This window comes from Oncorhynchus nerka, linkage group LG15, assembly GCF_034236695.1.
Source record: "Oncorhynchus nerka isolate Pitt River linkage group LG15, Oner_Uvic_2.0, whole genome shotgun sequence".
In the NCBI taxonomy this organism is placed as follows: domain Eukaryota; kingdom Metazoa; phylum Chordata; class Actinopteri; order Salmoniformes; family Salmonidae; genus Oncorhynchus; species Oncorhynchus nerka.
Genome location: NC_088410.1, coordinates 105,483,459 through 105,771,816, shown reverse-complemented (window position 1 = coordinate 105,771,816; position 288,358 = coordinate 105,483,459). Strand labels below are relative to the sequence as shown.

The window sequence follows — 288,358 nt, the reverse complement described above, 5'->3', positions numbered from 1 at the left end:
GGAACTCCACGTGGGTCGTGCGCGCTGGGACCACCAGATTAGGTGGCCGCGCCACGCGGTGTGGAGCGTTTGTATGGTCTGTGCAGAGAGGAGAGAACAGGGATAGACAGACACATAGTTGACAGGCTACACAAGAGGCTACGCTAATGCAAAGGAGATTGGAATGACAAGTGGACTACACGTCACGAGTGTTCAGAAAGTTAAGCTTACGTAGCAAGAATCTTATTGACTAAAATGATTAAAATGATACAGTACTGCTGAAGTAGGCTAGCTGGCAGAGGCTGCGTTGTTGACTATGTAGGCTAGCTGGCATTGGCTGCGTTGTTGACACTACACTAATCAAGTCGTTCCGTTGAGTGTAATAGTTTCTACTGTGCTGCTATTAGGGGCTAGCTGGCTAGCTAGCAGTGTTGATTACGTTACGTTGCGTTAAAAGAACGACAATAGCTGGCTAGCTAACCTAGGAAATCGCTCTAGACTACACAATTATCTTTGATACAAAGACGGCTATGTAGCTAGCTATGTAGCTAGCTACGATCAAACAAATCAAGCCGTTGTACTGTAATGAAATGAAAAATGTGATACTACCTGTGGAGCGAAGCGAAATGCGACCGGAATGTTGAGTGCAGAAGTTCTGTTCGGTAGACGTTGGCTAGCTGTTGGCTAGCTAGCAGAGTCTCCTATGTTAAGGACGACATAAAACTACACACTCTAAACTACACAATTATCTTGGGTACGAAGACAGCAAAGACAACTATGTAGCTAGCTAACACTACACTAATCAAGTCGTTCAGTTGAGTGTAATAGTTGTGCTGCTAATCGGTAGACGGTGGACTAGCTAACGGTGGACGTTAGCTAGCTGGCTAGCTGCAGGGCAGTGTAGACTGCGTTAGGACGACGAAATACGATAATTACGCAATTATCTATGATACAAAGACGGCTATGTAGCTAGCTAAGAAGAAATTGCTAAGATTAGACAAATCAAACCGTTGTACTATAATGAAATGTAATGAAATGTAATACTACCTGCGGACCGAGTGCAGATGCGACCGCTCGCTCCAACCCGGAAGTACTTGGGAAGGTTGAACACCAGACGGGCTGCGGCGTTCTGGATGAGTTGTAGGGGTTTAATGGCACAGGCAGGGAGCCCAGCCAACAGCGAGTTGCAGTAATCCAGACGGGAGATGACAAGTGCCTGGATTAGGACCTGCGCCGCTTCCTGTGTGAGGCAGGGTCGTACTCTGCGGATGTTGTAGAGCATGAACCTACAGGAACGGGCCACCGCCTTGATGTTAGTTGAGAACGACAGGGTGTTGTCCAGGATCACGCCAAGGTTCTTAGCGCTCTGGGAGGAGGACACAATGGAGTTGTCAACCGTGATGGCGAGATCATGGAACGGGCAGTCCTTCCCGGGAGGAAGAGCAGCTCCGTCTTGCCGAGGTTCAGCTTGAGGTGGTGATCCGTCATCCACACTGATATGTCTGCCAGACATGCAGAGATGCGATTCGCCACCTGGTCATCAGAAGGGGGAAAGGAGAAGATTAATTGTGTGTCGTCTGCATAGCAATGATAGGAGAGACCATGTGAGGTTATGACAGAGCCAAGTGACTTGGTGTATAGCGAGAATAGGAGAGGGCCTAGAACAGAGCCCTGGGGGACGCCAGTGGTGAGAGCGCGTGGTGAGGAGACAGATTCTCGCCACGCCACCTGGTAGGAGCGACCTGTCAGGTAGGACGCAACCAAGCGTGGGCCGCGCCGGGAGATGCCCAACTCGGAGAGGGTGGAGAGGAGGATCTGATGGTTCACAGTATCAAAGGCAGCCGATAGGTCTAGAAGGATGAGAGCAGAGGAGAGAGAGTTAGCTTTAGCAGTGCGGAGCGCCTCCGTGATACAGAGAAGAGCAGTCTCAGTTGAATGACTAGTCTTGAAATCTGACTGATTTGGATCAAGAAGGTCATTCTGAGAGAGATAGCGGGAGAGCTGGCCAAGGACGGCACGTTCAAGAGTTTTGGAGAGAAAAGAAAGAAGGGATACTGGTCTGTAGTTGTTGACATCGGAGGGATCGAGTGTAGGTTTTTTCAGAAGGGGTGCAACTCTCGCTCTCTTGAAGACGGAAGGGACGTAGCCAGCGGTCAGGGATGAGTTGATGAGCGAGGTGAGGTGAGGGAGAAGGTCTCCGGAAATGGTCTGGAGAAGAGAGGAGGGGATAGGGTCAAGCGGGCAGGTTGTTGGGCGGCCGGCCGTCACAAGACGCGAGATTTCATCTGGAGAGAGAGGGGAGAAAGAGGTCAGAGCACAGGGTAGGGCAGTGTGAGCAGAACCAGCGGTGTCGTTTGACTTAGCAAACGAGGATCGGATGTCGTCGACCTTCTTTTCAAAATGGTTGACGAAGTCATCTGCAGAGAGGGAGGAGGGGGGGGGAGGGGGAGGAGGATTCAGGAGGGAGGAGAAGGTGGCAAAGAGCTTCCTATGGTTAGAGGCAGATGCTTGGAATTTAGAGTGGTAGAAAGTGGCTTTAGCAGCAGAGACAGAAGAGGAAAATGTAGAGAGGAGGGAGTGAAAGGATGCCAGGTCCGCAGGGAGGCGAGTTTTCCTCCATAACTCTGGTCCATAACTCTGGTTCATAGGCACATGATAACTGCATACAACAGCTGTAGGCTCAACAGAGGTTTTCAAGGCAGTTAAAGGGACATACATTAAGTTACTTACAATGTGTGAGCCAATGCCCCAGGGATAATGTACATTTGATGCAGCATTATGACAACTCAGCAACACAATGGTAGGGATTAACTGAGTTGGTTTTGGGTCATTGGTAAGTAATTGTCTCAACGCAGCCTTGAAATGCGTGGACAGAGTCCAGGAGCCAAGATGATTTGGATTGACTCCGTCATTCCTGTAGAGTATCTTCTGTTTCCAGAAGGTGTCAAAGTTATCGTTCACACCCGCAGCCCAACGATGGTACTGGACCTGAAATTATTGGCTGCTTTTTGGAATCTTTCAGCGCAAGAATCAGTTCTTTAAAATCAATTTTCAGAAGTTCCGAGCTAGCCCTCCTGATGCTGTTTGACCCCACATGACCCCACATGGACTGGTATCGAGGTCCTGAATAGGTGTAGGTAGGTGTGTGTGTGTGTTCACCATGTCTGTTAATTTTTCTCCCCCAGGCGGACATCCATCTCTGGGAACTGGAAGAGCAACACAGGATCAGCCATGCTGGAACAGGTGGCCATGACAGACAAGTGAGTCGCATCGGTCTGATTAATATTACAAGCAAGGTAGGGGTTAGGGTTATAGGTAGGGGTTAGGTTTAACAACTACTCATTCACCTTCTCATTATTTGTACTATTTTCTACATTGTAGAGGGTTAATGGTAGTGGTTAGGGTTAGGGTTATAGGTAAGGGTTAGGTTTAGGTTTAGGTTTATATTCATGAGTTAGGGTTATAGAGAGGAGTTAGTATTATATGCAGGGGTTAGGCTTAATGGTAGGGGTTAGGGTTATAGGTAAGGGTTAGGTTTAGGTTTATAGGTATGTTTTAGGGTTATAGGGAGAGGTTAGGGTAATAGGTTAGGGTTATATGTAGGGGTTATAGGTAGCGGTTTGGTTTATATGTATGTAGGGTTAAGGGTTATAGGTAGGGGTTAGGGTTAGGGTTATAGGTAAGGGGTAGGGTTATATGTAGGGGTTATAGGTAGTGGTTAGGTTAATGATAGGGGTTAGGGTTATAGGTAAGGGTTAGGTTTAGGTTTAGGTTTATATTGATGAGTTAGGGTTATAGGGAGGGGTTAGGGTTATATGTAGGGGTTAGGGATATAGGTATGTAGGGTTAAGGGTTATAGGTAGGGGTTAGGGTTACAGCATGGGGTTAGAGTTATAGGTAGGGATAGAGTTACAGGTAGGGGTTAGGGTTATTGGTCTGGGTTACAGTTGGTTATAGGAAGGGGCTAGAGTTATAGGGAGGGTTAGGGTTATAGGAAGGGGTTGGGGTTAGGGTTATAGGTAGGGGTTAGGGTTATAGGGAGGGGTTAGAGTTATAGGTAGGGGTTAGGGTTATAGGGAGGGTTATGGTTATAGGGAGGGGTTATGGTTATAGGTAGGGGTTAGGGTTATAAGTAGGTGTTATGGTTTTGGTAGGGTTAGGGTTACAGGTATGGGTTAGGGTTGTAGGTAGGGGTTAGGGTTATAGGTAGTGTTAGGCTTAATGGTAGGGGTTAGGGTTATAGGTAAGGGTTAGGTGTAGGTTTATAGGTATGTTTTAGAGTTATAGGGAGGGGTTAGGGTTATAGGAAGGGGTTGGGGTTAGGGTTATAGGTAGGGGTTAGGGTTATAGGGAGGGGTTATGGTTATGGGGAGGGGTTAGGGTTATAGGGAGCTGTTAGGGTTATAGGGAGGGGTTAGGGTAATAGGTAGGGGTTAGGGTTATAGGGAGGGGTTATGGTTATAGGGAGGGGTTATGGTTATAGGTAGGGGTTAGGGTTAGGGTTATATGTAGGTGTTATGGTTTTGGTAGGGTTAGGGTTACAGGTAGGGGTTAGGGTTAGGGTTGTAGGTAGGGGTTAGGGTTATAGGTAGTGTTAGGGTTATGGTTATAGGTAGGGTTTATGGTTATGGTTATAGGTAGGGTTTATGGTTATAGGTAGGGGTTAGGGTTATAGGTAGGGGTTATGGTTTTGGTAGGGGTTAGGGTTAGGGTTCATGGTAGGGTTAGGTTTAGGGTTGTAGGTAGGGGTTATGGTTATAGGTAGGGGTTATGGTTAAAGGTAGGGGTTAGGGTTATAGGTAGTGTTAGGGTTATAGGGAGGGTTATGGTTCATGGTAGGGGTTAGCTTTAGGGTTGTAGGTAGGGATAGGGGTTATAGGTAGGGGTTAGGGTTAGGGTTAGGGTTATAGGTAGTGTTAGGGTTATAGGTAGTGTTAGGGTTGTAGGTAGGGGTTATGGTTAAATGTAGGGGTTATGGTTAAAGGTAGGGGTTAGTGTTATAGCTAGTGTTAGGGTTATAGGGAGGGGTTTGGGTTCATGGTAGGGGTTAGGTTTAGGGTTGTAGGTAGGGATAAGGGTTATAGGTAGGGGTTAGGGTTAGGGTTGTAGGTAGGGGTTAGGGTTAGAGGTAGGGGTTATAATTATAGGTAGGGGTTAGGGTTATAGGTAGGGGTTAGGGTTAGGGTTATAGGTAGTGTTAGGGTTATAGGGAGGGGTTAGGGTAATAGGTAGGGGTTAGGGTTATAGGGAGGGGTTATGGTTATAGGGAGGGTTATGGTTATAGGTAGGGGTTAGGGTTAGGGTTATATGTAGGTGTTATGGTTTTGGTAGGGTTAGGGTTACAGGTAGGGGTTAGGGTTAGGGTTGTAGGTAGGGGTTAGGGTTATAGGTAGTGTTAGGGTTATGGTTATAGGTAGGGTTTATGGTTATGGTTATAGGTAGGGTTTATGGTTATAGGTAGGGGTTAGGGTTATAGGTAGGGGTTATGGTTTTGGTAGGGGTTAGGGTTAGGGTTCATGGTAGGGGTTAGGTTTAGGGTTGTAGGTAGGGGTTATGGTTATAGGTAGGGGTTATGGTTAAAGGTAGGGGTTAGGGTTATAGGTAGTGTTAGGGTTATAGGGAGGGGTTATGGTTCATGGTAGGGGTTAGCTTTAGGGTTGTAGGTAGGGATAGGGGTTATAGGTAGGGGTTAGGGTTAGGGTTAGGGTTATAGGTAGTGTTAGGGTTATAGGTAGTGTTAGGGTTGTAGGTAGGGGTTATGGTTAAAGGTAGGGGTTATGGTTAAAGGTAGGGGTTAGTGTTATAGCTAGTGTTAGGGTTATAGGGAGGGTTTGGGTTCATGGTAGGGGTTAGGTTTAGGGTTGTAGGTAGGGATAAGGGTTATAGGTAGGGGTTAGGGTTAGGGTTGTAGGTAGGGGTTAGGGTTAGAGGTAGGGGTTATAATTATAGGTAGGGGTTAGGGTTATAGGTAGGGGTTAGGGTTATAGGTAGTGTTAGGGTTATAGGGGGTTATGGTTATAGGTAGGGGTTAGGGTTATAGGTAGGGGTTATGGTTATAGGTAGGGGTTAGGGTTATAGGTAGTGTTATGGTTATAGGGAGGGGTTAGGTTTAATGGTAGGGATTAGGGTTATAGATAGGGGTTATGGTTATATGGAGGGATTAGGTTACAGGGAGGGGTTCGGGTTATAGGGAGGGGTTAGGGTTATAGGGGGTTAGGGTTAGGGTTATAGGTAGGTGTTAGGGTTATAGGTAGTGTTAGGGTTATAGGTAGGGGTTATGGTTATGGTTATAGGTAGGGGTTAGGGTTATAGGGAGGGGTTAGGGTTATAGGGGGTTAGGGTTATAGGGAGGGTTATGGTTATAGGTAGGGGTTAGGGTTATAGGTAGGGGTTAGGGTTATAGGTAGTGTTAGGGTTATAGTGAGGGGTTATGGTTATGGTTATAGGTAGGGGTTAGGGTTATAGGGAGGCGTTAGGGTTATAGGTATTGTTAGGGTTATAGGTAGGGGTTAGGGTTATAGGGGGGTTAGGGTTATAGGGGGTTAGGGTTATAGGGAGAGGTTAGGGTTATAGGGAGGGTTATGGTTATAGGTAGGGGTTAGGGTTATAGGTAGGGGTTAGGGTTATAGGTAGGGGTTAGGGTTATAGGTAGTGTTAGGGTTATAGGTAGGGGTTATGGTTATGGTTATAGGTAGGGGTTAGGGTTATAGGTAGGGGTTAGGGTTATAGGTAGGGGTTAGGGTTATAGGTAGTGTTAGGGTTATAGGGAGGGTTAGGGTCATAGAGAGGGGTTAGGGTTCATGGTAGGGGTCAGGGTCAGGGTCAGGATTATGGGGAGGGGTTACGGTTATAGGGAGGGGTTAGGGTTAATGGTAGGGATTAGGGTTATAGATAGGGGTTATGGTTATATGTAGGGGTCAGGGTTATAGTGAGGGGTTATGGTTATAGGGGGATTAGGGTTACAGGGAGGGGTTCGGGTTATATGTAGGGGTTAGGGTTATATGTAGGGGTCAGGGTTATAGTGAGGGGTTATGGTTATTGGGAGGGATTAGGGTTATATGTAGGGGTTAGGGTTATATGTAGGGGTCAGGGTTATAGTGAGGGGTTATGGTTATTGGGAGGGATTAGGGTTATATGTAGGGGTTAGGGTTATATGTAGGGGTCAGGGTTATAGTGAGGGGTTATGGTTATTGGGAGGGATTAGGGTTATATGTAGGGGTTAGGGTTATATGTAGGGGTCAGGGTTATAGTGAGGGGTTATGGTTATGGTTATAGGTAGGGGTTAGGGTTATAGGGAGGCGTTAGGGTTATAGGTATTGTTAGGGTTATAGGTAGGGGTTATGGTTATAGGGGGGTTAGGGTTATAGGGGGTTAGGGTTATAGGGGGTTAGGGTTATAGGGAGGGGTTAGGGTTATAGGGAGGGTTATGGTTATAGGTAGGGGTTAGGGTTATAGGTAGGGGTTAGGGTTATAGGTAGTGTTAGGGTTATAGGTAGGGGTTAGGGTTATAGGTAGTGTTAGGGTTATAGGTAGGGGTTATGGTTATGGTTATAGGTAGGGGTTAGGGTTATAGGTAGGGGTTAGGGTTATAGGTAGGGTTTATGGTTATAGGTAGTGTTAGGGTTATAGGGAGGGTTAGGGTCATAGAGAGGGGTTAGGGTTCATGGTAGGGGTCAGGGTCAGGGTTATGGGTAGGGGTTACGGTTATAGGGAGGGGTTAGGGTTAATGGTAGGGATTAGGATTATAGTGACGGGTTATGGTTATAGGGAGGGATTAGGTTTACAGGGAGGGGTTCGGGTTATATGTAGGGGTTAGGGTTATAGGTATATGTAGGGGTTACGGTTTTATCAACTCTACTCTTCACTGAACAAGTCAATTATAGACAATGCTAGCAACACCACTCTACTCCTTTTAAAGATTCCCAATACAGAGAGATTTGCATTTCCCTCAAATCCTGGATGTTGTGGAGCGTGTTCTGTCCAGAGTGGTTCTGAGTAGATCACGCAAGCAGACGTTGGCCAAGCTGCTCTACTCTGCCTGCCTCCTCCCCAAGAAGCCAACCTCCTCTTTGTCTGAAGCCAGCAGACTTGAATAATGATATGGCTTCTTGTTATTCGAGGAAATACTTTGTGAGACTATGTAGCCTGCAGATACAGTACAGTCGGTGTGGAGTCGCCTCAGTGTGGTTGAGTCTAATGGGTCTCATCAGTCACTGTAGCTCATCTTAGAGTTGTAGGCTCACTGGAGGGCCTGTAGTCCACATGCTGTAATTGAGGTGGTTCAGTGAACTATGTGCTTGTGATATGTAACCTTGCCTGAGACCTGAAGACTCGTGTTAGCTCCCCATGATAATGGCCAGGATTTAGCATAATGGATTTACACCATCTTGATTAATGTGAACGACCCAGATTTTGATACCTGGTTGGTTACACTGACATTGTGATGTCTCTCTTCTGTCAGTAACAAGCTGTGGTTGTCTTTGAATCAGTGGGCTAACCCTGTCTCTCTCCTGCCAGGAACAAGCTGTGGTTGTCTTTGAATCAGTGGGCTAACCCTGTCTCTCTCCTGCCAGGAACAAGCTGTGGTTGTCTTTAGCTCTGTGGGCTAACCCTGTCTCTCTCAAGAACAATCTGTGGTTGTATTTAACTCTGTGGGCTAACTATGTCTCTCTCAGGAACAAGCTGTGGTTGTATTTAACTCTGTGGGCTAACCCTGTCTCTCTCAGGAACAATCTGTGGTTGTATTTAACTCTGTGGGCTAACCCTGTCTCTCTCCTGCCAGGAACAAGCTGTGGTTGTCTTTGAATCAGTGGGCTAACCCTGTCTCTCTCAGGAACAATCTGTGGTTGTATTTAACTCTGTGGGCTAACCCTGTCTCTCTCCTGCCAGGAACAAGCTGTGGTTGTCTTTAGCTCTGTGGGCTAACCCTGTCTCTCTCAGGAACAATCTGTGGTTGTATTTAACTCTGTGGGCTAACTATGTCTCTCTCAGGAACAAGCTGTGGTTGTATTTAACTCTGTGGGCTAACCCTGTCTCTCTCAGGAACAATCTGTGGTTGTATTTAACTCTGTGGGCTAACTATGTCTCTCTCGGGAACAAGCTGTGGTTGACTTTAGCTCTGTGGGCTAACCCTGTCTCTCTCAGGAACAAGCTGTGGTTGTCTTTAGCTCTGTGGGCTAACCCTGTCTCTCTCAGGAATAAGCTGTGGTTGACTTTAGCTCTGTGGGCTAACCCTGTCTCTCTCAGGAACAAGCTGTGGTTGTCTTTAGCTCTGTAGGCTAACCCTGTCTCTCTCAGAAATAAGCTGTGGTTGGCTTTAGCTCTGTGGGCTAACCCTGTCTCTCTCAGGAATAAGCTGTGGTTGTCTTTAGCTCTGTGGGCTAACCCTGTCTCTCTCAGGAACAAGCTGTGGTTGACATTAGCTCTGTGGGCTAACCCTGTCTCTCTCGGGAACAAGCTGTGGTTGTCTTTAACTCTGTGGGCTAACCCTGTGTCTCTCGGGAACAAGCTGTGGTTGTCTTTAACTCTGTGGGCTAACCCTGTCTCTCTCAGGAACAAGCTGTGGTTGTCTTTAGCTCTGTGGGCTAACCCTATCTCTCTCAGGAACAATCTGTGGTTGTATTTAACTCTGTGGGCTAACTATGTCTCTCGGGAACAAGCTGTGGTTGTCTTTAGCTCTGTGGGCTAACCCTGTCTCTCTCAGGAACAATCTGTGGTTGTATTTACCTCTGTGGGCTAACTATGTCTCTCTCGGGAACAAGCTGTGGTTGACTTTAGCTCTGTGGGATAACCCTGTCTCTCTCAGGAACAAGCTGTGGTTGTCTTTAGCTCTGTGGGCTAACCCTGTCTCTCTCAGGAACAAGCTGTGGTTGTATTTAGCTCTGTGGGCTAACCCTGTCTCTCTCAGGAACAATGTGTGGTTGTATTTAACTCTGTGGGCTAACTATGTCTCTCTCGGGAACAAGCTGTGGTTGTCTTTAGCTCTGTGGGCTAACCCTGTCTCTCTCAGGAACAATCTGTTGTTGTATTTAACTCTGTGGGCTAACTATGTCTCTCTCGGGAACAAGCTGTGGTTGTCTTTAGCTCTGTGGGCTAACCCTGTCTCTCTCAGGAACAATCTGTGGTTGTATTTAACTCTGTGGGCTAACTATGTCTCTCTCAGGAACAAGCTGTGGTTGTATTTAACTCTGTGGGCTAGCCCTGTCTCTCTCAGGAACAATCTGTGGTTGTATTTAACTCTGTGGGCTAACCCTGTCTCTCTCCTGCCAGGAACAAGCTGTGGTTGTCTTTGAATCAGTGGGCTAACCCTGTCTCTCTCAGGAACAATCTGTGGTTGTATTTAACTCTGTGGGCTAACCCTGTCTCTCTCCTGCCAGGAACAAGCTGTGGTTGTCTTTAGCTCTGTGGGCTAACCCTGTCTCTCTCAGGAATAAGCTGTGGTTGACTTTAGCTCTGTGGGCTAACCCTGTCTCTCTCAGGAACAAGCTGTGGTTGTCTTTAGCTCTGTAGGCTAACCCTGTCTCTCTCAGAAATAAGCTGTGGTTGGCTTTAGCTCTGTGGGCTAACCCTGTCTCTCTCAGGAATAAGCTGTGGTTGTCTTTAGCTCTGTGGGCTAACCCTGTCTCTCTCAGGAACAAGCTGTGGTTGACATTAGCTCTGTGGGCTAACCCTGTCTCTCTCGGGAACAAGCTGTGGTTGTCTTTAACTCTGTGGGCTAACCCTGTCTCTCTCAGGAACAAGCTGTGGTTGTTTTTAGCTCTGTGGGCTAACCCTATCTCTCTCAGGAACAATCTGTGGTTGTATTTAACTCTGTGGGCTAACTATGTCTCTCTCGGGAACAAGCTGTGGTTGTCTTTAGCTCTGTGGGCTAACCCTGTCTCTCTCAGGAACAATCTGTGGTTGTATTTAACTCTGTGGGCTAACTATGTCTCTCTCGGGAACAAGGTCTCTCTCGGGAACAAGCTGTGGTTGTCTTTAGCTCTGTGAGCTAACCCTGTCTCTCTCAGGAAGAAGCTGTGGTTGTCTTTAACTCTGTGGGCTAACCCTGTCTCTCTCAGGAACAAGCTGTGGTTGACTTTAACTCTGTGGGCTAACCCTGTCTCTCTCAGGAACAAGCTGTGGTTGTCTTTAGCTCTGTGGGCTAACCCTGTCTCTCTCGGGAACAAGCTGTGGTTGACTTTAGCTCTGTGGGCTAACCCTGTCTCTCTCAGGAACAAGCTGTGGTTGACTTTAGTTCTGTGGGCTAACCCTGTCTCTCTCGGGAACAAGCTGTGGTTGACTTTAGCTCTGTGGGCTAACCCTGTCTCTCTCAGGAACAAGCTGTGGTTGACTTTAGCTCTGTGGGCTAACCCTGTCTCTCTCAGGAACAAGCTGTGGTTGACTTTAGTTCTGTGGGCTAACCCTGTCTCTCTCGGGAACAAGCTGTGGTTGACTTTAGCTCTGTGGGCTAACCCTGTCTCTCTCAGGAACAAGCTGTGGTTGTCTTTAGCTCTGTGGGCTAACCCTTTCTCTCTCGGGAACAAGCTGTGGTTGACTTTAGCTCTGTGGGCTAACCCCGTCTCTCCTGACAGGTACAAGCAGTGGGTGGACATTTGTTCAGAGATCTTTGGAGGTCTTGAGATCTGTGCAGTCAAAGCCATCTGTGGAAAGGATGGGAAGGACTACATTACTGAGGTATGCTCTGATCTCTATAATATTGTCATTAAGATCCCATCAATTACCTGATATGTTACACATTCTATTTGTCTGTGGTGGTGTTCAGTAGAGCAATGAAGAGTTATGTAGTTCATTTTAGCTTGTATGTAATTGTTTAAAGTGTTTTTCCGTCTAAGTAGGTTTGGTATCAGGCTGACAGTAGGGCTGACAGTTGGTCTGGTAGTAGGGCTGATAGTTGGACTAGTAGAGGTCGTTGGGCTGATAGTAGGTCCAGTAGTAGGGATGTTAGGGTTGATAGTGGGGCTACTAGATGTAGTAGGGCTGAGAGTTGTAGTCGGGCTGACAGTAGGGCCGACAGTTGGGCTGACGGTGGGTCTGGTAGTAGAGCTGATAGTGGGGCTAGTAGAGGTAGTAGGTCTCATAGTGGGGCTAGTAGAGGTAGTAGGGCTGATAGTGGGACTAGTAGAGGTAGTAGAGATGATAGTGGGGCTAGTGGAGGTAGTAGGGCTGATAGTGGGACTAGTAGAGGTAGTAGAGATGATAGTGGGGCTAGTGGAGGTAGTAGGGCTGATAGTAGGGTTAGTAGAGGTAGTAGAGATGATAGTGGGGTTAGTAGAGGTAGTAGGGCTGATAGTGGGGCTAGTAGATGTAGTAGAGATGATAGTGGGGCTAGTAGAGGTAGTAGGGCTGATAGTAGGGTTAGTAGAGGTAGTAGAGATGATAGTGGGGCTAGTAGAGGTAGTAGGGCTGATAGTAGGGTTAGTAGATGTAGTAGAGATGATAGTGGGGCTAGTAGAGGTAGTAGGGCTGATAGTAGGGTTAGTAGAGGTAGTAGAGATGATAGTGGGGCTAGTAGAGGTAGTAGGGCTGATAGTGGGACTAGTAGAGGTAGTAGGGCTGATAGTGGGGCTAGTAGAGGTAGTAGGGCTGATAGTGGGGTTAGAGAGATTGGAGTCTTGTCATTGTCATCTCTTTACAGCAATAGCCTTTTGCTTTCAAAACTTTTTTCTGCGATTGTATTTTTAAATATTGTGATATCCCTGGCTTGGGTCTCTCTTCTTTTCACTGACAGTCGTAACTCAAAAATCATCTATTTGGTATTTGCTGCACATGCTGCCCAAACTGCGGGCCCTTCCGACTGTATGCTATACAATTTAAACAATCCACAACAAATAAATAAATAAATAAAAGAAGCTAATGATCCTCTGTGGCCAAATCATGCTTTCTTTCTGGTGTAGTAGCTTATTTTGAATAATTGTATTTATTTCGGTATAGACTGGAGTAAGCTAATTAGGCTATATCATTTTGGCAATTTAGTTCAATTTACTTTAGGGAAAGCTTAGCTTCCCTGGCCTTATGGACTATACCTTTTAATGTAGCAAAAACACAACCTGTCATGATGTTTACATCTAATTGTCAAACAATCACTAAAAAAAGGACATCCTGTAGACCTACCCGTTCTCTCACAAAATAATTCCATCATCCAAACCCCAACAGTGCACTGTGTACCTGCAATTTGATGAATGGAAAGAGACATCTGTTATGAAACACCTAGTGTATTGTAATGACATTCTGCGATTGTCATTAGGCTTAAGCCTGTAGAATTAATTGATGCTTCCACTATTGTCTGCTTGCTCCTCTGTCTCGTAATTGTGATAGGCTCATATTTTACGAGTACAGCATACCCCCGCTATTAATTTCTCTGGACTCCATAGTACCCCCACTATTAATTTTGCTGGACTCCATAGCACCCCCACTAGTTATTTTGCTGGACTCCATAGTACCCCCACTAGTCATTTTGCCGTACTCCATAGTACCCCCACTATTTATTCTGCCGGACTCCATAGTACCCCACTATTTATTCTGCCGGACTCCATAGTACCCCCACTAGTTATTTTGCTGGACTCCATAGTACCCCCACTAGTTATTTTGCTGGACTCCATACTACCCCAACTATTAATTTCGCTGGACTCCATACTACCCCCGCTATTAATTTCGCTGGACTCCCTAGTACCCCCACTATTAATTTTGCTGGACTCCATAGCACCCCCACTAGTTATTTTGCTGGACTCCATATTACCCCCACTATTTATTCTGCCGGACTCCATAGTACCCCCACTAGTTATTTTGCTGGACTCCATAGTACCCCCACTAGTTATTTTGCTGGACTCCATAGTACCCCCACTAGTTATTTTGCTGGATTCCATAGTACCCCCACTAGTTATTTTGCTGGACTCCATAGTACCCCCACTAGATATTTTGCTGGACTCCATAGTACCCCTACTAGTTATTTTGCTGGAATCCATAGTACCCCCACTAGTCATTTTGCCGTACTCCATAGTACCCCCACTATTTATTCTGCCGGACTCCATAGTACCCCACTATTTATTCTGCCGGACTCCATAGTACCCGCAATAGTTATTTTGCTGGACTCCATAGTACCCCCACTAGTTATTTTGCTGGACTCCATAGTACCCCCACTAGTTATTTTGCTGGACTCCATAGTACCCCCACTAGTTATTTTGCTGGACTCCATAGTACCCCCACTAGTTATTTTGCTGGACTCCATAGTACCCCTGCTATTAATTTCGTTGGACTCCATAGTACCCCCACTAGTTATTTTGCTGGACTCCATAGTACCCCCACTATTTATTCTGCCGGACTCCATAGTACCCCACTATTTATTCTGCCGGATTCCATAGTACCCCCACTAGTTTTTTTGCTGGACTCCATAGTACCCCTGCTATTAATTTCATTGGACTCCATAGCACCCCCACTAGTTATTTTGCTGGACTCCATACTACCCCAACTATTAATTTCGCTGGACTCCATACTACCCCCGCTATTAATTTCGCTGGACTCCCTAGTACCCCCACTATTTATTCTGCCGGACTCCATAGTACCCCCACTAGTTATTTTGCTGGATTCCATAGTACCCCCACTAGTTATTTTGCTGGACTCCATAGTACCCCCACTAGTTATTTTGCTGGACTCCATAGTACCCCTACTAGTTATTTTGCTGGAATCCATAGTACCCCCGCTATTCATTTTGCTGGACTCCATAGTACCCCCACTATTTATTCTGCCGGACTCCATAGTACCCCACTATTTATTCTGCCGGACTCCATAGTACCCCCACTAGTTATTTTCCTGGACTCGATTCTACCCCCACTAGTTATTTTGCTGGACTCCATAGCATCCACACTAGTTATTTTGCTGGACTCCATAGCACCCCACTAGTTATTCTGCCGGACTCCATAGTACCCCCACTATTAATTTAGCTGGACTCCATAGTACCCCCGCTATTAATTTAGCCGGACTCCATAGTACCCCCACTATTAATTTTGCTGGACTCCCTAGTACCCCCACTATTAATTTTGCTGGACTACATAGCACCCCCTAGTTATTTTGCTGGACCCCGTAGTACCCCACTATTTATTCTGCCGGACTCCATAGTACCCCACTATTTATTCTGCCGGACTCCATAGTACCCCCACTAGTTATTCTGCCGGACTCCATAGTACCTCCACTAGTTATTTTGCTGGACTCCATAGTACCCCCACTATTAATTTAGCTGGACTCCATAGTACCCCCGCTATTAATTTTGCTGGACTCCCTAGTACCCCCACTATTAATTTTGCTGGACTACATAGCACCCCCCTAGTTATTTTGCTGGACCCCGTAGTACCCCTACTATTTATTCTGCCGGACTCCATAGTACCCCCACTAGTTATTCTGCCGGACTCCATAGTACCTCCACTAGTTATTTTGCTGGACTCCATAGTACCCCCACTAGTTATTTTTGCTGGACTCCATAGTACCCCTGCTATTAATTTTGTTGGACTCCATAGTACCCCCACTAGTTATTTTGCTGGACTCCATAGTACCCCCGCTATTTATTCTGCCGGACTCCATAGTACCCCACTATTTATTCTGCCGGACTCCATAGTACCCCCACTAGTTTTTTTGCTGGACTCCATAGTACCCCTGCTATTAATTTCGTTGGACTCCATAGTACCCCCACTAGTTATTTTGCTGGACTCCATAGTACCCCCACTAGTTATTTTGCTGGACTCCATAGTACCCCTACTAGTTATTTTGCTGGAATCCATAGTACCCCCACTAGTCATTTTGCCGTACTCCATAGTACCCCCACTATTTATTCTGCCGGACTCCATAGTACCCCCACTAGTTATTTTGCTGGACTCCATAGCATCCACACTAGTTATTTTGCTGGACTCCATAGTACCCCACTAGTTATTCTGCCGGACTCCATAGTACCCCCACTATTAATTTAGCTGGACTCCATAGTACCCCCGCTATTAATTTAGCCGGACTCCATAGTACACCCACTATTAATTTTGCTGGACTCCCTAGTACCCCCACTATTAATTTTGCTGGACTACATAGCACCCCCCCTAGTTATTTTGCTGGACCCCGTAGTACCCCCACTATTTATTCTGCCGGACTCCATAGTACCCCACTATTTATTCTGCCGGACTCCATAGTACCCCCACTAGTTATTCTGCCGGACTCCATAGTACCTCCACTAGTTATTTTGCTGGACTCCATAGTACCCCCACTATTAATTTAGCTGGACTCCATAGTACCCCCGCTATTAATTTTGCTGGACTACATAGCACCCCCCTAGTTATTTTGCTGGACCCCGTAGTACCCCTACTATTTATTCTGCCGGACTCCATAGTACCCCCACTAGTTATTCTGCCGGACTCCATAGTACCTCCACTAGTTATTTTGCTGGACTCCATAGTACCCCCACTAGTTATTTTTGCTGGACTCCATAGTACCCCTGCTATTAATTTTGTTGGACTCCATAATACCCCCACTAGTTATTTTGCTGGACTCCATAGTACCCCCGCTATTTATTCTGCCGGACTCCATAGTACCCCACTATTTATTCTGCCGGACTCCATAGTACCCCCACTAGTTTTTTTGCTGGACTCCATAGTACCCCTGCTATTAATTTCGTTGGACTCCATAGTACCCCCACTAGTTATTTTGCTGGACTCCATAGTACCCCCACTAGTTTTTTTGCTGGACTCCATAGTACCCCTGCTATTAATTTCGTTGGACTCCATAGTACCCCCACTAGTTATTTTGCTGGACTCCATAGTAACCCCGCTATTCATTTTGCTGGACTCCATAGTACCCCCACTATTTATTCTGCCGGACTCCATAGTACCCCACTATTTATTCTGCCGGACTCCATAGTACCCCCACTAGTTATTTTCCCTGACTCGATTCTACCCCCACTAGTTATTTTGTTGGACTCCATAGCATCCCCACTAGTTATTCTGCCGGACTCCATAGTACCCCCACTAGTTATTTTGCTGGACTCCATAGTACCCCCACTAGTTATTTTGCTGGACTCCATAGTACCCCCACTAGTTATTTTGCTGGATTCCATAGTACCCCCACTAGTTATTTTGCTGGACTCCATAGTACCCCCACTAGTTATTCTGCCGGACTCCATAGTACCCCCGCTATTAATTTTGTTGGACTCCATAGTACCCCCACTAGTTATTTTGCTGGACTCCATAGTACCCCCGCTATTTATTCTACCGGAGTCCATAGTACCCCACTATTTATTCTGCCGGACTCCATAGTACCCCCACTAGTTTTTTTGCTGGACTCCATAGTACCCCTGCTATTAATTTTGCTGGACTCCATAGTACCCCTGCTATTAATTTCGTTGGACTCCATAGTACCCCCACTAGTTATTTTGCTGGACTCCATAGTACCCCACTATTTATTCTGCCGGACTCCATAGTACCCCACTATTTATTCTGCCGGACTCCATAGTACCCCACTAGTTTTTTTGCTGGACTCCATAGTACCCCTGCTATTAACTTCATTGGACTCCATAGCACCCCCACTAGTTATTTTGCTGGACTCCATATTACCCCCACTATTTATTCTGCCGGACTCCATAGTACCCCCACTAGTTATTTTGCTGGATTCCATAGTACCCCCACTAGTTATTTTGCTGGACTCCATATTACCCCCACTATTTATTCTGCCGGACTCCATAGTACCCCCACTAGTTATTTTGCTGGATTCCATAGTACCCCCAATTGTTATTTTGCTGGACTCCATAGTACCCCCACTAGTTATTTTGCTGGACTCCATAGTACCCCTACTAGTTATTTTGCTGGAATCCATAGTACCCCCACTAGTCATTTTGCCGTACTCCATAGTACCCCCACTATTTATTCTGCCGGACTCCATAGTACCCCCACTATTTATTCTGCTGGACTCCATAGTACCCCCACTAGTTATTTTGCTGGACTCCATAGTACCCCCACTAGTTTTTTTGCTGGACTCCATAGTACCCCTGCTATTAATTTCGTTGGACTCCATAGTACCCCCACTAGTTATTTTGCTGGACTCCATAGTACCCCCGCTATTCATTTTGCTGGACTCCATAGTACCCCCACTATTTATTCTGCCGGACTCCATAGTACCCCACTATTTATTCTGCCGGACTCCATAGTACCCCCACTAGTTATTTTCCTGGACTCGATTCTACCCCCACTAGTTATTTTGCTGGACTCCATAGCATCCACACTAGTTATTTTGCTGGACTCCATAGTACCCCCACTAGTTATTCTGCCGGACTCCATAGTACCCCCGCTATTAATTTTGTTGGACTCCATAGTACCCCCACTAGTTATTTTGCTGGACTCCATAGTACCCCCACTATTTATTCTGCCGGACTCCATAGTACCCCCACTAGTTATTTTGCTGGACTCCATAGTACCCCCACTATTAATTTAGCTGGACTCCATAGTACCCCCGCTATTAATTTTGCTGGACTCCCTAGTACCCCCACTATTAATTTTGCTGGACTACATAGCACCCCCTAGTTATTTTGCTGGACTCCGTAGTACCCCCACTATTTATTCTGCCGGACTCCATAGTACCCCCACTAGTTATTCTGCCGGACTCCATAGTACCCCCGCTATTAATTTTGTTGGACTCCATAGTACCCCCACTAGTTATTTTGCTGGACTCCATAGTACCCCCACAAGGTATTTTGCTGGACTCCATAGTACCCCCACTAGTCATTTTGCCGTACTCCATAGTACCCCCACTAGTTATTTTCCTGGACTCGATTGTACCCCAACTAGTTATTTTGCTGGAATCCATAGTACCCCCACTAGTTATTTTGCTGGACTCCATAGTACCCCCACTAGTTTTTTTGCTGGACTCCATAGTACCCCTGCTATTAATTTTGCTGGACTCCATAGTACCCCTGCTATTAATTTCGTTGGACTCCATAGTACCCCCACTAGTTATTTTGCTGGACTCCATAGTACCCCCACTATTTATTCTGCCGGACTCCATAGTACCCCACTATTTATTCTGCCGGACTCCATAGTACCCCCACTAGTTTTTTTGCTGGACTCCATAGTACCCCTGCTATTAACTTCATTGGACTCCATAGCACCCCCACTAGTTATTTTGCTGGACTCCATATTACCCCCACTATTTATTCTGCCGGACTCCATAGTACCCCACTAGTTATTTTGCTGGATTCCATAGTACCCCACTAGTTATTTTGCTGGACTCCATATTACCCCCACTATTTATTCTGCCGGACTCCATAGTACCCCCACTAGTTATTTTGCTGGATTCCATAGTACCCCCAATTGTTATTTTGCTGGACTCCATAGTACCCCCACTAGTTATTTTGCTGGACTCCATAGTACCCCTACTAGTTATTTTGCTGGAATCCATAGTACCCCCACTAGTCATTTTGCCGTACTCCATAGTACCCCCACTATTTATTCTGCCGGACTCCATAGTACCCCCACTATTTATTCTGCTGGACTCCATAGTACCCCCACTAGTTATTTTGCTGGACTCCATAGTACCCCCACTAGTTTTTTTGCTGGACTCCATAGTACCCCTGCTATTAATTTCGTTGGACTCCATAGTACCCCCACTAGTTATTTTGCTGGACTCCATAGTACCCCCGCTATTCATTTTGCTGGACTCCATAGTACCCCCACTATTTATTCTGCCGGACTCCATAGTACCCCACTATTTATTCTGCCGGACTCCATAGTACCCCCACTAGTTATTTTCCTGGACTCGATTCTACCCCCACTAGTTATTTTGCTGGACTCCATAGCATCCACACTAGTTATTTTGCTGGACTCCATAGTACCCCCACTAGTTATTCTGCCGGACTCCATAGTACCCCGCTATTAATTTTGTTGGACTCCATAGTACCCCCACTAGTTATTTTGCTGGACTCCATAGTACCCCCACTATTTATTCTGCCGTACTCCATAGTACCCCACTAGTTATTTTGCTGGACTCCATAGTACCCCCACTATTAATTTAGCTGGACTCCATAGTACCCCGCTATTAATTTTGCTGGACTCCCTAGTACCCCCACTATTAATTTTGCTGGACTACATAGCACCCCCTAGTTATTTTGCTGGACTCCGTAGTACCCCCACTATTTATTCTGCCGGACTCCATAGTACCCCCACTAGTTATTCTGCCGGACTCCATAGTACCCCGCTATTAATTTTGTTGGACTCCATAGTACCCCACTAGTTATTTTGCTGGACTCCATAGTACCCCACAAGGTATTTTGCTGGACTCCATAGTACCCCCACTAGTCATTTTGCCGTACTCCATAGTACCCCCACTAGTTATTTTCCTGGACTCGATTGTACCCCAACTAGTTATTTTGCTGGAATCCATAGTAGCCCCACTAGTTATTTTGCTGGACTCCACAGTACCCCCACTATTAATTTTGCTGGACTCCATAGCACCCCCACTAGTTATTTTGCTGGACTCCGTAGTACCTCCACTAGTTATTTTGCTGGACTCCATAGTACCCCCACTAGTTATTTTGCTCGACTCCATAGTACCCCCACTAGTTATTTTGCAGACTCCATAGTACCCCCCACTATTAATTTCGCTGGACTCCATAGTACCCCTACTATTAATTTTGCAGGACTCCATAGCACCCCCACTAGTTATTTTGCTGGACTCCGTAGTACCCCCACTAGTTATTTTGCCGGACTCCGTAGTACCCCCACTAGTTATTCTGCCAGACTCCATAGTACCCCCACTAGTTATTCTGCCGGATTCCATAGTACCCCCACTAGTTATTTTCCCGGACTCAATAGTACCCCCACTAGTTATTCTGCCGGACTCCATAGTACCCCCACTAGTTATTTTGCTGGACTCCATAGTACCCCCACTAGTTATTTTGGTGGACTCCATTAGTACCCCCACTAGTTATTTTGCCGGACTCCATAGTACCCCCACGAGGTATTTTGCTGGACTCCATAGTACCCCCACTAGTCATTTTGCCGTACTCCATAGTACCCCCACTATTTATTCTACCGGACTCCATAGTACCCCACTATTTATTCTGCCGGACTCCATAGTACCCCCACTAGTCATTTTGCCGTACTCCATAGTACCCCCACTATTTATTCTACCGGACTCCATAGTACCCCACTATTTATTCTGCCGGACTCCATAGTACCCCCACTAGTTATTTTCCTGGACTCGATTGTACCCCAACTAGTTATTTTGCTGGACTCCACAGTCGTGGCCAAAAGTTTTGATAATGACACAAATATTCATTTTCACTAAGTCTGCTGCCTCAGTTTGTATTACATTTACATTTACATTTAAGTCATTTAGCAGACGCTCTTATCCAGAGCGACTTACAAATTGGTGCATTCACCTTATGACATCCAGTGGAACAGTAGTGCATCTAAATCTTTTAAGGGGGGGTGAGAGGGATTACTTTATCCTATCCTAGGTATTCCTTAAAGAGGTGGGGTTTCAGGTGTCTCCGGAAGGTGGTGATTGACTCCGCTGTCCTGGCGTCGTGAGGGAGTTTTTTCCACCATTGGGGGCCAGAGCAGCGAACAGTTTTGACTGGGCTGAGCGGGAACTGTACTTCCTCAGTGGTAGGGAGGCGAGCAGGCCAGAGGTGGATGAACGCAGTGCCCTTGTTTGGGTGTAGGGCCTGATCAGAGCCTGGAGGTACTGAGGTGCCGTTCCCCTCGCAGCTCCGTAGGCAAGCACCATGGTCTTGTAGCGGATGCGAGCTTCAACTGGAAGCCAGTGGAGAGAGCGGAGGAGCGGGGTGACGTGAGAGAACTTGGGAAGGTTGAACACCAGACGGGCTGCGGCGTTCTGGATGAGCTGTAGGGGTTTAATGGCACAGGCAGGGAGCCCAGCCAACAGCGAGTTGCAGTAATCCAGACGGGAGATGACAAGTGCCTGGATTAGGACCTGCGCCGCTTCCTGTGTGAGGCAGGGTCGTACTCTGCGGATGTTGTAGAGCATGAACCTACAGGAACGGGCCACCGCCTTGATGTTAGTTGAGAACGACAGGGTGTTGTCCAGGATCACGCCAAGGTTCTTAGCGCTCTGGGAGGAGGACACAATGGAGTTGTCAACCGTGATGGCGAGATCATGGAACGGGCAGTCCTTCCCCGGGAGGAAGAGCAGCTACGTCTTGCCGAGGTTCAGCTTGAGGTGGTGATCCGTCATCCACACTGATATGTCTGCCAGACATGCAGAGATGCGATTCGCCACCTGGTCATCAGAAGGGGGAAAGGAGAAGATTAATTGTGTGTCGTCTGCATAGCAATGATAGGAGAGACCATGTGAGGTTATGACAGAGCCAAGTGACTTGGTGTATAGCGAGAATAGGAGAGGGCCTAGAACAGAGCCCTGGGGGACACCAGTGGTGAGAGCACGTGGTGTGGAGACGGATTCTCGCCACGCCACCTGGTAGGAGCGACCTGTCAGGTAGGACGCAATCCAAGCGTGGGCCGCGCCGGAGATGCCCAACTCGGAGAGGGTGGAGAGGAGGATCTGATGGTTCATAGTATCGAAGGCAGCCGATAGGTCTAGAAGGATGAGAGCAGAGGAGAGAGAGTTAGCTTTAGCATATCCTGTCTAAGGATACACGTTTAGCTAGCGGAACCGCCCCCACAACATTCCGCTGAAAAGGCAGCACGGGAAATTCAAAAATATTTTTTAGAAATATGTAGCTTTCACATATTAGCAAGTCCAATACAGCAAATTAAAGATAAACATCTGGTTAATCTACCCATCGTGTCCGATTTAAAAAATGCTTTACAGCGGAAACACAACATATGATTATGTTAGATCACCACCAAATCCAAAAAACACAGCCATTTTTCCCAGCCAAAGATAGTCACAAAAGCAGAAATAGAGATAAAATGAATCACTAACCTTTGATAATCTTCATCAGATGACACTCATAAGACATCATGTTACACGATATATTTATGTTTTGTTCAATAATGTGCATATTTATATCCACAAATCTCGGTTTACATTGGTGCCATGTTCAGAAATGCCTCCAAAATATCCGGAGTAATTACAGAGAGCCACGTCATATAACAGAAATACTCATCATAAACTTTGATGAAAGATACATGTTTTACATATAATTAAAGATACACTTGTTCTTAATGCAACCGCTGTGTCAGATTTTTTTTTTTACTTTAGGAAAAAGCATACCATGCAATAGTCTGTGACGGCGCTCAAAAGTACACAACACTTCTCCGCCACGTTGGAGTCAACAGAAATACGAAATTACATCATAAATATTCCCTTATCTTTGATGATCTTTCATCAGAATGCAGTGCCAGGAATCCTAGTTCCGTAATAAATCGTTGTTTTGTTCGATAATGTCCATTACTAGTGTCCAATTAGCTACTTTTGCTAGCACGTTTAGTTCACATGTCCAAACGCTGGCGCCTGTCCAGGCGAACTCGGACGAAAACTTCAAAAAGTTATATTCCAGGTCGAATAAACTGGTCATATTAAGTAGAGAATCAATCTTCAGGATGTTGTTATCGTATACAGCGGGGCAAAAAAGTATTTAGTCAGCCACCAATTGTGCAAGTTCTCCCACTTAAAAAGGAGAGAGGTCCTCTTCGTTTTTGCCTACAGAGTAATGGAACGCATGGCGATATCATGAGTAATGCGCCTGACCAGGAACTGGCATTCTGCCAGACCACTGACTCAAATAGCTGCCATCCGGCCCCACATCACACTAGAGGCTTCATTCCACATTCTACTGACTGTTGACATCTAGTGGAAGGCGTACAAAGTAAGAAAATATCCATATCTTACTGGGATGTGAATAGACGATGAGTTTAACATCAACCAGCCCCAGAATTTCCACTTCCTATTTGGAAGTTTGCCTGCCATATGAGTTCTGTTATACTCACAGACATAATTCAAACAGTTTTAGAAACGTCAGAGTATTTTCTATCCAATAGTAATAATAATATGCATATATTAGCAATCTAGGACAGAATATCAGTCTGTCCCTGATGTTTTTCCTGGAGAGAAGGGGCTTCTTTGCTGCCCTTCTTGACACCAGGCCATCCTCCAAAGTCTTTGCCTCACTGTGCGTGCAGATGCACTCACACCTGCCTGCTGCCATTCCTGAGCAAATTCTGTACTGGTGGTGCCCCGATCCCGCAGCTGAATCAACTTTAGGAGACAGTCCTGGCGCTTGCTGGACTTTCTTGGGCGCCCTGAAGCCTTCTTCACAACAATTGAACCGCTCTCCTTGAAGTTCTTGATGATCCGATAAATGGTTGATTTAGGTGCAATCTTACTGGCAGCAATATCCTTGCCTGTGAAGCCCTTTTTGTGCAAAGCAATGATGACGGCACGTGTTTCCTTGCAGGTAGCCATGATTGACAGAGGAAAAACAATGATTACAAGCACCACCCTCCTTTTGAAGCTTCCAATCTGTTATTCGAACTCAATCAGCATGACAGAGTGATCTCCAGCCTTGTCCTCGTAAAACACGAGAGAATCACTGACATGATGTCAGCTGGTCCTTTTGTGGCAGGGCTAAAATGCAGTGAAAATGGGATTCAGTTCATTTGAATGGCAAAGAGGGACTTTGCAATTAATTGCAATTCATCTGATCACTCTACATACCATTCTGGAGTATATCTTTTTGGGATAGGTGGCAGCATTTTCACTTTGGATGAATTCCATGCCCATAGTGAACTGCATCCTACTCTGCAAAAGGTCATTTTCTCTGATGAATCCCCTTTTCGATTGTTAGGGGTATCTGGAAAAAAAGCTTGTCCGGAGGAGACAAGGTGAGCGCTACAGTAAAGCATCCTGAGACCATTCATGTGTGGGGTTGCTTCTCAGCCAAGGGAGTGGGCTCACTCACAATTTTGCCTAAGAACACAGCCAAAGAATGGTACCAACACATCCTCCGAGAGCAACTTCTCCCAACCGTCCAGGAACAGTTTGGTGACAAACAATGCCTTTTCCAGCATGATGGAGCACCTTGCCATAAGGCAAAAGTGATAACTAAGTGGCTCAGGAAACAAAACATTTAGATTTTGGGTCCATGGCCAGGAAACTCCCCAGACCTTAAACCCATTGAGAACTTGTGGTCAACCCCAAAGAGGCGGCTGGACAAACAAAATCAAATCAAAGTTTATTTGTCACGTGCACCGAATACAACAGGTGTAGACCTTACAGTGAAACGCTTACTTACAGGCTCTAACCAATAGTGCAAAAAAGGTGTTAGGTGAACAATAGGTAGGTAAAGAAATAAAATAACAGTAAAAAGACAGGCTGTATACAGTAGCGAGGCTATAAAAGTAGCGAGGCTACATACAGACACTGGTTAGTCAGGCTGATTTTTTTATTTATTTATTTCACCTTTATTTAACCAGGTAAGCAAGTTGAGAACAAGTTCTCATTTACAATTGCGACCTGGCCAAGATAAAGCAAAGCAGTTCGACACATACAACGACACAGAGTTACACATGGAGTAAAACAAACATACAGTCAATAATACAGTAAAAAAAAACAAGTCTATATACAATGTGAGCAAATTAGGTGAGAAGGGAGGTAAAGGCAAAAAAGGCCATGGTGGCAAAGTAAATACAATATAGCAAGTAAAACACTGGAATGGTAGTATTGCAATGGAAGAATGTGCAAAGTAGAAATAAAAATAATGGGGTGCAAAGGAGCAAAATAAATAAATAAATTAAATACAGTTAGGAAAGAGGTAGTTGTTTGGGCTAAATTATAGGTGGGCTATGTACAGGTGCAGTAATCTGTAAGATGCTCTGACAGTTGGTGTTTAAAGCTAGTGAGGGAGATAAGTGTTTCCAATTTAAGAGATTTTTGTAGTTCGTTCCAGTCATTGGCAGCAGAGAACTGGAAGGAGAGGCGGCCAAAGAAAGAATTGGTTTTGGGGGTGACTAGAGAGATATACCTGCTGGAGCGTGTGCTACAGGTGGGAGATGCTATGGTGACCAGCGAGCTGAGATAAGGGGGGACTTTACCTAGCAGGGTCTTGTAGATGACATGGAGCCAGTGGGTTTGGCGACGAGTATGAAGCGAGGGCCAGCCAACGAGAGCGTACAGGTCGCAATGGTGGGTAGTATATGGGGCTTTGGTGACAAAACGGATAGCACTGTGATAGACTGCATCCAATTTGTTGAGTAGGGTATTGGAGGCTATTTTGTAAATGACATCGCCAAAGTCGAGGATTGGTAGGATGGTCAATTGAGGTAGTATGTCCATGTAGATATGGTTAAAGTGACTATGCATATATGATTAACAGAGAGTAGCGCAAAAGAGGGGTTGGCGGGTGGTGGGTGGCGTAACACAATGCAGATTTGCACGGTTAGCCAATGTGCGGGAACACTGGTTGGTCAGCCCAAAACCCACAAATTCTGACAAACTCCAAGCATTGATTAGGCAAGAATGGGCTGCCATCAGTCAGGATGTGGCCCAGAAGTTAATTGACAGCATGCCAGGGTGGATTGCAGAGGTCTTGAAAAAGAAGGGTCAACACTGAAAATATTGACTCTTTGCATCAACTTCATGTAATTGTCAATAAAATGCTTTTAACTATACTTCAGTATTCCATAGTAACATCTGACAAAAATATCTAAAGACACTGAAGCAGCAAACTTTGTGGAAATTAATATTTGTGTCATTTTTAACTTTTGGCCACGACTGTATACTGTGTCTTTGGGGAGCCAGGTTGGTTGTAGTTATAACTGCTGTATACTGTGCCTTTGGGTTTCCAGGTTGTGGGTTCCTCCATGCAGCTGATCGGAGAGCACCAGGCAGAGGACAGGCAGCTCATCTCTGATCTGGTGCTGACTAAGATGAACCAGGCTCAGCCAAGGACAGCCACTCGCTCTCCTGTCCAGGGACCGGTAAGGAAGCTAGCACTGTCCTGTCCAGAGACCGGTAAGGAAGCTATCACTGTCCTGTCCAGAGACCGGTAAGGAAGCTAGCACTGTCCTGTCCAGGGACCGGTAAGGAAGCTATCACTGTCCTGTCCAGAGACCGGTAAGGAAGCTAGCACTGTCCTGTCCAGAGACCGATAAGGAAGCAATCACTACTGTGTATCTGCATCCCTCAGTAGACACTATATCTGAGTTGCAGGTTAAAGATGTGAGGAGTGAAATGGAGATGAAGTTTGATCTTTGCTGTCATGTTGTTTTCAGAACAGTTTGTCTTCGCTCATGGCGCCCCCTGGTGGGTGTAATATTTGTGTTGTGGAGAAATGACCAGGCAGGAGACGGGAGTACAGTTAGTTGTCGTTTAGTCAAAAACCCCTCGTGCTCTACAGTTCCCCGGCATTCCTGTGCGCATGTGCATTTCCTATTAGGTGTAGTAACGTAACACTGCCGTAATGCATTACTGCTTAGTAACAGCACAGTAACTAATATAAACAGATGTAGATCCCAGATACTACACTCCTCCCCCATAGTGTTTAACTCCCAGAGAACAAGGTAAATATGTTAGGTAACTACTAATGCAATATCTGAACAATGCATTCTTAAACATTTTTCAACTACTGGGTTGAAGCAGACTTTTCAGAGCCCAGCACAAATCCAGGGGATTATTCTGCCCCGAAGATGGAGTTTGTGTCCTAATAACTAACCCAGGGAATGTCCTTTTTCTTTCCTTTTATCTAGGACATATTAAAGTGTTTGTTTTACTGTCCGTTACCTCCTTAACCAGCTCAACTCACCGGTCAAGCTTTTGAGGTGCCCTTCGCTGTCGAATAGGATATCTCCGCTCCTCCTGGGCTTCCTGTGGTGGGCCAGGTTCGGGTGGAAGGTCAGGCTCTGTCTCTTCCGTACGTGCACAGTCAGGAGAATAGTCCTGGGGGTCGTTATTGTTCTTGTTCTCTCGGCATGTCTCTGCTGGGGCGTTGGACCGTAGCAGATGATCCACATGAACGTTGACCTGGCGATGACCAATTTGGACTTGGTAAGTCAAAGGTCCTCTGCGTTGCAAGACAACACCTGAGTTCCACAGGCGCTTGGGGTGTCTGAAATCACGTACCATCACCCTCTCTTCCTCTTTGAATTCTCTGACAGTCTTTGAGTGTCTGTCATGAGCTTCCTTCTCAATTTGAGCATAATTTTTCTCACTTGGTGACAGAGTCCGTGATGCAAATGCAATAGGGTGTTCTTCACCTGACGGTAGAACATGTGAGATGACGGCTCCTACTCCGTATGGAGATGCATCACACGCGAGTCTCAGCTTCATCTCTGTGTTATAGTGGGCAAGCCACTTGCTCTTTAGCAGACGCTGTTTGCAAGTCTTGAATGCTTCTTCGCATTGTGGGGACCAATTCCACTTTGTATCGGCCTGCAGCAGTTGGTGAAGCGGATGCAACAATGTGGACAAGTTTGCCACAAACTTTCCGTAATAGTTCAGGAGCCCCAAAAATGACCTCAGCTCTGAGATATTTGTGGGTGCTGGAGCGTTTACGATTGCTTCCACTTTGCTGTTGGTTGGGTGCAGGCCTTGTGCATCAATCTTGTATCCGAGATACTCCACTGAGTCCTGGAGGAACTCACACTTGCTGCGTTTCATTCTCACTCCGTATTTCTCCAGTCTTGACATCACTTTGTCCAGCACTACAAGGTGCTCTCCAATGGTTGGTGCTGACACGAGGATGTCGTCCATGAAGCACACAACATGGTCTATACCGTCCAAGATCTGATCCATTGTTTGTTGGAATATCGCTGGAGCTGTCGAGATTCCATAGGCCAAGCGATTGAATCTGAATAGCCCCTTGTGTGTATTGATGGTCAGATACTGTTCTGACTCCTGATCCAGCTTCAGTTGCTGATAAGCGAATGCCAGGTCCAGCTTACTGAAAACCTTCCCACCAGCTAGAGTGGCAAACAGATCTTCAGCGTTTGGTAGTGGATATTCCTCTGGTAGTATGCAGCGATTTACTGTGACCTTGTAGTCACCGCACATTCTGACGGTCTTGTCTTTCTTTGGGACTACAACAATCGGAGCGGCCCAGTCGCTCCTCGCTACTTTCGTTATTATGTTATTCTTCTGTAGGCGGTTCAGTTCCTTCTCTACTGCTTCCTTAAGAGCATAGGGAACTGGACGTGGTTTGTGAAAGATAGGCTTGGTTCCTTCTTGCACTCTGACTTTTGCTGTGAAGTCTTGTAATTTCACCGTAGCCATCTTTAAAAAGTTCTTTGTGCTTCTCCAGCATGTTAGTGAGTGTAGCCTGACTCACTGGTTTATCATTTCTCAGACTGAAGATTTCTCCCCAGTTCAACTTGATCTTTTGTAGCCAGTTTCTGCCTAGCGAGGCTGATTTTTCTCCTTTAACAATGACAAGCGGTAGCGTCCACTCCTTCCCCTCATACCGGACTGGTACCTGGATCTGCCCTAACACAGGAATAGTGTCACCAGTGTATGAAGAAAGGCGGATGGACGCGGGCTGAAGAGGCTGGCTCTTTCAGTTTTTCTTTGTAGAGTCTCTCTGGAACCATTGCAACTCCCCTCCAAGTCTCCGACCACTACCTTGTATCTTTTTCCCTCTCGCTCTCATCCAACACTTCCCACACTGCCCCTACTCGGATGGTATCGCGCCGTCCCAACCTTCGCTCTCTCTCCCCCGCTACTCTCTCCTCTTCCATCCTATCATCTCTTCCCTCTGCTCAAACCTTCTCCAACCTATCTCCTGATTCTGCCTCCTCAACCCTCCTCTCCTCCCTTTCTGCATCCTTTGACTCTCTATGTCCCCTATCCTCCAGGCCGGCTCGGTCCTCCCCTCCCGCTCCGTGGCTCGACGACTCATTGCGAGCTCACAGAACAGGGCTCCGGGCAGCCGAGCGGAAATGGAGGAAAACTCGCCTCCCTGCGGACCTGGCATCCTTTCACTCCCTCCTCTCTACATTTTCCTCCTCTGTCTCTGCTGCTAAAGCCACTTTCTACCACTCTAAATTCCAAGCATCTGCCTCTAACCCTAGGAAGCTCTTTGCCACCTTCTCCCCCTCTTGAATCCTCCTCCCCCTCCCCCCCTCCCTCTCTGCAGATGACTTCGTCAACCATTTTGAAAAGAAGGTCGACGACATCCGATCCTCGTTTGCTAAGTCAAACGACACCGCTGGTTCTGCTCACACTGCCCTACCCTGTGCTCTGACCTCTTTCTCCCTCTCTCTCCAGATGACATCTCGCGTCTTGTGACGGCCGGCCGCCCAACAACCTGCCCGCTTGACCCTATCCCCTCCTCTCTTCTCCAGACCATCTCCGGTGACCTTCTCCCTTACCTCACCTCGCTCATCAACTCATCCCTGACCGCTGGCTACGTCCCTCCCGTCTTCAAGAGAGCGAGAGTTGCACCCCTTCTGAAAAAACCTACACTCGATCCCTCCGATGTCAACAACAATACAGACCAGTATCCCTTCTTTCTTTTCTCTCCAAAACTCTTGAACGTGCCGTCCTTGGCCAGCTCTCCCGCTATCTCTCTCAGAATGACCTTCTTGATCCAAATCAGTCAGGTTTCAAGACTAGTCATTCAACTGAGACTGCTCTTCTCTGTATCACGGAGGCGCTCCGCACTGCTAAAGCTAACTCTCTCTCCTCTGCTCTCATCCTTCTAGACCTATCGGATGCCTTCGATACTGTGAACCATCAGATCCTCCTCTCCACCCTCTCCGAGTTGGGCATCTCCGGCGCGGCCCACGCTTGGATTGCGTCCTACCTGACAGGTCGCTCCTACCAGGTGGCGTGGCGAGAATCCGTCTCCTCACCACGTGCTCTCACCACTGGTGTCCCCAGGGCTCTGTTCTAGGCCCTCTCCTATTCTCGCTATACACCAAGTCACTTGGCTCTGTCATAACCTCACATGGTCTCTCCTATCATTGCTATGCAGACGACACACAATTAATCTTCTCCTTTCCCCCTTCTGACGACCAGGTGGCGAATCGCATCTCTGCATGTCTGGCAGACATATCAGTGTGGATGACGGATCATCACCTCAAGCTGAACCTCGGCAAGACGGAGCTGCTCTTCCTCCCGGGAAGGACTGCCCGTTCCATGATCTCGCCATCACGGTTGACAACTCCATTGTGTCCTCCTCCCAGAGCGCTAAGAACCTTGGCGTGATCCTGGACAACACCCTGTCGTTCTCAAATAACATCAAGGCGGTGGCCCGTTCCTGTAGGTTCATGCTCTACAACATCCGCAGAGTACGACCCTGCCTCACACAGGAAGCGGCGCAGGTCCTAATCCAGGCACTTGTCATCTCCCGTCTGGATTACTGCAACTCGCTGTTGGCTGGGCTCCCTGCCTGTGCCATTAAACCCCTACAACTCATCCAGAACGCCGCAGCCCGTCTGGTGTTCAACCTTCCCAAGTTCTCTCACGTCACCCCGCTCCTCCTCTCTCTCCACTGGCTTCCAGTTGAAGCTCGCATCCGCTACAAGACCATGGTGCTTGCCTACGGAGCTGTGAGGGGAACGGCACCTCAGTACCTCCAGGCTCTGATCAGGCCCTACACCCAAACAAGGGCACTGCGTTCATCCACCTCTGGCCTGCTCGCCTCCCTACCACTGAGGAAGTACAGTTCCCGCTCAGCCCAGTCAAAACTGTTCGCTGCTCTGGCCCCCAATGGTGGAACAAACTCCCTCACGACGCCAGGACAGCGGAGTCAATCACCACCTTCCGGAGACACCTGAAACCCCACCTCTTTAAGGAATACCTAGGATAGGATAAAGTAATCCTTCCCACCCCCCTTAAAAGATTTAGATGCACTATTGTAAAGTGGCAGTTCCACTGGATGTCATAAGGTGAACGCACCAATTTGTAAGTCGCTCTGGATAAGAGCGTCTGCTAAATGACTTAAATGTAAATGTAAATGTTCCAAAATTCTTCCATTTAAGATTGATGGAGAACACTGTGTTCTTGGGGACCTTCAATGCTACAGATATTTAGTACCCTTCACCAGATCTGTGCCTCGACAAAATCCTGTCTCGGAGCTCTACAGACAATTCCTTCTACCTCATGGCTTGGTTTTTGCTCTGACATGCACTGTCAACTGTGGGACCTTATATAGACCGATGTGTGCCTTTCAAAATCATGTCCAATCAATTAAATGTATGACAGGTGGACTCCAATCAAGTTGAAGTTGATACTCAATCTGAATACTTATGTAAATAAGGTATTTTTGTTTTTTAAATGAATCCATTTGCCAAAATTTCTAAAAACCTCTTTCCCTTTTGTCATTATGGGGTATTGTGTGTAGATTGATGAGGATTTTTTTTAATTTAATCCATTTTAGAATAAAACTGTAACACAACAAAATGTTGAAAATAATCAAGGGGTCTGAATACTGAATACTCTTGGTCTTTCTTATATCTCTCAGATATAGGAAAGACACTTCAGAACAAACTTCCTTTAGATTTTTTGGGGGGGCTAGCTGTTCCATGTAGCGAATATAAGCTATTCACTGTGTTTGTATGGGCTAATAGCAGTAAGGCCCCAAAAATGTTTTCATCAAATATATACAGTACCGGTCAAAAGTTTGGACACACCTACTAATTCAAGGGTTTTTCTTTATTTGTACTATGTTCTACATTGTAGAATAATTATGAAGACATCAAAACTATGAAATAACATATATACAATCATGTAGTAACCAAAATAGTGGTAAACCCTTTGCCTTGATGACAGCTTTGCACACTCGTGGCATTCTCTCAACCAGCTTCACATGGAATGCTTTTACAACAGTATTGAAGGAGTTCACACATATGCTAAACACTTGTTGGCTGCTTTTCCTTCACTCTGCGGTCCAACTGATCCCAAACCATCTCAATTGGGTTGATGTTGGGTGATTGTGGAGGTCAGGTCAACTGAGGCAAAACTCCATTACTCTCTTTCTTGGTCAAATAGCCCTTACACAGCCTGAAGGTGTGTTGTGTCATTGTCTTCTTGAAAAACAAATGTCAAAAATGTCAAAAACAAATAGTCACACTAAGAATAAACCAGATGGGATGGCGTATCGCTGCAGAATGCTGTGGTAGCCATGCTGGTTAAGTGTGCCTTACATTCTAAATAAATCACAGACAGTGTCACCAGCAAAGCATCCACACACAATCACACCTTCTCCTCCATGCTTCACGGTGGGAACCACACATGCAGAGATCATCCGTTCACCTACTCTACATCTCACAAAGACATGGTGGTTGGAACCAAAAATCTCAAATTTGGACTCATCAGACCAAAGGACCGATTTCCACCGGTCTAATGTCCATTGCTCATGTTTCTTGAGAGTTTGAGATGTGTCTGTCACTAGAACTCTGTAAAGCATTTATTTGGGCTGCAATTTCTCAGGCTGGTAACTCTAATGAACTTGTCCTCTTCAGCAGAGGTAACTCTGGGTCTTCCTTTATTGTGGCGGTCCTCATGAGAGACAGTTTCATCATAGCGCTTGATCGTTTTTGCGACTGCACCTGAAGAAACTTTAAAAGTTTTTGACATTTTCCAGATTGACTGACCTTCATGTCTTAAAGTGATGATGGACTGACCTTCATGTCTTAAAGTAATGATGGTTTCTCTTTGGTTATTTGAGCTGTTCTTGACCTAATATGGACTTGGTATTTTACCAAATAGGGCTATATTATGTATACCACCCCTACCTTGGTACAACCAACTGATTGACTCAAACAAATTTAAGAAGGATAGAAATTCCAGAAATTAACTTCTAACAAGGCACATCTGTTAATTGAAATGCTTCTCATGAAACTGGCTGACAAAATGCCAAGAATGTGCAAAGCTGTCATCAAGGCAAAGGTTGGCTACTTTGAAGTATCTCAAATATAAATTATTTTTTGATTTGTTAAACACTCTTTTGGTAACCTACATGTGTTTTTTCATAGTTTTGATGTCTTCACTATTATTCTACAATGTAGAAAGTTATGAAAAAAATAAGAAAACCCCTTGAATGAGTAGGTGTGTCCAAACTTTTGACTGGTACTGTATGTATATATATATTTATAGTTCACAGGATTTAAAAAATCAAACAGCTAAATTATCCTTGGTATGACCTTATTAAAACAATTCCATATAGCTTAGTATATAATTATAGTATGCACCATAATAGGTCAAAATATTATCACAGCATGGGCTGTATTATTTTTTCCTAAAATGATTTGACCAAAGATGACCAATGCAGAAAGAATGTCACTAAAGAGCATGAATATCCAGAAACAAAAGGCTTTTCTTGAACTTTTTCCATTTGAACTTAGAGCTGAACTTTCTTCCTCTATGGGCCCCTCTATCTCTCCTTTGTCCTTGCCCTTGGCATCTTACTTGGTCCATTCTTGCTAAAAGAAATTCAGAGGCTCTTTTATGCATGAATAAGGTCTAATCGAACAATAAGTTTTGCACATGAAGAGAAGAAGAGCTTCACATTCATGGGAGTAATTTGTATCAGCTTTAGCGTTTGCATTGTGTGTGAAAGCAATGAGAAATTGCTTACACTTTAGCTAAAAATAATACTGTTGTGCTCATTAGGTTCTGATGTGGATCAAGTGGACCCCAGTTCATTAAAAGTGTCTTAGCAATCCAGAAAAACTTAAATATGTGTTACAGCTGTCACAGACCTGTATTGTACTGCTGATTATGTTGCTGATACCTGAGCTATTCCACCATGTAACTATACCCGTGCTACCTGATACCTGAGCTATTGCACCATGTAACTATACCCGTGCTATCTGATACCTGAGCTATTCCACCATGTAACTATACCCGTGCTACCTGATACCTGAGCTATTCCACCATGTAACTATACCCGTGCTACCTGATACCTGAGCTATTCCACCATGTTACTATACCCGTGCTACCTGATACCTGAGCTATTCCACCATGTAACTATACCCGTGCTACCTGATACCTGAGCTATTCCACCATGTTACTATACCCGTGCTACCTGATACCTGAGCTATTCCACCATGTAACTATACCCGTGCTACCTGTCATGATGTATGTCTATGTCTCTGTCTGTTTCAGAGGGAAGTGACAGAGCCAACCAAGAACCCCGGACAGTGGCGCCAATCTCAAGGTTGTTTACATTACATCCTAGACCGTAATGGTGTTACTGTAGAAACCAGTCAAGTTCAGGTCAAGTGATTGGCCAGTTAGAAATCTCAGGCTGGCCTCCTGAGTGGCACAGTGGTCAAATGAACTGCATCGCAGTGCTTGAGGCATCACTACAGACCCGGGATTGATCCCAGGCTGGCCATGACCGGGAGACCCATGAGGCGGCGCACAATTGGCCCAGCGTCGCCCTGGTTAGGCGATGGTTTGGCCGGCTGGGATGTCCTTGTCCCGTCGGGCTCTAGCGACTCCTTGCGGCGGGCCAGACGCATGCAAGCTGACATCGGTCACCAGGTGTACGTGTTTCCTGCGACACATTGGTAAGCTGGCTTGCAGTTTAAGCGAGGAGTGTGTAAAGAAGTAGTGCGGCTTGGCAGGGTCGTGTTTCGGAGGACGCACGCAAAAGTGCACTGTATACTGTATGTAACTGTTGTGAATTTTGTATTGTCAATTTGTTGTCTACTGTATTAAAACGCCACTTTAAACATGTACATGTTACTGCAACAAAATGTCCCCATGGGGATTATAAGCAAAGTAAAGAAAGCCATAAATGTTTAAGCCATCTGAAATATTTCTATGAGAATTAGAAAACAACGTACATTTAGTTTTTCCTGCATTAAGTACCAATTTTAAATCAACCAGGATTTTCTGCAAGGCAACCAAATCCGATTTCAGCCCCAACGTAGCCTGGTCAGCGATGAGGGCAATAGCGTACATAGCAGTGTAATCTGCATACAGATGAATGTTACAGGTTTTTGCAGATAGACTGACATTATTTTTCTAATTAGTAAAGAGGACAGGTCCCAAAATCGATCCCTGCAAATCAAATCCAATTTTATTTGTCACATACACATGGTTAGCAGATGTTAATGCGAGTGCAGCGAAATGCTTGTGCTTCTAGTTCCGACAATGCAGTAATAACCAACGAGTAATCTAGCTAACAATTCCAAAACTACTACCTTATACACACAAGTGTAAAGGGATAAAGAATATGTACATAAAGATATATGAATGAGTGATGGTACTGAGCGGCATAGGCAAGATGCAGTAGATGGTATCGAGTACAGTATATACATATGAGATGAGTATGTAAACAAAGTGGCATAGTTTAAAGTGGCTAGTGATACATGTATTACATAAAGATGTAGTAGATGATATAGAGTACAGTATATACGTATACATATGAGATAAATAATGTAAGGTATGTAAACATTATATTAAGTAGCATTGTTTAAAGTGGCTAGTGATATATTTTACATCAATTCCCATCAATTCCTATTATTAAAGTGGCTGGAGTTGAGTCAGTGTGTTGGCAGCAGCCACTCAATGTTAGTGGTGGCTGTTTAACAGTCTGATGGCCTTGAGATAGAAGCTGTTTTTCAGTCTCTCGGTCCCAGCTTTGATGCACCTGTACTGACCTCGCCTTCTGGATGATAGCGGGGTGAACAGGCAGTGGCTCGGGTGGTTGTTGTCCTTGATGATCTTTATGGCCTTCCTGTGACATCGGGTGGTGTAGGTGTCCTGGAGGGCAGGTAGTTTGCCCCCGGTGATGCGTTGTGCAGACCTCACTACCCTCTGGAGAGCCTTACGGTTGCGGGCGGAGCAGTTGCCGTACCAGGCGGTGATACAGCCCGACAGGATGCTCTCGATTGTGCATCTGTAGAAGTTTGTGAGTGCTTTTGGTGACGAGCCAAATTTCTGAGGTTGAAGAGGCACTGTTGTGCCTTCTCCACGATGCTGTCTGTGTGGGTGGACCAATTCAGTCTGTCTGTGATGTGTACGCCGAGGAACTTAAAACTTACTTCCTCTCTACTACTGTTCCATCGATGTGGATAGGGGGTGTTCCCTCTGCTGTTTCCTGAAGTCCACAATCATCTCCTTAGTTTTGTTGACGTTGAGTGTGAGGTTATTTTCCTGACACCACACTCCGAGGGCCCTCACCTCCTCCCTGTAAGCCGTCTCGTCGTTGTTGGCAATCAAGCCTACCACTGTTGTGTCGTCCGCAAACTTGATGATTGAGTTGGAGGCGTGCGTGGCAACGCAGTCGTGGGTGAACAGGGAGTACAGGAGAGGGCTCAGAACGCACCCTTGTGGGGCCCCAGTGTTGAGGATCAGCGGGGTAGAGATGTTGTTACCTACCGTCACCACCTGGGGGCGGCCCCTCAGGAAGTCCAGTACCCAGTTGCACAGGGCGGGGTCGAGACCCAGGGTCTCGAGCTTGATGACGAGTTTGGAGGGTACTATGGTGTTAAATGCTGACCTGTAGTCGATGAACAGCATTCTCACATAGGTATTCCTCTTGTCCAGATGGGTTAGGGCAGTGTGCAGTGTGGTTGAGAGTGCATCGTCTGTGGACCTATTTGGGCGGTAAGCAAATTGGAGTTTTTTTATTTTTTTATTTTGATTTCACCTTTATTTAACCAGGTAGGCTAGTTGAGAACAGGTTCTCATTTGCAACTGCGACCTGGCCAAGATAAAGCATAGCAGAGTGAACAGACAACACAGAGTTACACATGGAGTAAACAATTAACAAGTCAATAACACAGTAGAGAAAAAAAAGGGGAGTCTATATACAATGTGTGCAAAAGGCATGAGGAGGTAGGCGAATAATTACAATATTGCAGATTAACACTGGAGTGATAAATGATCAGATGATCATGTACAGGTAGAGATATTTGTGTGCAAAAGAGCAGAAAAGTAAATAAATAAAAACTGTGGGGATGAGGTAGGTGAAAATGGGTGGGCTATTTACCAATAGATTATGTACAGCTGCAGCGATCGGTTAGCTGCTCAGATAGCTGATGTTTGAAGTTGGTGAGGGAGATAAAAGTCTCCAACTTCAGCGATTTTTGCAATTCGTTCCAGTCACAGGCAGCAGAGTACTGGAACGAAAGGCGGCCGAATGAGGTGTTGGCTTTGGGGATGCTCAATGAGATACACCTGCTGGAGCGCGTGCTACGGATGGGTGTTGCCATCGTGACCAGTGAGCTGAGATAAGGCGGAGCTTTGCCTAGCATGGCCTTGTAGATGACCTGGAGCCAGTGGGTCTGGCGACGAATATGTAGCGAGGGCCAGCCGACTAGAGCATACAAGTCGCAGTGGTGGGTAGTATAAGGTGCTTTAGTGACAAAACGGATGGCACTGTGATAAACTGCATCCAGTTTGCTGAGAAGAGTGTTGGAAGCCATTTTGTAGATGACATCGCCGAAGTCGAGGATCGGTAGGATAGTCAGTTTTACTAGGGAGGCTTGGCAGCGTGAGTGAAGGAGGCTTTGTTGCGGAATAGAAAGCCGACTCTTGATTTGATTTTCGATTGGAGATGTTTGATATGGGTCTGGAAGGAGAGTTTGCAGTCTAGCCAGACACCTAGGTACTTATAGGTGTCCACATATTCAAGGTCGGAACCATCCAGTGTGGTGATGCTAGTCGGGCAAGCGGGTGCAGGCAGCGATCGGTTGAAAAGCATGCATTTGGTTTTACTAGCGTTTAAGAGCAGTTGGAGGCCACGGAAGGAGTGTTGTATGGCATTGAAGCTCGATTGGAGGTTAGATAGCACAGTGTCCAATGACGGGCCGAAAGTGTATAGAATGGTGTCGTCTGCGTAGAGGTGGATCAGGAAATCGCCCGCAGCAAGAGCAACATCATTGATATACACAGAGAAAAGAGTCGGCCCGAGAATTGAACCCTGTGGCACCCCCATAGAGACTGCCAGAGGACCGGACAACATGCCCTCCGATTTGACACACTGAACTCTGTCTGCAAAGTAATTGGTGAACCAGGCAAGGCAGTCATCCGAAAAGCCGAGGTTACTGAGTCTGCCGATAAGAATATGGTGATTGACAGAGTCGAAAGCCTTGGCAAGGTCGATGAAGACGGCTGCACAGTACTGTCTTTTATCGATGGCAGTTATGATGTCGTTTAGTACCTTGAGTGTGGCTGAGGTGCACCCGTGACCGGCTCGGAAACCAGATTGCATAGCGGAGAAGGTACGGTGGGATTCGAGATGGTCAGTGACCTGTTTGTTGACTTGGCTTTCGAAGACCTTAGATAGGCAGGGCAGAATGGATATAGGTCTGTAACAGTTTGGGTCCAGGGTGTCTCCCCCTTTGAAGAGGGGGATGACTGCGGCAGCTTTCAATCCTTGGGGATCTCAGACGATATGAAAGAGAGGTTGAACAGACTGGTAATAGGGGTTGCGACAATGGCGGCGGATAGTTTCAGAAATAGAGGGTCCAGATTGTCAAGCCCAGCTGATTTATACGGGTCCAGGTTTTGCAGCTCTTTCAGAACATCTGCTATCTGGATTTGGGTAAAGGAGAACCTTGAGAGGCTTGGGCGAGGAGCTGCGGGGGGGCCGGAGCTGTTGGCCGAGGTAGGAGTAGCCAGGCGGAAGGCATGGCCAGCCGTTGAGAAATGCTTGTTGAAGTTTTCGATAATCATGGATTTGTCGGTGGTGACCGTGTTCCCTAGCCATCTGTGCAGTGGGCAGCTGGGAGGAGGTGCTCTTGTTCTCCATGGACTTCAGTGTCCCAGAACTTTTTGGAGTTGGAGCTACAGGATGCAAACTTCTGCCTGAAGAAGCTGGCCTTAGCTTTCCTGACTGACTGCGTGTATTGGTTCCTGACTTCCCTGAACAGTTGCATATCGCGGGGACTGTTCGATGCTATTGCAGTCCGCCACAGGATGTTTTTGTGCTGGTCGAGGCCAGTCAGGTCTGGAGTGAACCAAGGACTGCATCTGTTCTTAGTTCTGCATTTTTTGAACGGAGCATGCTTATCTAATATGGTGAGGAAGTTACTCTTAAAGAATGACCAGGCATCCTCAACTGACGGGATGAGGTCAATGTCCTTCCAGGATACCCGGGCCAGGTCGATTAGAAAGGCCTGCTCACAGAAGTGTTTTAGGGAGCGCTTGACAGTGATGAGTGGTGGTCGTTTGACTGCGGCACCGTAGCGGATACAGGCAATGAGGCAGTGGTCGCTGAGATCCTGGTTGAAGACAGCGGAGGTGTATTTGGAGGGCCAGTTGGTCAAGATGACGTCTATGAGGGTGCCCTTGCTTACAGAGTTAGGGTTGTACCTGGTGGGTTCCTTGATGATTTGTGTGAGATTGAGGGCATCTAGCTTAGATTGTAGGACTGCCGGGGTGTTAAGCATATCCCAGTTTAGGTCACCTAACAGAACAAACTCAGAAGCTAGATGGGGGGCAATCAATTCACAAATGGTGTCCAGGGCACAGCTGGGAGCTGAGGGGGGTCGGTAGCAGGCGGCAACAGTGAGAGACTTATTTCTGGAGTGAGTAATTTTCAGAATTAGTAGCTCGAACTGTTTGGGTATGGACCTGGAAAGTATGACATTACTTTGCAGGCTATCTCTGCAGTAGACTGCGACTCCTCCCCCTTTGGCAGTTCTATCTTGACGGAAGATGTTATAGTTGGGTATGGAAATCTCAGAATTTTTGGTGGCCTTCCTGAGCCAGGATTCAGACACGGCAAGGACATCAGGGTTAGCAGAGTGTGCTAAAGCAGTGAGTAAAACAAACTTAGGGAGGAGGCTTCTAATGTTGACATGCATGAAACCAAGGCTTTTTCGATCACAGAAGTCAACAAATGAGGGTGCCAGGGGACATGCAGGGCCCGGGTTTACCTCCACATCACCCGCGGAACAGAGAAGGAGTAGTATGAGGGTGCGGCTAAGGGCTATCAAAACTGGTCGCCTAGAGCGTTGGGGACAGAGAATAAGAGGAGCAGGTTTCTGGGCATGGTAGAATATATTCAGGGCATAATGCACAGACAGGGGTATGGTGGGGTGCGGGTACGGCGGAGGTAAGCCCAGGCACTGGGTGATGATGAGAGAGGTTTTATCTCTGGACATGCTGGTTGTAATGGGTGAGGTCACCGCATATGTGGGAGGTGGGACAAAGGAGGTATCAGGGGTGTGAGGAATAGGACTAGGGGCTCCATTGTGAACTAAAACAATGATAACTAACCTGAGCAATAGTATACAAGGCATATTGACATTTGAGAGAGACATACAGCGATGCATACAGTGAACACAGGTGTTGAATTGGGAAAGCTAGCTAAAACAGTGGGTGAGACAACAGCTAATCAGCTAGCATAACAACAGCAGGTGAGATGGCATTGACTAGGCAACTCGGCCGACAGATAAAACAAACAAGCAGAAAGGAGTACCGTGATTAATGGACAGTCCAGCGTGCATCAGCTATGTAGCCAAGTGGGTCTAGGGTGTCAGGTAGGGTGGAGGTGATATGGTCCTTGACTAGTCTCTCAAAGCACTTCATGATGACGGAAGTGAGTGCTACGGGGCGGTAGTCGTTTAGCTCAGTTACCTTAGCTTTCTTGGGAACAGGAACAATGGTTGCCCTCTTGAAGCATGTGGGAACAGCAGACTGGGATAGGAATTGATTGAATATGTCCGTAAACACACCCGCCAGCTGGTCTGCGCATGCCCTGAGGGCGCGGCTGGGGATGCCGTCTGGGCCTGCAGCCTTGCGAGGGTTAACACGTTTAAATGTTTTACTCACCTCGGCTGCAGTGAAGGAGAGTCCGCATGTTTTGGTTGCGGGCCGTGTCAGTGGCACTGTATTGTCCTCAAAGCTGGCAAAAAAGTTATTTAGTCTGCCTGGGAGCAAGGCATCCTGGTCCGTGACTGGGCTGGTTTTCTTTTTGTAATCCATGATTGACTGTAGACCCTGCCACATACCTCTTGTGTCTGAGCCGTTGAATTGCGATTCTACTTTGTCTCTATACTGACGCTTAGCTTGTTTGATTGCCTTGCGGAGGGAATAGCTACACTGTTTGTATTCGGTCATGTTTCCGGTCACCTTGCCCTGATTAAAAGCAGTGGTTCGCGCTTTCAGTTTCACGCGACTGCTGCCATCAATCCACGGTTTCTGGTTTGGGAATGTTTTAATCGTTGCTATGGGAACGAATCTTCAACGCATGTTCTAATGAACTCACTCACCGAATCAGTGTATTCGTCAATATTGTTGTTTGACGCAATACGAAATATATCCCAGTCCACGTGATGGAAGCTGTCTTGAAGCGTAGAATCAGATTGGTCGGACCAGCGTTGAACAGACCTCAGCGTGGGAGCTTCTTGTTTTAGCTTCTGTCTGTAGGCAGGGATCAACAAAATGGAGTCGTGGTCAGCTTTTCCGAATGGAGGGCGGGGGAGGGCCTTATATGCATCGCGGAAGTTAGAATAGCAATGATCCAAGGTTTTACCGGCCCTGGTTGCGCAATCGATATGCTGATACAATTTAGGGAGTCTTGTTTTCAGATTAGCCTTGTTAAAATCCCCAGCTACAATGAATGCAGCCTCAGGATGTGTGGATTCCAGTTTGCAAAGAGTCAAATAAAGTTCGTTCAGAGCCATCGATGTGTCTGCTTGGGGGGAATATATACGGCTGTGATTATAATCGAAGAGAATTCCCTTGGTAGATAATGCGGTCGACATTTGATTGTGAGGAATTCTAAATCAGGTGAACAGAAGGACTTGAGTTCCTGTATGTTGTTGTGACCACACCACGTCTCGTTAACCATAAAGCATACGCCCCCGCCCCTCTTCTTACCAGAAAGATGTTTGTTTCTGTCGGCGCGATGCGTGGAGAAACCAGCTGGCTGCACCGACTCCGATAGCGTCTCTCCAGTGAGCCATGTTTCCGTGAAGCAAAGAATGTTACAGTCCCTGATGTCCCTCTGGAATGCTACCCTTGCTCAGATTCCATCAACCTTGTTGTCAAGAGACTGGACATTGGCGAGTAGTATGCTAGGGAGTGGCGCGCGATGTGCCCGTCTCCGGAGCCTGACCAGAAGACCGCTTCGTTTGCCTCTTTTACAACGTCGTTGTTTTGGGTCGCAGGCTGGGATCCATTCCGTTGTCCTGGGTGAAAGGCAGAACACAGGACCCGCCCCGGGAAAGTCATATTCTTGGTCGTGCTGATGGTGAGTTGACGCCGCTCTTATATTCAGTAGTTCTTCTCGACTGTATGTAATGAAACCTAAGATGACCTGGGGTACCAATGTAAGAAGTAACACGTAAAAAAACAAAAAACTGCATAGTTTCCTAGGAACGCGAAGCGAGGCGGCCATCTCTGTCGGCGCCAGAAGTGTTGTCCCAAGACACCTTGGGGTAACATTGAGGTAACTTCATTTGACACCATCAGAATGCACACATTGTGCCTTATCTGACAGACAGTTCCCAAACCACTTGCAAGAAACCTGTTCGAGACCCATTTCAGACAACCTTTGAATGAGTAGGGGTCGACAGGATAGGTTTATAAATATGTCAGCACAGTGATTCCTATGATCTAAGCAATTTAATACAACATTTAAGACAAGCATAGCAGCTGAAACAGTGCTATGTCCAGGTCTAAAACCAGACTGGTGCACATTAACAATATCATCTGAAGTTTAAAAGGTTCCTAGCTGAGAGTTTGCCAGTGTTTCTAATATTTTTGCAATGCATGATAGTTTAGAAATCGGATGGTTGTTATCTCGGTCAGATGTACATAGCCCACCTATAATTTAGCCCAAACAACTACCTCTTTCCCAACTGTATTTAATTAATTTATTTATTTTGCTCCTTTGCACCCCATTATTTTTATTTCTACTTTGCACATTCTTCCATTGCAATACTACCATTCCAGTGTTTTACTTGCTATATTGTATTTACTTTGCCACCATGGCCTTTTTTGCCTTTACCTCCCTTCTCACCTCATTTGCTCACATTGTATATAGACTTGTTTATACTGTATTATTGACTGTATGTTTGTTTTACTCCATGTGTAACTCTGTGTCGTTGTATCTGTCGAACTGCTTTGCTTTATCTTGGCCAGGTCGCAATTGTAAATGAGAACTTGTTCTCAACTAGCCTACCTGGTTAAATAAAGGTGAAATAAAAAAATTAAGTTAAACACAAAATAATACATAGTACAGTAATACATAGTACAGTAGTACATACAACAATACATTGTACTGTAACACATAGTACAGTAGTACATACAGTAATACATAGTACAGTAGTACATACAGTAATACATAGTACAGTAGTACATACAGTAATACATAGTACAGTAGTACATACAGTAATACATAGTACAGTAGTATATACAGTAATACATAGTACATTTATATATAAAATAATACATAGTAGAGTAATACATATAATAATACATAGTACCGTAATATGTAGTAAAGTAAGACATAAAGTAATAGATACTACAGTAATACATACAGTAATATATAGTACAGTAAAAAATAGTATGATAATAAATACAGTAATACATGAATTAACATTTCATACAGAAATGAATAGTAGAGAAATACATACAATAATACGTAGTACAATAATTCTTACAGTAATACATAATACAGTAAAACAAACAGTAATACATACAGTAATTCATACTGTAGTAATACATAGTAGAGTAATACACACTATAGTAATACATACAGTAATACACAGTAGAGAAATATATACAGTAATACATAGTAAAGTAAAACATACAGTAATACACAGTAGAGTAATACATACATAGTACTACATACAGTAATACAAAGTACAGTAATAAAGAGTACAGTAATACAAAAATGAATACATACTACTAGTAATACATAGTACAATAATAAATACAGTTTAATATAGTATGGTGATACATAGTACCTTAGTACATACGTTAATTCATAGTACAGTAATAAATACAGTTTAATATAGTATGGTGATACATAGTACCTTAGTACATACGTTAATTCATAGTACAGTAATATATACAGTTTAATATAGTATGGTGATACATAGTACCTTAGTACATACGTTAATTCATAGTACAGTAATATATACAGTTTAATATAGTATGGTGATACATAGTACCTTAGTACATACGTTAATTCATAGTACAGTAATATATACAGTTTAATATAGTATGGTGATACATAGTACCTTAGTACATACGTTAATTCATAGTACAGTAATATATACAGTTTAATATAGTATGGTGATACATAGTACCTTAGTACATACGTTAATTCATAGTACAGTAATATATACAATAATACATATTATTGTAATACGTACAGTCATGCGTAATACAACAATACATAGTACATTACTACATACAGCAATACATAGTACAGTAAAACATACAGTCGTGGCCAAAAGTTTTGAGAATGACACAAATATTAATTTCCACAAAGTTTGCTGCTTCAGTGTCTAGATATTTTTGTCAGATGTTACTATGGAATACTGAAGTATAATCACAAGCATTTCATAAGTGTCAAAGGCTTTTATTGACAATTACATGAAGTTGATGCAATATTTGTAGTGTTGACCCTTCTTTTTCAAGACCACTGCAATCCGCCCTGGCATGCTGTCAATTAACTTCTGGGCCACATCCTGACTGATGGCAGCCCAGTCTTGCATAATCAATGCTTGGACTTTGTCAGAATTTGTGGGGTTTTGTTTGTCCACCCGCCTCTTGAGGATTGACCACAAATTCTCAATGGGATTAAGGTTTAAGGTTAAGGTTTAGGTTTAGGTTAAGGTATAGTTTCCTGGCCATATTCATGGCTGTGTTCTTAGGCAAAACTGTGAGTGAGCCCACTCCCTTGGCTGAGAAGCAACCCCACACATGGTCTCAGGATGCTTTACTGTTGGCATGACAAAGGACTGATGGTAGCGCTCATCTTGTCTTCTCCGGACAAGCTTTTTTACGGATGCCCCTAACAATCGAAAAGGGGATTCATCAGAGAAAATGACTTTACCCCAGTCCTCAGCAGTCCAATCCCAGTACCTTTTGCAGAATATCAGTCTGTCCCTGATGTTTTTCCTGGAGAGAAGTGGCTTCTTTGCTGCCCTTCTTGACACCAGGCCATCCTCCAAACGTCTAATTCATAGTACAGTAATACATATTGTAATACATAGTAGAGTTACACATACAGTAATACATTGTACAGTAATACATAGTAGAGCAAAACAAATAGTAATACATAGTAGAGTTACACATACAGTAATACATTGTACAGTAATTCATAGTACAGTAATACATACAGTAGTACATAGTAAAGTTACACATACAGTAATACATAGTAGAGCAAAACAAATAGTAATACATAGTAAAGTTACACATACAGTAATACATTGTACAGTAATTCTTAGTGCAGTAATACATACAGAAGTACATGTTAGGGTAATACATAGTACTGTAATTCATAGTACTGTAATACATTTTACAGTAATACATTGTACAGTAATACATAGTAGAGTAATACATACTTTAATATATAGTGCAGTAATACAAAGTACAGTAATACATAGTACAGTAACACAGTGCAGTAATACATAGTGCAGTAATTCATAGTATTTATAGTACATAAATGCATAGTACAGTAATACATATAATAACATATAGTGCAGTAATACAAATTATAGTAAAACAAATAGTAATACATAGTAAAGTTACACACACATACAATGTACAGTAATGCTTAGTAATACATACAGAAATACATGTTAGGGTAATACATAGTACTGTAATTCATAGTACAGTAATACAATTTACAGTAATACATTGTACAGTAATACATAGTAGAGTAATACATACTTTAATATATAGCACAGTAATACAAAGTACAGTAATACATAGTACAGCAATACATACAGTAATACATAGTACAGTAATACATAGTATAGTAATACATAGTATAGTAATACATAGTATAGTAATACATAGTATAGTGATACATACAGTAATAAATAGTATAGTAATACATAGTATAGTAATACATAGTATAGTAATACATAGTATAGTGATACATACAGTAATACATACAGTAATACATAGTATAGTAATACATAGTATAGTAATACATACAGTAATACATAGTATAGTAATACATAGTATAGTAATACATCAGTAATACATAGTATTGTAATACATACAGTAATACATAGTATAGTAATACATAGTATAGTGATACATACAGTAATACATAGTATAGTAATACATAGTATAGTGATACATACAGTAATACATAGTATAGTAATACATACAGTAATACATAGTATAGTAATACATAGTATAGTAATACATCAGTAATACATAGTATTGTAATACATACAGTAATACATAGTAGAGTATTACATACAGTAATACATAGTGCTGTAATACATACAGTAAAATATAGTACAGTAATACATACAGTAATACATAGTATAGTAATACATCAGTAATACATAGTATAGTGATACATACAGTAATACATAGTGCAGTAATACATACAGTAATACATAGTAGAGTATTACATACAGGAATACATAGTGCTGTAATACATATAGTAAAATATAGTACAGTAATACATACAGTAATACATAGTGCAGTAATACATAGTATAGTAATACATACAGTAATACATAGTATAGTAATACATACAGTAATACATAGTATAGTAATACATAGTATAGTAATACATACAGTAATACATAGTATAGTAATACATAGTATAGTAATACATACAGTAATACATAGTATAGTAATACATACAGTAATACATAGTATAGTAATACATAGTATAGTAATACATACAGTAATACATAGTAGAGTAATACATACAGTAATACATAGTATAGTAATACATAGTATAGTAATACATACAGTAATACATAGTATAGTAATACATAGTATAGTAATACATACAGTAATACATAGTATAGTGATACATACAGTAATACATAGTATAGTGATACATACAGTAATACTTAGTGCAGTAATACATAGTCTAGTAATACATAGTATAGTAATACATAGTATAGTAATACATACAGTAATACATAGTATAGTAATACATACAGTAATACATAGTATAGTGATACATACAGTAATACTTAGTGCAGTAATACATAGTCTAGTAATACATAGTATAGTAATACATAGTATAGTAATACATAGTATAGTAATACATACAGTAATACATAGTATAGTGATACATACAGTAATACTTAGTGCAGTAATACATAGTCTAGTAATACATACAGTAATACATAGTATAGTAATACATACAGTAATACATAGTATAGTAATACATACAGTAATACATAGTATAGTAATACATACAGTAATACATAGTATAGTGATACATACAGTAATACTTAGTGCAGTAATACATAGTCTAGTAATACATAGTATAGTAATACATAGTATAGTAATACATAGTATAGTAATACATACAGTAATACATAGTATAGTGATACATACAGTAATACTTAGTGCAGTAATACATAGTCTAGTAATACATACAGTAATACATAGTATAGTAATACATACAGTAATACATAGTATAGTAATACATAGTATAGTAATACATACAGTAATACATAGTATAGTAATACATAGTATAGTAATACATACAGTAATACATAGTATAGTAATACATAGTATAGTAATACATACAGTAATACATAGTATAGTAATACATAGTATAGTGATACATACAGTAATACATAGTATAGTAATACATACAGTAATACATAGTGCAGTAATACATAGTCTAGTAATACATAGTATAGTAATACATACAGTAATACATAGTATAGTAATACATACAGTAATACATAGTATAGTAATACATACAGTAATACATAGTAGAGTATTACATACAGTAATACATAGTGCTGTAATACATATAGTAAAATATAGTACAGTAATACATACAGTAATACATAGTATAGTGATACATACAGTAATACGCAGTACATAGTAGAGTAATACATACTTTAAAATATAGCACAGTAATACAAAGTACAGTAATACATAGTACAGCAATACATACAGTAATACATAGTACAGTAATACATAGTACAGTAATTCATAGTACTGTAATACATAGTACATAAATACATGGTACAGTACTACATATAATAACACTTAGTGCAGTAATACATAGTATAGTAATACATACAGTAATACATAGTATAGTAATACATCAGTAATACATAGTATTGTAATACATACAGTAATACATAGTAGAGTATTACATACAGTAATACATAGTGCTGTAATACATACAGTAAAATATAGTACGGTAATACATAGTATAGTAATACATCAGTAATACATAGTATTGTAATACATACAGTAATACATAGTAGAGTATTACATACAGTAATACATAGTGCTGTAATACATACAGTAAAATATAGTACAGTAATACATAGTATAGTAATACATAGTATAGTAATACATACAGTAGTACATAGTATAGTAATACATAGTATAGTAATACATACAGTAATACATAGTATAGTAATACATACAGTAATACATAGTATAGTGATACATACAGTAATACATAGTAGAGTATTACATACAGTAATACATAGTATAGTAATACATAGTATAGTAATACATACAGTAATACATAGTATAGTAATACATACAGTAATACATAGTAGAGTATTACATACAGTAATACATAGTGCTGTAATACATATAGTAAAATATAGTACAGTAATACATACAGTAATACATAGTATAGTAATACATACAGTAATACATAGTAGAGTATTACATACAGTAATACATAGTCTAGTAATACATACAGTAATACATAGTATAGTAATACATACAGTAATACATAGTATAGTAATACATACAGTAATACATAGTATAGTAATACATACAGTAATACATAGTAGAGTAATACATACAGTAATACATAGAGTAATACATAATACTGTAATACATAGTGCAGTAATACATAGTATAGTAATACATACAGTAATACATAGTATAGTAATACATAGTATAGTAATACATACAGTAATACATAATACAGTAATACATAGTAGAGTAATACATACAGTAATACATAGTAGAGTAATACATACAGTAATACATAGAGTAATACATAATACTGTAATACATAGTGCAGTAATACATAGTACAGCAATACATTATACAGTAATACATACAGTAATACATGGTATAGTAAGTAATACATTGTACAGTAATACATAGTACAGTAATACATTGTACAGTAATACATACAGTAATACATAGAGTAATACATAATACTGTAATACATAGTGCAGTAATACATAGTGCAGTAATACATTGTACAGTAATACATACAGTAATACATAGAGTAATACATAATACTGTAATACATAGTGCAGTAATACATTGTACAGTAATGCATACAGTAATACATGGTATAGTAAGCAATACATTATACAGTAATACATACAGTAATACATAGTACAGTAATACATTGTACAGTAATACATAGTACAGTAATACATTGTACAGTAATACATAGTACAGTAATGTAGACCATATATTATGCTCTGCTCCGTCATCTCAGTGGATGAGACATATTTTCAGATGAATTATAGTTTGATTCTCTGCTTGTGTTTATACATTGCAGACATACATTTGAATATTACGGTATGTCTGTTCAACCTCCCCAAGTTCTCCCATGTCACCCCGCTCCTCGTACACTCTACTGGCTTCCAGTTGATGCTCTCATTCACTTTAGAACCTGTAGCTGCAATACTTTTTATATGAGTATACTACATATGGAATGTATAAAGATATAATCAATCTACTACATATAGAACTACATAGAATACAACATATAGAAGAGGTTACATATACGATATTCAACACACTATCCCACATCTCCCTGCATAAAACCACATTATCAAACAAGCTAAGCGTCAGTATAGAGACCAAGTAGAATCTCAATTCAACGGCTCAGACACAAGAGGTATGTGGCAGGGTCTACAGTCAATCACGGATTACAAAAAGAGAACCAGCACCGTCACGGACCAGGATGTCTTGCTCCCAGGCAGACTAAATAACTTTTTTGCCCGCTTTGAGGACAATACAGTGCCACTGACACTGCCCGCAACTAAAACATGCGGACTCTCCTTCACTGCAGCCGACGTGAGGAAAACATTTAAACGTGTCAACCCTCGCAAGGCTGCAGGCCCAGACGGCATCCCGAGCCGCGCCCTCAGAGCATGCGCAGACCAGCTGGCTGGTGTGTTTACGGACACATTCAATCAATCCCTATCCCAGTCTGTTGTTCCCACATGCTTCAAGAGGGCAACCATTGTTCCTGTTCCCAAGAAAACTAAGGTAACTGAGCTAAACGACTACCGCCCCGTAGCACTCACTTCCGTCATCATGAAGTGCTTTGAGAGACTAGTCAAGGACCATATCACCTCCACCCTACCTGATAGCCTAGACCCACTCCAATTTGCTTACCGCCCAAATAGGTCCACAGACGATGCAATCTCAACCACACTGCCCTAACCCATCTGGACAAGAGGAATACCTATGTGAGAATGCTGTTCATCGACTACAGCTCGGCATTTAACACCATAGTGCCCTCCAAGCTCGTCATCAAGCTCGAGACCCTGGGTCTCGACCCCGCCCTGTGCAACTGGGTACTGGACTTCCTGACGGGCCGCCCCCAGGTGGTGAGGGTAGGCAACAACATCTCCACCCCGCTGATCCTCAACACGGGGGCCCCACAAGGGTGCGTTCTGAGCCCTCTCCTGTACTCCCTGTTCACGCACGACTGCGTGGCCACGCACGCCTCCAACTCAATCATCAAGTTTGCGGACGACACAACAGTGGTAGGCTTGATTACCAACAACGACGAGACGGCCTATAGGGAGGAGGTGAGGGCCCTCGGAGTGTGGTGTCAGGAAAATAACCTCACACTCAATGTCAACAAAACTAAGGAGATGATTGTGGACTTCAGGAAACAGCAGAGGGAACACCCCCTATCCACATCGATGGAACAGTAGTGGAGAGGGTAGTAAGTTTTAAGTTCCTCGGCATACACATCACAGACAAACTGAATTGGTCCACCCACACAGACAGCATCGTGAAGAAGGCGCAGCAGCGCCTCTTCAACCTCAGGAGGCTGAAGAAATTCGGCTTATCACCAAAAGCACTCACAAACTTGGTACGGCAACTGCTCCGCCCACAACCGTAAGCCTCTCCAGAGGGTAGTGAGGTCTGCACAACGCATCACCGGGGGCAAACTACCTGCCCTCCAGGACACCTACACCACCAAATGTCACAGGAAGGCCATAAAGATCATCAAGGACAGCAACCACCCGAGCCACTGCCTGTTCACCCCGCTATCATCCAGAAGGCGAGGTCAGTACAGGTGCATCAAAGCTGAGACCGAGATACTGAAAAACAGCTTCTATCTCAAGGCCATCAGACTGTTAAACAGCCACCACTAACATTGAGTGGCTGCTGCCAATACACTGACTCAACTCCAGCCACTTTAATAATGGGAATTGATGGGAAATTATGTAAAATATATCACTAGCCACTTTAAACAATGCTACCTAATATAATGTTCCTACATTATTCATCTCATATGTATACGTATATACTGTACTCTATATCATCTACTGCATCCTTATGTAATACATGTATCACTAGCCACTTTACCTATGCCACTTTGTTTACATACTCATCTCATATGTATATACTGCACTCAATACCATCTACTGTATGTTGCCTATGCCGCTCTGTACCATCACTCATTCATATATCTTTATGTACATATTCTTTATCCCCTTACACTTGTGTCTATAAGGTAGTAGTTTTGGAATTGTTAGCTAGATTACTTGTTGGTTATTACTGCATTGTCGGAACTAGAAGCACAAGCATTTCGCTACTCTCGCACTAACATCCTTATCATTTATCGCCCTCCAGGTTCCCTCGGAGAGTTCATCAATGAGCTTGATGCCTTGATAAGCTCCTTTCCTGAGGACGGCTCACCTCTCACAGTTCTGGGCGACTTTAACCTCCCCACGTCTACCTTTGACTCATTCCTCTCTGCCTCCTTCTTTCCACTCCTCTCCTCTTTTGACCTCACCCTCTCACCTTCCCCCCCTACTCACAAGGCAGGCAATACGCTCGACCTCATCTTTACTAGATGCTGTTCCTCCACTAACCTCATTGCAACTCCCCTCCAAGTCTCCGACCACTACCTTGTATCCTTTTCCCTCTCGCTCTCATCCAACACTTCCCACACTGCCCCTACTCGGATGGTATCGCGCCGTCCCAACCTTCGCTCTCTCTCCCCCGCTACTCTCTCCTCTTCCATCCTATCATCTCTTCCCTCTGCTCAAACCTTCTCCAACCTATCTCCTGATTCTGCCTCCTCAACCCTCCTCTCCTCCCTTTCTGCATCCTTTGACTCTCTATGTCCCCTATCCTCCAGGCCGGCTCGGTCCTCCCCTCCCGCTCCGTGGCTCGATGACTCATTGCGAGCTCACAGAACAGGGCTCCGGGCAGCCGAGCGGAAATGGAGGAAAACTCGCCTCCCTGCGGACCTGGCATCCTTTCACTCCCTCCTCTCTACATTTTCCTCCTCTGTCTCTGCTGCTAAAGCCACTTTCTACCACTCTAAATTCCAAGCATCTGCCTCTAACCCTAGGAAGCTCTTTGCCACCTTCTCCTCCCTCTTGAATCCTCCTCCCCCTCCCCCCTCCCTCTCTGCAGATGACTTCGTCAACCATTTTGAAAAGAAGGTCGACGACATCCGATCCTCGTTTGCTAAGTCAAACGACACCGCTGGTTCTGCTCACACTGCCCTACCCTGTGCTCTGACCTCTTTCTCCCTCTCTCTCCAGATGACATCTCGCGTCTTGTGACGGCCGGCCGCCCAACAACCTGCCCGCTTGACCCTATCCCCTCCTCTCTTCTCCAGACCATCTCATTTACATTTAAGTCATTTAGCAGACGCTCTTATCCAGAGCGACTTACAAATTGGTGCTTTCACCTTATGACATCCAGTGGAACAGCCACTTTACAATAGTGCATCTAGGTCTTTTAAGGGGGGGAGGGAGGGGGAGAAGGATTACTTTATCCTATCCTAGGTATTCCTTAAAGAGGTGGGGTTTCAGATGTCTCCGGAAGGTGGTGATTGACTCCGCTGTCCTGGCGTCGTGAGGGAGTTTGTTCCACCATTGGGGGCCAGAGCAGCGAACAGTTTTGACTGGGCTGAGCGGGAACTGTACTTCCTCAGTGGTAGGGAGGCGAGCAGGCCAGAGGTGGATGAACGCAGTGCCCTTGTTTGGGTGTAGGGCCTGATCAGAGCCTGGAGGTACTGAGGTGCCGTTCCCCTCACAGCTCCGTAGGCAAGCACCATGGTCTTGTAGCGGATGCGAGCTTCAACTGGAAGCCAGTGGAGAGAGCGGAGGAGCGGGGTGACGTGAGAGAACTTGGGAAGGTTGAACACCAGACGGGCTGCGGCGTTCTGGATGAGCTGTAGGGGTTTAATGGCACAGGCAGGGAGCCCAGCCAACAGCGAGTTGCAGTAATCCAGACGGGAGATGACAAGTGCCTGGATTAGGACCTGCGCCGCTTCCTGTGTGAGGCAGGGTCGTACTCTGCGGATGTTGTAGAGCATGAACCTACAGGAACGGGCCACCGCCTTGATGTTATTTGAGAACGACAGGGTGTTGTCCAGGATCACGCCAAGGTTCTTAGCGCTCTGGGACGAGGACACAATGGAGTTGTCAACCGTGATGGCGAGATCATGGAACGGGCAGTCCTTCCCCGGGAGGAAGAGCAGCTCCGTCTTGCCGAGGTTCAGCTTGAGGTGATGATCCGTCATCCACACTGATATGTCTGCCAGACATGCAGAGATGCGATTCGCCACCTGGTCGTCAGAAGGGGAAAGGAGAAGATTAATTGTGTGTCGTCTGCATAGCAATGATAGGAGAGACCATGTGAGGTTATGACAGAGCCAAGTGACTTGGTGTATAGCGAGAATAGGAGAGGGCCTAGAACAGAGCCCTGGGGGACACCAGTGGTGAGAGCACGTGGTGAGGAGACGGATTCTCGCCACGCCACCTGGTAGGTGCGACCTGTCAGGTAGGACGCAATCCAAGCGTGGGCCGCGCCGGAGATGCCCAACTCGGAGAGGGTGGAGAGGAGGATCTGATGGTTCACAGTATCGAAGGCAGCCGATAGGTCTAGAAGGATGAGAGCAGAGGAGAGAGAGTTAGCTTTAGCAGTGCGGAGCGCCTCCGTGATACAGAGAAGAGCAGTCTCAGTTGAATGACTAGTCTTGAAACCTGACTGATTTGGATCAAGAAGGTCATTCTGAGAGAGATAGCGGGAGAGCTGGCCAAGGACGGCACGTTCAAGAGTTTTGGAGAGAAAAGAAAGAAGGGATACTGGTCTGTAGTTGTTGACATCGGAGGGATCGAGTGTAGGTTTTTTCAGAAGGGGTGCAACTCTCGCTCTCTTGAAGACAGGAGGGACGTAGCCAGCGGTCAGGGATGAGTTGATGAGCGAGGTGAGGTAAGGGAGAAGGTCCTGTAGGTTCATGCTCTACAACATCCGCAGAGTACGACCCTGCCTCACACAGGAAGCGGCGCAGGTCCTAATCCAGGCACTTGTCATCTCCCGTCTGGATTACTGCAACTCGCTGTTGGCTGGGCTCCCTGCCTGTGCCATTAAACCCCTACAACTCATCCAGAACGCCGCAGCCCGTCTGGTGTTCAACCTTCCCAAGTTCTCTCACGTCACCCCGCTCCTCCGCTCTCTCCACTGGCTTCCAGTTGAAGCTCGCATCCGCTACAAGACCATGGTGCTTGCCTACGGAGCTGTGAGGGGAACGGCACCTCAGTACCTCCAGGCTCTGATCAGGCCCTACACCCAAACAAGGGCACTGCGTTCATCCACCTCTGGCCTGCTCGCCTCCCTACCACTGAGGAAGTACAGTTCCCGCTCAGCCCAGTCAAAACTGTTCGCTGCTCTGGCCCCCAATGGTGGAACAAACTCCCTCACGACGCCAGGACAGCGGAGTCAATCACCACCTTCCGGAGACACCTGAAACCCCACCTCTTTAAGGAATACCTAGGATAGGATAAAGTAATCCTTCTCACCCCCCTCCCCCTTAAAAGACCTAGATGCACTATTGTAAAGTGGCTGTTCCACTGGATGTCATAAGGTGAAAGCACCAATTTGTAAGTCGCTCTGGATAAGAGTGTCTGCTAAATGACTTAAATGTAATGTAAATGTAAACATCTGCTAACCATGTGTATGTGACAAATAAAATTTGATTTGATTTATGTTTTTTCATGCATATGTTGGTGTAAATGACGTTTTAATGATGTCTTTAAGTCTTATTTGAGTCACAAGCAACCAGACCACAACCTTCAGCCTCTAACCCTCTTAACCCTCCAACACATTGACTCTATTCCCTTGCTGAGACCAGTGATGTCTGCCTGTCTGTCTGCCTGTCTGTCTCCATACACTTGATTTAGAAAGATTTTAAACAAAAGCTTTTTGGTTTTTGTTAGGGTTTTTCTTTATTTTGTGTTTTGTATTGTATTTTCCACTATGTATTATAACATGATACTGTTCTGTGCCCTACATTTAGGGGGTGCCGTGCAGGCCCAGCCCACTCAGCCACAGAGTGTGGAGCCTCCAGCAGAGTTGGCCCCCAAGGTGTCCCCTCCGCCAAAGCCAGCCCCCCCTCTAGTTTTAAGAGAGGCCACCATCCCCATTCAAAAGCAAGCCTCCACTCCAGTGGCAAAACCATACTCTGCTTCAGTCTCTAGGCCAGCCCCTGCCCCAGTGCAAAAGCAATCCTCTTCCCCTCCACCAAAGCCACCCCCTCCTGCGGTGGTAAAGACGACCTCTGCTCAAGTACCAAAGCCTATCCCTTCCCCTCCACCAAAGCCACCCCCTCCTGCGGTGGTAAAGACGACCTCTGCTCAAGTACCAAAGCCTATCCCTTCCCCGGTGAAAAAGCCTGCTCCAGCTCCAGCTCCAGCCCTTGCCCCAGCCCATGTCTCAGCCCCAGTCCTATCCCCAAACCTGGCCACTGTCTCAGTCCCTGCACCTGTCTCATCCCCAGCCCCATCTGCTGCCCCTGTCTCAGCTCCAACCTCCAGCCTAGCACCCGCCTTACTCCCAGTCCTATCCCCGACCCCTTCTCCTGTCTCACCCCCAGTTCCACCCCCTGCCTCACACCCAACCCCTGCCCCCACTACACAGCAGCCCAAGCCCCAGCCTCAGGTGTCTCCATCAGCAGCCCCTCCCCCAGGAAAGCCAGCAGAGCTGCCCCCTCTGCCTCCCAAGCCCCAGCCTCAGGTGTCTCCATCAGCAGCCCCTCCCCCAGGAAAGCCAGCAGAGCTGCCCCCTCTGCCTCCCAAGCCTATACCTCCTGTACGCCGCAACTCCAAGCCCCTGATCCAGCCCAAACCCCAGACCCCCTTCCACCCCTTGGCCTGAAGCCCAGTCCTGATGCTGTGTTTTCATCCAGAGTGCCAGGCCAGTCCCTGTCCCCAAAGAGGTCCCCTGGGAGGGTGCAGTCCCCTTTCTTGCCCCAGTCTCCAGCTAAAGCTCAGCCACCAACGGTCCTTTCCCCAGACTTTCACCCAGACCCTACCCCTATTATGATGCCCATGTCCTCCACTGGCACTGCCATGGCCCCTGAGCCTGCTCCAGAGCCTACTCCAGTCTCAGTTTCAGTCTCATTCCCATCCCCATTCTCATCCCCAGTCTCAGCCTCATCCCCAGCTCCAGTCTCAGCCTCATCCCCAGCTCCAGTCTCAGCCTCATCCCCAGCTCCAGTCTCAGCCTCATTCCCAGCCCCAGTCTCAGCCCCAGTCTCAGCCTCATCCCCACTACCAGTCTCAGCCCCAGCCCCAGCCCCAGAATCAGCTAAAGCTGAACCTCTGGTTGAAGAACCGCCAGCACCCAAGGGCCATCCACTGCTGAAGTAAGAGCTTTAGCTACATTAAACAAAAATGGTGACATGGTGATAATGTTGTCAGAGCCATTACCCTGATGTACTGTGTGTTTGTTCTAGTAAGCTTTAGGGTTAGATTTAAGGTCAGGTTTAATGTGATGTCTCTGCAGTAAGTCCCTGACCAGGTTAGCTTTAGGGTTAGGGTTCAAGGTCAGGTATAACGTGATGTCTCTGTCTCAGCAGTAAATGCCTGACCAGGTTAGCTTCAGGGTTTAAGGTCAGGTTTAACGTGATGTCTCTGTCTCAGCAGTAAATGCCTGACCAGGTTAGCTTCAGGGTTTAAGGTCAGGTTTAACGTGATGTCTCTGTCTCAGCAGTAAATCCCTGACCAGGTTAGCTTCAGGGTTTAAGGTCAGGTTTAACGTGATGTCTCTGTCTCAGCAGTAAATCCCTGACCAGGTTAGCTTCAGGGTTTAAGGTCAGGTTTAACGTGATGTCTCTGTCTCAGCAGTAAATCCCTGAACAGGTTAGCCTCAGGGTTTAAGGTCAGGTTTAACGTGATGTCTCTGTCTCAGCAGTAAATCCCTGACCAGGTTAGCTTCAGGGTGTACGGTCAGGATTCATGTGATGTCTCTGTCTCTGCAGTAAGCCCCTGACCAGGTTAGCTTTAGGGTTAGGGTTCAAGGTCAGGTATAATGTGATGTCTCTGTCTCTGCAGTAAATCCCAGTCCCTAACCAGGTTAACTTTAGGGTTAGGGTTTAAGGTCAGGTTTAACGTGATGTCTCTGTCTCAGCAGTAAATCCCTGACCAGGTTAGCTTCAGGGTTTAAGGTCAGGTTTAATGTGATTTCTCTGTCTCAGCAGTAAATCTCAGTCCCTGACCAGGTTAGCTTTAGGGTCCTCCATGGGATCGATGTCCCTATACTGGGACGGTTGTTGCTAACGTGCGCTAATGTGACTAGAATGACGTTGTAACAACAAACTTTCCAGGACATAGGCGTATCTTATATTGGCAGAAAGATTTAATTCTTGTTAATCTAACTTCGGTGTCCAATTTACAGTAGCTATTACAGTGAAAACAACACTTTAATCACGGCAACTGGTTTGATACATTCACTCACGTCTGAAGGTAAACAATGTACTTACATTCAGTAATCTTGCTCTGATTTGTCATCTTGAGGGTCCCAGAAATAAAATGTAGCATAGTTTTGTTGATAAAATCTATTTTTATTTTCAAATGTAGGAACTGGGTTCTACAGTTTGAACCCCTGCTGTCTCTGGCTCCACAACCACCCTGCCCGGCCATCTATAGTTGAAGTCGGAAGTTTACATACACTTAAGTTGGAGTCATTAAAACTCGTTTTTCAACCACTCCACAAATTTCTTGATAATAACTATAGTTTTGGCAAGTCGGTTAGGACATCTACTTTGTGCATGGCACAAGTAATTTTTCCAACAATTGTTTACAGAAAGATTATTTAACTTATAATTCACTGTATCACAATTCCAGTGGGTCAGAAGTTTACATACACTAAGTTGACTGTGCCTTTAAACTGCTTAGAAAATTCCAGAAAATGATGTCATGGCTTTAGAAGCTTCTGATTTACATAATTTGAGTCAATTGGAGGTGTACCTGTGGATGTATTTAAAGGCCTACCTTCAAACTCAGTGCCTCTTTGCTTGACATCATGTGAAAATCAAAAGAAATCAGCCAAGACCTCAGAAAATGTAGACCTACACAAGTCTGGTTCATCCTTGGGAGCAATTTTAAAACGCCTGAAGGCACCACGCTCATCAAATCAATTCAAATCAAATGTATTTATATAGCCCTTCGTACATTAGCTGATATCTCAAAGTGCTGTACAGAAACCCAGCCTAAAACCCCAAACAGCAAGCAATGCAGGTGTAGAAAACAATAGTACGCAAGTATAAACACCATGGGACCACGCAGCCGTCCTATATCGACATAACCTGAAAGGCCGCTCAGGAAGGAAGAAGCCACGGCTCCAAAACCGCCATAAAAAGTCAGACTACAGTTTGCAACTGCACATGGGGACAAAGGAGAAATGTCCTCTGGTTTGATGAAACAAAAATAAAACTGTTTGGCCATAATGACCACTGTTATGTTAGAATGAAAAAGAGGGAGGCTTGCAAGCCGAAGGACACCATCCCAACTCTGAAGCACGGGTGTGGCAGCATCATGTTGTGGGGGTGCTTTGCTGCAGGAGGGACTGGTGCACTTCACAAAATAGATGGCATCATGAGGACGGAAAATTATGTGGATATATTGAAGCAACATCTCAAGACATCAGTCAGGAAGTTAAAACTTGGTCGCAAATGGGTCTTCCAAATGGACAATGACCCCAAGCATGCTTCCAAAGTTGTGCAAAATGGCTTAAGGACAACAAAGTCAAGGTATTGGAGTGGCCATCACAAATCCCTGACCTCAATCCTATAGAACATTTGTGGGCAGAACTGAAAACGCGAATGAGAGCAAGGAGGCCTACAAACCTGACTAAGTTACACCAGCTCTGTCAGGAGGAATGGGCCAAAATTCACCCAACTTATTGTGGGAAGCTTGTTGAGGGCTACCTGAAACGTTTGACCCAAGTTAAACAATTTAAAGGCAATGCACCAAATACAAATTGAGTGTATGTAAACTTCTGACCCACTGGAAATGTGATGAAATAAGTAAAAGCTTAAATATATCATTCTCTCTACTATTATTCTGATATTTCACATTCTTAAAATAAAGTGGTGATCTAAACTAACTAAAACAGGGAATTTTTACTCTGATTAAATGTCAGGAATTGTGAAAAACTGAGTTTAAATGTGTTTGACTAAGGTGTATGTAAACCTCCGACTTCAACTGTAGATGTGGGAACGTTAGTGTATAAGCTAATGATCCATCATGTATGACATTCCTGGGAGTGTGTAAACTTAAATGTTGTATTACCATAGGATTATTGTATGCTCTCTGTAGTTATGTAGTTGAAAATGTATCAATTGACAAATGTGGCACATTTGGGCAGACTTGATGCAAAATACTGTGAAACTATGCACACACCCCGCTAAATTGCGCAAAACTGCAGTATTATATTATGGCCTTTCTCTTGCATTTCAAAGATGATGAAAATAATTATAATAGAAAACGCATGTTTTTTTGTTTTCATTATCTTTTACCAGATCTAATGTGTTATATTCTCCTACATTCATTTCATATTTCCACAAACTTCAAAGTGTTTCCATTCAAAGGTTTAATGTGATGTCTCTGCGGTAAGTCCCAGTCTCTGACCAGGTTAGCTTTTGTGTAAGGGTTTAAAGTCAGGTTTAATGTGATGTCTCTGTCTCTGCAGTAAATACCAGTCCCTGGCCAGATTAGGATTTAAGGTTAGGAGTTATTGTTAGGGTTAACGGTATGTCTCTGTCTGTTTCAGTAAGTCCCAGTCCCTGACCAATGCCTTCAGCGCTTTGGGAGATGCGTCGTTCTTCCGCTCCAGCTCGACCAGCTCCTCGGCGGGTGGAGAGGACGAAGCCAAGGCCGAGACCATCCGGAACATCCGCAAGTCCTTCGCCAGCCTATTCTCCGATTAGTCCTCTCCCACATGCTCTAGGATTGGCAGATGACTTCATTGACATAAACGTGACCCAGTCTGAGATTAACTGTGTGTAACTGTATAACTCCCAAGTCCCGCCTCCATCCCCTGCCTCTCTGTGTCTCTGAGGACTCAATTGGCAAGTTGAGTGTGATGATGTCAAAGTGCCAGCTACCTGTAACTACCTGTAGCTAGCTACCTGCGTGAAGCTTGGCCCTCGGTCAGTGTGTGAGGAGGAGGAGATATATATGACGGTCTAATGCATGAAGATGACGGCTACATCAGTAGGTGTTGTGGAGCAGAATGGATGTTTGTGTTCAGTTGATGTTACCCATTGCCTCTAGATGTTGTAGCCTTAATGTGATGATGTGTTTTATTACAGATTGGTGACTGTGAGTGGTGACCCCTGACTCCTGTATCACCATATGTACTTCCTGTGTAGTACAGATATCTGCAGTACGTTCTTCATCATTAACAGTTGTTCAATAACAATACCTCTGTTGTGGCTGTTGACCACAGTCACTCATACATACAAGTATACCTCTCCTTTAATCAGTCAGACCTCTCCTTTAATCAGTCAGACCTCTCCTTTAATCAGTCAGACCTCTCCTTTAAGGTGTCAGACCCCTCCTTTAATCAGTCAGACCCCTCCTTTAATCAGTCAAACCTCTCCTTTAATCAGTCAGACCTCTCCTTTAAGGTGTCAGACCCCTCCTTTAAGGTGTCAGACCTCTCCTTTAATCAGTCAGACCTCTCCTTTAAGGTGTCAGACCTCTCCTTTAATCAGTCAAACCTCTCCTTTAAGGTGTCAGACCTCTCCTTTAATCAGTCATACCTCTCCTTTAAGGTGTCAGACCTCTCCTTTAATCAGTCATACCTCTCCTTTAATCAGTCAAACCTCTCCTTTAAGGTGTCAGACCCCTCCTTTAAGGTGTCAGACCCCTCCTTTAATCAGTCGGACCCCTCCTTTAATCAGTCAGACCTCTCCTTTAATCAATCAGACCTCTCCTTTAATCAGTCAGACCCCTCCTTTAAGGTGTCAGACCTCTCCTTTAATCAGTCAGACCTCTCCTTTAAGGTGTCAGACCTCTCCTTTAATCAGTCATACCTCTCCTTTAATCAGTCAAACCTCTCCTTTAAGGTGTCAGACCCCTCCTTTAAGGTGTCAGACCCCTCCTTTAATCAGTCGGACCCCTCCTTTAATCAGTCAGACCTCTCCTTTAATCAATCAGACCTCTCCTTTAATCAGTCAGACCCCTCCTTTAAGGTGTCAGACCCCTCCTTTAGTCAGTCAGACCCCTCCTTTAATCAGTCAAACCTCTCCTTTAAGGTGTCAGACCCCTCCTTTAGTCAGTCAGACCCCTCCTTTAAGGTGTCAGACCCCTCCTTTAAGGTGTCAGACCTCTCCTTTAAGGTGTCAGACCCCTCCTTTAATCAGTCAGACCCCTCCTTTAATCAGTCAAACCTCTCCTTTAAGGTGTCAGACCCCTCCTTTAGTCAGTCAGACCCCTCCTTTAAGGTGTCAGACCCCTCCTTTAAGGTGTCAGACCTCTCCTTTAAGGTGTCAGACCCCTCCTTTAATCTGTCAAACCTCTCCTTTAATCTGTCAAACCGCTCCTTTAACTTAGTTAGACCTCTCCTTTAATCAGTCAGACCGCTCCTTTAAGGTGTCAGACCTCTCCTTTAGTCAGTCAGACCGCTCCTTTAAGGTGTCAGACCTCTCCTTTAATCAGTCAGACCGCTCCTTTAAGGTGTCAGACCCCTCCTTTAAGGTGTCAGACCTCTCCTTTAATCTGTCAAACCTCTCCTTTAATCTGTCAAACCGCTCCTTTAACTTAGTTAGACCTCTCCTTTAATCAGTCAGACCCCTCCTTTAAGGTGTCAGACCTCTCCTTTAATCTGTCAGACCCCTCCTTTAATCAGTCAGACCGCTCCTTTAACTTAGTTAGACCCCTCCTTTAATCAGTCAGACCGCTCCTTTAACTTAGTTAGACCTCTCCTTTAATCAGTCAAACCTCTCCTTTAAGGTGTCAGACCTCTCCTTTAATCAGTCAGACCTCTCCTTTAATCAGTCAGACCTCTCCTTTAATCAGTCAGACCTCTCCTTTAAGGTGTCAGACCTCTCCTTTAAGGTGTCAGACCTCTCCTTTAATCAGTCAGAACGCTCCTTTAATCTGTCAGACCCCTCCTTTAATCAGTCAGACCGCTCCTTTAATCAGTCAAACCTCTCCTTTAAGGTGTCAGACCTCTCCTTTAATCAGTCAGACCGCTCCTTTAATCTGTCAGACCCCTCCTTTAATCAGTCAGACCGCTCCTTTAACTTAGTTAGACCCCTCCTTTAATCAGTCAAACCTCTCCTTTAAGGTGTCAGACCCCTCCTTTAAGGTGTCAGACCCCTCCTTTAATCAGTCAGACCCCTCCTTTAATCAGTCAGACCCCTCCTTTAATCAGTCAGACCTCTCCTTTAATCAATCAGACTTCTCCTTTAATCAGTCAAACCTCTCCTTTAAGGTGTCAGACCCCTCCTTTAATCAGTCAGACCTCTCCTTTAATCAGTCAGACCCCTCCTTTAGTCAGTCAGACCTCTCCTTTAATCAGTCAGACCCCTCCTTTAGTCAGTCAGACCTCTCCTTTAGTCAGTCAGACCTCTCCTTTAATCAGTCAGACCCCTCCTTTAGTCAGTCAGACCTCTCCTTTAATCAGTCAGACCTCTCCTTTAATCAGTCAGACCTCTCCTTTAATCAGTCAGACCTCTCCTTTAATCAGTCAGACCCCTCCTTTAGTCAGTCAGACCTCTCCTTTAATCTGTCAGACCTCTCCTTTAATCTGTCAGACCTCTCCTTTAATCAGTCAGACCTCTCCTTTAGTCAGTCAGACCTCTCCTTTAATCAGTCAGACCTCTCCTTTAATCTGTCAAACCTCTATTTAATCAGTCAGACCTATCCTTTAACTCAGTCAAACCTCTATTTAATCAGTCAGACCTCTCCTTTAATCAGTCTGTCCTCTCCTTTAAGGTGTCAGTCATCTCCTTTAAGGTGTCAGACCTTCATTTAAGGTATCCGACCACTCTTTAAGTTGTCAAGCCAACACCAGAACCGGTCAGTTTCAATAACGTTTCAGATCATCTGTCCTGTAAACACCTTGGTGTTCAGCAGTTCTACCAACCTGTCAGCTTATATCAACTATATCAACAGCCATCTAACATGTTATATTGTTTAATTAATGCTTTGTAAATGTTGTATTGGACCGTTACTGTATGTGAGTCATCCAGGAGTTTATTTTGTAATAATGAATCATTGATAATGTATTGTAGGTTCCTATACTGTTTTATTTGTCCGTATGCAGTACTGCCTTGCATGACCAATATGACCCAGTGACCCTTGGTACCATAGTAATGTTACCTGTACATAAATGTCAATAAATTAAGATGTGGTAAATCATTCCACTAATCCATCTGTATTACTGACTCCTCCATTTACAATGACTAACTTGTTCTGTTATAAATGGATAAATGCAGCTGTTCTTTTTGTCCAGAAGGTGGTGGAAGGGACCATTAATGTGATATATTGTGGTAGATATCTCTATGACTGATATATTGTGGTAGATATCTCTATGACTGATATATTGTGGTAGATATCTCTATGACTGATATATTGTGGTAGATATCTCTATGACTGATATATTGTGGTAGATATCTCTATGACTGATATATTGTGGTAGATATCTCTGTGACTGATATATTGTGGTAGATATCTCTATGACTGATATATTGTGGTAGATATCTCTTTCGGATGGGACGTTAAACAGGTGTCCTGACTCTGTGGTCACCAAAGATCCCATGGCACTTATCGTAAGAGTAGGGTTGTTAACTCTGGTGTCCTGGCTAAATTCCCAAACTGGACTTGATACCATCCTGGCCACCTAATCATCCCCAGCTTACAATTGGCTCATTCATCCCCCCTATTCTCTCCTGAGGCTGAAGAAATTTGGCTTGTCACCCAAAACCCTGGCAAACTTTTACAGATGCACAATCGAGAGCATCCTGTCGGTCTGTATCGCAGCCTGGTAAGGCTCTCCAGAGGGTGGTGCGGTCTGCACAACGCATCACCGGGGGCAAACTACCTTCCCTCCATGACACCTACAGCACCCCATGTCACAGGAAGGCCAAAAAGATTATCAAGGACAACAACCACCACTGGGACCGAGAGACTGAAAAACAGCTTCTATCTCAAGGCCATTAGACTGCTAAACAGCAATCACTAACTCAGAGAGGCTGCTACCTACATTGAGACCCAATCACTGGCCACTTTAATAACTGGATCACCTGTCACTTTAAACAATGCCACTTTAAATAATGCCACTTGAATAATGTTTACATGTTTTACATTACTCATGTCATATGTATATACTGTATTTTATACCATCTATTGCACCTTGCCTATGCTGCTCGGCCATCGCTCATCCATATATTTATATATACATATTCTCATTCACCCCTTTAGATGTGTGTGTATAAGGTAGTTGTTGGGGAATTGTTAGATTACTTGTTAGCTATCACTGCATTGTCGGAACTAGAAGCACAAGAGTATCGCTACACTCACATTAACATCTGCTAACCATGTGTATGTGACCATTAATATCTGCTAACCATGTGTATGTGACCAATAACGTCTGCTAACCATGTGTATGTGACCAATAACATCTGCTAACCATGTGTATGTGACCAATAACATCTGCTAACCATGTTTATGTGACCATTAATATCTGCTAACCATGTGTATGTGACCATTAATATCTGCTAACCATGTGACCAATAACATCTGCTAACCATGTGTATGTGACCAATAACATCTGCTAACCATGTGTATGTGACCAATAACATCTGCTAACCATGTGTATGTGACCAATAACATCTGCTAACCATGTCTATGTGACCAATAACATCTGCTAACCATGTGTATGTGACCAATAACATCTGCTAACCATGTGTATGTGACCAATAACATCTGGTAACCATGTGTATATGACCAATAACATCTGCTAACCATGTGTATGTGACCAATAACATCTGCTAACCATGTGTATGTGACCATTAACATCTACTAACCATGTGTATGTGACCAATAACATCTGCTAACCATGTGTATGTGACCAATAACATCTGCTAACCATGTGTATGTGACCATTAATATCTGCTAACCATGTGTATGTGACCAATAACATCTGGTAACCATGTGTATATGACCAATAACATCTGCTAACCATGTGTATGTTACCATTAACATCTGCTAACCATGTGTATGTGACCAATAACATCTGCTAACCATGTGTATGTGACCATTAATATCTGCTAACCATGTGTATGTGACCAATACAATTTGATTTGAAGAGCCCTCACTGCTGCTCGATCAACCTATTTTTCCAACTTAATTGAGGAGAATAAGAAAAATCCAAAATGTATTTTTGATACTGTTGCAAAGCTAACTAAAAAGCAACATTCCCCAAGAGAGGATGGCTTTCCCTTCAGCAGGGATGAATTCATGAACTTCTTTGACGAAAAGATCATGATCATCAGAAAACAAATAATGGACTCCTCTTTAAATCTGTCTGCCCTAACCCCCCTAACCCATAACCCCCAACCCCCACCCCTAACCCTAACACTAAACCTAACCCAAATGACGGACTCCTCTTTGAATCTGTCTTTCTCCTGTCTATAACCCCTAACCATAACCCCCAACCCCACCCCCAACCCTAACACTAAACCTAACCCAAATAATGGACTCCTCTTTGAATCTGTCTTTCTCCTGTCTATAACCCCTAACCATAACCCCCACCCCCCAACCCTAACACTAAACCTAACCCAAATAATGGACTCCTCTTTGAATCTGTCTTTCTCCTGTCTATAACCCCTAACCATAACCCCCACCCCCCCAACCCTAACACTAAACCTAACCCAAATAATGGACTCCTCTTTGAATCTGTCTTTCTCCTGTCTATAACCCCTAACCCCTAACCCCCCAACCCTAACACTAAACCTAACCCAAATGACGGACTCCTCTTTGAATCTGTCTTTCTCCTGTCTATAACCCCTAACCCCTAACCCCTTAACCCTAACACTAAACCTAACCCAAATAATGGACTCCTCTTTGAATCTGTCTGCCCTAACCCCCTAACCCCCAACCCCACCCCCAACCCTAACACTAAACCTAACCCAAATAATGGACTCCTCTTTGAATCTGTCTTTCTCCTGTCTATAACCCCTAACCATAACCCCCAACCCCCACCCCCTAACCCTAACACTAAACCTAACCCAAATGACGGACTCCTCTTTGAATCTGTCTTTCTCCTGTCTATAACCCTAACCATAACCCCCAACCCCACCCCTAACCCTAACCCCTAAACCTAACCCAAATGACGGACTCCTCTTTGAATCTGTCTTTCTCCTGTCTATAACCCCTAACCATAACCCCCAACCCCCACCCCCTAACCCTAACACTAAACCTAACCCAAATGACGGACTCCTCTTTGAATCTGTCTTTCTCCTGTCTATAACCCCTAACCATAACCCCCAACTCCCACCCCCTAACCCTAACACTAAACCTAACCCAAATGACGGACTCCTCTTTGAATCTGTCTTTCTCCTGTCTATAACCCCTAACCATAACCCCCAACCCCCACCCCTAACCCTAACCCCCTAAACCTAACCCAAATGACGGACTCCTCTTTGAATCTGTCTTTCTCCTGTCTATAACCCCTAACCATAACCCCCAACCCCCACCCCTAACCCTAACACTAAACCTAACCCAAATAATGGACTCCTCTTTGAATCTGTCTTTCTCCTGTCTATAACCCCTAACCATAACCCCCAACCCCCACCCCCTAACCCTAACACTAAACCTAACCCAAATGACGGACTCCTCTTTGAATCTGTCTGCCCTAACCCCCCTAACCTAACCTAACCCCTAACCCCTTAACCCTAACCCCCCTAACCCTAAACCCAAATGACGGACTCCACTTTGAATCTGTCTATTTCTCCAAAGTTCCATTGTCCTGAGTCTGCACAAATCAAATCATATTGTATTGGTCACATACACATAGTTAGCAGATGTTGATGTGAGTGTAGCGAAATGCTTGTGCTTGTAGTTCTGACCATGCAGTAATATCTAACAAGTAAGCTAACAATTTCACAACAACTACCTTATACACACAAGTGTAAGGAATGAATAAGAATATGTCCATATAAATATATGGATGAGCGATGGCCGAACGGCATAGACAAGATGCAGTAGATGGTATAGAGTACAGTATATACATATGAGATGAGTAATGTAGAGTATTTAAACATTATATAAAGTGGCATTGTTCCGTTGTCCTGAGTCTGCACAACACAGCCAGGACCTAGAATCAATGGACTCACTAAAGTTTTTTAATCCTATGTCTCTTGACACATTCATAAAAATAGTCATGGCCTCTAAACCTTCAAGCTGGACCCTTTTCCAATTAAACTACTGAAAGAGCTGTTTCCTGTGCTTGGCCCCCCTATGTTGAACATAATAAATGGCTCCCTATCCACCTGATGTGTACCAAACTCACTAAAAGTGGCAGTAATAAAGCCTCTCTTGAAAAAGCCAAACCTTGACCCGGAAAATGTAATAAACTAACGGCCTATATCGAATCTCCCATTCCTCTCAAAGATTTTAGAAAAAGCTGCCTTCCTGAAGACACACATTGTATACGAAACCGTTCAGTCTGGTTTAGACCCCATCATAGCACTGAGACGGCACTCGTGAAGTTGGTAAATTACCTTTTAATGGTGTCAGACCAAGGCTCTGCATCTGTCCTCGTGCGCCTAGACCTTAGTGCTGCATTTGACACCATCGAGCACCACATTCTTTTGGAGAGATTGCAAACCCTAATTTGTCTATACGGACATGTTCTGGCGTGGTTTAGATCTTATCTGTCGGAAAGATATCAGTTTGTCTCTGTGGACAGTTTGTCCTCTGACAAATCAATTGTAAGTGTCGGTGTTCCTCAAGGTTCCGTTTTAGGACCACTATTGTTTTCACTATATATTTTACCTCTTGGTGATGTCATTCAGAAACATAATGTTAACTTTTGCGGACGATCCACATCTGTAGAGAGACGCAGACTTGGTCTCAGCCTTTACATTTACATTTACATTTAAGTCATTTAGCAGACGCTCTTATCCAGAGCGACTTACAAATTGGTGCTTTCACCTTATGACATCCAGTGGAACAGCCACTTTACAATAGTGCATCTAGGTCTTTTAAGGGGGGGGGGGGGGGGGGGTGAGAAGGATTACTTTATCCTATCCTAGGTATTCCTTAAAGAGGTGGGGTTTCAGGTGTCTCCGGAAGGTGGTGATTGACTCCGCTGTCCTGGCGTCGTGAGGGAGTTTGTTCCACCATTGGGGGGCCAGAGCAGCGAACAGTTTTGACTGGGCTGAGCGGGAACTGTACTTCCTCAGTGGTAGGGAGGCGAGCAGGCCTTTACTGAAGACTCATCTCTTCAGTAGGTCCTATGATTGAGTGTAGTCTGGCCCAGGGGTGCGAAGGTGAAAAGAAAGGCTCTGGAGCAACGAACCGCCCTTGCTGTTTCTGCCTGGCAGGTTCCCTTCTATCCACTGGGTTTATCTGCCTCTGACCCTATTATGGGGGCTGAGTCACTGGCTAACTGGTGCTCTTCCATGCTGCCCGTAGGAGGGGTGCCGGGTTGGCGTACAGGAAGATCGTGCCATGGGGGAGAGCTTCCTGGGTTATACTAAGCCTTGTCTCAGGGTAATACGTTGGTGGTTTGCGGATATACCTCTAGTGTTGTGGGGTCTGTGCTTTTACCTGAGCCCTGGGACCATGCCTCAGGACTACCTGGCCTGATGACTCCTTGCTGTCCCCAGTCCACCTGTCCGTGCTGCTGCTCCAGTTTCAACTGCTTTTCCTGCGGCTATGGAACTCTGACCTGTTCACTGGACGTGATACCGTTTCCCGGACCTGCTGTTTCCGACTCTCTCTCTCTACCTTACCTGCTGTCTCGAACTCTGAATGCTCGGCTATGAAAAGCCAACTGACATTTACTCTTGAGGTACTGACCTGTTGCACCCTCGACAATCTTTGTAATTATTATTATTTGACCTTGCTGGTCATCTATGAATTTTTGAACATCTTGGCCATGTACTGTTATATTCTCAACCCAGCACAGCCAGAAGAGGACTGGCCACCCCTCAGAGCCCTTTTCCTCTCTATGTTTTTTCTAGGGAGTTTTTCCAAGCCACCGTGCTTCGACATCTGCATTGCCTGCTTTTTGCCGTTTTAGGATGGGTTTCTGTATGGCACTTTGTGACATCGACTGATGTGAAAAGGGCTTTATAAATACATTTGATTGATTGGACACATGATGCACCTGAGTTCAATTGCAAGCCTCATAGCAAAGGGTCTGAATACTTATGTAAATAAATAAATACACATTTCTAAAAACCTATTTTCACTTTGTCATTATGGGGTATTGTGTGTAGATTAAATTAATTGTTTTCCTCATTAATCCATTTTGAATAAGGCTGTAACCTAACAAAATGTAGAAAAGGTCAAGGGGTCTGAATACTTTCAGAATGCACTGTAAATGTATGTTGGTATTACTGACGGTGGCTCGCAATAATGTCTAATATTTAACATGGCACAAATTGTAAAATAAAACTGAGAAAGGTATATAATTAAAACATTCTGAAGTGTATACATCAACTTGGCATGTTCGGCCCTATAGAAACCTATAGCTTGGGTTCAGCCCTACAGAATCAAATCAAATCCAATTTTATTTGTCACATACACATGGTTAGCAGATGTTAATGCGAGTGTAGCGAAATGCTTGTGCTTCTAGTTCCGACAATGCAGTAATAACCAACAAGTAATCTAACTAACAATTCCAAAACTACTGTCTTATACACAGTGTAAGGGGATAAAGAATATGTATATAAGGATATATGAATGAGTGATGGTACAGGGCAGCATACAGTAGATGGTATCGAGTACAGTATACACATATGAGATGAGTATGTAAACAAAGTAAACAAAGTGGCATAGTTAAAGTGGCTAGTGATACATGTATTACATAAGGATGCAGTCGATGATATAGAGTACAGTATATACGTATGCATATGAGATGAATAATGTAGGGTAAGTAACATTATATAAGGTAGCATTGTTTAAAGTGGCTAGTGATATATTTACATCATTTCCCATCAACTCCCATTATTAAAGTGGCTGGAGTTGAGTTAGTGTCAATGTCAGTGTGTTGGCAGCAGCCACTCAATGTTAGTGGTGGCTGTTTAACAGTCTGATGGCCTTGAGATAGAAGCTGTTTTTCAGTCTCTCGGTCCCAGCTTTGATGCACCTGTACTGACCTCGCCTTCTGGATGATAGCGGGGTGAACAGGCAGTGGCTCGGGTGGTTGATGTCCTTGATGATCTTTATGGCCTTCCTGTGACATCGGGTGGTGTAGGTGTCCTGGAGGGCAGGCAGTTTGCCCCCGGTGATGCGTTGTGCAGACCTCACTACCCTCTGGAGAGCCTTACGGTTGAGGGCGGAGCAGTTGCCGTACCAGGCGGTGATATAGCCCGCCAGGATGCTCTCGATTGTGCATCTGTAGAAGTTTGTGAGTGCTTTTGGTGACAAGCCGAATTTCTTCAGCCTCCTGAGGTTGAAGAGGCGCTGCTGCGCCTTCTTCACGATGCTGTCTGTGTGAGTGGACCAATTCAGTTTGTCTGTGATGTGTATGCCGAGGAACTTAAAACTTGCTACCCTCTCCACTACTGTTCCATCGATGTGGATAGGGGGTGTTCCCTCTGCTGTTTCCTGAAGTCCACAATCATCTCCTTAGTTTTGTTGACGTTGAGTGTGAGGTTATTTTCCTGACACCACACTCCGAGGGCCCTCACCTCCTCCCTGTAGGCCGTCTCGTCGTTGTTGGTAATCAAGCCTACCACTGTTGTGTCGTCCGCAAACTTGATGATTGAGTTGGAGGCGTGCGTGGCCACGCAGTCGTGGGTGAACAGGGAGTACAGGAGAGGGCTCAGAACGCACCCTTGTGGGGCCCCAGTGTTGAGGATCAGCGGGGTGGAGATGTTGTTGCCTACCCTCACCACCTGGGGGCGGCCCGTCAGGAAGTCCAGTACCCAGTTGCACAGGCGGGGTCGAGACCCAGGGTCTCGAGCTTGATGACGAGCTTGGAGGGCACTATGGTGTTAAATGCCGAGCTGTAGTCGATGAACAGCATTCTCACATAGGTATTCCTCTTGTCCAGATGGGTTAGGGCAGTGTGCAGTGTGGTTGAGATTGCATCGTCTGTGGACCTATTTGGGCGGTAAGCAAATTGGAGTGGGTCTAGGGTGTCAGGTAGGGTGGAGGTGATATGGTCCTTGACTAGTCTCTCAAAGCACTTCATGATGACGGAAGTGAGTGCTACGGGGCGGTAGTCGTTTAGCTCAGTTACCTTAGCTTTCTTGGGAACAGGAACAATGGTGGCCCTCTTGAAGCATGTGGGAACAGCAGACTGGTATAGGGATTGATTGAATATGTCCGTAAACACACCGGCCAGCTGGTCTGCGCATGCTCTGAGGGCGCGTCTGGGGATGCCGTCTGGGCCTGCAGCCTTGCGAGGGTTAACACGTTTAAATGTCTTACTCACCTCGGCTGCAGTGAAGGAGAGACCGCATGTTTTCGTTGCAGGCCGTGTCAGTGGCACTGTATTGTCCTCAAAGCGGGCAAAAAAGTTATTTAGTCTGCCTGGGAGCAAGACATCCTGGTCCGTGACTGGGCTGGGTTTCTTCTTGTAGTCCGTGATTGACTGTAGACCCTGCCACTTGCCTCTTGTGTCTGAGCCATTGAATTGAGATTCTACTTTGTCTCTGTACTGACGCTTAGCTTGTTTGATAGCCTTGCGGAGGGAATAGCTGCACTGTTTGTATTCGGTCATGTTACCAGAAGACTATAGCTTGAGTTCAGCCCCCCAGAAGACAAGAGCTAGAGTTCAGCCCTACAGAAGACTATAGCTAGGTTTCAGCCCACAGCAGACTATACCTTGGGTTCAGCCCTATAGAAGCCAATAGCTTGGGTTTGGCCCACAGCAGACTATAGCTTGGGTTCAGCCCTATAGAAGCCTATAGCTTGGGTTCGGCCCAACAGAAGCCTATAGCTTGGGTTCAGCCCAACAGAAACCTATAGCTTGGGTCTCCAAAATTCAACCAAGCAAATTGAGGGCACACAATTCAAATTGTGTACTTCCGGGTTGGAGCGAGCGGTCGCATCCGCACTTCGGTCCGCAGGTAGTATAACTTTTCATTACATTTCATTACATTTCATTATAGTACAACGGTTTGATTTGTCTAATCTTAGCAATTTCTTCTTTGCTAGCCACATAGCCGTCTTTGTATCAAAGATAATTGCGTAATTATCGTATTTCGTCGTCCTAACGTAGTCTACACTGCTATCTGCCCAGCAGCTAGCCAGCTAGCAAACGTCCACCGTCTACCGAATAGCAGCACTGTAGAAACTATTACACTCAACTGAACGACTTGATTAGTGTAGTGTTAGCTAGCTACATAGTTGTCTTTGCTGTCTTCGTATCCAAGATAATTGTGTAGTTTAGAGTGTGTAGTCTTAGAGTGATTATCTTAATTTACCGAGGTTAGCTAGCCAGCTATTTGTCGTCCTTAACGTAGGAGACACTGCTAGCTAGCCAACAGCTAGCCAACGTCTACCGAATAGAACTTCCGCACTCAACAACCCGGTCGCATTCCGCTTCGCTCCACAGGTAGTATCACATTTTCATTTAATTTCATTACAGTACAACGGTTTGATTTGTTTGATCGTAGCTAGCTACATAGCTAGCTACATAGCCGTCTTTGTATCAAAGATAATTGTGTAGTCTAGAGCGATTTTCTAGGTTAGCTAGCCAGCTATTGTCGTTCTTTTAACGCAACGTAACGTAATCAACACTGCTAGCTAGCCAGCTAGCCCCGAATAGCAGCACTGTAGAAACTATTACACTCAACGGAACGACTTGATTAGTGTAGTGTCAACAACGCAGCCACTGCCAGCTAGCCTACAAAGTCAACAACGCAGCCACTGCCAGCTAGCCTACTTCAGCAGTACTGTATCATTTTAATCATTTTAGTCAATAAGATTCTTGCTACGTAAGCTTAACTTTCTGAACATTCGAGACGTGTAGTCCACTTGTCATTCCAATCTCCTTTGCATTAGCGTAGCCTCTTCTGTAGCCTGTCAACTATGTGTCTGTCTATCCCTGTTCTCTCCTCTCTGCACAGACCATACAAACGCTCCACACCGCGTGGCCGCGGCCACCCTAATCTGGTGGTCCCAGCGCGCACGACCCACGTGGAGTTCCAGGTCTCCGGTAGCCTCTGGAACTGCCGATCTGCGGCCAACAAGGCAGAGTTCATCTCAGCCTATGCCTCCCTCCAGTCCCTCGACTTCTTGGCACTGACGGAAACATGGATCACCACAGATAAAACTGCTACTCCTACTGCTCTCTCTTCGTCCGCCCACGTGTTCTCGCACACCCCGAGAGCTTCTGGTCAGCGGGGTGGTGGCACCGGGATCCTCATCTCTCCCAAGTGGTCATTCTCTCTTTCTCCCCTTACCCATCTGTCTATCGCCTCCTTTGAATTCCATGCTGTCACAGTTACCAGCCCTTTCAAGCTTAACATCCTTATCATTTATCGCCCTCCAGGTTCCCTCGGAGAGTTCATCAATGAGCTTGATGCCTTGATAAGCTCCTTTCCTGAGGACGGCTCACCTCTCACAGTTCTGGGCGACTTTAACCTCCCCACGTCTACCTTTGACTCATTCCTCTCTGCCTCCTTCTTTCCACTCCTCTCCTCTTTTGACCTCACCCTCTCACCTTCCCCCTACTCACAAGGCAGGCAATACGCTCGACCTCATCTTTACTAGATGCTGTTCTTCCACTAACCTCATTGCAACTCCCCTCCAAGTCTCCGACCACTACCTTGTATCCTTTTCCCTCTCGCTCTCATCCAACACTTCCCACACTGCCCCTACTCGGATGGTATCGCGCCGTCCCAACCTTCGCTCTCTCTCCCCCGCTACTCTCTCCTCTTCCATCCTATCATCTCTTCCCTCTGCTCAAACCTTCTCCAACCTATCTCCTGATTCTGCCTCCTCAACCCTCCTCTCCTCCCTTTCTGCATCCTTTGACTCTCTATGTCCCCTATCCTCCAGGCCGGCTCGGTCCTCCCCTCCCGCTCCGTGGCTCGACGACTCATTGCGAGCTCACAGAACAGGGCTCCGGGCAGCCGAGCGGAAATGGAGGAAAACTCGCCTCCCTGCGGACCTGGCATCCTTTCACTCCCTCCTCTCTACATTTTCCTCTTCTGTCTCTGCTGCTAAAGCCACTTTCTACCACTCTAAATTCCAAGCATCTGCCTCTAACCCTAGGAAGCTCTTTGCCACCTTCTCCTCCCTCCTGAATCCTCCTCCCCCTCCCCCCTCCTCCCTCTCTGCAGATGACTTCGTCAACCATTTTGAAAAGAAGGTCGACGACATCCGATCCTCATTTGCTAAGTCAAATGACACCGCTGGTTCTGCTCACACTGCCCTACCCTGTGCTCTGACCTCTTTCTCCCCTCTCTCTCCAGATGAAATCTCGCGTCTTGTGACGGCCGGCCGCCCAACAACCTGCCCGCTTGACCCTATCCCCTCCTCTCTTCTCCAGACCATTTCCGGAGACCTTCTCCCTTACCTCACCTCGCTCATCAACTCATCCCTGACCGCTGGCTACGTCCCTTCCGTCTTCAAGAGAGCGAGAGTTGCACCCCTTCTGAAAAAACCTACACTCGATCCCTCCGATGTCAACAACTACAGACCAGTATCCCTTCTTTCTTTTCTCTCCAAAACTCTTGAACGTGCCGTCCTTGGCCAGCTCTCCCGCTATCTCTCTCAGAATGACCTTCTTGATCCAAATCAGTCAGGTTTCAAGACTAGTTATTCAACTGACACTGCTCTTCTCTGTATCACGGAGGCGCTCCGCACTGCTAAAGCTAACTCTCTCTCCTCTGCTCTCATCCTTCTAGACCTATCTGTCTCCTCACCACGTGCTCTCACCACTGGTGTCCCCCAGGGCTCTGTTCTAGGCCCTCTCCTATTCTCGCTATACACCAAGTCACTTGGCTCTGTCATAACCTCACATGGTCTCTCCTATCATTGCTATGCAGACGACACACAATTAATCTTCTCCTTTCCCCCTTCTGATGACCAGGTGGCGAATCGCATCTCTGCATGTCTGGCAGACATATCAGTGTGGATGACGGATCACCACCTCAAGCTGAACCTCGGCAAGACGGAGCTGCTCTTCCTCCCGGGGAAGGACTGCCCGTTCCATGATCTCGCCATCACGGTTGACAACTCCATTGTGTCCTCCTCCCAGAGCGCTAAGAACCTTGGCGTGATCCTGGACAACACCCTGTCGTTCTCAACTAAGATCAAGGCAGTGGCCCGTTCCTGTAGGTTCATGCTCTACAACATCCGCAGAGTACGACCCTGCCTCACACAGGAAGCGGCGCAGGTCCTAATCCAGGCACTTGTCATCTCCCGTCTGGATTACTGCAACTCGCTGTTGGCTGGGCTCCCTGCCTGTGCCATTAAACCCCTACAACTCATCCAGAACGCCGCAGCCCGTCTGGTGTTCAACCTTCCCAAGTTCTCTCACGTCACCCCGCTCCTCCGCTCTCTCCACTGGCTTCCAGTTGAAGCTCGCATCCGCTACAAGACCATGGTGCTTGCCTACGGAGCTGTGAGGGGAACGGCACCTCAGTACCTCCAGGCTCTGATCAGGCCCTACACCCAAACAAGGGCACTGCGTTCATCCACCTCTGGCCTGCTCGCCTCCCTACCACTGAGGAAGTACAGTTCCCGCTCAGCCCAGTCAAAACTGTTCGCTGCTCTGGCCCCCCAATGGTGGAACAAACTCCCTCACGACGCCAGGACAGAGAGTCAATCACCACCTTCCGGAGACACCTGAAACCCCACCTCTTTAAGGAATACCTAGGATAGGATAAAGTAATCCCTCTCACCCCCCTTAAAAGATTTAGATGCACTATTGTAAAGTGGCTGTTCCACTGGATGTCATAAGGTGAATGCACCAATTTGTAAGTCGCTCTGGATAAGAGCGTCTGCTAAATGACTTAAATGTAAATGTAAATGTGAATAACGACACAGCTATGTATAGCCTATTTCACTATGGAAAAGGAGTCACAATTCATGTCATGTTGATAGGACTTTCAGTTTGCTTCCATATAACTGGTTTCACATTCATCTCTAGGGATCATAAGGAAAACTCATGTAAAACAATGAATGTGTATTTACAATCCCCTTCTCCAAAGAGATGACTCATTTACCTAGCTCTTATCAATAGATCTCATCAATTTATAAATTACAGTGCATGGAGAATGCTATTTCTATCAGGAAAAAGGAGATGCTTTTTCCACTTGGAAACGGAAGGTTCGCTCCACCGTATTCATGGTTTCCTCGCGCGTAGGGGGAATTAAGTCAAGGTCAGAATATAGCATTACTATAGCAACACCTTCATTTCTTAGATCTCCACCCAGAACAATTAGCAGGTGAATAGTATGCTATCGTCAAAAACTACGACACACCCACCCACACCATTCCAGCCGTACAACCAGGGTTCTGAACCGCAGGATATAAAGCAGTACTATATTGTCTGGCCTCAATCTATACATTAACCCCTATGTTAAAGGGAGGTGAAATAACACTCATATTACTCTGCTGTCAAACATTTTCTTTATTGAATGAATGGACTGCTGCTATTGAATTTCTTTTTGGAAATAATCATTCAAACTGAAAAGAAATTGGATAAATAAAAGCCAACATAGTGATTCTGATTTCCCATAGAATATACATTAAACACGGTAGTATAATATTATCTAAACACTATAGTTTAATACATTAGATAACTGGTAGGAGCTCATTCCTCTGCACCTCTACAGGCTGACTGATAGATCACCCAGGCTCTGCTTTATTCTCTTACTATAGATGAATGATGTAGGATAATAAGGTCAACATCATTTTATACCATTAAAAGGATAAAGTCACTAAACCTCATAATGTGAGCATCCATCAACACTAAATAGTTCCTATAGAACTAGTTGCAACGTAAATGTAAAAGCCTCTAAATGAACACACCATACCTTCATGGACAACGAGTATGTAACAGACTTGGGGCTCTATTCAATCCGTATTGTGGAAGTTCAGCGTTACAGCAGGATTGAAATTTAAAGCCAACGTTACTGCGTCAGCAGAGACCGCATTCACAGTGAACACTGAATATGTCGGCTCAATCGAAAATGAAAGTAATTCCTATCACTTCAGCAATCCAGCTTGAATAGAGCCCCTGGGTGCATTGATTTGAATTCCACGTTTTGTTTCTTTTAAAAATGTCTATATGTGACCTAACTGTAACACATGTTGTGGCCTGGCTGAGAGGCTGTCTGATCTATCTACACAACCTCAAACTGATTCTATAGATCCAATGAAAAGAAAGTAAAGGCATTTCACTGTACTTGAAAACTATGACATTATGGTTCATTCTATAGATGTCTACCCCATTCATATAAAAAGCCTTCCAGAGATAAATTATCTAAAACATATCCGGAAAATATAGCAGCTTCTCTAACAGAACCATTACAGCTCTATGTACAGATTTACTATGTTATTTTCCACACAAATGTACCATGAGTAAAAATATCATTTAAAAAAAGCCTGAAACCATCAACATGAAAGGCTTACTAGTGAGTACATTTTATTGTCCAGTGTCGTATGTATGTTTGCATTTTGATATGAGCCGTTGGTCAGAGTGCTGGGGCCTGGATAACGGGTAGTTAGGGCCCCAGGTTGAGGGCTCAGGGCTGGGCAGACACTGCACTGCTCTCCTCCCCTCCTGGACCAGACATCTGCATGAAGAGTTCTCTCAGTTCGCTGACCTCATCTTCCTGCGGCTGGGCAACACTGCGCTGCTCGCGCTCCTCGATGAAGTCCCACAGACGGACAGAGTTCAGGAACTACAAGACAACACAGGAGAAATCACACCAACTACTTTAATTTTTGTACCAGTTTAGTATTAGCATCATGTTAGTGTTGTATAGAGGTTCAGTATTAGCAGTGGGCCCCCGAGTAGCGCAGCGGTCCAAGGCAATGTATATCAGTGCTAGAGGCACCACTAAAGACCCTGGTTCGATTTCAGGGTGTATCACAACCGGCCGTGATTGAGGGTCCCATAGGAGGATGCAAAGTTGGCCCAGCGTCGTCCAGGTTAGGGTTTGGCCGGTGTAGGCAGTCATTGTTCTTGACTGACTTGCCTAGTTATATAAAGTTTAAATAAATAAAAATAAAATCATGGTAGTGGCTCAGTATTAGCATCATGGTAGTGTTGTATCAAGGCTCAGTATTAGCATCATGGTAGTGTTGTATCAAGGTTCAGTATTAGCATCATGGTAGTGTTGTATGGAGGTTCAGTATTAGCATCATGGTAGTGTTGTATAGAGGTTCAGTATTAGCATCATGGTAGTGTTGTATAGGGGTTCAGTATTAGCATCATGGTAGTGTTGTATAGAGGCTCAGTATTAGCATCATGGTAGTGTTGTATAGAGGCTCAGTTTTAGCATCATGGTAGTGCTGTATAGAGGTTCAGTATTAGCAATGTTGTGCTGCTATTTTATTGACCTGGCCAAAGCTTTTGATACGGTAGACCATTCTTGTGGGCCGGCTAAGGAGTATTGGTATCCCTGAGTGTCTTTGGCCTGGTTTGCTAACTACCTCTCTCAAAGAGTGCAGTGTGTAAAGTCAGAAAATCTGCAGTCTCAGCCACTGCCTGTCACCAAAGGAGTACCCCAAGGCTCCATCCTAGGCCCCATGCTCTTCTCAATTTACATCAACAACATAGCGCAGGCAGTAGAAAGCTCTCTCATCCATTTATATCCAGATGATACAGTCTTATACTCAGCTGGCCCCTCCCCGGATTTTGGGTTAAATGCTCAACAACAAAGATTTCTTAGTGTCTAACAAGCTGTCTCTACCCTTAACCTTGTTCTGAACACCTTCAAAACAAAGGTCATGTGGTTTGGTAAGAAGAATGCTCGTCTCCCCACAGGTGTGATTACTATGTCTGGGACACATGATTCCATTTCTGTTAGTCACATGTCTGTGGAACATGTTCAGTTTATGTCTCAGTTGTTGAATCTTATGTTCATACAAATATTTACACATGTTAAGTTTGCTGACAATAAACGCAGTTGACAGTGAGAGGAAGTTTATTTTTTTGCCTGTCCCCTGCAGGAGGCATTTTGCCTTTTGGTAGGCCATCATTGTAAATAATAATTTGTTCTTAACTGAGTTACCTAGTTAAATAAATGTTCAATAATTTGTATTTATTTAAATTGCATCATGGTAGTGTTGCATAGAGTTTCAGTATTGTATTGGTCACATACACATGGTTATCAGATGTTAATGGTCACATGGTTAGCAGACGTTATTGGTCACATGGTTATCAGATGTTATTGGTCACATGGTTATCAGATGTTATTGGTCACATACACATGGTTATCAGATGTTAATGGTCACATACACATGGTTAGCAGATATTAATGGTCACATACACATGGTTAGCAGATATTAATGGTCACATACACATGGTTAGCAGATGTTATTGGTCACATGGTTAGCAGATGTTATTGGTCACATACACATGGTTAGCAGACGTTATTGGTCACATGGTTAGCAGATGTTATTGGTCACATGGTTAGCAGATGTTATTGGTCACATGGTTAGCAGATGTTATTGGTCACATGGTTAGCAGATGTTATTGGTCACATGGTTAGCAGATGTTATTGGTCACATACACATGGTTAGCAGACGTTATTGGTCACATGGTTAGCAGATGTTATTGGTCACATGGTTAGCAGATGTTATTGGTCACATGGTTATCAGATGTTATTGGTCACATGGTTATCAGATGTTATTGGTCACATGGTTAGCAGATGTTATTGGTCACATACACATGGTCAGCAGATGTTATTGGTCACATACACATGGTTAGCAGATGTTATTGGTCACATACACATGGTTAGCAGATATTAATGGTCACATACACATGGTTAGCAGATGTTATTGGTCACATACACATGGTCAGCAGATGTTATTGGTCACATACACATGGTCAGCAGATGTTATTGGTCACATACACATGGTTAGCAGATGTTATTGGTCACATGGTTAGCAGATGTTATTGGTCACATGGTTAGCAGATGTTATTGGTCACATGGTTAGCAGATGTTATTGGTCACATGGTTAGCAGATGTTAATGGTCACATGGTTAGCAGATGTTATTGGTCACATACACATGGTCAGCAGATGTTATTGGTCACATACACATGGTTAGCAGATGTTATTGGTCACATGGTTAGCAGATGTTATTGGTCACATGGTTAGCAGATGTTATTGGTCACATGGTTAGCAGATGTTATTGGTCACATGGTTAGCAGATGTTAATGGTCACATGGTTAGCAGATGTTATTGGTCACATACACATGGTCAGCAGATGTTATTGGTCACATACACATGGTTAGCAGATGTTATTGGTCACATACACATGGTTAGCAGATATTAATGGTCACATACACATGGTTAGCAGATGTTATTGGTCACATACACATGGTCAGCAGATGTTATTGGTCACATACACATGGTCAGCAGATGTTATTGGTCACATACACATGGTTAGCAGATGTTATTGGTCACATGGTTAGCAGATGTTATTGGTCACATGGTTATCAGATGTTATTGGTCACATGGTTAGCAGATGTTATTGGTCACATGGTTAGCAGATGTTATTGGTCACATACACATGGTCAGCAGATGTTATTGGTCACATACACATGGTTAGCAGATGTTACTGGTCACATGGTTAGCAGATGTTAATGGTCACATGGTTAGCAGATGTTATTGGTCACATGGTTAGCAGATGTTATTGGTCACATGGTTAGCAGATGTTATTGGTCACATGGTTAGCAGATGTTATTGGTCACATGGTTAGCAGATGTTAATGGTCACATGGTTAGCAGATGTTATTGGTCACATGGTTAGCAGATGTTATTGGTCACATGGTTAGCAGATGTTATTGGTCACATGGTTAGCAGATGTTATTGGTCACATGGTTAGCAGATGTTATTGGTCACATACACATGGTTAGCAGATGTTATTGGTCACATACACATGGTCAGCAGATGTTATTGGTAGGTGTCCTGGAGGGAAGGCAGTTTGCCCTCTGTGATGCATTGTGCAGACCTCACCAACCTCTGGAGAGCCCTGCGGTTGAGGGCGGTGCAGTTGCCGTACCAGGCGGTGATACAGCCCCACAGGTTGCTCTCAGTTGTGCACCTGTAAAAGTTTGTGAAAGTTCTAGATGACACACCAAATTTCTTCAGCCTCCTGAGGTTGGAGAGACGCTGTTGAGCCGTCACCACACTGTCTGTGTTTTTGGACCATTTCAATTTGTCCGTGATATGTACACAGAGGAACTTAAAAAAAAAGTTTCACCTTCTCCACTGCTGTCCCGTTAATGTGGATAGGGGGCTGCTCCCTCTGCTGTTTCCTGAAGTCCACGATCATCTCCTTTGTTTTGTTGACGTTAAATGAGAGGTTGTTTTCCTGACACCACACCCGAGAGCCCTCACCTCCTCCCTGTAGGCGGTCTCGTCAGTTGGTAATCAAGCCAACTACTGTTGTGTTGTCTGCAAACTTGATGATTGAGTTGGAGGCGTGCATGGCAACGCAGTCATGGGTGAACAGGGAGTACAGGAGAGGACGCATCCCTGTGGGGCCCCAGTGTTGAGGATCAGCGAAGTGGAGATGTTGTTTCCTACCTTCAACACCTGGAGGCGGCCCGCCAGGAAGTTCAGGACCGAATTGCACAGGGCGGGGTTGAGACGCAGGGCCTCAAGCTTAAAGATGAGCTTGGAGGGTACCATGGTGTTGAATGCTGAGCTGTAGTCAATTAACAGCATTATAGGTATTATTATTGTCCAGGTAGGATAGATAGGGAAATGTGCAGTGTGATGGCGATTGCATCATCTGTGGACCTATTGGGGTGGTAAGCAAATTGAAGTGGGTCTAGAGTGACCGGTAAGGTGGAGGTGATATGATCCTTGACTCTCAAAGCACTTCATGATGACAGAATTGAGTACTAATTGGCGGTTGTCATTAAGTTGGAGGTAGTCAGTTATCTTTGCCTTCTAGGGTACAGGAACAATGGTGGCCATCTCGAAGTATGTGTGGACAGCGATTGAATATGTCTGTAAACACACCAGCCACCACCGGACTCCGATAGTATATCTCGAGAGAGCCATGTTTCCGTGAATCAGAGGAAGTTACAATCCCCGATGTCTCTCTGGAAAGCAAGCCTTGCCCTAATTTCGTCTAGAGACTGGACATTAGCGAATAATATACTCAGAAGCGGTGGGTGGTTTGCACGCCTCCGAAGTTTGACCTGAAGACTGCTCCCTCTACCTCTTCTCTGGTGACGTTGTTTTGGGTCAGCCTCTGGAATCGGTGCAAATGCCCAGGGTCGTTTGGACAAAGGATCCGCTTCGGGAAAGTCGTATTCCTGGTCGTGGTGCTGGTAAATTGACGTTACTCTGATATCCAATAGTTCTTCACGGCTGTATGTGTTAATACTTAAGATTTATGGGCTAACAATGTAAGAAATAATACATAAATAAACAAAATAATGCAGTTTCCTTAGGACTAGAAGCAAGGCAGCCCCCTGTCGGTGCCATTTGGGATTGAGCGCCATTTGGGATTATCATCATGGTAGTGTTGTACAGAGGTTCAGTATTAGCAATGGGACCATCTCGGAGAAATGACCTAGTGTTTAGAGCATTGGGCCAGTAACCGAAAGGTTGTTGGATCGAAGCCCCGACAAGGTAAAAATCTGTCATTCTGTCCCTGAACAAGGCAGTTAACCCACTGTTCCCCGGTAGGCAGTCATTGTAAATAAGAATTTGTTCTTAACCGACTTGCCGAGTTAAATAAAAATGAAAAGTAGTGGTGATAGTCTTATCAGAGCAGTCATTAACCCATAAAATTGCACCTTTATAATAAAGCCTTCCATGCATCGATCATCACATTTGCAGACTAAGAAAGCCTACTATTACTAATGTGATGATTAGATTGGATAGTCATAATTGAGCCTAATAATATAACTTAATCACTGTTGGCTGAGTAAGTAGTGGTGTAGAGTAGTCCTAGGCTATATCAGGTATAGTGCATTCAGAAAGTATTCAGACCAATTCCCTTTTACCACATTTTGTTACGTTAGTCTTATTCTAAAATGGACCAAATATGTTTTCCCCCCTCAATCTACACACAATAACCCATAATGAAAAAGCGAAAACAGGCTTAGAAATGTATGCAAATATATTCAAAATAAAATAAAATAAACTTATTTAGATAAGTATTAAGACCCTCTGCTATGAGATGAAATTGAGCTCAGGTGCATCTAGTTTCCATTGATCACCCTTGAGATGTTGATGATTTGGAAAGGCACACACCTCTCTATATAAGGTTCCACAGTTAAAGGTTGTTGTGACTATCATTAATGTGATGACATGATATTCATCAAATAATTACCTAACGTTTAATTATTACCTGATTAAACCCGATTAAATTAATAATGTATCATCCCCACCGGGCCTTCACGACTGGACTACCGACGTTATCTGCCCAACTGGCCCCTCTGTCGCGACGTTACCTGAACGCCCATCTGCGGCCCACTAATCGTTAGCTGTCTTATCGACTGCTATCTGAATAGGTCTATCGGACAATTTTTCTTGGGTCACTATAACTATATATCTATTTTGCCAATTGGATTGATCCCCTCTACCACACGGAACCCCACTAATCTACCGACGGAAACGCACGAGGTGGCTAAAAACAGATCTCCATCCTATGTCAGCTTGCTACCGATGGCCCGGCTAGCTGTCTGAATCGCCATGACCCCAACCAACCTCACTACTCACTGGACCCTTATGATCACTCGACTAAGAATGCCTCTCCTTACTGTCAATATGCCTTGTCCATTGCTGTTCTGGTTAGTGTTTATTGGCTTATTTCACTGTAGAGCCTCTAGTCCTGCTCATTATACCTTATCCAACCTTTCAGTTCCACCACCCACACATGCGATTACATCACCTGGTTTCAATGATGTTTCTAGAGACAATAACTCTCTCATCATCACTCAATATCTAGGTTTACCTCCAGTGTATTCACATCCTACCATACCTTTGTCTGTACATTATAACTTACTTGAAGCTATTTAATCGCCCCCAGAAACCTCCTTTTACTCTCCGTTCCAGCCGTTCTAGACAACCAATTCTCATAGCTTTTAGCCGTACCCTTATCCTACTCCTCCTCTGTTCCTCTGGTGATGTAAAGGTTAATCCAGGCCCTGCAGTGCCTAGCTCCACTCCTATTCCCCAGGCTCTCTCTTTTGATGACTTCTGTAACAGTAATAGCCTTGGTTTCATGCATGTTAACATTAGAAGCCTCCTCCCTAACTTTGTTTTATTCAATGCTTTAGCACTCTCTGCCAACCCAGATGTTCTAGCCGTGTCTGAATCCTGGCTTAGGAAGACCACCAAAAATTCTGAAATCTACAACAATTAACTGAAAAGATAGCCTGCAGAGTTCTGTCCTACTATCCAGGCCTGTACCCAAACAATTTGAACTTCTACTTTTAAAAATCCACCTCTCTAAAAACACCGTCTCTCACCGTTGCCGCCTGCTATAGACCACTCTCTGCCCCCAGCTGTGCTCTGGACACCATATGTGAACTGATTGTCCCCCATCCATCTTCAGAGCTCGTGCTGCTAGGCGACCTAAACTGGAACATGCTTAACACCCCAGCCATCCTACAATCTAAATTTGATGCCCTCAATCTCACACAAAAGATCAATGAACCTACCAGGTACTACCCCAAAGCCGTAAACAAGGGCACCCTCATAGATGTCATCCTAACCAACCTGCCCTCCAAATACACCTCTGCTGTTTTCAACCAAGATCTCAGCGATCACTGCCTCATTGCCTGCATCCGTAATGGGTCAGCGGTCAAACAACCTCCACTCATCACTGTCAAACGCTCCCTGAAACACTTCAGCGAGCAGGCCTTTCTAATCGACCTGGCAGGGGTATCCTGGAAGGATATTGATCTCATCCCGTCTTTAGAGGATGCCTGATTTTTATTTTTTAAATGCCTTCCCCACCATCTTAAATGAGCATACCGCATTCAAGAAATTTAGAACCAGGAACAGATATAGCCCGTGGATCTCTCCAGACCTGTGTCATGACGTTGCCCTCTTTGGGTACAGCAAGCCCCATCCCCCTCTCCCTGCCTCCCCCTTGCCTCCTTCAACTAGGCTGCTGTGGTCAGAGAGAGGTCGTACATTCCTGAGGAGAAGACCCTGCCTCATGGCCACACAGTATAAGAGGGGAATTTTCATAGAGAACAAAGGAATTTCTTCCACTTTACAGAACTTGAGGTTGGAACAAATTTCATGTTCCGGAGAAGGTATAAAAGATCGGTGAAGAATCCAGTTACGAACTGGTCCGTTTGGTACAACTTGGGGAAGCTCATGGGAGACGGTGTGGCCACATTACCATAACGCTGTTTATATAATAGCCTCAGATATGAGGTTTACATCTAATTGTCGTAAAAGATGAATGAGTGAGTATGATACTGTTTACACGATTTTACAATGTGATTTTGGACTGTTTAATGAAGGAAACTCCAATTCCCTTTTGAGTTTAACTAAATCAGAGGACCGCCCCTGAGCCCAGTTAGGGTCAGGCATCCTGGGACAGCCCCTTCTCTGCAAATCCGAATAAAACCCAACTTTGAGAAATTATCACCAGAACATGTTTCTCTCAAAGTACAACGGTTGCAGACCACTGAATCTTTTAACCATACCACATGGTTAAACTCTTAGACTATCGATACCGACAGAATAAGAACAAGTCTTTGATATTAATTACTAGTCTGCAGCTAGGAATTCAGTATCATTGAATGTGAAGAACGACAACCGCCGAAACATACATTCTACAACAACATGAATGAATGTCACTCTGAACCATCCACTATAACCACAACAGAGAGAGAGAGACGGACGATTCTACAAAATAAACAAACTTTTCACCAGAGATTAAGACGACACACTGAGCGTAAATATATATATTGATTGCAATTGTTCCCAGGTGAGTGAGCGTTCGTGTGTAAAGGATTAGCATTTCAATTGTTATAATTATCAACTCTGTAGTGACTTCTCAGTTGACCCCCACTCCCCATTTTGTCCACCAAGCAGCGATGCCGGTTTAGCCCACTAGGGCACATTCCCTTATGATTTCTTGTAACCATATTGACTTTGTTTGTTTATGCATTTCTGTGAATTACTTAGTTAGTAATAAATAAATGATTTTAAGACAATTGATGTATGGATGACTCATAGTGAAGACTGGGTTCGTGCAGATAACCAACAATTTACGATGTTTGGAATGAGACTAACGTGAGGTAAAATAAATAATTCATTAATCAGAAGACTATTTGATCAGATATAAAATATCTGAAAAGTTATTTTAGGAAATTATAACTTTGTAATCTGAATATTTTCTTTGGTGCCCTGACTTCCTAGTTAATTACAGTTAAATGATGAATCAGTTTAATCGGTTGCAGTGCGTGGTCATCCTAGTCTGGTATGTTAATTCTTAATTAAAATGCTTTATACCCTCAGGTAGAAAGAGGTGTTTCTGTCTTGCTGGCAGGCTCTCTGGGTTCCCTGGGGCGTAGCTAGTTACGAGGCAAGGTATCACAATTTACTATGATCTGATAGACAACTAAATATATAGTGTCCCGTGTCCATTGTTTTGTCGCGATACGAAACCTTCAGCCCCGCCCCTTGGCCGGCAGCGGGGTGCTAGAGGTGGTTAGCGTCCCGTTCCCTGGATTGGACAGGGCACTATAGATACTTCAGGTTATCTCGGTATAACCAGGACCGCTCGCGTAGCCCTGCCTCTCTTTCTTTGACGATACGTTGTCCGCGTAGAGAGGTCTTTTGCCTTGTCACTCTCAACGCTCTAGCTGGGATGTGTGAACCCCACGTTGATCCTCTAGACTCCTTTTACACCACTAATGGATCCTTGAGTTGTTATTAAGCCTTCTTCCTACTAGTCTCTATATGATTTCCCTCAGGTTGAGTATTTCCCTTCTGTGATGTATCTAGTTTAAAGTGTGAAGACCTTTAGTCAACTTAGTCTCACTACTCTGCCCGTCAGCTATGTATCACTTGGATAATAAAACTTAGATAGATCGATAAGACAATTAATGAATCACTACTGGACACACCTTCCTCCTTGTCTTTTAATGGTAACTCACTTTGTCATAGAGTATTGGTCTCCGTTTCCAGTGTCCCGGTAGAGGGGAGTTGTTATCTCCCGTGCCGTTAACGGTCTTGGGAGGGCGTTTTACTCGAGACAAAATAAGACTACCGTTTATTTTTGAAAACACTCTGTTTTTTGTCTTTTACAATCAAACACACTTCAAAATAAACCATTTGTTACTTGGTTACACACAGCGTTACTCAAAAACACGCAAATGCCTTAATGCTCTACAATGATAACACTTATCTCTAATAAAATATAATATTTCAACTTAATTACCTTTAAAAGATGACAGGGAGACCCACGAGCTCAGGAGTGGTGTTGCAGTCGGTCAGAGATCTTTTAAGAATTTAGTTAGGTAGCGACTCCCCTCTACTGGCTGAGAGGGGTTGAATTGGAGTCGGTGCTTTACTAAATTTAGAGATTCAAGTTTGGACTGGATGAGAGAACCCGCTGGTGATTCCCTGCCCCACTGGAATATCGAAGAGTCTGTGCCACGCGACGAGGGCGAGGTACTGAGCTCAATCGAGAGGTTAAGTTTCTGAGACTTTCTCTGGATGTAATTTGCGTCAGTATACACGCACCAAGGCCGCAGGCGACAGGACAGCTGTTCAATAGTTAAACGGTATATCGGAGAGACACTTCTTAGATCCAACCAGTTAGAATCTTTAAGTAATTTGAGTCAGGTGCCAATTACCCAAAGTCAAATGGTTGTCTAAATGAATTCAGAATTCAAGAAGTCAGCGCCGAAGTATCGGCAGTTTCTCTATATATACCTTTTTATCCCTCACTCGAGGTCACGTGAGTGTCCTCCCCTCTACAAACTTGGAGGACACACAGCTGATTGCCCACACATTAACAACAGTTCATATATGGGCATCCGTTTATGACAGTGCCCTTACTCTTATAACAGTACATATATGGGCATCCGTTTATGACAGTGCCCTTACTCTATCAGCATAGAGTCTAACAGCTGTTCCCATTCAGAGGTGTCACTTGAGGCAGCGGGTGGTTCTTCCTGACACCAGTCTTGTTCAGTAGTTGGTTGGCTTGAGTCATCTTCTGGTGACGTTGCCCAATCCGGTATTTCAGTAGGCGTGGTCATCTCTGTCTCTACAATTGGGCTGTAAACTCTACATAAAGGCACAAAGACATTCTAGTTGCCTATGCTAGAGCATAAAGGAATCATCTGCTGCCTTACAATTTACAAATGGGGGTGAGGTGTCATAAAAACCCCATCCCAATCCATCTCCCCCTCTGTGGGAGAGACAGAGAGTTCTGTAGAGCTGAAACACCGTAACCTGATCCTTTGGATCCTCCCAGGAGAGTCATGACACAGTGCATGCCAGAGCAAAAACCAAGCCATGAGGTCAACGGAATTGTCCGTAGAGCTACGAGAAAGGATTGTGTCGAGGCACAGATCTGGGGAAAGGTACTACATTTTTTGCAGCATTGAAGGTCCCCTAGAACACAGTGACCTTAATCATTCTTAAATGGAAGAAATTTGGAACCACCAAGACTCTTTCTATAGCTGGCCGCCCGGCCAAACTGAGCAATCAGGGAGAAGGGCCTTGCTCAGGGAGGTGACCAAGAACCCGATGGTCACTTTGACAGAGCTCCAGAGTTCCTCTGTGGAGATGGAAGAACCTTCCAGAAGGACAACCATCTCTGCAGCACTCCACCTATCAGGTCTTTATGGTCGAGTGGCCATACGGAAGACACTCCTCAGTAAAAGGCACATAACATCCCTGTTGGAGTTTGCCAAAAGGCACCTAAAGGACTCTCAGACCATGAGAAACAAGATTCTCTGGTCTGATGAATCCAAGATTGTGGCTTCGGGACAAGTCTCTGAATGTCCTTGAGTGACCCAGCCAGAGCCCAGACGTGAACATCTCTGGAGAGACCTGAAATTAGCTGGGTAGCGACACTCCCCACCCAACCTGAGGGAGCTTGAGAAGATCTGCAGAGAAGAATGGGAGAAACTCTCCAAATACAGGTGTGCCAAGCTTGTAGCATCATAGCCAAGGCTGTAATTGCTGCCAAAGGTGCTTCAACAAAGTACTGACTAAAGGGTCTGAGTATTATTGAAAATTATGTAAATGGTCTGAATATTTTCCGAATGCATTGTATGTTGCTTGGCATTTTATAAACACATTTCATGCAATTCTAATTCACTTTATGTACAAAAACACATTTAAGTGGTACTGACCCAACAATGATAAAGAGTCAATATGTGCACTCACCGGGGATAAGGATAAATCGCTCTGCTGTATAGCCAATAAGACAGGCTATACTGTTCAGTCAATTAAGTCTAGAATTTGAATAACTGCAAAAGACAGTGTTTCTCATTCGTCACAGTAATAGCTATTTGCTTTCCAAACTATGATGAAATATTGCGAAATGCCTGGCTGGGCCTCTTTACTGACCGACGTAACTCCAAAAATTGTGGGCCCTTCCGACTGTAGGCAATGCAATTTAAAACAATCCACAGCTTATTCCTTTTAAAGAAGCTAATGATTCTCTGTGGCTAAATCATGGTATAGTAGCCTATTCTGAATTATTACATTTATGTCTGTATGGACAGGAGTCTGATAATTCGGCTACATAATTTCGGCGATTTAATTCAAATGTACTTTAGGGGAAGATGGACAGGCCACCTACAGTATGTCTGTAGTGCACTTGTGACTGAGTTTTCAAAACAAATGGCCACTCGATTGATGCAAATAATCATGATTCTGCCAGGTAGGCATATGCTACTTTGTAGTTACCTTTTAAATTGCCTTTCCTTCTACTCAAAGACTGTTAGGCTATCATTAGTATTGCTAGCAGCTACACAGTGGTAGACATATAGGCCCTACGCACACTGCACACAAACAGAAAGGGACATTCCCATGCGGTTGTTGCCACTTCAGAATGCTGGCTTATTTTTTGGGTCAATTATTAAACATTACTGTTTGAATAAATCATGATAATAAAAAAAGCTAATTGTGAAACAAAAACTAACCATGACCAGGTACATGTTTTCCCTTGGACCCTGGCGAGCAATTAAAATTGTGTCGCACTGCCAAAGAAAAAACGATCACAAACGCAACCGTTTTGGTCTCAGTATCGAACCGAGTGGTGATAGTGTTGTCAGAGCAGAGTATATTGAGTAATGATAGTAGTAGTGAAGTCTAAATCAGGAGTAATGATAGTAGTAGTGAAGTCTAAATCAGAACAGAGTCATTGAGTAATGATAGTAGTAGTGAAGTCTAAATCAGGAGTAATGATAGCAGTAGTGAAGTCTAAATCAGAACAGTCATTGAGTAATGATAGTAGTAGTGAAGACTAAATCAGAACAGAGTCATTGAGTAATGATAGTAGTAGTGAAGTCTAAATCAGGAGTAATGATAGTAGTAGTGAAGTCTAAATCAGGAGTAATGATAGTAGTAGTGAAGTCTAAATCAGGAGTAATGATAGTAGTAGTGAAGTCTAAATCAGAACAGAGTCATTGAGTAATGATAGTAGTAGTGAAGTCTAAATCAGGAGTAATGATAGCAGTAGTGAAGTCTAAATCAGGAGTAATGATAGTAGTAGTGAAGTCTAAATCAGGAGTAATGATAGTAGTAGTGAAGTCTAAATCAGAACAGAGTCATTGAGTAATGATAGTAGTAGTGAAGTCTAAATCAGGAGTAATGATATAGTAGTCTACATCAGAACAAGTCTGAGTAATCAGAACAGAAGTCTAAATTGAGTAATGATAGTAGTAGTGAAGTCTAAATCAGGAGTAATGATAGTAGTAGTGAAGTCTAAATCAGGAGTAATGATAGTAGTAGTGAAGTCTAAATCAGGAGTAATGATAGTAGTAGTGAAGTCTAAATCAGAACAGAGTCATTGAGTAATGATAGTAGTAGTGAAGTCTAAATCAGAACAGAGTCATTGAGTAATGATAGTAGTAGTGAAGTCTAAATCAGAACAGAGTCATTGAGTAATGATAGCAGTAGTGAAGTCTAAATCAGGAGTAATGATAGTAGTAGTGAAGTCTAAATCAGAACAGAGTCATTGAGTAATGATAGTAGTAGTGATGCGTCTTACCCTCACGTTCCCCTCAGAGCCCAGCTGCTTGCGGGGTTTGTCCGGCTCGGCCCGTGTTCCGTCAGGGTAAGCATGCATGTAGAAACACTTCCCTCCAAACGGACAGGTTCCCCGGCCCTGGTCAAAGTATTTACACGCCTTCTTACTGCAAGAGAAAACAGGACACTGGGCAGGGTTAGAGTTAGGGACCAGCACCCTGGTCAAAGTATGTGTATGGCTAACTACAGAAGGAAGACAACAGGACAGGAGAGAACAGGACACTGGGCAGGGTTAGAGTTAGGGACCAGCACCCTGGTCAAAGTATTTACACGCCTTCTTACTACAGATGGAAGACAACAGGACAGGAGAGAACAGGACACGGGGCAGGGTTAGAGTTAGGGACCAGCACCCTGGTCAAAGTATTTGTATGGCTAACTGCAGAAGGAAGACAACAGGACAGGAGAGAACAGGACACTGGGCAGGGTTAGAGTTAGGGACCAGCACCCTGGTCAAAGTATTTACACGCCTTCTTACTACAGATGGAAGACAACAGGACAGGAGAGAACAGGACACGGGGCAGGGTTAGAGTTAGGGACCAGCACCCTGGTCAAAGTATTTGTATGGCTAACTGCAGAAGGAAGACAACAGGACAGGAGAGAACAGGACACTGGGCAGGGTTAGAGTTAGGGACCAGCACCCTGGTCAAAGTATTTACACGCCTTCTTACTACAGATGGAAGACAACAGGACAGGAGAGAACAGGACACGGGGCAGGGTTAGAGTTAGGGACCAGCACCCTGGTCAAAGTATGTGTATGGCTAACTACAGAAGGAAGACAACAGGACAGGAGAGAACAGGACACTGGGCAGGGTTAGAGTTAGGGACCAGCACCCTGGTCAAAGTATTTACACGCCTTCTTACTACAGATGGAAGACAACAGGACAGGAGAGAACAGGACACGGGGCAGGGTTAGAGTTAGGGACCAGCACCCTGGTCAAAGTATTTGTATGGCTAACTACAGAAGGAAGACAACAGGACAGGAGAGAACAGGACACGGGGCAGGGTTAGAGTTAGGGACCAGCACCCTGGTCAAAGTATTTGTATGGCTAACTGCAGAAGGAAGACAACAGGACAGGAGAGAACAGGACACGGGGCAGGGTTAGAGTTAGGGACCAGCACCCTGGTCAAAGTATTTGTATGGCTAACTGCAGAAGGAAGACAACAGGACAGGAGAGAACAGGACACTGGGCAGGGTTAGAGTTAGGGACCAGCACCCTGGTCAAAGTATGTGTATGGCTAACTACAGAAGGAAGACAACAGGACAGGAGAGAACAGGACACGGGGCAGGGTTAGAGTTAGGGACCAGCACCCTGGTCAAAGTATTTGTATGGCTAACTACAGAAGGAAGACAATGACTTTTCAATGATCCAAGACCAGCTCAGTTAATCCCTACCATGACAATGAGTCATCATAAGGCTGCATCACATTCACATGATCCTAGGGGCATTGACAAACACAATTTGTGTGCCCCTAATTGCATGGAATACCTCTGTTTATCCTACAGCTATTGTAAGCAGTAATCATGAGCCTATGAACCAGAGTTACACTGTTAGCACTGAGGCGGTGAGCAATAGTAGGAAGACCACTTTATGCAGCTCACTATCAACTCCAATGTAAATAACATGAGTAAGTCTACCTCTGATAAGCTTCCCAGTAAAACATTAAAAACAATCAAGCAACCCAGAAAAGTGCTAAAAATAACCCATATTAACATATGTAGCCTAAAAAACAAGGTCCATGAAGTCAATAAATTAAAATAAAATTACATTGGTCACATACACATGGTTAGCAGAAGTTATTGCGAGTGTAGTGAAATGCTTGTGCTTCTAGTTCTGACAGTGCAGCAATATCTAACAAGTAATATCTAACAATTCCACAACAAATACCTCATAAACACAAATCTAAGTAAGGAATGGAATAAGAACATATAATATATGGATGAGCAATGTCAGAGCGGCATAGACTAAGCTGCAAATGATAGTATAGAATACAGTATATACAGTGGGGCAAAAAAGTACTTAGTCAGCCACCAATTGTGCAAGTTCTCCCACTTAAAAAGATGAGAGGCCTGTAATTTTCATCATAGGTACACTTCAACTATGACAGACAAAATGAGAAAAAAAATCCAGAAAATCACATTGTAGGATTTTTAATTAATTGATTTGCAAATTATGGTGGTAAATAAGTATTTGGCCAATAACAAAAGTTTATCTCAATACTTTGTTATATACCCTTTGTTAGCAATGACAGGTCAAATGTTTTCTGTAAGTCTTCACAAGGTTTTCACACACTGTTGCTGGTATTTTGGCCCATTCCTCCATGCAGATCTCCTCTAGAGCAGTGATGTTTTGGGGCTGTTGCTGGGCAACACGCACTTTCAACTCCCTCCAAAGATTTTCTATGGGGTTGAGATCTGGAGACTGGCTAGGCCACTCCAGGACCTTGAAATGCTTCTTACGAAGCCACTCCTTCCTTGCCCGGGCGGTGTGTTTGGGATCATTGTTATGCTGAAAGACCCAGCCACGTTTCATCTTCAATGCCCTTGCTGATGGAAGGAGGTTTAGCTGGTATTATGTTGTTCTACTATGAGGTTAGCTGGTATTATGTTGTTCTGAGGTTAGCTGGTATTATGTTGTTCTGAGGTTAGCTGGTATTATTTGGTTCTGAGGTTAGCTGGTATTATGTTGTTCCACCATGAGGTTAGCTGGTATTATTTGGTTCTGAGATTAGCTGGTATTATGTTGTTCCACCATGAGGTTAGCTGGTATTATTTGGTTCTGAGGTTAGCTGGTATTATGTTGTTCCACCATGAGGTTAGCTGGTATTATTTGGTTCTGAGGTTAGCTGGTATTACGTTGTTCCACTATGAGGTTAGCTGGTATCATGTTGTTCTGAGGTTAGCTGGTATTACGTTGTTCCACCATGAGGTTAGCTGGTATTACGTTGTTCTACTATGAGGTTAGCTGGTATTATGTTGTTCCACCATGAGGTTAGCTGGTATTATGTTGTTCTACTATGAGGTTAGCTGGTATTATGTTGTTCTACTATGAGGTTAGCTGGTATTATGTTGTTCCACCATGAGGTTAGCTGGTATTACGTTGTTCTTCTATGAGCAAACAACCACTCCAAGGCTCAGCGAGCGAGTGACGTTTGAAACGCTATTAGCGCACGCTAACTAGCTAGCCATTTCACTTTGGTTACACCAGCCTCATCTCGGGAGTTGATATGCTTGAAGTCATAAACAGCGCAATGCTTGACGCACAACGAAGAGCTGCTGGCAAAACGCACGAAAATGCTGTTTGAATGAATGTTTACGCGCCTGCTTCTGCCTACCACCGCTCAGTCAGATTATACGCACTGCATGACACGCTAGATAATATCTAGTAATATCATCAACTAGTGATTATGATTGATTGATTGTTTTTATAAGATAAGTTTAATGCTAGCTAGCAAGTTACCTTGGCTTACTGCATTCGCGTAACAGGCAGTCTGCTTGTGGAGTGCAACAAGAGGCAGGTGGTTATTGAGTTGGACTAGTTAACTGTAAGGTTGCAAGATTGGATCCCCCGAGCTGACAAGGTGAAAATCTGCCGTTCTGCCCCTGAACAAGGCAGTTAACACACCGTTCCTAGGCCGTCATTGAAAGTAAGAATGTGTTCTTAACTGACTTGCCTAGTTAAATAAAGATTAAATAAAGGTGGGGAAAAAAGAAAAAATAACGGTGTCTAAAAATATCGATTTCCGATTGTTATGAAAGCTTGAAATCGGCCCTAATTAATCGGCCATTCCGATTAATCGGTCGACCTCTAATCCAGATACTGACTGTTAGCACTTGGTGGTCTATAGCAGCTTCCCAGAAGAATGGGCTTTAGGTGAGGCAGATGAACCTGTAGCCATATTACTTCCAACAGTATTTAACATTAGATCGTCTCTAAGCTTTACAGGAATGTGGTTCTGAATATAGACCGCAACACCGCCGTTGGCAGTTCTGTCTTTTCTGTAGATGTTATAGCCATGTATTGCTACCAATGTATCATCAAAGGTGTCATCTAAGTGAGTTTCAGAGATAGTCAGAATATGAATGTGTACCAGTCAAAAGTCCATAATTACTATAGATATAGATATATATATATATATAGATAGATAGATAGATATCAAATCAAATTTATTTATATAGCCCTTCGTACATCAGCTGATATCTCAAAGTGCTGTACAGAAACCCAGCCTAAAACCCCAAACAGCAAACAATGCAGGTGTAAAAGCACCTAGATAGATAGATAGATAAACACACACACACCTGACTCCAGACTTGAAGTCCTCTATCAGTCTGTTCTTCTCATCCTGGTCCTCCACCCAGTAACCACTGGGGATGACAAACTCAGACACCACTCTGCACTCTGGACATGACCTGACCACAGACAGACAGACACACACACACACACACACACACACACACAGTTACCCACAACATTGTATACTATGTCCAGTCATTCTGTGCTACTTCATAACTGCTGAGTACCACAATGCCCCTACAGTGGCATCCTGTTGAAACTCTCTGAAGTGATCAGGGTTACAGGATTAACTGATACAGTATTACTCAGTAATAACAGTGGAGGTTAGACATGCCTTTATATTAGCCCCCTGGTGGTTACTGTGGTAAATCAACTATCACATCCTCACTATTATGTAGAAGCTCCACTACCACAGTATATTAGCAACCATCAACACTTGATGAACTTGTTCTCAAACTGCTTGGTGTTTATAGTAGTTATCAACTCACTTGTTCTCAAACTGCTTGGTGTTTATAGTAGTTATCAACTCACTTGTTCTCAAACTGCTTGGCGCAGCGCCACTGGCGGATGCATGAGAGGCAGTATGTGTGGCAGCAGGAAGAGAGGATCCCGAAGCGTCTCTCTGAGGCAGCAGCTTTCTCATAAACCACCTCCATACAGATAGAACACACCTTGTCCTGGCTGTGCTGCGCTGCAAACGCCTTCTCCATGTCCGCCTCAAACACCAACATACACATCTGACAGAGGCGGGTGATACATGTACCTATTAATATCCTAAACAGTTTTGTTTGACTTGCCCATTGTCCTCCACATAGGACACACTTCTATCAACATAAAGATGCATCAGACAGTGTAATTAGAGCCTCCAGAACCACGTGGCCTCATACCTTCTGGTGAGCTCTCCTCTGATCGTGGTCATGTCGGGGTTAGGGTTAAAATATGGGTCCTACCTTCTCGTGAGCTCTCCTCTGCTCAGGGTTGTGTGGGTGGAGCACCTGCAGACGGCAGATATCACACATATCACCGTGGAGATAGGGACAGGTGTTTCCGTAGTTACACTGTCCTGCAGCGGCGTAGGGGCAGAGCTGTGGCTGGGGGCCAGCGACATGGTAGGGGCCGGCCGTGGCAGAACACTCCAGACCGGTCCTGATGGCATCCAGGTAGGAGTGTGGAGGTTTGGCATGGGCACTGTTGTCATGGTACTCCGTCCAACAGTCCGCCTCTGAGCCACCCCCACCGAAGGGCATCATTGTACTGTCACACCCCAGGGCTGGAACACACAGGCACAGACAGAGAGAGAAAGACAGTTAAAGTCAAGGCCACAGAACACTGGATTCACTATTGATACTACTGGCTGCATCACATGGACACCTAGTGACAAACTACATACTAAAATGATTGATTTAAATTTGAGACAACTATACAGTTGAAGTCAGAAGTTCACATACACTTAGGTTGGAGTCATTAAAACTCGCTTTTCAACCACTCCACAAATTTCTTGTTAACAAACTATAGTCTTGGCAAGTTGTTAGGACATTTACTTTGTGCATGACAAGTCATTTTTCCAACAATTATTTACAGACAGATTATTTCACTTATAATTCACTATATCACAATTCAAGAGGGTGAGAAGTTTACATACAGTAAGTTGACAGTGCCTTTAAGCAGCTTGGATAAATTCCAGAAAATGATATCATGGCTTTAGAAGCTTCTGATAGGCTAATAGACATAATTTGAGTCAAATGGAGGTGTACCTGTGGATGTATTTGGAAATAAATTGTAGACCTCCACAAGTCTGGTTCATCATTGGGAGCAATTTCCAAACGCCTGAACATACCATGTTCATCTGTACAAACAATAGTACGCAAGTATAAACACCATGGGACCACGCAGCCGCCATACCAAATCAATCCCAGAACAAAAGCAAAGGACCTTGTGAAGATGCTGGAGGAAACAGGTACAAAACTATCTATATCCACAGTAAAACAAGTCCTATATCGACATAACCTGAAAGTTCTCTCAGCAAGGAAGAAGCCACTGCTCCAAAACCGCCATAAAAAGGCCAGATTACGGTTTGCAACTGCACATGGGGACAAAGATCGTACTTTTTGGAGAAATGTCCTCTGGTATGATGAAACAAAAATAGAACTGTTTGGCCATAATCACCATTGTTATGTTTGGAGGAAAAAGGGGGAGGCCGAAGAACACCATCCCAACCGTGAAGCATGGGGGTGGCAGCATCATGTTGTAGGGTGCTTTGCTGCAGGAGGGACTGGTGCACTTCACAAAATAGATGGCATCATGATGACGGAAAATTACGTGGATATATTGAAGCAACATCTCAAGACATCAGTCAGGAAGTTAAATCTTGGTCACAAATGGGTCTTCCAAATGAACAATGACCCCAAGCATACTTCCAAAGTTGTGGTAAAACAGCTTAAGGACAACAAAGTCAAGGTGAAACGTTTGACCCAAGTTTAAATTGTTTAAGGCAATGCTACCAAATACTAATTAAGTGTATGTAAACTTCTGACCCACTGGGAATGTGATGAAAGAAATAAAAGCTGAAATAAATAACTCTATTATTATGAAAATTTCATTAAAATAAATTGGTGATCCTAACTGACCTAAGACAGGGAATTTTTACTAAATGTATTTGGCTAAGGTGCATGTAAACCTCCGACTTCAACGGTACCCTCTCACATGTAGACTAACATAATATTAACTTTTGCAAAATTCTACAACAAATGTTAATGTCTCAGTAACAGGAGTAGAGAAATAAGATTTCTTTCTTTCAGCATGTCTTGGGAAAATGTGAATGCGTGTGTAATGTCATCTTTGACATTATTATGCAAGCAGAAAATACACTACATGACCAAAAGAATGACGAGCAGGTGTCCACAAACATCTCATTCCAAAATCATGGGCATTAATATGGAGTCGGTCCCCCCTTTTCTGCTATAACAGCCTCCACTCTTCTGGGAAGGCTTTCCATTACAGTGCCTTGCAAAAATATTCATCCGCCTTGGCGTTTTTCCTATTTTGTTGACTACATTCTGTAAATTGATTTGGATTTCATGTAATGGACATACACAAAATAGTCCAAATTGGTGAAGTGAAATTAAAAATATGACTCGTTTCAAAAAATAAATAAAAAACAGAAAAGTGGTGTGTGCATATGTAGTCACCCCCTTTGCTATGATGCCCCTAAATAAGATCTGGTGCAACCAATTACCTTCAGAAGTCACATTATTAATTAAATAAAGTCTACCTGTGTGTAATCTAAGTGTCACATGATCTCAGTGTAATATACACTACTCAAAAAAATAAAGGGAACACTTAAACAACACAATGTAACTCCAAGTCGATCACACTTCTGTGAAATCAAACTGTCCACTTAGGAAGCAACACTGATTGACAATAAATGTCACATGCTGTTGTGCAAATGGAATAGACAACAGGTGGAAATTATAGGCAATTAGCAAGACACCCCCAATAAAGGAGTGGTTCTGCAGGTGGTGACCACTTCTCAGTTCCTATGCTTCCTGGCTGATGTTTTGGTCACTTTTGAATGCTGGCGGTGCTTTCACTCTAGTGGTAGCATGAGACGGAGTCTACAACCCACACAAGTGGCTCAGGTAGTGCAGCTCATCCAGGATGGTACATCAATGCGAGCTGTGAAAAGAAGGTTTGCTGTGTCTGTCAGTGTAGTGTCCAGAGCATGGAGGCGCTACCAGGAGACAGGCCAGTACATCAGGAGACGTGGAGGAGGCCGTAGGAGGGCAACAACCCAGCAGCAGGACCGATACCTCCGCCTTTGTGCAAGGAGGAGCAGGAGGAGCACTGCCAGAGCCCTGCAAAATTACCTCCAGCAGGCCACAAATGTGCATGTGTCTCCTCAGACACCATGAGGGTGGTATGAGGGCCCGACGTCCACAGGTCGGGGTTGTGCTTACAGCCCAACACCGTGCAGGACGTTTGGCATTTGCCAGAGAACACCAAAATTGGCAAATTCGCCACTGGCGCCCTGTGCTCTTCACAGATGAAAGCAGATTCACACTGAGCACTTAACAGACGTGACGCCCTCCATGTGCTCGCCAGAGGTAGCCTGACTGCCATTAGGTACCGAGATGAGATCCTCAGACCCCTTGTGAGACCATATGCTGGTGCGGTTGGCCCTGGGGTCCTCCTAATGCAAGACATTGCTAGACCTCATGTGGCTGGAGTGTCAGCAGTTCCTGCAAGAGGAAGGCATTGATGCTATGGACTGGCCCGCCCTTTCTCCAGACCTGAATCCAATTGAGCACATCTGGGACATCATGTCTCGCTCCAGCTTTAGTCCAGGTCTGGGAGGAGATCCCTCAGGAGACCATCCGCCACCTCATCAGGAGCATGCCCAGGCGTTGTAGGGAGGTCATACAGGCATGTGGAGGCCACACACACTACTGAGCCTCATTTTGACTTGTTTTAAGGACATTACATCAAAGTTGGATCAGCCTGTAGTGTGGTTTTCCACTTTAATTTTGAGTGGAACTCCAAATCCAGACCTCCGTGGGTTGATAAATTTGATTTCCATTGATAGTTTTTGTGTGATTTTGTTGTCAGCACATTCAACTATGTAAAGACAAAAGTATTTAATAAGAATATTTCATTCATTCAGATCTAGGATGTTTTATTTTAGTGTGCCCTTTAATTTTTTGAGCAGTATATATATATATATATATATATATATATATATATATATATATACACACATACATACACACATACATACACACACACACGTGTTCTGAAAGGCCCCAGAGTCTGCAACGCCACCAAGCAAGCGGCACCAGCAACAGGCCAGGCTCCAAACAGTACGAGGTGAACCTCCATCCCAGTCTCAAATCTCTGGGAGACTGAAACAGGTTTCCCTCAAGAATTTCCCTGTATTTAGCACCATCCATAATTTCTTCAATTCTGACCAGTCCCTGCTGATGAAAAACATCCCCACAGCATGATGCTGCAACCGCTACGCTTCATGCGCCAAATTCAAAACAGAAATCCCATAATTATAATTCCTCAAACATACAAGTATTTTACACCATTTTAAAGATAAACTTCTTGTAAATCCAGCCAGTGTCCGATTTCAAATAGGCTTTACGCGAAAGCACACCAAACATTTTATGTTAGGTCAGCACCTAGTCACAGAAAACCATACAGCCATTTTCCAGCCAAGGAGAGTGCTCACAAAAATCAGAAAAAGCGATTAAATTAAATCACTAACCTTTGATGAGCTTCATTAGATGGCACTCACAGGACTTCATGTTAGTTTCATGTTGTGTTTTGTTCGATAAAGTTAATCTTTATGTCGAAAAACCTCATTTGAAATTGGTGTGTTATGATCAGAAATGCATTGTCTCAAACAAACATCCCGTGAAAGTGCAGAGAGCCACGTCAAATTACAGGAATACTCATAATAAAGATTGATAAAAGATACAAGTGTTATGCATGGAAATATAGATACGCTTCTCCTTAATGCAACCGCTGTGTCAGATTTCAAAAAGGCTTTACGGCGAAAGCCCACCTTGCGATTATGTTAAGTCAGCGCTAGTCACAGAAAAACATCCAGCCATTTTCCAAAGGAGAGGTGTCAGAAAAGTCAGAAATAGCGTTATAAATATTCACTAACCTTTGATGATCTTTATCGGAATGCACTCTCAGGAATCCCAGTTCCACAATAAATGTTTGTTTTGTTTGATAAAGTCCATCATTTATGTCTAAATACATCCTTTTTGTTAGAGCGTTTAGCCCAGTAATCCAAATGCATAATGCGCGATCACTTGTTCAGACGAAATGTCAAGTTCTATTACAGTTCGTAGAAGCATGTCAAACGATGTATAGAATCAATCTTTAGGATGTTTTTATCATACATCTTCAATAATGTTCTAACCGGAGAATTCCTTTGTCTTTAGAAATGCAAATGGAATGCAGCCACCGCTCACGGGCACACGCGTGATCAGCTAATGGCACTCTGCCAGACCTCTGGCTAAAACAGCTCTCTTTCTCTCCCCCTTCACAGCAGAAGCCTGAAACAAGGTTATAAAGACTGTTGACATCTAGTGGAAGCCTTAGTAAGGGCAATATGAACGCATAGACACTGTGTATTCGATAGGCAATGACTTGAAAAACTACAAACTTCAGATTTCCCACTTCCTGGTTGGATTCTTTTCTCAGGTTTTTCATGTGAGTTCTGTTATACTCACAGACAGCATTCAAACAGTTTTAGAAACTGCCGAGTGTTTTCTATCCAAATCTACTAAGTATATGCATATTCTAGCTTTTGGGCCTGAGTAGCAGGCAGTTTACTCTGGGCATCTTTTTATCCAAGCTACTCAATACTGCCGCCCAGTCACAAAGAAGTTAAGGGGAAACATTTAAATGTCTTGGAATGGCCTAGTCAAAGCCCAGACCTCAACCCAATTGGGAATCTGTGGGATGACTTAAAGATTGCAGTACACCAGCAGAACCCATCCAACTGGAAGCTGCTGGAGCAGTTTTGCCTTGAAAAATTGGCAAAAAACCCAGGGGCTAGATGTGCCAAGCTTATAGAGACGTACCCCAAGAGACTTGCAGCTGTAATTGCTGCAAAAGGTGGCTCTACAAAGTATTGACTTTGGGGTGGTGAATAGTTATGCATGCTCAAGTTCAGGTTTTTTTGTCTTATTTCTTGTTTGTTTCACAATGAAAAATATTTTGCTTCTTAAAAGTGGTAGGCATGTTGTGTAAATTAAATGATACAAACCCCCCCCCAAAATAATTTTTAATTCCAGGCAACAAAATAGGAAAAATGCTAAGGGGGTGAATACTTTCACAAGCCACTGTAGATGTTGGAACATCGCTCCCAGCAGCACTCGGTAGCACCGCATCTCAGTGCTAGAGGCGTCACTACAGACCCTGGTTTGATTCCAGGCTGTATCACAACCGGCCGTTATTGGGAGTCCCGTAGGGCAGCGCACAATTGGCCCAGCATCGTCCGGTTTCGGCCGGGGTAGGCCGTCATTGTAAATAGATAGTTAAATAAAAGTTAAATAAATTTAAAAACATCGCTGTGGGGACTTGCTTCCATTCAGCCACAACAGCATCGGCGTTCCAATTCAGTCGGCGTTCCAATTCATCCCAAAGGTGTTAAAATGGGGTTTAGGTCAGGGCTCTGTGCAGGCCAGTCAAGTTCTTCTACACCAATCTCAATAAACCATTTCAATTTGGACCTCACTTTGTGCATGGGGGAATTGTCATGCTGAAACAGGAAAGGTCCTTCCCTACACTGTTTCCACAAAGTTGTCTAGAAATGTAATTGTATGCTGGAGCATTAAGATGTCCTTTCACTGGAACTAAGAGGCTTAGCCTGAATCATGAAAAACAGCCCCAGACCATTATTCATCCTCCAAACTTTACAGTTGCCACTATGCATTCGGGGCAAGTAGCATTCTCCTGGCATCCACCAACCCAGATTTGTCCATCATACTGCAAGGTGGTGAAGGGTGATTCATAGTTAAATAAAAGTTAAATACATTTCCACTGCTCCAGAGTCCAATAGCAGCGAGCTTTACACAACTCCATCCAACTTTTGGCATTACACATGGTGATCTTAGGCTTGTGTGCGGCTGCTCGGCGATGGAAACTCATTTCATGAAGCTCCCGACGAACAGTTCTTGTGCTGACGTTGCTTCCAGAGGCTGTTTGGAACTTGGTACTGAGTGTTACAACTTTTAACGCGCTACAGCACTCTGCGGTCCTGCTCTGTGAGCTTGTGTGGCCTAACACTTCGCGGCTGAGCCGTTGAAGCTCCTAGACGTTTCCACTTCCCAATAACAGCACTTACAATTGACTGGAACAGCTCAAGCAGGGCAGAAATTTGCTGAACTGACTTGTTGGACAGGTGGCATCCTATAACGGTGCCATGTCACTAAGCTCGTTAAACATTGGCAGTAGAATGGCCTGTCTATGAAGATTGCATGGCTATGTGAAGAAATGTGTTTCTTAGTTCTCAGCTTTTCATTTCCTTAAAACCAGTCAAACTCATGACATTTGGACATTTTGTACAGGAACAATCTTTCCACTGATCCACAGATCAATGTAAGACTATCTTGAAGTCTAATTGATTTAGTCTTCTAGGCCAGGTCAACAAGTTAAGACAGAAGAGAAGCTGCATGTATCTAACTATAGTTGACAAACAAATGGCCAACCAAATGTTGGAAATTATAAGCAGAAACTTAATTTAAATTATAGTAAATTAATGATAGTAGGCTAAATATCTATGGTGGATCGAACTGCGCAGGTAACCTACTTTCTGAAGTGATCTTTTTGAAAATAGAAGAATATTTCAAAGATAAATACACAACACAGAGACAGAGTACCAAGGGTCAATAGACAACGATCAATGGAAATAGTGGTTTTTCTGTAATATGGAATTATTTATCAAATGGGTCAGAGACATAGGAGGAATTTGTCTATGCAGTGAGCCTGAAATGGGATACTTGTTATTGGGCCATTTGCTCAGTTGTACTGTAAGGACTTCTAATTGGTCAACCACAGGCTAGGGCTGGATTTTAAAACTAGATCCTGTCCCTTTGATCTGTGGAGATAATCACAGTGGAGAACCACAGGAGAGAATCACTGGAGAGCATCACTGAGGACAGGGGAGAATTGCCATCTACTTCCAAGCATGATTTGTACTTTTTGAATAAAACTATTATTTTCCTCCCCTGATTTTCTTTGGGGTCTGTGTTATTAAAGAATAACATAAACTGCTAAAAACAATCAGATGAAAACATCACACAACACCTATGACATTTTTTATTTCACCTTTATTTAACCAGGTATGGCCAGTTGAGAATAAGTTCTCATTGACAACTGTGACCTGGCCGAGATAAAGCACAGCAGTGCGACAAAAACAACACAGAATTACACATAAATAAACGTACAGTCAAAAACACAATAGAAAAGAAACATAGTAAACTCTATGAACAGTGTGTGCAAATGTAGAAGAGTAGGGAGGTAGGCAATAAATAGGCCATAGAGGCGAAGATAATTACAATTTAGCATTAATAATGGAGTGATGTGCAGATGATGATGTGCAGGCTGAAATACTGGGGTAAAAAAAGATCAAGAGAAGAGCAAGAGGGTAAGTAATGATAGGCTCACCTTGGGGTCATGATAGGGGCTGAACCAAATGTTTGATGTATTATAATAATTGATTGAGTTTGAGTTTATTTTTTACAGGGACAGTGCACATTAACCAACGTTTCAGTAAAGGCGCCGGTTTTAGCCAGCCAGCTAATTTTCAACCGCAGTCCCTGGTTATGCTTTTGTTGTATTAATAGAAGGGGAAGGGCTATAAGACCCCTCCTCCACTACATTTATAGTGTCCTGGACTACAGATTAGCAATATATATATGCATTATAAGGTTTAATATTGTTCCACAGTTATTTTCTAGTCTCTGCCTCTAAGAAACGGTCTGAGAGATGTGTGAGTTATTGCAGTCAAAATAGGGTGTCTGTGAGAAAGCACCTCAAGGATAAAGGAGATTCATAGACACAGAACCCTGCAAAGGAGTGAAAGAGATAAGAGACAAGTCAGACATACCACTATAAAGCCACACGGAAGTGGAAAATTACTGCTGAGCCCTTAGAAAACACTGGAACTATTGTTCTCTCCTGCAAGTTTGTAAAACTGTTATTGTTCACTGTCTTTTTTACTGTTGTTTTACTTACCTATTGTTCACATAATACCATTTTTGCACTGTTGGTTAGAGCCTGTAAGTAAGCATTTCACTGTAAGGTCTACACCTGTTGAATTCGGAGCACGTGACAAATAAACTTTGATTTGATATGCATGGGCTTGGTCTCATGTGAAGAAGGTTTTGAAGTAGGCAGTTACATCACTAGGGGTTGACTAAAAGCAACTTTTCCTATTTTGCAGAACTCAGGAGAGAAATCATTTGTATGTTTGATCCTTGACTTCTGTCTACAGCTGTATTTTGATTCAAATGTATATGATTTATAAGTGCACATTGAAAATTCATTATTAAATAGAAGCCCAAGAAAAGAAGCCCAACAGTAATAATATGGGGATGAGGTAGTAGGGTGTATTATTTACACATTGGATGTGTACAGGTACAATGATGGGTAAGCTGCTCTGACAGCTGATGCATAAAGTTAGAGAGGGAGATAAGACTCCAACTTCAGAGATGTTTGCAATTCGTTCCAGGAAGGAAAAGTAAGTGTTGGCTTTGGGGATGACCAGTGCAATGTACCTTCTGGGGCGCGTGCTATGGGTGGGTGTTGCTATGGTGACCAGTGAGCTGAGATAAGGCAGGGCTTTACCTAGCAAAGACTTATAGATGACCTGGAGCCAGTGGGTTTGGCGACAGATATTTATAGTGAGGGCCAGCCAACGAGAGCATACAGGCCGCAGTGGTGGGTAGTATATGGGGCTTTGGTGACAAAACGGATAGCTACATAGACTACATCCAGTTTGCTGAGTAGAGTGTTGGGGGCAATTTTGTAAATGACATCGTCAAAGTCAAGGATAGGTAGGATAGTCAGTTTTACGAGGGTATTTTTTTATCTTATTTTTTTAACCTTTATTTTAATAGGCAAGTCAGTTAACCTCTTCAGTCGACCCTCTACTTTTTTGAACATTCTGTTAAAAATCGCGCAACATTTCAGCGCCCTGCTACTCATGCCAGGAATATAGTATATGCATTTGCTTAGTCTGTGTGGATAGAAAACACTCAGACGTTTAAAAAACTGGTTAAATCACTGCTGTGGCTTTACCAGAACGGCATTTACATCGAAAAGCACAGGAAAAACTGATCACTGAAAATGGGGAAAATATATCCATGCGCTACTTGAACCCATTGATAAACGTGAACCACAATTAATTGACTGAGGTTGCAGTACCTACAGCTTCCACAGGGTGTCTAGAGTCTTGTCATTTCCCTTCAAGTTTTTTCTTGGTCAAACACATACAGGACACCGTATCTAATCCGGTCTAGGACCGGATATTTTCGTTGAGTTTCTAGCCGGACATTTTTCCAGACGGACAGCTAATGATCTTTACATCGCCTCCTGATGAATTTTATCGCTTATTAACGTTTACTAATACCTAAAGTTGCATTACAAACGTATTTCGAAGTGTTTTGTGAAAGTTTATCGTCGACTTTTTGAATTTTAAAAAATGACGTTACGTTTTGAAACGATGTTTTTTTCGTTTATCACACAGTCTACATATAACGATATCTAGGCTTTATATGGACCGATTTAATCGAAATAAAGACCCAAATAGTGTTTATGGGACATCTAGGAGTGCCAACAAAGAAGATGGTGAAAGGTAATGAATGTTTTCTATTTTATTGTGCGGTTTGTGTAACGCCGAAATGCTAATTATTTTGTTTACGTCCCCTGTGGGTCTTTTGGGGTGTTGCATGCTATCAGATAATAGCTTCTCATGCTTTCGCCGAAAAGCATTTTAAAAATCTGACTTGTTGCCTGGATTCACAACGAGTGTAGCTTTAATTCGATACCCTGCATGTGTATTTTAATGAACTTTTGAGTTTTAACTAATACTATTAGCATTTAGCGTAGCGCATTTGCATTTCCAGAGCTCTAGTTGGGACGCAAGCGTCCCGGGTAGAAGCAACAGGTTAAGAACAAATTCTTATTTTCAATGACGGCCTAGGAACAGTGGGTTAACTGCCTGTTCAGGGGCAGAACGACAGATTTGTACCTTGTCAGCTCGGGGATTTGAACTTGCAACCTTCCGCATACTAGTCCAACGCTCTAACCACTTGGCTACCCTGCCCCATGTTTGGCAGCATGACTGACGGAGGCTTTGTTGCGAAATAGGAAGCTGATTTCTAATTTTGGATTGGAGATGCTTAATGTGAGTCTGGAAGGAGAGTTTACAGTCTAACCAGACACCTAGGTATTTGTTGTTGTCCACATATTTGAGGTCAGAACCGTCCAGAGTAGTGATGCTAGTCAGGCGGGAGGGTGCGGGCAGCAATTGGTTGAAGAGCATACATTTAGTTTCACTAGCATTTAAAAGCAGTTGGAGGTTTGCTAGCACAGTGTCCAAAGGCCTGATGTAGACAGAATGGTGTCGTCTGCGTAGAGGTGGATCAGAGAATCACCAGCAGCAAGAGCGGCATCATTGATACAGTTGAAGTCAGGAGTGTACATACACCGTAGCCAAATGCATTTAAACACCGTTTTCAAAATTCCTGACATTTAATCCTAGTAAAATTTCCCTGTCTTAGGTCAGTTAGGATCAACATTTTAAGAATGTGAAATGTCAGAATAATAGTAGAGAAAATGATTTATTTCAGCTTTTATTTATTTCATAACATTCCCAGTGGGTCAGAAGTTTACATCCACTCAATTAGTATTTGGTTGCATTGCCTTTAAATGGTTTAACTTTGGTCAAACGTTTCCGGTAGCATTCCACAACCTTCCCACAATAAGGTGAATATTGGCCCATTCCTCCTGACAGAGCTGGTGTAACTGAGTCAGGTTTGCAGGCCTCCTTGCTCGCGCACGCCTTTTCACTTTTGCAAAAAAAAAATGTATATGAGAGAGAGGTCAGGGCTTTGTGATGGCCACTCCAATAACTTGACTTTGTTGTCCTTAAGCCATTTTGCCACAACTCTAGAAGTATGCTTGGGGTCATTGTCCATTTGGAAGACCCATTTGCGACCAAGCTTTAACTTCCTGACTGATGTCTTGAGCTGTTGCTTCAATATATCCACATAATTTTCCACCCTCATGATGCCATCTATTTTGTGAAGTGCACCAGTCCCTCCTGCAGCAAAGCCCCCCCACAACATGATGCTGCCACCGCCGTGCTTCACGGTTGGGATGGTGTTCTTGAGCTTGCAAGCCTCCCCCTTTTTCCTCCAAACATAATGATGGTCATTATGGCCAAATAGTTCTATTTTTGTTTCATCATACCAGAGGACATTTCTCCAAAAAGTACAATATTTTTCCCCATGTGCAGTTGCAAACCGTAGTCAAACTTTTTTTTATGGCGGTTTTGGAGCAGTGGCTTCTTCCTTGCTGAGAGGACTTTCAGGTTATGTCGATGTAGGACTTGTTTTACTGTGGATATAGATACTTTTGTACCAGTTTCCTCCAGCATTTTCACAAGGTCCTTTGCTGTTGTTCTGGGATTGATTTGCACTTTTCACACCAAAGTACGTTCATCTCTAGGAGACAGAATGAGTCTCCTTCCTGAGCAGTATGACGGCTGCGTGGTCACATAATGTTTATACTTATGTACTATTATTTGTACAGATGAACGTGGTATCTTCAGGCGTTTGGAAATTGTCCCAAGGACGAACCAGACTTGTGGATGTCGACAATTTATTTTCTGAGGTTTTGGCTGATTTATTTTGATTTCCCCATGATGTCAAGCAAGCAAAGGAGGACTGAGTTTGAAGGTAGGTCTTGAAATACATCCACAGGTACACCTCCAATTGACTCAGATGATGTCAATTAGCCTATCAGAAGCCTTCTAAAGCCATGACATAATTTTCTGGAATTTTCCAAGCTGTTTAACTTCTTGGCGCACCCATCCCGCTAGCGGGATCATTTTCCTCAACATCCGCTGAATTGCAGAGTGCCAACTTCAATTTAAATTACTAAAAATATTTGATTTTCATGAAATCACAAGTGAAATATAGCAAAACACAGCTTAGCTTGCTGTTAATCCACCTGGCGTGTCAGATTTCAAAAAATCTTTGCAGCTAAAGCAAACCAAGCGTTTATGTAAGGACATCTCTCTCAGCAGACAAAACATTACAAACAGCTAGCAGCAAAGTAGATTTGTCACGAAAGTCAGAAAAGCAATCAAATTAATCGCTTACCTTTGATGACCTTTGGATGTTTGCACTCACGAGACTCCCAGTTACACAATAAATGTTCCTTTTGTTCCATAAAGATTATTTTTATATCCAAAATACCTCCATTTGGTTGGCGCGTTATGTTCAGTAATCCACAGGCTCGAGCGGTCACGACATTGCCAGGTCTCTGACCTCCTCCCTATAGGCTGTCTCATCGTTGTCAGTGATCAGGCCTACCACCCGGCCTACCACTGTTGTGTCACCAGCAAACTTAATGGTGTCGGACTCGTGCTTGGCCAAGCAGTCGTGGGTGAAGAGGGAGTACAGGAGGGGACTAAGCACACACCCCTGAGGGGCCCCGTGTTAAGGATCAGTGTGGCAGATATGATGCCGCCTACCCTTACCACCTGGGGGCGGTCCGTCAGGAAGTCCAGGATCCAGTTGCAGAGGGAGGGGGTTCAGTGCCAGGGTCCTTAGCTTAGTGATGAGCTTTGTGGGTGCAATAGGTTGAAAACAAAGTCACTATAAACAGACACCCCTTATTATTTGTAACTAATTTGCTTATGCATTTGACTTAATCTAAATTGTATATACCACATGCTTTAGCATTATGCTTTGTCCATGCTTTAGTCATTATGCTTTAGAACAGAACCAGTGTAGTGGGATTCAATCTTAGTCCTGTATTGACACTTTTCATGTTTTATGGTTCGTCTGAGGGCATAGTGGGATATGTTATAAGCGTCTGGATTAGTGTCCCCATCCTTGAAAGGTGCAGCTCTGTTGCCTGTAATCCATGGCTTCTGGTTGGGATATGTACGTACGGTCACTGTGGGAACGACATCGTCGATGCACTTATTGATGAAGCCGATGACTGAGGTGGTATACTCCTCAATGCCATTGGATGAATCCTGGAACATATTCGAATCTGTGCCCGCAAAACAGTCCTGTAGCGTAGTATCCGCGTCATCTGACGAGTCCCTGGTACCTCCTGCTTTAGTTTTTGCTTGTAAGCAGGAATCAGGAGGATAGAATTATGGTCAGATTTGTATGCGTCTCTGTGTGTAGAGTAAAGGTGGGCTAACATTTTTTTTTTTATCTCTGGTTACACATGTAACATGCTGGTAGAAATGAGGTAAAACTGATTTAAGTTCCCCTGCATTAAAGTCCCCGGTCACTAGGAGCGCCGCTTCTGGATAAGCATTTTCTTGTTTGCTTATGGCCTTATACAGCTGGTTGAGTGTGGTCTTAGTGCCAGCATCGGTTTGTGGTGGTAAATAAACGCCTACGAAAAATATAGATGAAAACTCTCTTGGTAGATAGTGTGGAAAACACTTGGTAGACCAGCTGTTATTGACAAATAGTTTCACACCCACCCCTCGTCCTACCAGACACAGCTGTTCCGTCCTGCCGATGCACAGAAAACCCAGCCAAAATAATATTATCCGCTCGTCGTTCAGCCACGACTCGTGAAACATAAAATATTTCATTTTTATGTTCCGTTGGTAGGATAGTCTCAGGCGGAGATCATCCAGTTTATTTTCCAGTGATTGCACGTTGGCCAATAGAATGGATGGTAGAGGCGGGTTACCCACTCGCAGACAAATGCTCACAAGGCCCCCTGAATTTCCTTCTTTTCTTCACACGAATGACTGAGATTTGGTCCTGGTCTCGGAGAGGCAGTATATCCTTTGCGTCGGACTTAAAAAAAAAAAAATGTTCATCCAGTTCGAAGTGAGTAATCGCTGTTCTGATTTCCAGAAGATCTTTTCAATCATAAGAGACGGTGGCAGCAACATTATGTACTAAATAAGTTAAATAATGCGGGGGAAAAAAGCAATAAAAAAATATTTATAATTGTGTTTTATGCTTATTGCAGACTAGGCAGCTAGTATTACAGTGGTACCCCAACGCCGTGTGGGACAAACTGAGCATTCATTTTCAATAATCAATGTTCATTGATACTAATAAACAAGAGTGTCTGCTCTGCGTGCATTTAGAGTAGTTGAGACAAAAAGGGTAGAAAAATTCATTTTACTGTACTAGAGGAGAAGTTGACTGATATGGCTGATTCTGTTGGACCAAACCTCAAATGCAACTAGCGAGTTTAAACCGCTTTGTCAGAAGGGAAGATGTGACCTCTCAATGTTGTTGGCGTGAGAGGAAGGGGAGGGGCTTGGTGTGGTGTGTAAACCATAGAGGAAGGTGCAAAGCGAGAGGTTTCACTCTTGATAAAATCTGTCCAAAATAAGGCCAAAGCTTTTCTATGGGCTTATTTTGTCCTTAAGCTTGTCGCCTGCCTTCCTACCTTTGAGACGACTCCCATTGTTACGACGGAGACGTGAGCATCTCGTCATTATATACAGATCTCTGGTGTAAATGGGAAGATGCACAGCACAGAAGGAGCGAACGAGACCAAAAAGACAACATGAGAACAAGCGGACAAACGTTCATAAAAGTGAAAAATAACAAAACCTTGATTATTGTTACAGGCATTTCGAATATCACGCAAAAACATACATTTAAATGAATCCAATTAATTTGATATATCGCCCAGTCCTAGCGTCAACTCAAAAACAGAATAATAATGGGACACTGGTGTGCATGTAAATGTGGTCAGTGAGATTCCACCTTGCATACCTCGATCTCTCAGCACCAGCGGTTTCTTCCCCCCCTGATGCCTGGCTTGGGGTGCAGTGGGGGCGAGAGGTCCAGGCACCCCAGGGGGGATGAAGGCCCCAGCAGTGATGGGGTTTCTGTTAGGGAGGTCCATGGGCACACCTCTCCCTCCTCCTCCACCACCACCAGATGGCTTGATGTGGTCATACCTACAACACAGACAGTCCAAACACACACAATGATAATAAACACACATTTACTGAACACTATAGATGAGCATAAAACTCATACAGTAACTGTACATTCCAGCTCATCAGTGTGGTCAGTATATTGGATCTTACCTGCAGCGGTCTCCGTAGGCACACACACCTCTCTGGTAGAACTTACAGATGGTTGAAGGTTTACTGGTGGTCAGGTCATGAGAGAACATGCACCTATTCCCCTCTCGGCAGACACCATGGAGAAAATACCTGCATAGCAACACACACAAAAACAGCAGAATAAGCAAGCTAGCTAGCGTGTGGATTAGAGGTCGACCGATTATGATTTTTCAACGCCGATACCGATTATTGGAGAACCAAAAAAGCCGATATAAAAATACAAAATTTAATTATTATTATTATTTTTTGATTATTATTATTATTTTTTTTTTTTAAATCGGCCAATTTAATTGGTATTTATTTGTAATAATGAAAATTACAAAAATACTGAATGAACACTTATTTTAACTTAATATAATACATCAATAAAATCTATTTAGCCTCAAATAAATAATGAAACATGTTCAATTTGGTTTAAATAAAGCAAAAACAAAGTGTTGGAGAAGAAAGTAAAAGTGCAATATGTGCCATGTAAAAAAGCTAACGTTTAAGTTCCTTGCTCAGAACATATGAAAGCTGGTGGTTCCTTTTAACATGAGTCTTCAATATTCCCAGGTAAGAAGTTTGTAGTTATTATAGGAATTGTAGGACTATTTCCCTCTATACCATTTGTATTTCATTAACCTTTGACTATTGGATGTTCTTATAGGCACTTTAGTATTGCCAGTGTAACAGTATAGCTTCCGTCCCTCTCCTCGCTCCTCCCTGGGCTCGAACCAGGAACACAACAACAACAGCCACCATCGAAGCAGCGTTACACATGCAGAGCAAGGGGAACAACTACTAGAAGTCTCAGAGCGAGTGACGTTTGAAAAGCAATTAGCTCGCACCCCGCTAACTAGCTAGCCATTTCACATCGGTTACACCAGCCTCATCTCTGGAGTTGATATGCTTGAAGTCATAAACAGCGCAATGCTTGACGCACAATGAAGAGCTGCTGACAAAACGCAACAAAGTGCTGTTTGAATGAATGTTTACGAGCCTGCTGCTGCCTACCACCGCTCAGTCAGATACTTGTATGCTCAGTCAGATAATATGCAACGCAGGACACGCTAGATAAACTAGTAATATCATCAACCATGTGTAGTTAACTAGTGATTATGATTGGTAGATTTTTAAAAAAATAAGATAAGTTAATGCTAGCTAGCAACTTACCTTGGCTTACTGCATTCGCGTAACAGGCAGTCTCCTTGGAGTGCAACGAGAGGCAGGTGGTTATAGCGTTGGACTAGTTAACTGTAAGGTTGCAAGATTGGACCCCCGAGCTGACAAGGTGAAAATCTGCCGTTCTGCCCCTGAACGAGGCAGTTAACCCACCGTTCCTAGGCAGTCATTGAAAATAAGAATGTGTTCTTAACTGACTTGCCTAGTTAAATAAAAGGTATAAAAATAATATATATTTTTTTATATATATTTTTTTTTAAATCGGCAAATTGGTGCCCAAAAATACCGATTTCCGACTGTTATGAAAACCTGAAATCGGCCCCAATTAATCGGCCATTCCGATTAATCGGTCGACCTCTAACACACACACACGCGCGCGCGCGTGTGTGTGTGTGGACACGCCTACTCATCCAAGGGTTTTTCTTTATTTTTACTATTTTCTACATTGTAGAATAATAGTGAAGACATCAAAACTATGAAATAACACATATGGAATAATGTAGTGACCAAAAAAAAGTGTTAAATCAAATATGATTTATATTTGAGATTCTTCAAAGTAGTCACCCTTACAATTCTTTCAACCAGCTTCACCCGGAATGCTTTTCCAACAGTCTTGAAGAAGTTCCCACATATGCTGAGCACTTGGCTGCTTTTCCTTTGCTCTGCGGTCCAACTCATCCCAAACCATCTCAATTGGGTTGAGGTCTGGTGATTGTGGAGGCCAGGTCATTTGATGCACTACTCCATCACTCTCCTTGGTGAAATAGCTCTTACACAGCCTGGAGGTGTGTTTTGGGTCATTGTCCTGTTAAAAAAATATATAAATATAGTCCCACTAAACGCAAACCAAATGGGTTGTCGTATCGCTGCAGAATGCTGTGGTTGCCATGCTGGTTAAGTGTGCCTTGAAATCTAAATAAATCAGTGCCACCAGCAAAGCACCATCACACCATCTCCATGCTTCACGGTGGGAACAACACATGTGGAGATCATCCGTTCACCTACTCGGTGTCTCACAAAGACACAACGGTTGGAACCAAAAATCTCAAATTTGGACTAATCAGACCAAAGACAGATTTTCCACAGGTCTAAATGTCCATTGCTCGTGTTTCTTGGCCTAAGCAAGTCTCTTCTTATTGGTGTCCTTTAGTAGAGGTTTCTTTGCAGCAATTTGGCCAATAATGCCTGATTCACACAATCTCCTCTGAACAGTTTCTGTTGAACTCTGTGAAGCATTTATTTGGGCTGCAATCTGAGGTGCAGTTAACTAATGAACCTATCCTCTGCAGCAGAGAACTCTGGGTCTTCCTTTCCTGTGGCGGTCATCATGAGAGCCAGTTTCATCATAACACTTGATGGTTTTTGCGACTGCACTTAAAGAATATTTCAAAGTTCTTGAAATGTTCCAGATTGACTGACCTTCATGTCTTAAAGTAATGATGGACTGACCTTCTTGTCTTAAACTAATGATGGACTGTCATTTCTCTTTGCTTATTTCAGCTGTTTTTGCTATAATATGGACTTAGTCATTAACCAAATAGGGTTATCTTCTGTATACCACCCCTACCTTGTCACAACACAACTGATTGGCTCAAATGCATTAAGAAAATAAATTCCACAAATGAACTTAACATATCAAATTTTATTGGTCACATACACATGGCTAGCAGATGTTATTGCGGTTGTAGTGAAATGCTTGTGCTTCTAGTTCCGACTGTGCAGAAATATCTAACAAGTAATCTAGCAATTTCACAACATTACCCAATACACACACATCTAAGCAAAGAATGGAATTAAGAATATATAAATATATGGACGATCAATGTCAGAGCAGCAGATACTAAGACACAGTAGAATAGAATACAATATATTGTATATATAATATAGTATATAATACAATAGAATAGGAGATAAGTAATGCATGATACGTTTTTTTTTTTACACCTTTATTTAACTCTTCCCTCTACCCTCTACTTTTTTGAACATTCTGTTAAAAATCACCCAACATTTCAGCGCCCTGCTACTCATGCCAGGAATATAGTATATGCATTTGCTTAGTCTGTGTGGATAGAAAACACTCAGACGTTTATAAAACTGGTTAAATCACTGCTGTGGCTTTACCAGAACGGCATTTACATCGAAAAGCACAGGAAAAACTGATCACTGAAAGTGGAAAAATATATCCATGCGCTACTTGAACCCATTGATAAAGTTGAACCACAATTAATTGACTGAGGTTGCAGTACCTACAGCTTCCACACGGTGTCTAGAGTCTTGTCATTTGCCTTCGAGTTTTTTCTTGGTCAAACACATGCAAGGCACCGTATTTCTTCAGGTCTAGGACCGGATATTTTGGTTGAGTTTCTAGCCGGACATTTTTCCAGACGGACAGCTAATGATTTTTACATCGCCTCCTGATGAATTTTATCGCTTATTTACGTGTACTAATACCTAAAGTTGCATTACAAAAGTATTTCGAAGTGTTTTGTGAAAGTTTATCGTCGACTTTTTGAATTTAAAAAAATGACGTTACGTTTTGAAACGATGTTTTTTTCGTTTATCACACACAGTCTACATATAACGATATCTAGGCTTTATATGGACCGATTTAATCGAAATAAAGACCCAATAGTGTTTATGGGACATCTAGGAGTGCCAACAAAGAAGATGGTGAAAGGTAATGAATGTTTTCTATTTTATTGTGCGGTTTGTGTAACGCCGAAATGCTAATTATTTTGTTTACGTCCCCTGCGGGTCTTTTGTGTTGTAGTGTATTGTTTCATGCTATCAGATAATAGCTTCTCATGCTTTCGCCGAAAAGCATTTTAAAAATCTGACTTGTTGCCTGGATTCACAACGAGTGTAGCTTTAATTCGATACCCTGCATGTGTATTTTAATGAACGTTTGAGTTTTAACTAATACTATTAGCATTTAGCGTAGCGCATTTGCATTTCCAGAGCTCTAGTTGAGACGCAAGCGTCCCGGCGGTGATACAGCCTGACAGGATACTCTCAATTGTGCATCTGTAAAAGTTAGTGAGGGTTTTAGGTGACAAGCCAAATTTCTTCAGCCTCCTGAGGTTGAAGAGGCACTGTTGCGCCTTCACCACACTGTCTGTGTGGGTGGACCATTTCAGTTGGTCTGTGATGTGTATGCTGAGGAACTTGAAGCTTTCCACCTTCTCCACTGCTGTCCCGTCGATGTGGATAGGGGGGTGCTCCCTCTGCTGTTTCCTGAAGTCCACGATCATCTCTTTTGTTGATGTTAAGTGAGAGGTTGTTTTCCTGACACCACACTCTGAGGGCCCTCACCTCCTCCCTGTAGGAAGTCTCGTCGTTGCTGGTAATCAAGCCTACCACTGTTGTGTTATCTGCAAACTTGATGATTGAGTTGGAGGCGTGCTTAGCCACGCAGTCATGGGTGAACAGGGAGTACAGTTGGGGGCTGAGTACACACTTTTATGGGGCCCAGTGTTGAGGATCAGCGAAGTGGAGATGTTATTTCCTACCTTCACCACCTGGGGGTGGCCCGTCAGGAAGTTCAGGACCCAATTGCACAGGGCGGGGTTCAGACACAGGGTCTCAAGCTTAATGATGAGCAGCATTCCTCATCCAGATGGGATAGGGCAGTGTGATGGCGATTGCATCGTCTGTGGACCTATTTGGGCGGTAAGCAAATTGAAGTGGGTCTAGAGTGACAAGTAAGATGATCCTTGACTAGTTTCTCAAAACACTTCATGATGACAGAAGTGAGTGCTACGGGGCGATAGTCATTTATTTCAGTTACCTTTGCATTCTCAGGTACAGGAACAATGGTCGCCATCTTGAAGCATGTGAGGACAGCAGACTTGCATAGGGAGAGATTTAATATGGCAGTAAAAACACCAGCCAGCTGGTCTGCACATGCTCTGAGAACGTGGCTAGGGATGCCTTCTGGGCCGGCAGCCTTGCGAGAGTTAACATGTTTAAATGTCTTACTCACATCGGCCACAGAGAAGGAAAGCCCACAGTCCTTGGTAGCGTGCCGAGTCGGTGGCACTGTGTTATCCTCAAAGCGGGCAAAGAATGTGTTTAGCTTGGCCGGAAGCAAGATGTCGGTTTCCGCGACCTGGCTGGTTTTCCTTTTGTAGTCCGTGATTGTCTGTAGACCCTGCCACATACTTCTCGTGTCTAAGCTGTTGAATTGCGACTCCACTTAGTCTCTATACTCACAAGGCATACCTGTTAATTGAAATGCATTCCAGGTGACTACCTCATGAAGCTGGTTGAGAGAATGCCAAGCGTGTGCAAAGCTGTCATCAAGGCAAAGGGTGGTTACATTGAAGAATCTCAAATATAAAACATTTTGATTTATTTAACACTTTTTTGTTATTACATGTTTCCATGTGTTATTTCGTAGTTTTGATGTCTTCACTATTATTCTACAATGTGGAAAATCGTAAAAATAAATAGAAACCCCACACACACTTTGAAATTCTGGTGCCAGTGTAGGCCAGTGACAACAAAAAAATCCTCATTTAAAAAAAATTGAATTCAAGCTGCAACACAACAAAAAGTGGAATAACTCAAGGGGTGTGAATACTTTCTGAAGGCACTGTTTAGTCTAGTGAGTGTGCATGGGTTTAGTGTAAGACAAATCAGTGCAGATAGTTTGAGTACCATTAATTGACCAATTAGCAGTCCAGCTATTTAGCAGTCTTATGGCTTGGGGGGTATAAGCTGTCACGGAGCCTGTTGGTCCAAGAGCCGATACTCCGGTACTGTTTGCCGATACTCCGGTACCGTTCGCCGGATGGAAGCAGAGTGAACAGTTGATGGATGGGTGGCTGGAGTCTTTGGGAATTTTTCGGGCCTTCCTCTGATGCCGCCTGATATAAAGTTCCTGGATGGCAGGGAGCTCGGCACCAATGATGTACTGGGCTGTCCGCACCACCATCTGTAGCTCTTTTAGTTTTTTATTTGTTTTTACCTTTATTTAACTAGGCAAGTCAGTTAAGAACACATTCTTATTTTCAATGGCGGGCTAGGAGCAGTGGGTTCGATCTTGCAACCTTCTGGTTACTAGTCCAACGCTCTAACCACTAGGCTATCTGCCTCTCTTTGCGGTCAAGGACGATGCATTTGCATCCATATCCAAGCGGTGATGAAGCCAGTCAAGATGCTCTCAATGGCGCAGCTGTTGAACTTGAGGATGCGAGGGCCCATGCCACATTTTTTCAGCCTCCTGAGGGGGAAGCGGCGCTGTCATGCCCTCTTCATGACGGTGTGGGTGTGTGTACCATGTTAGTTCGTTAGTGATGTGGACGCCAAGAAACTCGAAGCTACTGACCTGCTCCACAACAGCCTTGTCAATGTGTATAGGGCGTGCTCTCCCCTCTTTCTCCTATGGTCCACAATCAGCTCCTTGGTCTTACTGATGTTGAGGGAGAGGTTGTTGTCCTGGAACCACACTGCTAAGTCTCTGACCTCCTCCCTGTAGGCTGAATCATTGCCGTCTGTTTCAAGACTAGTCATTCAACTGAGACTGCTCTTCTCTGTATCACGGAGGCGCTCCGCACTGCTAAAGCTAACTCTCTCTCCTCTGCTCTCATCCTTCTAGACCTATCGGCTGCCTTCGATACTGTGAACCATCAGATCCTCCTCTCCACCCTCTCCGAGTTGGGCATCTCCGGCGCGGCCCACGCTTGGATTGCGTCCTACCTGACAGGTCGCTCCTACCAGGTGGCGTGGCGAGAATCCGTCTCCACACCACGTGCTCTCACCACTGGTGTCCCCCAGGGCTCTGTTCTAGGCCCTCTCCTATTCTCGCTATACACCAAGTCACTTGGCTCTGTCATAACCTCACATGGTCTCTCCTATCATTGCTATGCAGACGACACACAATTAATCTTCTCCTTTCCCCCTTCTGATGACCAGGTGGCGAATCGCATCTCTGCATGTCTGGCAGACATATCCGTGTGGATGACGGATCACCACCTCAAGCTGAACCTCGGCAAGACGGAACTGCTCTTCCTCCCGGGAAGGACTGCCCGTTCCATGATCTCGCCATCACGGTTGACAACTCCATTGTGTCCTCCTCCCAGAGCGCTAAGAACCTTGGCGTGATCCTGGACAACACCCTGTCGTTCTCAACTAACATCAAGGCGGTGGCCCGTTCCTGTAGGTTCATGCTCTACAACATCCGCAGAGTACGACCCTGCCTCACACAGGAAGCGGCGCAGGTCCTAATCCAGGCACTTGTCATCTCCCGTCTGGATTACTGCAACTCGCTGTTGGCTGGGCTCCCTGCCTGTGCCATTAAACCCCTACAACTCATCCAGAACGCCGCAGCCCGTCTGGTGTTCAACCTTCCCAAGTTCTCTCACGTCACCCCGCTCCTCCGCTCCCTCCACTGGCTTCCAGTTGAAGCTCGCATCCGCTACAAGACCATGGTGCTTGCCTACGGAGCTGTGAGGGGAACGGCACCTCAGTACCTCCAGGCTCTGATCAGGCCCTACACCCAAACAAGGGCACTGCGTTCATCCACCTCTGGCCTGCTCGCCTCCCTACCACTGAGGAAGTACAGTTACCGCTCAGCCCAGTCAAAACTGTTCGCTGCTCTGGCCCCCCAATGGTGGAACAAACTCCCTCACGACGCCAGGACAGCGGAGTCAATCACCACCTTCCGGAGACACCTGAAACCCCACCTCTTTAAGGAATACCTAGGATAGGATAAAGTAATCCCTCTCACCCCCCCTCCCCCTGAAAAGATTTAGATGCACTACTGTTCCACTGGAGGTCATAAGGTGAATGCACCAATTTGTAAGTCGCTCTGGATAAGAGCGTCTGCTAAATGACTTAAATGTAATGTAAATGTCTGTGATCAGGCCTACCACCGTCGTGTCGTTAGCAAACTTAATGATGGTGTTGGAGTCCTGAGTGGCCAGACAGTCATGGGTGAACAGGGAGTACAGGAAGTGACTAGGCACACACCCCTGAGGGGCCCCCGTGTTGAGGGTCAACATGGCGTAGTTGCCTACCCTCACCACCTGGGGCCGGCCCGTCAGGAAGTCCAGGATCCAGTTACAGAGGGATGGGTCAGTCCCAGGGTTCCTAGCTTGGTAATGAGCTGGGAAGGGACTATGGTGTTGAATGCTGTAGTCTATGAACAGCATTCTCACATAGTTGTGTCCCCTCATCCAGGTGGGAGAGGGCAGTGTGAAGCGCAACTGAGGTTGCATCATCTTTGAAATGCGAATTGGAGTGGGTCTAGGGTGTTGAAGTGTGTCATAATCAGCCGTTCAAAGCAATTCATAATTACAGATGTGAGTCCTACAGGGCAACAGTCATTTAAGCAGGTTACCTTGGAGCGCTTGGGAACAGGGACAATGATGGTCAGCTTGAAACATGTTGGGATTACAGACTAGGACAAGGACAGATAGAAAATGCACATGATTAAATAGCTATATTATTGGTTCTTTGTTCTATCATGTCCAAATATTAATGTTTTCTGGAACCAGACAGCTTCACTGGAATGATCAAACGGCAAGAGACAAACAGGTCGTATAGGCACGGTTTAATTGAGACTTCACAGGTAGGCTGGTAGTTTTTTTCTGAAATGATTATTTTTCACCTGATTTACAGTACACCTGTCTTAACTGAAAATTGACATAAATTTCATTAGCTGGCTAAGGTTAGCATGTTAGCTAGCTACACTGACAGCTGTCAGGCTGAGGTTAGCATGCTAACTAGCTACACTGACAGCTGTCAGGCTGAGGTTAGCATGTTAGCTAGCTACACTGACAGCTGTCAGGCTGAGGTTAGCATGCTAGCTAGCTACACTGACAGCTGTCAGTCAGTGGCCTATTTGTGGTTATTTCTCTGCTAAATGTGGAAATCCCCACAACTTTCCCACTTCCAATTCCTGAATATATATTTGCAGCCTGCATCAGTCTTAGAGGTGGAACCAAAAAAACAATGTCCACTCTTGGACAGGAATTACTGGAAATGGGTGCAGCAACTTCCTCTTAGGACGGCCTTTTAGTAACCCAACAATGTGTACGCCGCCATCTTGTCTATTTCAAATCTCTCATTAATCAAGACAGGCAAGTGTCATCATGGCGAGGCACTTTGGGGTGGACCCACCTGTCTCACTCTCAATGAGAAGATTTGAAATGGACAGATGGCGGCGTACACATTGTTGGATTACATAGAGAAAAATGCATTTTCTAAATTCAAATGCGCCACCTGCAACTACATACCCACATTTTAAAAAGATACATGTTTGGCCGAAACGAGAACAAAGATAGTATCGCCAAGTTAAGATTGGCCGAAAATTCTCTGTGCTACATCACAGTACCTAACTTGTAACTCCCAGTAATGGACACCATAAATCTTTGGTTAAATCACATGATCTGTTGTAACACTCTGTAGCTGCACATTCTGTAGCCTAGGCAGCCAATAGCGGGCAGTAGATCTGCAATATCATCTAGGATTGATGTGGATTCCAGGCGATACACTGGTGTTCCGGCTTGTACATAAAGCATTCAGGCTGCAAAGGAATCACTTTCCTCCTTAACGTCCTAATGAAACCAGTTTTCCATTAACTTAGGACGTTGCACACCCTTGGCTGAACGTGGTGTGCAACATCCTAAATTTTCCGAAAATGGTGGACATTTTTTTTTATGAAGACAGTGCACATTTTTCCCGTTTTTTCCCCCAACAGCTGCCATTATAGCTAGATAGGGAGGGAAATGATGTGTTTGCAGTAGAGGTCGACCGATTATTCGGAATGGCCGATTAATCAGGGACGTTTTCAAGTTTTCATAACAATCGGAAATCGGTATTTTTGGGCGCCGATTTACGATTATAAAAAAAAAAAAAATGTATACCTTTTATTTAACAAGGCAAGTCAGTTCAGAACACATTCTTATTTTCAATGACTGCCTAGGAACTGTGGGTTAACTGCCTTGTTCAGGGGCAGAACGACAGATTATTAAGTAAACATCTGTACCTTGATGGTGTCAGCTGTGTTTGTCTGCGTAATGAGAAAGCAGGAAAAAAATGAAAACTTTGGGCTATTTCTGGTTTAGTGATCAGTGACAACCGAGCTCACTGCCTAGACTTAGATAATTACAAAGAGGAGATTCTCCTGATTAAAATGGTGCCTGACTTGAAAAAAATCTAAATATACATAGTGAAATATTTGGTGAAATAGACCGGCATGCATCTCCATAGGAAAACAATGGGGGGAGCTCAGTGTTCCAAGGGCAAAAAGTATTTTGGGCTAGCATTGGATGACAACAGAGCTCGCTGCCCATACTTACATGATTAGAAAGAGGAGATTCTCATGATTAAAATGGTGTCAGACTTGAAAAAAAAATTGAAATATGCACATTGCGAGATATTTCCATATAGGAAACAATGGGACGACCAGAGTTCAATGAGTCATTTTTTGTTGTTGTTTACAATTTAACTACCAGCAACGTGGGCAGGTCTCACATCATGACCACATCCACACTGCAAAATAAATGTACACATACACGTTATTCAATCATTGCTTGCGCGCCTCAGCGAGAGAATGCGTAGTCAGGCGTTAAAATAGAAATAGGTTCTATTTGTGATGCTCAACACGCTGCAAGTCCAACCTCTCCCATCTCCTCATTGACACCGATTATATTGCACTCCACGAGGAAACTGCGTGGCAGGCTGACCACCTGTTACGCGAGTACAGCAAGGAGCCAAGGTAAGTTGCTAGCATTAAACTTATCTTATAAAAAAAACAATCAATATTCACTAATTAACTACACATGGTTGATATGAATTAACTAGCTTGTCCTGCGTTGCATATGATCAATGCGGTGCCTGTTAATTTATCGTCCAATCACAGCCTACTTCGCCAAACGGGTGATGATTTAACAAAAGCGCATTCGCGGAAAAAAAAAAAGCACAATCGTTGCACAAATGTACCATAAACATGCCTTTCTTTTTCTTTTTTTAAACCTGCGTATTTAGTTAAAAGAAATTCATGTTATTCAGAAATTCAGAAATTCGGCACCTCAGGGGAACGGCACCTCAGTACCTCCAGGCTCTGATCAGGCCCTACACCCAAACAAGGGCACTGCGTTCATCCACCTCTGGCCTGCTCGCCTCCCTACCACTGAGGAAGTACAGTTCCCGCTCAGCCCAGTCAAAACTGTTCGCTGCTCTGGCCCCCCAATGGTGGAACAAACTCCCTCACGACGCCAGGACAGCGGAGTCAATCACCACCTTCCGGAGACACCTGAAACCCCACCTCTTTAAGGAATACCTAGGATAGGATAAAGTAATCCCTCTCACCCCCCCTCCCCCTGAAAAGATTTAGATGCACTACTGTTCCACTGGAGGTCATAAGGTGAATGCACCAATTTGTAAGTCGCTCTGGATAAGAGCGTCTGCTAAATGACTTAAATGTAAATGTAAATGTTAACAGGCAATATTAACTAGGGAAATTGTGTCTCTTCTCTTGCTTTCATTGCATGCAGAGTCAGGGTATATGCAATAGGTTGGGCCGCCTGGCTCGTTGCAAACTAATTTGCAAGATTTTTGGCAGGTTGTGCCATGTAACAGCAATATTTAGACTTAGGGTTACCACCCGTTAGATAAAATACGTAACGGTTCCGTATTTCACAGAAAGAATAAATGTTTTATTTTCAAAATGATAGTTTGCGGATTTGACCATATCAATGACCTAAGGCTCGTATTTCTGTGTTTATTATAATTAAGTCTGATTTGACATTTGATAGAGCAGTCTGACTGAGCGGTGGTAGGCAGCAGCAGGCACGTAATCATTCAGTCAAACAGAAGCTCTTAGCAATGCTGGGATGAATAGCGCTGTTTATGACTTCAAGCCTATCAACTCCCGAGATTAGGCTGGCAATACTAAAGTACCTATTACAACATCCAATAATCAAAGATATGAAATACAAATGGTATAGAGAGAAATAGTTATAATTGCTATAACAAGTTCAAACAGGTGCCATTAATACAGGTAACGAGTGGAGGACAGAGGAGCCTCTTAAAGAAGAAGTTACAGGTCTGTGAGAGCCAGAAATCTTGCTTGTTTGTTATTGACCAAATACTTATTTTCCACCATAATTTGCAAATCAATTAATTAAAAATCCTACAATGTGATTTTCTGGATTTTTTTTCTCATTTTGTCTGTCATAGTTGAAGTGTACCTATGATGAAAATTACAGGCCTCTCATCTTTATAAGTAGGAGAACTTGCACAATTGGTGGCTGACTAAATACGTTTTTGCCCAACTGTGTGTGTGAGTGTGTATATATATATATATATATATATATATATACATACATACATACATACATACACACATATATACACACACACTTGAAGTCGGAAGTTTACATACACATAGGTTGGAGTCATTAAAACTCGTTTTTCAACCACTCCACAAATGGCTTGTTAACAAACTATAGTCTTGGCAAGTTGTTAGGACATCTACTTTGTGCATGACACAAGTAATTTTTCCAACAATTGTTTACAGACAGATTATTTCACTGTATCACAATTCCAGTGGGTCAGAAGTTTACATACACTAAGTTGACTGTGGCATTAAACAGCTTGGAAAATTCCAGAAAATTATGTAATTGCTTAAGAAGCTTCTGACATCATTCGAGTCAATTGGAGGTGTACCCGTGGATGTATTTAAAAGCCTACCTTCAAACTCAGTGCCTCCTTGCTTGACATCATGGGAAAATCAAAATAAATCAGCTAAGATCTCAGAAAAAAAATTGTAGACCTACACAAGTCTGGTTATCCTTGGGTGCAATTTCCAGATGCCTGAAGGTACCACGTTCCATCTGGGGGACAAAGATCGTACTTTGGTCTTTGGAAATGTCCTCTGGTCTGACGAAACAAACATAGAACTGTTTGGCCATAATGACCATCGTTATGTTTGGAGGAAAAGGGGAGGCTTGCAAGCCAAAGAACACCATCCAAATCGTGAAGCACGGGGGTGGCAGCATCATGTTGTGGGGCTGCTTTGCTGCAGGAGGGACTGGTGCACTTCATAAAATAGATGGCATCATGATGATGGAAAATTATGTGGATATATTGAAGCAACAAATGGCTTAAGGACAACAAAGTCAAGGTATTGGAGTGGCCATCACAAAGCCCTGACCTCAATCCAATAGAACAAAGCGTGTGTGAGCAAGGAGGCCTACAAACCTGACTCCGTTTACACCAGCTCTGTCAGGAGGAATGGGCCAAAATTCACCCAACTTATTGTGGGAAGCTTGTGGAAGGCTACCCTGAAACGTTTGACCCAAGTTAAACAATTTAAAGGCAATACTACCAAATACTAATTGAGTGCATGTAAACTTCTGACCCACTGGGAATGTGCTGAAAGAAATAAAAGCTGAAATAAATCACTCTCTCCTATTATTCTGAAATTTCACATACTTAAAATAAAGTGGTGATCCTAACTGACCTAAAACAGGGAATTTTTACTAAAACAGATCTTAAATGTATTTGGCTAAAGTGAATGTAAACTTACAACTTCAACATATATATATAATATATATATAAATAAATAAATAAATAAATAAATAGGTAAATAAATAAATAAATGGCCGATTTATCGGTATCGGCTTTTTTTGGTCCTCCAATAAATCGGCATCGGTGTTGAAAAATCATAATCAGTTGACCTCTAGTAAAGTTGGTTGCCAACTGCCATATAAAGTCCAAAAAGTAAAAAAGAAGCCTGAGGATGGAGGAGAGATGATGAGAAAGGAATTTGGTTTACAGTTTTATGTGTGGATTAATTGTTGGGAGTAGAGGACCTTGTGCATTTCAGGTAAAATAACAACCCAATGTTTATATCCCAGGACAAATATTAGCTAGCAACAGCAAGCTAGCTAGCTAAATTACGATAAACGTTTAATGCATTTTGACTTCTCCCCAAATTAATAGAATTGGTTCAGTTTGTTTTGATATTTACAGCTGCATGTCCTGATCGTGGTTCAGTACCCCCTAGTGGTACCCCTGATCGTGGTTCAGTACCCCCTAGTGGTACCCCTGATCGTGGTTCAGTACCCCCTAGTGGTTCCCCTGATCGTGGTTCAGTACCCCCTAGTGGTACCCCTGATCGTGGTTCAGTACCCCCTAGTGGTACCCCTGATCGTGGTTCAGTACCCCCTAGTGGTTCCCCTGATCGTGGTTCAGTACCCCCTAGTGGTACCCCTGATCGTGGTTCAGTACCCCCTAGTGGTACCCCTGATCGTGGTTCAGTACCCCCTAGTGGTACCCCTGATCGTGGTTCAGTACCCCCTAGTGGTACCCCTGATCGTGGTTCAGTACCCCCTAGTGGTACCCCTGATCGTGGTTCAGTACCCCCTAGTGGTACCCCTGATCGTGGTTCAGTACCCCCTAGTGGTACCCCTGATCGTGGTTCAGTACCCCCTAGTGGTACCCCTGATTGTGGTGGTGTGGGGGTACAAAAATCAACATCCGGTCGCGCGCCATCATTCACACATTGATTTTGTCCCCCTACACCAAACGCAATCACGACACACGGGTTGAAATATCAAAAACTCTGAACCAATTATTTTAATTTGGGGACAGGTCGAAGAGCATTAAACATTTATGGCAATTTAGCTAGCTGGCTTGCAGTTTCTAGCTAATTTGTCCCGGGATATAAACGTAGAGTTATTTTAGCTGAAATGATTAAGGTCCTCCACTCCGACAATTAATCCACTCATAAAACAGTCAACCGAATCATTTCTAGTCATCATTACATCATTATTAACTTTCATAGTTACCATGACAACCGACCTAACTTAGTTCATCTTTCAATCAAACACGTGGGTATAACCAATGAGGAGATGGGAGAGGCAGGACTGACTTCTATTTTAGTGCTTGGCAAAGCAGAGCTCATTGGTGCAATAATTATATAACATGCATGTTTAAATTTATTTTGCAATGCTCGTGAATGCGAGCTGTGTAGTCAGCATGATTGCGAACAATAGCGAAGCAGAAATTGTGACATAGAACAATGGGCTGGGAATAGTACATTCAGAAGGAGAGTTGGTGCCATGGTGCTCAATATAATTAATAGGAGCTGGTAGGGTGAAAAATGCCCTAAAATAAGGCCTGTTTTTCGTGATTACTTCAAAAGTACGGCAAGCAGCTGAGAATTATGGTCATATTATGAAACCGGGCTCCACGGTGGATGCAATGAACTAGTTATCTGAAAAGCTTTGTTAAATGTCATGTGTCCAGCCTATTTATATAAAACCGGTCCAACTGGCGTCATCATCAAGCCTAGTTGATTATAATGCAGATCTAGCGCCCACTATCGGCTGCCTAGGCTACACTTTAGTGTTAACTAGCCAACAAAAGCACCAATCGCGTGATCCATGGACATGTTCAATCTGAGCAACACACTACCGCATGTTTACATATGTCGCACCAGACTGGTCTCAGCTTCAACGCTAACGTTAGGAAGCTAACTAGCAACGGTAAAGAGTTAGCTAATGTTGGCCAGCCAGCCAGCTAGCTAAGAAGCTAGCTAACATTTCCTAATTGCAAGACCGGAAACATCACACAGCTCGAGGCAAGAAACGTACTCAAGGAATAGTTAAACCATTAAACAGTTCTACCTGCAGGTGACTTGCTTCGTGCTCATTTTTGTTCATCAATAACATTGGCGCAACAGTATTTATGTTATCGTTGTCACGTTTGAGTGCAAACCGAAACACCCGCCTATGAACCCCCAGAATCAATTAAAATAAGGTTCCGATGTTAAGGTTCCGGACGCGTTGTTGGCAGACTGGTCGCAGGGGAAATGGCTGAAGCAGAAGTGTCGTTTGAAGCGAAAAGCTGAAAGCACGTCCAGTACAGTTAGCGAGAAAAATCAGTGGACAACAGTGAAGTCTTAGAATGGATTTATTTGGGGAAACCCGTTAAGTCAAGAGGATGGTGAAGAAGGCGTTGGGAAAAGTGACCAGGAGGTGGATGGTGTTAATGTTGGACATTGATAAACAATATCGTAGGCTAAAAATTCCAGAAGTAGTTAATGCACGTCTAATGACCCGTATGGGGAAAGGGAGCAAAGTGTATCTGTATTACTGATGTTTGATGAGTATTAACCACTCGATGTAAAGTTGGGATATAAAAGATACACGTCAGAGCATTCGTGCAAAACCCACTGCAATGCAAGAAGTGTAAAAAGGGTCAGAGTTTGAGCCCCACATGATTAGTGTAATCTTATTTATTTTTGCCTGTTTTGAATGTTATTTTGGCATTAATAGGTGTCACTATCAGTTTACAAACTGGAAAAAAAAATATTTATTTAATATAGCTGCGAACAACCATGGTCTCTTTTTTGCTGTCTTGAGTAAGGCAGCTCCAAAATGCAACAATACAACCAATGCCTTTTCCAGCATGATGGAGCACCTCGCCATAAGGCAAGAGGGATAAGTGGCTCGGGGAAACAAAACATCTATATTTTGGGTCCATGGCCAGGAAACTCCCCAGACCTTAATCCCATTGAGAACTTGTGGTCAATCCTCAAGAGGCGGGTGGACAAACAAAAAAACACACAAATTCTGACAAACTCCAAGCATTGATTATGCAAGAATGGGCTGCCATCAGTCAGGATGTGGCCCAGAAGTGAATTGACAGCATGCCAGGGTGGATTGCAGAGGTCTTGAAAAAAGAAGGGTCAACACTGCAAATATTGACTCTTTGCATCAACTTCATGTAATTGTCAATAAAAGCCTTTGACACTTTTGAAATGCTTGCAATTATACTTCAGTATTCCATAGTAACATCTGACAAAAATATCTAAACACACTGAAGCAGCAGACTTTGTGAAAATTAATGTGTCATTCAAAACTTTTGGCCACGACTGTAAAGTATATATAGGCCTAATAGTACACAACAATAATACATCATTGACAGTTACCAGCTAGACCAAAATTGTCAAATTGAGGGTTCTCTCATGTGTCTGGAAGTAGCTAGCCAATATTAGCCAGTTAGCTTGAGTGCTGTTGTGAGGCAGCAGCGTAGCCTAGTGTGCTCTGAACTTACAGCTTTGTCACTGAAATCTGGACAATAATATTACGTTAAGAAACTGTATACAACTCCTTTTTATATATACATTTTAGAGTATTCTTTCCGATTGATAAGATTAGTATGTGAAATTAATTTCTTGTTCAAGTTGGCTGGATGTCCTTTGGGTGGTTGACCATTCTTGATACACACGGAAAACTGTTTAGCGTTAAAAAGCAGCATTGCAGATCTTGACACAAACCGGTGCGCCTGGCACCTACTACCATACCCCTTTCAAAGGAACTTCAATCTTTTGTCTTGCCCACTAACCATTTGAATGGCACACATACACAATCCATGTCTCAATTGACTCAAGGTTTAGAAATCCTTCTTTAACCCGTCTCCTCCCCTTCATTTACACTGATTGAAGTGGATTTAGCAAGTGACATCAATAAGGAATCTAAGTTTTCACCTGGATTCACCTGGTCAGTCTATGTCATGGAAAGAACATGTTGTCCACTCAGTGTATATTTAAGTCCTGCTGGGGAGTGAGACACTAGTTCCTATGGTCTTACTGTCACATGACCTAGCCTCCTCCAATCTGTTTACAGGTCAGTACAGGGTGATGGGAGGCATGAGGGACTAAAGCAGAAACATTCAACTGGTCAATAATGGGAATGCTAGAATCAACACTACCAGTAGTGGAAAGGAATGATGGACAATATTTATTCAGATGAAAATAGAGTTTACTTCGGAAAATGTAAAATTGTAAAAAAAAAGTTATTTATTTACAAGGCTTGTAACATTACATCATGATATAACACAATGTGGTTCTGTACCTCCAACAGACCAAACAAGACATTATCCCATTCACATGACTAACCTGGTCCCAGGTCTGTTTCTGCTACAGCCAAATCTCTGATTAGTTTAGTACTAGCACTAAGAATAAGAAGGAGCTGGTTATATAGTCTGGGAAAAGCAGGTGACACCTCATCCCAACATTAATACAGTCCTTCAGCCCTAGACCTATAGATAGATCTCTCCTCCCTCTCTCCACTACAGCCTATTCAGTCCTAGATCTCCATCTCTCCACTACAGCCCCAGTAGTGTCTTGGCCTCCTCACTTTGGGCCATCAGGGTCTCACTGGCGTACTTCTGAAGGAGCTCCATCTTCTTCCTTCTCACCAACGCCTCCTCAATCTAGAAACAAAGATTTATTCAAGAGGCTCTTAGCCAGTAGTTCTGAAAGTAGCATTCACGTCCCAGAAAACAGTGTACGTCATCGCTCTGCTGTGTGTGTGTGTGTGTATGATGTGCCTCTTGCTAGCTGTCACTCAAATGGCGAGGGGCAGAAGCTCATTGGCTAGAATTCGAACTACTAGGGTGCTGGCCCATATAGGGAAAAATGGTGCCGCAGTTTCCAGAAAACAGTCACCTTCAAACTAGGGATTTCATTCCTAATTGAGGTAAAACAGTACGTCTGCTCATAGATTATGCATGTATGAAATAAACATGAACAAATCCCTCCCAAAGCGTTTAAAAAATACTTTGTGGACTACTAAGTTCCTGTGCATGTTTTTAACTTAACCCTACTCAATCTGAAGAGGATCATGGACATATCATTAAACTAGCCCTAACCCTAACCCTAACCCTTAACCCTTAACCCTTAACCCTAGCCCTAACCCTAACCCTAACCCTAACCCCTAACCCTAACCCCTAACCCTAACCCCTAACCCCTAACCCTAACCCCTAACCCTAACCCTAACCCTCCCTAATCTGGAAACATTTACATACTAATAGATTAGCATTAATATACTGAGCCACACTCAGACTAGTTGGAACATGACTTTCTACAGTCTAGAGATCTGTGTGTCATGTAATGTAATGTGTGTGAATGCAGGCACCTCTTTCTGAGACGGCACAGGGACGTGAGCGATAAAGGATGTGAGAGTTCCATCCTCTCCTTCCATCTGTTCTCTAGTCTCGTCATCTGAATGCTGAGAGACAGATCAAAACGTTAGGTTATCATCTGAATGCTGACAGACAGATAAATGTTATGCTTACAAGTAGGCCACACATGGGAATACCTTTTGACTTTAAATGGCCAGTAAATGGGACCAGAGTCCGTATGTTTTGACTGACTTTAAATGGCCAGTAAATGGGACCAGAGTCCGTATGTTTTGACTGACTTTAAATGGCCAGTAAATGGGACCAGAGTCCGTATGTTTTGACTGACTTTAAATGGCCAGTAAATGGGACCAGAGTCCGTATGTTTTGACTGACTTTAAATGGCCAGTAAATGGGACCAGAGTCCGTATGTTTTGACTGACTTTAAATGGCCAGTAAATGGGACCAGAGTCCGTATGTTTTGACTGACTTTAAATGGCCAGTAAATGGGACCAGAGTCCGTATGTTTTGACTGACTTTAAATGGCCAGTAAATGGGACCAGAGTCCGTATGTTTTGACTGACTTTAAATGGCCAGTAAATGGGACCAGAGTCCGTATGTTTTGACTGACTTTAAATGGCCAGTAAATGGGACCAGAGTCCGTATGTTTTGACTGACTTTAAATGGCCAGTAAATGGGACCAGAGTCCGTATGTTTTGACTGATATTCACCTCATCCTCCTTTACAGCATACATATGTTCCTCCTCTTCCTCGACCTCCTCTCTTCCTCCTGCAAGACGCGCTTCTCTCTCCGTTTTCCATTTCTCCACTGCCTTCAATATCACTGACACACACACACACACACACACGTTTCTTGAGGCGACCATGTGTATTGGGTTAGGGTTAAGTATTGTGTTAAGTAGAGTTGTATTGGGTTATGTGTAGTGTATTGGGTTAAGTATAGTGTATTGTGTTGTAAGTATTGTGTATTGGGACAAGTATTGTGTATTGGGACAAGTATTGTGTATTGGGACAAGTATTGTGTATTGGGACAAGTATTGTGTATTGGGACAAGTATTGTGTATTGGGACAAGTATTGTGTATTGGGACAAGTATTGTGTGTTGGGACAAGTATTGTGTGTTGGGACAAGTATTGTGTGTTGGGACAAGTATTGTGTGTTGGGACAAGTATTGTGTGTTGGGACAAGTATTGTGTGTTGGGACAAGTATTGTGTGTTGGGACAAGTATTGTGTATTGGGACAAGTATTGTGTATTGGGACAAGTATTGTGTATTGGGACAAGTATTGTGTATTGGGACAAGTATTGTGTATTGGGACAATTTTTTTTTTTTTTTTTTTTACTGTATTATTGACTGTATGTTTGTTTTACTCCGTGTAACTCTGTGTCGTTGTATGTGTCGAACTGCTTTGCTTTATCTTGGCCAGGTCGCAATTGTAAATGAGAACTTGTTCTCAACTGGCCTACCTGGTTAAATAAAGGTGAAATAAAAAAATAAATAAAAAAGTATTGTGTATTGGGACAAGTGTTGTGTATTGGGACAAGTGTTGTGTATTGGGACAAGTGTTGTGTATTGGGACAAGTGTTGTGTATTGGGACAAGTGTTGTGTATTGGGTTATTTTTTATTTAACTAGGCAAGTCAGTTAAGAACAAATTCTTATTTACTATGACGGCCTACACTGGCCAAACCCGGACTACACTGGGCCAATTGTGCGCCGGCCTATGGGACTCCCAATCACGGACGGTTGTGATACAGCCTGGGTTGGGTTGTATCGGGTTAAGTATTGTGTATTGGGCTAAGTACTGTGTCTTGGGTTATATTGTGCTGAGTATTGTGTATTGGGTTAAATATTGGGCTAAGTATTGGTTTAAGTACAGGGTTGTTTTGGGCTAAGTATTGTGTAGTATTGGGTTAAGTATTGGGTTGTATTGGACTAGTGAAGATGGCGCCGGAGGGGATGGCTGCCGTCTTATTGGCTCTTAACCAACCATGCTATTTTGTTTGTAACTTGTTTTGAACAGAATTTCAACCCCTCCCTGACAGAGTCTGCAATACCAACATGTTTCAAGCAGACCACCATAGTCCCTGTGCCCAAGAACACTAAGGTAACTTGCCTAAATGACTAGCGACCGGTAGCACTCAGGTCTGTAGCCATGAAGTGCTTTGAAAGGCTGGTCATGGCTCACATCAATGCCATTATCCCAGAAACCCTAGAGCCACTCCAATATGCATACCTCCCAAACAGATCCACAGATGAGTCAATCTCTATTGCACTCCACACTGCCCTTTCCCACCTGGACAAAGGGAACACTTACGTGAGAATGCTATTCATTGACTACAGCTCAGCGTTCAACACCATAGTACCCTCAAAGCTCATCACTAAAGTAAGGATCCTGGGACTAAACACCTCCCTAAGCAACTGGATCCTGGACTTCCTGACGGGCCGCCCCCAGGTGTTAAGGGTAGGTAACAATACATCCGCCACGCTAATCCTCAACACAGGGGCCCTCGGGGGTGCGTGCTCAGTCCCCTCCTGTACTCCCTGTTCACCCACAACTGCATGGCCAGGGACTACAACACCATCATTAAGTTTGCTGATGACACAACAGTGGTAGGCCTGATCACCGACAACGACGAGACAGCCTATAGGGAGGAGGTCAGAGACCTGACCGGGTGGTGCCAGAATAACAACCTCTCCCTCAACGTAACCAAGACTAAGGAGATGATTGTGACTACAAGAAAAAGAGGACCGAGCACGTCCCCATTCTCATCGACGGGGCTGTAGTGGAGCAGGTTGAGAGCGTCCACCTCAACAAACTAACATGGTCCAAGCACACCAAGACAGTCGTGAAAAGGGCACGACAAACCTATTCCCCCTCAGGAGACTGAAAAGATTTGGCATGGGTCCTCAGATTCTCAAAAGTGTTTACAGCTGCACCATCGAGAGCATCGTGACTGGTTGCATCACTGCCTGGTATGGCAACTGCTCGGCCTCTGACCGCATGGCACTACAGAAGGTAGTGCGTACGGCCCAGTACATCATCGGGGCCAAGCTGCCTGTCATCCAGGACCTCTATACCAAGAGATGTCAAAGGAAGGCCCTAAAACTGGTCAAAGACTCCAGTCACCCTTGTCATAGACTGTTCTCTCTGGTACCGCATGGCAAGCGGTACCAGAGCACCAAGTCAAGGTCCAAGAGGCTTCTAAACAGCTTCTACCCCCAAGCTATAAGACTCCTGAACAGCTAATGAAATGGCGACCCAGACCATTTGCATTGCTCCCAACCCCCTCCCAACGTTGCTACTCTGTTATCTATGCATAGTCACTTTAATAATTCTAGATGTACAAATTACCACCTGCTATTATTTACTGCTGCACTTATATTTTTTGTCTTTTTCTTACTTTTTTAAAAAGGTATTTTGTTAACTGCATTGTTGGTTAAGGGCGTGTAAGTAAGCATTTCACTGCATGTGACAAATAAAATGTGATTTGATTGGCCTAAGTATTGTGTAGTATTGGGTTAAGTATTGTGTAGTATTGGGTTTGTGTAGTATTGGGTTCAAGTGTGTTAATTGTGTATTGGGTTGTATCGGGTTAAGTATTGTTTTTTTTGTGGGGGTTTTTAACCTTTATTTAACTGGGCAAATCAGTTAAGAACAAATTCTTATTTACAATGACAGCCTAGGAACAGTGGGTTAACTGCCTGTTCAGGGGCAGAACGACAGATGTTTAACTTTGTCAGCTCGGGGATTTGATCTAGCAACCCTTCGGTTACTGGCCCTCCCGCCGCTTATTGGGCTAAGAATAGTGCATTGGGCTGTATTGGGCTAACTATTGTGTATTGGGCTAAGTATTGTGTATTGGGTTGTTTAAGGCACAAATTCAGGGGAGAGATACCATGACACCAACAATACTGCTTTGTTCCAGAATATCATGATGAAACAGAAAGCAGGAGACATGGAGAGTGAATGAGAGATTTGAGTTGAAGCTAGAGGCCAGCCTCCTCTAGCCTCCTCTAGTTGAGGACCGGCCTCCTCTAGTTGAGGACCGGCCTCCTCTAGTTGAGGACCGGCCTCCTCTAGTTGAGGACCGGCCTCCTCTAGTTGAGGACCGGCCTCCTCTAGTTGAGGACCGGCCTCCTCTAGTTGAGGACCGGCCTCCTCTAGTTGAGGCTAGAGGCCAGCCTCCTCTAGTTGAGGCTAGAGGTCTCATGAGGCCATTAGTGGTCCTGTGCTCCATGTATAAGACAAAAATATTAGACATTTACTCTAATAGGGAACACATGGTCTCTGAGCACCATCACATCACCGATTACTATCAGGTCACAAGACCTAGTCACAACAGAGGGGAAGGCTGATGTCACAACAGAGGGGAAGGCTAATGTCACAACAGAGGGGAAGGCTAATGTCACAACAGAGGGGAAGGCTAATGTCACAACAGAGGGGAAGGCTAATGTCACAACAGAGGGGAAGGCTAATGTCACAACAGAGGGGAAGGCTAATGTTACAACCTGGGACAACAGAGGGAAAGGCTAATGTCACAACCTGGGACAACAGAGGGAAAGGCTAATGTTACAACAGAGGGAAAGGCTAATGTTACAACAGAGGGGAAGGCTAATGTCACAACAGAGGGGAAGGCTAATGTCACAACAGAGGGGAAGGCTAATGTCACAACAGAGGGGAAGGCTAATGTCAAAACAGAGGGGAAGGCTAATGTCAAAACAGAGGGGAAGGCTAATGTCAAAACAGAGGGGAAGGCTAATGTCACAACCTGGGACAACAGAGGGAAAGGCTAATGTCACAACAGAGGGGAAGGCTAATGTCACAACCTGGGACAACAGAGGGGAAGGCTAATGTCACAACAGAGGGGAAGGCTAATGTCACAACAGAGGGGAAGGCTAATGTCACAACAGAGGGGAAGGCTAATGTCACAACCTGGGACAACAGAGGGGAAGACTAATGTCACAACCTGGGACAACAGAGGGGAAGACTAATGTCACAACCTGGGACAACAGAGGGGAAGGCTAATGTCACAACAGAGGGGAAGGCTAATGTCACAAGCTGGGACAACAGAGGGGAAGGCTAATGTCACAACAGAGGGGAAGGCTAATGTCACAAGCTGGGACAACAGAGGGGAAGGCTAATGTCACAACCTGGGACAACAGAGGGGAAGGCTAATGTCACAACCTGGGACAACAGAGGGGAAGGCTAATGTCACAACCTGGGACAACAGAGGGAAAGGCTAATGTCACAACCTGGGACAACAGAGGGGAAGGCTAATGTCACAACCTGGAACAACAGAGGGAACGGCTAATGTCACAACAGAGGGGAAGGCTAATGTCACAACAGAGGGGAAGGCTAATGTCACAACAGAGGGGAAGGCTAATGTCACAACAGAGGGGAAGGCTAATGTCATAACCTGGGACAACAGAGGGGAAGACTAATGTCACAACCTGGGACAACAGAGGGGAAGACTAATGTCACAACCTGGGACAACAGAGGGGAAGGCTAATGTCACAACAGAGGGGAAGGCTAATGTCACAAGCTGGGACAACAGAGGGGAAGGCTAATGTCACAACAGAGGGGAAGGCTAATGTCACAAGCTGGGACAACAGAGGGGAAGGCTAATGTCACAACCTGGGACAACAGAGGGGAAGGCTAATGTCACAACCTGGGACAACAGAGGGGAAGGCTAATGTCACAACCTGGGACAACAGAGGGAAAGGCTAATGTCACAACCTGGAACAACAGAGGGAACGGCTAATGTCACAACAGAGGGGAAGGCTAATGTCACAACCTGGGACAACAGAGGGGAAGGCTAATGTCACAACAGAGGGGAAGGCTAATGTCACAACAGAGGGGAAGGCTAATGTCACAACAGAGGGGAAGGCTAATGTCACAACAGAGGGGAAGGCTAATGTCACAACAGAGGGGAAGGCTAATGTCACAACAGAGGGGAAGGCTAATGTCACAACAGAGGGGAAGGCTAATGTCACAACAGAGGGGAAGGCTAATGTCACAACAGAGGGGAAGGCTAATGTCACAACAGAGGGGAAGGCTAATGTCACAACAGAGGGGAAGGCTAATGTCACAACAGAGGGGAAGGCTAATGTCACAACAGAGGGGAAGGCTAATGTCACAACAGAGGGGAAGGCTAATGTCACAACAGAGGGGAAGGCTAATGTCACAACAGAGGGGAAGGCTAATGTCACAACAGAGGGGAAGACTAATGTCACAACAGAGGGGAAGACTAATGTCACAACAGAGGGGAAGGTTAATGTCACAACCTGGGACAACAGAGGGAAAGGCTAATGTCACAACCTGGGACAACAGAGGGGAAGGCTAATGTCACAACAGAGGGGAAGGCTAATGTCACAACAGAGGGGAAGGCTAATGTCACAACAGAGGGGAAGGCTAATGTCACAACAGAGGGGAAGGCTAATGTCACAACAGAGGGGAAGACTAATGTCACAACAGAGGGGAAGGCTAATGTCACAACCTGGGACAACAGAGGGAAAGGCTAATGTCACAACCTGGGACAACAGAGGGGAAGGCTAATGTCACAACCTGGGACAACAGAGGGGAAGGCTAATGTCACAACAGAGGGGAAGGCTAATGTCACAACAGAGGGTAAGGCTAATGTCACAACCTGGGACAACAGAGGGAAAGGCTAATGTCATAACCTAGAGTCACGTTTACTAAAGTCTTGTGCTGACACTGTCCCTTTCCAGAGACACAAGAGGACTCCTGACTGACCTGCCCTACTCCTCACCATGGCCTCAGTAGGGAGGATATTAATCCACTGCAGAGGGGTGTCACCTAGCAGGGAGGATATTAATCTACTGCAGAGGGGTGTCACCTAGCAGGGACTATATTCATCTACTGCAGAGGGGTGTCACCTAGCAGGGACTATATTAATCTACTGCAGAGGGGTGTCACCTAGCAGGGACTATATTAATCTACTGCAGAGGGGTGTCACCTAGCAGGGACTATATTAATCTACTGCAGAGGGGTGTCACCTAGCAGGGACTATATTCATCTACTGCAGAGGGGTGTCACCTAGCAGGGACTATATTCATCTACTGCAGAGGGGTGTCACCTAGCAGGGACTATATTCATCTACTGCAGAGGGGTGTCACCTAGCAGGGAGGATATTAATCTACTGCAGAGGGGTGTCACCTAGCAGGGACTATATTAATCTACTGCAGAGGGGTGTCACCTAGCAGGGACTATATTCATCCACTGCAGAGGGGTGTCACCTAGCAGGGACTATATTCATCTACTGCAGAGGGGTGTCACCTAGCAGGGAGGATATTTATCTACTGCAGAGGGGTGTCACCTAGCAGGGACTATATTCATCTACTGCAGAGGGGTGTCACCTAGCAGGGACTATATTCATCCACTGCAGAGGGGTGTCACCTAGCAGGGACTATATTAATCTACTGCAGAGGGGTGTCACCTAGCAGGGAGGACATTCATCTACTGCAGAGGGGTGTCACCTAGCAGGGAGGATATTCATCTACTGCAGAGGGGTGTCACCTAGCAGGGACTATATTCATCTACTGCAGAGGGGTGTCACCTAGCAGGGACTATATTCATCTACTGCAGAGGGGTGTCACCTAGCAGGGAGGATATTCATCTACTGCAGAGGGGTGTCACCTAGCAGGGACTATATTAATCTACTGCAGAGGGGTGTCACCTAGCAGGGAGGATATTAATCCACTGCAGAGGGGTGTCACCTAGCAGGGACTATATTCATCTACTGCAGAGGGGTGTCACCTAGCAGGGACTATATTCATCTACTGCAGAGGGGTGTCACCTAGCAGGGAGGATATTAATCTACTGCAGAGGGGTGTCACCTAGCAGGGACTATATTCATCTACTGCAGAGGGGTGTCACCTAGCAGGGACTATATTAATCTACTGCAGAGGGGTGTCACCTAGCAGGGAGGATATTAATCTACTGCAGAGGGGTGTTACCTAGCAGGGACTATATTCATCTACTGCAGAGGGGTGTCACCTAGCAGGGACTATATTAATCTACTGCAGAGGGGTGTCACCTAGCAGGGAGGATATTCATCTACTGCAGAGGGGTGTCACCTAGCAGGGACTATATTCATCTACTGCAGAGGGGTGTCACCTAGCAGGGACTATATTCATCTACTGCAGAGGGGTGTCACCTAGCAGGGACTATATTCATCTACTGCAGAGGGGTGTCACCTAGCAGGGACTATATTCATCTACTGCAGAGGGGTGTCACCTAGCAGGGAGGATATTAATCTACTGCAGAGGGGTGTCACCTAGCAGGGACTATATTCATCTACTGCAGAGGGGTGTTACAGAACAGGGGACTACCTTCTTTTTCGTACTCTTGCTCCAGAGGGACCAGCGCCCCATCATCCTCATCTCTGTATCCGTAGTACTCAGCATCGATGTCCTTCATCAGCTCCGCTCTGCTCTTCCTGGGGGGAGGGATGGCTGGGGGGGGGTGATCAGTACACATTCCATAGTGGTATCAAACATGGTATTAACCTAAACTGGATATCATCCTTGGAGTATGAATTGCCAGTAAACCTACGTTCTTTGTCAAACAGCTCTCTGACTCCAGGCAGGTCTTTCGCTGCTCCAAAGTATTTATATCCTCGGTTTCCTGGGACCTCCTTCCCTTCATGGTCCAGCATCTTTGGTCCCACTCTCTGGAAGAGAGACACAAGAGAACATAAAGATTGTTCAGGACAAGACTAACACTGTATTGAGAGTCACTTAATATCTCATTGACATTACATCAGTGATCAAGGTAATGACTTAACTAGCTGTTTGATTTGGCTTTGGAATTTAGCCATTTTACCGGTGTCTTGGTTGTCTTCATGTGTTTCACTTTGAACTCATCTGCTCCACCACACGCCTGTTTGGTTGAACACGACTTGTCCTACTCAGCTTCACGACTAAAACTTCTCCCACTAGTGTGTGAAACCTACTCCCGTTGCCTGCTGCTTGGATTACACCTGGCGATCTGTTCACCGTCTGCACTGGCCTGTCTCCCCTTGTCTGGTACAGGTACCCCCGCCACACTCCCCCCTCTCTGTTCACCGTCTGCCCTGGCCTGTCTCCCCTTGTCTGGTACAGGTACCCCCGCCACACTCCCCCTTCTGTCTCTCCCTGGCCTGTCTCCCCTTGTCTGGTACAGGTTCCCCCGCCACACTCCCCCCTTCTGTCTCTCCTGGCCTGTCTCCCTTGTCTGGTACAGGTTCCCCCGCCACACTCCCCCTTCTGTCTCTCCCTGGCCTGTCTCCCCTTGTCTGGTACAGGTACCCCCGCCACACTCCCCCCTTCTGTCTCTCCCAAGCTTTTTTTCACCTCCAGCACATACGCATTTACACACCGCAGGTTTTGGACTGATCAGAATTCTAGGGAGGCTAATTATGTGAGCTTACTCAGAAACGCTTTAATTAACTAGTATAGACCTAGAGAGCTACTCTCTCAAGTTATCTTGTTGGGGCGAGTGACTCTGAACTTACAATGGCCCCAAGTCATTACATTATTTTTCTTGTCCTTTAAGGTATTTGCCTCATGACTCCTGCACGTTTTGTTGACTATGAACTTGCTTGTTTACCCAGCCGTGGGACAGAATGTGTTTGTTCCCACACTCACGACTGACTCTCTATTGGTTACACAGACTCTTGCCTCCCATCCTATTCTAACCACCTCTCGCCGGGTTTGTATTAATGTTACCTGATGAAATTGCTGTACAATATGACCTTGTTGCCATCTGATGCACAATCAAATGTCATAAATCAACACTGCAGAGCTCTCTGTCCTCTGCCGTGCCTTGATTGTATTACTGTTGATGATATCTGGAAATGTGCATGTACAGCCTGGCCCATCTACGGTTGCTAGCCCCAATTCTGACTTGTGCTCCGATTTCTGCTTTGTGGATTTTTGCTCTTGTAAAACAACCGACATGTACGTGTTTGCGAGAGTCTCACCTTTCCACAGATGGTGTGTGTAGCCCAAACTGTTAGGACACCACATACAGAAGTTGTCAGATTGGCTGGTCCGACTTCAGACGAGTCCCAAGACGCTTGTGGGGGTTGGAGAACACCATAGTGTTCGTGAGAGTCTCATTTCTCCACAGATGGTTCATAATAGTTTGTAAGCCAAACAGTTCGTACGCTACAGACGATTTTGTGAGAATACCGATTTTCGAGATGCCTCATGGTCAGACAAATACCAGTCTAACTCTGTCACCTTTCACCGCAGATACGGAAGAGTGACATAGGCAGATGCAATGGATTGAGACGCTCAAGGGCAGACAGATTTTTCACCTTGTCGGCTCGGGTATTCAAACCAGCAACCTTTTTCATACTTCCATAGAAGGTTTTGGAATGATAGAGTAAGACATGTGACAATTCCAGAGCAATAAAAATGTGTCTTGTCCAGGCCACAGAGCAGTGCGCCATAGCCAATCAGAGCTACAGTAGGCCTATATGCAAGCAAGCCATTTGCCGCAGTCATATTGACAGTAGCACTCTCGCCGGTAAAACACCGGATCACTGCTGCTCTAACTTCCATGATGCATACAAGGCCCTCCTTCGTCCTCCTTTCGGGCAAATCTGACCACGACTCCATTTTTCTCCTCCCTTTCTATAGGCAGAAACTCAAAACAGGATGTACCCGTGCTAAGGACTATTCAAAGCTGGTCTGACCAATCAGAATCCACGCTTCAAGATGGTTTTGATCATATGGACTGGGTAGCCTCAGAATAATATTGGCGTATACGCTGAGTCGGTGAGTGAGTTTATAAGGAAGAGTATAAGAGATGTTGTACCTACTGTGACTATTAAAACCTACCCTAACCAGAAACCGTTGATAGATGGCGGAATTCGCGCAAAACAAAGTGCGAACCGCCGCATTTAACCATGGAAGGGTGACTGGGAATATGAATAGTTATTCACTCCGCAAGGCAATCAAACAAGTGAAATGTCAGTATAGAGACAAATCAACGGCTCAGACGCAAGACGTATGTGGCAGGGTCTACAGACAATCACAGACCACAAAAGGAAAACCAGTCACGTCACGGACACCTACGTCTTGCTTCCAGACAATCTAAACACCTTCTTTGCCCGCTGTGAGGATAACACAGTGCCACCGATGCAGTGTTGTTTGCATTAACTTTAGGCAGTTTCACCAAAACCCCATTGTGAGGTAGTGCTATGATGAGTCTTACCCCATAGGGTTGGTCGATACTAATGCTATGATGAGTCTTACCCCATAGGGTTGGTCGATACTAATGCTATAATGAGTCTTACCCCATAGGGTTGGTCAATACTAATGCTATAATGAGTCTTACCCCATAGGGTTGGTCAATACTAATGCTATGATGAGTCTTACCCCATAGGGTTGGTCAATACTAATGCTATGATGAGTCTTACCCCATAGGGTTGGTCGATACTAATGCTATGATGAGTCTTACCCCATAGGGTTGGTCGATACTAATGCTATAATGAGTCTTACCCCATAGGGTTGGTCGATACTAATGCTATGAGTCTTACCCCATAGGGTTGGTCGATACTAATGCTATAATGAGTCTTACCCCATAGGGTTGGTCGATACTAATGCTATGATGAGTCTTACCCCATAGGGTTGGTCGATACTAATGCTATAATGAGTCTTACCCCATAGGGTTGGTCAATACTAATGCTATAATGAGTCTTACCCCATAGGGTTGGTCAATACTAATGCTATGATGAGTCTTACCCCATAGGGTTGGTCAATACTAATGCTATGATGAGTCTTACCCCATAGGGTTGGTCGATACTAATGCTATGATGAGTCTTACCCCATAGGGTTGGTCGATACTAATGCTATAATGAGTCTTACCCCATAGGGTTGGTCGATACTAATGCTATGAGTCTTACCCCATAGGGTTGGTCGATACTAATGCTATAATGAGTCTTACCCCATAGGGTTGGTCGATACTAATGCTATGATGAGTCTTACCCCATAGGGTTGGTCGATACTAATGCTATGATGAGTCTTACCCCATAGGGTTGGTCAATACTAATGCTATAATGAGTCTTACCCCATAGGGTTGGTCGATACTAATGCTATAATGAGTCTTACCCCATAGGGTTGGTCGATACTAATGCTATAATGAGTCTTACCCCATAGGGTTGGTCGATACTAATGCTATGATGAGTCTTACCCCATAGGGTTGGTCGATACTAATGCTATGATGAGTCTTACCCCATAGGGTTGGTCGATACTAATGCTATGATGAGTCTTACCCCATAGGGTTGGTCGATACTAATGCTATGATGCATCTTACCCCATAGGGTTGGTCGATACTAATGCTATAATGAGTCTTACCCCATAGGGTTGGTCAATACTAATGCTATGATGAGTCTTACCCCATAGGGTTGGTCGATACTAATGCTATAATGAGTCTTACCCCATAGGGTTGGTCGATACTAATGCTATGATGAGTCTTACCCCATAGGGTTGGTCGATACTAATGCTATAATGAGTCTTACCCCATAGGGTTGGTCAATACTAATGCTATGATGCATCTTACCCCATAGGGTTGGTCAATACTAATGCTATGATGAGTCTTACCCCATAGGGTTGGTCAATACTAATGCTATAATGAGTCTTACCCCATAGGGTTGGTCGATACTAATGCTATAATGAGTCTTACCCCATAGGGTTGGTCGATACTAATGCTATAATGAGTCTTACCCCATAGGGTTGGTCGATACTAATGCTATGATGAGTCTTACCCCATAGGGTTGGTCGATACTAATGCTATAATGAGTCTTACCCCATAGGGTTGGTCGATACTAATGCTATAATGAGTCTTACCCCATAGGGTTGGTCGATACTAATGCTATAATGAGTCTTACCCCATAGGGTTGGTCAATACTAATGCTATGATGAGTCTTACCCCATAGGGTTGGTCGATACTAATGCTATAATGAGTCTTACCCCATAGGGTTGGTCGATACTAATGCTATGATGAGTCTTACCCCATAGGGTTGGTCGATACTAATGCTATAATGAGTCTTACCCCATAGGGTTGGTCGATACTAATGCTATGATGCATCTTACCCCATAGGGTTGGTCAATACTAATGCTATGATGAGTCTTACCCCATAGGGTTGGTCAATACTAATGCTATAATGAGTCTTACCCCATAGGGTTGGTCGATACTAATGCTATAATGAGTCTTACCCCATAGGGTTGGTCGATACTAATGCTATAATGAGTCTTACCCCATAGGGTTGGTCAATACTAATGCTATGATGAGTCTTACCCCATAGGGTTGGTCGATACTAATGCTATAATGAGTCTTACCCCATAGGGTTGGTCGATACTAATGCTATAATGAGTCTTACCCCATAGGGTTGGTCGATACTAATGCTATAATGAGTCTTACCCCATAGGGTTGGTCGATACTAATGCTATAATGAGTCTTACCCCATAGGGTTGGTCAATACTAATGCTATGATGCATCTTACCCCATAGGGTTGGTCAATACTAATGCTATGATGCATCTTACCCCATAGGGTTGGTCAATACTAATGCTATGATGCATCTTACCCCATAGGGTTGGTCGATACTAATGCTATGATGAGTCTTACAGTAGAAAAATAAGTCTATATACAATGTGAGCAAATGAGGTCATGGTGGCTAAGTAAATACAATATGGCAAGTAAAAAACAAAAAAATTAAATTAAAAAAAATGTTGTCCTATAACCTAACTCACTACGGTAAGACAGCCTGTTCCTCAATATTTGCCATTGCCTGCACTTGGCCTCTGCCCAGGCTTTCAACATTATCATATTTTATCATATTTTATCATATTTTGTCATGATCCACCAAATTGCATTCTATTTCGCACAATATCATTTTTTATTTTTGTTCCTATAAGGCACAGAGGGGGACTGAGGATGCTACACTGACCTTGGTGAACATGGTGGCTAGTCACCTTCAACATGCTAAATCAGATCACATTTTATTTATTGATTTTAGTTCAGCTTTCAATACAATGCAAATCCACACACTGCTGAAACGACTACTGGACCTGAACGTCAACGGAGGCCTGGCAATTTGGATGAAGGACTTCAACTGATCGCACACAGAGGGTCCTCGTGAATGGGGCCTCTCTGATGAACTGACCCTGAACACAGGGGGACCCCGGGGTTGTGTCCCCTCTCTGATGAACTGACCCTGAACACAGGGGCGCCCCAGGGCTGTGTCCTCTCTCTGATGAGCTGAACACAGGGGCGCCCCAGGGCTGTGTCCTCTCTCTGATGAACTGACCCTGAACACAGGGGGACCCCGGGGTTGTGTCCCCTCTCTGATGAACTGACCCTGAACACAGGGGCGCCCCAGGGCTGAGTCCCCTCTCTGATGAGCTGAACACAGGGGCGCCCCAGGGCTGTGTCCCCTCTCTGATGAACTGACCCTGAACACAGGGGCGCCCCAGGGCTGTGTCATTTCACCGTTGTTGGTCTTTATCTCCAAGGAAACAATGTGAGCCTTTTCAAGTACGCGGATGACATGGCTCTGGTAGGACTCTTTATTAAAGATGCTACGTCAGATGGGGACAGCTGTTTATAAACAGACCAACAACCTTCAAGAATGGTGCCGGTCAAGTGCCCTCCACATCAATGTGGAAGAGACAAAGGAGCTCATCATCAATGGCAACAACCTGCCAATGTCTCAACCACTGTCTCTGAACGACCAACCAGTGTTTCAAATACCCAGGGACACAAATGGATAACAATCTGAGTTTTACAGAGAATACAGACTTAAAATAAATACAAAGCAAGTCAGCGCCTGTTTTTAAATCAGGAAATTTAAGGGGGTTGGGGTCAGCCAGGATGTTCTGGAGGATGTACAGCAGTCTGGTGGAGAGCATCCTCACGTTCAATATGACAGTCTGGTAATCTGAGCTGGTGGAGAGGATCCTCACATTCAATATGACAGTCTGGTAATCTGAGCTGGTGGAGAGCAACCTCACATTCATTATGACAGTCTGGTAATCTGAGCTGGTGGAGAGCAACCTCACATTCATTATGACAGTCTGGTAATCTGAGCTGGTGGAGAGCAACCTCACATTCATTATGACAGTCTGGTAATCTGAACATGAGGAGTAAAAGCAAACAAACCAGAATAGTAAACACAGCCAGCAAAGTAGTTGGTCAACCACAGTCACATTTGAGCAGTTTGTTCAGCAAGGCAACCAAAAGGAAGGCACTGGCTGTCGTTGGCGACCCCTCCCACCCTCTCCACACCTTCAGTTTGAGAGGCTTCCCTCTGGCCGGCGCTTCAGAATGCCCATGGCCAAGAAGAATGTGTTCTAACATTAATTCCTTCCTTGTGCTGTTGGACTACTAAATGCAAAGTAAATTGTATTGGTATATGTACTTACAGTTGAAGTCGGAAGTTTACATACACCTTAGCCAATTACATTTAAACTCAGTTTTCACAATTCCTGACATTTAATCCTAGTAAAAAAGGTTAAGTCAGTTAGGATCACCAATGTGAAATGTCAGAATAATAGTTGAGAGAATGATTTATTTGAGCTTTTTTTCATCACATTCCCAGTGGGTCAGAAGATTACATGCACTCAATTAGTATTTGGTAGTATTGCCTTTAAATTGTTTAACTTGCTTCAAACATTTTGAGTAGCCTTCCACATGCTTCCCACAATAAATTGGGTGAATTCTGGCCTCCTTGCTCGCACAGGCTTTTTCAGGTCTGCCCACAAATTTTCTATAGGATTGAGGTCAGGGTTTTGTGATGGCCACACCTCGACTTTGTTGTACTTAAAGCCATTTTTCCACAACTTTTGGAAGTATGCTTGGGGTCATTGTCCATTTAGAAGACCCATTTGTGACCAAGCTTTAACTTCCTGACTGATGTCTTGAGAAGTTGCTTCAATATATCCACATATTTTTCCTACCTCATGATGCCATCTATATTTTTAAAGTGCACCAGTCCCTTCTGCAGCAAAGCACCCCCACAACATGATCCTGCTTCAAGGTTGGGATGGTGTTCTTCGGCTTGCAAGCATCCCCTGTTTTCCTCCAAACATAACGATTGTCATTATGGCCAAAAATATATATTTTTGTTTCATCAAACCAGAGGAAGTTTCTCCAAAAAGTACAACCTTTGTCCCCATGTGCAGGTGCAAACTGTAGTCTGGCTTTTTATGGCGGTTTTGGAGCAGTGGCTTCTTCCTTGCTGAGCGGCCTTCCAGGTTAAATCAAGATGGGACTAGTTTTACTGTGGATATAGATACTTTGTACCTGTTTTCTCCAGCATCTTCACATGGTCCTTTGCTGTTGTTCTGGGATCGATTTGCACATTTCGCACCAAAGTACATTCATCTCTAGGAGACAGAACGAGTCTCCTTCCTGAACGGTATGACAGCTGTGTGGTCCCATGGTGTTTATACTTGCGTACTATTGTTTGTACAGATGTGATACCTTCAGGCGTTTGGAAATTGCTCCCAAGGTTGAACCAGACTTGTGGTCTACAATTGTTTTTTCTTCTGAGGTCTTGGCTGATTTCTTTGGATTTTCCCATTATGTCAAGCAAAGAGGCACTGAGTTTGAAGGTAGGCCTTGAAATACATCCACAGGTACACCTCCAATTTGACTCAAATTATGTCAATTAGCCTATCAGAAGCTTCTAAAGCCATGACATCATTTTCTGGAATTTTCCAAGCTGTTTGAAGGCACAGTCAACTTAGTATATGTTAACTTCTGACCCACTGGAATTGTGATAGTGAAAAATAACTTGTGTCATTCACAAAGTAGATGTCCTAACTGACTTGCCAAAACTGTAGTTTGTTAACAAGAAATCTGTGGAGTGGTTGAAAAACGAGTTGTTAGTGCATGTATTCATGTCCTCTGTGTTGTTAGTGCATGTATTCATGTCCTCTGTGTTGTTAGTGCATGTATTCATGTCCTCTGTGTTGTTAGTGCATGTATTCATGTCCTCTGTGTTGTTAGTGCATGTATTCATGTCCTCTGTGTTGTTAGTGCATGTATTCATGTCCTCTGTGTTGTTAGTGAATGTATTCATGTCCTCTGTGTTGTTAGTGAATGTATTCATGTCCTCTGTGTTGTTAGTGAATGTATTCATGTCCTCTGTTGTTAGTGAATGTATTCATGTCCTCTGTGTTGTTAGTGAATGTATTCATGTCCTCTGTTAGTGAATGTATTATGTCCTCTGTGTTGTTAGTGAATGTATTCATGTCCTCTGTGTTGTTAGTGAATGTATTCATGTCCTCTGTGTTGTTAGTGAATGTATTCATGTCCTCTGTGTTGTTAGTGAATGTATTCATGTCCTCTGTGTTGTTAGTGAATGTATTCATGTCCTCTGTGTTGTTAGTGAATGTATTCATGTCCTCTGTGTTGTTAGTGAATGTATTCATGTCCTCTGTGTTGTTAGTGAATGTATTCATGTCCTCTGTGTTGTTAGTGAATGTATTCATGTCCTCTGTGTTGTTAGTGAATGTATTCATGTCCTCTGTGTTGTTAGTGAATGTATTCATGTCCTCTGTGTTGTTAGTGAATGTATTCATGTCCTCTGTTAGTGAATGTATTCATGTCCTCTGTTAGTGAATGTATTCATGTCCTCTGTTAGTGAATGTATTCATGTCCTCTGTTAGTGAATGTATTCATGTCCTCTGTTAGTGAATGTATTCATGTCCTCTGTTAGTGAATGTATTCATGTCCTCTGTTAGTGAATGTATTCATGTCCTCTGTTAGTGAATGTATTCATGTCCTCTGTTAGTGAATGTGTGAATGTAACATGATGGACTGACTGGTTTAAATGTGATTATGTAAGAATGTATGTGATCCTTTTAATGGAAGGTGATAACAGAAACAGTTCCATCCTGGATGGAGGGGGGGCACATAACCACCATAGGATAAAGGTTGAAATCTCCCAACTCTATTACCCCGTAGTCAGGTCCTCCCAGCTCCTTGATCCTGACCTCCCAGTGACCTTTCTCTCTCAGCAGCTTATTGATCTCATCGTTCAGGTCCCGGATCTTAAACTCTCCCAGACCAGCTATCAGAGAATAACAGGCAAACACATGGATGAGGTTATGCTCTTCATTCATAAACATTTATTAACGGTTCAATGTCACATGTAGGACAACTCACCATTTTGAATCTGAGCAACTTTCTTGGAGATCTCACTGATAATCTGTCGTCTCCACTTCTCTGCTTTAGGCAGCTCAGTACATTCTGAGGCCAGGAACGGTCTCCTCTCCTGGAACAGTCAACAAACATGATAACAACACAAGAGCCACGACGACATGACTTTATGGTGTTTAGTGAACTCTGGGACAAGAAATCTAAAATTTGTAATCATTCCCCTAAAGGACATTAGGACATCATCTTCCTCACCCTGACTTTGCCCTCCTCCAGCTGAGCATTTCTGAACCGGGCCAAGGCCGTCCTGGGGAGACGAGGTGTCACAAGTTAATACATACTGATAAATAATACATTCATGACCAGTACATAGAGGAGCCAGCCAGGCGCCCCCGGCCCGGGGGACTTGGCCACTTTGGGTTCACATCTGGGGCGGCAGGGTAGCCTAGTGGTTAGAGCGTTGGACTAGTAATCGGAAGGTTGCAAGTTCAAACCCCCGAGCTGACAAGGTCTGTCGTTCTGCCCCTGAACAGGCAGCTTACCCACTGTTCCTAGGCAGTCATTGAAAATAAGAATTTGTTCTTAACTGACTTGCCTAGTTAAATAAAGGTAAAATAAAAACAATTTTTTAAAAATCTGATGCACCCAAATGCCCCCCTGGTGCACACAAATGCATTGGTTCAATCTGAAATACACAGAGAAACTGAATACTTAATTGAATTTACCTCTCTGATTGGGAACATGTGTTGTGGTATTGTGTAGAAAGACATTACTTCACAATTGAAATAACTGAAAGTTGCTAGTTGTTCTGGATATGGTCTAGGTCTAGGCCAATGTGACCAGGATTTTTTTTCTTTTTTTTTTCAACTTTATTTAACCAGGTAGGCTAGTTGAGAACAAGTTCTCATTTGCAACTGCGACCTGGCCGAGATAAAGTAGGATAGTCAGTTTTACTAGGGTAAGTTTGGCGGCGTGAGTGAAGGAGGCTTCGTTGCGGAATAGAAAGCCGACTCTTGATTTGATTTTCGATTGGAGATTTTTATTTTTATTTTACCTTTATTTTACTAGGCAAGTCAGTCCACCTGGCCATGCTGCTGCTCCAGTTTCAACTGACCTGAGCCCTAGGACCATGTCCCAGGACTACCTGACATGATGACTCCTTGCTGTCCCCAGTCCACCTGGCCATGCTGCTGCTCCAGTTTCAACTGTTCTGCCTTACTATTATTCAACCATGCTGGTCATTTATGAACATTTGAACATCTTGGCCATGTTCTGTTATAATCTCTACCCGGCACCAGCCAGAAGAGGACTGGCCACCCCACATAGCCTGGTTCCTCTCTAGGTTTCTTCCTAGGTTTTGGCCTTTCTAGGGAGTTTTTCCTAGCCACCGTGCTTCTACACCTGCATTGCTTGCTGTTTGGGGTTTTAGGCTGGGTTTCTGTACAGCACTTTGAGATATCAGCTGATGTAGAAAGGGCTATCTATATAAATAAATTTGATTTGATGAGTTAAGAACAAATTCTTATTTTCAATGACGGCCTAGGAACAGTGGGTTAACTGCCTGTTCAGGGGCAGAACGACAGATCGGGGATTCGAACTTGCAACCTTTCGGTTACTAGTCCAACGCTCTAACCACTAGGCTACCCTGCCGCCCCTGTTTGATATGAGTCTGGAAGGAGAGTTTACAGTCTAGCCAGACACCTAGGTACTTATAGATGTCCACATATTCAAGGTCGGAACCATCCATGGTGGTGATGCTTGTCAGGCGTGCGGGTGCAGGCAGCGAACGGTTGAAAAGCATGCATTTGGTTTTACTAGCGTTTAAGAGCAGTTGGAGGCCACGGAAGGAGTGTTGTATGGCATTGAAGCTCGTTTGGAGGTTAGATAGCACAGTGTCCAAGGACGGGCCGGAAGTATATAGAATGGTGTCGTCTGCGTAGAGGTGGATCAGGGAATCGCCCGCAGCAAGAGCAACATCATTGATATATACAGAGAAAAGAGTCGGCCCGAGAATTGAACCCTGTGGCACCCCATAGAGACTGCCAGAGGACCGGACAGCATGCCCTCCGATTTGACACACTGAACTCTGTCTGCAAAGTAATTGGTGAACCAGGCAAGGCAGTCATCCGAAAAACCGAGGCTACTGAGTCTGCCGATAAGAATATGGTGATTGACAGAGTCGAAAGCCTTGGCAAGGTCGATGAAGACGGCTGCACAGTACTGTCTTTTATCGATGGCGGTTATGATATCGTTTAGTACCTTGAGCGTGGCTGAGGTGCACCCGTGACCGGCTCGGAAACCAGATTACACAGCGGAGAAGGTACGGTGGGATTCGAGATGGTCAGTGACCTGTTTGTTGACTTGGCCTTCGAAGACCTTAGATAGGCAGGGCAGGATGGATATAGGTCTGTAACAGTTTGGGTCCAGGGTGTCTCCCCTTTGAAGAGGGGGATGACTGCGGCAGCTTTCCAATCCTTGGGGATCTCAGACGATATGAAAGGGAGGTTGAACAGGCTGGTAATAGGGGTTGCGACAATGGCGGCGGATAGTTTCAGAAATAGAGGGTCCAGATTGTCAAGCCCAGCTGATTTGTACGGGTCCAGGTTTTGCAGCCCTTTCAGAACATCTGCTATCTGGATTTGGGTAAAGGAGAACCTGTAGAGGCTTGGGCGAGTAGCTGCGGGGGGGGGGTGGAGCTGTTGGCCGAGGTTGGAGTAGCCAGGCGGAAGGCATGGCCAGCCGTTGAGAAATGCTTGTTGAAGTTTTCGATAATCATGGATTTATCGGTGGTGACCGTGTTACCTAGCCTCAGTGCAGTGGGCAGCTGGGAGGAGGTGCTCTTGTTCTCCATGGACTTCACAGTGTCCCAGAACTTGGTTCCTGACTTCCCTGAACAGTTGCATATCGCGGGGACTATTCGATGCTATTGCAGTCCGCCACAGGATGTTTTTGTGCTGGTCGAGGGCAGTCAGGTCTGGAGTGAACCAAGGGCTATATCTGTTCTTAGTTCTGCATTTTTTGAACGGAGCATGCTTATCTAAAATGGTGAGGAAGTTACTTTTAAAGAATGACCAGGCATCCTCAACTGACGGGATGAGGTCAATGTCCTTCCAGGATACCCGGGCCAGGTCGATTAGAAAGGCCTGCTCACAGAAGTGTTTTAGGGAGCGTTTGACAGTGATGAGGGGTGGTCGTTTGACTGCGGCTCCGTAGCGGATACAGGCAATGAGGCAGTGATCGCTGAGATCCTGGTTGAAGAGAGTTGGTTGGTCAGGATGACGTCTATGAGGGTGCCCTTGTTTACAAATTTAGGGTTGTACCTGGTGGGTTCCTTGATGATTTGTGTGAGATTGAGGGCATCTAGCTTAGATTGTAGCTTAGATTGTAGGACTGCCGGGGTGTTAAGCATATCCCAGTTTAGGTCACCTAACAGAACAAACTCTGAAGCTAGATGGGGGGCGATCAATTCACAAATGGTGTCCAGGGCATGGCTGGGAGCCGAGGGGGGTCGGTAGCAGGCGGCAACAATGAGAGACTTATTTCTGGAGAGAGTAATTTTCAAAATTAGTAGTTCCAACTGTTTGGGTATGGACCTGGAAAGTATGACATTACTTTGCAGGCTATCTCTGCAGTAGACTGCAACTCCTCCCCCTTTGGCAGTTCTATCTTGACGGAAGATGTTATAGTTGGGTATGGAAATCTCAGAATTTTTGGTGGCCTTCCTGAGCCAGGATTCAGACACGGCAAGGACATCAGGGTTAACCGAGTGTGCTAAAGCAGTGAGTAAAACAAACTTAGGGAGGAGGCTTCTGATGTTGACATGCATGAAACCAAAGCTTTTTCGATCACAGAAGTCAACAAATGAGGGTGCCTGGGGACATGCAGGGCCTGGGTTTACCTCCACATCACCCGCGGAACAGAGGAGGAGTAGTATGAGGGTGCGGCTAAAGGCTATCAAAACTGGTCGCCTAGAGCGTTGGGGACAAAGAATAAAAGGAGCAGATTTCTGGGCATGGTAGAATATATTCAGGGCATAATGCGCAGACAGGGGTATGGTGGGGTGCGGGTACAGCAGAGGTAAGCCCAGGCACTGCGGTGATGATGAGAGAGGTTGTATCTCTGGACATGCTGGTTGTAATGGGTGAGGTCACCGCATGTGTGGGAGGTGGGACAAAGGAGGTATCAGGGGTATGAAGAGTGGAACTAGGGGCTCCATTGTAAACTAAAACAATGATAACTAACCTGAACAACAGTATACAAGGCATATTAACATTTGAGAGAGACATACAGCGAGGCATACAGTAATCACAGGTGTTGAATTGGGAGAGCTAGCTAAAACAGTAGCTAAAACAGTAGGTGAGACAACAACAGCAGGTAAAATGGCGTTGACTAGGCAGGGAGGGTCGGATTAACTACACACAGAGCCTGAGTGCGGCTGGGGCCGACAGATAAAACATAAACAAGCAGAATGGAGTACCGTGATTAATGGACAGTCCAGCATGCATCAGCTATGTAGCCAAGTGATCAGTGTCCAGGGGGCAGCGGTGGATGGGGCAGGGAAGCTGGACTGGCGAGTGTTATCCAGGTTAAAAAAAACTAACCTAAATAGTTTTTAGCTAGTTATCTAGTTAGCTGGTTAGCTTCTGGAGGTTCTTGAGTGTGTTCTAAAAATTTAAAATAATAGCGATTCCTTATCACATTGGGTGAGGCAGGTTACCGGAAGGTATAAACAAATTAAAAATCGAAAAGAGATAGAAAGTAAATATGGGTCCAGTGAGTGTTTGGGACGCGGCGATTCAGACGGTTAGCAGGCCTGTGCTAACAAGCTAACAGTTAGTAGGCCGGGGCTAAACAAGGTAGCAGTTAGCGGACCGGGGCTAAACAAGGTAGCAGTTAGCAGGCCGAATTAGCAAGCAAGGAGATAGCGAGGGCTAGAAAGTTAGCCTTTGGGGGACGTCGCGATGGGGTAAGTCTGTTTATTCCTCTTCATGCGGTGACATCGATAGACCGGTCGTGGGTCCGGATATTGTAGCCCAGAAAGTATGCTTCGGTGGTAGCACAGGAGTTCTGGCCGTGCTAGCTTCAGGCTAAGTGGGTGGAAACGCTAGACAGGAGTAATCATCCGGGGTTGCGGTTAGCTAGATAGCTAGTTGTGAAGATCCAGCTGAAAATGTTCCGTTTGCGGTGGGAATCCGGGGATAAAAAAAAATAATAGGTCCGTTATGCTCTGGTTAGAGTCGCGTTGTTCGAACTGGCGAGAGCTTTCCGAGCTAAAGGTTAGCTGATGACCGGTTAGCTGAAGACCGCTAGCAATGGTTTGCTGACTGATAGCTGGTAGTTAGCTGGCTAGCTTCAGTTGAGGGGTTCCGGATCCGAAGTAAATATAAATACTTTAGAAAAAATAGCTACATTGGGTGAGGCGGGTTGCAGGAGAGTATTTAGAAGTTGAGGTTTAGCAAAATGTTTTAAATGATATGCGAAGAAAAATATGTAAAAAAATATATATATATATTTATTTTCTTTTTTAAACGATATATACAAGGGACACGACACGACAAGACGTCTGACTGCTACGCCATCTTGGAGCACAAGATGGATTATTTTCTAAGTAAGAGAACAGTAAACCTTTAACATTTAAATGGTCTTCTCTTGCAATTAAAATATTCTTTACAGTTATACAGCAAAATATGAATTGCCACAAAGATGTTTGTTTTTCAAATTATGAATTATATACATTTGAAATGAAGTAAATAGGCCACATTATCTTGAAAGATAAATTACGTTTTGTTTTCAGCATGATTTTGTTTTTTACAGAAAAACAACTAAATGGATTGTTAAGTCCACAACAATGCTTAAACCACATGAGGAGACCACTTTTGAGGTGTGGGAAAATCTGAGAAATGTATTTGTGGTTTTAGTTATCCTTTAATTCAAGTGAGCACCAAGCAAGAGGCCGTTTAGCTGGGTTTTTGTAGTTCACGAGTGATGGTAGAGTTTGCCAAACAAACACCCACTGGTTGATGAAAATCATCATGATATCATTCTGCCAGGTAAACATAGGCTACTTTGCAGGTTTTTGGGAAAACCTTTCCCTCTCCCAGAAGACTGTTTTCATTAGCATCATCGCTAACGGCTACATAAACGCAGGGGCATTTTGGTTGCCTATTCAAACATTTGCGGGAAATACAAATCACTGAAGCATTCGGTCCATGTCTTATGATAAACTTGGGAAAATTAATAAGTGTTCAATACATTCAGTTGATTCCCTACTAAGGTCAATACATTTATGAAAATGGTTTCATTCTGTTTTAATGTGTGAATTCTGTGAGGGCCCTAACGATCATATTTGGACCAGAAATATTTGGACCAGAATGAGGCTCTCCACTACCAACAGTGATGATTCACCATCTTCATAGAATATTTTCATAATTTATCTGCAGATGTTCACCAAAAAGTCCACCAGTATCCTATGAAAATGAGGGAGCCAAATGAACAGCTTTCTCACCGATGTGATTCGGTGGGTTACACTGACTAACGAGAGTCTCGCACGCCCCAATGTCTGGCAAGCCCCAACATCCTAGGAAAGGAAACCTAGGAATTATTTTGGTTTACTTGTCCCGATGCGATTCGTTAAGTATACTTATACCCTTTACTTTTCCCACATTTTGTTACAGCCTTCTTCTAAAATTGTTAAAGTTTTTTTCCCCCTTCACCAATAGACACACAATACACACACACCCCATAACGACAAAGCAAAATCCTTGGATTACCAGGACGTGGGTTAGGGTTAGAACTCAAAGCATGCATGGACCGCCTGGCAAGTGTCTTCGATGACATGTTCAACCTCCCTGACCGAGTCTATTATACCTACATGTTTCAAGTAGACCAGCATAGTCCCTGTGCCAAAGGAAGCGAAGGTAAACTGCCTAAATGATTATGGCTCACATTAACAGCATCCTCTCGGACACCCTAAACCCACTCCAAATCGCATACCGCCCCAACAGATCCACAAATCCGCACTGCCCTTTCCCACCTGGACAAAGGGAACACCTATGTGAGAATGCTGTTCATTGACTACAGCTCAACACCAGAGTGCCCACGAAGTTCATCACTAAGCTCAGGACTCAACACCTCCCTCTGCAACTGGATCCTGGACTTCCTGACAAGCCGCCCCAGGTGGTAAGGGTAGGCAACAACATGTCTGCCACACTGATCCTCAAAACTGGGGCCACACAGGGGTGTGAACTTTAGTCCCCTCCTGTACTCCCGGGTTTACTTCCGGCGCCGACAGAGATAGCCGCTTCGCGTTCCTAGGAAACTATGCAGTTTTTTGTTTTTTTACGTGTTATTTCTTACATTAGTACCCCAGGTCATCTTAGGTTTCATTACATACAGTCGAGAAGAACTACTGAATATAAGATCAGCGTCAACTCACCATCAGTATGACCAAGAATATGATTTTCTGCGATGCGGATCCTGTGTTCTGCCTTTCAACCAGGACAACGGAATGGATCCCAGCCGGCGACCCCAAAAAAAAACGACTCCGTAAAAGAGGGAAACGAGGCGGTCTTCTGGTCAGACTCCCTAGCATACTACTCGCCAATGTCCAGTCTCTTGACAACAAAGTTGATGAAATCCGAGCAAGGGTAGCATTCCAGAGGGACATCAGAGACTAACGTTCTTTGCTTCACGGAAACATGGCTCACTGGAGAGACGCTATCGGAGGCGGTGCAGCCAGCGGGTTTCTCCACGCATCGCGCCGACAGAAACAAACATCTTTCTGGTAAGAAGAGGGGCGGGGGAGTATGCCTTATGGCTAACGAGACGTGGTGTGATCAAAGAAACATACAGGAACTCAAATCCTTCTGTTCACCTGATTTAGAATTCCTCACAATCAAATGTCGACCGCATTATCTACCAAGAGAATTCTCTTCGATTATAATCACAGCCGTATATATTCCCCCCCAAGCAGACACATCGATGGCTCTGAACGAACTTTATTTGACTCTTTGCAAACTGGAATCCATTTATCCGGAGGCTGCATTCATTGTAGCTGGGGATTTTAACAAGGCTAATCTGAAAACAAGACTCCCTAAATGTTATCAGCATATCAATTGCGCAACCAGGGCTGGAAAAACCTTGGATCATTGTTACTCTACGCATATAAGGCCCTGCCCCGCCCTCCTTTCGGGAAAAGCTGACCACGACTCCATTTTGTTGATCCCTGCCTACAGACAGAAACTAAAACAAGAAGCTCCCACGCTGAGGTCTGTCCAACGCTGGTCCGACCAAGCTGATTCCACACTCCAAGACTGCTTCCATCACGTGGACTGGGATATGTTTCGTATTGAGTCAGATAACATTGACGAATACGCTGATTCGGTGTGCGAGTTCATTAGAACGTGCGTTGAAGATGTCGTTCCCATAGCAACGATTAAAACATTCCCTAACCAGAAACCGTGGATTGATGGCAGCATTCGCGTGAAACTGAAAGCGCGAACCACTGCTTTTAATCAGGGCAAGGTGACTGGTAACTTGACCGGTAACATGACCGAATACAAACAGTGCAGCTATTCCCTCCGCAAGGCTATCAAACAAGCTAAGCGTCAGTATAGAGACAAAGTAGAATCTCAATTCAACGGCTCAGACACAAGAGGTATGTGGCAGGGTCTACAGTCAATCACGGACTACAAGAAGAAAACCAGCCCAGTCACGGACCAGGATGTCTTGCTCCCAGGCAGACTAAATAACTTTTTGCCCGCTTTGAGGACAATACAGTGCCACTGACACGGCCTGCAACGAAAACATGCGGACTCTCCTTCACTGCAGCCGAGGTGAGTAAAACATTTAAACGTGTTAACCCTCGCAAGGCTGCAGGCCCAGACGGCATCCCCAGCCGCGCCCTCAGAGCATGCGCAGACCAGCTGGCCGGTGTGTTTACGGACATATTCAATCAATCCCTACACCAGTCTGCTGTTCCCACATGCTTCAAGAGGGCCACCATTGTTCCTGTTCCCAAGAAAGCTAAGGTAACGGAGCTCAACTCCACCCTACCTGACACCCTAGACCCACTCATATTTGCTTACCGCCCAAATAGGTCCACAGACGATGCAATCTCAACCACACTGCACACTGCCCTAACCCATCTGTACAAGAGGAATACCTATGTGAGAATGCTGTTCATCGACTACAGCTCGGCATTCAACACCATAGTACCCTCCAAGCTCGTCATCAAGCTCGAGACCCTGGGTCTCGACCCCGCCCTGTGCAACTGGGTACTGGACTTCCTGACGGGCCGCCCCCAGGTGGTGAGGGTAGGCAACAACATCTCCACCCCGCTGATCCTCAACACTGGGGCCCCACAAGGGTGCGTTCTGAGCCCTCTCCTGTACTCCCTGTTCACCCACGACTGCGTGGCCACGCACGCCTCCAACTCAATCATCAAGTTTGCGGACGACACAACAGTGGTAGGCTTGATTACCAACAACGACGAGACGGCCTACAGGGAGGAGGTGAGGGCCCTCGGAGTGTGGTGTCGAGGAAAATAACCTCACACTCAATGTCAACAAAACTAAGGAGATGATTGTGGACTTCAGGAAACAGCAGAGGGAACACCCCCCTATCCACATCGATGGAACAGTAGTGGAGAGGGTAGCAAGTTTTAAGTTCCTCGGCATACACATCACAGACAAACTGAATTGGTCCACTCACACAGACAGCATCGTGAAGAAGGCGCAGCAGCGCCTCTTCAACCTCAGGAGGCTGAAGAAATTTGGCTTGTCACCAAAAGCACTCAAACTTCTACAGATGCACAATCGAGAGCATCCTGGGGGGCTGTATCACCGCCTGGTACGGCAACTGCTCCGCCCACAACCGTAAGGCTCTCCAGAGGGTAGTGAGGTCTGCACAACGCATCACCGGGGGTAACTACCTGCCCTCCAGGACACCTACACCACCCATTGTTACAGGAAGGCCATAAAGATCATCAAGGACAACAACCAACCGAGCAACTGCCTGTTCACCCCGCTATCATCCAGAAGGCGAGGTCAGTACAGGTGCATCAAAGCTGGGACCGAGAGACTGAAAAACAGCTTCTATCTCAAGGCCATCAGACTGTTAAACAGCCACCACTAACATTGAGTGGCTGCTGCCAACACACTGACTCAACTCCAGCCACTTTAATAATGGGAATTGATGGGAAATTATGTCAAATATATCACTAGCCACTTTAAACAATGCTACCTAATATAATGTTCCCTACATTATTCATCTCATATGCATATGTATATACTGTACTCTATATCATCTACTGCATCTTTATGTAATACATGTATCACTAGCCACTTTAACTACGCCACTTTGTTTACATACTCATCTCATATGTATATACTGCACTCAATACCATTTACTGTATCTTGCCTATGCCGCTCTGTACCATCACTCATTCATATATCTTTATGTACATATTCTTTATCCCCTTACACTGTGTATAAGACAGTAGTTTTGGAATTGTTAGCTAGATTACTTGTTGGTTATTACTGAATTGTCGGAACTAGAAGCACAAGCATTAACATCTGCTGCGTGGCCAAACACGACTCAACACCATCATTAAGTTTGCTGACGACAACAGTGGTAGGCCTGATCATAGACAATGATGAGAGACAATGATGAGAGCCTATAGTGAGGTGGTCAGAGAACGGGCAGTGTGGTGCCAGGACAAAAACCTCTCCCTCAATGTGAGCAAGACAAAGGAGTTGACCGTGGACTACAGGAAAAGGCGGGCTGAACAGGCTGTAGTGGAGCGGGTTGAGAGTTTCTTTGGCGTCCACGTCACCAACGAACTATCTTGGTCCAAACACAACAAGACAATTATGAAGAGGGCACGACAACACTTTTTCCCCCTCAGGAGACTGAAAAGATTTGGCATGGGTCCCCAGATGCTCAAAACGTTCTACAGCTGCACCACCGAGAGCATCACTGCCTGGTATGGCAACTGCTCGGCATCTGACCTTAAGGCGCTACAGAGGGTAGTGCGAATGGCCCAGTACATCACTGGGGACAAGCTTCCAGCCAACCAGGACCTACACAGACTCCAGTCACCCAAGTCATAGAATGTTCTCTGCTACCGCACGGCAAGCTGTTCCAGAGTGCCAAGTCTAGGACCAAAAGGCCCCTTAACAGCTTCTACCCCCAAGCCATAAGATTGCTGAACAATTAATCAAATGGCCAACGGACTATTTACATTGACCTGTACCCCAGCAAACTGACTCGGTACCGGTTCCCCCTGTATACAGCCTCGTTATGTTACTTTAGTTTTTTGTAAATATTTTCATAACTCTTCTTGAACTGCACTGTTGGTTAAGGGCTTGTAAGTAAGCATTTCACAGTAAGCTCTACACTTGTATTCGGCACGTGACAAATACATCTTGATTTGATTGAAAAAACTGGTTTTTAGAAATTTGGGCAAATGTATATATAAAAAAACTGATATGACATAAGTATTCAGACCCTTTACTCAGTATTTTGTTGAAGCACCTTTGGCAGCGATTACAGCCTCGAGTCTTCGTGGGTATAACCATACAAGGTTGGCACACCTTTATTTGGAGAGTTTCTCTCATTCTTCTCTGCAGATCCTCAAACTCTGTCAGGTTGGATGGGGAGCGTTGCAGCAAAGCTATTTTTAGGTCTCTACAGAGATGTTTGATCGGGTTCAAGTCCGGGCTCTGGCTGGGCCACTCAAGGACATTCAGAGACTTGTCCCGAAGACCATCCTGCGTTGTCTTGGCTCTGTGCTTAGGGTCGTTGTCCTGTTGGAAGGTGAACCTTCGTCCCAGTCTGAGGTCCTGAGTGCTCTGGAGCAGGTGTTCATCAAGGATCTCTCTGTACTTTGCTCCGTTCACCTTTGCCTCATCTGGTCTCCCAGTCCCTGCCGCTGAAAAACATCCCCACAGCATGATGCTGCCACCACCATGCTTCACCGTAGGGATGGTGCCAGGTCTCCTCCAGACGTGACACCTGGCATTTCAGGCCAAAGAGTTCAATCTTAGTTTCATCAAATTAAAATTATATTTGTCACATGCGTCGAAAACAACAGGTGTAAGTAGACCTTACAGTGAAATTCTTACTTACAAGCCCTTAACCAACAATGCAATTAAGAAAAAAAATGTTCAATAACAGTAACAAATAATTAAAGAGCAGCAAGAAATATCAATATTGTGGCTATATACAGGGGGTACCGGTCAGTCGAGGTAATATGTACATGCAGGTAGAGGTACAGTGACTATGCATCAGACAAGATAACCTTGTTTCTCATGGTCAGAATCCTTTAGGTGCCTTTTACTGAGGAGTGGCTTCCCTCTGGCCACTCTACCATAAAGGCCTGATTGGTAGAGTGCTGCAGAGATGGTTGTCCTTCTGGAAGGTTCTCCCATCTCCACAGAGGAACTCTGGAGCTCTGTCAGTGGCCATAGGGTTCTTGGTCACCTCCCTGAGTAAGGCCCTTCTCCCCCCAATTGCTTAGTTTGGCCGTGCGGCCAGCTGTAGGAAAAGCCTTGGTGGTTTGAAACTTCTTCCATTTCAGAATGATGGAGGCCACTGTGTTCTTGGGGACCTTTAATGCTGCAGAAATGTTTTGGTACCCTTCCCAGGATCTGTGCCTCGACACAATCCTGTCTCGGAGCTCTACGGACAATTCCTTTGACCTCATGGCTTGGTTTTTGCTCTGACATGCGCTGTCAACTTTGGGACATTATATAGACAAGGGTGTGTCTTTCCAAATCATGTCCTATCAACTGAATTTACCACAGGTGACTCCAATCAGGTTGTGTAAACATCAAGGATGATCAACGGAAACAGAATGCACCGGAGCATAATTTCAATTTCTCATAGCAAAGGGTCTGAATACTTATGGAAATAAGGTAGTTTTTTTATTTGTAATAGTTTTGCAAAATGTTGTAAAAACCCGTTTTCACTTTGTCATCATGGGTCATTGTGTGTAGATTGATGAGGATGTTATTTATTTAATACATTTTAGGATAAGGCTGTAATGTAACAAAATGTGGAAAAAGTCAAGGGGTCTGAATACTTCCCGAATGCACTGGACAACCATATGGCATAAGAATGGCAAAGGGAGATTGTATTTATTTATTTTTAACTGGCAAGTCAGTTAATAAGAACACATTCTTAATTACAATGACAGCCTAGGAACAGACACCCAGGAACAGTGGGTCAACTGCCTTGTTCAGGGGAACAGTGGGTCAACTGCCTTGTTCAGGGGAACAGTGGGTCAACTGCCTTGTTCAGGGGAACAGTGGGTCAACTGCCTTGTTCAGGGGAACAGTGGGTCAACTGCCTTGTTCAGGGGAACAGTGGGTCAACTGCCTTGTTCAGGGGAACAGTGGGTCAACTGCCTTGTTCAGGGGAACAGTGGGTCAACTGCCTTGTTCAGGGGCAGAACGCCAGATTTTTATCCTTGTCGGCTCGGGGATTCGATCTAGCAACCTTTCGGTTACTGGCCCAGCGCTCTAACCACTAGGCTACCTACCGCCCCATAGAGACATTATTCAGTCAGTTTAACACCTTCTATATAAACTAGTCAGCACTTGCTGTTCAGTTTAGAGGTCAATGCCGATACCAATTAAAACAGGCCATTTTTCTTTCTTTCTTTCTTTGTAATGGCAATATTGACAATAGTAATGACAGTATTTCATATACCTTTGACTATTGGATGTTCTTATCGGCACTATAGTATTGCCAGTGTAACAGTATAGCTTCCGTCCCTATCCTCGTCCCTACCTGGGCTCGAACCAGGAACACATCGACAACAGCCACCCTCGAAGCATTGTTACCCATCTCTCCACAAAAGCAGTGGCCCATGCAGAACAAGGGGAATAACTACTTCAAGGTCTCAGAGCGAGTGACGTCACCGATTGAAAAGCTATCAGCGCGCACCCCGCTAACTAGCTAGCCATTTCACATCGGTATTGCCAGTGTAACAGTATAGGTTCCGTCCCTCTAGTTAGCACGCGCTAACTAGCTAGCCATTTCACATCGGTTACACCAGCCTCATCTCAAGAGTTGATAGGCTTGAAGTCAAACAGCTCAATGCTTGAAGCACAGCGAAGAGCTGCTGGCAAAACGCATGTAAGTGCTGTTTGAATGAATGCTTACGTGCCTGCTTCTGCCTACCACCGCTCAGTCATATACTTAGATACTTGTCTGCTCACAGTCAGACTGCTCTATCAAATCATAGACTTAATTATAACATAATAACACACAGAAATACAAGCCTTAGGTCATTAATATGGTAAAATCCGGAAACTATCATTTCGAAAACAAAACGTTTACTTTTTCAGGTTCCGTATTTCATCTAACAATAAGTCTAAATATTGCTGTTACATTGCACAACCTTCAATGTTATGTCATAATTACATAAAATTCTGGCATATTAGTTTGCAACGAGCCAGGCGGCCCAAACTGTTGCATAAACCCTGACTCTGCATGCAATGAACGCAAGAGAAGTGACAATTTCCCTAGTTTAATATTGCCTGCTAACCTTTTAACTAAATATGCAGGTTTAAAAAATATACTTCTGTGTATTGATTTTAAGAAAGGCATTGATGTTTATGGTTAGGTACACATTGGTGCAACGACTGCTTTTTTTCGCGAATGCGCTGGTTAAATAACCGTTTGGCGAAGTAGTCTATGATTCAATGGTAAATTAACAGGCACCGCATCGATTATATGCAACGCAGGACACGCTAGATAAACTAGTAACATCATCAACCATGTGTAGTTAACTAGTGATTATGTTAAGATTGATTGTTTTTTATAAGATACGTTAAATGCTAGCTAGCACTTTACCTCCTTGCTGCAGTCACATAACAGGTAGTCAGCCTGCCATGCAGTCACCTCGTGGAGTGCAATATAATCGACATGATCGGTGTCCAAAAACGCCGATTACCGATTGTTATGAAAACTTGAAATCGGCCATTCCGATTAATCGGTCGACCCCTAATTGGTTGTCAATCAACGCACAGTAAATAGCCTACTGTCGCCACGACTTCCAGTGGCTGGCTATGTGAAACACACAAAATAAAATGTGTCAAAATACAATAATTAGTCTAAGGGCATTGACTCATCACTTACATTATATGGGACATGCAAATTCACGAGCATCATGCTCCCTCTTCCTCCTTGGTGTAAAGAAATTCAACTGCAACTAGAGATGTGTATATAATGAGATGCTCACTTCTCCACCCTTACAATGGGAGTTGTTGTCCCAAAGGCGGGAAGGCAGGAGACCAAATTAAGTCCATAGAAATGCATAGGGCTTATTTTGGACAGATTTTGGCGAGAGTGAAACCTGTCGCGTCGCCTCTTCCTCTCTGCTGTTATTCCATTATCGCTGGCTTTGTGACTGACTGTCCTATCAATAGATCACCTGGAGATGCATATTGTTCATTCTAGCAGGAAAGGACTCGACAGACTAGCGAATTGAAACTTTTAAAAGTAGCCTAGTTAATATAAAATGGAAAACGTAGCTTGGCTGAAAATGAGCCTGTAACCAGCTGATTAGTCGACAGCTGGCGTGAATAGAAAACACTGTATCAGTTAGACACCAGAGCATAACATAGTGAGTGACATGTTCAGTGGCTACATGACAGAGACACCACGTGGACTATAAACAGAAATAGCATCAGTATTCTCTCACATTAATTTATGACAGTGGGCCTATGGCTCAATATAATCACAATATAAGGCAAGCATATACTTACATGGCCTTCTCTGCATTACGAGCCTATTAGAAAGAAAACAACAAATGGTCAATCCATTTGAACCCAATCACTTTGACAGCACCCCTTTCTATTTGAACAAAACTTTCCATACATATTTGCCCATTATAGAAGTGCTCAGAGAGTTAATTTATGCACCTAAATGCCAAAACAAACGATAACAGGGTTTTTAACTTGTGCGAAAAAGAGTCCATAACACCATCGGCCAAACGGGTGACTGAAAACTAGTAAAGTACATAGGAGGGATCTGAAATAATTGTCTGCGCTTGGTTGGTTACCACCGCCATAGACAATGTTAACGCCCCCCTAGCGGCCAGCTATAAAAGAAAATGTACCATAAAAAAGACTGCTGTAGTCTAGGTCTATCTGGTACTATAGAAATGTGTAGTAGTCTAGGTCTATCTGGTACTATAGAGATGTGTAGTAGTCTGGGCCTATCTGGTACTATAGAGATGTGTAGTAGTCTAGGCCTATCTGGTACTATAGAGATGTGTAGTAGTCTAGGTCTATCTGGTACTATAGAGATGTGTAGTAGTCTGGGCCTATCTGGTACTATAGAGATGTGTAGTAGTCTAGGCCTATCTGGTACTATAGAGATGTGTAGTAGTCTGGGTCTATCTGGTACTATAGAGATGTGTAGTAGTCTGGGTCTATCTGGTACTATAGAAATGTGTAGTAGTCTAGGTCTATCTGGTACGATAGAAATGTGTAGTAGTCTAGGCCTATCTGGTACTATAGAGATGTGTAGTAGTCTAGGCCTATCTGGTACTATAGAGATGTGTAGTAGTCTAGGCCTATCTGTTACTATAGAAATGTGTAGTAGTCTAGGCCTATCTGTTACTATAGAGATGTGTAGTAGTCTAGGCCTATCTGGTACTATAGAGATGTGTAGTAGTCTAGGCCTATCTGGTACTATAGAGATGTGTAGTAGTCTGGGCCTATTTGGTACTATAGAGATGTGTAGTAGTCTAGGCCTATCTGGTACTATAGAGATGTGTAGTAGTCTAGGCCTATCTGGTACTATAGAGATGTGTAGTAGTCTAGGCCTATCTGGTACTATAGAGATGTGTAGTAGTCTAGGCCTATCTGGTACTATAGAGATGTGTAGTAGTCTAGGCCTATCTGGTACTATAGAGATGTGTAGTAGTCTAGGCCTATCTGGTACTATAGAGATGTGTAGTAGTCTAGGCCTATCTGGTACTATAGAGATGTGTAGTAGTCTAGGCCTATCTGGTACTATAGAGATGTGTAGTAGTCGAGGTCTATCTGGTACTATAGAGATGTGTAGTAGTCTAGGCCTATCTGGTACTATAGAGATGTGTAGTAGTCTAGGCCTATCTGGTACTATAGAGATGTGTAGTAGTCTAGGCCTATCTGGTACTATAGAGATGTGTAGTAGTCTAGGCCTATCTGGTACTATAGAGATGTGTAGTAGTCTGGGCCTATTTGGTACTATAGAGATGTGTAGTAGTCTAGGCCTATCTGGTACTATAGAGATGTGTAGTAGTCTAGGCCTATCTGGTACTATAGAGATGTGTAGTAGTCTAGGCCTATCTGGTACTCTAGAGATGTGTAGTAGTCTAGGCCTATCTGGTACTATAGAGGTGTGTAGTAGTCTAGGCCTATCTGGTACTATAGAGATGTGTAGTAGTCTAGGTCTATCTGTGGTACTATAGAGATGTGTAGTAGTCTGGGCCTATCTGGTACTATAGAGATGTGTAGTAGTCTAGGCCTATCTGGTACTATAGAGATGTGTAGTAGTCTGGGCCTATCTGGTACTATAGAGATGTGTAGTAGTCTAGGTCTGATCTGTGGAAGCAGCATGCAGAGAGAGCAGGTGTCCACATACTTTTGGTCATGTAGTGTACGTTAGCATGTCTGTGGGCTGAGGTGCGTAGAGAGAGCAGGTGACAGTCAAGGAGCCTCGCTGGCTGTTCGTCTTGTGATGGTTGAATGGTCATCATGGGCTGCAGAGCAACTCTACTGTCCTCAGAACTGAATCCCTATAATCTGATCCCATGTTTTCCTCCTCTCTTAGGCCTAGGCTACTATGTGTTGTAGTTGGTTGCATATTGCTAGAATAATCTCTAGGCTACTATGTGTTGTAGTTGGTTGCATATTGCTAGAATAATCTCTAGGCTACTATGTGTTGTAGTTGGTTGCATATTGCTAGAATAATCTCTAGGCTACTATGTGCTGTAGTTGGTTGCATATTGCTAGAATAGTCTGTAAATAGGCCACGGCCAGCTACGTGTTTCTTTCCTCAGCTTTCCTCCGCTGTAGCCTCAGTTTGGTTTTGACTCATCACATTTTCCTATTTGTGTATTGTTTGTTCAATTTCACTTCACTTATTAGACCAGGTCATATTCACTGAGGGGTTTAATAGACCAGGTCATATTCACTGAGGGGTTTAATAGACCAGGTCATATTCACTGAGGGGTTTAATAGACCAGGTCATATTCACTGAGGGGTTTAATAGACCAGGTCATATCCACTGAGGGGTTTAATAGACCAGGTCATATCCACTGAGGGGTTTAATAGACCAGGTCATATCCACTGAGGGGTTTAATAGACCAGGTCATATCCACTGAGGGGTTTAATAGACCAGGTCATATCCACTGAGGGGTTTAATAGACCAGGTCATATTCACTGAGGGGTTTAATAGACCAGGTCATATTCACTGAGGGGTTTAATAGACCAGGTCATATCCACTGAGTGGTTTAATAGACCAGGTCATATCCACTGAGTGGTTTAATAGACCAGGTCATATTCATATTCACTGAGGGGTTTAATAGACCAGGTCATATCCACTGAGGGGTTTAATAGACCAGGTCATATCCACTGAGGGGTTTAATAGACCAGGTCATATCCACTGAGGGGTTTAATAGACCAGGTCATATCCACTGAGGGGTTTAATAGACCAGGTCATATTCACTGAGGGGTTTAATAGACCAGGTCATATCCACTGAGGGGTTTAACAGACCAGGTCATATTCACTGAGGGGTTTAATAGACCAGGTCATATCCACTGAGGGGTTTAATAGACCAGGTCATATCCACTGAGGGGTTTAATAGACCAGGTCATATCCACTGAGGGGTTTAATAGACCAGGTCATATCCACTGAGGGGTTTAATAGACCAGGTCATATCCACTGAGGGGTTTAATAGACCAGGTCATATCCACTGAGGGGTTTAATAGACCAGGTCATATTCACTGAGGGGTTTAATAGACCAGGTCATATTCACTGAGGGGTTTAATAGACCAGGTCATATTCACTGAGGGGTTTAATAGACCAGGTCATATCCACTGAGGGGTTTAATAGACCAGGTCATATCCACTGAGGGGTTTAATAGACCAGGTCATATTCACTGAGGGGTTTAATAGACCAGGTCATATCCACTGAGGGGGTTTAATAGACCAGGTCATATCCACTGAGGGGTTTAATAGACCAGGTCATATTCACTGAGGGGTTTAATAGACCAGGTCATATCCACTGAGGGGTTTAATAGACCAGGTCATATCCACTGAGGGGTTTAATAGACCAGGTCATATCCACTGAGTGGTTTAATAGACCAGGTCATATCCACTGAGGGGTTTAATAGACCAGGTCATATCCACTGAGGGGTTTAATAGACCAGGTCATATTCACTGAGGGGTTTAATAGACCAGGTCATATCCACTGAGGGGTTTAATAGACCAGGTCATATTCACTGAGGGGTTTAATAGACCAGGTCATATCCACTGAGGGGTTTAATAGACCAGGTCATATCCACTGAGTGGTTTAATAGACCAGGTCATATCCACTGAGTGGTTTAATAGACCAGGTCATATCCACTGAGGGGTTTAATAGACCAGGTCATATCCACTGAGGGGTTTAATAGACCAGGTCATATTCACTGAGGGGTTTAATAGACCAGGTCATATCCACTGAGGGGTTTAATAGACCAGGTCATATCCACTGAGTGGTTTAATAGACCAGGTCATATTCACTGAGGGGTTTAATAGACCAGGTCATATTCACTGAGGGGTTTAATAGACCAGGTCATATTCACTGAGGGGTTTAATAGACCAGGTCATATTCACTGAGGGGTTTAATAGACCAGGTCATATCCACTGAGGGGTTTAATAGACCAGGTCATATCCACTGAGGGGTTTAATAGACCAGGTCATATTCACTGAGGGGTTTAATAGACCAGGTCATATCCACTGAGGGGTTTAATAGACCAGGTCATATCCACTGAGGGGTTTAATAGACCAGGTCATATTCACTGAGGGGTTTAATAGACCAGGTCATATCCACTGAGGGGTTTAATAGACCAGGTCATATCCACTGAGGGGTTTAATAGACCAGGTCATATCCACTGAGTGGTTTAATAGACCAGGTCATATCCACTGAGGGGTTTAATAGACCAGGTCATATCCACTGAGGGGTTTAATAGACCAGGTCATATTCACTGAGGGGTTTAATAGACCAGGTCATATCCACTGAGGGGTTTAATAGACCAGGTCATATCCACTGAGTGGTTTAATAGACCAGGTCATATTCACTGAGGGGTTTAATAGACCAGGTCATATTCACTGAGGGGTTTAATAGACCAGGTCATATTCACTGAGGGGTTTAATAGACCAGGTCATATTCACTGAGGGGTTTAATAGACCAGGTCATATTCACTGAGGGGTTTAATAGACCAGGTCATATTCACTGAGGGGTTTAATAGACCAGGTCATATTCACTGAGGGGTTTAATAGACCAGGTCATATTCACTGAGGGGTTTAATAGACCAGGTCATATCCACTGAGGGGTTTAATAGACCAGGTCATATCCACTGAGGGGTTTAATAGACCAGGTCATATTCACTGAGGGGTTTAATAGACCAGGTCATATTCACTGAGGGGTTTAATAGACCAGGTCATATTCACTGAGGGGTTTAATAGACCAGGTCATATCCACTGAGGGGTTTAATAGACCAGGTCATATCCACTGAGGGGTTTAATAGACCAGGTCATATCCACTGAGGGGGTTTAATAGACCAGGTCATATTCACTGAGGGGTTTAATAGACCAGGTCATATCCACTGAGGGTTTAATAGACCAGGTCATATTCACTGAGGGTTTAATAGACCAGGTCATATCCACTGAGTGGTTTAATAGACCAGGTCATATTCACTGAGGGGTTTAATAGACCAGGTCATATTCACTGAGGGGTTTAATAGACCAGGTCATATTCACTGAGGGGTTTAATAGACCAGGTCATATTCACTGAGGGGTTTAATAGACCAGGTCATATCCACTGAGGGGTTTAATAGACCAGGTCATATCCACTGAGGGGTTTAATAGACCAGGTCATATTCACTGAGGGGTTTAATAGACCAGGTCATATTCACTGAGGGGTTTAATAGACCAGGTCATATTCACTGAGGGGTTTAATAGACCAGGTCATATCCACTGAGGGGTTTAATAGACCAGGTCATATCCACTGAGGGGTTTAATAGACCAGGTCATATTCACTGAGGGGTTTAATAGACCAGGTCATATTCACTGAGGGGTTTAATAGACCAGGTCATATCCACTGAGTGGTTTAATAGACCAGGTCATATTCACTGAGTGGTTTAATAGACCAGGTCATATTCACTGAGGGGTTTAATAGACCAGGTCATATTCATATCCACTGAGGGGTTTAATAGACCAGGTCATATTCACTGAGGGGTTTAATAGACCAGGTCATATTCACTGAGGGGTTTAATAGACCAGGTCATATTCATATTCACTGAGGGGTTTAATAGACCAGGTCATATCCACTGAGGGGTTTAATAGACCAGGTCATATTCACTGAGTGGTTTAATAGACCAGGTCATATTCACTGAGGGGTTTAATAGACCAGGTCATATTCACTGAGGGGTTTAATAGACCAGGTCATATCCACTGAGGGGTTTAATAGACCAGGTCATATCCACTGAGGGGTTTAATAGACCAGGTCATATTCACTGAGGGGTTTAATAGACCAGGTCATATTCACTGAGGGGTTTAATAGACCAGGTCATATCCACTGAGTGGTTTAATAGACCAGGTCATATTCACTGAGTGGTTTAATAGACCAGGTCATATTCACTGAGGGGTTTAATAGACCAGGTCATATTCATATCCACTGAGGGGTTTAATAGACCAGGTCATATTCACTGAGGGGTTTAATAGACCAGGTCATATTCACTGAGGGGTTTAATAGACCAGGTCATATTCATATTCACTGAGGGGTTTAATAGACCAGGTCATATCCACTGAGGGGTTTAATAGACCAGGTCATATTCACTGAGTGGTTTAATAGACCAGGTCATATTCACTGAGGGGTTTAATAGACCAGGTCATATTCACTGAGTGGTTTAATAGACCAGGTCATATTCACTGAGTGGTTTAATAGACCAGGTCATATTCACTGAGTGGTTTAATAGACCAGGTCATATTCACTGAGGGGTTTAATAGACCAGGTCATATTCATATCCACTGAGGGGTTTAATAGACCAGGTCATATTCATATCCACTGAGGGGTTTAATAGACCAGGTCATATCCACTGAGGGGTTTAATAGACCAGGTCATATTCACTGAGTGGTTTAATAGACCAGGTCATATTCACTGAGTGGTTTAATAGACCAGGTCATATTCACTGAGGGTTTAATAGACCAGGTCATATTCACTGAGGGGTTTAATAGACCAGGTCATATTCACTGAGGGGTTTAATAGACCAGGTCATATTCACTGAGGGGTTTAATAGACCAGGTCATATCCACTGAGGGGTTTAATAGACCAGGTCATATTCACTGAGGGGTTTAATAGACCAGGTCATATTCACTGAGGGGTTTAATAGACCAGGTCATATTCACTGAGGGGTTTAATAGACCAGGTCATATCCACTGAGGGGTTTAATAGACCAGGTCATATCCACTGAGGGGTTTAATAGACCAGGTCATATTCACTGAGGGGTTTAATAGACCAGGTCATATTCACTGAGGGGTTTAATAGACCAGGTCATATCCACTGAGTGGTTTAATAGACCAGGTCATATTCACTGAGTGGTTTAATAGACCAGGTCATATTCACTGAGGGGTTTAATAGACCAGGTCATATTCATATCCACTGAGGGGTTTAATAGACCAGGTCATATTCACTGAGGGGTTTAATAGACCAGGTCATATTCACTGAGGGGTTTAATAGACCAGGTCATATTCATATTCACTGAGGGGTTTAATAGACCAGGTCATATCCACTGAGGGGTTTAATAGACCAGGTCATATTCACTGAGTGGTTTAATAGACCAGGTCATATTCACTGAGGGGTTTAATAGACCAGGTCATATTCACTGAGTGGTTTAATAGACCAGGTCATATTCACTGAGTGGTTTAATAGACCAGGTCATATTCACTGAGGGGTTTAATAGACCAGGTCATATTCATATCCACTGAGGGGTTTAATAGACCAGGTCATATTCATATCCACTGAGGGGTTTAATAGACCAGGTCATATCCACTGAGGGGTTTAATAGACCAGGTCATATTCACTGAGTGGTTTAATAGACCAGGTCATATTCACTGAGTGGTTTAATAGACCAGGTCATATTCACTGAGGGGTTTAATAGACCAGGTCATATTCACTGAGGGGTTTAATAGACCAGGTCATATTCACTGAGGGGTTTAATAGACCAGGTCATATTCACTGAGGGGTTTAATAGACCAGGTCATATTCACTGAGGGGTTTAATAGACCAGGTCATATTCACTGAGGGGTTTAATAGACCAGGTCATATCCACTGAGTGGTTTAATAGACCAGGTCATATTCACTGAGTGGTTTAATAGACCAGGTCATATTCACTGAGTGGTTTAATAGACCAGGTCATATTCACTGAGGGGTTTAATAGACCAGGTCATATTCACTGAGGGGTTTAATAGACCAGGTCATATCCACTGAGGGGTTTAATAGACCAGGTCATATCCACTGAGGGGTTTAATAGACCAGGTCATATTCACTGAGGGGTTTAATAGACCAGGTCATATTCACTGAGGGGTTTAATAGACCAGGTCATATCCACTGAGTGGTTTAATAGACCAGGTCATATTCACTGAGTGGTTTAATAGACCAGGTCATATTCACTGAGGGGTTTAATAGACCAGGTCATATTCATATCCACTGAGGGGTTTAATAGACCAGGTCATATTCACTGAGGGGTTTAATAGACCAGGTCATATTCACTGAGGGGTTTAATAGACCAGGTCATATTCATATTCACTGAGGGGTTTAATAGACCAGGTCATATCCACTGAGGGGTTTAATAGACCAGGTCATATTCACTGAGTGGTTTAATAGACCAGGTCATATTCACTGAGGGGTTTAATAGACCAGGTCATATTCACTGAGTGGTTTAATAGACCAGGTCATATTCACTGAGTGGTTTAATAGACCAGGTCATATTCACTGAGTGGTTTAATAGACCAGGTCATATTCACTGAGGGGTTTAATAGACCAGGTCATATTCATATCCACTGAGGGGTTTAATAGACCAGGTCATATTCATATCCACTGAGGGGTTTAATAGACCAGGTCATATCCACTGAGGGGTTTAATAGACCAGGTCATATTCACTGAGTGGTTTAATAGACCAGGTCATATTCACTGAGTGGTTTAATAGACCAGGTCATATTCACTGAGTGGTTTAATAGACCAGGTCATATTCACTGAGGGGTTTAATAGACCAGGTCATATTCACTGAGGGGTTTAATAGACCAGGTCATATTCACTGAGGGGTTTAATAGACCAGGTCATATTCACTGAGGGGTTTAATAGACCAGGTCATATCCACTGAGGGGTTTAATAGACCAGGTCATATTCACTGAGGGGTTTAATAGACCAGGTCATATTCACTGAGGGGTTTAATAGACCAGGTCATATTCACTGAGGGGTTTAATAGACCAGGTCATATCCACTGAGTGGTTTAATAGACCAGGTCATATTCACTGAGTGGTTTAATAGACCAGGTCATATTCACTGAGGGGTTTAATAGACCAGGTCATATTCATATCCACTGAGGGGTTTAATAGACCAGGTCATATTCACTGAGGGGTTTAATAGACCAGGTCATATTCACTGAGGGGTTTAATAGACCAGGTCATATTCATATTCACTGAGGGGTTTAATAGACCAGGTCATATCCACTGAGGGGTTTAATAGACCAGGTCATATTCACTGAGTGGTTTAATAGACCAGGTCATATTCACTGAGGGGTTTAATAGACCAGGTCATATTCACTGAGTGGTTTAATAGACCAGGTCATATTCACTGAGTGGTTTAATAGACCAGGTCATATTCACTGAGGGGTTTAATAGACCAGGTCATATTCATATCCACTGAGGGGTTTAATAGACCAGGTCATATTCATATCCACTGAGGGGTTTAATAGACCAGGTCATATCCACTGAGGGGTTTAATAGACCAGGTCATATTCACTGAGTGGTTTAATAGACCAGGTCATATTCACTGAGTGGTTTAATAGACCAGGTCATATTCACTGAGGGGTTTAATAGACCAGGTCATATTCACTGAGGGGTTTAATAGACCAGGTCATATTCACTGAGGGGTTTAATAGACCAGGTCATATTCACTGAGGGGTTTAATAGACCAGGTCATATTCACTGAGGGGTTTAATAGACCAGGTCATATTCACTGAGGGGTTTAATAGACCAGGTCATATCCACTGAGTGGTTTAATAGACCAGGTCATATTCACTGAGTGGTTTAATAGACCAGGTCATATCCACTGAGGGGTTTAATAGACCAGGTCATATTCACTGAGTGGTTTAATAGACCAGGTCATATTCACTGAGGGGTTTAATAGACCAGGTCATATTCACTGAGTGGTTTAATAGACCAGGTCATATTCACTGAGTGGTTTAATAGACCAGGTCATATTCACTGAGGGGTTTAATAGACCAGGTCATATTCATATCCACTGAGGGGTTTAATAGACCAGGTCATATTCATATCCACTGAGGGGTTTAATAGACCAGGTCATATCCACTGAGGGGTTTAATAGACCAGGTCATATTCACTGAGTGGTTTAATAGACCAGGTCATATCCACTGAGTGGTTTAATAGACCAGGTCATATCCACTGAGGGGTTTAATAGACCAGGTCATATTCACTGAGGGGTTTAATAGACCAGGTCATATTCACTGAGGGGTTTAATAGACCAGGTCATATCCACTGAGGGGTTTAATAGACCAGGTCATATTCACTGAGGGGTTTAATAGACCAGGTCATATTCATATCCACTGAGGGGTTTAATAGACCAGGTCATATTCACTGAGTGGTTTAATAGACCAGGTCATATCCACTGAGTGGTTTAGTAGACCAGGTCATATTCATATTCACTGAGGGGTTTAATAGACCAGGTCATATTCACTGAGTGGTTTAATAGACCAGGTCATATCCACTGAGTGGTTTAGTAGACCAGGTCATATTCATATTCACTGAGTGGTTTAATAGACCAGGTCATATTCATATTCACTGAGGGGTTTAATAGACCAGGTCATATCCACTGAGTGGTTTAATAGACCAGGTCATATTCACTGAGTGGTTAAATAGACCAGGTCATATTCACTGAGGGGTTTAATAGACCAGGTCATATCCACTGAGGGGTTTAATAGACCAGGTCATATTCACTGAGGGGTTTAATAGACCAGGTCATATTCACTGAGGGGTTTAATAGACCAGGTCATATCCACTGAAGTGGTTTAATAGACCAGGTCATATTCACTGAGGGGTTTAATAGACCAGGTCATATCCACTGAGGGGTTTAATAGACCAGGTCATATTCACTGAGGGGTTTAATAGACCAGGTCATATCCACTGAGGGGTTTAATAGACCAGGTCATATTCATATTCACTGAGGGGTTTAATAGACCAGGTCATATTCACTGAGGGGTTTAATAGACCAGGTCATATTCACTGAGGGGTTTAATAGACCAGGTCATATTCACTGAGGGGTTTAATAGACCAGGTCATATTCACTGAGTGGTTTAATAGACCAGGTCATATCCACTGAGGGGTTTAATAGACCAGGTCATATTCACTGAGGGGTTTAATAGACCAGGTCATATTCACTGAGGGGTTTAATAGACCAGGTCATATTCACTGAGGGGTTTAAAAGACCAGGTCATATTCACTGAGGGGTTTAATAGACCAGGTCATATTCACTGAGGGGTTTAATAGACCAGGTCATATCCACTGAGTGGTTTAATAGACCAGGTCATATTCATATTCACTGAGGGGTTTAATAGACCAGGTCATATTCACTGAGGGGTTTAATAGACCAGGTCATATTCACTGAGTGGTTTAATAGACCAGGTCATATCCACTGAGGGGTTTAATAGACCAGGTCATATCCACTGAGGGGTTTAATAGACCAGGTCATATCCACTGAGGGGTTTAATAGACCAGGTCATATTCACTGAGGGGTTTAATAGACCAGGTCATATTCACTGAGGGGTTTAAAAGACCAGGTCATATTCACTGAGGGGTTTAATAGACCAGGTCATATTCACTGAGGGGTTTAATAGACCAGGTCATATCCACTGAGTGGTTTAATAGACCAGGTCATATTCATATTCACTGAGGGGTTTAATAGACCAGGTCATATTCACTGAGGGGTTTAATAGACCAGGTCATATTCACTGAGTGGTTTAATAGACCAGGTCATATCCACTGAGGGGTTTAATAGACCAGGTCATATCCACTGAGGGGTTTAATAGACCAGGTCATATCCACTGAGGGGTTTAATAGACCAGGTCATATTCACTGAGGGGTTTAATAGACCAGGTCATATTCACTGAGGGGTTTAATAGACCAGGTCATATCCACTGAGGGGTTTAATAGACCAGGTCATATTCACTGAGTGGTTTAATAGACCAGGTCATATTCACTGAGGGGTTTAATAGACCAGGTCATATTCACTGAGGGGTTTAATAGACCAGGTCATATTCACTGAGGGGTTTAATAGACCAGGTCATATTCACTGAGGGGTTTAATAGACCAGGTCATATCCACTGAGTGGTTTAATAGACCAGGTCATATCCACTGAGGGGTTTAATAGACCAGGTCATATTCACTGAGTGGTTTAATAGACCAGGTCATATCCACTGAGGGGTTTAATAGACCAGGTCATATTCACTGAGGGGTTTAATAGACCAGGTCATATCCACTGAGGGGTTTAATAGACCAGGTCATATTCACTGAGGGGTTTAATAGACCAGGTCATATTCACTGAGGGGTTTAATAGACCAGGTCATATCCACTGAGGGGTTTAATAGACCAGGTCATATCCACTGAGGGGTTTAATAGACCAGGTCATATCCACTGAGGGGTTTAATAGACCAGGTCATATTCACTGAGGGGTTTAATAGACCAGGTCATATCCACTGAGGGGTTTAATAGACCAGGTCATATTCACTGAGGGGTTTAATAGACCAGGTCATATCCACTGAGGGGTTTAATAGACCAGGTCATATTCACTGAGTGGTTTAATAGACCAGGTCATATCCACTGAGGGGTTTAATAGACCAGGTCATATTCATATTCACTGAGGGGTTTAATAGACCAGGTCATATCCACTGAGGGGTTTAATAGACCAGGTCATATCCACTGAGTGGTTTAATAGACCAGGTCATATTCACTGAGGGGTTTAATAGACCAGGTCATATTCACTGAGGGGTTTAATAGACCAGGTCATATTCACTGAGGGGTTTAATAGACCAGGTCATATCCACTGAGGGGTTTAATAGACCAGGTCATATTCATATCCACTGAGGGGTTTAATAGACCAGGTCATATCCACTGAGTGGTTTAATAGACCAGGTCATATTCACTGAGGGGTTTAATAGACCAGGTCATATTCACTGAGGGGTTTAATAGACCAGGTCATATTCACTGAGGGGTTTAATAGACCAGGTCATATTCACTGAGGGGTTTAATAGACCAGGTCATATTCACTGAGGGGTTTAATAGACCAGGTCATATTCACTGAGGGGTTTAATAGACCAGGTCATATTCACTGAGGGGTTTAATAGACCAGGTCATATTCACTGAGGGGTTTAATAGACCAGGTCATATTCACTGAGGGGTTTAATAGACCAGGTCATATTCACTGAGGGGTTTAATAGACCAGGTCATATTCACTGAGGGGTTTAATAGACCAGGTCATATTCACTGAGGGGTTTAATAGACCAGGTCATATTCACTGAGGGGTTTAATAGACCAGGTCATATTCACTGAGGGGTTTAATAGACCAGGTCATATTCACTGAGGGGTTTAATAGACCAGGTCATATTCACTGAGGGGTTTAATAGACCAGGTCATATTCACTGAGGGGTTTAATAGACCAGGTCATATTCACTGAGGGGTTTAATAGACCAGGTCATATTCACTGAGGGGTTTAATAGACCAGGTCATATTCACTGAGGGGTTTAATAGACCAGGTCATATCCACTGAGGGGTTTAATAGACCAGGTCATATCCACTGAGTGGTTTAATAGACCAGGTCATATTCACTGAGGGGTTTAATAGACCAGGTCATATTCACTGAGGGGTTTAATAGACCAGGTCATATTCACTGAGGGGTTTAATAGACCAGGTCATATTCACTGAGGGGTTTAATAGACCAGGTCATATTCACTGAGGGGTTTAATAGACCAGGTCATATTCACTGAGGGGTTTAATAGACCAGGTCATATTCACTGAGGGGTTTAATAGACCAGGTCATATTCACTGAGGGGTTTAATAGACCAGGTCATATTCACTGAGGGGTTTAATAGACCAGGTCATATCCACTGAGGGGTTTAATAGACCAGGTCATATCCACTGAGGGGTTTAATAGACCAGGTCATATTCATATTCACTGAGTGGTTTAATAGACCAGGTCATATCCACTGAGGGCTTTAATAGACCAGGTCATATTCACTGAGTGGTTTAATAGACCAGGTCATATTCACTGAGGGGTTTAATAGACCAGGTCATATTCACTGAGGGGTTTAATAGACCAGGTCATATTCACTGAGTGGTTTAATAGACCAGGTCATATCCACTGATTCAATTTATTTGATTTATTATTACCGTGTATGTATTCAGCCCAACTGAGAGATGGTGTGCTGAGTACAAACATTTTGTCACAACATGAAGAACAATTAAGATCGGAAAAGCTGACCACGACTCCATTTTGTTGATCCCTGCCTACAGACAGAAACTAAAACAAGAAGCTCCCACGCTGAGGTCTGTTCAACGCTGGTCCGACCAATCTGATTCCACACTCCAAGACTGCTTCCATCACGTGGACTGGGATATGTTTCGTATTGCGTCAGACAACAACATTGACAAATACGCTGATTCGGTGTGCGAGTTCATTAGAACGTGCGTTGAAGATGTCGTTCCCATAGCAACGATTAAAACATTCCCTAACCAGAAACCGTGGATTGATGGCAGCATTCGCGTGAAACTGAAAGCGCGAACCACTGCTTTTAATCAGGGCAAGGTGACCGGAAACATGACCGAATACAAACAGTGTAGCTATTCCCTCCGCAAGGCAATCAAACAAGCTAAGCGTCAGTATAGAGACAAAGTAGAATCTCAATTCAACGGCTCAGACACAAGAGGTATGTGGCAGGGTCTACAGTCAATCACGGATTACAAAAAGAAAACCAGCCTTGTCACGGACCAGGATGCCTTGCTCCCAGGCAGACTAAATAACTGTTATGCCCGCTTTGAGGACAATACAGTGCCACTGACACGGCCTGCAACCAAAACATGCGGCCTCTCCTTCACTGCAGCCGAGGTGAGTAAAACATTTAAACGTGTTAACCCTCGCAAGGCTGCAGGGCCAGACGGCATCCCCAGCCGCGCCCTCAGAGCATGCGCAGACCAGCTGGCTGGTGTGTTTACGGACATATTCAATCAATCCCTATCCCAGTCTGCTGTTCCCACATGCTTCAAGAGGGCCACCATTGTTCCTGTTCCCAAGAAAGCTAAGGTAACTGAGCTAAACGACTACCGCCCCCGTAGCACTCACTTCAGTCATCATGAAGTGCTTTGAGAGACTAGTCAAGGACCATATCACCTCCAACCTACCTGACACCCTAGACCCACTCCAATTTGCTTACCGCCCAAATACGTCCACAGACGATGCAATCTCAACCACAATGCACACTGCCCTAACCCATCTGGACAAGAGGAATACCTATGTGAGAATGCTGTTCATCGACTACAGCTCGGCATTTAACACCATAGTACCCTCCAAGCTCGTCATCAAGCTCGAGACCCTGGGTCTCGACCCCGCCCTGTGCAACTGGGTACTGGACTTCCTGACGGGCCGCCCCCAGGTGGTGAGGGTAGGCAACAACATCTCCACCCCGCTGATCCTCAACACTGGGGCCCCACAAGGGTGCGTTCTGAGCCCTCTCCTGTACTCCCTGTTCACCCACGACTGCGTGGCCACGCACACCTCCAACTCAATCATCAAGTTTGCGGACGACAACAGTGGTAGGCTTGATTACCAACAACGACGAGACGGCCTTCAGGGAGGAGGTGAGGGCCCTCGGAGTGTGGTGTCAGGAAAATAACCTCACACTCAACGTCAACAAAACTAAGGAGATGATTGTGGACTTCAGGAAACAGCAGAGGGAACACCCCCCTATCCACATCGATGGAACAGTAGTGGAGAGAGTAGCAAGTTTTAAGTTCTTCGGCATACACATCACAGACAAACTGAATTGGTCCACCCACACAGACAGCATCGTGAAGAAGGCGCAGCACCGCCTCTTCAACCTCAGGAGGCTGAAGAAATTTGGCTTGTCACCAAAAGCACTCACAAACTTCTACAGATGCACAATCGAGAGCATCCTGTCGGGCTGTATCACCGCCTGGTACGGCAACTGCTCCACCCACAACCGTAAGGCTCTCCAGAGGGTAGTGAGGTCTGCACAACGCATCACCGGGGGCAAACTGTCTGCCCTCCAGGACACCTACACCACCCGATGTCACAGGAAGGTCATAAAGATCATCAAGGATAACAACCACCCGAGCCACTGCCTGTTCACCCCACTATCATCCAGAAGGCGAGGTCAGTACAGGTGCATCAAAGCTGGGACCGAGAGACTGAAAAACAGCTTCTATCTCAAGGCCATCAGACTGTTAAACAGCCACCACTAACATTGAGTGGCTGCTGCCAACACACTGACTCAACTTCAGCCACTTTAATAATGGGAATTGATGGGAAATGATGTCAAATATATCACTAGCCACTTTAAACAATGCTACCTAATATAATGTTTACATACCCTACATTATTCATCTCATATGTATATGTATATACTGTACTCTATATCATCTACTGCATCTTTATGTAATACATGTATCACTAGCCACTTTAACTATGCCACTTTGTTTACATACTCATCTCATATGTATATACTGTACTCGATACCATCTACTGTATCTTGCCTATGCCGCTCTGTACCATCACTCATTCATATGACTTGTTAATTGTTTACTCCATGTGTAACTCTGTGTTGTCTGTTCACACTGCTATGCTTTATCTTGGCCAGGTCGCAGTTGCAAATGAGAACCTGTTCTCAACTAGCCTACCTGGTTAAATAAAGGTGAAATTAAAAATAAAAAAAATATATCTTTATGTACATATTCTTTATCCCCTTACACTTGTGTGTATAAGACAGTAGTTTTGGAATTGTTAGTTAGATTACTTGTTGGTTATTACTGCATTGTCGGAACTAGAAGCACAAGCATTTCGCTACACTCACATTAACATCTGCTAACCATGTGTATGTGACCATTAACATCTGCTAACCATGTGTATGTGACCAATAACATCTGCTAACCATGTGTATGTGACCATTAACATCTGCTAACCATGTGACCATTAACATCTGCTAACCATGTGACCATTAACATCTGCTAACCATGTGACCATTAACATCTGCTAACCATGTGACCATTAACATCTGCTAACCATGTGACCATTAACATCTGCTAACCATGTGACCATTAACATCTGCTAACCATGTGACCATTAACATCTGCTAACCATGTGACCATTAACATCTGCTAACCATGTGACCATTAACATCTGCTAACCATGTGACCATTAACATCTGCTAACCATGTGACCATTAACATCTGCTAACCATGTGACCATTAACATCTGCTAACCATGTGACCAATAACATCTGCTAACCATGTGACCATTAACATCTGCTAACCATGTGACCATTAACATCTGCTAACCATGTGACCATTAACATCTGCTAACCATGTGACCATTAACATCTGCTAACCATGTGACCAATAACATCTGCTAACCATGTGACCATTAACATCTGCTAACCATGTGACCATTAACATCTGCTAACCATGTGACCAATAACATCTGCTAACCATGTGACCATTAACATCTGCTAACCATGTGACCATTAACATCTGCTAACCATGTGACCATTAACATCTGCTAACCATGTGACCATTAACATCTGCTAACCATGTGACCATTAACATCTGCTAACCATGTGACCAATAACATCTGCTAACCATGTGTATGTGACAAATAAAATTGGATTTGAAGATCACAATTAAAACAAGAATAAAAATAACAAGGCACAACCTCACCACAAATTCAACAATTATACCACTACAATAAAAACAACTGCAATCCTCAATTAATTCACTTAACAACAGAGTCCTAAACTGCACTAGGGGGACTAAGGGATCAATGCATTGTGTAGTAGGGGGACTAAGGGATCAATGCATTGTGTAGTAGGGGGACTAAGGGATCAATGCATTGTGTAGTAGGGGACTAAGGGATCAATGCATTGTGTAGTAGGGGACTAAGGGATCAATGCATTGTGTAGTAGGGGGACTAAGGGATCAATGCATTGTGTAGTAGGGGACTAAGGGATCAATGCATTGTGTAGTAGGGGGACTAAGGGATCAATGCATTGTGTAGTAGGGGGACTAAGGGATCAATGCATTGTGTAGTAGGGGGACTAAGGGATCAATGCATTGTGTAGTAGGGGGACTAAGGGATCAATGCATTGTGTAGTAGGGGGACTAAGGGATCAATGCATTGTGTAGTAGGGGGACTAAGGGATCAATGCATTGTGTAGTAGGGGGACTAAGGGATCAATGCATTGTGTAGTAGGGGGACTAAGGGATCAATGCATTGTGTAGGTTATTCCAACAATTTGGAGCCAATAAGCTAAAGGAGGATTTTCCTCAATTGGAAGAGACCAGAGGGACCTCAAGAGTTAACCAATCATGCTAGTGGGCATCTCATCTAACATTTTATATGTTAGCAACAGAGTTAGGGAAGTTGGAAGCTTGTGCGGTCGGCGTTTGAAAAAAAAAATGGAATAATTAATTGATCTCAGGACTTTAATGAGGACCGGCCAACCTGTTGATACAGGATGCAGTGGTGAGTATTAAACCTGCCAACAGTGATAAAACAAATGGCGCCATCGTAGACAGCATCCAAAGGTTTAAGAGTTGTAGCTGCTGCAATTTGGTAAATGGTGTCACCATAATCAAGAACTGGCAAGCTGACTGTACACTCTGCTTCCTGCTATTTAGGGAGAGGCGATATCTATTTCAAAACAACAACCCCACTTTAAATCTTAACTTTTTGACTAGCTGGAATCCCTCGAGCAGTCTAAGTGTCAAATCTGTTGATGTGCCCTTGAGCAAGGCATTTACCCTAATTGCTCCTTTAATTCGCTCTGGGTAAAAACGTCTGCTAAATGGCTCAAATGTAAATGCATGCAATAAGGGTCAACTTTGAGCACCTATATCTTCTGAATGTTTTGGCAACCAGGTCCAAAAGGTCACTTCTGACCACATCTCCCATAGGCAAACATGTATGGAAAGTTGTTTGAATCAAAAGAGATGCTGTCAAAAAAGTGATGGATTTACCCTAAGTTAAAAGTTAGTTGTGCGTTTCTTACAGCTATGAAAATCAGTAGCATCACGTGGTCCATGGGAAATTAACTCAAACAATTAGCTAGTTAGTCGAGGAACATTTATTAAAAACATTTGTGATAACAAGCTAGCTTCTAGGGCTAGCAGCTAAAGTTAGCCAGCTAGCTAAAGGCAAGATTGATAGCTACATTAACTTCTTAAATTATTACTTATCTCTGACTAAATAAATGAAGTACGTTTATTACTTACCATATATATTGATTATCTAGCTAAAGTAGTTACTTCAGTCTTTGAACACCTCTTCCAAAACGTTTCCTAGATGTTTTTCACAAGTTGAAAGCGGGTGCACCAAAGACAGTACCGTATGAAGATAGGCTATAACTCCATTCACACGTGTAGGCGATGTCATGGCGACGTTGGCTAGATAAGCTCATGCGCAGAAACTAGTCGTCTGATCTAATGGTCGTCTCGCGCCGAACTGCGCATGTGCAGGCCGTCAATTCAAAATAATTTCACTGTCAGTTTGTCACTTTCACATGTTCAACTATTTAAGACATTGTCTCGAATCTAGGTTATGCCTTTAGATTTCGCGAAAATTAACAACTAAGGAAGTATTTTTCACTTTTCTCAGTGACTTCTCAAACCCCAAACTCCGACCTTGTCTGTTTCGCAAGCGTTCCCGGAAGTCTCGGGATGTTGCGCCTCTGAATTTAGAAACTCTTTGGTGAACGCTGCGAAACCAACAGGAAGTAGAACGTTGCGTTCTGGTGTCAAAGTTGAAAGTTGACGCAAAGGCATCCAAACGTGCAGCAATTCTGATTTTTGTTTTAGCTTATACATAACGCATTTTTTTATGATCAAATTGTCCAGATTTGTTGAAAAGCCTTCATAAACAATCGAACTGTATCTCATGGTGTAAGCTGTTTCTTTATTTCTGTATGACTCTGACAGTGTTGCATTTGTTGCATTCTTTCTGTGCATTTTTACCTCAACTGCCTACATTCATGATATATTGTGGGTATATTGTAAGAATGCTACACAAAACTGTGAATATTGCGTAGCCATCATGTCTAAGAATTGTCCTGATGGTGCTTGTTTACTATTCACACAGCTGAAATAGCCTAGATAACTGTTATCTTTGTCGTGGTGTTCATTAAGAATCAGCTGTCAGAGCAGTTTACCGATCACTACCTGAACACAGCCAATCTGTAAATAGCACACTCAACTACCTCACCCCCATATTATTACTTACCCTCTTGCACCCTAGTATCTCTACTTGCACATCATCATCTGCACATCCATCACTCTAGTGTTAATGCTCAATTGTAATTATTTCGCCTCTATGGCCTATTTATTGCCTTACCTCCCTACTCTTCTACATTTGCACACACTGTACATATATTTTTTCTATTGTGTTATTGACTGTACGTTTGTTTATTCCATGTGTAACTCTGTGTTTGTTTTTGTCGCACTGCTTTGCTTTATCTCGGCCAGGTCGCAGTTGTAAATGAGAACTTGTTCTCAACTGGCCTACCTGGTGAAATAAATAAAAAATTAAGCATCGACTATAAAACATTGAATCATTTTCCTTTGCTCCCCTACAGGTTCTGAAAGTAATCTGAACGTTATGTCAGCTCTCTACAAGGACAGGTTGCAGCTATTGTTCACCCTTTTTAATTACAATGTTTTTATTTTGCTGTTTAAATAAATAACATTATAACCTGTGTGTGTTTAGGACTCCATGATGTGAGGGGCTTTTAATATAAAGGAGTTGTCCTATCCCCATGATGTGAGGGGTCTTTAATATAAAGGGGTTGTCCTATCCCCATGATGTGAGGGGCTTTTAATCATTTAAGTCATTTAGCAGACGCTCTTATCCAGAGCGACTTACAAATTATGGTAATACTATGAAAGTGTAGATGCGATCACCATATAAGTTCAAAGATGAAAAAGCCTGGAAGGAGGAGAGATGACTAGAAACAATTCGGTTGGTCGTTTTATGTGTGGATTAATTGTCGGAGTAGAGGACCTTGTGCATTTCAGGTAAAATAACAACTCAATGTTTATATCCCAGGACAAATTAGCTAGCAACAGCAAGCTAGCTAAATAGGACAAATTAGCTAGCAAGTGCAAGCTACCTAGCTATACATGTTTAATGCTTTTCGACCTGTCCCCAAATGAATGTCATTGGTTCAGAGTTTGTTTTGATATTTTAACCGGCGTGTCGTGATCGCATTTGGTGTAGGGGGACAAAATACATTTTTGCACGATAGCGCACTCGCAACCGGTTTGGGTTCCGTGTAACCCTCATTTAACTAGTTCTAGCGCAGCAACTTTAAAAGGGCTCAGACACGCTAATATAATTTGCTGGCTGAGTACTTCGTGAACGAAATTTGTGAATAGTGCGAGCACCGATTTGACATGTAGAATCGTGTGAAAAATGTACTGAACGATCGGCAGACTAGATCGTGATGTTTGCAAGCCCTACACCTTGTTTAGCTATAATAGATCAAAACTCACTTAACCAAATCAAAGTTCTTCACACATGTAGAATGTGTCATCAATACTCCATGAGACAGCAAGAAAAATACTGTATGTACTTGTAGTTTGTAAACATGCTTGTCAATCAGTGGAGGCTGCTGAGGGATGCCTTGTGTTGTCATTATACATCAATGTGAATAAACCGAATACATCAGCAATTAACCGTTTGAAGATATGAACTCAGAATGTTCAGTGTAACTTCCCTTCCTGTGCTTTATTCAGGTTAAAATTACGTTAGACATTTTAATATTCTAGGACTTCAGTTGCATTACCTTTCCACTTAAACGGAGAACAAGCAAATTATATATATATTTTTTTACAGTAGTCTAAGTGGATATTGTACAAAAAAAAACATTTAGATTTTCTTATCTACTCATTCCTTGTTGAAGTTGAATCTTTCCCCATGGTTATAATACATCACCTTGCTCCAATCATGGGATCAAAACTCTTTCTACAGTGATCTGGACATTTAGCAACTGACACTGTTCAAAGAAATGCACCTTTTATGAATTGATAATAATTTATTTGATGAATTTGCTATGACTGTCTATTGTGTTGGTTAATTTCTTTACAATCAAATGAGGGAAACTTATCACAAGTCAGAGTTATACTTAAACTAAATCTTTATTCACTTATTAATAAGGGAGCAGGTCAATACAACACACAAATATAAAGTGAATCGATTGAGTGCTCTACGATAACGATGGCTGGTCGACGAATCACCCCCAGATGATTCGTTGAGAGCCCCGAGACAAAAGTACAAAGGTCTTTTACAGCCAAGATACACCCCTTTCAGTCTACATGACAAACAACAAATGTATGGATTGGGTCACAAGGTTAAGATTAGTATGAACGATACTGTCTGCGGTGAATAACAAGTATCTGCTGTAAAAACAGTAGAGACCAGGGTCTGGCCCTGGGGTCATCTCTCCCTGGTACCAGAAAGAACAGAAACATTAAGTCATGCTATGGAATGCGGTCTCTTTAGGTTATATCACCCAAAAGACATCGGAAATCTCCTGTCAGTGTTAAATCTCCCAGAGGCCCACTTTCAGTTCACACAGACACAATAGTTATAAGAACCCTCTATTATGTTGCATAAAACAGCCATTTGATGCAATAAAAGTAGTATAACATAATCTTGTAATTTCTCTCACAGTATTCATACAGTGTTGGGGCATGTTATCCCCCTGTCTGCATGCTACCGTCTATCTGTCTGTCTGCCTGCCTACATGCTGCCATCGGACTGAACCGTGAACATAATGACCGCTGGCCGGGGCTGCTGTCGCACGTCAGTCACTCTATTGCAGGTAGACTCCGTTTTGTTCAAGAAAACAAAAACAAAGTCAATCTTTATGGGAAGCTCAGACTTCCTACCCACTCACTCTCACTAAGTGCTGGTTTCCCAGACCTGGTAGGGAGGGCATCCACTCATCATTCATCCCTGGTCACCAGTGGCATGGAAAGGGGGTTCTTTAACAAGCATTATACATTAACCTCTACCAAACTAAACATTAACCTCTACCAAACTAAACAAACATAAAGGAGTTGTCCTATCCCCATGATGTGAGGGGCTTTTAATATAAAGGAGTTGTCCTATCCCCATGACGTGAGGGGCTTTTAATATAAAGGAGTTGTCCTATCCCCATGATGTGAGGGGCCTTTAATATAAAGGAGTTGTCCTATCCCCATGATGTGAGGGGCTTTTAATATAAAGGAGTTGTCCTATCCCCATGATGTGAGGGGCTTTTAATATAAAGGAGTTGTCCTATCCCCATGATGTGAGGGGCTTTTAATATAAAGGGGTTGTCCTATCCCCATGATGTGAGGGGCTTTTAATATAAAGGGGTTGTCCTATCCCCATGATGTGAGGGGCCTTTAATATAAAGGGGTTGTCCTATCCCCATGATGTGAGGGGCCTTTAATATGAAGGGGTTGTCCTATCCCCATGATGTGAGGGGTCTTTAATATAAAGGAGTTGTCCTATCCCCATGATGTGAGGGGTCTTTAATATAAAGGAGTTGTCCTATCCCCATGATGTGAGGGGCCTTTAATATAAAGGGGTTGTCCTATCCCCACTATGTGAGGGGCCTTTAATATAAAGGGGTTGTCCTATCCCCACGATGTGAGGGGCCTTTAATATAAAGGGGTTGTCCTATCCCCATGATGTGAGGGGCCTTTAATATATTTAGGGGTTGTCCTATCCCCATGATGTGAGGGGCCTTTAATATAAAGGAGTTGTCCTAACCCCACGATGTGAGGGGCTTTTAATATAAAGGGGTTGTCCTATCCCCATGATGTGAGGGGCTTTTAATATAAAGGGGTTGTCCTATCCCCATGATGTGAGGGGCCTTTAATATAAAGGGGTTGTCCTAACCCCACGATGTGAGGGGCCTTTAATATATTTAGGGGTTGTCCTAACCCCACTATGTGAGGGGCCTTTAATATATTTAGGGGTTGTCCTAACCCCACTATGTGAGGGGCCTTTAATATATTTGGGAGTTGTCCTAACCCCACTGTGTGGGGCCTTTAATATATTTAGGGGTTGTCCTAACCCCACTATGTGAGGGGCCTTTAATATATTTAGGGGTTGTCCTATCCCCATGATGTGAGGGGCCTTTAATATATTTAGGGGTTGTCCTATCCCCATGATGTGAGGGGCCTTTAATATATTTAGGGGTTATCCTAACCACACTATACTGTAAAATAAATGCCTACTACCCTCCAGACCACCAGTATTTAGTAACTTAGTTGTTAAATAATTGACTTAGTGCTTACAGTTAGTTTTATACACTATGGTAACAGCCATTTGCTTTATACGGGATATGGTAAAAACATTTGAATGAAGAGAGAGACAGGGCTCCAACATCCTAACATTTTAATTCATTTTTTTTATTTCACCTTTATTTAACTAGGTTGGCTAGTTGAGAACAAGTTCTCATTTACAACTGCGACCTGGCCAAAATAAAGCAAAGCAGTTTGACACATACAGTACAACAACACAGAGTTACACATGGAATAAACAAACGTACAGTCAATAATACAGCATGTGCAAAGAGAGGACAGGCAATAAATAGGCCATGGTGGCAAAGTAATTACAATATAGTAATTAAAGACTGGAATGATAGGATGTGCAGAAGATGAATGTGCAAGTTGAGATACTGGGGTGCAAAGGAGGAAGATAAATAAATACAGTCTGGTGATGAGGTAGATTGGATGGGCTATTTACAGATGAGCTATGTACAGGTGTGTAGCGGCTCTCTTCTATCTCCTCCTCTGACGAAGAGGTAGAACAAGGATCGGACCAAAATGCAGCGTGATGATGATTCATGATATATATTTTTAATATAGGAAAAAACAATACAAGCGGAAACTACAAAATAATGAAAAGTGAAAACCGAAACAGCCCTATCTGGTGCAAACACTAAGACAGGAACAATCACCCACAAACTACACAGTGAAACCCAGGCTACCTAAATATGGTTCCCAATCAGAGACAACGAGAATCACCTGACTCTGATTGAGAACCGCCTCAGGCAGCCAAGCCTACTCTAGACACCCCTACTCAGCCGCAATCCCAATACCTACTAAACCCCAATACAAAACACACCACAACACAATAAACCCATGTCACACCCTGGCCTGAACAAATAATTAAAGAAAAACACAAAATACTTAGACCAGGGCGTGACAAGGTGCAGTGATCTGTGAGATGCTCTAACAGCTGGTGCTTAAAGCTAGTAAGGGAGGTAAGAGTTTCCAGCTTCATAGATTTTTGCAGTTCGTTCCAGTCATTGGCAGCAGAGAACTGGAAGGAGAGGCAGCCAAAGGAAGAATTGGCTTTGGGGGTGACCAGTGAGATATACCTGCTGGAGCGCGTGCTACGGGTGGGTGCTACTATGGTGAACAGTGAGCTGAGATAAGGCGGGGTTTTACCTAGCAGAGACTTGTAGATGACCTGGAGCCAGTGGGTTTGGCGACGAGTATAAAGCGAGGGCCAGCTAACGAGATCATATCACGGGAGCTATTCGATGCTAATGCAGGACACCACAGGATGTTTTTGTGCTGGTCAAGGGCAGACAGGTCTGGAGTGAACCAAGGGCTATATCTATTCCTAGTTCTACATTTTTTGAATGGAGCATGCTTATTTAAGACGGTGAGGAAGGCACTTTTAAAGAATAACCAGGCATCCTCTACTGACGGGATGAGGTCAATGTCATTCCAGGATGCCAGTCAATTAGAAAGGCCTGTTCGCAGAACTGTTTTAGGGAGCGTTTGACAGTGATGAAGTTTGACCGCAGACCTATTGCAGATGCAGGCAATGAGGCAGTGATCGCTGAGATCTTGGTTGAAAACAGCAGAGGTGTATTTGGAGGGCGAGTTAGTTAGGATGATATCTATGAGGATGCCCATGTTTATGGATTTGGGGTTGTTCCTGGTAGATTCATTGATAATTTGTGTGAGATTGAGGGCATCAAGCTTAGATTGTAGGATGGCCGGGGTGTTAAACATGTCACAATTTGGGTCACCTAACAGCACGAGCTCAGAAGATAGATGTGGGGCAATCAATTCACATATGGTGTCCAGGGCACAGCTGGTGGTAGAGGGTGGTCTATAGCAAGCGGCAACGGTGAGAGACTTGTTTCTGGAAAGGTCATTTTTAGAAGTAGAAGCTTGAATTGTTTGGTACAAACCTGGATAGTAAGACAGAACTCTGCAGTAGATTGCAACACCGCCCCCTTTGGCAGTTCTTTCTTGGTGGAAAATGTTAGAGTTAGGGATGGAAATTTCAGGGTTTTTGGTGGTTTTCCTAAGGCAGGATTCAGACACGGCTAAGACATCCGGGTTGGCAGAATGTGCTAAAGCAGTGAGTAAAACAAATTTAGGGAGTAGGCTTCTAATGTTAACATGCATGAAACAAAGGTTTTTACGGTTACAGAAGTCAACAAATGAGAGCACCTGGGGAAGTGGAGTGGAGCTAGGCACTGCAGGGCCTGGATTAACCTCTACATCACCAGAGGAAATCAAATTAAATCAAATGTATTTATATAGCCCTTCATACATCAGCTGATGTCTCAAAGTGCTGTACAGAAACCCAGCCTGAACAGAAACCCAAAGTGCTGTACAGAAACCCCCAAACAGCAAGCAATGCAGGTGTAGAAGCACGGTGGCTAGGAAAAACTCCCTAGAAAGGCCAAAACCTAGGAAGAAACCTAGAGAGGAACCAGACTATGAGGGGTGGCCAGTCCTCTTCTGGTTGTACCGAGTGGAGATTATAACAGGACATGGCCAAGATGTTCAAATGTTCATAAATGACCAGCATGGTCAAATAAAAATAATCACAGGCAGAACAGTTGAAACTGGAGCAGCAGCACGGCCAGGTGGACTGGGGACAGCAAGGAGTCATCATGCCAGGTAGTCCTGAGGCATGGTCCTAGGGCTCAGGTCCTCCGAGAGAGAGAAAGAAAGAGAGGATTAGAGAGAGCATTCTTAAATTCACACAGGACACTGGATAAGACAGGAGAAGTACTCCAGATATAACAAACTGATCCTAGCCCCCCGACACATAAACTACTGCAACATAAATACTGGAGGCTGAGACAGGAGGGGTCAGGAGACACTGTGGCCCCATCCAATGATACCCCCGGACAGTGTCAAACAGGAAGGATATAACCCCACCCACTTTGCCAGAGCACAGCCCCCACACCACTAGAGGGATGTCTTCAACCACCAACTTACCATCCTGAAACAAGGCCGAGTATAGCCCACAAAGATCTCCGCCACGGCACAACCCAAGGGGGGACGCCAACCCAGACAGGAAGATCACATCAGTGACTCAACCCACTCAAGTGACGCATCCCTCCTAGGCATGGCATGAAAGAGCACCAGTAAGCCAGTGACTCAGCCCCTGTAATAGGGTTAGAGGCAGAGAATCCCTGTGGAAAGAGGGGAACCGGCCAGGCAGAGACAGCAAGGGCGGTTCGTTGCTCCAGAGCCTTTCCGTTCACCTTCACACTCCTGGGCCAGACTACACTCAATCATATGACCCACTGAAGAGATGAGTCTTCAGTAAAGACTTAAAGGTTGAGACCGAGTTTGCGTCTCTCACATGGGTAGGCAGACCATTCCATAAAAATGGAGCTCTATAGGAGAAAGCCCTGCCTCCTGCTGTTTGCTTAGAAATTCTATGGACAATTAGGAGGCCTGCGTCTTGTGACCGTAGCGTACGTGTAGGTATGTACGGCAGGACCAAATCAGAGAGATAGGTAGGAGCAAGCCCATGTAATGCTTTGTAGGTTAGCAGTAAAACCTTGAAATCAGCCCTTGCCTTGACAGGAAGCCAGTGTAGGGAGGCTATGACTGGAGTAATATGATTTTTTTTAAATTGGTACTAGTCAGGATTCTAGCAGCCGTATTTAGCACTAACTGAAGTTTATTTAGTGCTTTATCCGGGTAGCCGGAAAGTAGAGCATTGCAGTAGTCTAACCTAGAAGTAACAAAAGCATGGATTACATTTTCTGCATCATTTTTGGACAGAAAGTTTCAGATTTTTTGCAATGTTACGTAGATGGAAAAAAGCTGTCCTTGAAACAGTCTTGATATGTTCGTCAAAAGAGAGATCAGGGTCCAGAGTAACACCGAGGTCCTTCACAGTTTTATTTGAGACGACTGTACAACCATTAAGATTAATTGTCAGATTCAACAGAAGATCTCTTTGTTTCTTGGGACCTAGAACAAGCATCTCTGTTTTGTCCGAGTTTAAAAGTAGAAAGATTGCAGCCATCCACTTCCTTATGTCTGAAACACAGGCTTCTAGCGAGGGCAATTTTGGGGCTTCACCATGTTTAATTGAAATGTACAGCTGTGTGTCATCCGCATAGCAGTGAAAGTTTTCAAATGACATCCCCAAGAGGTAAAATATATAGTGAAAACAATAGTGGTCCTAAAACGGAACCTTGAGGAACACTGAAATTTACAGTTGATTTGTCAGAGGACAAACCATTCACAGAGACAAACAAAGGAGAAGTAGGATAAGGGTACGGCTAAAGACTATAAGAACTGGCCGTCTAGCACGTTCGGTACAGAGAGTAAAAGGAGCAGGTTTCTGGGCACGATAGCATAGCTTCAAGGCATAGTGTACAGACAAAGGTAAGGTAGGAAGTGAGTACATTGGAGGTAAACCTAGGCATTGAGTAATGGAGAGAGAGATATAGTCTCTAGAGATGTTTAAACCAGGTGATGTCATCGCATATGTAGGAGGTGGAACAACATGGTTGGTTAAGGCATATTGAGCAGGACTAGAGGCTCTACAGTGAAATAAGACAGTAATCACTAACCAGGACAGTAATGGACAAGGCATATTGATATTAGAGAGAGGAATGCGTAGCCAAGTGATTGTATGTGTCCAGTGAGTGGTTGGGCTGGCTGGGGACACGGCGATTCAGACAGTTAGCAGGCCGGGGCTAGCAAGCTAGCATAAGGGCCATAGAGGGACGACGCGATGGGGGAAAGTCTGTTTTTGCCTCCTCGTGTGGTGAAGTCGATAGACCAGTTGTGGAATTAGTAGGGTTCCAAGTAGCAGAGGGGTCCAAGTCCAATTGGCAAAATGGGTATAGTGGTCCAAGAAACTGGCCGGTGGATCAGCTAACAGTCCAATATGCTACAGATAGCTAGCAGGCTGCGGTTAGCAGAATGGGCCTTCAGGGGACGTTGCGCCTGAGGGGCCTGTTGGGATCCTCGGGCAGATTATGTCGGTATTCCAGTCATGAAGGATCGTCGGGGATCCGTGGCCCGTACCGGCAGTAGAAGGGGTTTGGATATTGTAGCCGAGGAGTGGGCTTCAGGAGTAGCCCAGGAGCTCTAGCCGAGAGATGGGTCTAGCATGGGCTAGCCCCAGGCTAGTTGGTGCGTGCTCCTGCACGGAAACGTTAGCTAGGAGTAGTCAACTCGGGTTGCGGTTAGCTAGCTGCCATGATCCAGATGAAAGGGTTCAGAGTTTGCGGTAGGAATCCGGGGATATGGAGAGAAAAATTGGTCCGGTATGCTCAGGTTTGAAATGCGTTGTACAAACTGGCGAGAGCTTTCCGAGCTAAAGCTGACTGATAGCTGGTGGCTAGTTAGCTTCAGTTGAGATATTCCAGTTCGGAGGTAAATAGAAATACTTTAGAAAAAAACAGATCCACACCACATTGGGTGAGGCGGGTTGCAGGAGAGTAGTTGAGGTTTAGGTTGAAGTTGAGGTTTAGGAAAAAATATTAAAAAGAATGAGAAGAAAAATATTTTTTTAAAGATATATACATGGGACGAGACAAGACAAAGACGTCTGACTGCTACTCAATCTTGGATTCTGTGAGAAGAGTGAGACAAGGCTCCAACATCCTAACATTTGAATGAAGAGAGACACAGACTACGTACCAATGACAGCATGTTCTACCCATATGCTTTATTAGTCTCATGTTATATAAATTAAATGCAAAAGTACGTAAGATCAGGCCATGTCACTGTTTTTCTGTTTTTCTCTCTACACCTGCATCTGGGCCTCCAGCAGTTCTATCTGTGCTCTGACCCGGTCCATCTCAGCTGTTCTGACCCGTCTCAGCCCTTCCTGTAGGTCCACTATCTCCCTTTGGCTGTCAATGTGCTGCTGCTGGAAGCTCTGCATCCTTACCACCATACACTGGTTCGAGCTGGGAAGAAACACACACGTTGGTACAGTAGGACATTATACTCACAGCATATTAAATTTAGGGAATGATAACACAACCTACCTCAGCAGTTATTTCATGTGAAGACTGTTCTAGCTGCTCCAGCTTGTGGAGGTGACCAGTACAGGCCGCCTCCCAGACACTCCTACTAGCTTCACTAACGCAGGGTAGACTTTGCCTGTGGATCTTCTCTTGACCACACAGGGTGGGTCAAATCCCACCGAGTGCTTCGTAAATCTGGATTATCCCATGGTATGAGCCTCCTTCCCAATCCTAACCCTTCATCCCCCAACCCTAACCCTCTATCCCCCAATCCCAACTGTTTATCCCCCAGTCCTAACTGTTTATCCCCCAGTCCTAACTGTTTATCCCCCAGTCCTAACCCTTTACTCCCCAGTCCTAACTGTTTATCCCCCAGTCCTAACTGTTTATCCCCCAGTCCCAACTGTTTATCCCCCAGTCCCAACTGTTTATCCCCAATCCCAACTGTTTATCCCCAATCCCAACTGTTTATCCCCAATCCCAACTGTTTATCCCCAATCCCAACTGTTTATCCCCCAGTCCTAACTGTTTATCCCCCAGTCCTAACTGTTTATCCCCCAATCCTAACTGTTTATCCCCCAGTCCTAACTGTTTATCCCCCAATCCTAACTGTTTATCCCCCAATCCTAACTGTTTATCCCCCAATCCTAACTGTTTATCCCCCAATCCTAACTGTTTATCCCCCAGTCCTAACTGTTTATCTCCCAGTCCTAACTGTTTATCCCCCAGTCCTAACTGTTTATCCCCAATCCTAACTGTTTATCCCCCAGTCCTAACTGTTTATCCCCCAGTCCTAACTGTTTATCCCCCAGTCCTAACTGGTTATCCCCCAGTCCTAACTGTTTATCCCCAATCCTAACTGTTTATCCCCCAGTCCTAACTGTTTATCCCCCAGTCCTAACTGTTTATCCCCCAGTCCTAACTGGTTATCCCCCAATCCTAACTGTTTATCCCCAATCCTAACCCTTTATCCCCCAGTCCGAACTGTTTATCCCCCAGTCCTGACCCTTTATCCCCCAGTCCTAACTGTTTATCCCCCAGTCCTAACTGTTTATCCCCAATCCTGACCCTTTATCCCCCAGTCCTAAATGTTTATCCCCAATCCTAGCTGTTTATCCCCAATCCTAACCCTTTATTCCCCAATCCTAACCCTTTATTCCCCAATCCTAACTGTTTATCCCCCAATCCTAACTGTTTATCCCCCAATCCTAAATGTTTATCCCCAATCCTAGCTGTTTATCCCCAATCCTAACCCTTTATTCCCCAATCCTAACCCTTTATCCCCCAATCCTAACTGTTTATCCCCCAATCCTAACTGTTTATCCCCCAATCCTAACTGTTTATCCCCCAGTCCTAACTGTTTATCCCCCAATCCTAACTGTTTATCCCCCAATCCTAACTGTTTATCCCCCAATCCTAACAGTTAATTCCCCAGTCCTAACTGTTTATCCCCCAGTCCTAACTGTTTATCCCCAGTCCTAACTGTTTATCCCCCAGTCCTAACTGGTTATCCCCCAGTCCTAACTGTTTATCCCCCAATCCTAACTGTTTATCCCCAATCCCAACTGTTTATCCCCCAGTCCTAACTGTTTATCCCCAATCCTAACTGTTTATCCCCCAATCCTAACTGTTTATCCCCCAATCCTAACTGTTTATCCCCCAGTCCTAACTGTTTATCCCCCAGTCCTAACTGTTTATCCCCCAGTCCTAACTGTTTATCCCCAATCCTAACTGTTTATCCCCCAGTCCTAACTGTTTATCCCCCAGTCCTAGCTGTTTATCCCCAATCCTAACCCTTTATTCCCCAATCCTAACCCTTTATTCCCCAATCCTAACTGTTTATCCTCCAGTTCTAACAGTTAATCCCCCAGTCCTAACTGTTTATCCCCAGTCCTAACTGTTTATCCCCCAGTCCTAACTGTTTATCCACAATCCTAGCTGTTTATCCCCAATCCTAACCCTTTATTCCCCAATCCTAACCCTTTATTCCCCAATCCTAACTGTTTATCCTCCAGTTCTAACAGTTAATCCCCCAGTCCTAACTGTTTATCCCCCAATCCTAACTGTTTATCCCCCAATCCTAACTGTTTATCCTCCAGTCCTAACAGTTAATTCCCCAGTCCTAACTGTTTATCCCCCAGTCCTAACTGTTTATCCCCAGTCCTAACTGTTTATCCCCCAGTCCTAACTGGTTATCCCCCAGTCCTAACTGTTTATCCCCCAATCCTAACTGTTTATCCCCAATCCCAACTGTTTATCCCCCAGTCCTAACTGTTTATCCCCAATCCTAACTGTTTATCCCCCAATCCTAACTGTTTATCCCCCAATCCTAACTGTTTATCCCCCAGTCCTAACTGTTTATCCCCCAGTCCTAACTGTTTATCCCCAGTCCTAACTGTTTATCCCCAATCCTAACTGTTTATCCCCCAGTCCTAACTGTTTATCCCCCAGTCCTAGCTGTTTATCCCCAATCCTAACCCTTTATTCCCCAATCCTAACCCTTTATTCCCCAATCCTAACTGTTTATCCTCCAGTTCTAACAGTTAATCCCCCAGTCCTAACTGTTTATCCCCAGTCCTAACTGTTTATCCCCCAGTCCTAACTGTTTATCCACAATCCTAGCTGTTTATCCCCAATCCTAACCCTTTATTCCCCAGTCCTAACTGTTTATCCCCCAGTCCTAACTGTTTATCCCCCAGTCCTGTTTATCCCCAATCCTAACCCTTTATTCCCCAGTCCTAACTGTTTATCCTCCAGTCCTAACTGTTTATCCCCAGTCCTAACTGTTTATCCCCAATCCTAACTGTTTATCCCGCAATCCTAACTGTTTATCCCCCAGTCCTGTTTATCCCCAATCCTAACCCTTTATTCCCCAGTCCAAACTGTTTATCCCCAATCCTTACCCTTTATTCTCCAGTCCTAACTGTTTATCCCCAGTCCTAACCCTTTATTCCCCAGTCATAACTGTTTATCCCCAGTCCTAACTGTTTATCCCCCAATCCTAACCCTTTATTCCCCAATCCTTACCCTTTATTCCCCAATCCTAACTGTTAATCCCCCAGTCCTAACTGTTTATCCCCAATCCTAACCCTTTATTCCCCAGTCCTAACTGTTTATCCCCAATCCTAACTGTTTATCCCCCAATCCTAACTGTTTATCCCCAATCCTAACCGTTTATCCCCCAGTCCTAACTGTTTATCCCCCAATCCCAACTGTTTATCCCCCAGTCCTAACTGTTTATCCCCCAATCCCAACTGTTTATCCCCCAATCCTAACTGTTTATCCCCCAATCCTAACTGTTTATCCCCCAGTCCTAACTGTTTATCCCCCAATCCTAACTGTTTATCCCCAATCCCAACTGTTTGTCCCAATCCTAACTGTTTATCCCCCAATCCCAACTGTTTATCCCCAATCCCAACTGTTTGTCCCAATCCTAACTGTTTATCCCCCAGTCCTAACTGTTTATCCCCAATCCCAACTGTTTGTCCCAGTCCTAACTGTTTATCCCCAATCCTAACTGTTTATCCCCCAATCCTAACTGTTTATCCCCCAGTCCCAACTGTTTATCCCCAGTCCTAACCCTTTATTCCCAATCCTTAACCCTTTATCCCCCAATCCTAACTGTTTATCCCCAATCCTAACTGTTTATCCCCAATCCTAACCCTTTATTCCCCAATGCTAAATGTTTATCCCCAATCCTAACTGTTTATCCCCAATCCTAACCCTTTATTCCCCAATGCTAAATGTTTATCCCCAGTCCTAACTGTTTATCCCCCATCCTAACCCTTTATTCCCAATCCTTAACCCTTTATCCCCCAATCCTAAATGTTTATCCCCCAATCCTAACCCTTTATTCCCCAAATCCTAAATGTATATCCCCCAATCCTAACCCTAGTCCTTTTTCTTCCTCTGCATTCGGGAATTCCAGTGAAGAGGTGTGGAGTTCCAGGTTACTCAGGCTGTCAGGAGAGAGAGAGATAGTGGTGAGGTGTGGAGTGCCCGTTTTACCCCCCCATTCTTTGTACCAACTCAGACTGGAGAAATCTCCAACCCCCCGTACTTTGTACCAACTCAGACTGGAGAAATCTCCAACCCCCCGTACTTTGTACCAACTCAGACTAGAGAAATCTCCAACCCCCTACTTTGTACCAACTCAGACTGGAGAAATCTCCAACCCCCCCATTCTTTGTACCAACTCAGACTAGAGAAATCTCCAACCCCCTACTTTGTACCAACTCAGACTGGAGAAATCTCCAACCCCCCGTACTTTGTACCAACTCAGACTGGAGAAATCTCCAACCCCCCGTACTTTGTACCAACTCAGACTGGAGAAATCTCCAACCCCCGTACTTTGTACCAACTCAGACTGGAGAAATCTCCAACCCCCCTACTTTGTACCAACTCAGACTGGAGAACACGTCGCGCGCCGCAAAATAAATGTAGAAATCGAATGTTATTCAATTATTGCACCGACACTGCTCGCGCTCGCCAACAAATGTCTGCGATGCCAAGGGCTAAAATAGAACTCCTATTTCTGACGCAGATCGCGCTACAAGTCCTGCCTCTCCCATCTCCTCATTGGTTTATAGAAGCAGGTACCCACGTGCCATCTCCTCACTGGTTATACCCATGTGGGTGATTGAAAGACAAACTGTTTTGCTGGTTGTCATTTACATTTACATTTAAGTCATTTAGCAGACGCTCTTATCCAGAGCGACTTACAAATTATGGTAATACTATGAAAGTGTAGATGCGATCACCATATAAGTTCAAAGATGAAAAAGCCTGGAAGGAGGAGAGATGACTAGAAACAATTCGGTTGGTCGTTTTATGTGTGGATTAATTGTCAGAGTAGAGGACCTTGTGCATTTCAGGTAAAATAACAACTCAATGTTTATATCCCAGGACAAATTAGCTAGCAACAGCAAGCTAGCTAAATAGGACAAATTAGCTAGCAAGTGCAAGCTACCTAGCTATACATGTTTAATGCTTTTCGACCTGTCCCCAAATGAATGTCATTGGTTCAGAGTTTGTTTTGATATTTTAACCGGCGTGTCGTGATCGCATTTGGTGTAGGGGGACAAAATACATTTTTGCACGATAGCGCACGCTCGCAACCGGTTTGGGTTCCGTGTAACCCTCATTTAACTAGTTCTAGCGCAGCAACTTTAAAAGGGCTCAGACACGCTAATATAATTTGCTGGCTGAGTACTTCGTGAACGAAATTTGTGAATAGTGCGAGCACCGATTTGACATGTAGAATCGTGTGAAAAATGTACTGAACGATCGGCAGACTAGATCGTGATGTTTGCAAGCCCTACACCTTGTTTAGCTATAATAGATCAAAACTCACTTAACCAAATCAAAGTTCTTCACACATGTAGAATGTGTCATCAATACTCCATGAGACAGCAAGAAAAATACTGTATGTACTTGTAGTTTGTAAACATGCTTGTCAATCAGTGGAGGCTGCTGAGGGATGCCTTGTGTTGTCATTATACATCAATGTGAATAAACCGAATACATCAGCAATTAACCGTTTGAAGATATGAACTCAGAATGTTCAGTGTAACTTCCCTTCCTGTGCTTTATTCAGGTTAAAATTACGTTAGACATTTTAATATTCTAGGACTTCAGTTGCATTACCTTTCCACTTAAACGGAGAACAAGCAAATTATATATATATTTTTTTACAGTAGTCTAAGTGGATATTGTACAAAAAAAAACATTTAGATTTTCTTATCTACTCATTCCTTGTTGAAGTTGAATCTTTCCCCATGGTTATAATACATCACCTTGCTCCAATCATGGGATCAAAACTCTTTCTACAGTGATCTGGACATTTAGCAACTGACACTGTTCAAAGAAATGCACCTTTTATGAATTGATAATAATTTATTTGATGAATTTGCTATGACTGTCTATTGTGTTGGTTAATTTCTTTACAATCAAATGAGGGAAACTTATCACAAGTCAGAGTTATACTTAAACTAAATCTTTATTCACTTATTAATAAGGGAGCAGGTCAATACAACACACAAATATAAAGTGAATCGATTGAGTGCTCTACGATAACGATGGCTGGTCGACGAATCACCCCCAGATGATTCGTTGAGAGCCCCGAGACAAAAGTACAAAGGTCTTTTACAGCCAAGATACACCCCTTTCAGTCTACATGACAAACAACAAATGTATGGATTGGGTCACAAGGTTAAGATTAGTATGAACGATACTGTCTGCGGTGAATAACAAGTATCTGCTGTAAAAACAGTAGAGACCAGGGTCTGGCCCTGGGGTCATCTCTCCCTGGTACCAGAAAGAACAGAAACATTAAGTCATGCTATGGAATGCGGTCTCTTTAGGTTATATCACCCAAAAGACATCGGAAATCTCCTGTCAGTGTTAAATCTCCCAGAGGCCCACTTTCAGTTCACACAGACACAATAGTTATAAGAACCCTCTATTATGTTGCATAAAACAGCCATTTGATGCAATAAAAGTAGTATAACATAATCTTGTAATTTCTCTCACAGTATTCATACAGTGTTGGGGCATGTTATCCCCCTGTCTGCATGCTACCGTCTATCTGTCTGTCTGCCTGCCTACATGCTGCCATCGGACTGAACCGTGAACATAATGACCGCTGGCCGGGGCTGCTGTCGCACGTCAGTCACTCTATTGCAGGTAGACTCCGTTTTGTTCAAGAAAACAAAAACAAAGTCAATCTTTATGGGAAGCTCAGACTTCCTACCCACTCACTCTCACTAAGTGCTGGTTTCCCAGACCTGGTAGGGAGGGCATCCACTCATCATTCATCCCTGGTCACCAGTGGCATGGAAAGGGGGTTCTTTAACAAGCATTATACATTAACCTCTACCAAACTAAACATTAACCTCTACCAAACTAAACAAACATGTTTAATTAAATGCAGAAAGTGGATGTTTCACCCCCCTGTCCTGCTTTTCCAGCGAACTGGTGTGGGACTATCCTCCGTAGCCTGCCGTGGGCCAGAGGGGACGATTCAGACAAAATAATACAACCATCCATGTGAAAAGGGAGGGGCATAGGAAGGCAGCAAGGAAGGAGTGTTAGGCCGTGGCCTCGATGGTGCATTCTTTAGCCAGGTGACCAGACTTTCCGCAGTTGTAGCAGTTGACTTCGCTGGCCTTGCTGCACTGGACGGCAACATGGCCGATCTCACCACACCTGGTGGGAGACAGAGAGGAGAGAGATGAGGTTTAGGTAAGAGAAGGGAGAGTGTTTTCATTCAGTTGTTATTCGGGACAACGTTTTATGTCCTGATATTTAAACAAGAATGCTATAATGTCTCATCTTTTGGTATCAGGCCTAAACATCACCTTTCCAACTGATTTGTACCTGACACATCAGTCCTACCTGCTGGTCAGCACACACACACACACACACACACACACACACACACACACACAGATTCTTGATGTCCATTTATATATCTGTTCATGGTTGCTCTAACTCAAACATATCACAGGGAAGCAGCTTAACGATACACTGGCCAGTATACCTTGTAAAAAAAATTATATGTACTCACAGGTCTTCTAGATGTGGCCTAGTAATGGTGTGCATCTTCGTTAACTCACCTGTAACACTTGACCTTGTCACAGCCCTTCTAGATGTGTCCTAGTAATGGTGTGCATCTTCGTTAACTCACCTGTAACACTTGACCTTGTCACAGCCCTTCTAGATGTGTCCTAGTAATGGTGTGCATCTTCGTTAACTCACCTGTAACACTTGACCTTGTCACAGCCCTTCTGGATGTGTCCAAAGCCTCCACAGGAGTAGCACTTCTGCTCGTTGGCATGGTCACAGTCCCGGGCCACATGGCCGGCCTTGCCACAGTTATAACAGACCTGCAATATAACATTATAATATAACATAACAATTAAGAATATAATCACCGGCCTTGCCACAGTGATAAAACACTTGCATTATATTAGGGGCCTATAATATCTGCATTGTGGAAAATATGGACAGAATCCAGACGCAGTCAGCATCAGTTGCTGGGACCACTACTATATGTCCAGTCATCCTACCGGTCTGAGGAGCCGTTTGGCAGAGCAGATAGGCAGCTAGCTAGCAGCTAGGCTATCAAGCTAGCAGGGTTTTCTTGAGGGCTTGAAAGCAGCCTGCAACGTGGTTATCCATTACGGCTGGGACAGCGGACTCTCCCGGGCTTGTGGCTGTCTAGAGCCCTGCTGTTTGTTTTTTCAATCTTCCCTGCGACCTGCCCTGTCTGGAACTGAGAGGAGTAACAGTATAACCTGTCCTGTCTGGAACTGAGAGGAGTAACAGTATAACCTGTCCTGTCTGGAACTGAGAGGAGTAACAGTATAACCTGTCCTGTCTGGAACTGAGAGGAGTAACAGTATAACCTGTCTTGTCTGGAACTGAGAGGAGTAACAGTATAACCTGTCTGGAACTGAGAGAAGTAACAGTATAACCTGTCTGGAACTGAGAGGAGTAACAGTATAACCTGTCCTGTCTGGAACTGAGAGGAGTAACAGTATAACCTGTCCTGTCTGGAACTGAGAGGAGTAACAGTATAACCTGTCTTGTCTGGAACTGAGAGGAGTAACAGTATAACCTGTCCTGTCTGGAACTGAGAGGAGTAACAGTATAACCTGTCCTGTCTGGAACTGATAGGAGTAACAGTATAACCTGTCCTGTCTGAAACTGAGAGGAGTAACAGTATAACCTGTCTGGAATTGAGAAGAGTAACAGTATAACCTGTCCTGTCTGGAACTGAGAGGAGTAACAGTATAACCTGTCCTGTCTGGAAATTACATTTACGTCATTTAGCAGACGCTCTTATCCAGAGCGACTTACAAATTGGTGGGTTCACCTTATGACATCCAGTGGAACAGCCACTTTACAATAGTGCATCTAAATCTTTTAAGGGGGGGGGGGGGGAGAGAAGGATTACTTTATCCTATCCTAGGTATTCCTTAAAGAGGTGGGGTTTCAGGTGTCTCCGGAAGGTGGTGATTGACTCCGCTGTCCTGGCGTCGTGAGGGAGTTTGTTCCACCATTGGGGGGCCAGAGCAGCGAACAGTTTTGACTGAAAATGAGAGGTGTAACAGTATAACCTGTCTTGTCTGGAACTGAGAGGAGTAACAGTATAACCTGTCCTGTCTGGAACTGAGAGGAGTAACAGTATAACCTGTCCTGTCTGGAACTGAGAGGAGTAACAGTATAACCTGTCCTGTCTGAAACTGAGAGGAGTAACAGTATAACCTGTCCTGTCTGAAACTGAGAGGAGTAACAGTATAACCTGTCTGGAACTGAGAGGAGTAACAGTATAACCTGTCCTGTCTGGAACTGAGAGGAGTAACAGTATAACCTGTCCTGTCTGGAACTGAGAGGAGTAACAGTATAACCTGTCCTGCCTGGAACTGAGAGGAGTAACAGTATAACCTGTCCTGTCTGGAACTGAGAGGAGTAACAGTATAACCTGTCCTGTCTGGAACTGAGAGGAGTAACAGTATAACCTGTCTGGAACTGAGAGGAGTAACAGTATAACCTGTCCTGTCTGGAACTGAGAGGAGTAACAGTATAACCTGTCTGGAACTGAGAGGAGTAACAGTATAACCTGTCCTGTCTGGAACTGAGAGGAGTAACAGTATAACCTGTCTGGAATTGAGAAGAGTAACAGTATAACCTGTCTTGTCTGGAACTGAGAGGAGTAACAGTATAACCTGTCCTGTCTGGAAATGAGAGGAGTAACAGTATAAACTGTCCTGTCTGAAACTGAGAGGAGTAACAGTATAACCTGTCCTGTCTGGAACTGATAGGAGTAACAGTATAACCTGTCCTGTCTGAAACTGAGAGGAGTAACAGTATAACCTGTCTGGAATTGAGAAGAGTAACAGTATAACCTGTCCTGTCTGGAACTGAGAGGAGTAACAGTATAACCTGTCTTGTCTGGAACTGAGAGGAGTAACAGTATAACCTGTCCTGTCTGGAACTGAGAGGAGTAACAGTATAACCTGTCCTGTCTGGAACTGATAGGAGTAACAGTATAACCTGTCCTGTCTGAAACTGAGAGGAGTAACAGTATAACCTGTCTGGAATTGAGAAGAGTAACAGTATAACCTGTCCTGTCTGGAACTGAGAGGAGTAACAGTATAACCTGTCCTGTCTGGAAATTACATTTACGTCATTTAGCAGACGCTCTTATCCAGAGCGACTTACAAATTGGTGGGTTCACCTTATGACATCCAGTGGAACAGCCACTTTACAATAGTGCATCTAAATCTTTTAAGGGGGGAGAGAAGGATTACTTTATCCTATCCTAGGTATTCCTTAAAGAGGTGGGGTTTCAGGTGTCTCCGGAAGGTGGTGATTGACTCCGCTGTCCTGGCGTCGTGAGGGAGTTTGTTCCACCATTGGGGGCCAGAGCAGCGAACAGTTTTGACTGAAAATGAGAGGTGTAACAGTATAACCTGTCTTGTCTGGAACTGAGAGGAGTAACAGTATAACCTGTCCTGTCTGGAACTGAGAGGAGTAACAGTATAACCTGTCCTGTCTGGAACTGAGAGGAGTAACAGTATAACCTGTCCTGTCTGAAACTGAGAGGAGTAACAGTATAACCTGTCCTGTCTGAAACTGAGAGGAGTAACAGTATAACCTGTCTGGAACTGAGAGGAGTAACAGTATAACCTGTCCTGTCTGGAACTGAGAGGAGTAACAGTATAACCTGTCCTGTCTGGAACTGAGAGGAGTAACAGTATAACCTGTCCTGCCTGGAACTGAGAGGAGTAACAGTATAACCTGTCCTGTCTGGAACTGAGAGGAGTAACAGTATAACCTGTCCTGTCTGGAACTGAGAGGAGTAACAGTATAACCTGTCTGGAACTGAGAGGAGTAACAGTATAACCTGTCCTGTCTGGAACTGAGAGGAGTAACAGTATAACCTGTCTGGAATTGAGAAGAGTAACAGTATAACCTGTCTTGTCTGGAACTGAGAGGAGTAACAGTATAACCTGTCCTGTCTGGAAATGAGAGGAGTAACAGTATAAACTGTCCTGTCTGAAACTGAGAGGAGTAACAGTATAACCTGTCCTGTCTGGAACTGATAGGAGTAACAGTATAACCTGTCCTGTCTGAAACTGAGAGGAGTAACAGTATAACCTGTCTGGAATTGAGAAGAGTAACAGTATAACCTGTCCTGTCTGGAACTGAGAGGAGTAACAGTATAACCTGTCTTGTCTGGAACTGAGAGGAGTAACAGTATAACCTGTCCTGTCTGGAACTGAGAGGAGTAACAGTATAACCTGTCCTGTCTGGAACTGATATGAGTAACAGTATAACCTGTCCTGTCTGAAACTGAGAGGAGTAACAGTATAACCTGTCTGGAATTGAGAAGAGTAACAGTATAACCTGTCCTGTCTGGAACTGAGAGGAGTAACAGTATAACCTGTCCTGTCTGGAAATTACATTTACGTCATTTAGCAGACGCTCTTATCCAGAGCGACTTACAAATTGGTGGGTTCACCTTATGACATCCAGTGGAACAGCCACTTTACAATAGTGCATCTAAATCTTTTAAGGGGGGGGGGGGGGGAGAAGGATTACTTTATCCTATCCTAGGTATTCCTTAAAGAGGTGGGGTTTCAGGTGTCTCCGGAAGGTGGTGATTGACTCCGCTGTCCTGGCGTCGTGAGGGAGTTTGTTCCACCATTGGGGGGCCAGAGCAGCGAACAGTTTTGACTGAAAATGAGAGGTGTAACAGTATAACCTGTCTTGTCTGGAACTGAGAGGAGTAACAGTATAACCTGTCTGGAACTGAGAGAAGTAACAGTATAACCTGTCTGGAACTGAGAGGAGTAACAGTATAACCTGTCTTGTCTGGAACTGAGAGGAGTAACAGTATAACCTGTCCTGTCTGGAACTGAGAGGAGTAACAGTATAACCTGTCTTGTCTGGAACTGAGAGGAGTAACAGTATAACCTGTCTGGAACTGAGAGAAGTAACAGTATAACCTGTCTGGAACTGAGAGGAGTAACAGTATAACCTGTCTGGAACTGAGAGGAGTAACAGTATAACCTGTCCTGTCTGGAACTGAGAGGAGTAACAGTACAACCTGTCCTGTCTGAAACTGAGAGGAGTAACAGTATAACATGTCTTGTCTGGAACTGAGAGGAGTAACAGTATAACCTGTCCTGTCTGGAACTGAGAGGAGTAACAGAATAACCAACCTGTCCTGTCTGAAACTGAGAGGAGTAACAGTATAACCTGTCCTGTCTGAAACTGAGAGGAGTAACAGTATAACCTGTCTGGAACTGAGAGGAGTAACAGTATAACCTGTCCTGTCTGGAACTGAGAGGAGTAACAGTATAACCTGTCCTGCCTGGAACTGAGAGGAGTAACAGTATAACCTGTCCTGTCTGGAACTGAGAGGAGTAACAGTATAACCTGTCCTGTCTGGAACTGAGAGGAGTAACAGTATAACCTGTCTGGAACTGAGAGGAGTAACAGTATAACCTGTCCTGTCTGGAACTGAGAGGAGTAACAGTATAACCTGTCTGGAACTGAGAGGAGTAACAGTATAACCTGTCCTGTCTGGAACTGAGAGGAGTAACAGTATAACCTGTCTGGAATTGAGAAGAGTAACAGTATAACCTGTCTTGTCTGGAACTGAGAGGAGTAACAGTATAACCTGTCCTGTCTGGAAATGAGAGGAGTAACAGTATAAACTGTCCTGTCTGAAACTGAGAGGAGTAACAGTATAACCTGTCTGGAACTGAGAGGAGTAACAGTATAACCTGTCTGGAACTGAGAGGAGTAACAGTATAACCTGTCCTGTCTGGAACTGAAAGGAGTAACAGTATAACCTGTCCTGTCTGGAACTGAGAGGAGTAACAGTATGACCTGTCCTGTCTGAAACTGAGAGGAGTAACAGTATAACCTGTCTGGAATTGAGAAGAGTAACAGTATAACCTGTCCTGTCTGGAACTGAGAGGAGTAACAGTATAACCTGTCCTGTCTGGAAATGAGAGGTGTAACAGTATAACCTGTCTTGTCTGGAACTGAGAGGAGTAACAGTATAACCTGTCTGGAACTGAGAGAAGTAACAGTATAACCTGTCTGGAACTGAGAGAAGTAACAGTATAACCTGTCTGGAACTGAGAGGAGTAACAGTATAACCTGTCCTGTCTGGAACTGAGAGGAGTAACAGTATAACCTGTCTTGTCTGGAACTGAGAGGAGTAACAGTATAACCTGTCCTGTCTGGAACTGAGAGGAGTAACAGAATAACCAACCTGTCCTGTCTGAAACTGAGAGGAGTAACAGTATAACCTGTCCTGTCTGAAACTGAGAGGAGTAACAGTATAACCTGTCTGGAATTGAGAAGAGTAACAGTATAACCTGTCCTGTCTGGAACTGAGAGGAGTAACAGTATAACCTGTCCTGTCTGGAACTGAGAGGAGTAACAGTATAACCTGTCCTGTCTGGAACTGAGAGGAGTAACAGTATAACCTGTCTGGAACTGAGAGGAGTAACAGTATAACCTGTCCTGTCTGGAACTGAGAGGAGTAACAGTATAACCTGTCTTGTCTGGAACTGAGAGGAGTAACAGTATTACCTGTCCTGTCTGGAACTGAGAGGAGTAACAGTATAACCTGTCTGGAACTGAGAGAAGTAACAGTATAAGCTGTCTGGAACTGAGAGGAGTAACAGTATGACCTGTCCTGTCTGGAACTGAAAGGAGTAACAGTATAACCTGTCCTGTCTGGAACTGAGAGGAGTAACAGTATAACCTGTCTTGTCTGGAACTGAGAGGAGTAACAGTATAACCTGTCCTGTCTGGAACTGAGAGGAGTAACAGTATAACCTGTCCTGTCTGGAACTGAGGAGTAACAGTATAACCTGTCCTGTCTGGAACTGAGAGGAGTAACAGTATAACCTGTCCTGTCTGGAACTGAGAGGAGTAACAGTATAACCTGTCCTGTCTGGAACTGAGAGGAGTAACAGTATAACCTGTCCTGTCTGGAACTGAGAGGAGTAACAGTATAACCTGTCCTGTCTGGAACTGAGAGGAGTAACAGTATAACCTGTCCTGTCTGGAATTGAGAAGAGTAACAGTATAACCTGTCCTGTCTGGAATTGAGAAGAGTAACAGTATAACCTGTCCTGTCTGGAACTGAGAGGAGTAACAGTATAACCTGTCCTGTCTGGAACTGAGAGGAGTAACAGTATAACCTGTCTGGAACTGAGAGGAGTAACAGTATAACCTGTCTGGAATTGAGAAGAGTAACAGTATAACCTGTCTTGTCTGGAACTGAGAGGAGTAACAGTATAACCTGTCCTGTCTGGAACTGAGAGGAGTAACAGTATAACCTGTCTGGAATTGAGAAGAGTAACAGTATAACCTGTCTTGTCTGGAACTGAGAGGAGTAACAGTATAACCTGTCCTGTCTGGAAATGAGAGGAGTAACAGTATAAACTGTCCTGTCTGAAACTGAGAGGAGTAACAGTATGACCTGTCCTGTCTGGAACTGAAAGGAGTAAGAGTATAACCTGTCCTGTCTGGAACTGAGAGGAGTAACAGTATAACCTGTCCTGTCTGGAAATGAGACGTGTAACAGTATAACCTGTCTTGTCTGGAACTGAGAGGTGTAACAGTATAACCTGTCTTGTCTGGAACTGAGAGAAGTAACAGTATAACCTGTCTGGAACTGAGAGGAGTAACAGTATAACCTGTCTGGAATTGAGAAGAGTAACAGTATAACCTGTCTTGTCTGGAACTGAGAGGAGTAACAGTATAACCTGTCCTGTCTGGAACTGAGAGGAGTAACAGAATAACCAACCTGTCCTGTCTGAAACTGAGAGGAGTAACAGTATAACCTGTCCTGTCTGAAACTGAGAGGAGTAACAGTATAACCTGTCTGGAATTGAGAAGAGTAACAGTATAACCTGTCCTGTCTGGAACTGAGAGGAGTAACAGTATAACCTGTCCTGTCTGGAACTGAGAGGAGTAACAGTATAACCTGTCCTGTCTGGAACTGAGAGGAGTAACAGTATAACCTGTCTGGAACTGAGAGGAGTAACAGTATAACCTGTCCTGTCTGGAACTGAGAGGAGTAACAGTATAACCTGTCTTGTCTGGAACTGAGAGGAGTAACAGTATTACCTGTCCTGTCTGGAACTGAGAGGAGTAACAGTATAACCTGTCTGGAACTGAGAGAAGTAACAGTATAAGCTGTCTGGAACTGAGAGGAGTAACAGTATGACCTGTCCTGTCTGGAACTGAAAGGAGTAACAGTATAACCTGTCCTGTCTGGAACTGAGAGGAGTAACAGTATAACCTGTCTTGTCTGGAACTGAGAGGAGTAACAGTATAACCTGTCCTGTCTGGAACTGAGAGGAGTAACAGTATAACCTGTCCTGTCTGGAACTGAGGAGTAACAGTATAACCTGTCCTGTCTGGAACTGAGAGGAGTAACAGTATAACCTGTCCTGTCTGGAACTGAGAGGAGTAACAGTATAACCTGTCCTGTCTGGAACTGAGAGGAGTAACAGTATAACCTGTCCTGTCTGGAACTGAGAGGAGTAACAGTATAACCTGTCCTGTCTGGAACTGAGAGGAGTAACAGTATAACCTGTCCTGTCTGGAATTGAGAAGAGTAACAGTATAACCTGTCCTGTCTGGAATTGAGAAGAGTAACAGTATAACCTGTCCTGTCTGGAACTGAGAGGAGTAACAGTATAACCTGTCCTGTCTGGAACTGAGAGGAGTAACAGTATAACCTGTCTGGAACTGAGAGGAGTAACAGTATAACCTGTCTGGAATTGAGAAGAGTAACAGTATAACCTGTCTTGTCTGGAACTGAGAGGAGTAACAGTATAACCTGTCCTGTCTGGAACTGAGAGGAGTAACAGTATAACCTGTCTGGAATTGAGAAGAGTAACAGTATAACCTGTCTTGTCTGGAACTGAGAGGAGTAACAGTATAACCTGTCCTGTCTGGAAATGAGAGGAGTAACAGTATAAACTGTCCTGTCTGAAACTGAGAGGAGTAACAGTATGACCTGTCCTGTCTGGAACTGAAAGGAGTAAGAGTATAACCTGTCCTGTCTGGAACTGAGAGGAGTAACAGTATAACCTGTCCTGTCTGGAAATGAGACGTGTAACAGTATAACCTGTCTTGTCTGGAACTGAGAGGTGTAACAGTATAACCTGTCTTGTCTGGAACTGAGAGAAGTAACAGTATAACCTGTCTGGAACTGAGAGGAGTAACAGTATAACCTGTCTGGAATTGAGAAGAGTAACAGTATAACCTGTCCTGTCTGGAACTGAGAGGAGTAACAGTATAACCTGTCCTGTCTGGAACTGAGAGGAGTAACAGTATAACCTGTCCTGTCTGGAACTGAGAGGAGTAACAGTATAACCTGTCTTGTCTGGAACTGAGAGGAGTAACAGTATAACCTGTCCTGTCTGGAACTGAGAGGAGTAACAGAATAACCAACCTGTCCTGTCTGAAACTGAGAGGAGTAACAGTATAACCTGTCCTGTCTGAAACTGAGAGGAGTAACAGTATAACCTGTCTGGAATTGAGAAGAGTAACAGTATAACCTGTCCTGTCTGGAACTGAGAGGAGTAACAGTATAACCTGTCCTGTCTGGAACTGAGAGGAGTAACAGTATAACCTGTCCTGTCTGGAACTGAGAGGAGTAACAGTATAACCTGTCTGGAACTGAGAGGAGTAACAGTATAACCTGTCCTGTCTGGAACTGAGAGGAGTAACAGTATAACCTGTCTTGTCTGGAACTGAGAGGAGTAACAGTATAACCTGTCCTGTCTGAAACTGAGAGGAGTAACAGTATAACCTGTCTGGAACTGAGAGAAGTAACAGTATAAGCTGTCTGGAACTGAGAGGAGTAACAGTATGACCTGTCCTGTCTGGAACTGAAAGGAGTAAGAGTATAACATGTCCTGTCTGGAACTGAGAGGAGTAACAGTATAACCTGTCCTGTCTGGAACTGAGAGGAGTAACAGTATAACCTGTCCTGTCTGGAACTGAGAGGAGTAACAGTATAACCTGTCTTGTCTGGAACTGAGAGGAGTAACAGTATAACCTGTCCTGTCTGGAACTGAGAGGAGTAACAGTATAACCTGTCCTGTCTGGAACTGAGAGGAGTAACAGTATGACCTGTCCTGTCTGGAACTGAAAGGAGTAAGAGTATAACCTGTCCTGTCTGGAACTGAGAGGAGTAACAGTATAACCTGTCCTGTCTGGAACTGAGAGGAGTAACAGTATAACCTGTCCTGTCTGGAACTGAGAGGAGTAACAGTATAACCTGTCCTGTCTGGAATTGAGAAGAGTAACAGTATAACCTGTCCTGTCTGGAATTGAGAAGAGTAACAGTATAACCTGTCCTGTCTGGAAATGAGACGTGTAACAGTATAACCTGTCTTGTCTGGAACTGAGAGGTGTAACAGTATAACCTGTCTTGTCTGGAACTGAGAGAAGTAACAGTATAACCTGTCTGGAACTGAGAGAAGTAACAGTATAACCTGTCTGGAACTGAGAGGAGTAACAGTATAACCTGTCCTGTCTGGAACTGAGAGGAGTAACAGTATAACCTGTCCTGTCTGGAACTGAGAGGAGTAACAGTATAACCAACCTGTCCTGTCTGAAACTGAGAGGAGTAACAGTATAACCTGTCCTGTCTGGAACTGAGAGGAGTAACAGTATAACCTGTCCTGTTTGGAACTGAGAGGAGTAACAGTATAACCTGTCTGGAATTGAGAAGAGTAACAGTATAACCTGTCCTGTCTGGAAATGAGAGGTGTAACAGTATAACCTGTCCTGTCTGGAACTGAGAGGAGTAACAGTATAACCTGTCCTGTCTGGAACTGAGAGGAGTAACCGTATAAACTGTCCTGTCTGAAACTGAGAGGAGTAACAGTATAACCTGTCTGGAACTGAGAGGAGTAACAGTTTAACCTGTCCTGTCTGGAACTGAGAGGAGTAACAGTATAACCTGTCTGGAACTGAGAGGAGGAACAATATAACCTGTCCTGTCTGGAACTGAGAGAAGTAACAGTATAACCTGTCCTGTCTGGAACTGAGAGGAGTAACAGTACAACCTGTCTGGAACTGAGAGGAGTAACAGTATAACCTGTCCTGTCTGGAACTGAGAGGAGTAACAGTATAACCTGTCCTGTCTGGAACTGATAGGAATAACAGTATAACCTGTCTGGAACTGAGAGGAATAACAATATAACCTGTCCTGTCTGGAACTGAGAGGAATAACAGTATAACTTGTGCTGTCTGGAACTGAGAGGAGTAACAGTATAACCTGTCCTGTCTGGAACTGAGAGGAGTAACAGTATAACCTACATTGCTACCATGACAAAGACCAAAGCTGGCGGGAGTACCATTGATAGGTGTCTCTAAACCACAGGTGAAGGATCTTTTAAAAGTAAAAAGAGTTTCTAAAAGCAGTTGTTACAACAAGAAAATATTTTAAAGTGTTATGTCCAAATACTGGTGGAATCAACTAATAAAATAATGGACGACCTGACCAGAGAGGTTCAGGACCTGAGGAACAGGTGTGTATGTGAATCCATGATAACAATAATGGAGAAATCAGATTATCTCAAGGGACCACCAAGGCAGAACAACATGGTTGTGGATGGAACTGCAGAATCTCCACATGAGACTTGGACGGAGTCTGAGGACAAAGTGAGGGAAATGATCTCTGAGAAATTGAAGATGAATCACAAGAAGATTGAGGTGGATCGCGCCCCACAGGACTGGAAAACCCACCACCGGCCCCGGCCACCGGCCCAGGTGACAGACCAAGGCCGATAGTGGTCAAGTTCCTGAGGTTCAAGGAAAAGGTAGCGGTTCTTGAAAGAGCCAAGATCTTGAGAGTAATGTATATCTTCCTCAACGAGGACTATCCTGAAGCTGTGCCCCAAAAGAGGAAAGAACTTATCCCAGCCATGAAAGCTGACAAAGCGCTTCGGGACATTGCTTACATCTGCTATGACAGGCTCATTGTCCACCCTCCCTCCTGGAAGGGATGAGAGAGCCAAGCCTATGGCTTCGTAGCTTCAACCCCGCAGCACACACACACACACCAATTAATTAATGGACTGCTGAATGTATATATATATTTTTTCTCTTGCTTTATTTTCTCTTTTCCATATTCTTATCTTTGATAAGCTACCAGGGAGAGGGCTGAAAATTCCTCATTAAAATATGTAGCCTTAGAAATAAGGTTAATGAAATCAATAACGTGCAAAAATTAGACAACATTCATATATTAACCATTTCTGAGGCTCACTTAGATAATGAATTTTATGATACAACAGTAGCAATACAAGGATAAAACATATATAGAAGAGCTTATGGGGGAGAGGTTGCTGTATATACAGTTGAAGTCGGAAATTTACATACACTTAGGTTGGAGTCATTAAAACTCGTTTTTCAACCACTCCACAAATTTCTTGTTAACAAACTACAGTTTTGGCTAGTCAGTTAGCTACTTTGTGCATGACACAAGTCATTTTTCACTGTATCACAATTCCAGTGGGTCAGAAGTTTACATACACTAAGTTGACTGTGCCTTTAAACAGCTTGGAAAATTCCAGAAAATTATGTCATGGCTTTAGAAGCTTCTGATAGGCTAATTGACATCATTTGAGTCAATTTGAGGTGTACCTGTGGATGTATTTCAAGCCCTACCTTCAAACTCAGTGCCTCTTTGCTTGACATCATGGGAAAATGAAAAGAAATCATTCAAGACCTCAGAAAAAAAAATTGGAGACCACCACAAGTCTGGTTCATCCTTGGGAGCAATTTCCAAATGCCTGAAGGTACCACGTTCATCTGAACAAACAACAGTACGGAAGAATAAACACTTTGGGACCACGCAGCTGTCATACCGCTCAGGAAGGAGACACGTTCTGTCTCCTAGAGATGAACGTACTTTGGTGTGAAAAGTGCAAATCAATCCCAGAACAACAGCAAAGGACCTTGTGAAGATGCTGGAGGAAACAAGAACAAAAGTATCTATATCCACAGTAAAACGAGTCCTATATCGACATAACCTGAAAGACCGCTCAGCAAGGAAGAAGCCACTGCTCCAAAACCGCCATAAAAAAGCCAGACTACGGTTTGCAACTGCACATGGGGACAAAGATTGTACTTTTTGATGAAATGTCCTCTGGTCTGATGAAACAAAAATACGATGGTAATTTTGGCCATAATGACCATCGTTATGTTTGGAGGAAAAAGGGGGAAGCTTCCAAGCCGAAGAACACCATCCCAACCGTGAAGCACAGGGGTTGCACATTGTAGCGTTGTAGCATCATGTTGTGGGGGTGCTTTGCCGCAGGAGGGACTGGTGCACTTCACAAACTAGTTAGCATCATGAGGACGGAAGATTACATGGATATATTGAAGCAACATCTCAAGACATCACTCAAGAAGTTGAAGCTTGGTCGCAAATGGGTCTTCCAAATGGACAATGACCCCAAGCATACTTCCAAAGTTGTGGCAAAATGGCTTGAGGACAACAGAGTCAAGGTATTGGAGAGGCCATCACAAAAAAATTGTGGGCAGAACTGAAAAAGCGTGTGCAAGCAAGGAGGCCTACAAACCTGATTCAGTTACACCAGCTCTGTCAGGAGGAATGGGCCAAAATTCACCCAACATATTGTGGGAACCTTGTGGAAGGCTACCCAAAATGTTTGACCCAAGTTAAACAATTTAAAAGGCAATGCTATCAAATACTAATTGAGTGTATGTAAACTTCTGACCCGCTGGGAATGTGATGAAAGAAATAAAAGCTGAAATAAATCATTCTCTATACTATTATTCTGACATTTCACATTGGTGATCCTAACTGACCAAAAACAGGGAATTTTTCATAGGATTAAATGTCAGGAATTGTGAAAATGGAGTTTAAATGTAATTGGCTAAGGTGTATGTAAACTTCCGACTTCAACTGTATATTCAGAGCCACATCCCTGTAATGTTTATAGGGGAGGTGTTGCTGTATATATTCAGAGCCATATCCCTGTAATGTTTATAGGGGAGGTGTTGCTGTATATATTCAGAGCCATATCCCTGTAATGTTTATGGGGGAGGTGTTGTTGTATATATTCAGAGCCATATCCCTGTAATGTTTATAGGGGAGGTGTTACTGTATATATTCAGAGCCATATCCCTGTAATGTTTATAGGGGAGGTGTTGTATATATTCAGAGCCATATCCCTGTAATGTTTATAGGGGAGGTGTTACTGTATATATTCAGAGCCATATCCCTGTAATGTTTATGGGGGAGGTGTTGTTGTATATATTCAGAGCCATATCCCTGTAATGTTTATAGGGGAGGTGTTGTTGTATATATTCAGAGCCATATCCCTGTAATGTTTATAGGGGAGGTGTTGCTGTATATATTCAGAGCCACATCCCTGTAATGTTTATAGGGGAGGTGTTGCTGTATATATTCAGAGCCATATCCCTGTAATGTTTATAGGGGAGGTGTTGCTGTATATATTCAGAGCCATGTCCCTGTAATGTTTATAGGGGAGGTGTTGCTGTATATATTCAGAGCCATATCCCTGTAATGTTTATAGGGGAGGTGTTGCTGTATATATTCAGAGCCACATCCCTGTAATGTTTATAGGGGAGGTGTTGCTGTATATATTCAGAGCCACATCCCTGTAATGTTTATAGGGGAGGTGTTGCTGTATATATTCAGAGCCATATCCCTGTAATGTTTATAGGGGAGGTGTTGCTGTATATATTCAGAGCCATGTCCCTGTAATGTTTATAGGGGAGGTGTTGCTGTATATATTCAGAGCCATATCCCTGTAATGTTTATAGGGGAGGTGTTGCTGTATATATTCAGAGCCATATCCCTGTAATGTTTATAGGGGAGGTGTTGCTGTATATATTCAGAGCCATATCCCTGTAATGTTTATAGGGGAGGTGTTGCTGTATATATTCAGAGCCACATCCCTGTAATGTTTATAGGGGAGGTGTTACTGTATATATTCAGAGCCACATCCCTGTAATGTTTATAGGGGAGGTGTTGCTGTATATATTCAGAGCCATATCCCTGTAATGCTTATGGGGGAGGTGTTCCTGTATATATTCAGAGCCATATCCCTGTAATGTTTATGGGGGAGGTGTTCCTGTATATATTCAGAGCCATATCCCTGTAATGTTTATAGGGGAGGTGTTGCTGTATATATTCAGAGCCATATCCCTGTAATGTTTATAGGGGAGGTGTTACTGTATATATTCAGAGCCATATCCCTGTAATGTTTATAGGGGAGGTGTTGCTGTATATATTCAGAGCCATGTCCCTGTAATGTTTATAGGGGAGGTGTTGCTGTATATATTCAGAGCCATATCCCTGTAATGTTTATAGGGGAGGTGTTGCTGTATATATTCAGAGCCATATCCCTGTAATGTTTATGGGGGAGGTGTTCCTGTATATATTCAGAGCCATATCCCTGTAATGCTTAGAGAAGATCTTATGTCAAGTGGTATTGAAATGTTGTGGTTGCAGGTTCACTTCAGCTTTTTTCAAACAGAAATGTGCATCCTGTAGTACTAACTCAAAAAAGTTCTGGGACACTGTAAAGTCCATGGAGAACAAGAGCACCTCCTCCCAGCTGCCCACTGCACTGAGGCTAGGAAATACTGTCACCACTGATAAATCCACTATAATTGAGAATTTCAATAAGCATTTCTCTACGGCTGGCCATGCTTTCCACCTCACTACCCCTACCCCGGTCAACTGCCCGGCACCCTCCACAGCAACCCGCCAAAGCCCCCATCATTTCTCCTTTACCCAAATCCAGATAGCTGATGTTCTGAAAGAGCTGCAAAATATGGACCCTCTCTTTCTAAAATTATCTCCCGAAATTGTTGCAACCCCTATTACTAGCCTGTTCAACCTCTCTTTCGTATTGTTTGAGATTCCCAAAGATTGGAAAGCTGCCGCAGTCACCCCCCTCTTCAAAGGGGGAGACACTCTAGACCCAAACTGCTACAGACCTATATCTATCCTACCTTGTCTTTCTAAGGTCTTCGAAAGTCAAGTTAACAAACATTGACCATTTCAAATCCCACCGTACCTTCTCCGCTATAGTGGAGTTTGACAGCTCTTTGGTCTTGGCCATAGTGGAGTTTGGAGTGTGACTGTTTGAGGTTGTGGACAGGTGTCTTTTATACTGATAACAAGTTCAAACAGGTGCCATTAATACAGGTAACGAGTGGAGGACAGAGGAGTCTCTTAAAGAAGAAGTTACAGGTCTGTGAGAGCCAGAAATCTTGCTTGTTTGTAGGTGACCAAATACTTATTTTCCACCATAATTTGCAAATAAATTCATTAACCTCTTCAGTCGACCCTCTACTTTTTTGAACATTCTGTTAAAAATCGCGCAACATTTCAGCGCCCTGCTACTCATGCCAGGAATATAGTATATGCATTTGCTTAGTCTGTGTGGATAGAAAACACTCAGACGTTTATAAAACTGGTTAAATCACTGCTGTGGCTTTACCAGAACGGCATTTACATCGAAAAGCACAGGAAAAACTGATCACTGAAAATGGGAAAATATATCCATGCGCTACTTGAACCCATTGATAAAGGTGAACCACAATTAATTGACTGAGGTTGCAGTACCTACAGCTTCCACACGGTGTCTAGAGTCTTGTCATTTCCCTTCGAGTTTTTTCTTGGTCAAACACATGCGAGGCATCGTATTTCTTCAGGTCTAGGACCGGATATTTTCGTTGAGTTTCTAGCCGGACATTTTTCCAGACGGACAGCTAATGATCTTTACATCGCCTCCTGATGAATTTTATCGCTTATTAACGTTTACTAATACCTAAAGTTGCATTACAAAAGTATTTCGAAGTGTTTTGTGAAAGTTTATCGTCGACTTTTTGAATTTAAAAAAATGACGTTACGTTTTGAAACAATGTTTTTTTCGTTTATCACACAGTCTACATATAACGATATCTAGGCTTTATATGGACCGATTTAATCTAAATAAAGACCCAATAGTGTTTATGGGACATCTAGGAGTGCCAACAAAGAAGATGGTGAAAGGTAAGGACTGTTTTCTATTTTATTGTGCGGTTTGTGTAACGCCGAAATGCTAATTATTTTGTTTACGTCCCCTGCGTGGCTTTTGTGTTGTAGTGTATTGGTGCATGCTATCAGATAATAGCTTCTCATGCTTTCGCCGAAAAGCATTTTAAAAATCTGACTTGTTGCCTGGATTCACAACGAGTGTAGCTTTAATTCGATACCCTGCATGTGTATTTTAATGAACGTTTGAGTTTTAACTAATACTATTAGCATTTAGCGTAGCGCATTTGCATTTCCAGAGCTCTAGTTGGGACGCAAGCGTCTCAGGTAGAAGCAAGAGGTTAAAAATCCTACAATGTGATTTTCTGGATTTTTTCTCTCTCATTTTGTCTGTCATAGTTGAAGTGTACCTATGATGAAAATTACAGGGCTCTCATCTTTATAAGTGGGAGAACTTGCACAATTGGTGACTGACTAAATACTTTTTTGCCCCACTGTATATATATATATTTTTTTAAACATGTAAAGCCTTTTCTTTCAGGGTGTTGCTATAGATCACCAAGTGGGGTGTTGCTATAGATCACCAAGTGGGGTGTTGCTACAGATCACCAAGTGCTAACAGTCAGTATCTAAATAAGGTGTGAAATGCTTGATAGTGTATGTGATGTAAACAGAGAGGTCTAATTTCTTGCGGACCTGAATATTGATTGGTTTTCATCAAGCTGTTCTTACTGTAACCAGTGCCTGTAATCTGGTTCGGGTTATTAAATCAACCTACCAGGGTGTTTAGAAACACAACAAGATCATCCACATATATCAATCACATTTGTACTAATACTGTAAAACTTTGTTGTAAAGCTGTATCTGTACCCATTGGATGCTGTGATCACAATATAATAGCTATATCCAGGAAAGCCAAAGTTCCAAATGCTGGGCCTAAAATAGTGTATAAGAGATCATACAAAAGGTTTGGCTGTGACTCTTATGTGGATGATGTTAAAGTTGGTCGGATGTGATGAGGAGCATCCAGATGCTGGTCGGATGTGAATAATGAGGAGCATCCAGATGCTGGTCGGATGTGATGAGGAGCATCCAGATGCTGGTCGGATGTGATGAGGAGCATCCAGATGCTGGTCGGATGTGATGAGGAGCATCCAGATGCTGGTCTGATGTGAATAATGAGGAGCATCCAGATGCTGGTCTGATGTGAATAATGAGGAGCATCCAGATGCTGGTCTGATGTAATGAGGAGCATCCAGATGCTGGTCTGATGTGATGAGGAGCATCCAGATGCTGGTCTGATGTGATGAGGAGCATCCAGATGCTGGTCGGATGTGATGAGGAGCATCCAGATGCTGGTCTGATGTGATGAGGAGCATCCAGATGCTGGTCGGATGTGATGAGGAGCATCCAGATGCTGGTCTGATGTGATGAGGAGCATCCAGATGCTGGTCTGATGTGATGAGGAGCATCCAGATGCTGGTCTGATGTGATGAGGAGCATCCAGATGCTGGTCTGATGTGATGAGGAGCATCCAGATGCTGGTCTGATGTGATGAGGAGCATCCAGATGCTGGTCGGATGTGATGAGGAGCATCCAGATGCTGGTCTGATGTGATGAGGAGCATCCAGATGCTGGTCTGATGTGATGAGGAGCATCCAGATGCTGGTCTGATGTGATGAGGAGCATCCAGATGCTGGTCTGATGTGATGAGGAGCATCCAGATGCTGGTCTGATGTGATGAGGAGCATCCAGATGCTGGTCTGATGTGATGAGGAGCATCCAGATGCTGGTCGGATGTGATGAGGAGCATCCAGATGCTGGTCGGATGTGATGAGGAGCATCCAGATGCTGGTCGGATGTGAATAATGAGGAGCATCCAGGCGCTGCACTTGATTCATTTATTAAATTGCTTCTTCCAATTATTGATAAACATGCACCTGTTAAGAAACTGACTGTTCGAACTGTTAAGGCCCCATGGATTGATGAGGAATTAATCAACTGTGTGGTTGAAAGATGGGGCAAAAAGAGTGGCTAATAAGTCTGGCTGCACATCTGACTGGCCGACTTACTGCAAATTATGTGACTAAACTCAACAAAAAGAAGAAACTGTTTTATGAAGCCAAGATCAATGTTAAAGAAACATGGGAAAAAACTTTAAACTATAAATTATATTATGGGCAGAAATTCAATTCCATCTTTCATCAAATCTGATGTCTTATCATCTGATTTGGCAATTATTTTATTGATTACAAACTTAGGCAGGAAACGCTAACAACAAACAGGTCTATTTTTACCAATGACCTGGCACTGGCATTAAACTAGAGGTTGACCAATTAAATCGGCATGGCCGATTAATTAGGGCAGAATTCAAGTTTTCATAACAATCGGTAATCGGATGGTTGATTACATTGCAATCCACGAGGAAACTGCATGGCAGGCTGACCACCTGTTATGCGAGTGCAGCATCAAAAGGACCTTATGGCTGCAAGGAGCCAAGATAAATTTAATGCTAGCTATCAACTTATCTTACAAAAAACAATAAATCTTCACATAATCACTAGTTAACTACACATGGTTGATGATATTACGAGGTTAACTAGCTTGTCCTGCGTTGCATATAATCAAAGTGGTGCCTGTTAATTTATCACCGAATCACAGCCTACTTCAACTTTGCCAAACGGTCAATGATTTAACAAAAGCACATTCGTGATAATTGTTGCACAAATGTACCTAACCATAAACATCAATGCCTTACTTCAAATCAATACACAGTAGTATATATTTTTAAACCTGCATATTTTGTTTAACTAGGTAAACTGTGTCACTTCTCTTGCGTTCAGTGTAAGCAGAGTCAGGGTATATGCAGCAGTTTGGGCCGCCTGGCTCGTTGCGAACTGTGTGAAGACCATTTATTCCTAACAAAGACGATAATTAATTTGCCAGAATTTTACATCATTATTACATAACATTGAAGGTTGTGCAATTTTATTTTATTTAATTTTTTTATTTCATCTTTATTTAACCAGGTAGGCTAGTTGAGAACAAGTTCTCATTTGCAACTGCGACCTGGCCAAGATAAAGCATAGCAGTGTGAACAGACAACACAGAGTTACACATGGAGTAAACAATTAAAAAGTCAATAACACAGTAGAGAAAAAACAGTCTATATACTTTGTGTGCAAAAGGCATGAGGTAGGCGAATAATTACAATTTTGCAGATTAACACTGGAGTGATAAATGATCAGATGGTCATGTACAGGTAGAGATATTGGTGTGCAAAAGAGCAGAAAGTAAATAAATAAAAACAGTATGGGGATGAGGTAGGTCAAATTGGGTGGGCTATTTACCGATAGACTATGTACAGCTGCAGCGATCGGTTAGCTGCTCAGATAGCAGATGTTTGAAGTTGGTGAGGGAGATAAAAGTCTCCAACTTCAGCGATTTTTGCAATTCCCTAACCCAGTCACAGGCAGCAGAGAACTGGAAGGAAAGGCGGTCAAATGAGGTGTTGGCTTTAGGGATGATCAGTGAGATACACCTGCTGGAGCGCGTGCTACGGGTGGATGTTGCCATCGTGACTAGTGAACTGAGATAAGGCAGAGCTTTACCTAGCATGGACTTGTAGATGACCTGGAGCCAGTGGGTCTGGCGACGAATATGTAGCGAGGGCCAGCCGACTAGAGCATACAGGTCGCAGTGGTGGGTAGTATAAGGTGCTTTAGTAACAAAACGGATGGCACTGTGATAAACTGCATCCAGTTTGCTGAGTAGAGTGTTGGAAGCTATTTTGTAGATGACATCGCCGAAGTCGAGGATCGGTAGGATAGTCAGTTTTACTAGGGTAAGTTTGGCGGCGTGAGTGAAGGAGGCTTTGTTGCGGAATAGAAAGCCGACTCTAGATTTGATTTTAGATTGGAGATGTTTGATATGAGTCTGGAAGGAGAGTTTACAGTCTAGCCAGACACCTAGGTACTTATAGATGTCCACATATTCAAGGTCGGAACCATCCAGGGTGGTGATGCTAGTCGGGCGTGCGGGTGCAGGCAGCGAACGGTTGAAAAGCATGCATTTGGTTTTACTAGCGTTTAAGAGCAGTTGGAGGCCACGGAAGGAGTGTTGTATGGCATTGAAGCTCGTTTGGAGGTTAGATAGATAAACGGAATAGAGAAGCTTCGGAACTGAGGGTTGAACACATCCTCATTCACGTCTCCATCACAACCCCACTTTTGCGCAGCGGATGCTGGCTATTTAATTGGGAATGAAAGGGAAAGCGCCCTATTGGAAGGAGAAGCACTGAGACGGTTCAGAAGAATTCAGGGCCGTCACAACAGGAACGCCCCCGTCTGTGTGTTGTGCTGCTCTGTATGTCTGGTCTACACTCTGGGCAGCTGTTAGAGATAATGCTAATGATAACGGTCTTCTGGTAGAGGGAAAGACTCCCAAAAACCTCCTCTATTAAATGTTAGCTACAAAGTAGCTTATGGCTACCTGGCAGAATGATAGAGATGATTTGCATCAATCCAGTGGTCATTTGTTTTGAAAACTCTGCACAATCACAGAAGCACTACAGAAACACTGCTAACCAAACAGCAGTGCTAGGTGGCTGTACTACAGAAACACTGCTAAACTAACAACAGTGCTAGGTGGCTGTACTACAGAAACACTGCTAACCAAACAACAGTGCTAGGTGGCTGTACTACAGAAACACTGCTAAACTAACAACAGTGCTAGGTGGCTGTACTATAGAAACACTGCTAACCAAACAACAGTGCTAGGTGGCTGTACCACAGAAACACTGCTAACCAAACAACAGTGCTAGGTGGCTGTACTACAGAAACACTGCTAAACTAACAACAGTGCTAGGTGGCTGTACTACAGAAACACTGCTAAACTAACAACAGTGCTAGGTGGCTGTACTACAGAAACACTGCTAACCAAACAACAGTGCTAGGTGGCTGTACTACAGAAACACTGCTAAACTAACAACAGTGCTAGGTGGCTGTACTATAGAAACACTGCTAACCAAACAACAGTGCTAGGTGGCTGTACCACAGAAACACTGCTAACCAAACAACAGTGCTAGGTGGCTGTACTACAGAAACACTGCTAAACTAACAACAGTGCTAGGTGGCTGTACTACAGAAACACTGCTAACCAATCAACAGTGCTAGGTGGCTGTACTACAGAAACACTGCTAACCAAACAACAGTGCTAGGTGGCTGTACTGCAGAAACACTGCTAAACTAACAACAGTGCTAGGTGGCTGTACTACAGAAACACTGCTAAACTAACAACAGCGCTAGGTGGCTGTACTACAGAAACACTGCTAACCAAACAACAGTGCTAGGTGGCTGTACTACAGAAACACTGCTAAACTAACAACAGCGCTAGGTGGCTGTACTACAGAAACACTGCTAACCAAACAGCAGTGCTAGGTGGCTGTACTACAGAAACACTGCTAAACTAACAACAGTGCTAGGTGGCTGTACTACAGAAACACTGCTAACCAAACAACAGTGCTAGGTGGCTGTACTACAGAAACACTGCTAAACTAACAACAGTGCTAGGTGGCTGTACTATAGAAACACTGCTAACCAAACAACAGTGCTAGGTGGCTGTACCACAGAAACACTGCTAACCAAACAACAGTGCTAGGTGGCTGTACTACAGAAACACTGCTAAACTAACAACAGTGCTAGGTGGCTGTACTACAGAAACACTGCTAACCAATCAACAGTGCTAGGTGGCTGTACTACAGAAACACTGCTAACCAAACAACAGTGCTAGGTGGCTGTACTGCAGAAACACTGCTAAACTAACAACAACAGTGCTAGGTGGCTGTACTACAGAAACACTGCTAAACTAACAACAGCGCTAGGTGGCTGTACTACAGAAACACTGCTAACCAAACAACAGTGCTAGGTGGCTGTACTACAGAAACACTGCTAACCAAACAACAGTGCTAGGTGGCTGTACTACAGAAACACTGCTAAACTAACAACAGTGCTAGGTGGCTGTACTACAGAAACACTGCTAAACTAACAGTGCTAGGTGGCTGTACTACAGAAACACTGCTAACCAAACAACAGTGCTAGGTGGCTGTACTACAGAAACACTGCTAAACTAACAACAGTGCTAGGTGGCTGTACTATAGAAACACTGCTAACCAAACAACAGTGCTAGGTGGCTGTACTACAGAAACACTGCTAACCAAACAACAGTGCTAGGTGGCTGTACTACAGAAACACTGCTAAACTAACAACAGTGCTAGGTGGCTGTACTACAGAAACACTGCTAACCAATCAACAGTGTTAGGTGGCTGTACTACAGAAACACTGCTAACCAAACAACAGTGCTAGGTGGCTGTACTGCAGAAACACTGCTAAACTAACAACAGTGCTAGGTGGCTGTACTACAGAAACACTGCTAAACTAACAACAGCGCTAGGTGGCTGTACTACAGAAACACTGCTAACCAAACAACAGTGCTAGGTAGCTGTACTACAGAAACACTGCTAATCAAACAACAGTGCTAGGTGGCTGTACTATAGAAACACTGCTAACCAAACAACAGTCTCTGGCTGGTGAACACTTGTATTAAAGGGAACTACACAACCCCCCCACACAAAAAAACAGAATCAGGCAAAAAAAAATAAAAGTGATTTTATAGGGACCTAATAATAACACCATTACCATGAACACACCGGCCTACATAATAATAACACCCAAGCCATGACAGTTATAACACACCTGTTCCCTCTCCTTCTTGGGCTCCTTACAGTCTCTGGAGATGTGTCCTCCACGACCACAGTTATAGCACGCTGCAGAAACACAGAACAGTTATAGCACGCTGCAGAAACACAGAGCAGTTATAGCATGCTGCAGAAACACAGAGCAGTTATAGCATGCTGCGGAAACACAGAACAGTTATAGCACGCTGCAGAAACACAGAGCAGTTATAGCATGCTGCGGAAACACAGAACAGTTATAGCACGCTGCAGAAACACAGAGCAGTTATAGCAAGCTGCAGAAACACAGAACAGTTATAGCACGCTGCAGAAACACAGAACAGTTATAGCATGCTACAGAAACACAGAACAGTTATAGCACGCTGCAGAAACACAGAGCAGTTATAGCATGCTACAGAAACACAGAGCAGTTATAAACACAGAACAGTTATAGCACGCTGCGGAAACACAGAGCAGTTATAGCACGCTGCAGAAACACAGAGCAGTTATAGCATGCTGCAGAAACACAGAGCAGTTATAGCATGCTGCAGAAACACAGAGCAGTTATAAACACAGAACAGTTATAGCACGCTGCAGAAACACAGAGCAGTTATAGCACGCTGCAGAAACACAGAGCAGTTATAGCACGCTGCAGAAACACAGAGCAGTTATAGCACGCTGCAGAAACACAGAACAGTTATAAACACAGAACAGTTATAGCATGCTACAGAAACACAGAGCAGTTATAGCATGCTGCAGAAACACAGAGCAGTTATAGCATGCTGCAGAAACACAGAGCAGTTATAGCATGCTGCAGAAACACAGAGCAGTTATAGCATGCTGCAGAAACACAGAACAGTTATAGCACGCTACAGAAACACAGAACAGTTATAGCATGCTACAGAAACACAGAGCAGTTATAGCATGCTGCAGAAACACAGAGCAGTTATAGCACGCTGCAGAAACACAGAGCAGTTATAGCATGCTGCAGAAACACAGAACAGTTATAGCACGCTGCAGAAACACAGAGCAGTTATAGCATGCTGCAGAAACACAGAACAGTTATAGCATGCTGCAGAAACACAGAACAGTTATAGCATGCTACAGAAACACAGAGCAGTTATAAACACAGAGCAGTTATAGCACGCTGCAGAAACACAGAACAGTTATAGCATGCTGCAGAAACACAGAGCAGTTATAGCACGCTGCAGAAACACAGAACAGTTATAGCACGCTGCAGAAACACAGAACAATTATAGCACGCTGCAGAAACACAGAGCAGTTATAGCACGCTGCAGAAACACAGAGCAGTTATAGCATGCTGCGGAAACACAGAGCAGTTATAGCATGCTGCAGAAACACAGAGCAGTTATAGCACGCTGCAGAAACACAGAACAGTTATAGCACGCTGCAGAAACACAGAACAATTATAGCACGCTGCAGAAACACAGAGCAGTTATAGCACGCTGCAGAAACACAGAGCAGTTATAGCATGCTGCAGAAACACAGAGCAGTTATAGCACGCTGCAGAAACACAGAGCAGTTATAGCATGCTACAGAAACACAGAGCAGTTATAAACACAGAGCAGTTATAGCACGCTGCGGAAACACAGAGCAGTTATAGCATGCTGCAGAAACACAGAACAGTTATAGCACGCTGGGAGAGAACTAACACATACAGGAACATCTCACTAAGCCAACATCAGACTAATAGTCAAACTTCTAAATTAGTGTGATGTACACACAAATGTGGTCAACATTTTTTCTAAGCTGGAGACATCCTCACCATCCTCAGTCCTCTCACAGTCCCTGGCGACGTGACCAGGCTCGCCACAGCGATAGCAGAACAGATCTGAGGAACAGGAAGAACATTATTATTGGAAAATCACATCATTGCTTTGCTAGACATGTGGCAATGGGAGTTGACTTAGAAGTTAGCACACAGGCTCAGTGCTGCCCAGGGCCAAGTTAGCACACACGCTCAGTGCTGCCCAGGGCCAAGTTAGCACACAGGCTCAGTGCTGCCCAGGGCCAAGTTAGCACACAGGCTCAGTGCTGCCCAGGGCCAAGTTAGCACACAGGCTCAGTGCTGCCCAGGGCCAAGTTAGCACACAGGCTCAATATTACCTGAACGTTAATTTACAGTTTAAAAGCATTTTTACGAAACTTTGCCTTTTCATTTATCCTTTAATGTAGTCAGTTCCATTCCCCGTCTATTGATCACTACCCTGTAATGTAGTCAGTACCTTTCCCCATCTATTGATCACTACCCTGTAATGTAGTCAGTACCTTTCCCCATCTATTGATCACTACCCTGTAATGTAGTCAGTACCTTTCCCCATCTATTGATCACTACCCTGTAATGTAGTCAGTATCTATTGATCACTACCCTGTAATGTAGTCAGTACCTTTCCCCATCTATTGATCACTACCCTGTAATGTAGTCAGTACCTTTCCCCATCTATTGATCACTACCCTGTAATGTAGTCAGTACCTTTCCCCGTCTATTGATCACTACCCTGTAATGTAGTCAGTACCTTTCCCCGTCTATTGATCACTACCCTGTAATGTAGTCAGTATCTATTGATCACTACCCTGTAATGTAGTCAGTACCTTTCCCCGTCTATTGATCACTACCCTGTAATGTAGTCAGTACCTTACCTTTCCCCATCTATTGATCACTACCCTGTAATGTAGTCAGTACCTTTCCCCGTCTATTGATCACTACCCTGTAATGTAGTCAGTACCCTTACCTTTCCCCGTCTATTGATCACTACCCTGTAATGTAGTCAGTACCTTTCCCCGTCTATTGATCACCACCCTGTAATGTAGTCAGTACCTTTCCCCGTCTATTGATCACCACCCTGTAATGTAGTCAGTACCTTACCTTTCCCCGTCTATTGATCACCACCCTGTAATGTAGTCAGTACCTTACCTTTCCCCGTCTATTGATCACTACCCTGTAATGTAGTCAGTACCTTACCTTTCCCCATCTATTGATCACTACCCTGTAATGTAGTCAGTACCTTACCTTTCCCCATCTATTGATCACTACCCTGTAATGTAGTCAGTACCTTTCCCCGTCTATTGATCACTACCCTGTAATGTAGTCAGTACCTTACCTTTCCCCGTCTATTGATCACTACCCTGTAATGTAGTCAGTACCTTTCCCCGTCTATTGATCACCACCCTGTAATGTAGTCAGTACCTTTCCCCATCTATTGATCACCACCCTGTAATGTAGTCAGTACCTTTCCCCATCTATTGATCAATACCCTGTAATGTAGTCAGTACCTTACCTTTCCCCGTCTATTGATCAATACCCTGTAATGTAGTCAGTACCTTACCTTTCCCCGTCTATTGATCACTACCCTGTAATGTAGTCAGTACCTTTCCCCATCTATTGATCACTACCCTGTAATGTAGTCAGTATCTATTGATCACTACCCTGTAATGTAGTCAGTACCTTTCCCCATCTATTGATCACTACCCTGTAATGTAGTCAGTACCTTTCCCCATCTATTGATCACTACCCTGTAATGTAGTCAGTACCTTTCCCCATCTATTGATCACTACCCTGTAATGTAGTCAGTACCTTTCCCCGTCTATTGATCACTACCCTGTAATGTAGTCAGTACCTTTCCCCGTCTATTGATCACTACCCTGTAATGTAGTCAGTATCTATTGATCACTACCCTGTAATGTAGTCAGTATATATTGATCACTACCCTGTAATGTAGTCAGTACATTTCCCAATCTATTGATCACTACCTTGTAATGTAGTCAGTTCCTTTCCCCGTCTATTGATCACTACCCTGTAATGTAGTCAGTACCTTTCCCCATCTATTGATCACTACCCTGTAATGTAGTCAGTACCTTTACCCATCTATTGATCACTACCCTGTAATGTAGTCAGTACCTTTCCCCATCTATTGATCACTACCCTGTAATGTAGTCAGTACCTTTCCCCGTCTATTGATCACTACCCTGTAATGTAGTCAGTACCTTACCTTTCCCCGTCTATTGATCACTACCCTGTAATGTAGTCAGTACCTTTCCCCGTCTATTGATCACCACCCTGTAATGTAGTCAGTACCTTACCTTTCCCCGTCTATTGATCACCACCCTGTAATGTAGTCAGTACCTTACCGTTCCCCGTCTATTGATCACTACCCTGTAATGTAGTCAGTACCTTACCTTTCCCCATCTATTGATCACTACCCTGTAATGTAGTCAGTACCTTTCCCCGTCTATTGATCACTACCCTGTAATGTAGTCAGTACCTTTCCCCGTCTATTGATCACTACCCTGTAATGTAGTCAGTACCTTACCTTTCCCCGTCTATTGATCACTACCCTGTAATGTAGTCAGTACCTTACCTTTCCCCATCTATTGATCACTACCCTGTAATGTAGTCAGTACCTTTCCCCGTCTATTGATCACTACCCTGTAATGTAGTCAGTACCTTTCCCCGTCTATTGATCACTACCCTGTAATGTAGTCAGTACCTTACCTTTCCCCGTCTATTGATCACTACCCTGTAATGTAGTCAGTACCTTTCCCCGTCTATTGATCACTACCCTGTAATGTAGTCAGTACCTTTACCCATCTATTGATCACCACCCTGTAATGTAGTCAGTACCTTTCCCCATCTATTGATCAATACCCTGTAATGTAGTCAGTACCTTACCTTTCCCCGTCTATTGATCACTACCTGTAATGTAGTCAGTACCTTTCCCCGTCTATTGATCACTACCCTGTAATGTAATTCAGTTCTGATCCCCGTCTATTGATCACCACCCTGTAATGTAGTCAGTACCTTTCCCCGTCTATTGATCACTACCCTGTAATGTAGTCAGTATCTATTGATCACTACCCTGTAATGTAGTCAGTATCTATTGATCACTACCCTGTAATGTAGTCAGTACCTTTCCCCGTCTATTGATCACCACCCTGTAATGTAGTCAGTACCTTACCTTTCCCCGTCTATTGATCACCACCCTGTAATGTAGTCAGTACCTTACCGTTCCCCGTCTATTGATCACTACCCTGTAATGTAGTCAGTACCTTACCTTTCCCCATCTATTGATCACTACCCTGTAATGTAGTCAGTACCTTTCCCCGTCTATTGATCACTACCCTGTAATGTAGTCAGTACCTTACCTTTCCCCGTCTATTGATCACTACCCTGTAATGTAGTCAGTACCTTTCCCCGTCTATTGATCACTACCCTGTAATGTAGTCAGTACCTTTCCCCATCTATTGATCAATACCCTGTAATGTAGTCAGTACCTTACCTTTCCCCGTCTATTGATCAATACCCTGTAATGTAGTCAGTACATTACCTTTCCCCATCTATTGATCACTACCCTGTAATGTAGTCAGTACCTTACCTTTCCCCATCTATTGATCACCACCCTGTAATGTAGTCAGTACCTTTCCCCATCTATTGATCACTACCCTGTAATGTAGTCAGTACCTTTCCCCATCTATTGATCACTACCCTGTAACATTTAACATTTAAGTCATTTAGCAGACGCTCTTATCCAGAGCGACTTACAAATTGGTGCGTTCACCTTAAGACATCCAGTGGAACAGCCACTTTACAATAGTGCATCTAAATCTTTAAGGGGGGTGAGAAGGATTACTTTATCCTATCCTAGGTATTCCTGAAAGAGGTGGGGTTTCAGGTGTCTCCGGAAGGTGGTGATTGACTCCGCTGTCCTGGCGTCGTGAGGGAGTTTGTTCCACCATTGGGGGGCCAGAGCAGCAAACAGTTTTGACTGGGCTGCGCGGGAACTGTACTTCCTCAGTGGTAGGGAGGCGAGCAGGCCAGAGGTGGATGAACGCAGTGCCCTTGTTTGGGTGTAGGGCCTGATCAGAGCCTGGAGGTACTGAGGTGCCGTTCCCCTCACAGCACCGTAGGCAAGCACCATTTAACAAAAGGAAACTGAAGGACTAACAGTACAGTTAGATATCAATTTTTAAAAAATGTACCATAGAGGTACAAAATAAGTTAGAGGAAAAACAAAAAGAAATGGGGGAACTTATTCAAGAAAGAGCAAGTGTAATATATTATATAAATAAAGCGAAATGGATGGAATATGGGGGGGGAAATGCACCAAATTATTTTACAATCTTCAACATAGAAATGCTACCAAAAAAATGTTATTGAAACATGTTAAATGGAGTCACGCATGATACTCTTTTCAAAATATTGTTCAGTGTAAGTAAAGTACGTTAAGAATATGTTTTCATTTCAGTTTCCTCCATCTCCACTAACCGAAGCTAATTGTATGGATTTTTTCCCTATTAACCTCTTGGATTTAGGGGGCGCTATTTAAATTTTTGGATGAAAAACGTTCCCGTTTTAAACAAGATATTTTGTCACGAAAAGAAGCTCGACTATGCATATAATTGACAGCTTTGGAAAGAAGACACTGACGTTTCCAAAACTGCAAAGATATTGTCTGTGAGTGCCACAGAACTGATGTTACAGGCGAAACCCAGATAAAAATCCAACCAGGAAGTGCCGCATTTTTTGAAACCGCCTCATGCCAATGACTCCTTATATGGCTGTGAATGAGCTACGAATGAGCTTACGGTTTCCACGTTTTCCCCAAGGTGTCTACAGCATTGTGACGTGATAAACTTACAGAAATGCTTGTCTAGCGTTACATTTACATTTAAGTCATTTAGCAGACGCTCTTATCCAGAGCGACTTACAAATTGGTGCATTCACCTTATGACCTCCAGTGGAACAGTAGTGCATCTAAATCTTTTCAGGGGAGGGGGTGAGAGGGATTACTTTATCCTATCCTAGGTATTCCTTAAAGAGGTGGGGTTTCAGGTGTCTCCGGAAGGTGGTGATTGACTCCGCTGTCCTGGCGTCGTGAGGGAGTTTGTTCCACCATTGGGGGGCCAGAGCAGCGAACAGTTTTGACTGGGCTGAGCGGGAACTGTACTTCCTCAGTGGTAGGGAGGCGAGCAGGCCAGAGGTGGATGAACGCAGTGCCCTTGTTTGGGTGTAGGGCCTGATCAGAGCCTGGAGGTACTGAGGTGCCGTTCCCCTCACAGCTCCGTAGGCAAGCACCATGGTCTTGTAGCGGATGCGAGCTTCAACTGGAAGCCAGTGGAGGAAGCGGAGGAGCGGGGTGACGTGGAGAGAACTTGGGAAGGTTGAACACCAGACGGGCTGCGGCGTTCTGGATGAGTTGTAGGGTTTAATGGCACAGGCAGGGAGCCCAGCCAACAGCGAGTTGCAGTAATCCAGACGGGAGATGACAAGTGCCTGGATTAGGACCTGCGCCGCTTCCTGTGTGAGGCAGGGTCGTACTCTGCGGATGTTGTAGAGCATGAACCTACAGGAACGGGCCACCACCTTGATGTTAGTTGAGAACGACAGGGTGTTGTCCAGGATCACGCCAAGGTTCTTAGCGCTCTGGGAGGAGGACACAATGGAGTTGTCAACCGTGATGGCGAGATCATGGAACGGGCAGTCCTTCCCCGGGAGGAAGAGCAGCTCCGTCTTGCCGAGGTTCAGCTTGAGGTGGTGATCCGTCATCCACACGGATATGGTCTGCCAGACATGCAGAGATGCGATTCGCCACCTGGTCATCAGAAGGGGGAAAGGAGAAGATTAATTGTGTGTCGTCTGCATAGCAATGATAGGAGAGACCATGTGAGGTTATGACAGAGCCAAGTGACTTGGTGTATAGCGAGAATAGGAGAGGGCCTAGAACAGAGCCCTGGGGGACACCAGTGGTGAGAGCACGTGGTGTGGAGACGGATTCTCGCCACGCCACCTGGTAGGAGCGACCTGTCAGGTAGGACGCAATCCAAGCGTGGGCCGCGCCGGAGATGCCCAACTCGGAGAGGGTGGAGAGGAGGATCTGATGGTTCACAGTATCGAAGGCAGCCGATAGGTCTAGAAGGATGAGAGCAGAGGAGAGAGAGTTAGCTTTAGCAGTGCGGAGCGCTCCGTGATACAGAGAAGAGCAGTCTCAGTTGAATGACTAGTCTTGAAACCTGACTGATTTGGATCAAGAAGGTCATTCTGAGAGAGATAGCGGGAGAGCTGGCCAAGGACGGCACGTTCAAGAGTTTTGGAGAGAAAAGAAAGAAGGGATACTGGTCTGTAGTTGTTGACATCGGAGGGATCGAGTGTAGGTTTTTTCAGAAGGGGTGCAACTCTCGCTCTCTTGAAGACGGAAGGGACGTAGCCAGCGGTCAGGGATGAGTTGATGAGCGAGGTGAGGTAAGGGAGGAGGTCTCCGGAAATGGTCTGGAGAAGAGCGGAGGGGATAGGGTCAAGCGGGCAGGTTGTAGGGCGGCCGGCCGTCACAAGACGCGAGATTTCATCTGGAGAGAGAGGGGAGAAAGAGGTCAGAGCACAGGGTAGGGCAGTGTGAGCAGAACCAGCGGTGTCGTTTGACTTAGCAAACGAGGATCGGATGTCGTCGACCTTCTTTTCAAAATGGTTGACGAAGTCATCTGCAGAGAGGGAGGAGGAGGGGGAGGAGGATTCAGGAGGGAGGAGAAGGTTGCAAAGAGCTTCCTAGGGTTAGAGGCAGATGCTTGGAATTTAGAGTGGTAGAAAGTGGCTTTAGCAGCAGAGAGAGAAGAGGAAAATGTAGAGAGGAGGGAGTGAAAGGATGTCAGGTCCGCAGGGAGGCGAGTTTTCCTCCATTTCCGCTCGGCTGCCCGGAGCCCTGTTCTGTGAGCTCGCAATGAGTGGTATTGAGTGGTATAGGGTTGTAACGCATATTTTGAAAATCTGAGATGACAGTGTTGTTAACAAAAGGATAAGCTTGTGTTTGAATATATTTATTTCATTTCATTTGCGATTTTCATGAATAGGAAAGGTTTCTAGGGGTATTTATGTCCGTTGCGTTATGCTAATGCATTTGAGGCTATGATTACGCTCCCGGATACGGGTTTACCCGTCGCAAGAGGTTAATAACGTAAAATTAACATCTGTACAGAAAGACTCATGTGAAGGCCAAATTGCAGAGGAGGAACTTCTTGATGCAATTAAAGCCTTTATGGCTGGGAAAACTCCAGGGCTGGATGTCATACCAGTGGAAGTATACCAAACATGTATTTTTAGATATACTTAGTGGACGAATATTAGCATGTTTTAACCTGTTGACCCTACCCCCTACTTTTTCGAACATTGTTAAAAATCGCGCAACATTTCAGCGCCCTGCTACTCATGCCAGGAATATAGTATATGCATATGATTAGTATGTGTGGATAGAAAACACTCAGACGTTTCTAAAACTGGTTAAATCACGGCTGTGACTATAACAGAACGTGCGTTTCATCGAAAAGCGCAGGAAAATCTGATCACTGAAAATGGGAAAATATATCAATGCGCCACTTGAATGCATTGTTGAATAGAAACCACATTACCTGGAGCCGAGGTTGCAATACCTACAGCTTCCACACGATGTCAACAGTCTTGTCATTTGCCTAGGATTTGTTTCTTGGTCAAACGGACAAGAGACAGCCCATTTCTTCCAGTCTCCGACCGGATATTTTGGTTGAGATTTACCCGAACATTATTTCAAGACGTACAGCTATAGAATATACAGCGCCTCGTGATCAATTTGATCGATTATTAACGTTTACTAATACCTAAAGTTGCATTACAAAAGTATTTCGAAGTGTTTTGTGAAAGTTTATCGTCGACTTTTTTAATTTAAAAAAATGACGTTGCGTTATAAAACGCAGTTTTTTTCCTTGATCACACAGTCTTCATAGATCGATATCTAGGCTATATATGGACCGATTTAATCGGGAAAAAAAGACCCAATAGTGATGTTTATGGGACATCTAGGAGTGCCAACAAAGAAGATTGTCAAAGGTAATGAATGTTTTATATTTTATTTGTGCGTTTTGTGTAGCGCCGACTATGCTAATTATTTTGTTTACGTCCCCTGCGGGTCTTTTGGGGTGTTGCATGCTATCAGATAATAGCTTCTCATGCTTTCGCCGAAAAGCATTTTAAAAATCTGACTTGTTGGCTGGATTCACAACGAGTATAGCTTTAATTCAGTACCCTGCATGTGTGTTTTAATGAACGTTTGAGTTTTAACGAGTGCTATTAGCATTTAGCGTAGGGCATTTGCATTTCCAGATGTCTAGATGGGACGCCTGCGTGTCGGGGGGACGCAAGAGGTTAAGCACTCCTATATAACCAGATTATAGGATACGCAACAAGAAGGTTGGATTTCATTATTACTGAAACAGGATCCAAGTGATTGATGTGTGTGTGTGTGTGTGTGTGTGTATATATATATATATATGTATATATATATATAAATAAATAAATAAATCTCCGATGCCGACCGATTAATCGTAATGGCCGATTAATTAGGGCAGAGTTCAAGTTTTCATAACTATCGGAAATCTGTATTTTTGGGCCCCGATTAAAAAAAAATGTATACCTTTATTTAACTAGGCAAGTCAGTTAAGAACACATTCTTATTTTCAATGACGGCCTAGGAACGGTAGGTTAACTGCCTTGTTCAGGGGCAGAACGACAGATTTTCACCTTGTCGGCTCGGGGGATCCAATCTTGCAACCTTACAGTTAACTAGTCCAACGCAATAACGACCTGCCTCTCTCTCGTTGCACTCCACAAGGAGACTGCCTGTTACGAGAATGCAGTAAGCCAAGGTAAGTTGCTAGCTAGCATTAAACTTATATTTAAAAAAAAAAAATCAATCATAATCACTAGTTAACTACACATGGTTGATGATATTACTAGATATTATCTAGAGTGTCCTGCGTTGCATATAATCTGATTGAGCATACAAGTATCTGACTGAGCGGTGGTAGGCAGAAGCAGGCGCGTAAACATGAATTCAAACAGCACTTTCGTGCGTTTTGCCAGCAGCTCTTCGTTGTGCGTCAAGCATTGTGCTGTTTATGACTTCAAGCCTATCAACTCCCGAGATGAGGCTGGTGTAACCGAAGTGAAATGGCTAGCTAGTTAGCGCACGCTAATAGTGTTTCAAACATCACTCGCTCTGAGCCTTCTAGTAGTTGTTCCCCTTGCTCTGCATGGGTAACACTGCTTCGATGGTGGCTGTTGTCGTTGTGTTGCTGTAATGTAGTCAGTACCTTTCCCCATCTATTGATCACTACCCTGTAATGTAGTCAGTACCTTTCCCCGTCTATTGATCACTACCCTGTAATGTAGTCAGTACCTTTCCCCATCTATTGATCACTACCCTGTAATGTAGTCAGTACCTTTCCCAGTCTATTGATCACTACCCTGTAATGTAGTCAGTACCTTACCTTTCCCCATCTATTGATCACTACCCTGTAATGTAGTCAGTGCATTTCCCCATCTATTGATCACTACCCTGTAATGTAGTCAGTACCTTACCTTTCCCCATCTATTGATCACTACCCTGTAATGTAGTCAGTACCTTTCCCAGTCTATTGATCACCACCCTGTAATGTAGTCAGTACCTTTCCCAGTCTATTGATCACCACCCTGTAATGTAGTCAGTACCTTTCCCAGTCTATTGATCACTACCCTGTAATGTAGTCAGTACCTTTCCCCGTCTATTGATCACCACCCTGTAATGTAGTCAGTACCTTTCCCCGTCTATTGATCACCACCCTGTAATGTAGTCAGTACCTTACCTTTCCCCATCTATTGATCACTACCCTGTAATGTAGTCAGTGCCTTTCCCCGTCTATTGATCACTACCCTGTAATGTAGTCAGTACCTTACCTTTCCCCATCTATTGATCACTACCTGTAATGTAGTCAGTACCTTTCCCCGTCTATTGATCACTACCCTGTAATGTAATTCAGTTCTGATCCCCGTCTATTGATCACCACCCTGTAATGTAGTCAGTACCTTTCCCCGTCTATTGATCACTACCCTGTAATGTAGTCAGTATCTATTGATCACTACCCTGTAATGTAGTCAGTATCTATTGATAACCACCCTGTAATGTAGTCAGTACCTTTCACCGTCTATTGATCACTACCCTGTAATGTAGTCAGTACCTTTCCCCATCTATTGATCACCACCCTGTAATGTAGTCAGTATCTATTGATCACTACCCTGTAATGTAGTCAGTACCTTTCCCCATCTATTGATCACTACCCTCTAATGTAGTCAGTCCTTTCCCCGTCTATTGATCACCACCCTGTAATGTAGTCAGTATCTATTGATCACTACCCTGTAATGTAGTCAGTACCTTTCCCCATCTATTGATCACCACCCTGTAATGTAGTCAGTATCTATTGATCACTACCCTGTAATGTAGTCAGTACCTTTCCCCATCTATTGATCACCACCCTGTAATGTAGTCAGTATCTATTGATCACCACCCTGTAATGTAGTCAGTACCTTACCTTTCCCCGTCTATTGATCACTACCCTGTAACGTAGTCAGTACCTTTCCCCGTCTATTGATCACTACCCTGTAATGTAGTCAGTACCTTTCCCCGTCTATTGATCACTACCCTGTAATGTAGTCAGTACCTTACCTTTCACCGTCTATTGATCACTACCCTGTAATGTAGTCAGTACCTTTCACTGTCTATTGATCACTACCCTGTAATGTAGTCAGTACCTTACCTTTCCCCATCTATTGATCACTACCCTGTAATGTAGTCAGTACCTTACCTTTCACCGTCTATTGATCACTACCCTGTAATGTAGTCAGTACCTTACCTTTCACTGTCTATTGATCACTACCCTGTAATGTAGTCAGTACCTTACCTTTCCCCGTCTATTGATCACTACCCTGTAATGTAGTCAGTACCTTTCCCCGTCTATTGATCACTACCCTGTAATGTAGTCAGTACCTTACCTTTCCCCATCTATTGATCACTACCCTGTAATGTAGTCAGTACCTTTCCCCGTCTATTGATCACTACCCTGTAATGTAGTCAGTACCTTACCTTTCCCCATCTATTGATCACTACCCTGTAATGTAGTCAGTACCTTTCCCCGTCTATTGATCACTACCCTGTAATGTAGTCAGTACCTTTCCCTGTCTATTGATCACTACCCTGTAATGTAGTCAGTACCTTACCTTTCACCGTCTATTGATCACTACCCTGTAATGTAGTCAGTACCTTTCACTGTCTATTGATCACTACCCTGTAATGTAGTCAGTACCTTACCTTTCCCCATCTATTGATCACTACCCTGTAATGTAGTCAGTACCTTACCTTTCACCGTCTATTGATCACTACCCTGTAATGTAGTCAGTACCTTACCCCTTCTATTGATCACTACCCTGTAATGTAGTCAGTACCTTTCCCCGTCTATTGATCACTACCCTGTAATGTAGTCAGTACCTTACCTTTCCCCATCTATTGATCACTACCCTGTAATGTAGTCAGTACCTTTCCCCGTCTATTGATCACTACCCTGTAATGTAGTCAGTACCTTACCTTTCCCCATCTATTGATCACTACCCTGTAATGTAGTCAGTACCTTTCCCCGTCTATTGATCACTACCCTGTAATGTAGTCAGTACCTTTCCCCGTCTATTGATCACTACCCTGTAATGTAGTCAGTACCTTACCTTTCCCCATCTATTGATCACTACCCTGTAATGTAGTCAGTACCTTTCCCCATCTATTGATCACTACCCTGTAATGTAGTCAGTACCTTTCCCCGTCTATGGATCACTACCCTGTAATGTAGTCAGTACCTTTCCCCGTCTATTGATCACTACCCTGTAATGTAGTCAGTACCTTACCTTTCCCCGTCTATTGATCACTACCCTGTAATGTAGTCAGTATCTATTGATCACTACCCTGTAATGTAGTCAGTACCTTACCTTTCCCCGTCTATTGATCACTACCCTGTAATGTAGTCAGTACCTTACCTTTCCCCGTCTATTGATCACTACCCTGTAATGTAGTCAGTACCTTTCCCCATCTATTGATCACTACCCTGTAATGTAGTCAGTACCTTTCCCCATCTATTGATCACTACCCTGTAATGTAGTCAGTTCCTTTCCCCATCTATTGATCACTACCCTGTAATGTAGTCAGTACCTTACCTTTCCCCATCTATTGATCACTACCCTGTAATGTAGTCAGTAACTTACCTTTCCCCATCTATTGATCACCACCCTGTAATGTAGTCAGTACCTTACCTTTCCCCCTCCCGCGGCCCTTGCCTCGTCCCCGCCCGGCATTCGGACAGTTCTTGATCCAGTGGCCGGTACGTCCGCATCCAAAACACTCATTACTACTCATCTCCACTAGTTCCTACAACCTGGGGAGAGAGACAGACACATACAGTCAGCCCTAATACAGCCTAGGGCTGTCCCCAGCCTAGGGCTGTCCCCGATTTAAAGTCATCTGTTCTTCGACCAATTGATTTCTCTAAATATTTCAACATGTAATTTTTTCATATATAGACACACCCGGTGTTTGAATAAAATCAACTATGTGCATTGAGCTGGTCTGATGCTTTAAGCTTAAGGTTTGATGCATCAAGAGGGTGCCGGAGATCTAGATAAGGAGAAGAGAAAACCCTTAACCTGACCCAACCATTCTCCTCCCGCCCCTGCTGGCTTTCGCTGATTCTGCCATTACTCTAGGGGTCGTCAACCTTTCTCATGTGGAATGACAATTTATCGTACCATTTCTACCGATCTGCCTGCCAGTTATGGTTTCCATATGCAAATGTTCATGTGGTTAATCAAAATTCTATCCAAATCCAAATGAAAACAAACAAACCTGGGAATATTGAAGACTCATGTTTTAAGGACCCACCAGCTTTCATGTTCTCATGTTCTGAGCAAGGAACTGAAACATTAGCTTTTTTACATGGCACATATTGCACTTTTACTTTCTTCTCCATCACTGTGTTATTGCATTATTTAAACCAAATTGAAAATGTTTCATTTTTTTTTACTAAATTGATTTTATTTCTGCATTATTTTAAGTTAAAATAAGTGTTAATTTAGTATTGTTGTAATTGTCATTATTACAAAAATATATATGGAAAAAAAAAACGGAAAAAAAAACAATCTGCCGATTAATCGGTATTGGCTTTTTTTTGGTCCTCCAATAACTGTTGTCGGTGTTGAAAAATCATAATCGGTCGACCTCTACTTTGGAGATAAAATAGCTGTGCAGCAACGCTCCCCATCTAACCTGACAGAGCTTGAGAGGATCTGCAGAGAAGAATGGGAGACACTCCCCAAATACAGGTGTGCCAAGCTTGTAGCGTCATACCCAAGATGACTCTAGGCTGTTATCGCTGCCAAAGGTGCTTCAACAAAGTCCCGAGTAAAGGGTCTGAATACTTATGTAAATGTAATATTTCCGTTTTTATTTTGAAGAAATTAGCAAACATGTCTAAAAACATGTTTTTGCTTTGTCATTATGGAGTATTGTGTGTAGATTAGACATTTTTTAAATAAGGCTGTATGTAACTAAACAAAATGTGGAAGAATTCAAGGAGTCTGAATACTTTCCAAATGCACTGTAAATCCCCAATCATACTAGGCCAGTGATTCTCAACTTGGGGGTCGTGGGAATATATAAAAAATTATTATATTATTTTGAAAGGTAACAGCTGCACCTAAACTTATATTTTGCAAGGACACCGTTGCACCGCTAACTGTTGCTGACTTTACACGTGCAGAGCGTCCGCAGTGATGTTTCAGTTTCAGAGGGTTGGCACATACTCACTGACCAATACAATAACATTCTCACAGTTTTTAAAAGGTGCAGCTTCCTCTTTATCTACTGCTGCTTCCAATGTCAACAAGGCAGACAACCCGGTCCCTGTCAAGAAGAGAAAATACCACCCCGACTTCATCAAATATGGTTCTACATATATAGAAGACAGGCAGGGTGAGTGTAGACCGCTGTGCATCCTATGGAATGAGCTGTTAGCCAATGAGAGCATGAAACCCTCCAAAAGGAAGAGGCATCTGGACACCAAGCATCCAAGCCACAAAGATAAGACAGTTGACTTTAAAATAAAATGTCAATATCTACAGGCCGTACAAGATTGATAGAATAACGACTGCACGGTACGAGGCACTTTGCGCATCATACCTTGTGGCCCAGCGCATTGTTAAGTGCAAAAAAGCCCAACACCAGCTCAGAGGATCTCATACTCCCTGCTGCGATTGATATGTGCACTGAAATCTTGGGAGAGTCAGCCACCAACAAACTTAAAAACCATCATACCCTTATCCCCATGAGGAGGACAATCCAGGACATGTCGGAGGACAACGCGCCAGACATCAGAGCGCATCACTGCAAATGGACATTATGCACTGCAGCTTGATGAATCCACAGATGGTGTTGGGTCGCTTTTATGAGCTTCAAGCAGAGATTACCACGTTTGTTTCGGAAAACAACTCTGACTGAACATTTCGATTGTGAGGAATGGCTCACGCCTACCTGGCAGTTATTTTTAAATCATCTGAATTTTCAACACTGATACCGATTATTGGAGGACCAAAGAAGCTGATACCGATTATTGGAGGACCAAAGAAGCTGATACCGATTATTGGAGGACCAAAGAAGCTGATACCGATTATTGGAGGACCAAAGAAGCTGATACCGATTATTGGAGGACCAAAGAAGCTGATACCGATTATTGGAGGACCAAAGAAGCTGATACCGATTATTGGAGGACCAAAGAAGCTGATACCGATTATTGGAGGACCAAAGAAGCTGATACCGATTATTGGAGGACCAAAGAAGCTGATACCGATTATTGGAGGACCAAAGAAGCTGATACCGATTATTGGAGGACCAAAGAAGCTGATACCGATTATTGGAGGACCAAAGAAGCTGATACCGATTATTGGAGGACCAAAGAAGCTGATACCGATTATTGGAGGACCAAAGAAGCTGATACCGATTATTGGAGGACCAAAGAAGCTGATACCGATTATTGGAGGACCAAAGAAGCTGATACCGATTATTGGAGGACCAAAGAAGCTGATACCGATTATTGGAGGACCAAAGAAGCTGATACCGATTATTGGAGGACCAAAGAAGCTGATACCGATTATTGGAGGACCAAAGAAGCTGATACCGATTATTGGAGGACCAAAGAAGCTGATACCGATTATTGGAGGACCAAAGAAGCCGATACCGATTAAAATCGGCCAATTTATTTTATTTTATTTGTAATAATGACAATTACAACAACACTGAATGAACACTTATTTTAACTTAATATAATACATCAATAAAATCAATTTAGCCTCAAATAAATAATGAAACATGTTCAATTTGGTTTAAATAATGCAAAAACAAAGTGTTGGAGAAGAAAGTAAAAGTGCAATATGTGCCATGTAAGAAAGCTAACGTTTCAGTTCCTTGCTCAGAACATGAGAACATATGAAAGCTGGTTGTTCCTTTTAACATGAGTCTTCAATATTCCCAGGTAAGAAGTTTTAGGTTGTAGTTATTATAGGAATTATAGGACTATTTCCCTCTATACCATTTGTATTTCATTAACCTTTGACTATTGTCTTAACCTTTGACTAATGTTCTTATAGGCACTTTAGTATTGCCAGTGTAACAGTATAGGTTCCGTCCCTCTAGTTAGCACGCGCTAACTAGCTAGCCATTTCACATCGGTTACACCAGCCTCATCTCAAGAGTTGATATGCTTGAAGTCATAAACAGCTCAATGCTTGACGCACAACGAAGAGCTGCTGGCAAAACGCACAAAAGTGCTGTTTGAATGAATGTTTACGCGCCTGCTTCTGCCTACCACCGCTCAGTCATATACTTAGATACTTGTATGCTCAGTCAGATTATATGCAACAAAGGACACTCTAGATAATATCTAGTAATATCATCAACCATGTGTAGTTAACTAGTGATTATGATTGGGGCGGCAGGGTAGCCTAGTGGTTAGAGCTAACCGGAAGGTTGCAAGTTCAAACCCCCGAGCTGACAAGGTACAAATCTGTCGTTCTGCCCCTGAACAGGCAGTTAACCCACTGTTCCTAGGCCGTCATTGAAAATAAGAATGTGTTCTTAACTGACTTGCCTAGTTAAATAAAGGTATATAATAATAAAAATATTTTAAAAAAAAATTTAAATAAAGATTACCGATTGTTATGAAAACTTGAAATTGGCCCTAATCAATCGCCCATTCCGATTAATCGGTCGACCTCTAATCTGAATTCACTCAATGTGCCAAAGAAAGGGACCGGGGCACAATCGATTTGAACAGATGGACAAAGTGGATTCCTTCAAGATGAAGCTTACCGTTTGGGAAAATCATGTTTCTAACAGGAGGATTGACCAGTTTCCCAAAGCTGAGTCGAGATTGATCAACAAAGTGCATGGCGACACACTGAAAAAACCTGTTAACCTCTACAGGATCGGTGGGTCCAACGCATTACCAGGGGCAAACTACCTACCTTCCATGACACCTACAGCACCTGATGTCACAGGAAGGACAAAAAGATCAAGGACCACAACCACCAGAGCCACTGCCTGTTCACACCTCTATCAATCATCCAGAAGGCGAGGTCAGTACAGGTGCATTAAAGCTGGGACCGAGAGACTGAAAAACAGCTATCTATCTCAAGGCCAGTTTCAGAGGGCCTGCTAAACAGCCATCACTAACTACACTAACTCAGAGAGGTGCTGCCTACATTGAGACCCAATCACTGGCCACTTGAATAAATTGATCACTCGTCACTTTATACAATGCAACTCTAAATAATGCCACTTTAATCATGTTTACAGATCTCACATTACTCATACCACATGTATATAGTTATTTTATCTATTGCACCTTGCCTATGCCGCTCAGCCATCACTCATCCATATACTTATATGGACATATTCTCATTCACCCTTTTAGATGTGTGTATTAGGTTGTTGTTTTTGTTGTTAGATTCCTTTATCCATATTACTGCACTATCGGAACTAGAAGCATAAGCATTTAGCTACACTCACATTAACATCTGCTAACTGTGTATGTGACAAATAAAATTTGATTTGAAGTGAAGCGTGCCCAAGAAGACTGCAATATGACATTACAAAATGGAATCAATAGTCCATAATATTGGGTCTCGACTCAATTGTCATTGTCAATTTTGGGTCCCCAGGCAAAATCAGTTGAGAACCACTGTACTAGGCGATGTCATACTCCATCAACATTGCCTCCATACCTGTTAAAAAGGAAGGTAAATATTTAGGAATTGTTATCACTAAAAACATTTCAGATAGAGGACCTTTAAACATCAAATCATAGGATTAATTCCATGAGAGTTTCATTGATATCTCAATTATGGGTTGTATTCTTTGTCCAAAACAAAGAAGCATTTACCCAAATCAGTCCCTCTTTCTTTCTTCTATTAACATTAAAAAAAATTCAATTCTGTTATTTAGATTTGTTTGGAGGAATAAAACGCATTATATTCGGAAATCACAATTAGTGAAAGACTATGATCGTGGAGGTTAACAGGCTATTGATTTTGATTCGTTAGTGGGAGCTTTTAGAATGATGGTTGAAATGATGTCTGTCTAATCCTACCTCTATGTGGAAGCATATCCCTAACAGTCTGTTCAATAAACTTGGTGGACTTAAATTCAGAATTAAATTTGATTTTGACCCTCTAAAATTACCTGTGAAATTGTGTCACCAGCAAATGTTATTTTTCTGGAAGATTATATTCAAGCACAATCTCTCCCCCCCCCCCCCCCACACACACATAAGGCATTGATTAGGAATAATATAGTTTTAAAATTAATAGGAAATCCATTTTCAAAGGCCTTTGGTTTGACAAGAGTATTTATTTTATACGTGATTTGGTAGACATCACTGGGGAGTTTTTGCCATTTGATGAGTTAATTGGTAAATTTCAGGTTAATACTACTCAGAGAGAATATATCAAATCAAATCAAATTTATTTGTCACATACACATGGTTAGCAGATGTTAATGCGAGTGTAGCGAAATGCTTGTGCTTCTAGTTCCGACAATGCAGTAATAACCAACGAGTAATCTAACCTAACAATTACAAAACTACTACCTTATACACACACAAGTGTAAAGGGATAAAGAATATGTACATAAAGATATATGAATGAGTGATGGTGCAGAACGGCATAGGCAAGATACAGTAGATGGTATCGAGTACAGTATATACATATGAGATGAGTAATGTAGGGTATGTAAACAAAGTGGCATAGTTTAAAGTGGCTAGTGATACATGTATTACATAAAGATGCAGTAGATGATAGAGTACAGTATATACATATACATATGAGATTAATAATGTAGGGTATGTAAACATTATATTAGGTAGCATTGTTTAAAGTGGCTAGTGATATATTTTCCATAAATTTCCATCAAAAGTTAGTGATGGCTGTTTAGCAGGCCCTCTGAAACTGGCCTTGAGATAGAAGCTGTTTTTCAGTCTCTCGGTTCCAGCTTTGATGCACCTGTACTGACCTCGCCTTCTGGATGATAGCGGGGTGAACAGGCAGTGGCTCGGTTGGTTGTTGTCCTTGATGATCTTTATGGCCTTCCTGTGGCATCGGGTGGTGTAGGTGTCCTGGAGGGCAGGTAGTTTGCCCCCGGTGATGCGTTGTGCAGACCTCACTACCCTCTGGAGAGCCTTACGGTTGTGGGCGGAGCAGTTGCCGTACCAGGCGGTGATACAGCCCGACAGGATGCTCTCGATTGTGCATCTGTAGAAGTTTGTGAGTGCTTTTGGTGACAAGCCAAATTTCTTCAGCCTCCTGAGGTTGAAGAGGCGCAGCTGCGCCTTCTTCACGATGCTGTCTGTGTGGATGGACCAATTCAGTTTGTCTGTGATGTGTACGCCGAGGAACTTAAAACTTACTACCCTCTCCACTACTGTTCCATCGATGTGGATAGGGGGGTGTTCCCTCTGCTGTTTCCTGAAGTCCACAATCATCTCCTTAGTTTTGTTGACATTGAGTGTGAGGTTATTTTCCTGACACCACACTCCGAGGGCCCTCACCTCCTCCCTGTAGGCCGTCTCGTCGTTGTTGGTAATCAAGCCTACCACTGTTGTGTCGTCCGCAAACTTGATGATTGAGTTGGAGGCGTGCGTGGCCACGCAGTCGTGGGTGAACAGGGAGTACAGGAGAGGGCTCAGAACGCACCCTTGTGGGGCCCCAGTGTTGAGGATCAGCGGGGTGGAGATGTTGTTACCTACCCTCACCACCTATGAAGGTTTGCAAAGCAATTCCACTTCCTTTACATGGACTTATTAAGAATACTTTGTTATATTATGTTGTTTCCACTTTTCCTAGTTTACAAATGAATTACTTTAATCTTTTGGATAAAAAAAAGCAACAATAAGTGGATACGATTGGCAGTTAATGAAGTCATTTTTGGTGATTATAATGAAATATAATGCTATGGAAGGGACCAACCCATGCTATGGTCAAAAGAGACTACCTTTTACTTTTAAATATTTTCTACCATCTACCCTGTTAATGATTTCTTGCACAAAAGATTCAATTTTGACAAAATGCCTTGTGTTTTTGTTCCTCTGATTCAGAATCTATAGAGCTTTTTTTGTTTTGTTCATGCCGCCAGTGTAGTATAAACTATGGATTGAAATTCATGAATGGCTGTGTATGAAATCTCCAGAATTACCTATGTTTATCTTTGATGATGTTAAATGGGATTATGCTTATCCTTAACATTATTATTATCTTGGCCAAATATTTTATTCACAAATGTAAATGGGGTGGAAAAATTCCTTATTTTGTCGGTGTTTTTTTTCATTGAACTGTTACAATTTTATAAATCCCTCAAACTTGTGAAACTTAAAAAAAATTATAAGTCATGAATGCATGTTAATGTCTCATTGCCTTGTTACATATTAATGATGTCCTGAATTATTATTTTTTGGGGGCGGGGGGTTGTGTTATATTATTTCATTGTTTTCACAGGAATGTCCCTGTATTGTTGTTATTGTTGCGACATTGGCTAGCTCCGCTCATTCCCAGAACACGTCATCGGTCATCTCACGCCGAACTACGCATGTGTAAAGTGTCAAATCAAAGGCACTCTTATATAAAGTTGTTTTTGCCTCAAATGAAAACGTGTCAGTTTGTCACTTTCACGCGGTTGTAGTCTTAACATGTTCAACTACATAAGACATTGGCTCGAATCTAGGTTGTGCCTTTATATTTGGGGAAATTTTGAGAAGTGAACAATTCTTCCTTAGTTAAGACTTCACAAATCCCGGCCTGCTTGGCAAGCGTTGCCGTAAGTCTCGCGATGTTACATGGTGTTTAGAAACTGTCTTTGATACCACTGCATCTATCTACGCTAGCTAACTAGGTAAACAACACCAAAACAAAGACGATATGCGTTTTATAAAATAATTTCAAATTGTGAGTTCAATATATTTGCTGATTTCTTTCGAGACAAAGTCTGGATCTGGAAAAATAAATAATTAAACTCTGCACCTTTCCCGCGCGCAGTAGACCAAAGTGCGTTGTTAGAAAATGTATTGAACGTTAGCTAGCTAGCCAAGGAACCACAACAGCTCGCCTTGCATTCATTAACATTTCGGTCGTACTTTAGACACACTGCGAATCTTTACGACACATGTGAAGTATTTAAACATATCTTCCACGGGTTATATTTTTGTCCTTTATTACAGCCACTCACCTCAGACGGCGCCTGGTTGTTGTCGGTCTGTCCTCTGCGCCACACGCGGTTTGCACACGGTCCGCTACTTCGGTCCTGTCCTTCTCCCCTCCACATGGGCGCTGCTTTTGCACACGGCTCTGCTCTGGTTTTCAAACAGACCGTTACATTAAGTCGGCTCCCCATACTAGGCCTTTGTGTTTATACTGCATGTATCTGTTGGAAGGAGCCTTGTTAAACCGTCACGCCATGTACAGTAAAAAAGAAAAGAGAACCGAAGAAAAGGGATGAATCACAATCCATGGAGTGAGGAGAAAATGAGAGGTGCTCTGAAAGAGTAGAGTCAGGACATGTACCCAGACTCCAGGAGCTGGCATACGTCTGGTAAAAATAGCTTTCTCCCTGCAATTAGGGTTAAGTGCCTTGCTCAAGGGCCCCCAACACACACGCTTTTACTCTCTGTTTATTATCTATGCATAGTCACTTGAACTCCTACATGTACATATTACCTCGACTAACCTGTGCCCCCATACATTGACTTTGTACCGGTACCCCCTGTATATAGCCTCGCTATTTTACTGTTGCTCTTTAATTATTTTTAACTCAACACTTATTTTTCTTAAAACTGCATTGTTGGATAAGGTTTGTAAAGTAAGCTTTCTCTGTGAGGTTTACCTACACCTGTTGTATTCGGCGCATGTGACAAATACAATTTGATTTGATTTGGACTGACAGCAGCCACGTCTTCAACATGGAGTTCCTCCGCTTGATGATGAAGCACAATGTCCATGTCATGTCCTCCCTTCCGCCACATACCCCCACCACCCAGACCACCGACAAGGCTGTCTTCAGGACACTGGAGTAACATAGTTTCTCTAGGGCTCCCTGCAAGGTCAACCAGCCAGACAGCCACTCACAAAGTATAATACCGATCGCTGTCGATAGTGCTGAAATATCAAACCTTTGATAGACGTTTTATGGTGCCAGGGCATAGTTTAGCTTTAGCTAATGGATAAATGTTTATTGGTAGGCCTATTTGGTCGTCCTTTTCTCAGGAAAGCCTAACATTTCAAATCAAATTTTATTGGTCACATACACATGGTTAGCAGATGTTATTGCGAGTGTAGCGAAATGCTTGTGCTTCTAGTTCCGACAGTGCAGTAATATCTAACAAGTAATCTCACAATTCCACAACAACTACCTAATACACACAAATCTAAAGGGATGTAATAAGAATATATACATATACATGCATGGATGACCGAGTAGCATAGGCAAGATGCAATAGATGGTATAAAATACAGTATACATATGAGATGAGTAATGCAAGATATGTAAAAATTATTAAAGTGGCATTATTAAAGTGAGTAGTGATCCATTTATTAAAGTGGCCAATGATTTCAAGTCTGTATGTAGGCAGCAGCATCTCTGTGTTTGTGATGGCTGTTTAACAGTTTGATGGCCTTGAGATAGAAGCTGTTTTTCAGTCTCTCGGTCCCAGCTTTGATGCACCTGTATTGACCTCGCCTTCTGGATGGTAGTGGGGTGAACAGGCAGTGGCACGGATGGCTGATGTCCTTGAAGATCTTTTTGGCCTTCCTGTAACATAGGGTGCTGTAGGTGTCCTGGAGGGCAGGTAGTTTGCCCCCGGTGATGCGTTGTGCAGATCGCACCACCCGGGAGAGCCTTGCGGTTGTGGGCGGTGCTGTTGCCGTACCAGGCGGTGATACAGGATGCACGTACCCTTGTGGGGCCCCAGTGTTGAGGATCAGCAAAGTGGAGGTGTTGTTTCCTACCTTCACCACCTGGGGGCGGCCTGTCAGAAAGTTCAGGACCCAATTGGGCGGGGTTGAGAACCAGGGTCTCAAGCTTAATGATAAGCTTGGAGGGTACTATGGTGTTGACTGCTAAGCTATAGTCAATCAATCAAATGTGTGTTTGGCACCACCAAATTTTGGGAAACCTTTCAAATTGCAGGTAGACACCAGTCAAATCGGTGCTGTGTGTCTCAAGAATAATTAATTTTTTACTTAAATAGGCAAATCAGTTAAGAACAAATTCTTATTTTCAATGACAGCCTAGGAACAGTGGGTTAACTGCCTGTTCAGGGGCAGAACAACAGATTTGTACCTTGTCAGCTCGGGGGTTTGAACTTGCAACCTTCCAGTTACTAGTCCAACGCTCTAACCACTAGGCTACCCTGCCACCCCAGAATGATGACAATGTTGAGTGTCCAGTCAGTTTCTTCTCCCGGAAATGTAACAAGTATCATTAAAACTATTCTGTAATTGAAGGGGAGGCTTTAGGTCTCATTTGGACTTTACAGCACTTCGAAGTCGATGTTGGTTCTGGTTTGACCCCTGTAACTGCTCTGGACGGCTCTGACTTAGAATACGTGGACAACTACAAATACTTAGGTGTCTGGTTAGACTGTAAACTCTCCTTCCAGGCCCATATCAAACATCTCCAATCCAGGGTTAAATCTAGAGTTGGCTTCCTATTTCGCAACAAAGCATCCTTCACTCATGCTGCCAAACATACCCTTGTAAAATTGACCATCCTACCAATCCTCGACTTTGGCGATGTCATTTACAAAATAGCCTCCAATACCCTACTCAACAAATTGGATGCAGTCTATCACAGTGCTATCCGTTTTGTCACCAAAGCCCCATATACTACCCACCATTGCGACCTGTACGCTCTCGTTGGCTGGCCCTCGCTTCATACTCGTCGCCAAACCCACTGGCTCCATGTCATCTACAAGACCCTGCTAGGTAAAGGCCCCCTTATCTCAGCTCGCTGGTCACCATAGCATCTCCCACCTGTAGCACACGCTCCAGCAGGTATATCTCTCTAGTCACCCCCAAAACCAATTCTTTCTTTGGCCGCCTCTCCTTCCAGTTCTCTGCTGCCAATGACTGGAACGAACTACAAAAATCTCTTAAATTGGAAACACTTATCTCCCTCACTAGCTTTAAACACCAACTGTCAGAGCATCTTACAGATTACTGCACCTGTACATAGCCCACCTATAATTTAGCCCAAACAACTACCTCTTTCCTAACTGTATTTAATTTATTTATTTATTTTGCTCCTTTGCACCCCATTATTTTTATTTCTACTTTGCACATTCTTCCATTGCAATACTACCATTCCAGTGTTTTACTTGCTATATTGTATTTACTTTGCCACCATGGCCTTTTTTGCCTTTACCTCCCTTCTCACCTAATTTGCTCACATTGTATATAGACTTGTTTTTTTTTACTGTATTATTGACTGTATGTTTGTTTTACTCCATGTGTAACTCTGTGTCGTTGTATGTGTCGAACTGCTTTGCTTTATCTTGGCCAGGTCGCAATTGTAAATGAGAACTTGTTCTCAACTTGCTTACCTGGTTAAATAAAGGTGAAATAAAAATAAATAAATAAAATAACTGTGTTCACTGACCACAACCTACTTATTTGCAAAATCCCAACCAACGCCTGATGCGTTGGGCTTTGTTCTTGCAACCATTCAACCTTGATATTAGACACATTAGTGGTAAGGATAATATCATTCCTGATGCTCTGTGTGCTCCTTTAACCTAGTTTGTATCTTCTCTCTGCTGACCCCTACAGGCTGTCTGCGCCTCTTTCCTCTTAAATTGCTCCCCAGGTACCAGGGCTGCCGAGTTTGAGGGGCGGACAGTCAGCTGGGGGACACGGGGCTACTGCTAGGAGCCGGGACTGGTATCCTTTTTTCTTTTTGGGGAACTTTGGATTGTTTTGAATATGTTGGGCCGAAATTTGGGTTGAGGGTGGGACCCTCATTTTAAGGAGGGGGGTGTCACAGGAACCCAGGAACCTAGGAAGAAACCTAGAGAGGAACCAGGCTCTGAGGGATGGCAAGTCTTTTTCTGGCTGTGCCGAGTGGAGATTATAACAGTACACGGCCAAGATGTTCAAACGTTCATAGATAATAAGAAATAATCACAGTAGTTGTAGAGGTTGCAACAGGTCAGCACCTCAGGAGTAAATGTCAGTTGGCTTTTCATAGCCGAGCATTCAGACTTACAGACAGCAGGTGCGGTAGAGAGAGTCGAAAAACAGCAGGTCCGGGACAAGGTCAGGGTTCCATAGCTGCAGGCAGAACAGTTGAAACTGGAGAAGCAGCATGGCCATGTGGACTGGGGACAACAAGGAGTCATCAGGTCAGGTTGTCCTGAGGCATGGTCCCGGGGCTCAGGTCCTTCGGGAGGGGAGGTAGAGAAAGAGAATTAGAGGGAGCATACTTGCATCGGTTTGATTTGAAGGAGAGATTGAATATATCCGTAAACACACCAGTCAGCTGGCCTGCGCATGCTCTGTGGACGCGGATTGAGATGCTGTCTGGGCCACGGAGAAGGAGAGCCCACAGTCCTTGGTAGCTGGCTGTGTCGGTGGCACTGCGTTATCCTCAAAGTGGGCGAAGAAGGTGTTTAGCTTGTCTGGAAGCAAGATGTCTGTGTCTGCAATGTGGCTGGTTTTCCTTTTGTAGTCTATGATTGTAGACCCTGCCACATATGTCTCTTGTCTGAGCCGTTGAATTGCGACTCCACTTGTCTCTATACTGATGTTTTACCTGTTTGATTGCTTTACGGAGGGAATAACTACACTGTTTGTATTCTGCCATATACCCAGTCCCCTTGCCATGGTTAAATGCGGTGGTTCGTGCTTTCAATTTTGCGCGATTGCCGCCATTTATCCATAGTTTCTGGTTAGGGTAGGTTTTTATAGTCACAGTGGGCACAACATCACCTATACACTTCCTGGTAAACTCAGTCACCGTATCAGTATGTTCGTTGATATTATTCTCAGAAGCTACCCGGAACATATCCCTGTCCTCGTGATTAAAACAATCTTGAAGCGGGGATTCTGATTGGTCAGACCAGCGTTTAATAGTCCTTAGCACGGGTACTTCCTGTTTGAGTGTCTGGCTATAGGAAGGGAAGAGCAAAATAGAGTTGTGGTCAGATTTGCCGAAAGGAGGGCTGGGAAGGGCCTTGTAGGCATCCCGGAAGTTGGAGTAGCAATGGTCGAGTGATTGGGCAGCGCGAATACTAGTCTATGTGTTGATAGAACTTCGGCAGCCTTTTTCTCAAAATGTCTTTATTAAATCCCCAGCTACGATAATTGCGGCCTCGGGATATGTGGTTTCCAGTTTGCATAAAGTTCAGTGAAGTTCTTTGAGGGCTGTCATGGTATCGGCTTGAGTGGGGATATACGTGGCCGTGACTATAACCCCAAAAAATTGTCTTGGGAGATATTGATTGTGAGATATTCTAGGTCGGGTGAACAGAAGGACTTGAGATCCTGTTTGTTATCACAACTACACCATGAGTTGTTAATCATGAAACATGCACCCCGTTCCTTCTTCATCCCGGAGAGATGTTTATTCCTGTTTGCGCGATGAACTGAGAATGCAGCTGGCTCGACCAGCTCAGACAGTATATCCCAAGAGAGCCATGTTTCCGTGAAACAGAGAAAGTTGTATTCCTGGTCGTAGTGAGTTACCGCCGCTCTGATATTCAATAGTTCTTCTCGGCTGTATGTAATAACATAAAACATTTTCTGGTCTAATAATGTAAGAAATAATAAATAAAAAACAAAATACTGCAAAGTTTGCAAAGAGCTAAAAGCAAGGCAACCCTTTCTGTTGGCCACCCCTCGGAGCCTGGTTTCTTCTAGGTTTCTTCCAATGCAAATAGTCCAGGTAGACAGAACTGTGCAGGCTTTTTAAATGTTTTTTAGCAAACTGGTAATCTGGTCTTCCTGTTTTTGAGGCTTACATCTTGTGGTAAACCCTCTGTATTTACTCTGGTGAAGTCTTCTCTTGATTGCTGACTTTGACATTGGGCATTTTGTATACATTTATTTTCATCTGGCCGCTTCTGGGGCGTTTCTTTAAGATGCCGCCAAAGTCGACTGAATTCCGGTAGACAGAAACGGCCGATGTACTTGGGCCGATTCTGGGCAGTCATTCATTTTGATTCCGGGCCGAGTCCGAAACACGATTCCTGGCCGATTCAATCAGTTCCGATCCCACAGAAGAGGGCTGCTTCTGGGTCAATTCCTCTTTGCTAGATGGGAACCTTTCGGTTACTGGCCCAACGCTCTAACCACTAGGCTACGTTGGCCATGCTGACAGCGTTTCACAACGCAACCCCTCCCCGTTTTCCAACTTGTCAATCAGTACAGCACCGATTCCGTTCAACTGAACATTCCAGAATGTAAAAACATACCCAACATACCCAGGCCAAGTAGCCCACATCCTCTGAAGTGTCTGGATAGCTAGCCCTGACTTCTCCATACACTGACTACGCTACATGTAACCCAGTTTTTCCATCCTTATAAGTACTTTGTTTACTTTTCTGCTTGTAACATGCTTTTGACATGTGGAGTTCTCTGGGGCAGCTAGCTAACCAGATGTAGATTGGGACTGCGTGTTCTAAATGAGTTGGTTATCGTTAACTTTCCAAAAAGTCTTAAAAAGTAACAAAAACTGAAAGGGTTTTTGATCATCATTTAAGGTTAGGCTAATTTATTTTAACTAGGCAAGTCAGTTAAGAACAAATTCTTATTTATAATGACAACCTATCAGGGTACAGTGGGTTAACTGCCTTGTTCAGGGGCAGAACAACAGATTTTTATCTTGTTAGCTCAGGATTTGATCCAGCAACCTTTTGGTTACTGGCCCAATGCTCTAACCACTAGGCTACCTGCCACCAAGTGTTTGCAGTGTGGTTAAGGTTAGGTTGAAAATTAGATTTAAGAAGATAAACTGCAGAAATGGCCGTGGTTTATGACTTTGTGACTGTTTAAACCAGTGACGACCCCAAACCATGCGGTGGCGCACCAATCATCAACTGAAGAATTCGAAAAACACGGAAGTTACCTCGAAAGCGCCAAAAATCGAAATACCAGACGTGAAATAGTTAGCCACTTGTTTGCTCTGTAGTCAACAACACAATATCAGGTAATCAAACTACTCATTGCAAAGTCGTTATACTAAGAATCACTGTTTGAATAATCTAGCTTTAAACATTTATAACGATTATGTGTGTCAGACAAAGCAAGCGAGGTAGCCAAGTTAGCTATCTGGGCTAACGTTAAATCGTGAATGTTAGCTAGTTAACGTTAAAGCAGACCACAAGTTCAAATGTACTGATATGAGAAATGGTAGTATACCGTAGCCAAATACCCAAGTAAAACCATTGATCTGAATTCGAATTGTTTATTGATTCCGTTTTTTATTTTATTCATAGGAACAATGACGGAGAACACTTTCCCCGTGTATAAAGTGGACGCCATCGTAACCTTTTTCCGCACTGAGGTCCTTACCGGGCAGGAGGCAAAACATTTCACTAAGAACGACCTTGCCCCGAGCCCAAAGGTAATACACGTTTTTAAATTAGCATGAATATGATTGCATGAGTTCTCCAATAACACACACAGAGGTTGTATTGTGTATATGACTCAAATAAAAGTTATAATTTATTTGCAGCTGCCAATGTTGGTAGTGTAATACAATGTTGTTGTCCCCATTGTAGCCAGATGCAGTACAGAGACTGTACATGAGAATACTGCAACTCCTGTACCGCTTCAAGCCTGAGTGTCATTACATGGTATGTACACTTACACTACAAATAATATTTTATTGGTCACATACACATGTTTAGCTTATTGTGGATGTAGCGAAATGCTTGTACAAATATGGTTATATTACTTTTAATCAATTCAATATGCACTGCTGTATACAAGTTTGGGGTCACTTAGAAATGTCCTTGTTGTTGAAAGAAAGGCAAAAAAAATGTCCATTAAAATAACACCAGATTGATCAGAAATACAGTGTAGATGTTGTAAATGAGCTGGAAAATAGCTGGAAACGGCTGGTTTTTAATGGAATATCTACATAGGTGTACAGATGCCCATTATCAGCAACCATCACTCCTGTGTTCCAATGGCACGTTGTGTTGGCTAATCCAAATTTATAATTTTAAAAGGCTAAGTGATCATTAGAAAAATCTTTTGCAATTATGTTAGCACAGCTGAAAACTGTTGAGATTAAAGAAGCAATAAAACTGTCCTTCTTTAGACTAGTTCAGTATCTGGTATCTGGAGCGTCAGCATTTGTGGATTTGATTACAGTCTCAAAATGGCCAGAAACAAAGAACTTTCTTCTGAAATTCATCAGTCTGTTATTGTTCTGAGAAATTATGACTTTTCCATGTGAGAAATTGCCAAGAAACTTAAGATCTCGTACAATGCTACTACTCACAGAACAGTTCTAACCAGAATAGAAAGAGGAGTGGGAGGTCCCGGTGCACAACTGAGCAAGAGGACAAGTACATTAGAGTGTCTAGTTTGAGAAACAGACGCCTCACAAGTCCTCAACTGTCAGCTTCATTAAATAGTACCTGCAAAACACCAGTCTCAACGTCAACAGTGAAGCGGCGACTCCGGGACGCTGGCCTTCTAGGCAGAGTTCCTCTGTCCAGTGTCTGTGTTTTTTTTGCCCATCTTAATATTTTTCCTTGCAACTCAACTTGCGCACAAGTTTCAGCCTGCTGGCAGAGGCAACTAGGTTTTTGCAAAAATGGCCTGGTACTGGTTGAAATTCATGATGGTGTTGACCTTAAAGGCCCAGTGCGATTAAAACCTTGATTTTTTTCAATGCCCCCACTCAGGCTCCCGAGGGGCGCTGCGGTCTAAGGCAGTGAGTCTCAGTGCAAGAGACGTCACTATAGTAACTGGTTTGAATCCAGGTTGTGTCACATCCGGCTGTGATTGGGAGTCCCATAGGGCGGCGCACAATTGGCCCAGAGTCTTCCGGGTTTTTCCCGGGGTAGGCCGTCATTGTAAATAGATTTTCTTAACTGACTTGCCTAGTTAAATAAATGTTCTATATATATATATGTACTGTATTTACTGAACAAAATTTTAAACTCAACATGCAAAGATTTTAAGGCGTTGCAGTTCATATCAGTCAATTGAAATAACTTAATCCCTAATCTATGTATTTCATATGACTGGGCAGGGGCGCACAGCCTTGGGAGACCATAGGCCCACTCACTGGGGAGCCAGGCCCAGCCAATCAGAATGAGCCCCCCAATTTTTTTTTTTATTACAGACATAATTACTCCTCAGTTTCATCAGCTGTCCGAGTGGCTGGTCTCAGACGATCCCGCAGGTGAAGAAGCTGAATGTGGAGGTCCTGGGCTGGCGTGTTTTCACGTGGACTGCTGTAGTGAGGCCAGTTGGACGTACTGCTAAATTCTCTCAAATGAATTTGGAGGCGTCTTAAATTCTCTGGCAACAGCTCTGGTGGACATTCCTGCAGTCAGCATGACAACAGCTCTGGTGGACATTCCTGCAGTCAACATGCCTATTGCACGCTCCCTCAACTTGAGACATCTGTGGCATTGTGTTGTGTGAAAACTGCACATTTTAGAGTGTCCTTATATTGTCCAAAGCACAATGTGCACCTGTGTAATGATCATGCTGTTTAATCAGGTTCTTGATATGCCACACCTGTCAGGTGGATGGATTATCTTGGTAAAGGAGAAATGCTCACTAACAGGGATGTAAACACATTTGAGAGAAATAAGCTTTTTGTGCGTATGGAACATTTCTGGGATCTTTTATTTCAGCTCATGAAACATGGGACCAACACTTTACATGTTGCGTTTTATATTTTTGTTCAGTGTAGTTAAATGTAAGGATGCACGGATATGACACTTTTGGCCGATACCGATCTAAGGCACTGCATCTCAGTGCAAGAGGCGTCACTACAGTCCCTGGTTCGAATCCAGGCTGTATCACATTCGGCCGTGATTGGGATTCCCATAGGTTGGTGCACAATTGGCCCAGTGTTGGCCGGGGTCGGCCGTCATTGTAAATAAGAATTTGTTCTTTAACCAACATGCCTAGTTAAAGGTTACACACACACACACAACCATACTGACCAAAAAGTTATTTTGTTGGATTTTATGTATGTCCCCATTACCAGTAAAACATCATCAAAACCTATTTCTTTCACTTGCTGTGCTGTTTTGTTGTTCATTTGTTCAGTCATTTCATTCTCAACCAGGATTTCTATGGAACGCCGTCTGGGTCTTTGCGTGTCAAAAAAGATACACGTCAAATAACACTTTGAACAATCTGGACTGACATAATTTAACGGGGCACTGCATTTTTTACGTAGTTATTACACTGTCACTCGTATTTCCTATGTCACAATGATTCATCTACACGTATGCTATGATGCTGGTAAATTTGTTTTGTGCACCTACAGTGCTGGTCAAAAAGAAAAATGCTATCTAGCTCATGGATGCAAACAATGTTGTTCCCCAAAAACATAGCAAAACGACATCTGTTTCAGTAGCATAGCTAGGTGTCATCTAAAATAGCCCTAATTTATAAGACAGTTCTTATTTGATTAATGCTGGTCGGACCCATCTATGTGAAGCTAGCCACAATAAGGATTAGCCACAATAGTGGACTTTGCGGTTAGCCTTCAAAATAAAGGTATGGCATAATTATACTAAACTCAGCAAAAAAGAAAGTCCTCTCACTGTCAACTGCGTTTATTTTCAGCAAACTTAACATGTGTAAATATTTGTATAAATATAACAAAATTCAACAACTTAGACATAAACTGAACAAGTTTCACAGACGTGACAGAAATGGAATAATGTGTCCCTGAACAAAGGAGGGGTCAAAAGTAACAGTCAGTATCTGGTGTGGCCACCAGCTGCACTAAGTACTGAAGTGCATATCCTCATGGACTGCACCAGATTTGCCAGTTCTTGCTGTGTGATGGTACCCCACTCTTCTACCAAGGCACCTGCAAGTTCCCGGACATTTCTGGGGGGGAATGGCCCTAGCCCTCACCCTCCAATCCAACAGGTCCCAGACGCGCTCAATGGGATTAGCCGCAGTTCACGAATGCATACAACTATTTTTAGTCTGCTGTAATAAAGACTATGTATTTCTAACCCCCGTTAGAACAGACTCTTGTACACCTATTTAGTATTGTTTACACTGGTCCAAATGGTCAGAGAAAATGATATTGTGATCTAACAGAAACTGTTTGGCACATAATACTCACGCAACGCATGCTCCTATACCCTCCTTTGTCTTGATCTCCAGTAGTTTCCACCACTAAGTCAAATGTCTCCCACAGATCTGACTTCCCCTTTCCCTCTTGATCTCCAGTAGTTTCCACCACTAAGTCAAATGTCTCCCACAGATCTGACTTCCCCTTTCCCTCTTGATCTCCAGTAGTTTCCACCACTAAGTCAAATGTCTCCCACAGATCTGACTTACCCTTTCCCTCTTGAGCAACCAGTAAACATTAGCTTGTTTTGAGTTGATTTTTCATGTCCTCCGCATCCATTATGCTGTCGACATTACTGTGTTCGGAGTTTGTTATAACCAGTTTACTGATGTGATTACAATAGACTGTAGGTCAGGCCCTATTGGTCACATGCATGGCGATGCTGTTTTTCGTGAACAAATTAGGGATTTTGGTAACTGAACTTTTCAGTCAAAAACTGTTAAGAATCTCAAAGGCTGAAATTGTTGCAGCTTTGGCATGGACAGAGCAATATATACTTCCTGTGCTGTGGTGCCTTTTCTCTACAGTAGGGAGGAGAGCGAGACAACGTGCGCGAGTCACACGGGCACTCCTGTAAAAAAAAAAGAAATGTTTGTGACCATCGGGCTCTTGAGTAATTTGTCTTAATGATCTTGTATTGTATTTAATTATTTAAGTGTGCTTAAAGCATCAGACAAGCTCAGTGCATATGTAGTTGATTTTATTCAAAGACATAGGGTGTGTCTCTCTATAAATGGAAAAGTAAGTTTAAACATTTCGACCAATCGATTGGTGAAAAGAGCAGGACGACTCTCGTTCCACCATTATTTATTTGTTGAGGGGACAGCTCTACATATCAGAAAGGGTTAGGGTTAACCCTAACCCCATTATTTATTTGTTGAGGGGAAAGCTCTACATATCAGAAAGGGTTAGGGTTAACCCTAACCCCATTATTTATTTGTTGAGGGGACAGCTCTACATATCAGAAAGCCAAACACCCAGGAGTCCAAGTGTGCACTTCACATTTCAATATCATATAATTCCTATCTTGATAGTGTCAACGTTTATGATCACTATGTTTGATGTACAGTTACAAGATGACATGTCGTCATACCCGGGGTTCTGAACAGAATGAACCTATGTACTTTATATCTATTGACATGTCGTCATACCCGGGGTTCTGAACAGAATGAACCTATGTACTTTATATCTATTGACATGTCGTCATACCCGGGGTTCTGAACAGAATGAACCTATGTACTTTATATCTATTGTGAAGAACATTGGCTGCGGAACGCTCACCTGAATGCACTCATCATGACTCCTTTCTATACCGTCTGTTTCTCTGAAGTGCCTTGTGAAAGCCTAACAACACTGTAAGATGACATTTTATAACTTAGCTAGTCATGTTGGCAACAGATCAAATCAAATTTATTTGTCACATACACATGGTTAGCAGATGTTAATGCGAGTGTAGCGAAATGCTTGTGCTTCTAGTTCCGACAATGCAGTAATAACCAACAAGTAATCTAACTAACAATTCCAAAACTACTGTCTTATACACATTGTAAGGGGATAAAGAATATGTACATAAAGATATATGAATGAGTGATGGTACAGAGCAGCATAGGCAAGATACAGTAGATGGTATCGAGTACAGTATATACATATGAGATGAGTATGTAAACAAAGTGGCATAGTTAAAGTGGCTAGTGAGACATGTGTTACATAAGGATGCAGTAGATGATATAGAGTACAGTATATACATATGAGATGAGTATGTAAACAAAGTGGCATAGTTAAAGTGGCTAGTGAGACATGTATTACATAAGGATGCAGTCGATGATATAGAGTACAGTATATACGTATGCATATGAGATGAATAATGTAGGGTATGTAACATTATATTAGGTAGCATTGTTTAAAGTGGCTAGTGATATATTTTACATCATTTCCCATCAATTCCCATTATTAAAGTGGCTGGAGTTGAGTCAGTGTCAGTGTGTTGGCAGCAGCCACTCAATGTTAGTGGTGGCTGTTTAACAGTCTGATGGCCTTGAGATAGAAGCTGTTTTTCAGTCTCTCGGTCCCAGCTTTGATGCACCTGTACTGACCTCGCCTTCTGGATGATAGCGGGGTGAACAGGCAGTGGCTCGGGTGGTTGTTGTCCTTGATTATCTTTATGGCCTTCCTGTAACATCGGGGTGGTGTAGGTGTCCTGGAGGGCAGGTAGTTTGCCCCCGGTGATGCGTTGTGCAGACCTCACTACCCTCTGGAGAGCCTTACGGTTGTGGGCGGAGCAGTTGCCGTACCAGGCGGTGATACAGCCCGCCAGGATGCTCTCGATTGTGCATCTGTAGAAGTTTGTGAGTGCTTTTGGTAAAAAGCCAAATTTCTTCAGCCTCCTGAGGTTGAAGAGGCGCTACTGCGCCTTCTTCACGATGCTGTCTGTGTGAGTGGACCAATTCAGTTTGTCTGTGATGTGTATGCCGAGGAACTTAAAACTTACTACCCTCTCCACTACTGTTCCATCGATGTGGATAGGGGGGTGTTCCCTCTGCTGTTTCCTGAAGTCCACAATCATCTCCTTAGTTTTGTTGACATTGAGTGTGAGGTTATTTTCCTGACACCACACTCCGAGGGCCCTCACCTCCTCCCTGTAGGCCGTCTCATCGTTGTTGGTAATCAAGCCTACCACTGTTGTGTCGTCCGCAAACTTGATGATTGAGTTGGAGGCGTGCGTGGCCACGCAGTCGTGGGTGAACAGGGAGTACAGGAGAGGGCTCAGAACGCACCCTTGTGGGGCCCCAGTGTTGAGGATCAGCGGGGTGGAGATGTTGTTGCCTACCCTCACCACCTGGGGGCGGCCCGTCAGGAAGTCCAGTACCCAGTTGCACAGGGCGGGGTCGAGACCCAGGGTCTCGAGCTTGATGACGAGCTTGGAGGGTACTATGGCGTTGAATGCCGAGCTGTAGTCGATGAACAGCATTCTCACATAGGTATTCCTCTTGTCCAGGTGGGTTAGGGCAGTGGGCAGTGTGGTTGAGATTGCATCGTCTGTGGACCTATTTGGGCGGTAAGCAAATTGGAGTGGGTCTAGGGTGTCAGGTAGGGTGGAGGTGATATGGTCCTTGACTAGTCTCTCAAAGCACTTCATGATGACGGAAGTGAGTGCTACGGGGCGGTAGTCATTTAGCTCAGTTACCTTAGCTTTCTTGGGAACAGGAACAATGGTGACCCTCTTGAAGCATGTGGGAACAGCAGACTGGTATAGGGATTGATTGAATATGTCCGTAAACACACCGGCCAGCTGGTCTGCGCATGCTCTGAGGGCGTGGCTGGGGATGCCTTCTGGGCCTGCACCCTTGCGAGGGTTAGCACGTTTAAATGTCTTACTCACCTCGGCTGCAGTGAAGGAGAGTCCGCATGTTTTCGTTGCAGGCCGTGTCAGTGGCACTGTATTGTCCTCAAAGCAGGCAAAAAAGTTATTTAGTCTGCATGGGAGCAAGACATCCTGGTCCGTGACTGGGCTGGTTATCTTCTTGTAGTCCGTGATTGACTGTAGACCCTGCCACATACCTCTTGTGTCTGAGCCGTTGAATTGAGATGCTACTTTGTCTCTATACTGACGCTTAGCTTGTTTGATAGCCTTGCGGAGGGAATAGCTGCACTGTTTGTATTCGGTCATGTTACCAGTCACCTTGCCCTGATTAAAAGCAGTGGTTCGCGCTTTCAGTTTCACGCGGATGCTGCCATCAATCCACGGTTTCTGGTTAGGGAATGTTTTAATCGTTGCTATGGGAACGACATCTTCAACGCACGTTCTAATGAACTCGCACACCGAATCAGCGTATTCGTCAATGTTGTTATCTGACGCAATACGAAACATATCCCAGTCCACGTGATGGAGGCAGTCTTGGAGTGTGGAGTCAGCTTAGAACAAGCTTTCAAATGATGCCCACCCGACCCAGAGTGCGATTTATAATGGATTGTTTTTGGATTGTGTAAACATCCAGGGCTGTGAATTGAATTGGACTGTCCATTCGCGTAGACGAAGGATTTCAAGGATCTGGAAGGATTCTGTATGGAGGAATGGTCTAAGATCCCTCACATTGTCTTCTCCAATCTCATAAATCATTTTAGAAAAAGGCTTTGTCGTTATCCCAGCAAGGTGAGGTATTGTCGTTATCCCAGCAGGGTGAGGTATTGTCGTTATCCCAGCAGGGTGAGGTATTGTCGTTATCCCAGCAGGGTGAGGTATTGTTGTTATCCCAGCAGGGTGAGGTATTGTCGTTATCCCAGCAGGGTGAGGTATTGTCGTTATCCCAGCAGGGTGAGGTATTGTCGTTATCCCAGCAGGGTGAGGTATTGTCGTTATCCCAGCAGGGTGAGGTATTGTCGTTATCCCAGCAGGGTGAGGTATTGTCGTTATCCCAGCAGGGTGAGGTATTGTCGTTATCCCAGCAGGGTGAGGTATTGTCGTTATCCCAGCAGGGTGAGGTATTGTCGTTATCCCAGCAGGGTGAGGTATTGTCGTTATCCCAGCAGGGTGAGGTATTGTTGTTATCCCAGCAGGGTGAGGTATTGTTGTTATCCCAGGAAGGTGAGGTATTGTTGTTATCCCAGCAGGGTGAGGTATTGTCGTTATCCCAGCAGGGTGAGGTATTGTCGTTATCCCAGCAGGGTGAGGTATTGTCGTTATCCCAGCAGGGTGAGGTATTGTTGTTATCCCAGCAGGGTGAGGTATTGTTGTTATCCCAGCAGGGTGAGGTATTGAAAAAAGGTGTGTGAATAATTTTGACCCCTATCTTTTTGAGAAAAATATATATTACCTGTTAAACAAGATCTCGGAGTAATTGTATTACTATAATATAATTTCCCCCAAATAGTTTCCTACAAAATACTCATTTTTACTCATCTTTATCAAGGATGTCAATCATTAATACTTTTGGACCCCACTGTATGTGCAGTATATACTGAGCCTTCAGAAGGTATTCACACCCCTTGACTGATACTGAGCCTTCAGAAAGTATTCACACCCCTTGACTGATACAGAGCCTTTAGAAAGTATTCACACCCCTTGACTGATACATAGCCTTCAGAAAGTATTCACACCCCTTGACTGGTACAGAGCCTTCAGAAGGTATTCACACCCCTTGACTGATACAGAGCTTTCAGAAGGTATTCACACCCATTGACTGATACTGAGCCTTCAGAAAGTATTCACACCCCTTGACTGATACAGAGCCTTCAGAAAGTACTCACACCCCTTGACTGGTACAGAGCCTTCAGAAGGTATTCACACCCCTTGACTGATACAGAGCCTTCAGAAAGTATTCACACCCCTTGACTTATTCCACATTTAGTTCTTACAGCCTGAATTCAATAAAACAAATGTATCTAACCCATCTACAAACAATACTCCATAATGACAAAGTGAAAACATTTTATACATTTTTGCAAATGTATTGAAAACGAAATGCATCCCATTTACATTAGGCCCCTAAGTCCCAGACTCATGTTCACCAGTTGAAACCTTACACTCACTACCTACAGTTAGGATATGAGTCAATACTTTGCACCTTTGGCAGCGATTACAGCTGTGAGGCTTTCTGGGTAAGTCTCTAAGAGCTTTCCACATCTGGATTGTCCAATATTTGCACATTTATTCTTTATACATTTCTTCAAGCGCATTTCTTTGCCTGTGCTTAGCTATTTTCTGTTTCTTTTTATTCAAAACAAAAAACTCCCTAGTCCTTACTGATGACAAGCATACCCATAACATTATGCAGCCACCACCATGCTTGAAAATATGAAGTGATACTCAGTAATGTGTTGGATTTGCCCCAAATATAACACATGTTTTGGAATATTTTTATTCTGTACAGGCTTCCTTCTTTTCACTCTGTTATTTAGGTTAGTATTGTGGAGTAACTACAATGTTGTTGATCCATCCTCAGTTTTATCCTATCACAGCAATTCAACTCTAACTATTTTAAAGTCCCCATTGGTCTCATGGTGAAATCCTGAGCGGTTTCCTTCCTCTCTGGCAACTGAGGGATATTCAATGTCTGCTTTTTAAAATTTTGACCCATTCTTTGAAAGGTATTGGAAATCCTCCCTTGTCTTTGTGGTTGAATCGGTTTGAAATTCAGTGCTCGACTGAGGGAACTTACAGATAATTCTATGTGTGGGATACAGAGATGAGGTAGTCATTCAAAAACGTTTTTGCACACAGTGAGTTCATGCAACTTATTATATGACTTGAATTTATTTAGAGGTTGAATACTTATTCACTCACGAGATTTCAGCTTTTCATTTTTAATTCATTTGTAACAATTTCTAAAAACTTAAGTCCACTTTGACACTTTCAGGTATTGTGTATAGGCCAGGGACACAATCTAAATGTAATCCATTTTAAATTCAGGCTGTATTACAAATGTGGAAAAGTCTAGGCCCGTGAATACTTTCTAAAGGCATTGTATGTATGTATCTGATTCATCCAAGCCCTGTTATTTCTATCTGATGTGTTTCCCTACAGGTCCCATTCTCTGAAAACATCCAGCACCCCCAGCTCCATGAGTGGCCCACTGCTGTCATGAGTGTCTACCTGAGGATGTGAGTTGTTGTCTACCTGAGGATGTGAACTGCTGCTGTTAATGATATTGTCTACCTGAGGATGTGAGTTGTTGTCTACCTGAGGATGTGAGTTGTTGTCTACCTGAGGATGTGAGTTGTTGTCTACCTGAGGATGTGAGTTGTTGTCGTCTGCCTGAGATTGCTTTTTACTGATCTGTGAAACTGATTCCACACGGTTAGAAATGTTTTAAGTGTAAATCTGTCAATGTTCTAACTGTGTGGAGTCCGTTTTTTGTATTTATTATGGATCCCCGGTGGATGGCTCGGGGTCATGGAGGTGTATTTATCATGGATCCCCGGTGGATGGCTCGGGGTCATGGAGGTGTATTTATCATGGATCCCCGGTGGATGGCTCGGGGTCATGGAGGTGTATTTATCATGGATCCCCGGTGGATGGCTCGGGGTCATGGAGGTGTATTTATCATGGATCCCCGGTGGATGGCTCGGGGTCATGGAGGTGTATTTATCATGGATCCCGGTGGATGGCTCGGGGTCATGGAGGTGTATTTATCATGGATCCCCGGTGGATGGCTCGGGGTCATGGAGGTGTATTTATCATGGATCCCCGGTGGATGGCTCGGGGTCATGGAGGTGTATTTATCATGGATCCCCGGTGGATGGCTCGGGGTCATGGAGGTGTATTTATCATGGATCCCCGGTGGATGGCTCGGGGTCATGGAGGCGTATTTATTATGGATCCCTGGTGGATGGCTCGGGGTCATGGAGGTGTATTTATTATGGATCCCTGGTGGATGGCTCGGGGTCATGGAGGTGTATTTATTATGGATCCCCGGTGGATGGCTCGGGGTCATGAAGGTGTATTTATTATGGATCCCTGGTGGATGGCTCGGGGTCATGAAGGTGTATTTATTATGGATCCCCACTAGCTGCTGCTAAGCCAGAAGCTACTCTTTCTGGGGACCAGTAAAAATGAAGGCAGTATAATATACATTATAGTAACACTTTTAAACATTAAAATACATTTTCCAACAGATTTCACAGTACATTAAGTCCTCAGGCCACTAGTCTACTACAACACACTATCCAGGTGTGTAGGGTGTTTGTTGTGTGTGTTTTGTGTACCTGTGAGTGTGACTTCACAGTCCTTGCTGTTCCATTAGGTGTATTTGTATTATTTTTCTCCATATTCTACTTCTTGCATGAGTTACTACTGCTTGCATGAGTTTTAGGGCTCCCGAGTGGCTCAGTGGTGTAAGGCACTGCATCTCAGTGCTACAGGCATCATTACAGACCATGGTTCGATTCCAGGCTGTATCACAATCGGCCATGATTGGGAGTCCTATAGGGCGGGGCACAATTGGCCCAGCGTTGTTAGAGTTTGGCAGGGGGAAGGCAGTCATTGTAAATAAGAATTTGATCTTAATTGACTTGTCTAGTTAAATAAAATAGAAAATTGATGTGGAGTAGAGTTCCATGTAGCCATGGCTCTATGTATTACTGCGCGCCTCTCATAGTCTGTTCTGGACTTGAGATGTGTGAAAAGATCTCTGGTGGCATTTCTTGTAGTATGGTAGTCCGAGCTGTGTGCTAGTAACTCAGAGCTCTGTGCATTCAACTTGCCAATACTTCTTACATAAAACAAGTAGTGATGAAGTCAATCTCATCTCCACTTTGAGCCATGAGAGATTGACATGCATATTATTAATGTTAGCTCTACGTGTACATTTAAGGGCCAGCAATGCTGCCCTGTTCTGAGCCAACTGCAAGTCCCTCTTTGTGCCACCGGACCACACGACTGGGCAGTAGTACAGGTGCGACTAGGGCCTGCAGGACCTGCCTTGTTGATAGTGCTGTTAAGAAGGCAGAGCAATGCTTTATTATGGACAGATTTCTACCCATCTTAGCTACTGTTGCATCAATATGTTTTTACCATAACAGTTTACAATCCAGCGTTATTCCAAGCAGTTTAGTCTCCTCAATTTCCTCATTATTCATTACAAGATTAAGTGAATGATTTGCCCCAAATACAATGCTTTGTGTTTGAAATATTTAGTACGAACTTATTTATTGCCACCCATTCTGAAACTGACTGCATCTCTTTAAGTGTTGCAGTGTTTTCACTTGCTGTAGTACCTGACCTGTATAGTGTTGAGTCATCCGCATACATAGACACACAGGCTTTACTCATAGCCAGTGGTAGGTCATTAGTAAATATTGGGAAAAAAGTAAGGGGCCTAGACAGCTGCCCTGGGGAATGCACACTTTTTTTGTAAGCTTAGATTGAAGAGAGAGCCGATAGGAGTGGCAATATCTCCTGCAGTAATTTTCCATCCAAGTTGTCATTGTTGATAGATCCCCCCCTCTTCCACACCCAATTTACATAATTTAAAGTTACAATGCTTGTCTTTCATAATTTGGTCAGTTATACTTGGATGTGTAGGTTTTGCATGTGTTGCTGGAAAGTTATGCCTAAGTCTGCTAATCTTGCCAATGAACAAAATCATTAACCCTTAGCCTACAATTTCCTCACTCTGAAGAAATCGATTTAACATTATTTAAAATCCCAGGTTGCAGGTACTGGTTACAGTTGGAAGGTTTTTCTTTAGTGGGCAGCTTGATGAAAGCCAGTCAATATTTAGGTCACCACTGGGTATTGCTACAACTGTATCATTAAAGGTATTATCCAAGTGAGTTTCAGAGAGAGAATATGTATGTCATTTGTTACAAGCAAGTAATTGATTTCATGAACCTTGTTTCTTGGGCTACATATGTTCATGTGGGCTATTTTTAGCACTTTTCTTGATTTGATTTAAATTGTTATATTGTTGTCACAGTGTGAATCAATTATACTGTTTTAAAACTTCTTTGGGCTGAGATCCCGCTAACGGGATCGATATGACAACAGCCAGTGAAAGTGCAGGGCTCCAAATTTAAAACAACAGAAATCCCATAATTAAAATTCCTCAAACATACTTTTTCACACCATTTTAAAGATACACTTCTTGTTAATCCCACCACAGTGTCCGACTTCAAATAGGCTTTACGGCGAAAGCACCACAAACGATTATGTTAAGTCACAGATAAACACAGCCATTTTTCCAGCCAATGAGAGGAGTCACAAAAATCAGAAATAAAGAGAGAATTAATCACTAACCTTTGATGATCTTCATCAGATGACACTCATAGGACTTCATGTTACACAATACATGTATGTTTTGTTCGATAATGTCAATCATTTATGTCCAAATAGCTTATTTCGTTAGCGCGTTTGGTAAATAAACCCAAACTCACAAAGCGCATTCACTAGTTGCAGACAAAATGTCAAAAAGTTGTTACAGTCCGTAGAAACATGTCAAACGACGTATAGAATCAATCTTTAGGATGTTTTTATCATAAATCTTCAATAACATTCCAATCTGAGAATTCCTTTGTCTGTAGAATTGCAATGGAACGCAGGTCGCTCTCACGTGAACGAGTGTGGCCAGCTCGTGGCTCTCTGCCAGACCTGACTCATTCCCCTCTCATTCGGCCCCACTTCACAGTAGAAGCATCAAACAAGGTTCTAAAGTCTCTTGACATATAGTGGAAGCCTTAGGAAGTGCAACATGACCAATATCCCACTGTATCTTTAATAGGGAATGAGTTGGAAAAACGACGAACCTTTCTCACTTTCTGGTTGGATTTTTTTCTCAGGTTTTTGTCTGCCATATGAGTTCTGTTATACTCACATACATCATTCAAACAGTTTTAGAAACTTCAGAGTGTTTTCTATCCAAATCTACTAATAATATGCATATATTAGCAACTGGGACTGAGTAGCAGGCAGTTTACTCTGGGCACCTTATTCATCCAAGCTACTCAATACTGCCCCCAGCCAGTTATACTGTTTTGACAGTGTGGAGCCGGTTATACTGTTTTGACAGTGTGGAGCCGGTTATACTGTTTTGACAGTGTGGAGCCGGTTATACTGTTTTGACAGTGTGGAGCCGGTTATACTGTTTTGACAGTGTGGAGCCGGTTATACTGTTTTGACAGTGTGGAGCCGGTTATACTGTTTTTCATCCTGTATGTCTCTTCTGTTCCAGGCGTCAGTTCCTGCGGATGTGCTATGTGTATGACTTCTCACTGAACGACCTGCTGGCTCCCAGTGAGTATGAGCTGTCTGAAAGAGCATCTACGCCATTTCTGTCTTCTTTATCTTACTGATGCCAAGATATTGCAGTGGAAGGGTTATTTTCACCATTTGACCTAGCAGATATTTGTCTCACATTGAGGATGTCACCTGGCTGCTGTCGGAAACTGAACGTCCATCTTGATCAAGTTCCTGCCCAACTACATTGAATTGCATCAATTAGGGATGTAACGATTCACTAACATGCATCGGTCCCAGGTTCAAATGTTTAAGATATGAGCGTGGAACCCCATACGATCCAAATGTAGCATGCAGGGTTACGAATTGCCGGTTCACTAAAAAGTTTTGCTCCAAATGCATTCTTTCTACCTTCCGGAAAATACCTCGGCGTCCTCTCATGCGGTGTTGAACTAAGCATGTAATTATATTGACAGTTATTGATCTACAAGTCATTTTGCATGCTGAACAACACCAGGCAATATCAGTAGTCAAACTGTGCACAGCTTCGCCCGCTGACCAACGAGAGGTAGGCCTATTCCTGATCTGTCACATCTGCAGGTCACCTTCAACATTCAGATTTTGGTGAAATGGCTTGCGCAAGATTAGGCTTTATTAGTTGAGTGACAATCAAAGTAATTTGCTTTAGGTATTTTTCTTATCAACATTTTTGTTGCTGTTGAAAATGGTGTTTTACCTGAATAAAAGTGCCTCTGCGGTAGCTTAGGCTACAACTCTCACCTGGCTATAGGTAAACTACATTCTACTACATTATTTTAATTGTTCAGGTTCACTATCAGCAATACTTTTGGTAGTATTGCTCGAAACAATCAGTATACATGGTATTTTTTAAATATTTTTTTTGTAGATGAGCTTTAATATTGCAAATAGATTGTATTTTCATCCATGTAATTGTCTTCATAATTTCCAATCCCCTAGATATACATATTTTTTCCCTTCTATATATGTGTGTATATGTATATATGTGTGTGTTTATATGAGAAGAAAAATAAATATATTTTCATTTATTATTTTTCCCTAACCCTACCACCCCCCAAATTGGAGTAAACTAATGAACAACAACACGTAGGCTTCTACTTCCAGCTTATACATTTTACAATGGTTATCTTTTGTTTGTTTTTAATCATTCAGCTACCCTCGACCCCAACCCCTTGCATTCGGAAACTATTCAGACCCCTTTTTCCACATTTTGTTATGTTACAGCCTTATTCTAAAATTGATTAAATAAATGTTGTTCCTACAATACCCCATAATGACAAAGAGAAAACAGGTTTTTAGAAATGTTTCCAAATGTATTAAAAGTAAAAAACAGATACCGTATTTACATAAGTATTGTAGATGTGGTTGTTACTGACAAGAAGCACATGGCTGAGCTCTTTAATCACCACTTCATTAAGTCAACATTCCTATTTGACTCAGCCATGCCTCCTTGCACGTCCAACATTTCCTCATCTCCCACCCCTTCTAATGTGACTATCCCTGATGCTTCTCCCTCTTTTTCCCCTGCCGAGCTAAAAGTTTCTCCCTGCAGGCAGTCACAGAGTCCGAGGTGCTAAAGGAGCTCCTTAAACTTGACCCCCAAAAAACATCTGGGTCAGATGGTTTAGACCCTTTCTTCTTGAGTTGGTAACGATAGGGGGGCAGCAACCTTATCTCCAACTTTTTAGCCTTTCTCTCCTTTCTGGGGAGGTTCACATTGCTTAGAAGGCAGCCACAGTTCGTCCTTTATTTAAAGGGGGAGATCAAGCTGATCCTAACTGTTATAGGGCTATTTCTATTATTCCCTGTTTATCAAAAGTGTTGGGAAAACTGGTCTAATCAACTGACTGGCTTTCTTGACTATAGTATTCTCTCGGGTATGCAATCTGGTTTCCGCTCACATTATGGATGTGTCATTGCAACCTTAAAATAACTCAATGTCACCATTGTGCTGCTATTTTTATTGACTTGGCCATAGCTTTTGATACTGTAGACCATTCCGTTCCTTTGGGCCGTTCTTCTGAGTATTGGTGTCTCTGGGGGGGGGGGTCTTTGGCCTCCAAAACAAATGGTCATGTGGTTTGGTAAAAATAATGCCCCTCTTCCCACGTGTCATTACTACCGCTGAGGGTTGAGAGCTGGAGGTAGTCACCTCATACAAGTACTTGGGAGTATGGCTAGATGGTGCACTGTCCTTCTCTCAGCACATATCAAAGCTGCAGGCTAAAGTTAAATCTAGACCTGGTTTCCTCTATCGTAATCCTTCACCCCAGCTGCCAAACTAACCTTGATTCAGATGACCATCCTACCCAGGCTAGAGTACGGAGACATAATTTATAGATCGGCAGGTAAGGGTACTCTCGAGCGGCTAGACGTTATTTACCATTTGACCATCAGATTTGTCACCAATGCTCCTTAAATGACACGTCACTGCACTCTATACTCCTCATCTCTGTATACCCATTGCAAGACCCACTGGTTGATGCTTATTTATAAAACCCTCTTAGACCTCACTCCCTCCTGAGATATCTCCTGCAGCCCTCATCTTTCACATACAATACTCGCTCTGCCAGTCACATCCTGCTAAAGGTTCCCAAAGCACACACATCCCTGGGTTGCTTGTCTTTTCAGTTCACTGCAGCTAGCGACTGGAACAAGCTGCAACACACACTAAACTCGACAGTTTTATCTCCATCTCTTCATTCAAAGACTCAATCATGGACACTCTTACTGACAGTTGTGGCTGCTTTGTGTGATGTATTGTTGTCTCTACCTTCTTGACCTTTGTGCTGTTGACTGCCCATTTAATGTTTGTACCATTTTTTGTGTGTTGCTGCCATGTTATGTTGTGTTGCTACCATGCTATGTTTCTGCCTTACTATGTTGTTGTCTTAGTTCTCTCTTTATGTAGTGTTATGCTTTCTCGTTGTGATGTGTGTTTTGTCCTATATTTGATATTGTATTTATTTATTTTAATCCCAGGCCCCCGTCCCCGCAGGCGGCCTTTTGCCTTTTGGTAGGCCGTCATTGTAAATAATAATTTGTTCCTAACTGACTTGCCTAGTTAAATTGAGCTCAGGTGCATTCTGTTTCTATTGATCATCCTTGAGATGTTTCTACAACTTGATTCACCTGTGGTAAATTCAATTGATTGGACATGATTTGGAAAGGCACACACGTCTATATAAGATCCACAGCATGTCAGAGCAAAAACCAAGCCATGTGGTCGAAGAAATTGTCCGTAGAGCTCAGAGACAGGATTGTGCCGAGGCACAGATCTGGGGAATGGTACCAAAAAATGCCTGCAGAATTGAAGGTGCCCAAGAACACAGTGGCCTCCATCATTCTTCAATGGAAGGCGTTTGGAACCACCAAGACTCTTCCTACAGTGGTGGTGCATGTCAGAGCAAAAAGCAAGCCATGAGGTCGAAGGAATTGTCCATAGAGCTCAGAGACAGTAACTTCTTAAATGGAAGAAGACTCTTCCTAGAGCGGGCTGTCCATCCAAACTGAGCAACCGGGGGAGAAGGGCTTTGGTCAGGGAGGTGACCAAGAACCCAATGGACACTCTGACAGAGCTCCAGAGTTCCTCTGTGGAGATTGGAGAACCATCCAGAAGGACAACCATCTCTGCAGCTCTCCACCAATCAGACCTTTATGGTAGAGTGGCTAGATGGAAGCCACTCCTCAGTAAAAGGCACCACAGTCCGCTTGGAGTTTGCCAATAGGCACCTAAAGACTCAGACCATGAGAAACAAGATTCTCTGGTCTGATTAAAACCAAGATGGAACTCTTTTGCCTGAATGCCAAGCATCTCGTCTGGAGGAAACCTGCCACCATCCCTACTGTGAAGCACGGTGGTGGAAGCATCATGCTGTGGGATGTTTTTCAGCGGCAGGGACTGGGAAACTAGTCAGGATCGAGGCAAAGATGAACGGAGCAAAGTACAGAGATCCTTGATGAAAACCTGCTCCAGAGCGCTCAAATAGGACAATGAGCCGAAGCACACCGCCAAGACAATGCAGGAGTGGCTTCAGGACCAGTCTCGTAATGTCCTCGAGTGGCCCAGCCAGAGCTCAGACTTGAACCCAATCGAACATCTCTGTAGAGACCTGAAAATAGCTGTGCAGCAACGCTCCCCATCCAACCTGACAGAGCTTGAGAAGATCTTCAGAGAAGAATGGGAGAAACTCCCCAGATACAGGTGTGCCAAGCTTGTAGCGTCATACCCTAGAAGACTCGAGGCGATACATCATGCAAAGCAGCCACAACCGTCAGTAAGACTGTCCATGATTGAGTCTTTGAATGAAGAGATGGAGATAAAACTGTCCAGTTTGAGTGTTTGTTGCAGCTTGTTCCAGTCGCTAGCTGCAGCGAACTGAACAGAGGAGCGACCCAGGGATGTGTGTGCTTTGGGAACCTTTAACAGAATGTGACTGGCAGAACGGGTGTTGTATGTGGAGGATGAGGGCTGCAGTAGATATCTCTTATTGGGGGAGAGTGTGACTGAGCACACAGATGAGGGTTGAGTGTGACTGAGCACAAATGAGGGTTGAGGGTGACAGAGCACAAATGAGGGTTGAGGGTGACAGAGCACAAATGAGGGTTGAGGGTGACAGAGCACAAATGAGGGTTGAGGGTGACAGCACAAATGAGGGTTGAGGGTGACAGCACAAATGAGGGTTGAGGGTGACAGAGCACAAATGAGGGTCGCACACTAGCTCACGACCTCCATCAGCAGCAGATTTTAATTTACAATGGGAAATTAATGTTTCTGCAACAAATGTTAGTGCATTTTTGCCAGGGTAGCCTAGTGGTTAGAGTGTAGAGGCGGCAGGGTAGCCTAATGGTTAGAGTGTAGAGGCTGCAGGGTAGCCTAGTGGTTAGAGTGTAGAGGCGGCAGGGTAACCTAGTGGTTAGAGTGTAGAGGCGGCAGGGTAGCCTAGTGGTTAGAGTGTAGAGGCTGCAGGGTAGCCTAGTGGTTAGAGTGTAGAGGCTGCAGGGTAGCCTAGTGGTTAGAGTGTAGAGGCGGCAGGGTAGCCTAGTGGTTAGAGTGTAGAGGCGGCAGGGTAGCCTAGTGGTTAGAGTGTAGGGGCGGCAGGGTAGCCTAGTGGTTAGAGTGTAGAGGCTGCAGGGTAGCCTAGTGGTTAGAGTGTAGAGGTGCCAGGGTAGCCTAGTGGTTAGAGTGTAGAGGCGGCAGGGTAGCCTAGTGGTTAGAGTGTAGAGGCTGCAGGGTAGCCTAGTGGTTAGAGTGTAGGGGCGGCAGGGTAGCCTAGAGTGGTTAGAGTGTAGAGGCTGCAGGGTAGCCTAGTGGTTAGAGTGTAGAGGCTGCAGGGTAGCCTAGTGGTTAGAGTGTAGAGGCTGCAGGGTAGCCTAGTGGTTAGAGTGTTGGACTAGTAACCGAAAGGTTGCAAGTTCAAATCCTCAAGCTGACAAGGTACAAATCTGTCGTTCTGCCCCTGAACAGTTAACCCACTGTTCCTAGGCCGTCATTGAAAATAAGAATTTGTTCTTAACTGACTTGCCTAGTTAAATAAAGGTAAAATAAAAAAATAAATTGCATCAATTAATTTCTTTAATCAAACCAAATAGTTTAAAACTACAACGTACCGTATTAGAGAGCCCATGTATCGAATCGTCTTGAAAGGGAAAGATGCACATCCCTGGCGTCAATCGATGGTTCTGTGCCATGTCATCGACTGTGCAGTTAGACACCAGATTGCTAATTCATATCATGTGGTTAGCTGATATGTTAAATTCCTATCCACGCCCACCACCCTTAGATAACCTTCCTATCTCCCTGTCTGTCCGTCCTTTACAGAGGTGAAGAGGACGGTGACCATCCTGAGTGGCATCATGAACTACCTTCACTTCAGGAAGCAGAGGCTTGATATGACTATGGGACACCAGGAGAGATTTGTAAGTCTGACTGAGATACATTATCCCCTACTGCTCAGTTACAACTGGGACACATTAGCCCCTACTGCTCAGTTACCACTGAGATACATTATCCCCTACTGCTCAGTTACCACTGGGACACATTATCCCCTACTGCTCAGTTACCACTGGGACACATCCCCTACTGCTCAGTTACCACTGGGACACATTATCCCCTACTGCTCAGTTACCACTGGGACACATTATCCCCTACTGCTCAGTTACAACTGGGACACATTATCCCCTACTGCTCAGTTACAACTGGGACACATTAGCCCCTACTGCTCAGTTACCACTGGGACACATTATCCCCTACTGCTCAGTTACCACTGGGACACATTATCCCCTACTGCTCAGTTACCACTGGGACACATTATCCCCTACTGCTCAGTTACCACTGGGACACATTATCCCCTACTGCTCAGTTACCACTGGGACACATTATCCCCTACTGCTCAGTTACCACTGGGACACATTATCCCCTACTGCTCAGTTACCACTGGGACACATTATCCCCTATTCTAAAATAGATTAAATAGTTTTTTTCCCCCTCATCAATCTCATCAATATCCCATAATGAGAAAGCAAAATGTTTTTATCACATTTACTTGAGTATTCAGACCCTTCAACATGCATACAAATGATTCCAAAAAGTTTCTGAGTCAATGTTTTTTTTATTAATCCTCATGTTGTCTAATATCTAAATAAATGATCATATTTCAGACGGATATTACTATGTTCAATAGCAAAAAAAGAACAAAGAGCGCGCCCACGTTCACGCGCGCAAAAAGACTTGGAACGACCACAAATAGTTCTTCATTAAAAAAAAAATAAAGAAACAAGCCTAAAACCTTGTATAAAGACTGTTGACATCTACTGGAAGCCAAAGGAACTGCAATCTGGGAGGTGGAAATGAGATCTTTCAATAGCATTGCATTGGAAGTCATTCTGAGCTCCCCAAAAAAGAATTCCGGATCAATTTTCCTCTGATTTTTGCCTGCCATATCAGTTCTGTTATACTCCCAGACATTATTTTAACAGTTTTAGAAACTTTAGAGTTTTCTATCCAATTCTACCAATTATATGCATGTCCTAGCTTCTGGGCCTGAGTAACAGGCAGTTTACTTTGGGCACGTCAGACAGGCGGAAATTCAGGAAAGTAGCCTTACTCGCAGAGGTTAACTACATATGCAGGTAAACAAAAAATATACTCCTGTGTATTGTATTTTAAGGAAGGCATTGATGTTTATGGTACATTTGTGCAACGATTGTGCTTTTGTTAAATCATCACTCGTTTGGCGAAGTCGAAGTAGGCTGTGATTCGACGATAAATTAACAGGCACCGCATCGATTATATGCAACGCAGGACAAGCTAGTTAACCTGGTAATATCATCAACCATGTGTAGTTAACTAGTGATTATGATTGATTGTTTTTTTTTATAAGATAAGTTTAATGCTAGCTAGCAACTTACCTTGGCTCCTTGCAGCCAAAAGGTCCTTTTGACACTGCACTCGCGTAACAGGTGGTCAACCTGCCACACAGTCTCCTCGTGGATTGCAATGTAATTGGCCATAACCGGTGTCCAAAAAGGCTGATTACGAATTGTTATGAAATCAGCCCTAATTAATCTGCTGACCTCTGGTACGGTAGGTTAGGGTGGTATATGGCACGGTAGCGTAGTGTGAAGGGTACGGTAGTGTTGTGTGAATGGTACTGTAGGGTATGGTAGGGTTGTGTGAAGGGCAGGGTACGGTAGGGTACAGTAGTGTGAAGGGTATGGTAGTGTGAAGGGTATGGTAACAGTAGTGTGTTCTCGTTGTTTCAGAGAGAAGACATGGACAAGCTTCAGGCTTACTCACGAGGAACTAAAGACGCTCAGAAGAAAATGGACAAGCTGACGTAAGTGTTGAACGAGTGAAGGAGAGGATGCCACAAGACTATTGAGATGCGGCCCTGGAAGATGAAACGATCTGTAGTGCATTAGACTATTGAGATGCGGCCCTGGAAGATGAAACGATCTGTTGTCCCTCTGACTCCTCTCTCCAGTACCATCCCCCCAGAGCAGCAGGCTGAAGCGAGGGAATTGGACTCTGCTCTGTCTGACCTGCAGACCAACACCATGCACCAATACCAGGAAGTGGTAGGTACTGTACAGTACTCCACCAGGTCATATTCATTAGGTACTGAAGATAGGAAACACTGTCACCACTGATGAATCCACCATAATTGAGAATTTCAATAAGCATTTTTCTACGGCTGGCCATGCTTTCCACCTGGCAACTCCTACCCCGGTCAATAGCACTGCACCCCCAACAGCAACTCGCCCAAGCCTTCCCCATTTCTCCTTCTCCCAAATCCATTCGGCTGAAGTTCTGAAAGAGCTGAAAAATCTGGACCCCTACAAATCAGCCGGGCTAGACAATCTGGACCCTTTCTTTCTAAAATTATCTGCCGAAATTGTTGCCACCCCTATTACTAGCCTGTTCAACCTCTCTTTCGTGTCATCTGAGATTCCCAAAGATTGGAAAGCAGCTGCGGTCATCCCCCTCTTCAAAGGGGGGGACACTCTTGACCCAAACTGCTACAGACCTATATCTATCCTACCATGCCTTTCTAAGGTCTTCGAAAGCCAAGTCAACAAACAGATTACCGACCATTTCGAATCTCACCATACCTTCTCTGCTATGCAATCTGGTTTCAGAGCTGGTCATGGGTGCACCTCAGCCACGCTCAAGGTCCTAAACGATATCTTAACCGCCATCGATAAGAAACATTACTGTGCAGCCGTATTCATTGATCTGGCCAAGGCTTTCGACTCTGTCAACCACCACATCCTCATCGGCAGACTCGACAGCCTTGGTTTCTCAAATGATTGCCTCGCCTGGTTCACCAACTACTTCTCTGATAGAGTTCAGTGTGTCAAAACGGAGGGTCTGCTGTCCGGACCTCTGGCAGTCTCTCTGGCAGTCTCTCTTTGTATACATCAATGAGGTCGCTCTTGCTGCTGGTGAGTCTCTGATCCACCTCTACGCAGACGACACCATTCTGTATACTTCCGGCCCTTCTTTGGACACTGTGTTAACAACCCTCCAGGCAAGCTTCAATGCCATACAACTCTCCTTCCGTGGGCTCCAATTGCTCTTAAATACAAGTAAAACTAAATGCATGCTCTTCAACTGATCGCTACCTGCACCTACCCGCCTGTCCAACATCACTACTCTGGACGGCTCTGACTTAGAATACGTGGACAACTACAAATACTTAGGTGTCTGGTTAGACTGTAAACTCTCCTTCCAGACCCATATCAAACATCTCCAATCCAAAGTTAAATCTAGAATTGGCTTCCTATTTCGCAACAAAGCATCCTTCACTCATGCTGCCAAACATACCCTTGTAAAATTGACCATCCTACCAATCCTCGACATTGGCGATGTCATTTACAAAATAGCCTCCAATACCCTACTCAACAAATTGGATGCAGTCTATCACAGTGCAATCCGTTTTGTCACCAAAGCCCCATATACTACCCACCATTGCGACCTGTACGCTCTCGTTGGCTGGCCCTCGCTTCATACTCGTCGCCAAACCCACTGGCTCCATGTCATCTACAAGACCCTGCTAGGTAAAGTCCCCCTTATCTCAGCTCGCTGGTCACCATAGCATCTCCCACCTGTAGCACACGCTCCAGCAGGTATATCTCTAGTCACCCCCAAAACCAATTCTTTCTTTGGCCGCCTCTCCTTCCAGTTCTCTGCTGCCAATGACTGGAACGAACTACAAAAATCTCTGAAACTGGAAACACTTATCTCCCTCACTTGCTTTAAGCACCAACTGTCAGAGCATCTTACAGATTACTGCACCTGTACATAGCCCACCTATAATTTAGCCCAAACAACTACCTCTTTCCCAACTGTATTTAATTTATTTATTTATTTTGCTCCTTTGCACCCCATTATTTTTATTTCTACTTTGCACATTCTTCCATTGCAAAACTACCATTCCAGTGTTTTACTTGCTATATTGTATTTACTTTGCCACCATGGCCTTTTTTGCCTTTACCTCCCTTCTCACCTCATTTGCTCACATTGTATATAGACTTGTTTTTTTTACTGTATTATTGACTGTATGTTTGTTTTACTCCATGTGTAACTCTGTGTCGTTGTATGTGTCGAACTGCTTTGCTTTATCTTGGCCAGGTCGCAATTGTAAATGAGAACTTGTTCTCAACTTGCTTACCTGGTTAAATAAAGGTGAAATAAATAAATAAAAAAGGTACCATACAGAACAAAAGACAACTGGGGAGGAACTATGTGGACTTGTTCAAGAAGAAACCTTTATGTTTCGTTTCAGAATGCTATCAATGAGAATATTGCAGAGTGGAAATCGGACATGGCAGAGAAGTCCCAAAAATTGGTACGTTATGATCAAGCTGAAGAATGCATTGAAATGTTAACATGATTATCCTACGACTAAAATGTGTGTCTGTCAGACCCAGTTGAAGGTTGATGTGGCCACTCTAAAGGAGAACATTGGTAAGCTAAAGTCTCAGATCGTTGAGTCTCCTGAAGAGATGAAGATTCAGATGGAGAAGATGAAGGAAAACGTGAAGAACATCAAGCTGGCCATCGAGACGGCAGACGAGCGTCTGGTAGGGCTGCAGAGTAATGTCCAGGGTGTGACTCACAGCGAGGCTGACATCCAGCTGATATTTAAACTACTGCAGGACCTCCAGAGCTCCATGAACAAGACCCAACAGCACCAGGAAGAGGTTAGTACTGTTGTTGTTGTTGTTAGACCCAACAGCACCAGGAAGAGGTTAGTACTGTTGTTGTTGTTAGACCCAACAGCACCAGGAAGAGGTTAGTACTGTTGTTGTTAGACCCAACAGCACCAGGAAGAGGTTAGTAATGTTGTTAGACCCAACAGCACCAGGAAGAGGTTAGTACTGTAGTTGTTGTTAGACCCAACAGCACCAGGAAGAGGTTAGTACTGTAGTTGTTGTTAGACCCAACAGCACCAGGAAGAGGTTAGTATTGTTGTTGTTGTTAGACCCAACAGCACCAGGAAGAGGTTAGTACTGTTGTTGTTGTTAGACCCAACAGCACCAGGAAGAGGTTAGTACTGTTGTTGTTGTTAGACCCAACAGCACCAGGAAGAGGTTAGTATTGTTGTTGTTGTTAGACCCAACAGCACCAGGAAGAGGTTAGTACTGTTGTTGTTAGACCCAACAGCACCAGGAAGAGGTTAGTACTGTTGTTAGACCCAACAGCACCAGGAAGAGGTTAGTACTGTTGTTGTTGTTAGACCCAACAGCACCAGGAAGAGGTTAGTACTGTAGTTGTTAGACCCAACAGCACCAGGAAGAGGTTAGTACTGTAGTTGTTAGACCCAACAGCACCAGGAAGAGGTTAGTATTGTTGTTGTTGTTAGACCCAACAGCACCAGGAAGAGGTTAGTACTGTTGTTGTTAGACCCAACAGCACCAGGAAGAGGTTAGTACTGTTAGACCCAACAGCACCAGGAAGAGGTTAGTACTGTTGTTGTTAGACCCAACAGCACCAGGAAGAGGTTAGTACTGTTGTTGTTGTTAGACCCAACAGCACCAGGAAGAGGTTAGTACTGTTGTTGTTAGACCCAACAGCACCAGGAAGAGGTTAGTACTGTTGTTGTTGTTAGACCCAACAGCACCAGGAAGAGGTTAGTACTGTTGTTGTTGTTAGACCCAACAGCACCAGGAAGAGGTTAGTATTGTTGTTGTTGTTAGACCCAACAGCACCAGGAAGAGGTTAGTACTGTTGTTGTTAGACCCAACAGCACCAGGAAGAGGTTAGTACTGTTAGACCCAACAGCACCAGGAAGAGGTTAGTACTGTTGTTGTTGTTAGACCCAACAGCACCAGGAAGAGGTTAGTACTGTTGTTAGACCCAACAGCACCAGGAAGAGGTTAGTACTGTTGTTGTTGTTAGACCCAACAGCACCAGGAAGAGGTTAGTACTGTTGTTGTTGTTAGACCCAACAGCACCAGGAAGAGGTTAGTACTGTTGTTAGACCCAACAGCACCAGGAAGAGGTTAGTACTGTTGTTGTTGTTAGACCCAACAGCACCAGGAAGAGGTTAGTACTGTTGTTGTTGTTAGACCCAACAGCACCAGGAAGAGGTTAGTACTGTTGTTAGACCCAACAGCACCAGGAAGAGGTTAGTACTGTTGTTAGACCCAACAGCACCAGGAAGAGGTTAGTACTGTTGTTGTTGTTAGACCCAACAGCACCAGGAAGAGGTTAGTACTGTTGTTGTTGTTAGACCCAACAGCACCAGGAAGAGGTTAGTACTGTTGATGTTAGACCCAACAGCACCAGGAAGAGGTTAGTACTGTTGTTGTTAGACCCAACAGCACCAGGAAGAGGTTAGTACTGTTGTTGTTGTTAGACCCAACAGCACCAGGAAGAGGTTAGTACTGTTGTTGTTAGACCCAACAGCACCAGGAAGAGGTTAGTACTGTTGTTGTTGTTAGACCCAACAGCACCAGGAAGAGGTTAGTACTGTTGTTGTTGTTAGACCCAACAGCACCAGGAAGAGGTTAGTATTGTTGTTGTTGTTAGACCCAACAGCACCAGGAAGAGGTTAGTACTGTTGTTGTTGTTAGACCCAACAGCACCAGGAAGAGGTTAGTACTGTTGTTGTTAGACCCAACAGCACCAGGAAGAGGTTAGTACTGTTAGACCCAACAGCACCAGGAAGAGGTTAGTACTGTTGTTGTTGTTAGACCCAACAGCACCAGGAAGAGGTTAGTACTGTTGTTGTTGTTAGACCCAACAGCACCAGGAAGAGGTTAGTACTGTTGTTGTTGTTAGACCCAACAGCACCAGGAAGAGGTTAGTACTGTTGTTAGACCCAACAGCACCAGGAAGAGGTTAGTACTGTTGTTGTTAGACCCAACAGCACCAGGAAGAGGTTAGTACTGTTGTTGTTGTTAGACCCAACAGCACCAGGAAGAGGTTAGTACTGTTGTTAGACCCAACAGCACCAGGAAGAGGTTAGTACTGTTGTTGTTGTTAGACCCAACAGCACCAGGAAGAGGTTAGTACTGTTGTTGTTGTTAGACCCAACAGCACCAGGAAGAGGTTAGTACTGTTGATGTTAGACCCAACAGCACCAGGAAGAGGTTAGTACTGTTGTTGTTAGACCCAACAGCACCAGGAAGAGGTTAGTACTGTTGTTAGACCCAACAGCTCCAGTACCGCTGTGTACTGTGTTACTGTCCAACTGTGTTACTGTGTTACTGTCCTACTGTGTTACTGTCATACTGTGTTACTGTCCTACTGTGTTACTGTTCCTACTGTGTTACTGTCCTACTGGGTGCACAAACAAAAGAGCTTACATGAAGCATTGAGTAAATGTTATTAAACTTGGACCTCAAATGTAATGCTTTTGCCGTCTGAGGTGCAATAGGCTAAGGTGTGTGTGTGTGGGGGTGTGTGTAGGCCCAGGCTCTGGTGTGTGTGTATGAGGCACAGCAGAAGGAACTGAAGAACCATGGTGTGGAGGAGGGCCAGCTGAAGAGATCTTTAGGGATGAAGATGGACAAGGAGTCCAAACAACATATACGACGACAGAAGAAGAAGGAGATTAAGGATCAATACATTGAGGATGTACTAGGGTAGGAGAGGGGAACGAGTAGGGGAGGAGAAGAGTAGATGAGGGGAGGAGAAGAGAAGAGTAGGGAGGGGGGAGAAGAGTAGGGAGGGGGAGGAGAAAAGAAGATGAGGGGAGGAGAAGAGTAGATGAGGGGAGGAGAAGAGTAGATGAGGGGAGGAGAAGAGTAGATGAGGGGAGGAGAAGAGTAGAGAGGGGAAGAGAAGATGAGGGGAGGAGAAGAGAAGATGAGGGGAGGAGAAGAGTAGATGAGGGGAGGAGAAGAGTAGGGAGGGGGGAAGAGTAGATGAGGGGAGGAGAAGAGTAGATGAGGGGAGGAGAAGAGTAGATGAGGGGAGGAGAAGAGTAGAGAGGGGAGGAGAAGAGTAGAGAGGGGAGGAGAAGAGTAGAGAGGGGAGGGAGAGAAGATGAGGGGAGAGAAGATGAGGGGAGGAGAAGAGAGGGGAGGAGAAGAGTAGATGAGGGGAGGAGAAGAGTAGATGAGGGGAGGAGAAGAGTAGGGAGGGAGGAGAAGAGTAGGGAGGGGGGGAGAGAAGGAGGTGAGGCGAAGAGTAGGGAGAAGAGAAGTGTGGGGAGGAGAAGAGAAGAGTAGGGAGGGGAGGAGAAGAGAAGAGAAGTAGAGAGGGGAGGAGAAGTGTGGGGGGGGAAGAGGGGAGGAGAGGAGTAGGGAGGGGAGGAGAACAGAAGAGAAGAGTAGAGAGGGGAGGAGAAGAGTAGGGAGGGGAGGGGAAGAGAAGAGGAGGGTGGAGGAGTATGCTTAAATGAAATATGTGTGTCTCTATAGTCAGTGTGACAATGTTCACCAGAAGAGGGAGCAGATAGCGGACCAGATCCAGGAGAGAGACAGAGATTCTCAACACCTCCGCAGTCAGATGACCAACCTGAGGGACACCTGCAGTCAGGAGACTGAGAAAGCACAGGTAACACACCACAGGCACAACATAAATGTCTAGATGACCAACCTGAGGGACACCTGCAGTCAGGAGACTGAGAAAGCACAGGTAACACACCACAGGCACAACATAAATGTCTAGATGACCAACCTGAGGGACACCTGCAGTCAGGAGACGGAGAGAGCTCAGGTACTGTATATCTACACACCTTACATGTATAATATCTATAGTGTGAGGTATGTAGTTAAACAGTGTCATATATATATTGTATCTACACACCTTACAGGTATAATATCTATAGTGTGAGGTATGTAGTTAAACAGTGTCATATATATATATAGTGTAATATATATATATTGTATCTACACACCTTACAGGTTGGCAGGTCTGAATATGAATGCATTTTGCAACACAATTTTAAGTCCAAGTACACTGGTGCAATATCAACCTTGACACTGAACCAATCACCTTTTCATATTTCTCTATATGGCCACCAGGACCTGTTTGATCGTCTGCTGGCAGCTCTGGATCACTTCCATAAACGCATACAGAACCACGTCGTCGAGGGCAACAACGACATCGTCAAGATGACGGCTAACTTCTAACCCAGTGTAGTTGACTTCTCCACATCTGTCATTAGTTTAGCTCTGCTAACTTCTAACCCAGTGTAGTTGACTTCTCCACATCTGTCATTAGCTCAGCTCTGCTAACTTCTAACCCAGTGTAGTTGACTTCTCCACATCTGTCATTAGCTCAGCTCTGCTAACTTCTAACCCAGTGTAGTTGACTTCTCTCCATGTCTTATTTTGGTAACATACAAACATGCAACTTTTATTTGTGAATAAAAATATCTATTCTCACTCTGCGGCGTCACCATCTGT

At 43.8% G+C, this 288,358-nt stretch overlaps 5 protein-coding genes, 2 long non-coding RNA genes and 1 pseudogene across 15 annotated transcripts; 4 read left to right on the top strand and 4 right to left on the bottom strand.

The window, feature by feature from the left end:
• The window catches only part of LOC115118616 (synapsin-2-like), a 299,540-nt pseudogene extending 234,608 nt beyond the window's left edge, over window positions 1–64,932 (top strand).
• A 13,369-nt stretch (window positions 64,933–78,301) lies between these two features.
• Window positions 78,302–130,263, bottom strand: LOC115118617 (E3 ubiquitin-protein ligase makorin-2-like). Of its 7 annotated transcripts, none has more exons than XM_065002129.1 (9): window positions 130,111–130,253; window positions 122,811–122,870; window positions 114,266–114,394; window positions 113,946–114,133; window positions 98,373–98,692; window positions 97,954–98,159; window positions 97,428–97,538; window positions 93,093–93,237; window positions 78,302–79,597 (listed from the first exon to the last, which is right to left on the bottom strand). In XM_065002129.1, exons 3-9 carry the CDS (start codon window positions 114,352–114,354, stop codon window positions 79,439–79,441), a joined length of 1,218 nt encoding a protein of 405 aa, XP_064858201.1. In that variant the 5' UTR covers window positions 114,355–114,394; window positions 122,811–122,870; window positions 130,111–130,253; the 3' UTR covers window positions 78,302–79,438. The 7 variants fall into 7 exon arrangements, 4 of the variants coding, with proteins under 4 accessions (XP_064858201.1, XP_064858200.1, XP_064858202.1 ...); XR_010458872.1 differs by lacking the exon at window positions 122,811–122,870 and adding an exon at window positions 89,298–90,151 and having other exon boundaries at window positions 79,516–79,597; window positions 93,093–93,257; window positions 130,111–130,263; XR_010458871.1 differs by lacking the exon at window positions 122,811–122,870 and adding an exon at window positions 89,298–90,151 and having other exon boundaries at window positions 79,524–79,597; window positions 130,111–130,261.
• Window positions 130,264–132,205: 1,942 nt separating this feature from the next.
• On the bottom strand, window positions 132,206–186,776 carry isy1 (ISY1 splicing factor homolog). Its single transcript, XM_065002132.1, has 10 exons — window positions 186,640–186,776; window positions 167,362–167,384; window positions 151,841–151,892; window positions 151,595–151,703; window positions 151,387–151,499; window positions 141,988–142,105; window positions 141,765–141,887; window positions 134,122–134,234; window positions 133,408–133,500; window positions 132,206–132,703 (listed from the first exon to the last, which is right to left on the bottom strand). Exons 1-10 carry the CDS (start codon window positions 186,640–186,642, stop codon window positions 132,596–132,598), a joined length of 855 nt encoding a protein of 284 aa, XP_064858204.1. The 5' UTR covers window positions 186,643–186,776; the 3' UTR covers window positions 132,206–132,595.
• Window positions 186,777–187,167: 391 nt separating this feature from the next.
• LOC115126529 (uncharacterized) lies at window positions 187,168–188,114 on the top strand. Its single transcript, XR_003863176.1, has 2 exons — window positions 187,168–187,305; window positions 187,995–188,114. It is a non-coding gene; the product is annotated as an uncharacterized LOC115126529 (long non-coding RNA).
• A 15,543-nt stretch (window positions 188,115–203,657) lies between these two features.
• Window positions 203,658–251,280, bottom strand: cnbpb (CCHC-type zinc finger, nucleic acid binding protein b). Of its 2 annotated transcripts, XM_065002126.1 has the most exons (6): window positions 251,170–251,276; window positions 242,661–242,782; window positions 230,301–230,366; window positions 228,537–228,607; window positions 205,437–205,564; window positions 203,658–204,884 (listed from the first exon to the last, which is right to left on the bottom strand). In XM_065002126.1, the coding sequence occupies exons 2-6, from the start codon at window positions 242,761–242,763 to the stop codon at window positions 204,767–204,769; spliced, it is 486 nt and encodes a 161-aa protein (XP_064858198.1). In that variant the 5' UTR covers window positions 242,764–242,782; window positions 251,170–251,276; the 3' UTR covers window positions 203,658–204,766. The 2 variants fall into 2 exon arrangements, with proteins under 2 accessions (XP_064858198.1, XP_064858199.1); XM_065002127.1 differs by lacking the exons at window positions 228,537–228,607; window positions 242,661–242,782 and having other exon boundaries at window positions 251,170–251,280.
• LOC135560290 (uncharacterized) lies at window positions 212,754–223,628 on the bottom strand. The gene is made up of 4 exons (XM_065002148.1): window positions 222,747–223,628; window positions 215,199–216,055; window positions 214,543–214,791; window positions 212,754–214,505 (listed from the first exon to the last, which is right to left on the bottom strand). Exons 1-4 carry the CDS (start codon window positions 223,626–223,628, stop codon window positions 212,843–212,845), a joined length of 3,651 nt encoding a protein of 1,216 aa, XP_064858220.1. The 3' UTR covers window positions 212,754–212,842.
• A 6,753-nt stretch (window positions 251,281–258,033) lies between the features above and the next one.
• On the top strand, window positions 258,034–288,337 carry nuf2 (UF2 component of NDC80 kinetochore complex). The gene is made up of 13 exons (XM_065002125.1): window positions 258,034–258,141; window positions 258,431–258,558; window positions 258,716–258,790; window positions 268,805–268,881; window positions 272,949–273,010; window positions 278,814–278,911; window positions 280,757–280,830; window positions 280,978–281,071; window positions 283,282–283,344; window positions 283,421–283,699; window positions 286,413–286,588; window positions 287,369–287,504; window positions 287,975–288,337. The coding sequence occupies exons 2-13, from the start codon at window positions 258,436–258,438 to the stop codon at window positions 288,080–288,082; spliced, it is 1,365 nt and encodes a 454-aa protein (XP_064858197.1). The 5' UTR covers window positions 258,034–258,141; window positions 258,431–258,435; the 3' UTR covers window positions 288,083–288,337.
• LOC135560272 (uncharacterized) lies at window positions 283,711–286,406 on the top strand. 2 transcript variants are annotated; one of them, XR_010458870.1, is made up of 3 exons: window positions 283,711–284,133; window positions 284,175–284,382; window positions 284,500–286,406. It is a non-coding gene; the product is annotated as an uncharacterized LOC135560272 (long non-coding RNA). The 2 variants fall into 2 exon arrangements; XR_010458869.1 differs by having other exon boundaries at window positions 283,711–284,382; window positions 284,500–285,551; window positions 285,842–286,406.
• Window positions 288,338–288,358: the final 21 nt, after the last annotated feature.

Bases quoted from the DNA above. Each gene is read 5' to 3' on its own strand.
- LOC115118617 (XM_065002128.1), bottom strand. From the start codon at position 130,136: ATGAGCACGAAGCAAGTCACCTGCAG. The intron at 114,134-114,265 runs GTAAGATCCAAT...TCTGTGTTGTAG, and splicing joins GCCTACGGAGACCGCTGCAG to GTATGACCACATCAAGCCAT. The intron at 93,238-97,427 runs GTGTGTGTGTGT...TTTCTCTTGCAG, and splicing joins GACTTCAAGTCTGGAGTCAG to TAAGAAGGCGTGTAAATACT.
- isy1 (XM_065002132.1), bottom strand. The intron at 141,888-141,987 runs GTAGGTTTACTG...ACCCCCCCCCAG, and splicing joins AGAGCTGTTTGACAAAGAAC to CCATCCCTCCCCCCAGGAAG. The intron at 132,704-133,407 runs GTGCCTGCATTC...CTTTGTTTCTAG, and splicing joins CTGTGCCGTCTCAGAAAGAG to ATTGAGGAGGCGTTGGTGAG.
- LOC135560290 (XM_065002148.1), bottom strand. From the start codon at position 223,628: ATGCTCCTCATCACATCCGACCAGCATCTGGATGCTCCTCATCACATC. The intron at 214,792-215,198 runs GTTATACTGTTA...CAGACAGGACAG, and splicing joins CTTCTCTCAGTTCCAGACAG to GTTATACTGTTACTCCTCTC. The intron at 214,506-214,542 runs GTTATACTGTTA...CAGACAGGACAG, and splicing joins CTTCTCTCAGTTCCAGACAG to GTTATACTGTTACTCCTCTC.
- cnbpb (XM_065002126.1), bottom strand. From the start codon at position 242,763: ATGAGTAGTAATGAGTGTTTTGGATGCGGACGTACCGGCCACTGGATC. The intron at 228,608-230,300 runs GTGAGGATGTCT...GTGTTTCTGCAG, and splicing joins CTGTGAGAGGACTGAGGATG to CGTGCTATAACTGTGGTCGT. The intron at 204,885-205,436 runs GTGAGTTAACGA...GTCTCCCACCAG, and splicing joins GACAAGGTCAAGTGTTACAG to GTGTGGTGAGATCGGCCATG.
- nuf2 (XM_065002125.1), top strand. From the start codon at position 258,436: ATGACGGAGAACACTTTCCCCGTGTATAAAGTGGACGCCATCGTAACC. The intron at 273,011-278,813 runs GTGAGTATGAGC...CGTCCTTTACAG, and splicing joins GAACGACCTGCTGGCTCCCA to AGGTGAAGAGGACGGTGACC. The intron at 283,700-286,412 runs GTTAGTACTGTT...GGGTGTGTGTAG, and splicing joins CCCAACAGCACCAGGAAGAG to GCCCAGGCTCTGGTGTGTGT.